This window comes from Microcebus murinus, chromosome 4, assembly GCF_040939455.1.
Source record: "Microcebus murinus isolate Inina chromosome 4, M.murinus_Inina_mat1.0, whole genome shotgun sequence".
In the NCBI taxonomy this organism is placed as follows: domain Eukaryota; kingdom Metazoa; phylum Chordata; class Mammalia; order Primates; family Cheirogaleidae; genus Microcebus; species Microcebus murinus.
In genome coordinates this window covers 49,713,678-50,002,035 of record NC_134107.1, presented here as the reverse complement: position 1 = coordinate 50,002,035, position 288,358 = coordinate 49,713,678, and the positions used below count along the sequence as shown (strand labels likewise).

Below are 288,358 nucleotides of genomic sequence, written 5' to 3'. Positions count from 1 at the left end.
AAAGTTTCCAAGAACACACAATGAGGAAACAATAGTCTCTTCAATTACTGAATGGGAAAGTTGGATATCCACATACAAAAGAATGAAATTAGACCCTTACCTTATACCATATACAAAAATCAACTCAAAATGAATGAAAGACTTAAATGTAAGACCTGAAACTATGAAACTCCTAGAAGAAAATATAGAATAAAAGCTCCAAGACATTACATTGGTCGAAGAGATGATTTTCTTGAATATAACCCCCCAAAGAACAGGAAACAACAACAAATATAGACAAATAGGATTACATCAAACTAAAAATCTTCTTCACCACAAAGGAAACAATCAACAGACTAAAGAGACAATCTACAGAATGGGAGAAAATATTTGTAAACCATACATTTGTTCAGTAGTTAATTTCCAAACTATATAAAGAACTCAAACAACTCAATAGCAAGAAAACAAATAACCTGATTTTTAAAATGGGCAAAGGACCCGAGTAGGTATTTCTCAAAAGAAGATATACAAATGGCCAACAGGCATATGAAAAATTGTTCAACATCACTTATCATCAAGGAAATGCAAATTAAAGCCACAATGAGATATCACCTTACTTGTTAGCATGGCTATTATAAAAAAGATGAAAGATAACAAGTGTTAGAGAGAATGTGGAGAAAAGGGAACTCATATACTGTTGGTGGAAATGTAAATTAATACAGTCATTACTACATGCTACAGTATGGAGGTTCCTCAGAAAACTAAAAGTAGACCTACCATATCACCCAGAATCCCACTCTTGGGTATATATACTCAAAGAAAATCAAGTCAGTATGTTGATAAGTTATCTGTGCTCCCACATTCATTGCAGCATTATTCACAATAGCCAAGATATGGAATCAACCTATGTGTCCATCAACAGGTGAACAAATAATGTGATATATATACACAATGTAATATAATTCAGCCTGTAAAAAGAATGAAATCTTGTCATTTGTGACAACATGGATCAACCTGGAAAATGTTATGTTAAGTGAAATAAGCCTGGCACAGAAAGACAAACACTGCATGATCTCATTTATCTGTGGAGTCAAAGTCGACTTCATAAAAGCAGAGAGTAGAATGGTGGTTACCAGAAGCTTGAAAGTAGGGAGACTGGGGAGATGTTGGTCAAAGTACACAAAATTGTAGCTAGACAGGAGGATTAAGTTAAAGAAATCTATTGTACACCACGGTGACTACAGTTAATAACAATTATATTGTATACTAAAAAAATTGCTAAGAGAGATTTTAAGTGTCCTCATCACAAAAAAATAAGTATACATGGTAATACATATGTTAATTAGCTCGAGTTAGCCATTCCATATGTATATATACACCAAAACATCATGTTGTACACAATAAATGTAAATAATTTTTTGTCAAACAAACAAGTTAAAAAAATAAAACTGGAAAGGCAAAAAGCCTTATTAAACATTTTTAAAAATCATTGACTTACATTATCTGATTTCAAGACTTATTATAAAGTTACAGGGATCCAGGCAGTATGGTACCAATGCAAAAACAGACAAATAGATCAATGGAACAGTCTAGAAAAATAGAAATAGACTCACATGCATAAAGTCAGTTGAGTTTCAACAAAGGTACTAAGGCAATCCAATGGGGAAGAAGAGCCTTTTCCCAAAATAAAACAACTGGATATCCATATTTAAAAAAAACACACACACCATATATAACAACTAATTTAAGATAGATTTAAGTGTGAAAGCTAAAACAAAACTTCTAGAAGAAAACATAAGAGAATATCCTTATGACTTTGGGATAAGCAAAATTTTCCTATAGAGGACACAAAATGTACTATATATTAAGAGTGACAAATTGGACTTTACCAAAATTATTATCTTCTGCTCATCATCAAAATACATCATCAAATAAAAGAACGGGTAAGTCATAGACTGAGAGAAAATATTTGCAAAACATACCTGGCAAAGAACTTATATCCACAATATATAAAGAACTTCTATAAGTCAATAATAAACTCAATAAAAACGGATAAAATACTTCAAATAAACTTCTCAAAAGAAAATAAATAATTGGCTAATAAGCACACAAAATGATGCTACCATCATTAGTCATCAGAGAAATTAAAATTAAACCATAATGAGATATCACTTCACATCCATTAGAAAGGCTAAAATTAAAAAGACTGACCGGCCGGGCGCGGTGGCTCAAGCCTGTAATCCTAGCACTCTGGGAGGCCGAGGCGGGCGGATTGCTCGAGGTCAGGAGTTCGAAACCAGCCTGAGCAAGAGCAAGACCCCGTCTCTACTATAAATAGAAAGAAATTAATTGGCCAACTAATATATATATATATAAAAATTAGCCGGGCGTGGTGGCGCATGCCTGTAGTCCCAGCTACTCGGGAGGCTGAGGCAGCAGGATTGCTTGAGCCCAGGAGTTTGAGGTTGCTGTGAGCTAGGCTGACGCCACGGCACTCACTCTAGCCTGTGCAACAAAGCGAGACTCTGTCTCAAAAAAAAAAAAAAAAAAAAAAAAAAGACTGACCAATTGTCAGTGAGGATATAGAGCAACTGGATAGAATTATAGAGCAACTAATATATTGTTGGTGGATTCTTAATGGTACACCACTTTGGAAAAACGGTTGCCAATTTCTTATATTATTAGCCAACTATTCTAATTCTAGATATTCATCCAAGTAAAATGAAGCCATGTATCTACAAAAGACTTGTACAAGAATGTTCATAGCAGCTTTGTTCTTTACAGCCCCAAACGGGAACAAATCAAATCCAACAACAGATGAAGGCATAAACTATGATATATCTATTATGGAATACTACTTAGAATTAAAAGGAACAGTATTACTGATGCACTGAAGAACATGTATACATCTCAAAACATATGTTAAATACAAGAAGTCACACACAAAAGAGTATGTATTGTATAATCTCATTTACATGGTGTTTGAAAACTGGCAAACAAAACCATAGTGATAGATTTTAGAACACTGTTACCTCCCAGGTTGGGTAGGTGGTTGTCTTGAAAGGAGGATAAAGGAACTTTCTAGAGTAATGAAATTGTTTTCTAATCTTGAGTAGTGTTTTGTTGCACAGGTGTATAAGTTTGACAAAAATCTTCAAACCGTGCATGCAATATAGCTTAGAAAAAGTAAATTATACCTCAAAAAATATTGCATTAGAAACAGAAAAAAATAAAACTATAAATAAATTTAAAAGTTATTTATTTGAAAAGAATGAACACAATAAACAGTCTATTAGCTACCATAATTGAGGGGAAATGGGGGAAAACCATGCACATAAAATTCGAAATAACAAGGAGGAAACAACCATCAAAGCTGAGCAATTTTTTGAAAATCCTAAGTTTACTTTGTAAAATTCTTTGCATATAAATTTGAAAAAGTAGGTGAAGTGGACAGTTTTCTAGAAAAATACAACTTATCAAAATTATCTTGGAGTTACGGATATGTTAATTAGCTTGATATAATCATTCCGCAATGTATATATTGTCAAAACATCACATTGTACCCCATAAAAATATGAAATTATTATATGTTGATAGCCTGGAGAAAAAAAGAGAGCAATGAGAAAGAGAAAATCTTGTTAGATATTGGGAGTATAGCTCAGTGGTAGAGCATTTGACTGCAGAAAGAGAAAATCTTGTTAGATATTAAAACAAATTATAAGGTCTCTGTAATTAAGAACTTGGTGTTTGGTGCATGTAGAGAAATGAAACAAAATTAAAAGGCCAAAAATAGATTGTATTTGGAAATTTACTATATTATAAAAGCAGACTCTCTAATTAGTAGAATAAATGGTGATCTTTTTAATCAAAAGCATGGGGATAACTGAATACCCATATGTAAAAATATATTAATAAAATTATGTTCATTCCCCACACCATACGCCAAGATAAATTCCAACTGAATGAGAAAATTAAATGTATTAAATGAGTCCACACAATCATAGTAAAAACAAGTCTGAGTTATGCTATAATACAGGAATCGGGGAAACTTCCTAGCTCTGTCTGATTCAAAATCCAGAAGTAACAGGGGAAATATTGATGAATTTGACTACATAAAAATAAGAAAATAAAAATAAACTTTTATGTAGCAAAACACCATAAGGAAAGTAAAGAGACAAGTGTCAAACTGAGGGAAATATTGCAACATTTATCATCAAGAGTTAATATTTCTAATTTATAAAGAATTTTAAACAAATGAAAAATCAATATAGAAGAAGATAAAGACTAGGGATGTGCACAGACAATTCACAGAAAACGCAATATAAATGGCCCTTATCTACATGAAAAGATCTCAACTCTGTACAAAATAAAAAAGGCAAATTAAAAATACACTGATACATCATTTTTCATGCATTAGTGGTAAAAATCCCAAAGACTGACAATATACTTTTTTGGCAGGCTTTGAGAAAACAGGCTCTCCCGTCATTAGTGGAAGCAATCCAAAAAGGTACAAATATAATACCATGGAAGGGAATTTGGCAATATATAGCAAAATAACATATGCACTCTTACCCTTCAACCCAGGAAGTTCACTTCTATGAATCTATCCTAAAGAAATACTGACAGAAATACAAAAACATGAACACGGCACTATGAGTGATGGCAAAAACCCAAATGTCCATCAACAGGGAACTAGTTGAATAAACTATGGTACATTCAAATAATAAAGTAAAGTACTATGCAAATACCATATAGGAAGGAATATGAAATATCTTTATATATTGCTCTAGAATGATCTCCAGAATATACTATTAAGTGAAAAAACAGGGTGGACTAAATTATGTACAATAAGCTATCATTTATCTAAAAGTATGTGTGTGTATATATATGTGTGTGTGTATCATGTATGGTTTTGCAATGGAAGGATAAACCATAAAATAAACACAATTGTTTGCAAATGGAAATGGAGAAAAAAGGAAAGTAAGTTTGGGATAGAAGTTGGACTTCACTGACTAATACCTTGTGTTTTGGATTTGACTTTAGAACCATGGAAATGTTTTAGGTGACTTAAATAACTTTAAGTCAGAATGAAAAAGGTAATTTCTAAAATCAAGACAAAATAAAATAAATTAACCTCACTGTGCGTTGAGTTGATGGCTTAATGATGCAGAAGTGTATTATTTTAAAAGCTTTGAAAATATAATAACTTGATTGTATATCTCTAGTGAGAACTGTAATAAGAATTGTAAATAATAATAACAGCAATTATTTTTACTAATCATAGTTTGGATATTGATTTTTAATACATATGTAAAATAGAATAAAGCAAATAAGTAATTACGTTATTGTCATTAAGAACCAACATTTTCAGTATAAAAGATTCAAAATCAAATCAAAGTTAAGCAAAGCCTTGTAATCCTAAATTTGAATTAAAATATCTATATAAATTCATAATACATTTTCTCTGTAAAACATATTTCTATATCCAAACTTAAACATCTTTTCTTTCCAGAAAACAAGGAACCTATCAACGACTATGGAGATCCTGGTCACATCAGGACTTGGAAAGCAACTCAGGAAACAGGTTCTCACTGGCCTGATGTAGGAATAACTAAGCACCAAAGAGAATAATATTAAATAACTGCAATGGATTGAAAACATCCAATATGTTTTCATTCATGAGTTCCTAATGATGCTATAAAATGAGCAGCCTCCTTGTTCTTCAACCAACCCACTATTCTGAACACTAGTAAATACAGGAAGAAATCAAGCATTTAACCTGTTTTCCTGAAGGTAAATTATATCAGAAGGTAACCAAATAGTTGATGGGGAAATAATTCTCTCTATAGAACTATTCCATATAATAAATGAGAAAGGAATGATAGAATTAGAATGTCCCCATTTTGCAAACCCCTAAATGAACTGATGGATCTGGGCAAAGATTGTCAGTGGCTGCTCCATCACAAATGACAACCAGTCATTCTGTGTGTGATGGAAGCACATGACAATACCTACAGTATACATACATAAATAAATCTGAACCCAACCAAGTCACTATATCTAGCTTCCATCTTACAGGAAATATTGGGGACAAAGGAGCAAGGTAGATGACACCACGAGATACAATTGTGTCCTAACTAGAAAATAGGAAACAATCCTCTCTCTTCAACAAATGCATTATAAGAGGATAAAAAGAGGGCTGGGGAACCTGTAAATAGAAGAGACTGAGAAATAAATAATTGCAATGTGTGAATCTTATTTAAATCCTGGTTCAAACAAACCAATAGGAAAAAATATGAGATAATTGTAGAAATTTGAATCCCGGATATTTAAAGATATTAACAAATTATTGTTCATTTTTTCATTGTGATAATGGTATTATATTATGATGTTTTAAAGTTCTGACCTTTTAGTAATGCATACAACAATATTTACGGGTGTCATGATATGGTATTGGGGGAGTGTTTCGAATAATCTGGCATGAGGGTATAAGACAAAACAGAAGTGGCTGTGTGTTCATTGTTTTAGCAGGGTACTGGGTACCTGGGGGTATATTGTACTATTTTCTAAAAATTTTGTGAACTTTTGAATTTATTGTAAAAATGTTTTAATGCAAGAAGTTCATAGAGAGGGTAGTTATTATACTTCAGGTATAATAGTAGACCTTTGAAAGGAGATAATTGAGCAGGAAAATCCACTAAATGCCGGTTAATTATCCCAAAAGATACCTTTGCGTTTTGTCACTTTAGGCAGCGTCACTTTCGCTGGGACTGGGTTAGCTGTTAAACACACGCCCCACTCGGAGTGTAGCACAGCAGCAGTCTCTCCTTCTGGAGGGGACGCCAAACCCTGACACTGAATGCTGACAGCCCAGGTGCAAGCAGCTTTTCCTAAAAGCAAGTCTAAGGCATTCTGCTGACCCCCAGTCACATGGCTCAGCTGAAGGTGGAGGGCGCCCTGCTGACATGCTCAGTAACACACCTCAGACCTCGATCACCTCTCCTGTGACCGGTCCCCTCTGACCCATCCTGTCCAGCCCACAGAGCACTCTCTTGCTCTAAGTGATAACAATTATTTTTTCACTGAAAATTCCCTGCCTGTACTGCCTAGATCACGTCTGTTTCTTCAGGGCTGTTTCTATCAAAATCACACACACACAGCAACTAGCGGCGTCTTGTAAGAACAGCCACCATACAGCACGGATAACCTGCTGTGTGTCAGCCACGGCTGGGTCCTTTGCCTTCGAACCTCACCATGACCCCGAGAGGAAGTATAATTATCCTATTTTACAAATAAGGAAACTGAGACAGAAGCTTTAAGTAACTTAACCAAAGCCACACGGTTTGTAAATGGCTGAGCTGGGATTTGAATCCAGGTCCATCTGCTTACGAAGCGTGTTTATTTAACCACTATGCTGAATCACCGTTAGCAGCAAAATGGCTATTCAATACGTGTTCACTGGGAGATAGACACATATAACCGAGAAATTCAGGCATCCTGCCTCCTGTGTCCCCTTTCTCATCTTCGCTATGTCCCAATGCCTGGCCTGTGTCCCAGGCAGTGGAGGGGCAGAAGAATGTGTTCCACTGGGCCTGAAAGAATATAAACACATCTGGAAGGAGGCTGCTGCCAAGCAAGCCATACTCCCCCCAGAGTGTGGACAGGATGAGGTGTCTATAAATAATCATAAGAGTGTGAAGAGATTCTCTCCCCCGGGGCTCCCTTTGCAAAAGGTTGATGGTAATTGATGAGGCTACAGGGACATGCCAATCCTTCTGCTCTTAGAACCAGGTGTGGTTATTTACAGACATGTCACTTCCCCAACCCTTGGCTCCTGTCTCTGCCAGAGGCTTGGAGACCAGCAAATATCAATTTACTGCTGCCCCGGGGCACGAGGCAATGAGCCACCTGCACACCCCGCTGCCTGCAAAGCAGGCCCAGGCTCCTGCTCCAGCTCAGACTCACTTCTTTGGAAATTTGGAAGGAGAGAGAGACTGACCACAGATCTGTCCCTTTCTGGGTGGAGGGAGGTCAAGTGGCCTCCAGGGAACTATATCACAAACTACTAAGTGAATAAAATCCGGGGTGCCCAGCTCAGAGTGGGGAAGTAAATAGGCCACTGGACCGGAAGTCAGAAGATGTGGCTTCTGACCCCAAATGGGCAATCTGTGAGCCAATCAATGCGTGAGTCCCGGTGTCCACATCTATAAACTGAGGGCTAGTCTTCCGTCCCATGCCAGCCCCAAAAGGTTTTTGAAAAGAATGAAGTAAGTGATGTAGTCAAATGACCTGTACTGTGGAAGAGATTATCATTGTTACAGCCATTATTCCAACTCAGTCCTAGTAAGCCCTATTACAACTAATCATGTAAGAACCACTAGGAGTGGCCTGATGGCTGCAGAAAATACCTCGCACCTGTACTGCCAGCACCCCTTGGCCTTGCTGGTCCGTGGCAAGAGCCAAGATGAAGTGTAGCGCGCAAGTCAGGGCATCTGAACCGTGAGTGAAGATCATTTTGTTATAACAAGGTTTACACCAAGAAAAAAAATCAATTTCACAAGTAAATAAAACACTTTTGGGAACCGGAAAGCAGAACTACATTTCAAGGTTGCTCTAGCCAGCTTGAGCCTCTGCCCAGAGTTGCTGGATCTCAAGCTGTAATGAACGAAAAAGTTGTCCTGCTCCGTTCTTGCTAAGGGCAACAGTGAAAGCCCCCAGCAAAGTCTCCCACGGCCGAGATGTCCCGCTGATTCGTGCGGAGCTGGAATAGGGACAGACTCATGAGCACTGGGCACCGCAGCGTGATGTGCCGGTTCTGCGGGGGGTCCAACTCGGCACCATCGCCCACAGCGCCCTCAGGCGGTGGCTCTCCGCGGGGCCCCTCTGCAGCTCCCAGGAGTAACCTCAGTCAGCCCTGCAGAACGGGAAGCTCAGACTGTAGATGACAGAGCCAGGACTCCAATCCAGGTCCATCTACTTCCACAGAATTATAACATCCTCCCAAATCTATAATCGGTTCCCACTGCAGGGGCCCAGATGCTCAGGAATCTAGTTAGAGTCAACAGGACTTCATGTGCAAAAGGAAATATATCTTATTCTCTTTAATCAAACATTGCCTCCAGCCACCTGGCCCTTTCAGGCTTCCACAGCACGGGCTTGCATCTGGAAAGGGAAGCCCAGAAGCTGCCCCCAGTCTAAGAGGGTAGCAGGTTAGAATGACCCAGGTGGTTTCACTCTGGTCAGGAGGGGAGCATTTTTACTTTCCTTCAGAAGTTCCAACTCCAAGAAAAAAATCGATTGAAAACATGTTCATAAAAAGCAACTTAGTTTTATTTTTTTTTTTCCTTAGGAGGAGATGTTTTAGAAAAAGTTCTACTTGCCTGATTTTGTATTAGGAAGAAGAAGCACAAATAGTGATTTTTACAAGCCATACTAATAGGTAACATTCATAAGCACTTTCTTATTTAGGCCCATAATTTATGCCAAGTGATTTACATGAATTATCTCAAATGAATAAACAAGCTGCATGAGATTCTTTATCCCTGTTTTACAGATGAGAGATGGAAGCTCAGAGTACCTTACACGGTAGGGAAGCAGCTGGGATTCCAAAGCTTCCCCAGGAGCCAGGCCCCACGCTGGCTAGACAGGCTCCAGGCTTCATTCTCCAGTACCTACTGAATAGCCTCTTAAAAATCATTTTCTTGAATAAAGAAGAAGTGGTATATACATATGATAGAATATTATTCAGCCATTAAAAGGAATGAAATTTTTTGAATGGGGAGAGTTTTAAGCATCTTTTGTTTGTTTTTTTGTTTTTTTGTTTTTTTTTGAAACAGAGTCTCACTTTGTTGCCCAGGCTAGAGTGAGTGTTGTGGCGTCAGCCTAGCTCACAGCAACCTCAAACTCCTGGGCTCAAGCAATCCTCCCGCCTAAGCCTCCCAAGTAGCTGGGACTATAAGCATACGCCACCATGCCTGGCTGATTTTTTCTATATATATTGGTTCACCAATTAATTTCTTTCTATTTATAGTAGAGACGGGGTCTCACTTTTGCTCAGGCTGGTTTCAAACTCCTGACCTCAAGCATTCCTCCTACCTCAGCCCCCCAGAGTGCTATGATTATAGGCGTGAGCCACTGCACCGGGTCAGGAATGAAGTTTTGATACATGCTATCTAACCATACATGGATAGACATTATGCTCATCATGGAGCCAACAACCCCTTGGGTGAGGAGCCTAAACAGCAGGATGGAAAATAGAGAATCTCAAGTCAACAAACAGATCTTACCTCTGTAGCATGGCTGCTGGATTCTCTGTCCTTGCTGTGAGGCTAAATGAATAAAACAATTCAATTGCAGCTGATATTCCAGCTGTGCTTCCCCATCCCAAACTCCCTCTCCAAACTGTCTCCACGTCTCCAACTCCTCTCCATCCCCAGGCCACTGACCAACTTCAACCATCATCTCTCACCTGGTCCAGGGAAATCGCTTCCTAACGGATGTTATCCATTCATCAAATACTTATTGAGTACTAACCATGTGCTAGGCACTCTTCTAGACCCTGGGGATAAAGTAGTGAGCAAAAGAGACCAATCCCTTGGCCTTCGGGGCACTAACATTTCTGTAAACACCAATGTTTACTATTGCTCCGTTAGAGTCCAGCCTCCATGCCAGCCAGCAGAGAAATCTGTCAAAAACACAGATCTGGTCATGGCCCTACTGTGCCAGAAGTCCTCCCCAGCTCCTTGCTTCCCAAGGAGGAAGTTCAAGCTCCTAAGCATGGCTCACATGACCTTTCCTAAGCTAGCCCCACCAACCCATGCAGCCTCATTTTCACCTTCTCCCTGACCCACCATCCCACTGACGATGGAAAGAGGCTGGAGAGAAACAGCAGCCAGCTTCACTTGGTGCATCTGGAACTTGTGGGCAGAAGGGTCACCAGGAGTGCCCAGCCTCCAGTTCCCTTGGCATCCTACAGAGAGGGACGTTTGGGCTGAAGCACAGCTGTGTCTATGTAAGTGCGTCATCAGACGTCTCTACTCCCTTGTTGTTCTTCTTTCACAGAGAGCAAATATGGAAGTGGCTTTGCCCCAGGAAGCAGAGAAAGAATAAGCATTTAGGACTCAGGCACCAGGGACGCTGGGCTGATGTGCCAGGTATGTAGGAAACTGCTGGTGATGCCAGCGGCCTAGCTCCTGGAGACCTGGGCACTCCCATTTCAGGGGAAATTAAATCCAGGCACAGTTGACTCTGAATAAGGAGGAAGTGGAGCATATCCATGTCCCATGGGAATTGTAGCCTCTTCCGGGAGCAGAGAATAATCCATCCTAGCCACGCCATTGCCAGGCAAGCCAGAGAGGGTCTAGCGTCATTCATTTCTCAGTTCCTCTCATCCCCAGCCACACCCCCATCACAGACATGCCCATCGGAGGCCCCAGACACACCAAACTCTTTGTTCCCCAAGCATGCCAAGCACCCTGTGCCCTCATCCTTTACACATGCAGTTCCTGCTAACTGTGTCCCTTTCTCCACTGTCTACCTGGGGAATTTGTTCCAGGTGTCAAAGACAGCATCTGTCATTCAAAGCCTGGATTCTCTCTGCTGAGACCTCTGAAAACCCTCTACATAGTAAATACATACATATATATATATATATATATATATATATATATATATATATGTCCTTTTATACATTGGGCAGAATTAAATTTTCTCCCCAGGGGGTCCTGCTACACTTTGTTTGTTGCAATCTATTTCTTTACACACTATCTCTCCACTGAACTCTGAGCTCCTTGCGTGTAGAGACCATGCCTTATTCATCCTCTATTCTCGTCCCCCAGCACACAGCCTGCCACAGAGTGAGCAATCAGAGGATTTTTGTGGAAGATACTGGATTGGAGTGGAAACAACAAGCATTTTCCTGCCATGGAGTCTTAACACATACTGTCTCCTCAGCCTAAGAATGCTCTTTCCATCATTCCAAATGGCTGGCTCCTTCTTCTTCTATAGATGACAGCTTAAATTTTACCTCCTCATAAACCCAATATAATGTGTTATTTTTCCACATGGCACCCTGTTCTTTTTCTCCATAGACTTTTCATAATTCATATTTTCATATTCATGCTCTATCTTCCCAGCCTGACTATAAACTCCATGATACATGGCACTCTGTCTATGTTGTTCATACTGTATGATACCCAGTGCTTTGAACAGTACCTTGCACGCAGTGAACACTCAATAAGTATGGAAGGAAGGAAGGGAGGAATAAAGGAAGGAAGGAAGGATGGAGAAGAGAGGAGGGAGGGAAGGAGAAAAAGAAGGAAAAAGTAAGGGAGTGGGAGGGAGGGAGAGAAAAGGAGAGAAAAAAGGGAAGAGAGAAAAAGAAATAGGCAGGAAGGAAATTGGCCAGGCCTCCTACTGGAATTAATTTTGTTCACACAGATCAGCTGCTTGCAGGCTCCTCTAAGAACAAGCACTCGACAGTCTGCGTTCACATCCAGGGCCAGCAGGAAGCTGAGCTAAGTGGAGCCACCCACTGCCTGCTGGGTTGGAGGTTCACTTCTGCTTCCGTTGCCTTCCTTGAGTTATCTTAGACTAATGCCATGAGCCACCTCTGATTCAAATTTTCTTACTGGAAGGTAAGTGTCTTGGGCTGGTTTGGAGATCTCTACCCAGCAGAAGGTTAAATTATCCACAGGCAGGGGACCAAATTTCCTCCTGTCTGCCTTCCTGGAGAGAGGGCAGTGGGAATAGGAAAGTGACTTAATAAATATATAACCCTTCATCAGAAGGAAACACACCTGGCTCAAAATAAATACAGGCTTAGTTCTTCCTCTGCTCCCAGCCCCACACCCTTCTTGCCCCTACAAGCAGTGTTCACCACCTTGCCGCATGGTGGAATTACCTGGCAAGGTTTTAAAATGACTGACCCTGAGTCCCACCAGGAGGCATTCTGATCCAATTAGCCTCATGGCCACACTCAGAGTCCCCCAGGCGATTCTAGTGCACAGCCCGGGCTGGAGTCACTGTCCTACAGGAGGTTTGCTCATCCAGGTTTGAATGTCCCCATGGGGATATGACTGCTTGTTTTCTCACCTGAGATCCTTGTTGTCAGGACCTGATAGGAAGAAGAAGCCCACGGCTCCTCTGGCCACCTGAGCTACTTAGATCTGGTAACACATGAGACATAATAGGTCTAGAAGGTCCAGCAAGAGGCTCCCACCCAACATAGGGCATTGAGTCAGCAGCGCTGACCTGTCTCAGAGAGGAGCTGAGGCAGTCACTCCCCAGGAGGCAGGATGGTCGCCCCGCTGGGACTTTGCTTCCCCTTTCTTGTGACTTCTGTTCTCCCTCTGGCTACCGTACCTTAGGCCACCTGAGTCAAAGCCTTACCAGGGACAGCTCTCCTGCCAGGTTCTCCCTGGTCCCACAAGTAAGAAGTAATCAACTGCAAGCCTTGTAGTTTATTCTGAATATAATCCTCATTGTTTCAGGGTAAACATTTTTGAGTAGAGAAAAGTTGTCATTAGATCTATACTTAGAAAGATAGCTCTGGCTGTGGGGTTTTTATTAGTACTACAATATCTTCCAGTCCACAAACTTTTACTGCGTTTCTTCTGAATACCAGTCACTGAGCTAGGGGCAGGAAATTTGTTTAAATGATAAGATGCAATCTCTCCTCTCTAAGAGCTGTTGAGGGAAATAGGCTGATAGAAAGACCACAGGTACAACAGTTTACAAAGGTGAAAGTGTGAGGCCAATGGTGTCCCCATGATGTCCTGGGGGGCTGGAAGAAGATTCCTGAACAGAGGGGAGAAAACTACAGCTGTAGAGTAAGGGGAGGGAGTTCTCATAGCAAATGCTTATATAGTGTTCCTCTGTGGCTGGCACTATTTTAAGTGTGTTCATTGATTCATTGATGCATTCATTCATTCCCTTAATTCTCATAGCAACCTAATGAGATAAGATTATCATCCTCACTTTACAGATGATAAAACCAAGTCGCAGGGGGATGTGACTGCCCCAAATCACAGCAAGTATTAATAGCAAAGCCAGGATTCATACCAAGTCAGACTGGCTCCGGAGCATGTACTCTTTTTTTTGTTTTTTGTTTTTGATTTTTTGAGATGAAGTCTTGCTCTGTTGCCTGGGCTAGAGTGCCATGGCATCAGCTTAGCTCACAGCAACCTCAAACTCCTGGTCTCAAGCGATCCTCCTGCCTCAACCTCCCAAGTAGCTGGGACTAAAGGCATGCACCACGAAGCCCAGCTAATTTTTTCTATTTTTAGTATGAGATGGGGTCTTGCTGTTGCTCAGGTTGGCCTTGAACTCCTGATCTCAAGTGATTCTCCCACCTCGGCCTCCCAGAGTGCTAGGATTATAGGCATGAGCCCACCAGGCGCCCAGCCCGGAGCATATACTCTTAACTACCATGCTCCAACACCTCTTATGACAGATCACTGGAGGAAGCCATGTTTACAGCGACTGGATGCTATCATGCAGGGCAAAGGGAACCACTGGAGACTTTTCTATCAGAGATTGTACCACCACAGGTACATAGAGACAGAATTGAGGGGGAAGTTTTGAGGGCAAAAAAAAAAAATCCATTGGAAGATCAGTAGTAGACCAGGAGGAAGAAAAGTCTGAACCAGGGTCATTATATCAAGGGAGGAAAGGAAAAAACAAACTTGAGAAAAATTCTGGCATTTGCATGAGTGGGGTTTGGTAATTGATTAAAATTGGGGATATGGGGTAGAATTAAGAATGCCACTTAGTGTTCTAATTTGGGTGGAAAGCTGTCTAGGATGAGAAAGGATAAAATCAGCTTTGGACATGCGGGTCTGGGTGTCTGCGGGGCACCCAGTGGGGCTGGAGGGGAAGCTGTCAGGCGCATGGGCTTCCACAGTGGCGATGTGTCCGTGGCTTTGCATGAGTGCAATGGGGTCGAAGGGAGACGCTATGTACAACAGGCCCCATAGCCCATCTCTCCCCATACCTCTGAGTACCGCTCCACAAAACTGATCATCAGCATCTGTCATTTATCAACCTCTCCGAGGTACTGCAACATTCACTTTTGGCCGGCATTCAGCTGTTTCTGAAAGGAAGGAAAAGTTAGATTTTCACTTATCAAACTCTATTTGTTATTCTGACTTAATTTCAGAGTTAGAAGCTTTTTTAAGACATAAAGTTATTTTGATCCAAAAGACACAATTGCTTCATGCCATCCTGACAGGTCAATTTAAGAATGCAAGAGGCTGACAACATGACTTCCAGGCTCACTGTTGAGAGCTGAAACTCATTCCAGCGATTTGGGGCCTCTCCGGCAGTTTGCTGAAGTAGCAAAACTCCTTTTACTGCTACCATAGATTCAGGTCAGGACATCTTAGCCAAAGTTAGAGCCCCAGAATACCAACTACCTGCTGGTGTTCTCTCTAGCTTTCCCCATCTCAGTTAAAGGCAAGAAACCCAGCTTTTTCTGAGTGTAGGAGATCGGCTATCCATTTGCTCTACCCCCAAAGCCTGCCCCAAGGAAGCCACTTCCTTCTAAGTCAGCCTCCAAGCCCGTGCACCTGCCCCATTGCATCTCCAACCTTCGTCCTTGTAGCCCTCACTCTTCGCACTAGGAACACAAGTCTAATGCGCGTAGTATCCCACCTTCTACCACAAAAACTCATCTGCTCAGCCTGACACCTCCCTCAGCCACTTATTTTCAAAGAGATGTCAAAAATCTCAAGGTGGCAGAGAAAGCTCAACTTCTATTGGGTGGATGTTGCACTGACCCTAGTTGTCTATCTGATAACCACACTCTTGTCCTAGTTTGTAGGGGCAGCAACGTGCCCCGCTAACGACTCCAGGGGTCTCCACAGGAGGTGAGTGGTCTGGGCTGCTGAGAAGTCACTTTAAGAGGCTGATCCAGCTGAGAGTACACACCTTTTGTCCTTTGTCACCTTTCTCTTCTTCCTGCTGGTCTTCTCAGTCCTAGACTGCTGGCCTCTGGACTTCCTTTACAAGTCAGGAAACAGCCTGACAATGTATCTACACCACGGTTTCTAAGTTCCAGTTCCTAGCTGCTCTGCTACTGTGATTCCTCCCTGAGGCAATGGAAAATAAGAGACCTAGAACAGTCTTCCCCAGCCTTGGCAGATGTTTCTTTAAGAACAGTCACCAGAGCACCACACTGAAATTACCTTTTTATGTATATCCCTCTTCCACCCTAAAAGCTCAGTTCCTTGAAGACAAACACTGACTTACTCACAGTTATGTAGCAGCATCAAGCAGAGAGGTGGTTGCAGGGGGAGAACTCTGCAAATGTGTGTTGAATGAACAAGCAGAAGCTGCACTGGGGTCTGGTGCTAAAGGCTGAGTCTCTGGAACTGGCTAATAGATGAAGCTCTGCACCGTCAGCTGCTATTGTTTACCAAAATGCAAAATGCACCAGTCCTCATTGTCTCTATGCAGTGGTTGTCATATGAATTCCTCTTTAGGGTGAGAAGAAACCCTTCTTGGGCATTAAAATATTCTGCCATGACTAGTCACTCAAGGAAAAAGCATTACACACCTTGCAAGACTAGCCCACTTTTTCCACTAAATTTTTATTTAGCATCTTCTAGTGCTTGATTAATTAACCTTACCATCTGCATGTGAGTTAAATGTCCTCATTATCCCATTTGCTGGTGAGAAGTCTGAGGTCTACAGAGTGAAGTGACTTGCCCAAAGTCACGTGTCATTCATTGGTAAGGCGGGGATCTGAACCCAGTTCTGCCCACACTATTCCTACATTGCCTTGCTGCCTGCCTGTCTACTTCATAGCAGTTTTAGAAGTGAGGCTGCAACATTCTCAATTCCAAAGGAGAAAATATGAGGCATTGCAGAAGGTTTATGCTTCTCACCCACAATCTCTGGGCTCCTTCAGACCCAAGTAGAGAGCTGGGGGTGAGGAGGAGAAGGGCTGTGGGCCACTGGCGGTCTAAAGCCCCAGGGTCCCCCCCGAGACCTGAAAACATGTGCAATTGCCTAAATTAAAATCAATATGCTGCTTGGCTGGAAGGCAGCACAATTGTTTTTGAAGCCTGGTATATTATGTTCTAAATGTTTAATCTGGCAGAGGCCATAAAAGACGAGTTCCAGGCCATTTGGAGCTTATATTGCGAACAAGATGGTCTGGGAGGCAGCTAAAACCAAAAAAATGACAGCAATCCCAACAGAGTGGCACAGACAAATTGATCTGGTTCTGACATGGTTGCAAGGCAGCAATTCGGGGTGAAAGAGACTTCTTTGTTGACTGGAGAAAGGCAGTGATAAAAGCAAAGTGGTCAGCCATTAGATATTGCTTTCTAAAGTTTGGGAGGCTTCCCCGAGATCTCAGGCAAAATCAATAAGTCTAAGGCAGACGTGTTGACTCGTGGCGCCAGGTGGCCAAGAAAGGTAATGCTCGCCTCCAGGTATTGAGAGATGGCCACGTAGCATGCACCATAGCCCGAGTCTGATGCGCTGCGTGCCCAAGAGGGCTAACCCTCCCTCCCTGAAGCTTGTAGCTGGAAATAAGCACATACCTCTTCCTAGCAAGGAATCCTTCTATCAAAGGCTTCCCAACTGAGAAACAAAGCGCAGCATGGTAACCACTCAATGCTCAGATTTAAGTGTCAGAGAGGTGTGGATTCAAATCCTAGCCTTTCCACCTACTCAGTACATACCTCTTTCTGACTTCTCTCGGCCTTCATGTCCTTGTCTATTTTATGCCTCACAGGAATAGAAGGAGTGCTGGTCTACCAGAATATGGTGAGAATTAAACGAGATAATTGGCACAGTCTCTGGCATATAGTATGTGTTCAATAAATGTTAGCTGTTATTATTAAGGTTCTCAGCATGCAAAAAGAGCATGAACCAGGCACAGCAATATTTAAATGCCAGGACAGGTCACGACCTGCCCTCTCCTTTCTGCACCACATGCGTTAGGTGCATCCCTGGCAGTGGATAGTGTCTGGCATCTCTCGGTTACTGACGGGTCAAGGATGTGGCATTAGGGCTTCAGCTCAGGGCAGAGTTTGAGCCTTGAAGCAATCTCATTGAAGTGTACCCAGGGTTTATCAGGTTGAACACTCTTTCTAGAAATATCCTTGGGGCACAAGAACCATCGCAGGTTGAACCTTTACTAAATACTTGGCACTGGGTCAAATACTTCATAGTAATTATGACTGATTTCCCACAACTCTGAACAAACTGGGGCACAGAGGAGGTAGGTAACTTGCCCACTGTCACACAGCAACCTTGGGAGAAGGCAGAAACCACGGTTTTGCCAAATTGGGATTTCTAAATCCAGTATTCTTTCTACTACATCACAGCTGTGCCTTTATTTATAGAAGCATAAATAAGATTGCAAAAGAAATGTTTAGCTTGCTTAAGAAAGCCAACAGTTTTTAAGAGTCTATAAAATTACTTTAACCCATCTGTCTACAGAAACTTACTACATTAATTACAAATGTTTTTACCTGTTCATTTAGTGGAGAACAAATATGCATAATTGCTACTTGCAAAGCTATGTTATGCCAATTGTTTGCATCACCTCGTTTTTCAGCAAGAGACAATACTATGTAGTAGCAAATATGGGGGCTTTGAGGTCAGAGAAATGGGTTCAAATCCTGGCTGTACCATGCACAAGTTCTGTGACCTCGGACAAGCTACTTAACTTCATAAAAAGCAGTTATTGACGATAAATGCTGGCGTGGATGCGGAGAGAGAGGAACACTCCTACACTGCTGGTGGGACTGCAAACTAGTTCAACCTCTGTGGAAAGCAATATGGAGATACCTTAAAGTGATACAAGTGAACCTACCATTTGATCCAGCAATCCCATTGCTGGGCATCTACCCAAAAGATCCAATGACACTCTACAAAAAAGACACCTGCACTTGAATGTTTATAGCAGCACAATTCATAATTGCAAGGCTGTGGAAACAGCCCAAGTGCCCATCAATCCAAGAATGGATTAATAAAATGTGGTATATGTATACCATGGAGTACTATTCAGCTCTAAGAAACAATGGTGATATAGGACATCTTATATTTTCCTGGTTAGAGCTGGAACCCATACTACTAAGTGAAGTTTCCCAAGAATGGAAAAACAAGCACCACATATACTCACCAGCAAACTGGTATTAACTGAGCAGCACCTAAGTGGACACATAGGTACTACAGTAATAGGGTATTGGGCATGTGGGAGGGGGGAGGGGGAGGGGGGTGGGCATACAGATACATAATGAGTGAGATGTGCACCATCTGGGGGATGGTCATGCCGGAGACTCAGACTTGTGGGGGGAGGGGGGAATGGGCATTTATTGAAACCTTAAAATCTGTACCCCCATAATATGCTGAAATAAAATAAATAAAAGCAGTTATTGACAACAATTTCAGGATTATTGGGAGGATTGAATGAAATAATATGTATAAGACACCTAGTACAGGTACTAAATAATGAGAATATCACTTTTCCTAGGAAATAACTTCACTTCTTAAAAATATCCTCCAATCCAAATGTAGTACCAGTTCAAACAAGTGAGTTTCACAAACACAGCAGTCTTATGAGCCAACAATTCCACTTTCAGGAATCCAGCTCACAAAAATATACCTACAGAGAAAGACGTGGATGAATGTGTGCAATGATATTAATTATAGGATTATTTATAATAATGGAAAATGAGAAACAACCTATTCATCCATCAAAATAGAAATGGTTAAATAAATCATGATTTATTTATATTGAAGCAAAATTTTTCTCTAAAGAGCTAGATAGTAAATATTTTTAGGCTTTGTGGGCCATATGGTCTATGTCGTAGCTATTCAGCTCTGCTGCTGCAGCACTAAATCAGCCAGAGACAACACGTAAAAGAATGGACATGGCTGTGTCTCAAAAAGAAAAAAACAACTTTATTTATAGAAACAGATGGAGAGCCAGATCTGGCCTCAGGGTTTGATGTATATGGCTGAATACTATGCAACCATTTAAAAAAAAAAATATCAAGTAACCTATATGCATTTAGACAGAGAGATAGCCACAAGGACTCCTACAAATCCCAAGAGAGAGAGACAAACAATACAACAAAAATTGGGGAAAGAATATGAACAGGAGTTCATAAAAGAAGAAATTCAAATAGCCAGTTTGAAAAGTTGCTCAACTATGTAATTCATAAACGTTTCCAAATGTAAACTAAAACAAAAAGTTCCTATTTTCATTCATCACATCTGCAAAAATTAAAACACTGATGAAATCAAGTGCTGGTGCTACTGTAGAGAACAGTACCCTCGGACAGTGCTGGAAGTAATATAAATGAGGACAATTACTTTGGAAGGTTCCTTGGCAGAGTCTATTAAACCTGCAAACGTGCAGACCCTACAACTCAGCATTTCCTCATCTAGATCCCTACCCAGGGAACCGCTTTCCCGTGTGTGCAAAAAGACTGGATAAGGAAGCTAATTGAGGCATTCTAACAGCAAGAAATTGAAAATGACCTAAAGGGCCATCAATAATGGAATGGAAAAATATAATGCGGCAGAATGCAATTCAGTGATTAAAAGGACTAAGCCCAACCTATGTTCGTAAATGTAGATAGATCTCAGAAATACAATGCCACGTTCCAGAACAATCCTTACAGCATGATACAATTTATGTGAGGACATGGACACAAAAATGACAATACTATACACTCACCAAGGAGCATGTACATGGGTGCAAAGGTATTTATAGTAAGATCTGGATGGATATGCACTAAATTCAAAGAAGGCATAGGGGAGAACACCAGGATTAGCAGTAGCAGAAAAGCACTTTGGCTTTGCCCACAAAGGTCTAACTTTTTAAAAACAACGTAACAATATATTATTCAATAATTAAAATAAATTTAAGAAAAAGATGTTTATGATATATTAAATGATTAAGTTACAAAACCACAAATGTTATATGATGGTATTTTATTTTTAAACAAATAGCATCGTATGTTTAAAATTATCTATTATTCACACACACACACACACATGTGCCTTTGTGTCTGGAAGGGTAACTATGAGTCAGTAGGATCGTGTGGCCGTGGGTGGGAACCGAGGGCTGGGAAGGGTTCTTCCTGTTGTGTGATGAGGCAGTGTGGTGGATGCTGGAGCTGGGCCGGCTCAGTCCCACCTGGACCACTTCAGAGCCACACAGCCCTGGGAAAGTCACCCGCACCTTTCTCATCTAAAACACTGGGATAATGATCATACCTGATACGGTGCTGGCTGAGTGCCAGGCACTCTTATAAGTCTTTTAGATGTGCTACCTCACTTCATCCTCACTTCAGTCCTATGTGGTAGGGTCATATCCTTACTTTAGAGATGAAGAAACTGAGATACAAAGAGGTTAAGTGACTTGTCCAAGGTCCCAATGCTGGACAGGGGCAGCACTGGCTCTGGAAACCACAGTCTTAAGTCATTACCACTACTCTAAGTGCAAGTTATTATTACTATTTCACTTTACAAAATATATTTAAATATAAGTTATATAATCTTTGAATTTTATAACTTAGAATATATGTATGTGCATGGGTGGGTGGTATTAATAGTTTCTTATTGCTGCTGTAACAAATTGCCACAACTTTAGCGCTTAAAGCAATAAAAATTTATTTTCTACAGGTATGGAGGTCAAACGAAGTATAAAGTCAAGTTATTGGCAAGGCTGTGCACCTTCTAGAGGCTTTTAGAGAGCTGCTGCTTCTTGCCCTTTCCAGCTTCAAGAGGCCACCTGCATTCCTTGGCTCCTGGTCCCTTCCTCCATGTTCAATGCACAGCTCCCAGCCTCTGCTTCAGTCACTGTATCTCCTTCTTCTGACTCTGACTCATCCCATTTTCCTCTTGTAAGGGCCTATGATTCCATTGGGCCACCCAGATACTCCAGGATAATCTCCCTATCTCAAGATCCTTAAATTAATCATATCTACAAAATTTCCTCTGCCATGCAAGGTGACATATTCACAAGTTCCAGGGATTAGGATGTGAACATCTTTGGGGGCCTTTATCCTGTCTACTATATATGTGTGTGTGTGTATACAAATGTACATACATATACATACACACGTGCACATACATTAAAATGTTAATGGAGGAAGGCAGATATTGTCTTAGTCCATTTTCTGCTGCTATAATAGAATACCACAGACTGGGCAATTTACAAAGAAAGGAGATTTATTTGACTCATGGTTCTGGAGGCTGAGAAGTTCAAAAGTATGGCAATGGCATCAGGTTGGCCATCTGGTGAGGGCTTGCTTGCTGCAGCACAACATGGCAGAAGGGCATCATGTGGCAAGGAAATGCACACATGAGACAGAGAGGAAAATGGGCCAAATTTATCTTTCTATCAAGAGCACACTCCCAAGATAACTAATGCACTCCCATAATAATGGCATTAATCCATTTATGTGGGCAGAACTCTCATGACTTAATCACCTTTTAAAGGTCCCACCTCTTAATGCCATCACAATGGCAATTAAATTTCAACATGAGTTGGGAAAAGGACATTCAAACCATAGCAGATATATTAACCATGTTGTACACACATAATGCATACTGATTAGCTTCACATTAGATGAAAACTATATTTCTATACATATGATTTTTTAAATGGCAGAAATCTAAGCTTAGGAAAAATGAGGCTGAGCCCCCTGCCCAGAAGATGAGGGGTCCAGGGAGCAAGAAGTTCAGGCCTTGTGTCTGCCTGCATGGTTGGGAATCACTATCTGGCACAATACAGTAGGTTTAGGAAAAAAGGTGTACCTCACTAGATACACGGCCTCCCCGGGGCACCCCAGCATGCCAATGCTTGATTGGGGACAGCAGAGTGACTTGAAGAGCCCACCCCCACCCCACCACAGGTCAGGCAAACAGATCCAGAGGGAATCAATGGGCTGCTTGTCCAAACTAGCCCCAGGGCTGGGTCTGCATCAATTATGACACAGCTCTGACACCTCCTTGCTCAGGCTTTGGTGGTGTCTACTGAAATAGCTTTATTGTAACCAACTAAGCACTAAATCTCTGCTTCAGGAAAGAAGAGAGGCTTGTGGTTTCCTTGAAAAATCCTTGCATCTGGTGTTCAGCTATAAGAGCCTCAATGGTGCCACTAAGTTGATTCTGTTTCTTCTTGAAAACACTCCCCACACAATTCCATGCATTTTGATTTCCAATCAGCCATGCTTTGTCAAGGTAACCACAGTGCTATGAGTGACAAGTCTCAGCGGCTGCCTTATGGACCTTCAATTACCTTCCAGCTGAGCCTGTTTCAAGAGGCCCTCTATAGTTCTAAACAACAGACCCTCTTTTGCTGTGTTGCCAGCCCACCCCAGCCCCCACCACATGTGACCCCCACCAGGACATTCCTTTGCCTTGATTTTTGTCTCTGCCAGACCTTTTCTAGTAATTAAAGAGATAGATACTGTTGCTTGGTAGATATGGCCAACTCAATCTATCACTCTGGCTGCACTGGGGCAGGTGAATCCAGGCCACAACAGGAGGGCACAGCAGGAAGGTCAGGGGTCAAAGAAGCCAAATTCTCTGTACAGCTTGCTACTGCCAATAGGTCAAGAGAGACATAGGTGACCCCCAAGTGCCATATGAAGAGGGAGCCTTGAGCAGACCAATACAATGTCCCTGACACTAACCACATCTTAAGCAAACCACTTCTACTCCTTGCTGAGTGTCCTTATCAGACTAGTTTATGGGGACAATATCCTATGGCCCAGAGCACTGTCATACATATTTACGACAGATGTTCATTAAGATTTCTTCCAGTTCAAAGACCCCATGACATTTTATTGAGGTAGCTCTGAATTGTGTATGGAAAAAAATCAATCTAGACCATAAGTTTTTAATCGAAATGATTCAAAAGTAAAAGTTTACACAACTGAAAATTTTCAGAGTCAGTCAGGAATGTGATTGTTTAAACACGTCTGCCCTTCCTATACTCTTACACACATCTTTAAAAGGAAATAGGTGCTGAAAACTGACAAACAGTACATTCTATCTAGAGTCAATTTAGTATTCCTGTCTTATGAGATATAGCTCACCTCTTGATTCCATAAGCTATGTGACTCAGGGTTTTTTCTTCCTCATTTTAAATATGATTTATATTCATCAAATGTAGCAAATTTTCAGGAGACCTAAGACATAGAAAGAAAAGCAAGAGCTATGCATTAAGAAAAGGGAAATAACAGTAGGGAACAGGAGGAAAATGGGGAGTGTAGGTCAAAGGATACAGAGTAGCAGTTATGTAGGATGAACAAGTCTTGAAATCTGATGTACAATGTGAGGACTATAGTTATTAATATTGTATTGTATCAGGGATTTATTTTAAAGATAGATTTTTAGGCACTCTTACAACACACAAAAAAATTTGTGTAACTGTGTAGGATGATGGATATGTTACTTTGCTTGACTATAGTAACTATTTCACTATATGTATATCAAAAACATCATGTTGTACTCCTTAAATATACACAATAAAACTTAAAAAGGGAAATAAACATCTATTGAGCAACTATTATGTGTTAGGCATTGCACCCGGCACTTTCTATGAGATGGATGTTGCCCTAAATTTCAAATAAGGAAACATACTCAGAGATGTTATATAAGTGACCTAGGTCACACAGCTAATTAAGACAGCATTGGGATTCATAATGTCTCTAAATTCCATGTTCTTTTTTTTTGTAGCATGTTATCTCTCCAGCATGTTGAAGCAGGATAAATTTTCAAACAACCACAGAGAAGAGGGTGTTAGATGTGACCATAAAATCTGCAATATAAAAGATTATGACGAATAAAGTTAGGCTTAGTTAATCATAAAACTGAGCTTCAGTTCTCTTAACATTTAACTGAACATTTATGGGTATATTATCCCAGAGAGAGGCCACACTTGTAAGCACATTTTTGGCATTTGGTCATGGAAACCAGGTCAAGATTCCACTTTTTTCCCAAAAAGCCCAGAGGTCTTTCATGTCTCCTAGAAATCTGTTTCTCATTCTCCACCCTCTTCCCCGACAAATAGCACAGGCTCAGCCTGTGCCTTTCAGAAAGTCATAGCAGCCTGGCGGGGCCATAGTTATCACAGGGGACAATGAGCAGAAGCTTTGTCATGACTCCTGACTGGAGAGCACCATCCCCAGAAGGTGCCAGGCGGTGGGAGAAGATGGATTTCTGCGGTTTATCGGTCATGGATACAGTTCACAGCATCACTCACGCACCCCACACCTTCCCGCACCAGCCTTCGTGGGACTTACAGTATTACAAAGAATTCATTATTACTGTTACAAAGAAGGGCCCTGCTCTCTTTTCTATACCACAGTGTCTTTAGCCCTGTCAAAAATTGTAACATTTGATAGATCTAGATCACGTATAAAATGAGGAAGCAGAAAACCTCAAATAGTTTAAGTCTCAGGAGGCGTGCTGTCTCACATAAGACAGGAATTCCAAATTGACTCTAGGTCGAGGTTTCTTAACCTCAGCACTGCTGACATTTGGGGCCAGATAATTCTTTGTAAGAATTACAAAGAGGAGTGGTCTGCATCCTTCAATCCCAACCTCCTTCCCCTGGCTAAAGCCTACTCCTCCCTCAGGTTTCTACTGACACCTCACTTCTTCTGGGTGGTCTTCCCAGCTGCCCTGAAGTCTGGATCTGATGTCCCCTCTGGTGCATTCCTCATGCACCCTGAACTTCCCCCACTGAGCGTTATATTGTAATCTCTGTTTACTTAGATAATGAAGCAGAGCCCTCAGACTTAAATGTCCTGACCCCCAGTCTATGCTAGTTGTTGCTGCCCCAGTCTAATGTCTCATTTGTTGCTCTTGTCCCCCTGCAGCATCCTCACCAAATTGTGATCAAGCCCCTGCCTTCATGCCTCAGGCAATGGAGCACTCACTACCTTTCAAGACTACCATCTTATTGCTAGACAGAAGTGTGTCTTAATAGTGACTGCCAGTCTTTCTTCTTGCAGTCTTTTCTTGGCCCTGGTTCTGCCCCTGGGAGCCACCACTTTCAGAATGACAGGTGGGTACAAGCAGCTCACCTACCAGGTTGACATCTCCCAACCATCCAGTCTCTGTAGTTCATATCTCCTTGGCCCATTAGCTGTGCATGTTCAGGAAATTCAGATATCTTGCATTCTGAATGAGAGATACGTGATGAGAAAGGCGAAACCAGAAGGGAAGAATAAATCTCTTCCATGCCAAGCCTAGGAGGCTGGGTCTGGGTCTGGGCCCCTGTCCCCACTGAGCAGGAATTAGGGTATTAATGATGTATTCATGTCTGGAATCAGAGGGCTGTCTGCTCCCGTCTGGGTTTTATGAATGCGCTAGGACACCACATGGAGGCAAACTCTGCATATACCTTTGGGAAGTCTAAATTGTTGTACCAAGCCTCAAGCCTGGCCATTTGCCCAGTGCAGGCAGTCCAGAAAGAAGTTCATGCATACAAAGGGAAGACAGGAAGGAAAGAAGCAAAAGCCATTCAAGTAAACACATCTCTCTCTCTCCAAAAGAGGGTCCCCTTGGCTGGTACCATGCCAGGCTCTTCCCTCTGCCCAAGACCAACTTCAGGCCTTCCAGCACCCTGCACCCCAAACATCTCTCCATTTCTTAGAAAGGAACAGTTCCAATTACCTCTGGCCAGTAGCACCCTTACTACTTCACATGGGACTTCAGGGTCTCTCACCAAAGGAAAGGTTGTCTTTTTGAGGAGCTTCCTGTCTCCATTCTCACTCATCCTAAGTTGTTCTCCACGCCGCCACCAAAGGGTCTTTCTAGAATACAAATCCGATCCTGTTATTCACCCGATTAAAGCCCTCTGAATGACTGTTCACTATCTTCAGGGTAAAATCCAAACTCGTTTATCAAGCTCCTTTCTACTGCCCTGCCCTCACCCTGGGGTCATGCTGGCTGCTGTCCCCACGTGCACCATATGACACAGCCCATGCATCAGGAAGCTCCCCAAAGGCACATGCTCCCTGCAGCTGCCATGCCCTTGCCTGTGCATGTCCCTCTGCCTGGGAGAGCCCCCATCCTCATCACCTGGGAGAATCCTTACTGGACCTCTAAGAACTGACTCCAGGGTCACCTTCTCTGGGAAGGGTTTGTGACCTGCCCACCTACTCCATACACCCCCAGGATGAGTTAATTGCCCCTCCTCTATATCCCACAGCTTATACTCTTACTCTTAACATAGACAACACTTGTCACAAACTCCTATATCTGCCCTTTAATTCACTCCTCCCTCCCACTCATCTCTAAACCAGGACAATGGCCCGTCTGTATTTATAGCCCTCCTGCTCAGTACAGAGCCTGGCACACAGTAGGTGGTCAATGTATGTTTTTTGAACAAATGAATGAATGAATGAAAGGCCTATGATGACTGAATAATCTTACCATTATGACAATTCCTGCACCCTGCTTGTAAACCACAATCTGGTTAAAATTATATTAACATCTCTTGTACACCCCCTTCCAAATTATAAATATGTAAGTTTTCAAATGGATGAACCATGGTCTAAGATTGCACTGTCCAATATAGTGACTGCTAGCCACATGTGCTATTTAAGTTAATTAAAATTAAATAAATCAAAAGTGTATTTCCTCAGTCTTATGAGCCATTAGCAACTTTCATGTTGGACAGTGCAGATATAGGATATTTCCATCTCCACAGCAAGTTCTATTAGACAGTGCTGGCCTAGGACAAGGCATCTGAACTGGGGATACAAAGCCGAGAATACATATTAATATACACAGTTGCCCTCAGAGAAATCTGACCTGCCATTCCAAGAAATCCTATCCCCTGTATTCCCTGGATCAACTGTCCTTTTCAAAATACCAGATATTATCTAAGCATTTCTGTCTTACCTATGGTTCTAAATATTCATTTTTGCATATATGTAAATGATCTCTCTGTTATGACAAAGTAAACAATCATTTTAAAATTTCTTGCTCCTTAAAATTATCCTTTTTTTAATAATTGCCATATGGCTCACTGATTTACAAGGGTGTTAAGAGATTTAATTAATGTTTGTTTGGAGCTTTGCCTGTCAGGGTTGTTATTAGGATCCACTGAGATTCTGCTGGTAACAAAAAGTTTGTTGGAAAACCCAAGCTTATTCAAATGGAGGCATACAAACAATGGGAAGAATTCCCTAGGCAGTTTCAATTTATCACTTATCTTTATCAACAGTTTATTGAGCAGGTACCATTTGTTTGCAGTGAGTGGATACTTGCCATTCCTTCCTGGCGTGAAATCCTTGGCATCCGTCAAAACTGCTGTCACTGGAGGTGAAGCTGTAGAGAGAAGAGATGGAGATGTGGAGGGGAGTGGCTGGTGACTCGGGCTGTCCCCGCCTTGAGGGGGTCACCATAACCGTGGCTGCTAGCTATGTGCGTCCAGAACTGAATTATACCCATGTACCCAAAAGAAATGGATCATCATCATCACCATCATCATAACAATAATCATATTTCTAACATTTAGAAAGTACTACTGTGTGCCAGGCACTGCTCTGAGAGATACATATGATCCCCATTCATCAATTTCTTGGGGTTGACTCTTGCAAAATCAGAATTCTTAAGTATTTGCAAGTATGATAGCATTTCCCAGTGACCTAACACTGGGATTTGAATATGTTTCAGAACTAGCTTACTTTGTGAACTCGATTTAGAAGTCCAGAGGTTGCTTGGTGGGCACGGCTATAGTGGACATTCATAGAATATCTACTCTAGCATTCTCACCTTCACCTACGAAACTTACACAGCTCCTGGGGGAGCTGCTGAGTTCTTTCATTTGCTCCACCTTGTAGACACGGTTTATTGGTTCTGGGTAGATATTTGACCCAAATGGGCCAATAAGCCTCCTTCCCAGGATATTGGACCTAGGACAGAAGAAAAGGCAGTAAGTTCCTCTCCAGTGGAGGTTTTAAGGTGTAAAACTCAGATGTTAGAGGTGTCCGTTTTCTCTATTTGGAGAAAGTATATAGGAAGAGCAGCAGAAGCCAGCACGTGGGCAGAGGCAGGAAAAGTCCTACGCCATGCCCAAGCTCCTAATGCCCTAGTGTCCTGAGCCTGACCTTATCCCTGACCTCCTATTAGTGTATGGTGTTCATCCCTTCCTTGGATTCAAGGCCAATACATTTCCCTTTTGACCTCAGGTTATTCAAGTTGAGCTTCTTTCATGTGCAACCAAAGCAGCTCTAAGTAATACAATTGCCTTTGGGATAGGGTTCAAATCCCTTAGAGTATCACAAGGCCATATCTGACCTAGAATCCACTCTTGTAACCAGCTCCATCTCCTGCCACTCTCCCTCTCTCAGTGCCTCTGACTCGCCATGCTCTCTCTCCTTGGGCCTTTCTTGTAGAACTCTCTGTATTTTTGCTCAACTAAAAGCTCAACAAGGACAGGGGCTATCTGCATTTTGTTCATTGCTATATTCCCAGTGAGTAGCAAAGTGCCTGTCATGGAGTTGGTGCCTAGTAAATACTCATAGAATGAATTAATGAGTCAGCACAGCAAAGCTGCATCGTCCTGAAGAACATTTCACCCAACACTGTGATCCCCTGCAAAACATCCTAGCCTACAACAGGTGTATTTCTCAGGGTCAAAAACACACTGCCTGATTTTCAGGCCCTCGTCCCTGACAGTGTTGGGTGCTCACTGACAAATCTGGCAATAGGAATCCCCCCTGCAAGCTCATTGCAGACCAGCCCCCTCTATTAGCAAATGTCCTTCAGGCACAGACCCCAGGGTTAGGTTTCGGCTGCAGCCAAGTAAATGCACGTGAATATGTGTGATTCTCCAGCCTGGCTGAGCCCTGATGGACTTGGTACTACTAAACTGCTTTTTACTGACTGCCTTTTACGAACTGCCCATTTTATTAACTCTTGGGACATTTCTATAGAGAGCTAATCTCATCTATGACATTTTTATTCTCTCTAATTTCACTGATAGAAGGTAATCTAGACTTAAAGCTCTGGGGTTCTGATGTCCGTTGTCACTAGTCATTGGAACCCCCATCGTCGAGATAACTCCCCTGCCGCAGTAGAAGCAGCGACTGCACCCACAGCAGCGGGGCTGGCACCCACGGCAGCTCTCCCGCCACACCGGCAGTGGCAATGCCAAACTCGAAGTGGGATGGAGAATAGAAGCTATTGCAATCTTTATTATTATTATTATGATGATGATTATTATTATTATTTAAATTCACACAGACACCTTTTATCAACTCCCTTCCTCTGGGTTTCCTTCCCTGCCCTCTCTTCACTCCCTGGGCTCTCAAGGTCACTGCTGCAATGGGTAATTTTTTTGTGTCAACTGAACTGGGCTAAAGGATGCCCAGATAGCTAGTTCATATTATTTCTGGATGTTTCTGTGAAGGGGTTTCTGGAAGAGATCAGCATTTGAATTGGTGAACCGAGTAAAGCCGATGATGTTCCCCAGTGTGGACAGGCCTCTTCCAATCAACCTGGACAGCACAGAAAGGTAGAGAAAGGGGAAATTGCTCCCTGCCTGACTGCTTGAGCTGGGACATCACTATTCAGTGTTCCTGGCTCTCGGGCCTTCCGAATACACCGCCAGCTTTCCTGGGCCTCCGGCTTGCAGATGGCAGAGTGTGGGCCTTTCCAACCAACACCTCATAATAAGTCTCTCGCTCCGTCACTCTCTCTTTCTCTCTCTCTCTCTCTCTCTATCTCTCTTTCTATATATATACTTATTTAATATATATGTTTATATAAATATATAAATGTTTCTCTGCAGAACCCTGACTAATGTATCTGCTGAGGTGGTGTTGGAGGCAGTTGGGAATCAGAAGAGAGGATGAGAAGAGGGAGACTGTGTGGTCACAAAGAAGGGGAAGTGGTCAATCTCTCCTCTTCGCCACCCCGCACTCAAGTGCCCCCTTTCCCTGTCCCCGACCCCCTCCCCGGACACCAGCAGCCTTCCTGGAGCAGCTTGGCATCTGCCTCCTGGATTCCCCAGCCCAAGTCCACCTCCAATGTCTTGCTTTGGTGGCAGATTCCTGAGCTGTGCGGCTGGTGGGAGCCCTTGGCCGGCTGCCAGGGCGCTCCTCTTCTCATTACTTTCCTCCCCACAATTCATTTCCCTGTGATTGCGGACAATTAAGATGCCAACAAACGGCTGCCCAGCCCTGCTCAGCAGTTACATAACCACAAACATGTGCACACTGCCCATCGGAAGCAAGTGAGCTGCTAATGAGGAGGGTTAATTACAAAGTGAGGGTCACCCCAGAATAGCCCTGGCCGCAGTTCATCCACACTTGGAGAGAGGCCAGGCACCAAAGCCTTGGCTGTAAGGACCAGGATAATTTGCAGTGGCTCATTTGGAAAGAGAATTGCTGAGCCCGGCTTATGAGTGCAGACGGGGTGGAGGACACGGCTCTCTCACATGTCCTGTCCCTGAAAATCTGTTAATGCCCCAAAGTTACCCCAGAAGCATCACAGGCTTTCGACTCCTTGGCCTACTTGCTATTCTCTTCCTCTTTATGCCCTCCTGAGCGACTCATGGCTTTGAGGCCCTTCTGCTTCCTGCTTCAAGACACTTAAGTACATCCTGGGGGTGCCTGTGATGTCACTCAGTTCTCCCACACCTCTGGTAGGGTCATGCCCTAATGAACAACCACCAGCCATATTTAATGTCTGGGGAAAAAACAACATAGGGAAAGCTCCATCCAAACACAATCTGTTGACTCCAGGCCAGATCTTCAACAAGCCATACCTGTGCTAACTTAGTTTTTCCCTTTCATACTTTCCTGTAATAACCTAGGCAAGAGCAGCTTCTATTGTACCTTACTTTCTCCCTCTTCAAGCTGCTACAGTTGTGTCAACATCACTTCTGGTATCACAAATGGGAAGGCAAATCTCAACGAATCAGAGTTGAAAGAATTGGGAGTCGATACGTATTCTGAGCATATGATGACTTGGGCATGTGGCTCAGAGTTAAGGCTGTAAACAAGGAGTCAGCTGGAAGTTCAATTTGTGAACCCAGCTTTGTGATGTAGGAGCAATTCTGATTGTTTGCAGGAATCTATTGGACTTGGGTTCCTCCGTCATCTTGTCAGGGTTTTCCTGTGTCTTATAGACAGTAAAGGTCTTTTCCTCCAGTTCATTTTTGTCCATTTCCCTCTCATCCAGGGACAAAAAGAGACTAATTCCCATATAAAGTTTTACTTCTTTTATATCCTCCAAAACTATTCCATCCTCCAATGTGTTTGTCATACAATTGTAGTCGAAGACCAACCCACCAATACCGTTATATATTTTCATATTTATCATGTGACTGAGTCTATTTTCATCAAATGCCAAGAAATGTATTTTTCTAAAATGCTGTAGATGTAGCCTATTACATGTGATGGGTCCTCTCAAATTCTTCTTTCACTTCTTATTTTCAGTTTACAATATGGGCTCAGTCCCTTCTCCCACGAGGATAGGACAGCTGGTCTTGGAAGAAAATAATATATATATTTCAGTTATCTCTTACCCAAGCCTTTCCCCTGATGGGAAGTTAAACCAATATGCAGCACCTTTGAGGGGTAAGGACCAGCAAGTATATAGTGCAAGGCAGGGAGTGGCAGAGAATGAGGCTTATGGAGTAAGCAGATGCCAAGCAATGAAAGCTAAAGAGTCTGTACCATATTTTGTAGACAAGTGGCAATATTTAACATTTTTTTCTTCAGACAAATGATGATATTGTTATATATACACTGCTGAAGGCATACACAAATTTACACACAATTCCCCTACTACCGGCTATAAATCCCCCACCCATTCCCCATCAGGAAGCACCTCACCATGCAAGTGATTTAGGGTAATTTTATTATAGAAATAAAATGCATCCACCATAATAGTCAAACAAATTATTCACAATCTTTAGGGCTTTAACTCTTGTTAGTAATAAGTTCGCAACATGCAGAGATTTCTGTCTGTTTCGTTTCCTGATATACCCCAAACACCTACAACAACAACTGACACAGAGTAGATGCTCAATAAATATCTGTTGAATGGATGGATGAAAGGATGAACCTGCCTTAGAATTGATGTGACAAACAAGTGTGTCATGGCACCAGAGGCTGGCACCACTGTGGTTAGGAAGCACATTGCCTCTGAAGGCTTTTAAGCAAAGGGCTGACAGGATCGTATGCATGTTTCTGAAAGATCACTCTGCCTGCTGCATGAGGGGTGGAGAGAAGAGGAAGAGCCCAGCAGCAGGGAGACCCGCCAGCAGGCTGACGCAGTGATGCAGGCAGCAGATGATGAGTTCCTGAACCGTGACAGTGCTGATGGGGCTGGGGAGGAAGGGAGAGATTCAAGAAATATTTAATAGAATTGAACAGAAGTTAATCAAAGAATCTCTTTCCCATCAAGTCTTCGAACAGGATCAATTACCGGTCTAGGCCAAGGACCAAGAATGCTCATCATACTGAAATCATAGTGGCAAAACCCGGATGCCATTATATGTAGGCAGAGTTGGACGTCACCTCCACATTATAATGTCAGGAACACATGGAGGAGCTGAAATCCAAAAATATCTATGCCACCCACTGGCTGAAATTACACCATTAAAGCAGCATTTCTTGGTTTTAATCCTTGCCTTTCCAGATGACTTTGAAATATGTAAATATGCTTGAGAAGGGGGGAAAAGAATGTTTATTGAGTGCAAAAGGCACTCTGCATACAGTTATTGAATCCTAACAGTGACCTTGTGATTTTATTGTTAAGAGAAAACCAAACCCCAGACGGAGACATGAGTAATAAGTGGGAAAGATGGGTTTTAAATTCAGGTCTTGGTGATTTCTTTTTTCCTGGGTGTATCCTGACTGACAACATCTTTGTTATTGTTACAACTACTATTTCTATTTTGTTCCTTTTATAAATATGAACATTGTAGGAGAATTGGTGGAGGTTCTAAGAGTTGTAACAGCACAGGCAAGATAGAATAAGTTCATACATAATAAACATGTTCAATGTCATAACTTTACCTAAGGTTACACTTATAGGGCAGGTCTGGACTAGGAAGTGGCCAGCAAGAATCAGAGCCAGACAGATTAGTGTGATCTAAGTTTCTAAGCACTCTCATTCTCATGAGCCACAGGTCATCAGATCTCAGCAAAAGCTCCCAGTATAAGGTCCCTGTGGCCTTAAAATTATGACAAAACCCATATAGAATTTAAAATGGAGACCAGGAAGAGTAACTTCCTCCATATTTTCCCAGAATAATGGACGGCAACTAGCTGGCCCTGACCCTAAGAGGAAAACTCCCCCATGTAGAAGTTTACTTTCCTTTTGCAGATTTCTCATTGTATCAATCTTCTTCTTCTCTTCCAGAGCTCACTATTCTTCCACAAGTCCCAGAATTGTGCTTCCTTCCTGTTTTATTTCCTAGACATTTGTAGCATCTAATAGAGTTGGGTTGTAATATCACACTTTACCAGTAGGGGCTGCCAACCAGCCCACAATGGTACCAAACATAAAAATAAGTTAATTTCAGTTTATTGACATAAAGATGTGTCCTGGCTTACTGGTTCTTAAGATTGAAACCTATGCATTGAGCTTATTTTACAAGGGCACACAATAGGGAGGAAGGAGATGGTAGAAGTTAAGCTGAGAGGAGGAAGAGCCAAAGTCAGAAAGTAGTGGGAGACTAGACAAAACTAGAGCTTTATCATGAGTGAGAGGACAGTGAGAGCTGGGTCAGAGCCTCAGGCTGAGACCAGGGTACATCAGGCCCTTAGCTAATTAGATTTGTCAGCTTTCTCAGAACTGATCATGTTCAAGAACTCTAATCCATGCTAGCCAAACTCACAAACACTGAGTTTAGCATATCAAATGCTAAGCCATTAATTTCCAGAGAAAAAATGTAAATGCTAATTGGTCTGGAAGCCAGGCCCTCCCCTGGACAGTGCTAGAGACAAGCTGACAATATCTTGGTCTTTGGGTGAAGGGTGGAGAGAATGGTCTATAATTTTTGTAGACTCTTTGAAACACTTCCTACTGTGAGCAATACCAAGCATATACGATATGCTGGTATAACTGGTCAGGTTAAAAGCTCTTTCTAGCTGTCATATTCTAAAAAAACATTTCCCTAGGCTACCATGAATTGTCCCACAGAAGTTACATCCATCCATTCATTCTTTCATCCATAAATACATACTGATGCCTACTAATTGCCTAGCAATGTGCTAGCAGCTGGAGATATAATAAGTAAATGAGAGAGGTGTGGTCCCAGTTCTTATAAAACTTAGTTACTAATAGAGTAGGGAGACAGACTACCAACAGGAAAACACACAAAATCACTACAGAGTATGTGAGGGGTATGAAGGTATAGGATGAAGTCAGAAAGGACTCCTTAGAAAGGGTGGAAATGTGACATTTAACCTGAGACCTGAAGAAGCCAACCTTACGAAGGGGCTGTGGGGGGAGGTCAGGGACTCAGGCAGAGGCCAGGCATATGCGAAACCTCTAGGTTGGGGAAGAATTTGGCAAGAAGGCTGATCAGTGTTGCTGGAGTATAATGAGAAAGGGGGCAGTTTGTGTGACCTGAAGGTGGAGACAGACCATGCAGAGCCTCATGTACTATGATAAGGAGTTTGGATTTTATCTGAGGGGAAATGAGAGTCATGGAAGAATTTTAAGAAGCAGGATGATGTGATATCAGTTGAATTTTTTAAAGATCATCCTGGATGCTGTGTGGAGAATACACTGTGGCCCGGACAAGGATGGTGTCAGTCTAGACGGAGAGAAATAAATTGAATTGAGTGACATTTAGAAAGAAGAATTACTTATGGGATCACATACAAAATTATTATAGACTCACTGATGGATTAGAGGTGGGAAAGGATTTCCTGTAGTTTTCTAGTAGGTAGGTGGTGAGACCATGTACTAAGTAGGAAAGACAAAGCATCTTCTAAGTCAGTATCTTCCATTCTCAAAATTCTATGGGCAAGCCTCTGTATATTATTAGAGATGCTCCCCAAGGAATCTCTGCATCTATCTGTTAACAACAACTGAAAAAGCCAAACATCGGTTCAAACAACAATGTTAAAAACCAACTCTCCCATCTTAACCTCCTTGGTGTGGTTGAGCAGCACAACACATTTTAATTTACAGTCTCAATTAAATCATAATATTAAGGTCACTCTTTAGACACTCAGACACAACATTATTAAATCCTATCCACTTATGATTATTATTGTTGCTGTTATTAAAACCTTAAAGGTATCTCTGGAGATCTTTTGAATGAAGAGCAAATTCAGAGGGAATTAAATCTTACTTTTATGAAAATAAACTTTGCCATCCAAGAACTATAATTGGATAACTTGACCATAAAGAACAATTTTCACTGGGTTTTTAAAATGTAGCCATCATTTATTGATTGCCTACTGTGTGCCAAATTCTATTAAATCTTCGCCATCACTCCATGAAGTGGGTGTCGTTGTTCTCGCCCGAAGCCTGAGAAAATTGAGGCTCAGAGAAGATGTGCTGGGGCTAAAGTCAGGAGCAGTGATCCCCACTCGGGTCCATCGGACTTCATAGTCTTGCTCTTTCTCACTTTGCTCTTCTGAATGCACTGGTATCTATTATATCCTCGGGTTTATCAGCAACCTTGTGCATAAATGACATTTTTATAGGCATCAGGGAAAAAGAAGTTATATGCCAGGAATGGCAACCTCACATGTCTACTGGCCCCAAGCAAATGCTGGGAATTAGTGAATAGTTCTGATCAAAGAAAACTAGGAGTCACAGGGACCGTGGAAAACTTGGGAACACGTATCCCTCCCAAGGAGATCAGCCCCCACTCAGCTCCACATGACTGCCATGGCTAGCATGGGCCCTGTGTGGCTAGATCTTCTGCTTTCTGAAGGAAGCAAGAAACCCAGATTTCCATGGAAGCTCTCTCAAATTAAAAAAAAAAAAAAATTCAATTAAAATTGCAAAAAAAAAAAAAACTCAAACATTTTTAAAGCACTGTGTGTGCCAACAGCATGCAAGCCTAGCAAAATGGGTGTATGGGCAGCATCCAGCCCCCAGGCTGCCAAGTTCTGACTTCTACTGCACAGGTACTGTACTGTGCCCTGAAGTATTATTTATGATTTGGAAGAATTCTTACCCACCTTACTGTCCAATGATGTGGGTTGGCTCAAATATCTATGCTGCAGCCATCTGACTGAATTTTCGAGCCCTTTAATAGTGAGCAGTCTGAAGACCATGAAGCACACTAAAAAATTCTTAAAGAACACAGCAGGGTAACATGCTTCTGATATGACATTAAATTTAAACAGCAAACTACAAAATGATACCCAGGTATATGTTTTATATCTTGAACTAGGGGGCGGTTATAAGAGTGAACACGTGAAAAAATCACTGAGCTATATAGATTTGGGCACTGCACAGCATGGATATTGTACCTCAATAAAAAAATTAATGCTGCCTGGGATATAATTACCATTCTGTAGATTTTTGCATGAATATGGACAAGAATTTCAAGGAAGTAGGGGCAAAGAAAGCAATTTGATTGCGTTGGCTGTGAGGGTAATAAAAGTTTCTCTTTTTCCCTTTTCTGCATGTTGATTCTATTACGGTTACTGCAATACAATATTTCTTTGGGGGAAAAATATTCCTCAAGATATATTATCTAAGAGGAGCAAGAGTAGAATTTAAGTTGATTTTTTTTTAAAGATCAGCAGGTAATTACCTTCCCATTTTAATGCAGATTAAAAGCCCAAAAGAGGGATTCACTATTAAATGTGTGGTCTGGGTCATTTTCTACCCCTTCCCAACTGAGCCCCCCAGCTGCTGTCTCAGCTCCATCCTGAGGAGGTCAGAAGGGAAACTGGGAGTTCCAGTGCCCTGCAAGGTAAGAAAGAGACGTGATGCTGCCTGCCCATGGTCCCTGTTACTAGAGAGCTTCTGGCTTACCCACTGTCCCCCTTATATCAGTCAGGATGATTTATGCTATAAGTAATAGAAAATCCAACCAGTTGGCTTAAAATACCAGAAAAAGTTCATTATCTCACAAATCCAGCATTCAGGGTATGGAGGACTCCAGAGCCTACTGCAATCACCAGCTCCATGTCAGCAGAGGCTCGGGTCCTTTCTGCATCTGTGCTGTGCCAGTCTTTCTGTGGCTGCCCCCTCTAGCCTTGTAGCAATGCAATCAGAGTTGCACGTTGTCCGAGAGCAAGTTCCTTGTTCATGCCCAACAAAGGAGTGATATTTTTTCGCTCTATGTATCTCTCTTTAAGAAGGACAATTTTTTTTGTCTCCAAAATCCCTCATTGGACTTCTTCTCATGTCTCAGAATAGAACAAGATTGAACCCCATGACCATTTAAAGATTAATCCCTAGAAAGTAGCATGACAAAATTACCACAGGCAATTGCACTAATCCATCGGGATTAAGACTGCTGTGGTGTATCAGTTCCCATGTCTGGGACTCCCCTTATCAATGTTAACTCTTTAAAAATATCTTAAAATGTGTCTGCCTCACTGGTTTCCAAGTTTCCATAATCTTGGCCTGGACCATAGCAAGAGCCTCCTAACTAATCTGTCTACAAATTTCTGGCAGTTAGTATCCCCAGCAGCCAGAGAGTTAAGTCAATCTACCAAATAAAATGTTGAGAGTAGGAGGGTCATGGTAGAAAGAGAAAATGAGCTAGATGCGGAAGAAAACTTTCTTTTGGTTGTTGAACTGTGCTTCATTGCAAATGACACTGCACCAAGGCTAGACCATGCAGTACCTGGGTTTATATATGGGTTATAATGTGATTCTCAGAACTAAATGTACTTAGTAGTTGGTAAGTTTATACTGGAAATGCCAAGTTTAAAATCTCAGAAAGAACCACCTGCCAAAAATGATGTTCATTCATCCACTACACCTTCTGAGGATGTATTATATTCCAGGCAACATGCTCGACACTGGAGATACAAAAGGGAGCAAGGCTGACACAGTCTCTGCTCTTTTAGAGCCAACAGTGTAGCGGGAAAGGTAGTCATTATGCAACTAATTATAGACTGATTATTTAATTACAATTTTGACAAATGCTGTTAATAGAAAAATACAGGAGGCTGAGACCAGATAATGGTGCAAGGTGGGAGGTATGAAATCAGAAAATGCTTTCACAAGGAAGTGATATTTAAACTGAGTGGAGTTTAGCCCAGAGAAAAGGTAAGGAAAGTGTGTTCCAGGCAGAGGACGCTGTATGTACAAGGACCCTGAGGCAGAATGAAACACGGAAGGACTAAGAGAAGGTCACTGTGCCTAGAATACAGAGAGTAAAGAGAAGAGCAGCATGGGATGAGCTGGAGGCGCGGGGCTGTCCGCAGGGGTGGCCCCTGCAGGACCTTCGCACTAGAGGGATGTAAGCAAGTGATGCTGATCAGAAGCCAGAAGATGCCGCCATGAGCAACTGGGAAGAGGTTGTCGGAACAGAGGATAAGTCAGCTGCTCCCAGAATTCTCAGAGAAAGGGGATTGGCAGTGAATGGAACTCTGATTACTCTGACTTGTTCGTGTTCACTTTGCCCTTTCACTCAGTGTCACCCACAGCCACCATAAAGCCACAGATCTCAGTGAATGACATAGCCTTCCCTTTCCAGAGCCTGTAGGGCTCATGTGGTCCATGTGCAGCTGCAGATGTTCCCAGATACTTGGGACATGCACCTCCCCTGGCTCTGGCCCTGTAGCCAGCTGCCTTCTTACCCCAAGGTTTTGCACTACAAGTAGGAGCCCAGTCTGTTCCTCAGGCTGGGCTGTGCAGAGGGTTAATTTGCCTGTTAATTTTCCACATGAGAGAATATGCACAATGAAGCACAAAGAAGAAGCAGGACATCGACACTGTCTCCAGCTGAGAAATTAATTTATACTTTAAATTACTCTGGGTGACCCCAGTCACCACAGGTTCCTATTGCCATCTATCCTGATTTGTAGAAAGTTGTCCTCCTGGAGCATGCGGTCCCCAAGTGTGCCCTGGCAGGTTCCGCTGCTGCACCCCAGTGACACGCGAATGGCCCAGTGAGGAGGAACCTCAGGATTAAGGCCGGGAGTCCCCAGGGCAGGCAGGCAGCACGTGCCACACTGCACAGCAAGGCCTGCCCAGCCCATGCTACCGCTCAGCATCAGCGACAGCATCAGCCAGCCTCAGGCCTGGCAGGCTCACAGCTGGGTTCAGAGCCTGCGGCCCCTGCTCCCCCGTCACTGACGGCTCAGCTGATTAACTACCTGCATCAACATCTATTGTACAACACCACCTGGGAGTCAGACACTCTGCTTGGTTCAGAGGACAGAAGAAATTGAAAATGTACCTTAACACTGGAGTTTTATGTTTTTATTTTTTAATGAAGCAACCTGAGCTTACGTTCCAGTTCTTTTATCTAATAGATGTGTGACCTTAGGCCAGCTGTATATAACCTCCCTGGGCTTTAGATTCCCATCCTGTGAAATGGATATAATGTCTGCTTCCCAAAGTGGTCAGAAGGGTTACATGTTTATACATAAAATTAAGTTTCCATATGCTTGTTTGTCACTGCATCACACAAAATCAGCTCAGTGGATCATCACCAGATGCAGAGATTATAATTGGGATGGTCTCACATAAAATAGAAGCCACTTGAAAAGGCCACATGTTGTGTGCTTCTATTCATATGAAACGTCCAGAATAGGCAAATCCACAGAGACAGAAAATAGAGCAGGGGCAGCCAGGGGCTGGGGGTGAGGGGATGGGTACAGAGTTTCTTTTGGGGGTGATGAAAATGTTCTGGAATTAGATAGTGGTGATGGTTGCACAGCTTTCAGAATATACTAAAAAACACTCAATTGTATACTTTAAAGGAATGAAGAATACAATATATCTGAATAAAGCTATTATTTTAAATATATGTGTGTATGTATAAACACACATATATGTGTGTGCGTGTGTATATATATATACACCATATGGCATATATAAAATTCACTCTGGGAGTATGTCAGGAAGAAATTTGCAATATGAATTAAGATGACATAGATAGAAAATACAAACAGGAGACTCAAACATGAGCTCAGAGCAAGAGTTTCAAAAACAAATAATGAGGCTTACAGGTGTTAATATGCAATGATGATGCTCATCACATAGTGCTAATAGCTACATGTGGCTAATGGTTATCATATGGGACAGCACAGTTCTGGAAGGAAGACTGAAAAGAAAAGAAAGCAAAGAAGGAGAGACACACCCACTAATCAAAACCTGCAAGCTGGCCAGGCTCTCCAATACTACTTTATTCCACCCACCAAAGCTCAGCAAGGTAGTTGACCTACCTTGACCTATCCCCATTTCACCATTGGAGAACAGAGGCTTAAAGGGTCAAGCAAGGTTAAGGAAAAAGGAGTTTTGTTCATAAGCTGAGAGGGGAGAGAAGACAGCTAAGACACAAAAGAAGAAAAAGATGCTGGGTGGAGGAGATCACAGATGATGAACATAGAAGGGCATTTAAGGATAAAATCCCACAGGGTAAAAGATGTATTTTGTACATCACAGCAGGTGTGGGGTTAGGTCCACCTGTAGAATACTCTGTTGCCAGAACCAAAAGGGTGTGTAGAAACCACTCGGTGTTTCAACTGTGGTCAGCTTGAACGTGAGCATAAATAGAAATGTGTCTCCACTCAGCAGAAGCTGAGCTCCCAGCTGCAAGGCTTTGTAACAATGCCCAAGAGCAGTCAGGGCCCCAGGCTGCCTTCTCCCCAAGCCTTACCCTCTCCCCAACCCAACCTGCACCCCACCAGCAGCCACAGCCTGATCTCTCCCCCCCACCCCCATCTCCTCTCTCCTTTGCTTTGCCTCGCCTGATTCCTTTCCTTACAGGTCCTTATTTGGAAACCTCTTTCCTCTCCATCTTCATAAATAATCCAGCAGAGGCACTTTCAGCAGCTCCTCTTTCATGCATGTAATTAAAGTGGGTCTCTCTGAAATAAGGCTCCTCCCTAAATTATTCACCAGATAAGGAAACAGACAAAGCCACGCCCATTCCTTTTCCTGCCGCATTTTCCCTTTAGACTCAGACAAAGCTTGTGTGTGCAGCAGATTCATCCACGTGGGAACAACCAATGGCTCTGACTCAATGACCTACCCAGCCTGGACCCTTGGCTTGCAGGGAGGTGCTGTCCTCCCCAACTTGTTAAGATGTGGAACCACCTGTGGAATAAGAAGGATGGAATATAAAGCTGTACACAAGGTGAAAAAAAAAAAAAAAAGAAAAAAAAAAAAAAGGATGGAATAAAGCCAAATGCTATTTAGCTTTCAGGTCACCGTACATGTCAACCAGAGTAAATTTGGTGGCTTGATGTGGTGAAAAGGTCCTGGGCTCTTAGGTATTCAGACATGAGTTCTGAGTCCAGGCTCTGCCACTTCTTAGCTGTGTGGCCTTGGACGTGTTACTTAACACTCTTTCCCCCACCCCCACAAAGTCTATTGCCTCCTGTTTCAAAGTTAAATTTTTTCTTTAAGAATGGGGAGATAAAAAGCTGCCTTGCCCAGTTGCACTGAGGATTAAAAGACATAGGTACATAAAAGGACCAGCTCTTCAGCTTCTTGGGGCTAGTCTTTTCCTTCATTCCTTTTTTTGGTTGTGAAGAGTGTCAGGAGAATTCTGCAAGCCCAGGGTAAACAAGGGGCTTAAAATTTGCAGGACATGACACCTTGTGCATCCTCCCATGCATGCCCTATGGGTCGAAGTCTCACTGGCTCATTCAGGGTAACCACCATGCTGAGCCCAAATGATGCCAGCCTCTCCCCTGATCTTGCATCTTCTATGCAAAAGGCCAAAAGATGGCCAAAAAGCCCAACCTCAGTCCTGAGTGTGTAGACAGGGTGGCTTCTGTGATTTCCTCTATCTGTCAATGAAGCTTTGGCTTGTTTTGCAGCCCCAGCATTAAAACTCTGATTAGTCACACATGAGAGTCCTTCCTAGGGGCAGCTTTCTGGAAGGGGACAGAGAGGAGGAAGTCAGGGATACATTGATTTTGTGTTTCAGCCAACTCGAGTATTCGCCTCTCTCTATGCTCTAAAACGGTGGCCAGAACACAGTTGGTTCTCAAAAAAAAAAAGTTGAATAAATAAATGAATGATGTTCTAGGCAAATTAAATAAGATAGTCAAAGACAGAAAGAATATGAAATGTTCGGGAAACTGCACATAATTTGGTTTTGCAGAAATGCTAATTGTAAGAGAGAGTGGGGAATGAAGGGAGGAGAAAGCAAGGACCTGGTTATGCAGGGTCTAGAACGCCTTGCCGACTTTGATTTTAAGTGTCCTTCTGCAGGCGATAAGGCACCTGCATGTTGGTTTTTGAGCAGGGGAGGGAGGTGGTCTGTTTGGCAATTTAGAAATATCACTCTGGGGAAAAAAATATGGGTCCAAGGTATAAAATGATCAGAGACTGACTTTCAGCAGAAGTAATGACAACAGGAGTGGGAAGATAAATACAAGAGAAACATAAGAGGTTGAACCGCCAATCCATGACCGTACATAGAGCATGCGGGAGAGGGAGGGATCCAGGATAACTCTCCAGTCAAGGTGCTGGAGACTGAGCATATGGTACCAAGAAGCAAGTTTTAGAAGAAAAATTTGGGAGCTCTGGGAAGGAATAAGACTGTCATTATCTCCACAAGGAGGAACAGGCTCTGAGCCCGCATCTGCCCTTTCCAATAGCAAAGGCATGTGAAGGCTTGACTATCAAGTGCCCTAATTGTCATATGGCCTCCAAATAATTACTCATCTCTCTGTGATTGATTTTTCTCAGCACCAAAATGAATAAAAAATATTAAATTTGAGGGGCAAAAGAGTTGAACAGGTACTTCACGAAAGATACAAAAATGGCCAATGAGCACATGAAAACATGTTGAATATCATTAGTCATCAGGGAAATACAAATTAACTCCATAACAAGAAACACTTTATATCCACTAGGGTGACTATAATTTTTTAAAAGACAGATAATAACAAAATAATAAAAGGATGTGGAGAAATCAGAATCCTCTGACACTGATGATGGGAAGGTGATGACTAATTACATTAGAATATATTAGAATAAATAAAATTTAAAAGATGGACAAAACCAGAGGATAAAATCAAATGTTGACAAGAGTGTGAACCAACTGGAACCCACATATGTCCTGGTGGGAGTGCAAAATGGTACAACCACTTGGAATACAGTTTGGCAGTTTCTTATAAAATTTAACATGCTCATACCATGTGAGGTCTTGGTCCATCCCCAGGTATTTACACAAGAGAAAGTAAAACATTGGTAATTACAAGGTTTGTGCACCTTTATTACTAATACCCAAATGCTGAAAACAACCCTATTATTCATAAACACATAAATAGAGAGTAAACTGTGGTATATGCATATAGTGGGCTACTACTTAAAAATAAAAAAGAATAAACAACTGATATACACAAAAACATAAGTGATTCTCAAAAACATTATGCTGAGCAATGGAAGGTAATAGAATAATTCTTCAAAGTGATGAAGTAAAACAACTGCCAACCTAGATTTTGTACATAACAAAAATATCTTCTAAAACTATAGGCAAAATTAATATATTTAAACTAATAAAAGCTGATTAATTTGTCAACAATCATAATGAAAAGTTTAGACATTGTCAACTAAATGATAATGAATCTGACATAACAAAACCACTGGATGGAGCCAAAACTGTGATTAGAGAGCAATTATAACCTTAGAATGCATATGTTAGAAAAGAAGTAAATTTGAATAACCCAAGTATCCATCTCAAGAGTTGGAAAAAGGACAAGTACCAAAAAAAAAAGAAGGACAAAAATAAAAATTTACCATTTTTATGGTAAATAAAAATGAAGAGATATCATAAAGAGATAAACATACAACAGAGAGGATTGACAGAGACAAAAGTTGGTTCTTGCAAAAGACTAATAAAATTGATAAACCCCTACCAAACTGATCAAAAAATAAAGAGAGAAAACACAAATAGCCAAGAGCAGAAATAAATAAGGGAACATCACTACAGATTATACAGCCATTAACAATATAATAACCACCACAACTCACCCAGTATGAAATAGATAATTTGAATAGCCCTATAGCAATTAAAGAAAATGAATTTGTAATTTTTAAAAGCCCTTAAAAGAAATCTGCAAATCTGCAAGCCCAGATGGTTTCACTGCAGAATTCTACCAAACATTTGAAGAAAATTTAACACAACTCTACACAATCTCTCTAGAAAATAGAAGAGGAGGGAATACTTCTCAACTCTTTTTAGGAAGCCAGGATTACCCTGATAGCAAAACTAGACAAAACCAGTACAAAAAAGAAAACCCCCAACCAATATCCAGCATAAAACAAACATAATAATTAACAAAATATTAGAAAATAAAATTCAGCAATATATTTAAAATTATATGCCATGACATTTAAATCCATTCCATTCCAGGGATGCAAGACTGGTCAATATTCAAAAATTAGCCAATGTAATCCATCATATTAATGGCCCAAGAAAAAAAATTACGTGATCATAATAATTGATTCAGAAAAAGCATCTGACAAAAGTTAACATCTACTTATGATTTAAAAATTTAGGCCGGGCGAGGTGGCTCACGCCTGTAATCCTAGCTCTCTGGGAGGCTGAGGCGGGAGGATTGCTCCAGGTCAGGAGTTCGAAACCAGCCTGACCAAGAGCGAGACCCCGTCTCTACTATAAATAGAAAGAAATTAATTGGCCAACTAATATATATAGAAAAAATTAGCTAGGCATGGTGGTGCATGCCTGTAGTCCCAGCTACTTGGGAGGCTGAGGCAGGAGGATTGCTTGAGCCCAGGAGTTTGAGGTTGCTGTGAGCTAGGCTGACGCCATGGCACTCACTCTAGCCTGGGCAACAAAGCGAGACTCTGTCTCAAAAAAAAAAAAAAAAAAAATTAAAAAAGAAAAAACTAGGAATAGGGGAAATTTCCACTTGATAAAGAAAAGCTACAAAAAAACCTGTACCATTTATACTAAATGGTGAAAGACTGAATGTTTTCTCCCTAAAATTAGGAAGAAGGCATGGATGTCCACTCTCACCACTCTACACACAGTACTGGAAGTCCTATCCAGCACAATAAGGCAAAAAAAAAAAAAGAGTTATAAAAGAAAAAGAAATAAAACTACACAGATTGCAAAGGAAGAAATAAAAATATCCCTATTTGCAAATAACATGATGGTTTGTGTAGAAAATCTCAAGGAATCTACAAAGAAAACCTTCAAACAAATATGTGAGTTCAACAAAGTCATAAGATATAGGATCAATATGCAATAGTGAATTATACTGCTACTATATTTCTATGTAGTAGCAATAAAAATGTACAAAATGAAATTTAAAATAAAATACCATTTATAATCACTAAAACTATAATAAAATACATATAAAACATGTAGGCAGAGTGCAGTCACTCATGCCTGTAATCCTAGCACTCTGGGAGGCCAAGATGGGATGATCACTTGAGGTCAGGAGTTGGAGGCCAGCCTGAGCAAGAGCAAGACCTTGCCTCTACAGAAAAGTAGAAAACTTAGCTAGGCATGGTGGCACGCACCCGTAGTCCCAGCTACTACTTGGGAGGCTGAGACAGGAAGATGGCTTTAGCGCAGGAGTTGGATGGAGGTTGCAGTGAGCTATGATGACGCCACTGTGCCCTAGCCCAGGCAACAGACTGAGCAAGGCTCTATCAAAAAAACAAAAAGAAAAAAAAAAAAGAAACATGTAGAGGACTTTTATGCTGAAGACTACAAAACTCTGAAGAGGAGATCTAAATAAATGTAGAGCCATATTGTACTCACAGATTAGAAAGCTCAACATAGTAAAGATGTCAATTTTCCCCAAGATGATACATAGGATTTATTTTGATTTTCCTATCAAAATCCTACCAAGATTTTTTGAGGATACAAACAAGCTCATTCTAAAATTTATACGGAAAGGCAAAGGAACTAGAATGACTAAACAGATTTTGAAAAAGGAGAAGGAATCATTCTGCCCCATTTTAATACTTGTTATACATCAACACTAATCAAGACTGCATGGTAATAGCAAAGAAATGGAATAGATCAATGGAACTGAATACAGAATCCAGAAATAGACTCACAGATATATACACAATCGATTTTAATAGAGGTGCAAAAGTAACTCAATGGAGGAGGATGATATTTTCAACAAATTATGCTGAAGAAACTGGATATTCATAGGGAAGAAAGAAAGAGCTTCCACCTAAACCTTATACCTTATATAAAAATTAACTTAAAAAGGATCGTAAATTTAAATGCAAAATGCAGAACTATAAAACTTTTAGAATAAAGGAAAAAATCTTTAGGACCTTTGTTTTTTTCTAAAAGTTTTATAGTTTTACATTTGATTGAATAACTGGAAAAATGTTACTGGAAAAATACTGTGAAATGGCCACCACCTCCCCTCCATGTTCCAGCTTTCATGGGAGAATGTCCTTTGTAGCCACCCTAATTGAAAGCATTTCAGAAAGGAAATTCTGGAGAACTATAGTTCAGCCCAGCCAAGTTAACACATCAAAAGCCATCTTAGCACTCTGGGAGGCCAATGCAGGAGGATCACTTGAGTTTAGGAGTTCGAGACCAGCCCAAGCAAGAATGAAACCCTGTCTCTACAAAAAAAAAATAGAAAAATTAGCCGGGCATGGTGGTGTGCACCTGCAGTCCCAGCTACTTGACAGGCTGAGGCAGAAGGATCACTTGAGCCCAGGAGTTTGAGGTTGCAGTGATCACCCTATGATCATGACACTGTACTTCAGCCCAGGCAACAGAGCAAGACTCTGTCTCAAAAAAAAAAAAAAAAAAAAGCCATCACTGATACATATGTGGAAAATTTTATTTTGACTACTACCTCGCATCATACCAAAACATTTAATTCCGAATGGACTGTACATTTAAATGGAAAGGGTAAAACAATAATTCTTCCAGAAGAGAACATAGAGAAATATCTTTATGACCTTGAGATTGCCAAAGATTTCTTAAACAGGACACAAAAATTACCACTAACGGAGAAAGTGATTGCTAAATTGGACTACATTTAAATTAGGAAATTCTATTTATGAAAAGACAAGACACACACTGGGAAACTTAAGGGTATGAAAGCAAACTTTAGACCAGTGAAATAGGTTTGCAACATGTATATATAACCCACAAAGAACTGCAATAGGAATATATAAACAATGTCTAAAACACAGTAAGAAAAAGGCAGATAATCCAATAGAAAAGAAGGATTTCCAAATCACCAATAAACAGAGACAAGATATTCTTCAAAGACATGCCAATGAAAACCACAGTTAAATACCAAGACCCACCCAATACAATGGCTAAGATGGAGAAGAAAAACAATATCCAATGTTGTGTAGGAGGTGGGGCGACTGGAACTTTCAGGTCCTGCTGTGGGAAGTGTGGATTTGTACAACCACTGTAGAAAACTGACAGTATCCGCTGATGCTAACTGCATCTGTAACCCACGGCTAGGCAATTTCAGCAAAAGATAGAAGCCATCTAAATGCCCACCAATAATAGAATGAATAAACAAATTGCAGTATAGTACACAATAGAATATAGCAATGAAAATGAGTGAACTATTGCTATCTGCAGCATCATGGTTGAATCTCACCACATAACATTGAATGGAAGAAATAAGGCACAAGAAAACATTGGGTGTTCTGGAAATACGTTTGGGTAAAAAAAAAAAAAAAGAAGAAAACATTGGGTGATTCTATTTCATACAGTTGTAGAATTCAAAACAAGTTTAAAAATCTATGTCATTAAATTCAAGGGTATATTTACCTTTGAGAAGGAGAGTGGGGATAATGACTGAGAGGGTTATTGTGGCAAATACTTTATTTCTCCACTTGGTTAGTGGTTACATGGGTGAGTCCTGTGGTGCAAATACACTGAACTCACTTATGACGGATGTGCTTTCCTATATGAATGTCACCTTTCAACACAAACTTAATTAAAAAGTTAAATTTGAAATGGCAATAGACAACAAGTACCATGCACAAGAGGGGCTGAAATGTTTAGCTATAGATTGCCTCATGGAGGAGGCCAGGAAATACCAACCACCAAGGGACAAGATGCTTGGAACTAAGGAGCTTAGCAGGAATGTGTGCCAGGAACCAAGAGCAGATGGAGCCAGCAAAGAAAGCCATGACACTGGATCAAGAAAGAGATGAAGCCAGAAGATCCCCCAAATCCAGCGGCTGAAATAGGAGATCAGAAACTGTGCACTTGAAAATGAAGGAAGCAGTGCCCAGGTCCTCAATAGTACAGCATCCAAGACAAGTATTATAGAGCAATGAAATGATCTGACATAGTGGCTTGTTTTCACCATTTATCCCAGTCATTTTTTTAGTTTTGCTGTGCAGTACTTCTTGGTTCCTAACTGACACAGGTCACCTTGCAATCTGAGACTACAGAACTTAACTTCTATCCCACAATCCCCCAAGGATTTCAGTGGAGGAGATGGAAAGGAGTTGTCATTATGAATATGCTAAATATTCAAAACCACCCTTCCTCTCTTCTCCTTGGTCTTTGAAAAACCAAGAATGTTTATAATACAATAATGAAATAAAAATAAAGTCATTCATCAAGAACCCTGTATTTATTTTCTTTATGTCTGAAGGTTGTTAAATCCTAATTATCCTGAACTATTTTCATACTGCTGAGCAGCCTCCACTTATGAAGTCAGTAATTAATATTCAATTTGCCTAGAGCTTTCAGATTTGCATGTTAATTATTGATTTCTTAATCACCAGGATGGGTATTTGAGAGCTTTAGAGAACACTGACATTTTGGTAAATGTTACAGAGGAATGATCTCTATAGATTGGAGTTTTTAAGAAAATATTTTGCAATCTTTTATTTTCAGATTTCTTCTTCACCTGCAGCTCTGATTCTTTTCCTGAGGTATCTGCTCAGGCTTTGCACTGCAATTGTTGATAGAATTATGAGTTTGAATATGGAAAGGAACAAGGTCATCCTTTACGGTCTCAGCATGGACATCCCTCTATCAGTGTCATCCCTCCAGTGGGTTCTGGGAGGGGGTGGCAGGAGTGAGGAGCATTGGAAACACAAGCAGAGCAGAGGCAGAGGAAGCTGGTACTAATTTGGCTAGACACTGGGGAAGTGGCCTGGCTGTAGTGCTTGGTCTAATTGAGACATCTGGATTATCCAAAGCACAGAACTCAAAGGGACTCTAGCTGGGCAACTGAGAAAACTGATGAGAGGAAGTTCTGATGTCAGGTGACACTTGAATCCCAGGCAGGCAATAGCATCAAAGTTGTGGCTAACCAAGTCTCTTACAATAAGACTCCAGCCCAGCCAGTCATGGGAAGACACAGGAGTGGGGTCTACTTGATTCCCAGGTGAATGGAATTGACAAGAACCGAACGTGTTCTTACAAATTGAACTGACTGGACTAATGCCTAGATCAGAGCCCCGGATTGAGTTGGGAGCTGGAGTGTCTTCTGACCATGGTCCTTCCATGCTGGAGTCAGAGAAGCAGCACATATACACACATGCACACACACATGTGCATGCACACACACTCCTTACCACGGGCTCATCCTCATGGGGTAGCTCATGAGGGAGAGTTGTGGGAAAAAGGCCAAGATGCCAAGTTTATCCAAGCCATGCTGGAGTCAGTAAGGAGACCAGCTGAGAGCCAGGAGAAGCTGGGCTTGGCCACACTGGAAGAAATAGGGTGGAAGGAAAAGACACTGCAGTGATGTGAGCTGCTGGAGAACAGGCAGAGATAGAGAAGGTGTAGATATGGAGTGGGGCCACTTAAAATCATTTTGAAAATACAGCTGCTAAATCCTTTTACTTGCTATTTGACATCATATTGCCCAGATCATGAACAGGGTCTTAAATGAAAGGCTCCCATGGACAAGTGTAAAGAGGGTTGGGGTAGGAAGTGCTATGGCTGAGATGCTCTCCTGCAACCTACCACCCTGAAATAGCAGTTCTGCAACTACAGGTTATTCAGGAACTCCATTCAGAGTGGGCCGACATAACGAGGGCACTTCCTGCTATTAGGACTGGCCAAGAAACACAGTGGACGGAGCAGCTGGGAGGAGTTGGAAAGGACGAGGTGAAAGGAATGAGGCCTTACAGAAGGCTACTATGAGATTCCAGACTCTTAATTTATGCTGACCACTACATTGATTCTACTTAGTGAATTGATCCAAAGAGCATATTTCCCGGCAAGAGATGTAACCAATAGAATAGCATCTAAATATCAGAGTACTCAAAATATCTTAATGTGGCTTTCAATAGATTGGCTGACCATTCTTCTGTCACACAGGAGAAATGCATTTGGGAAACTGAATTACGGCTAGGATGTTTTAAATTTCCCAGGGTGGTAAACATGAATCCATTATTTAAGCAACTTTATGCAACATTTTCAAACTAGGGGCATTGTGCCTACAGTTATGGCAAGGCATGAAGGAATTCAAGAGAAAGCCAGATGTTTGGCCATGTGTACATCTGCCATCTCCTTCAAATTCTGCTCCACTCTTTTCCTGAAACATTTCTGTCCATGCTGAGCTCTCAGCCTGGCATCAAAGTGGCCCAACATAGCTTTAACATGGCCCCCCAATACCCAATTTTGACCATCTTCTCACTGACCTGCTGTAGTAGGTGGTGCGAACAGCTCCGATTCTTCCCCCTCGCTGGATCCATTGCCTTTCACTGTGACTTTGCTGATTCACCTACTAGAAAGGTAAAAAACATTCCTGCACCAAACCCCACTCTGCCCCAGCTTGGGTGACTTGCTTGTGGCATGTGACTTGCTTTGGCAAAGTGGATGTGAGTGGGCATAAGTGAACTAATGTTTGAAAAGGGCTTTTTCTGATCTTAGCTAAGAGGCACCTTGTGGCTCTGATACTCTCTCAGCTGATTCCCACCTCCATCTCAGGAGCATAAAAACCTCAAGTGCTCTCCCATGCTTCTTGGGGCAGCAGGAAACTCGGTAGGGTTGTCTAAGGTCGTCTCTGTCCTGACACCCATACAGCTATTGTATTTTCCTGCTCCCACTCTGCAGCAGCATGGGAATTGCCACCAAGCTGCCCCCTCCCAGGATTCAGTTGGATCCCAGATCCCATGTGTCCCATCCCAGAGGACACAGCCCCCTCCATTACCAATTTAGAGCTAACACTGGGGAGCCCTTTCTCAATGACCCACACTGGCATATACCCTCTTCCTTCATTCCCAACTCTTTTTTGTCTCTTCAAATTCAGAGATTTTCATTTTCTGCTATTGGTAGAAATAGGGAGGAAAGGGAACTGCCTAGCCAAGCACTCTACCAAGCCAGTTCCTTATGTCAGGATAACTAATTTTGTTTTTCTTTCCATTTCTGCCATGGCCCCCAGTCCCTGGAGTGGTGAAGGCACAGGTCTAGTTTGAATGGTGGGACAGGCAAGAGAACAAATGAGGGAATGAAGACAGCAACAGCAGTAACCACAGCTGACAACAATTACGACCCCATTGCATAGCAGTGAGTAAGTGCCAAGCACAGACAGGTTCAGAGGAATAGAGAAGCCACCTGAAGTACCAAGTCAAACATGGGAGCTCAGAAGGAATATTAAATCATGGACACGAAAGTAGGAAAAAGACATTGGTGGCAGCACCAAACCTTAGAGATGTCAAGAAAAATAGCCAAGCAAGAGAAGGTCACATAGAAAGGTCCACGCTGTGGCAAGGGTGCAGCACACAGTGGAAGGCAAAGCAAGACAGTGGTTCACTGTGCATGTGCCAGGGCGTGGCCACGGCTTGTGGTTTTGACATACATATGCCTCAACTGTGCTACGACCACATGATCTCTCTGAATGTAGCCATGCCCATGCACCACTGCCTAGCGATCCCGTGGACCCTGGAGAGGACTGCTCTTCTTTGTCACATGGAACAGGAACCAGTGCTCACGACTTTTTTAGGTTCTGCCACATTCACATGTCCTAGGGATGCTTCGGTCACATCATTATAGGTACAAACATTGCTACCCCACCATCCTCATCTGTTATAAGTTCCCTCCCTGCAGTGATTCAAGCCTTGAAAAGAGCCACCTTGATATTTTGATACATTTTATATTTTCAAATGATTAGAACCAAGCATTTCAGGTATTGATGTATTTATTGGTCTTAGATCAAGATGATAAAATATGGAAGCAAAACCATGTCCAACCTTACAAGGTCCAACACACTAAAGGATAAAATATGATCCCCTTCTCCTCCCAAGTCACCCTCCTATAAGTAGTTGAGGTTCTTCTTTTACCCCTCTCTGTCCCTATGTCCTTGTCCACTATTTCTCACTTGGGCCTAATGACCACCCATCCCTGCCCCAGGCTGGGTTGGGTGCCCCTTTCCTGTGCTTCACAATGCCTCAAGCATCGTTCTGTCACTGTGTGTCCAATTATTTAAGAACTCCCTGTTTATAAGCCTCACTGAATCGGGAACTCCTACAAAAAGGAATAGGTCTTTTAGTTCCTTCTCTACCTCATTCACATCTGTGTCCTCAGGATCAACCTAGCACAGGGCCTGGCATAGATTTACACTTCAGTCAATATGTAGCGGTGGCCAAAGCACACTGGAAAGTAATCGAGGCATCCCCAATCCCAGTCCAAAAGTCTAGGCCACAGTTCTGGGGACCTCCCTGGTACAGCTGTTGGAATCCTGGTGGTTTCCTGCTTTGGCCTTTACCCATTACCCTGAGCATGAACTAAACCTCCCACGTACTCACTGAGTTCTAGTATCAACCTGGTCTTCTCTCTGCTCAGCCTGGAGCCTCAGAACCTGGAAGAAATATCTGGAGTAGAAGCAAAGGCAAGTATTTGAGTAAGTCCAGACTGTACACTGATGAGAGACAGGCTAATGGAAAAAAAAAATCCTCCATGTAAAAAATGATGTGCAAGCCGTGTGCCGCCTTGGCTGTGGGGCACGTGCAAGTGTGGTCTGGGTCAAGGGTGATCATTATTTCTGCTGTCCGGACCACTGGAGACAGGATCCGTGACCCCACTGCCTCTTTCCCATCTCTGACATCTATTATTCCATGCATTTTTGATGTTTCAATCTGTGTACTTTGCGGGGAATCGTGGCGATTACAAAAGAGTACTTTCCGCTCTCTCCGGGGCACTGCAAAAGCGCTGGTTTCCCGGCTGTCTGCAGCGCGCAGAGCCGGGCAGGCGCCCTGCGAGCCGTGCCAGTCCTTACACACGCCCCTCTAGAAAGGCAGGCAAAACCCTTTCAAGACAGAAAGCGGTGGGCTAGCCTCTTGCCCATTTCAGCAATTATCCTTAGGCTGCTCTGTTTCATGCATTTATGGAGTGGTTATTTGGGATTAAAGGAGCAATTGAATCTATATCAAAAATAAGTTTGCGAGTCCTCGCCTCCCTGACAAATGTGTTATTATTGCCTGCGTGAGGGGGCATCTACCTGCCTGTCAGAAATATACTTTGTTTTCATCTGGTGTGAAATCCTCTTTCACTTCCAGAGACACATCTGTGGAATACAATGAATGCTTTTGACAGACATGTCCCCAGGGACAGCGCCAGCCTTCGCCCTGCCCGTGGCGGGCCCTGGCCTTGAAGCAGCACCATTTTGTCGATGAAATGCAGTCACGGGCCTGTGTGCTCTAAAAATAGAGCCCTGTGGAGTTCCTCCACTGCCCAGGTCTCTGCTGCTGCCCTCATTCACATGCTAGTTAAGAGAGTCCAATTTTCCTGAACATTCTCCCCAGTTTTTTCCAGAAATAAATACATTGCGTTGAAAGGGGGAAGCATTTTAGCTCTGTGGCTGCAGAGTGCTACCTAATTAAGTGCCCTGGGACTTGGGCTCCCTCCTGTTTCTTAAATGTGCTCGGATTCGGCAGCCATCACCCTCGAAGTGAGTCGCCCTGTTTCCAAGCTATCATTTCCTACACTTAATGACAACCCTGAAAGTGTGTTGTCAAGACCAGCTCTAATATTAGGGGTAATACCTGTCTAGAGCTTTAGATTTGCAGAACATTTACCCTGTCACTACTGTTTTGAGATTTTTAGCAATCTTAGGAGGTAGGTGTTTTTCCTCTTTAGAGATGGGAAATGAAGGCTTGGTGAGGGTGAGGGTAAGGGTCTTGCCAAAGCCAGAGAGCTTTATGGACAGGCTGACCCAGCTCTCCTGGGGAGAGCAGGAAGTAGATCTCCCTGCTTCTTGCACTGCCAAATAAAAACCATCACTAGTTAAACCGAAAGTTCTGGGCCTGGCCCCTGGGCTTTGGTGTACGTTGGGCGTGCCCACCGCTTTCCAGGGGACTCCAATGTGCAAGGAGGACTGAGGACCCCACACAGGACCCCTCCAGAGTCCAGCCCTGTGCTCTGGAATGACAATGGAAGTAAGGACAGGTCACATAGGAAAAGGCTGAGGTAGCAGGTGTACATATGGGGTGGGATGAGTATCTAACCTGCACATGCACCGCAGGAACCCTGACAAGTCAGGCCAGCCACTCCCTAAGTATCTTAGGCCCAGTAGGAAAAATGGTGAAGGAGTTTTGGAGAAAGGTCTTCAGGCCATAGCAACGATTTAAGACTTTCATGTTTTACTTTACTTCACAGTTTCTGGACTCCATGCCACTGACATTTTGGGCCCGATAAATCATTATTGTGGGGGTGTCATGTGTATTATGGGATGCTTAGCACCACCCCTAGCCTCAATCCACTAAATGCCAGTAGCAACCCCCACATACACCTGGTTGTGACAGCCCAGAGTGTCTCTAGACATTCTCAAATGTCCCCAGGTGGCAAAATTATCCACCACCACCCCCCCCCCCCCGGTTGAAAACAGCTTCTTTATTTCACTGTATTTAATGTACATTTGTCTTTCCCCCTTCCTTAGCTGTGAGCTCCTTGAAGCCAGGGCCATGGTGCACCGGCTCTATAATCCCCAGATCTAGCGGCGCGCTGTAGAGAGCCTTCAGCTCACAATGACAGCTCAAACTGACCTGTCTTCTCAGGAGCAGCTTTATGAGGGTTTGAACTTCACAGCCCTGGTCCCTTGGCCATAGTTTATTGGACAGGAGGTGGATGCCTCATTCAAATTCAACCAATTAAATTCTCCTTCCTGTTGCAGGCAGGACTGATAGACTCTGCAACGGCTGGGGCTGCTTTTGTAAATGGGTGAGCTGGAAGCTGGGAGCAGCCTCTCGTACTTATCACGTGAAACTAAAGCTAAGAAAGCCAATCTTCCAGGGAATAAGAATGCAGCAGAGAATCAAGCAGAGACTAGGGACTAGAGGAGAGCACCTGTCTGGGTTCATTATGGCTCTTGGACACCGCCTGCTGATTTTCTAGCCCCTTCCCTAGGCTTGGGGCATTCCTGTCCTTGGGTTCCATGAAACACCCTTGCATCCTAATGACAAACTCCCTTCCTATATGGAAAATAGCTGGAATTGGATCTTAATATGTATCATTAAAGGAACCTCACCAATACATGGGACCTGGTACTGAGTAGATATTCCATAAATTTTGCTTAATTAATTGATTAATTAATGGATCGGCTGCCAAAAACAAGAAGTTGTGAGAGTGGCAGGGCTGTATGAAAGCAGAAGCCGCACAACAGCACCACTGGCCACCTGGGGTCCCCTGGGAGGGAGAAACAGCAGCTCCCTCCAGACAGTGCCCTGCCGCCGTGCCTAGGGGCAGAAGCAGACCCAGCCCCTGAAAGAGGAGGAGCTGGGTGGTGGAGTGAGATGTGCAGCCATAACGCCCAAGGGGGTGTTAACAGGAACCCAGTCCTCTGAGTCTTTCGAAGCTGGTCCATCCTGGGGTCCCAGGGCTCTGCCTGGCCCACGGAGGATCTGGGTAGTCACTCAGCCACGGCTGCTGCTCCTAAAGCACTCAAGGAAATTCCCAGTTCTTACTCATCCACTTGACAATGTGAATTTGGGGGAAGTGGGGGCTAAGAGCTTGTGTGAGGGGACAAACACCAGCATGACAGCACTGCAGATGAAGCCAGGTGAGAATCGGCAGGGTAAGTCCGCTCACTTCCTGGCAACACTGTTCCAGCCCACCCCCACCCCGCCCCCACCCCACCCCTGACCAGAGCCTCCCAGGGTATGCTAAGATGGCTGCAGGATGTGGGTTTATAGCAGACTGGGATTCAAGGAAAACTCTTCAGGCTCTCCCCTGGGCACACCAGGATGGCATTCAGTTCTAAAATGCAGGCCAGGCGCAGTGGCTCACCCCTGTAATCCTAGCTCTCCGGGAGGCTGAGGCGGGCGGATTGTTCAAGGTCAGGAGTTAGAAACCAGCCTGAGCAAGGGCGAGACCCCATCTCTACTATAAATAGAAAGAAATTAATTGGCCAACTAATATATATAGAAAAAATTAGCCGGGCATGGTGGCACATGCCTGTAGTCCCAGCTACTCGGGAGGCTGAGGCAAGAGGATTGCTTGAGCCCAGGAGTCTGAGGTTGCTGTGAGCTAGGCTGACGCCATGGCACTCACTCTAGCCTGGGCAACAAAGCGAGACTCTGTCTCAAAATAAATAAATAAATAAATAATAAAATGCAAAGGGCACATAGTGAGGGACCAGGCTGAGGTCCCTGTGGTGCTCTGGGTGAGTAGACACCACCTGCATGCGGCCGAGGAGGCGTGGATGGTCCCTGGGCTTCACAGAGCTGAGCAGATGAGTCTGGGTGAATAGAATTGTAACCAAGAGGGCTCCGTGTTGTTAAGTAACAGTGACTGCTAATGTGGCATCATATAAGTGAAGTCAAAACCACAATGGCTACGAGTGGCACCAACATGCCAAGGCTAGAGAACGCAGAGGACAACAGCCCAAGGTCCACACAGGTTCTCTGCAGGAACGAACTGGTGAGGGACACAGGTCCTGAGAGTGAGAGATGTGTCTTGGGGGTTTCTGCCCTGTCCCAGCCACCCCAAGGGAGACTACTCCTGCAGACTCCAGAGAACACCCTAGGGCCTACAGGTCAATCTTGCAGTTCGAATTTCTAGTATGGCAAGTGATCAATAGGTGGCAACTCCAGTCCCAGCATTGAAGCCTAGGGAACCAACCGCTAAGCCATGCATGGCACAGGAAGTTTACAGCTTCCAAAAGAGCTATGTCCCCAAATCCTCTTTCTTCATTCAATAATACATTGTAGAATTTTAATTCATTCTGTGGCAGGCATTGTGCAAGATGCAAGGTAACCAAGGATAAAAAGGAGAGAAGGTGCTCGATGCCATGAAGCTTACATTCTAAGAGAGGGGGAAGATGGGGAAAGACCTTCATCAGGACACATTTTCCTGTTGAAATGTGACTGGATCTGGGACACAGATGCCCACCATCAGTACACAGGGGGCTCCCAATCCCCTCCATATCTTTGACTAATAGAGCTCAGCCGGAGCACCAAGGCTTTTTATAAAGAGAGCTGCAGCAAGCCCACGTTCTAAGCATCAAAGGTTTCTGATCACAAAGACATGAAGATGCTCCACCTCCTCCCAAGGGTCTATCTTTCCAACATAGCATCCTAAGAGCCTTCTCTGGGGAAAAAAGCTGAGTCTCCTATGCTGATCTGCAAAGAAGCTGGCCCTCCCATAAGGCCAACTACAATAAGGCCATATGTCACATTGGCTCAAAGCAGTGACTGTTAGAGTCAGACAGCCCGATGGTGGCACTTGCTGACTGTGCAAACTTGAAGCTCTCTGTGCCCCAGTTTCCCATTGTGTAAACTGAGGATGATAGTCCCAACCTCCCTGAGTTTCTGAGTACTTTAGAAGAAGTCCCATATCTAAACCACTTGCCCACAGGCTGGCATGCGAGACTCTCACCCGGTTTCAGTGCCTTTCCCTCCTCCTCCTGGCTGACTCTCCCTCCTCCCACCCCTGACCCCAGGCCCCACTTATTCCTCTAGAGCACCCCACACAGGCTTTCTTCCCCTACCAGGGTAGTACTTATCTTACCCCAAACTCCCATTTCCCCAGTTTCTGTCTTCAAATAACAATTAGGACCTGGGGAATCCTTCAGAGCACAGGTCCGGGAGTTCCCATCGTGAACCTGTAGACCCCACTTATAGGGAACATTCGTGCAGGGGAGGAGTCATGTGGTGTGGACCTCTGATAAGGAACTATCTGAGATGAGGAGTCACCCAAGGGCCCCTCAGAACCACCCCCATCTTACCCTGCCCCCAGGACTGAGCCATCTATCCTGTAAGCACAGCAGAACAGCTTTTTAGCAATGAAGCAACAACTCAAAATTTTTCTACTCACAGGGCAAAGTGATAAATTTTCCCTGAATTCCCCCTCTCCCATCCTCATTCTTACAAGACAGCGCTTTTTGAGTGTGGATAAGTTGCCTATTTGTATAGTAGTGCCTCTGGTTTTATTGCAAATTAAACATGCACACATTATATACAAACAATAGATGTCTCTAGAGCAAATATACAGCTTTCAGACCCCTCATAAATTCTTCAAGAGGAGCTCTTTGCGGTTTATAGCCTTAATATAATTTTGAGTGAGTTACAGCCCTGTGTGTCAGGAAGGAGGCTTCCCAGTGAGGGGGCTTCAGAGCAGGACTCTCCACTCTCCCATTTTGCTGCAAACTCATTCAGGGTTAGAGTTTGGTAACGCTCTAGTCTCACACTGTCCGCTCTCTCCTTCTCTCCTTGCTTTTTGATTTCTTTATAATGTTCTCTTTTTCTCATAAGCTCAGAACTTAGCCCTGCACATCAAATCACAGGATGCTGGGATGAGGGAGATGATACTCGCCAACCCACACTCTTCCTTAAACTTTGATGTGGAGAGATGAAGGTCAGAGAGCTTGACTGGGAGGGACAGGAAACCCAAACTGTTTTTCCTACTCTCACATGCTCAGCACTCAACACACCCCAGAATACTTCTGTGACCACAAAGCAGTTCTCCAGCAGACACTGGGTGTCCTATCACTCAATTCAATTCTGACACTACCTACCTAGAGATAGCATCAGACCCCACAGGTTAAGGGCTCAGTCCCACAAGACTGCCGCCACTTCAGATGCTGGTCGCAGGTCCCAGGTTGTGACCTGTGCCTCTGACCAACTGGGCATAGATCGGGGGTTCCTATGACCCCCTGCTCTAGTGCAGTTAATTTGCTAAGACAGCTCGCAGAACTCATGGAGGCACTCACTTATGTTTACCACTTTATTATATGGATAGATATTATGAGCACCCAGACGAAGAGAAGCACAGGGCAAGATGTCAGGGAGGGCCCCATGCTCCAGGCACTCCCATGTGTTCAGCTATCTAGAAGCTCTCCATGCTCTCCAGAGCTATCTAGAAGATAGAAGATAGAAGCTCTCCATGCTCTCCAGAGCTATCTAGAAGCTCTCCATCCCTGAACCACAGTTCAGGGATTTTTATGGAGGCCTCATCACACAGGCATGATTGAGTATTAGCTCAGTCTCCAGCCCCTTCCCTGAGGCTGGGGTGGGGGTAAGCTGAAAGTTCCCAGCTCCTAATCATGGCTTGGTCTTTCTGCTGATCTTCCCCCATCCAGAAGTCCATCACGAGTCACTTCATTAAAACAAAAGATGCTCCTAGCACCCAGGAAAGTCCACAGGATTAGGAACTCTGTTTCAGGAACCAGGGTCAAAGACCAAATATTAAGGCAAAAGATGTACTTAGCACCCATATAGCTCAGGAAATAACAAAGGTTTCCGGAGTTCTGTGCCAGAAGTAGAGACCACACATGTGTTTATTATATCATTTGGAAAAACTCACCAGTTAAGTGGCAGAGCAAAGACTAGAACACAGGCCTTCTGACTCTCAACTTCGGGCTCTTCCTAACTTGCTGGGGGTCCCAGGAACCTGACTTAAATTAAAGGGCTTTTAAGTGTTTGCAATACTCAAAACTCTGGATGATCAGGGCATTTATTGAAACCTTAAAATCTGTACCCCCATAATATGCCAAAATTTAAAAAAAGGGGGGGGGCAGGAAATCAGAGAAAGAAGCCAACAGTTGTGGGAGATGGAGTCAGGATGCCTAAACTAAAATCAGGAGCCAAATGGAAGGACCAGAATGGAGCCGTGTGTGGCCAGACTCTCCCGAGGGAGGACAGAGGAGACACGCGGGCACGCAGGACAAGTCACGGCAGGGAGACGGGTGGGAAGCACGGGGATTTCCAGGACTGACGCCAGGAACAAGTTTGCGTTGGGACATCCCTCCTTTCCATGGGGCAGGTTTAGTGCCTCTTTCAAGGATCCACCTCACCGACTCTTTGTTCTGCGTCTTAGAGCAAGCCAACAGGACACCATTCAAGCAGGACCCAGACCCAACCAGGTGACTTGCATCTCAGGAAACACCAGGAGAATGTCCATCTCACACAGCAAATGTCAGCGTGAGGTCTCCTTGCAGGCTGCATGTGGCCCTGGCAGGGGTAAGTGCTTGGATTTTTGCTCCTGCCCTGCCATATTCAGATGAGGAAACTGAGGCTCAGAAAGGCTGGCTTACCAAAAAACTGGTAACTAGAAGACACTTTATTTAACTCTGGCCTTCACACTCCCATTCCAGTGCTCTTGTCACCCCACCAAGCTTTTCCCTAAACTACCTCCAGGGCATTCCTGCCTTCCCAAAGAGCAATGTTATAGGTGATGATGTTTTTCTTAATTCTTTCAAAATTCCTATTTTTTTCTTTTATTGATATATCATAGTGGTACATATTTTGGGGGTACATGTGATATTTTGATACATGTACAAAATATGTAATGATCAAATCAGGGTAACTGTGACATCCGATTAATTTTTTTAATTAATTAAGCTTCATTATTTGTGAATATTGGCAGTGTCATGATACCCCTTAAGATCACGTCAAAACTCAAACATCTCAAAACTGAGGTAGAGAGTTAGAGTTAATTCAAATGGTTTGGCCTGTGAAATTTGTCTAAATCCTTTCCAGAACAACAAAAAAAAAAACAGAATAGAAAATTTGTTTTTGTTTTTAGCTAGTATAAAAATTTCCAGGTGATGGACTATAAATGCAGTGAACTCTAACCCTTTGAAATAAGTTCATCCTTTTTTGATCACATTTTCATAGCTGAAGGATAAATGACTTGCTGCCAGACCAAGAATTCACTCTCCTTGCTTGAGAGGCAGGCGGGGAAGGGCTGTGGACTCAGTCCCTGCCAATTAGGTTACCAATGCTCACTGATTGTCCAAAAGGAGGAGGAGCCAACCAACACCTGCCTCCATTCAGTTCATAGTCATTGCCCAAGAAAGACCAGCTGCTCTGCTTTCCCACAAGTCCAAGGAAATACAATATTCCTGAAATGGCCATGAGCCTTTGGGAGATGAGAAACTCAAGTCCCTATGAAGGAAGAGAAGGAGAATCTTACTCATAAGTCCTCTTATCTTCCTCTCCAATCCCACATGCACAGAGCCTGGGGAGGAGGGAGAGAAAATAGACAGTGGTGGAGAACAGCCCGCCAAGAGGAGGAGCTGGTGTTTCCATGCATTGTGACACGAGGGCAAACTTCCCAGCCCTTCCTCCACTTTTATGGGACTGTCTCTTCTGGGAGATAGGCAGTACCATGAAAATAGCTCCTTTTTCTCTCTTTATCCCCTCCCCATTTGACTTTAGAAAGTCAAGACTATCTTTCTCAAAAGGATCTGAAATACTGAAAAAAAGCAAGCAAGAAACTGTTCTAGATGTCCAAACAAGAGGGAAAAGTCAAGAAACTCATGTTGCATTCATTAGCTAGGATAATATGTAGCCATTTATAAGTGACATTTATGATGTTTATAAGATGGGAAAATGCAGTCTGCAAAGTGTTCAATAGAGAACAATCACAATCATATGAAAACTGGAACCAGAGGACTCTGAATACAGAAAAATCTTCATAGAAATGTAACAGAATATTAATCATGGGTTGTCTGAATAGTAAGACTATAGGTCATAATTTTTCTGTTTTTCTTTCTCTGTTTTTCTAGTTTTCAAATTTTTCATAACTAATATAAATTTTCTAATAGAAAAAAGTAAACTTTATTTTTAAAAATATTCTTCTTCTCCAAACTGTGACAAACTTTTAGAGAGAATAGAGTAGTGTTAGGACTCAGACTCAAATAGACTTGCACTTGAATCCAGCTGTGCCCTCCACCAGCTGTGCAGCAGAGGTAATTGTTTTATGGTTCCGTGCCTCTATTTCCTGTTTTGTACAGTGAGAATAATCATAATACATACTTCACATTGTCAATGTGAGGTTTAAGCAAGACAAAGTATAAAAAGCACCTTTCCTAACACCCTTCTGGCCCAAAGCAGGAAGTTCATAAGTGTTATTATTACTGTTGGCTATTATTGCTGTTGCTATTGTTGCCAAGTCACTGGAAGCCCACTGCATGGGCTGGTAGTCAAGAGAGCATACATATAAAGACTTAAACATAAGACCTTAAACTGGAAAATACTAGAAGAAAACATAGGGAAAAACTTCTTGACATTGGTCTTGGTGAAGATTTTTTGGATATGACTCCAGAGTATAGACAATAAAAGCAAAAATGGACAAATGGAATTGCATCAAATGAAAATGCTTCTGCACAGCAAGGAAAACAATCAACAAAGGGAAAAGAAAACCTACAGAATGGGAAAAAATATTTGCAAACCATACATCTGATAAAAGACTAATATCCAAAATATATAATGAAGTCATACAACTCAATAGCAAGAAAACAAATAACCTGATTTTAAAATGGGCAAAAGGCCTGAATAGACATTTATCAAAAGAAGGCATATGAAAATGTGCTCAATATCACCAATCATCATAGAAATATAACTTAATACCACAATACAGTATCACCTCATGCCAGTTAGAATGACTTTTATCCCAAAGGCAAAAGATAACAAGTATTGACAAGGATATAGAGAAAAGGAAACCCTTGTATACTATTGCTGGGAATGTAAATTAATACAGCCATCATGGGAAACAATATGGAGATTCCTCCAAAAACTAAAAATAGAACTACTTCTGGATATGAATCCAAAGGAATTGAAATCAGTATGTCAAAGAGATATCTGCACTCCCATGTTCATTGCAGCATTATTCACAATAGCCAAGGTATGGAATCAAACTACATGTCCATCAGTGAATAAATAGCTAAGGAAATATGGTATACATATACAACAGAATACTACTCAGCCTTAAAAAAAAAAAAAAAGGAAATCCTATTATTTGTAACAATGTAGATCAACCTAGAGGACAATATGTTAAGCAAAATAAGCCAGGCACAAAAAGACAAATACTGCATAACCTCACTTATATGTGGAATCTATAAAAGTCAAATTCATAGATGCAGACAGTAGAAGGGTGGTTCCCAGAGACTGGGGGGTGGGAGGATTGGGGAGAAGTTGGTCAAAGGGTACAAGTTTCAACAAGGACAGGAAGAATAAGTTCTGGAGATCTATTGTACAGCATGGTGACCATAGTTAATAATCATGTCTCATATACTTAAAAATTGCTAAGAAAGTAGATTTTAAATGTTCTCATCACAAAAATGATAAGGATGAGAGGGGGATGGATATGTTGACTAGCTTGATTTAGCCATTCCCTAATAGATACATATATCAAAGCATCACATTGTGTACTGTAAATATATACAATTTTTCATTTGTTAATTTTTTAAAACTTAATGTAGATGGAATCATACAGTGGGGAAAAAAGAGAGAGAGAGAGAGTGCATACAAGGTTAAGGACAACCTGGGTCCTTCCTTGGGGTGGACGGGACCCCAAGGACACTAAATGAAGATGGCAGTGCTAAAGGCAGCGTTGAACTTCTCAGTTCCTACAGAGCTACTGGGCTGTCTGCAGTGACAGGAAGCGCCTATGCAAAAGACATGCGTTAATTAGCCAAGCCACCATCCAGCTTCACTGTGAGATTTTCCAGCTCTAAACCCTCCCGAGACAGATCCGCACTTTCTGGGCTGTTCACTGTGTATAAATTTTCCTGAGGAGAAAGATTCCCAAATTGTTCTCCTGACTCATGCAAGTTCTTTTGATTGGAACCTAAAATCTTACATTATAAGAAATGTTCCTGATGCCAAAAGCATTTATCAATAAATGATGAGAGATTGGGCAAGATAACAACAGAATTCCAAATAGCACTCTAGAGTCTCTGAAAAATAGGATTATTTCCTGTCCAAGAAGTTCTATTAGCTCTTTGGCATTGAGGATGTATGATTTGGAAAATATCAGTCATTTTTCCAAAGTGACAGATTTTTTTTTAGACTAAATGAATGGATTCCCTTTATCCAGGTCCTTAAAATCCAATTGAAGCAGATTCCAGCCCTTCATATCTCTGGCCTGAAAATTGTATTGTTCATTTACAGACAGTCTGGGATTAGCAGATGCATAGAATGTGCTCTGTGGGAAAGTCCCTCCCTGCTGCTTACAGACCTTAAATATGAAACGGGTATCCAGAGTAAAAATGGAATCAGAGGATTTCTACCAATAATGTACCTTAGCAGTGCAGGTGGGGACTGAGGGGACTGAACGCTACTGTTTGCAAGCTGTGCTGATGATGTACTATTGGTTTAAAATAACCATAAGTCCACTGAGGCCAGTGTTTCCTGACATTTTTTGAGCTTTCTGGTGAGAGAATCTGTCTACATTAGCACGCCTTCCTTCAGAGGTGTCCAGGACATTTGGTGTGTATGTCAATCAGCGGCATCTCTAACCCATCATTAGACTAATTGATCTCTGTGGGGAAACTGAGGCAGCTCAGTACCAGACAGCAAGAACGGGACATACCACCTTTTTGTTTTGTGCCCATGTGGTACCCTTTCCTGATACATAACCCCCCAAGCCTTTCACCCATCCCCAGTGCTAATGGAATAAATGTTTAGAAAGAACAGAATCAGTTTTATGGAGTGCAGGTTTTAATGAAGACAATAATATAGTTACCTACCCACCCCCAATCTATCTTCTGCCTTTTGGCAATAAAATTTCACTGCATCTGAAGGAGAATTTCATAGTTCTATGAAGAAAAGCAGCTTATAGCATGAAAAGCCTATAGCTTTGCAGAATAGAAAGAAAAATTTAAGCTGGAGGTGGTTTTTAAAAATCTTTTCAATATCCCTTACAGGAAACAAAAACTATCTTATCCAGGCCCAGGCTCTTTGAGATTTGCAGCAGGAAATCCTCCTAGTATTTGATGATTTCATTCCCATAGGGACTGGCACATGTCAGAAGCAAAATGAACACCTTTTTTTTTTTTTTGGACTTCTTTCCAGCATTATTGTTATTATTGCCATCATTGTTAGATTAGGCACTAGTTTCGCATAAAGCAACAAACCATCAAAAATGTACAGGCTTCAAGGCCCTCCCATAGTTGTCAGCACATCTAGAATGGATCGGATATTAGCACTGTTGCATATTTATTTCTATGAGACTGTGACTATGCAGAGATCTGAACAAATCCCTTCACCTTTGTGAACAGAAAAGCATTCCAAGACCCCATAGATTTCCCCCAAACAAATGGAAATATTATGACCTGGAGAATGTCAACCCCAGTGAGAAGATTTCATTCTACATTTCCTTCCATCCTCCCTCCAGCTATGAGAAGTCCTGCCCTGGTGGAATGGAGACTCAGATGTAAGGTGGGTCAGCAAGCAGAAGGGGAAGCCTTGTTCCAGGCAATCCTGTGGGCTCCCGGAGGTAGGAAGTGAGATGTCTACGGCTTTCTGTCCCCCAGCACATAGTAAAGGATCTTTGACTGCTCGTTGAATCCCAGCTAGCTCAACTGCAGAGGCTGGTTTCGGGCAAGGGCGACCAGATGGCCCAAGACTCAGGGTCTGACTGTTATAATTTGTTCCACATTGATTTGGTCAAGGCAAGGCCATTGGTGGGGTGTGGGAGGTGGGGGAGAGAGGACAGGAGGTGATGGAGTACTACTGGGAAAGGAAGAACTTGGGTATTGGGGGAGACACAACTCTAGTGATCCATTTCCAGAGGGACATCAGCTAGTAACTTGTGGGGAGGGAGTTCAGGTAAAAGATTTCAGCATTTCTTCACTACCATCCCCAACAGGGAGGGAAAAAACCAAACTGAGTGTTAAGTCTCAGCCACAGAGACAGAGTTCAAGTTGGGAGTCAGTCATGGAGAAAGAGTGTAATACAAGGCAAAACAACCAGGCATCTACAGAATTTACAGGTGCAGAGGGAGGCAAATGCCCACCCTGGCAAAGTCTAATGCTGAGTCAGGAAGCACCAGGACTGGACAGGCCACTCAGATAAGCAGAGCTTGTCCCTGCCATGCCCAACATCAAGTCTTAGAGTGCGACTTAACTCCAGGACCACAGATGATGGGTGTCAGGCTACTGTTGTAAGCTGTGTCCTGGTCAGGAATAGGTGGGGGATTACGAGGTCCCCGGTCTGCAGGTAAGAGGAGCTGAACACAGCCAAGACAGGCAGAGAAGAGCCTACAGACTCTGCCTGGCAAGTTTCTACAGAAGATTCAGAAACATGTTTGTTCAGGCTTGAATTGAACCAAAACAGTGCAGGCTGACAGAATAATTAGTAAAAGATGATCTTGGCCTGATTTCTTTTCTTTGTTATTATTTGAAGGAAAAGAGCAGGTTGTACAATGTCTTTTTCTAGGCAGCAAAGCCAAGTTCGTGGCTCCTTAGCTGTCTGGCACAGGTTTGGAAAGGTTGGTGAGTGAGTTCAGTGTGTCCTGCTTTGGAGAATTTTGCCCGGTGTCAGCTATACTCCCTTGGTGTAACCAGGCAACCAGATGATTTTATCAAGAATGCAAAAGCAGGAAAGATGTCCAAGTCCCATAAATCAGTGATCTGAGAAGTGGTACACTGGGGGCTTCTGGAAACTGGCAAAGAGAGGAAAGAGGAAAGAAACCCCTCACAATGAACATGGCGCAGAAAGAGAAAGAGATGACAGACGTCATGATGGACACAGGAAAAGAGGCTTATTCCCTTGAGATCTGTGGTGTCTAGAGATTAATAAAGGATGTTCTTCTTTGGCCAACTGAAGCCTAAAGAAAGAACACACAGAATCTCTACCCATCCTTCCCCTCACCATCATCCAATTCTGAGTTTTTTCAAATTTTACTCTATACCCATCGTATCAGTCAGAGTTCAATCAGAAAAAGAGACCCCCCCAGCTTTACAAATAGGAAAGGATTTAATATAAGGAATTAGACACTTGCACAACCATTGGAAAGATTTGAGGAGCAAAGATCAGGGTTGCAGCTGATCTTTATGAAATCAATAAGTGACCAGAGCAAGGAGGTGGCCAACAGCCTCTGCTGCCCACACAGCTCAAAGCAAGGGACTCCCAGAAATTGCAGGGAAGCTGCAGTCTCAGCTCCCTGCAACACCAAAGCAGATGGTTCATGATAACTCACCAGAAAGCTCTGCAAACCTCACCTTTGCCCCCTTCCCATCTGCCCACGATTGCTGTCACTGAATAATGACTTCTGCTCTGCCACTCTTCAACTTTCACAGGAGTTCACAGAATCTCACCCAGAACCATGCTGGCAAGGAATTCTGGGAAATACAACCTCAGACGTCACTATAATGTTGATGTAATGATGAAGATGATGTCGAAGGAGGTGGAAAAGATACTGAGTTAACTGTGTGTAGATAAATTAGCACACCCATTGAGAATGGGGGTCTGGTGATTTTTTAATCTTTGGTGTGTGGTTTGTAGACGTGAAGTTTGTTATTAATTCCATGTTGAGTATACTTCCTTTCACAGGCTTACACTGAGTGTTTGCAAAATGGTAACAGATTGCCAGATGATTATTCACTCCTTCCCTGAACATGTGCTGGGCTCCTATTAGGCAGCAAGTGCTGGGGTTGGACTAGTGAACAAGACAGACGAGACCCTTGTCCTCACAGGCTCACGCTCTGACCAAAGACTGTAAGACAGGAAGAAAAGGAACAAAATGAACAGGATAGTTTCTTTTTTTAACAGCTTTATTGGGGTGTATTTTACATGTCATAAAATTCACCCATTTTAAATCTATAGTTCAAAGACTTTTAGTAAATGTACTGAGGGGTACAACAATCACTATAGATCAGTCTTAGAACCATTTGTTCCCCCAGTAAGATCCCTTGTGCCCATTTACAGTTAACCCCAGTTTCCACCCCCAGCCCCAGGGCACCAGTAGTCTACATTCTGTCTCTATAAATTTGCCTTTTCTGAACATTTCACAGAAATGAAGTCATTCTACTAATTTCAATTTAAGATAAACATGACAATTTAAATGGATCAGAGATATATGATGGGGCTACTGAGGCAAGAGAAGGCCTCGCCCTATTTGGGATGATGGGGGGAAACCTTCTCAAGAAAGGCCAGCTTCTGAACTGAGATGGGCCTTTTCAGATATATGAGGCATATGTTGTCAATAGCATGAGGTCACTCGATACAAAATACACCAGCACATTAAAATTGTGGCTTGGATGTGAGGGTTATACTCCTTCTCACCAATGATCATCTTATGGCGACAGTCACGCCCAAGGAAAGCATGCTCTGGAGACCTGTGGGCTTCTAGAAGAGAACAGTCTTGTGAAGAGAACTCAGAAGAGGTTGGGACACATGAAAGAAAGGGATAAATAGCTCTGTCCTCTCTCTAAAGAACATAGTCCTCAGGCTCAACTTGCAAACAAAGCCCAGAGCTCTGCCAGAATAGTCAGACACAAAAAGAGATGGAACCAAACCCCATGGGAGTACCTACTTCAACTCCTCCCTATCCCAGAAGCTAAGCCAGGGTATAGCAAACTCTTGAGCAGTATGGAGAGGCAAGGGTGAGACTCTGGGATCAGGTAGTTTTTCAGATCCCAGTTCCTTCACTTCCTTGCTATGTGAACTGAATTACTATTTCCTCATAAGCAAAATGGGAATAAAAGTTTCCATCTTATAGAATTGTTCTGAGGATTAGATGTGGTAATATATGAAAGTAATCAGTCTAATGCCTAATGTGTCATAAGCCCTCAGTAAGTGACACTTTTTGTTACTTTGAAGAGAGGAGCAGCAGACACAAAAACTAGGTAGGATTTTGTGTAAAAGGGAACACGAGGTTATACACTATTTGCTAGATCAATTTTAAATAGTCCGATGGCCACATTTATGTACAAAGGATGTGAGGGTTGCTACCAGGCACAATTAAGTAAAACGATGTGTCTCTCAGAGGCAGCCAGGGACAGGCGGGACTGAACCAATACCACAAATGCAGGAGCTCAGAGTACAAAGTGCTCATGAGATTGAGACCCCACCCCCACCCCACCCTGGAAATGTACTCAAATCTACAGCGTCTATCGGATGTCTACTGAGATGGCATGTGGGCTAGAGCCAATCTTACCTTACAGGGTAAGAGACCCAACAGACATGAGAGTTAGTATAATTTGACAGATGAGGAAACTATTACAAGCTAGGCAGATAAGAAGGTTGAAGGTTTAAGAATTCATGGGCCTTGAAAAGCTAGAAACATGGAGTTGAGGAGAGGCAAAAACTGGATGGTCCTATGACCTAGGGGCTCTGGGACATACTCTCCACCATCTCTCTAAATACCTTCTAGGACTTTTTCTGAAAACACAGAGATGAAACCCTGAAAGGATTGTCCTTAGCTAGTAAAACTAATTAATAGGATAAAAACAGCACCTGCAGTGTATGTGGTTCATCACTGGCATGGTTTCATCTCAGAATTCAGCTCAGTAAATAATTTAGATGAAATAGAAGGAAATATCTATCCCTTAGCCCCAGGGCTTTCAAAAGGTGATATTAATTAGTATTGACTAAAGAAAAGCCAGCAATCAACTCTCTCTCTCTGCCTTCTTCCAAGGGGGCTGTTTTTATGTCTTTTTAAAATCTGGAGCAAAGACTTGTGAAGAGGACTGCCATGTTCAATTCATCCAGCTGAGCCCAGCCCTACATGAAGACAGCACTAGCCTTCTCTGAGAGGGGAGGTCTTTGGAAGATGCTCCATGATGAGTAGACACAGAAGAGCGTTTTATCACTTTCAAGAGAAAAACCTCAGCAGTCATCAGAACTGGGTTTAAATCCTGGCTCTGCCACTTAAGCAAGTGATTTAATCTCTCTGTGCCTCAGTTTCTTTCTCTGTAAGAAAATGGGACAAATAACAGTTCCTACCTCATAGGGCTGTTACAAGAATTAAAAGAGATAATTCACGCAAAGCACTTCATAGAGTACCTGTTATTGCGCATTGTTAGTGCAATAAAAATGAGCTCTTCTCATTAGTATTCACGTATTCAACATGAGTGGCCACCACGCACTGTGCTGGGAGCTGGGGCATGGGCGTACCTGGCATGACGGGACAGACGTGGGTCTGGGAGAATGAACCCCTGGGCTCAGTTCTGGCTCTGCCCTTGATAGTTGTTAGACTTAAGTCAAGTCTCCTAACCTTCTCAAGCTTCCGTTTCCTCGCCTCGAACAATGGGAGTGATAGGCTATAGCCCCAGTATTGTTACAAGAAACAAACAAATTAATGTTTTTTGAAAAGCACTTTGAAAGTGCAAAAGTGAGATATTATTATGATTTGCAAATTACTTGGGCATTTTGCTTCTGTTCCTTGCCTCATTTGGTCCACTCCTTGTGGGCCTATTTTTTTTCTTTGTGGTACCAAGAGTAAGTGGAAGGAAAGAGGACAAGTTGCACAACCTCAGTCCATTTTATCACGGATTGTTAATGCTGTCATATTTTCCTTCTTTTGTTTGTTGGTTGGTTGGGGTTTTTTTTTGAGACAGAGCCTTGTTTTGTCACCCCGGCCAGAGTACAGTGGCACGATCACAGCTCACTGTAGCCTCAAACTCCTGGTCTCAGGTGGTACCCCTACTTCAGCCTCCCAAGTAGCTGGACTACAGGCATGCACCACCATACCTGGATCATTCTTTTTAAATATTCTTTTTGTAGAGACAGAGTCTCACTCTTTTGCCCAGGCTCTTATGATATTTTTGATGAGAGAAAATGTTGACAATGTGACTGACTCATAGCACAGATCCTAGAGAGGTGGTATATGTCCATTATTCACGATAAATTTTGGTTAGTATCAAGAAATCAGCTTTTGAAGTCAGATCTGTTTCAACTTTTAAAAAAATCCTCATTCCACTCCCTTTATATTTGTGTGACGATAGGTGAATTATTTAACTTCTCTGAGCCTCAATTTCTTCATCTAAAATAGGCCTAGAAAATATACCTACTGTGTAGAGTTGTCAGGTTTAAATATAAAATAGGTAAAATACAGTGCCTACACATATTGAGTGTTCAATAAGCAGTAGTTATTCTAAACTGAAATATTTACTTCTTTCAAATCCTAACTATGGTAATGAGTTTTTAGCACCTACCAAGGTTTTTTTTATGAAATACAGTAAAGTCCTAGCCAGTAGATTCAAATGACACATCTTCATTATCCTCCCCTTCCCTTCAGACCCATGCTTCTTGCCTCAGATATCATTTTACAATTCACCAAATCATTAGATCACACATAGTTGCGTGTGGCATCTCCTGAGCTTCTTGCTTTCAAACTAGCAGCTTTGTGCTTCACAGAGACAAGAATCTATAGAATCAGTCACTGTGCAGAATCAATGTTCTATCAATAGAAGGATGTTGGGTGCTACCTTGTGCAGGCAAGCACTCTGTGAGATCCCAGGGATAGAAAATCGTGGAACACACCATCCCTGATCCTCCAGGAAACAGACCTGCCCAATCCACAGTGCCAGCACCTGGAACCAGGGCTGTCATGGCACAATGCCCAAAGCTCTGTGCTAAACAGCCAGAGAAGACAACCCTTAGGCAGGGCCTTGGAGGACGGTGAGAGTTTGACAGGTGATTGAGGGAGGGAAAAGACTCCAGGCAGAGGAACCATACAAGCAAAGACATAGACACTCAGGAATAGGGAGAAGTTTGGTTTGGCTGGAACATGATAAGTTGAGAAAGTAGCAAGAGAAGAGATTAGAGAAACAGCACAGGAAAAGATGCTCAAGATCTGAACTAGAGCAGTGGTGCTGAGGGTAAGGAGGAAGGGAAAGATCTAAAAGACATTTCTGAGGCTGGGTCATTAGTTCTTAGCAACCAAAAGACATTGGCAAAGTAACAAAGAGGAGCATCTAAGGCGACTCTTGGGTGTGTGACCTGGAGGTGTGTGGAGTGGGTGATGGCGGCTTCATTGGCCGAGCTGGGGTCCTAGGAGGAAGAAAAGGTGGTGGTGTACATTTGCACTCCATCTGGCATGTGTTGAATTTGAGATGCACATGGGACCTTCCAGGCCAGGTGAGCTCCAGACAAAGCCATGTCCAAAGTATAACTCTGTTGGACCCCTGGGGAAAGTGCTGGCTAAATTGTACATCCTTCTCCCTGATAAGTGTCTCCATACAGTTAGCCAATTAGACCTGCATAAGTATCTGGACTGGATATAAGGCTTGAGCATTATTAATGCATCCCCTGAATTGCATTATTGATGCATCATTAATGCATCCCCTGAATTCACGGGGCAGAAAAGGCACTTCTTGGTACCCCATCGCTCCCAGAGGAGGGAGGAGCTAGTGCTAGGAGCTCAATGAGTTATAGCTGCTGGACTAATTCCCTCAACACAGCTGTCCCTTTCCCTTCCTCATCTTTCCTATAGTGTTCACCTCTTTCTTCCTTTCATTTCCTCCTGCCTCTCCTTTGTAGCTCCTGGTGCATGCTTGATGAGTCCTGGCTTAGCGAATAGGCTAAACCCTCCACTTAGAAAACAAGCCCTAGCTTTTATCTTCCTCTGTGGGTTTGGGTTTGCTAGAATCAAAGTAACATTAGCACGATTTGTTTGGATTAGCATGAAGACTTCTAATCCGCTCCTTTGCAATATTCCATATTTTAATAACTTTAATAATTACCACTTCCTTTTTCTAATTAAGAGCTTAGAGACAGAGACCTTGGAGAGGGACCAAAACAGTGGCATTTGGTATTGTGGCAAATGGGAAGAAACGTTTGCATAGCAGAATCAATATTGGGAGCTGCTACGAAGCACTTGGATTTCAATTCTGTGAGCATATATTGTGCCCATGCTGTGAACAAAGCCGTGAATGCTGGAGGTTACAGTTGTGCAACAGATTCCTCCATCCTATTCAGGATTCAGCTGGGAAGCCCCACATTGCATCCTCACAATAGCGTAAATTCTGTAACAACATCCTCCTGGTGGTTTGGCTATCAGTCCCTAGAGTTTAGGGCAAAGTCCAGACCACCTTGACTCTATCTCACTGCTCCAACTTCAGGGAGAGGCACTGGTGGCTGAGCAGAATTTCCCACTGGGGAATGGCCTTCAAACCACAAATTCCAGGAGAGCTCTGCATATTAGGACATGTCCTCCCCACCGGAAGCTAACCTCAAGGCCCAGCCAATCCCTCAGGACCCTCATTTTAACCTTTTCCCATTGTCCAGCACTGCATGGGTGTGGAGTGGAGACCACAACAAAGGAAAGCACTATGCTCCGGCCATGGGGTGAGCCCGGAGCCTCCAGAGGGCAAAGTATTGCCCGTGCTGGCAAAGCTGCCAGGAAGGAGCTCAGAGGGGGGATGTGAACCTTCTGCTCCTGCTTCAACCAGGCCAGACAGAGCCCCTACGCAGTCTTTCTGTTTGAAGCCCAGCTTGGGAATGAGCTGATCTGGGATGGGTTCTGGAGTCTTCCGCTTCTGGAACCCAGAATCACCATCTCTTCCCTCCTGGGGCCTGTCTTTAAGAGCTGAAAGCTTCTATGTTGAACTCTTGCATGAAGGATTGTGTTACCCCTTTTCCCTCGATCATACTGCTGCTCTTTTAATGAAATCTGTCTTTAGTGATCCCCAGAGCCTTTGCCTCTCCAAGGGAGACCTTCCAAAGGATTCCACTTCTGTCCCTCTAAGGAATGCCAGGCTCAGGGAGGGAGTCAGAAGTAGCTTTTGGCATCTTGTCACTGGCGAAGAGAGAAGAAATGCACATATTTATTCTGAAGTGGGCCACCCTTCTGGGAGGGACTCTAAACCCTGGAAATAAATTTGACGCCACCTCTGCCTCCAAGGACTCAAATGTGGACACTAACACTCTCATAAGGCAGAATAGACTAGGTGTTAAATATAGGCTCAAAAAAAGGCCTTATTACTTCTGGCCTGGTGAGTTGGGAGAGTTTCACAGAGGAGGTATTCAGTCTGGGACTTTGAGGATAAGAAGGATTTAATAGATGGCTACTGAGGGAGATGGCATTCCAGGACAGGGACAGAACAAGCCAGCCAGGGGAGCCGGAACATTCAAGCTCTTGGTAGAGAATAATGAGGAGGTACCTGGTATTGATAAAAAGCAGGGTACACGCAGGGCCGGATAGGACACACAGCTGAAAATGTCACCCAACCACAAGGCTTTGAGTGCTGTGGTAAGGAGATGGGTCTTTATGCTGCACGAGATGGAAAAGCACCTCAGCAGGTTTCTGAAGAGAGGAATGGTCCAATCCTTCCTCCGATGAATGAGCTCTAGGAGGATCACTGCTTAGGATGGAAAGGAGGAAGAAATTAACAACAGCCCACCAGCTTGGAAGCTGTCGTTACCCGCTAGGAAATGAGAGACAAAACCAGGGCGAGGGCAGTAGGAAGCAAAAGGAGGGATGGTACAGAGAGAATTAGTCAGTTTCTGCAACTGACTAGCTGAGGCATCATTGTCTGGGTATATGTTTGATCCCCTCACCAGACTACAAGTCCCTTGAAAGCAGGAACCACATCTTACTCATCTTTGTGCCTTTGCTTCTTTACAGAGCAGGCAGACAGGTAGCTCTCATTATAATAGAAACCTTAACATGGTGACCTTAGGTGGATTTCGAGGGGGCCTGCAAATTCCTCCAAAATTATACATGGAATTTTGTAGAAACCTTTCTGTTAGAGAGGGTCTATAACTTTTATCAGGTTGTCAAAGAGCTCTGTGACCCAAAAAATGGTTAAGAGCAACTGCTCTAGGAATTTGTTGTTGTCGTAAATGTTTCTGACTCTTGGTTTCTGTTTTTATTCCTTCTCTAAGTACCAACTTCCAATAAAAAAAAAAAAAGACAGGGTCAACAGCATTAAATGGACACTTTAAGCATTATTTATTTTATTTGTAATAAAAATCCAACATATAAATTCAGCTGTGAGTCTAGGTTATGCTGAAACTCTGAAAGACGTTTTCCCTGCCCATAACTGACCTCATTCTCTGGTAACACATCCCATTTCAGAACCTACTCTCTAATAGCTGATGCTTCTATGAGAATGTGAATCAATTTTAATTTGGACTCTAGCTTCTGCAGCAAGTGCCTTTGAAGAAGCACCTTCCTGAGAATGCCAACTTGCACCTTTTACAGCCAGGTAATTAGGATGAAGGCCTGACTTCTGCCTATTCCCTTTCTATGAGGATTGGGGTAGAAGGGATAGAACTTGCAGTTCTGGGCAACTGACACCTTCACCAAACATCAAAAGGGATCCTTGTGCCCAAACCCAGCCAGAAGAAGGAGGTTGTGCCACTTCTGCGCACCAGAGCAGCCTGGGGGATGTGGTTTGGATGTTAAACTATTGGATTTTGTGTGATGTCCCAATGGTTTAGGAGGACTACATAACAGAATATTTAAAAGTGAGACTTTCCTGGAAAATTTGGCATATATGCTCCCTGGAAGAAGAAAATAGCCCCTGACCTCAAGAAATTATGCAGTCTACTTGGGGAGCTAAGATGCACACATAGGAAAAAGAATCTACTTGACAAAGGAACAAGGCAGTTATGCATTCAGTGCAAGGTAAATTATTTAGGTAAGGGGAAAGGAGGGTGGAGGAATTCAGAGAAGACAGCTGCCACCATGCAGTAAGGTGCTCACAAAGGAAGATACATCAATGGGGGCAAAGGCAAGGAATTAGCATACTACGGCCCTTCACGCTCTCACATTTAACTTAATTCTTTTTCCGCTGACATTTAGGGAATACCTACTATGTGCCAGATTCAAGACCAGGTGATTTTACATATATTATCTACTAATCCTCTCAACTGTATACGAGGTGGGGATTATTCTCCTCATTTCATGAATGAGGACTGACGCTCACAAAGATGAAATAACTTTCCCAGGACACACAGATGAGCCAGAACTGAAACCCAGGTGTGTCCGACTCTAAAGACTTCATTCTTTCCATAACACACAATGTCCCTAAAAAGCTATTAGGACAAAGTGGATGAACCTCAAAAACATTACGCTAAGTGAAAGAAGCCAGACACCAAAGGTCACATGCTGCATGATTCTACTTATATGAAATCTCCAGAGTAGATAAACCCATAGAGACAGAAAGCAGACTAGTGGCTGCCAGGGGCTGAGGACAGGAGGGGATGGGGAGTGACTGTTGAATAGGTATAAGGTTTCGTTTGGGGCTGAGAAAAATGTCTCGGAACTAGATAGAGGTGATAGTTGCACAACTCGTGAATTACCAAATGCTACTGAACTGTACACTTTAAATGGTTAATTGTTAACATTATGTTATATAAATTTTACCTCAATTTTTAAAAAGCTACTAGAAAAGAGAATTTGAGGAGACAAAACAAAGGAAAGGGAAATACCATCAGCAGCATGTTCCGGGAACAATGAGAAAACCGAGCCAAGTAGGACACTGTAATGAGCCAACATTTTCTTCCTGACCCAAATGAAGAATTTAGGTAAAGGTGTGAGCATGTCTCCTTAGTTTAGAGTGAGAATTTCCAGAATTTCCAGGCACCTGTCTTTCCTAATCACATATGAAGCTGCCCTAGATGGTCCAAAATGTTTCAGTTGCATTTTTGTGTTAGGAGGGCAAACACCATCCCTCCATGGGTCCCTGAAGAAGATACAATATTCAGTTTGTGCACTCTCAAGTGACTCTGCAGGTCTATGAGATGTAGTTATTTCTTGGTAGCTGAGGGGCACCCCTAAATCTCTGTGAATCAAATATGTGGAATAATGTCTTAACCAGTGAGGACACCCAGGCAGCCACCCAAACTCCCACCTCAACTGGGCTTTGTTCTTGGCATTGCGGGTGCAGCAACTCTTATGAAGGGACTCAGGGGTCACTTGAGATAATTGGTTTGGCTTTACTGCCTCTTGTGTGGGACATGACAGGCCCTAAGGCAACTCGCATAAGTGGGGACTCCCAGGGCCAGGGCGCAGCTCCAGGCAAGGGTCTGCCATGCGGGCGGCAGTGAGCCTGGCCACAGAAGTACCTCAGAGCTTTCCTCTCCTTCCAAGCTCTTTGGGAAATGTTTGCCTTCACTTTGCACTACTCTCAAATGTATACGTACTATTGACAGTGGCTTCTTTTTATTTGGAGTTTCATGCAACAAACAGACCCTTTCAACCCCTTGTGGCCTTTCTGGCAGCAAGACAGAGGCGGCAGGTGTGAGTGGACTCCACTGCTCCCCTCCCTTCCCCAGCCTGCGGGACGTGGCTGCCCTACTGGGCCTGTAGCTCAGTTTCCTCTATAGCATAAGCTCTGCTCCTGGAAGGTGTTCACTGAGTAGGTCTGGGATGCAAGAATCAAATTCTTCAGTGCCCCACTCATGCCCATTATGAGGGTCATGGAAGTATCCAGAAAGTGTGGGGACTCCTGGGGACCAGCTCAGAGTTTTTCATGGTATCAACTATGGTGCTGGCAGTTACATTCTGTGTAGGGTCCAATAAGAGCTTTATGGGGTGTCCAGTACAGTGGTGCACAAAGGATTCCATCCAGTGCCTAAGCATTACCTGGTCAAGTGCTCTATGCAGTGACCTCCCTGAGCCCACTGAGTTACAATGTGCTGCAACTTGGGCGATAGCCAGTGAGATGACCTCAGCCATCCCAAACATAGCAGTGCTAAGTGGAATGTCTAGTGCCCAACGCGTACCCACTGGAAGGCCTGCAAGGTACCCAATGAATGGGCTTCATGCCCCAGAGTGACACACCTGGGAGGTGCTCTCCTGCCTTCAGCCCCCCTTGTGATGGAGAAGTGGGACCACCCCTCTGGCCTTCTGATGATTCCAACCCTCTGCCAGCCTCCCCAAGGCTCCTGGGGCCTTTAAAAGGCCACGTGATATCATGGATATCCCGTATCAAAACAAGCAACTTCCTCTAAACCTGAACACAGCCCAAGAAACAGAAAACCCAAATACCAATGTAACAAAGTTATCTCTTATTTTGAGACTCTTTTTTACATTTTAAAAAAACAGAGTTCAATAAATGTTCATTGTAAAACAATACAATACAAGCAAATATTTACAGAAATCCATTAAGTATAAAATGAAATTCCCTGTTCCCTTTCTGCTCCCTCCTATCTCCCATTGATTCCTCTTTCTAGAACTAGCAGCTATTTATTTGGTTTGTGTCCTTTCAGGTATATACCATGCATTACTCAGACATTTATATTATATGCACGTAACTCTTTTGTTTACACATATAGGATAATACTATGCATTCTTCTGAAACATGCTTTTTTCATTTAATATGTGACAATGTGGTCATCTTTCCATATCCATACATATATATTTACTTCAGCATTTTGATTAATGCATATTATCAGGCTTACTTTTATTTTTTTTAACCAATCTTCTGTTGATGGCATTTAGATCATTTCCACTATTTCACTGCCACAAACAACATTGAGATTAATATCATTCACATTTTGATAATGATACAAAATTACCCTCTAAAAAGATTGTAATGATTTATACTTCTTCATGGTAAACACAGTAGAAATCTTTCCATTGCTTCTGGAAAGCCATCAGTTGACTCCACTTTAAGAGATTCAGGAGGCAGGAGGTTCCAATGCAAGCCACAGATCTATTCTGTCTGCTCAGAATACGACTGTCTATTCTCACTGCGCTTGCGTGGCTCCCGTGTCCAGCAGCACGTGAACTGGAGTCCAGTCTTTAGCATGTTCTCTCAGCCCAGGTGCCCCCAAGCCCTCCTAGCTGCTGGGAGGTGTGAAGGCTCACCCTCAGTGCACAGGAGGCAGGCTTGGCTCACACGGTGACCAGGGTCTGCAGTGCTTCTGCTTCTGCCTCTGCTGCCCCCAGACCTGCTTCCAGAGATCCGTGAGTGATGAGCCCCCCCTATGTGAGCACAGAGCCATTGGTTGTCCCTAATTTCTCTGTCTGTGACAGACTTCTGTCTAGGTCCCTGGCTTTCCCTTTAGTTCTCCACTAGGACTCCAGCCCCAGTGGCCAGGGCTCTGCCCTCTGCTCCTTGCCCCCTCCAGCCCTTCCTCCCAGCCCTGCGCCACCCCCAGCTCAACACCAGCCTTAGCCCCACTATCCCCACTGATGGCAATAGATTCTCGAGATTCCTGCTGTGCTCTCGCTTCTCTGCCTTCTGTGCTGGGCTAGGTCAGAATCACCTCATCCTCCAGAACTGGGGAGCTGGACAACTGACTACTCTTACTTTCATCATAGTTGCCTAGGCATCCCTCTGCCAGCCTGGGCTCCCCACCTCCTGCAGTGCCAGGAGCCAGGATGCCTCGGAGCTGGCTTCATCTCACATTTCATTCATCTATTCCACAGATACCTATCATATGCCACTATATGCCATGCACATTTTCTACCAAACAGCAAACTTCCTAAAATAACTTACATATGCATCAAGGTCTGTATTTCTATTGTAATATGGATGGCAAATTATTGGAATTTTGTGAACTTATTACTATAGACTGGGTATAGTTCAGTCCTTTTCCAGGAAGAAATGCACTTCTAAGCAGTTACCATTATAGCACTCTACCCCATCCCATTGACTGTATAATAAAAGCCAACATTTATGAATGACTCACCAAGTTTGGTCGAAGAAGCATACATGTGTTAATAATCCCCACACAACAACCCTATGAGATACATACTGTTGTTAGCCCCATTTTATAGGTGAGGATCTCAGGTTAAATAATTCACCCAAGTACACACAGACTGTAAGGAACACAGAAACCAAAAATATTCATCAGTGGCAGCTTTGGGGAAGCCTAAAAGATGAAGCGTCCAGGACCTAAAATGAGACCTGGGCTTCAGCCAATGGGACAGCTTAGCAGGCTTGGTGACCTACAGGCAGTGGGTACCACAGTGTCCAGCACATTTCAATGACGTGATGTAGGATATACTCCGAGGCCAGTGTGGAGGGCATGGAGATCTCCGCTCCATCCTGAGGCCAAGAGTTCTGCTGCTGAGCGATGGCCATTCGGACTATTCTTCCTTTAACCCCAGTCATCTCTAAGCTCTCTGCATGGATCTGAGAGCACACTGTGAGAATTAAGGGCAAGGACACTGCGGCGAGTTACCAAACTTATCTATGTCTCAATGTCCTCTTCTGTAACATGGGTAAAATAGTATCTTTCTGAGAGAGCTGTTGTGAGGGTTTATATAACGGAGTTTATGCAAAGTACTTAAAAGTATCAACAGATGCTATTTTTACGTCTTCCCAGAGGCCTGCTGACCACTTTGGAGCAGCTGAGGCAGTGAACACAGAGCCACACGAAAGGATTTGTTCCTATGCAGGTGTTACATACAAGGTACATTAAGAATATGGGGTGTTCAAAAGATCCAATGACACTCTACAAAAAAGACACCTGCACTCGAATGTTTATAGCAGCACAATTCATAATTGCAAGGCTGTGGAAACAGCCCAAGTGCCCATCAATCCAAGAATGGATTAATAAAATGTGGTATATGTATACCATGGAATACTATTCAGCTCTAAGAAACAATGGTGACATAGCACATCTTATATTTTCCTGGTTAGAGCTGGAACCCATACTATTAAGTGAAGTTTCCCAAGAATGGAAAAACAAGCACCACATATACTCACCAGCAAATTGGTATTAACTGAGCAGCACCTGAGTGGTCACATAGGTGCTACAGTAATAGGGTATTGGGCAGGGGGGAGGGGGAGGGGGGCGGGTATATACATATATAAGGAGTGAGGTGTGCACCATCTGGGGGATGGTCATGCTGGAGACTCAGACTTGTAGGGGGAGGGGGGGAATGGGCATTTATTGAAACCTTAAAATCTGTACCCCCACAATATGCCGAAATAAAAAAAAAGAATGTGGGGTGTTGTATGAAAGGAGAAAAGGGTAGCACTCCCCTTGACAAGGATGGAAGAGGCTCTCGGCCCTGAACAACACGCACACGGTTAAGGCATTGCCACCTACTTCGCGGCATCTAACCATCGTTTCTCTCTAACTCGAGGGGTGAGGGGAGGCAAGGGCAATATATGTAACCTTAACATTTGTACCCCCATAATATGCTGAAATAAAAAAAAAAAAAGAATGTGGGAAGATGGCAATAGAATGGCAATTTGGGTAAAAATAACCATATTAGTTTGCTAGGGCTGCTGTAACACAGTGCCACAAACTGGGTGGCTCAAACAACAGAAACGTACTGTCTTACAGTTCTGGAGACTAAAAGTCTAAAAGTAAGGTGTCAGTGGGTCTTTCTTAGGGAAAGGATCCTTGCGAGGGAAGGATCTGTTCTAGGCCTCTGTCCTGGGTGTAGAAGGCCACCTTCTCCCTGTGCCTCTTCACAATGTCTTTCCTTTAAGCGTATCTCTGTGTCCAAATTTCCCCTTTTTGTAAGGACACAAGCCGTATTGGATGAGGGCCCACCTTAGTGGCTCCATGTTAACTTGATTATCTCTGTAAACACTCTGTCTCTAAATAAGGTCACTTTCTGAGGTGCTGCGGGTTAGGACTTCAACACAGGAATTTTCAGGTGACACCATTCAACCCATAACAATGATTGATGGAAATAGTGACCATTTGCTGGGCAGCTAACACATGCCAAAGGCATTATAATAACATGAATCTTTATGCACCCACAGCAAATCTTCTGGTATCTTCTAAGAAAACAAAGGTTCAGAGAGTTTAAATAACTTCCCAAGATTATTATATAACTAGTAAACTGGCAGAGCCAGGATTTGGATCAGAACTGTCTGATCAAGCCCATGCTCTTTAAATGCCATCAAACTGTTTCCTTTTTAGTGGGTTTCAACTAGCCAGTGCCTGAGAATCATTCCTGTGAAGGTGTTTACTTCTGGAGCTCCTCTGCATGGAACAGGGGTTAGTTCTGTTCAAATGCAAGTTCACGGGGACTCCAGAAAAACCACAGACTATCAGAGCAGTGAGGAACCTCTGATGTCATCCTAACCACCTCTACTTTACAGATGAAGAGACAGAGGCCCTGGAAGACTGGCTACTTGCACAAGATCACAGAAGGAGAGGGAGATGGTTCTAAACCTGCTCTCTACCCAACACTGCCTCAGTTGGAAGAAATTCTGAATTTTGCTGGGTTGATCTAATTTATTTGGCAAATTGTTTAACAGATTTAAGCCATTTATGCAAAATCCTGAAATGAAGCATTTTTAATCAAACACAGTCTGACACAGTATGAAATAGCCAAGGGGGAGGTCTGATAAACAAGCATCCTGCAGCCTTAATTACTGAATAGCTGGGGGCATGGTTGGCCCCTCACATTTATCACAAGAAGCATTAAACTTCTTAGATAACCTATTTTCTATGCCAACACTTTGAACAATAAAAAATAAGGGAAACGTAATCTGTTCTTGTCACAGGAATTGTTATATAAAAAGGAGAAACACATCAAATTTCCGTATCCACTCTGCAGACTGCAAACATGGTGTATCCTCCCTAACAGGATCCATCTTCTCTCAATTACCAGCTTCGGGGCACAACCACCTTGTGAGCACTGGGAGCAAATGTCCCCTGCCATGTGAAAGGCACATGTCATTCTGCTTTCTCTGTCCCAGAATACAGATCAACTTTCTCAAGAACATCACTCAGGCAAAACGTTAACAGTGTTGAGACAGCAGCACAGCTACAAGGCTTGTAGTAACAGGTGTGACTTTATGAAAAGTCCCAAAGACCTAGTTCTAGACTTGGTACTGCTTCTTAGAAACTGGACAACCTTGGGTAGATGCGTTTAACCTTCAGAAGTCCAGTTTCCTCATTTTTACAATTTGGGGGGACTAGTTACCTACACCACAGACTGTACAGATTAAATAAGATGATGGCTGAGAAAGTCCACAGTCCTGTGGCTGGCACAGAGTAGGGCTTAAATACTTTTTTAACTGAAGATGTATGACAAATAATTTTTTTCCCTCTAAAGCTGGTCTACAGTAATCTGTTCTTATTCATCTGCAAAAAAGGAAAGTTGTGAATATTATGGGCCTAACACGGCCAATCTCTGTTCTAATGCTGCCATCTGCTGGACAGCCAACATCCCACACTGCTATTAATATTTAATATTAATATTTCAAGGGGATGCTCTGAAATACACAGGGTACCATCCCGGGTGCATCCCTCCCGGGCATACTCCCCTTCATCTCCACCCTTCAGATTTGGACCAAGGACACGCCTGATTTGTCTGATCCTGGGGTTGACCCAAGAGCTCTCACAGCCTAATTTCCTTGCCAGCAGAGACTTCAGACAGAGGATGACACCTTCCTAAAAGGTCACACTTTCCAGCTTTGGGAGCATGAGGACAGTCATGGGCTAAGCTGCACCTGCAGTCAAAAACTAGAGTGCAGGCTGCAGACATATTTTCTTGAAACTACACACAATATTGATCCACACTGTGTTTTTAAAAATTCAAATGACCCACCAACACATAAATATCAGATTTCACGTAAAAATATGGAATTTTCCCCATGTTGAAAAATCTAAAGATATGGTGACACATGACCCACATTCATTTGTGACAGCAGGTAGCCAGAGCTGAATAGCAAATGCCCCCTTTAGCCGGATATGCCCTCCTGGTTTGACACACTCCCTACCACTCTGGATCTTTCTCGTGGCCTTCCTTACTTAGGTTATTCTGCCCCAAAACCAGCTCTGCAAAAACTGTTGTCTCCCTAATCCCAACGACAAAGTTTCGAATAGACTAGGATGACAAAATGGAGTAGGATGAGTGACTAAAGGAATGATTAACACCTTCAAGTAATAACAGTTACAATTAGTAATTACCAAGTGCTTAGCTTGTGCCAAGTACAAAGAAAAGCATTTTGACCCTAACATTTTGACCTTAAAGATGTTTTCATTCCATTGTACATTCAGATCTTTACATCTTTGCTCTATTCAATTGCTCTGTTCTCTGGGCCAAGAAATACAAAGTCATTAACTCATCAAATTATAATAAATGCTACTTGCAGAAATAATCTATTCAAAGTAAAACCAGCAATGGCAAAAGCTTCAAACAGTAAAATTTGTTATTGACAGAAAAAAAAAGACAAAAGGATCACACTTTTTAGGTAATATTGAAAGCAGCAAAATTTAAACAAAAACTTTTTTATATAAAAGAATAGAATTTTCTTTCCCAAATTTTGATTTGACAATTTGACGCGGGAAAATCATATGTGCTAATAAACAATGGCCACAAAGAAAACTCACAATAGCAAAAGTTATAATCAGTCAAGCTAGATATGAAAACAATGCTAATTAGTTGAGTCTTTGTCAAAAAATGTATATGGAAAAGAATTGACCTCAATAAAAATAACTTCAGTAAAATAAAATTTTCAATTGGAAAAAAATAAGAAGTCCCATAAATGAATTATATAAAAAATTGCTCAAGAAATAATATTGGGTTTATAATTGCTCCTTTTCTCCCAATACACAGAAAATCCATGTCAATAACCTAGGATGGATCCTTCCATATATTTCTCCATATTTATATAATCTCACATACTCATATTCATAGTAAGGGAGGCTTTTCATTGTTTGTCTTATAAAAATTTAATCATACTATGCACATATCCTAGCATCTTATTTTTCTCACTGAGCAATATCCTACAGAAATCTCTTTCAATCAGAATAGGTTTGTTTATATAAAGAAAGTCCATGAGAAGGATTGCGGGGTTTAAGGAAAGATACATTTTATTTCTTAAAGAAGTTGCCAGATTAGTTTTCAAAAGGACCAAAAGAATTTACACTTCCTTTGGCAAAGTATGCAAGTACCTTTTCCCTGTATCCCACCAGTAGTTGATATGAGTTCTTTAATTTACCTCTCTCTAACTCCTAAGAACTTGAGCAACTTTCCATATATGTTTGTTGAAAACTGAATTTGCTCTTCCACAAAATGTCTAATTATATGAGTTGGCCATATTTTATTGGGATGTTTGTCTTTTGCTTGCCATTGGTAAGAGTTCTTGGTATATGTCTTATACCTGCCACGTGCATTACAATGTTTTTCCAAATAAATTGTTGACTTTGCCTATGATGTCTTTGCTATAAGGAATGTGAATTTTTATATGGTTAAATATCATTAGCTTCTGTTTAAAAGGGTCTTCTCCCAACTCCTGCATGCTTAGAAAATCTAGGAAAGTAGCCTCCCAGATTTTCCTGAAAAATACCATTGTTTAATTCTCTATATTTAGTTTTCACAACTGTATTTAATTTATTCTTTAGTATACATAAGATAAAGGTCCAAGTTTTTCTTCCAAATGCATAGGCAGTTGGGCCAGTATCATTTACTGTAGATTACATCATTTTCCCACTGAAATGAACTGCTAACTTTGTTTTTGGAGGAAAGATGGGGGCACGGGGTTTTGCTCTGTCACCCAGGCAGGAGCATAGTGGCACAATCATAGCTCACTCTAACCAAGCACTTCTGGGCTCAAGTGATCCTACTGCCTCGACCTCCCAAGTAGCTAGGACCACAGCCATGCACTACCAACCATAGTTAATTTTTAAATTTATCTTTTACTTTTTGCAGAGACAGGGTCTCACTATGTTGGCCAGGCTGGTTTTGAACTACTGGGATCCAGTGATCCTCCCACCTGGGCTTCCAGAAGTGCTGGGATTACAAGCATGAGCCACCACACCCGGCTCCAACTTTCTAATATATATGATGCTTCTATATTCCAGGGTCTATTTCCAGAGTCTTTATTCTATTCTATTTATTTAGGTACCTATTCCTATGCCAATACAATATTTACTTTATAGTATGTGCTGATTCCTTGTAAACTCTCACTAGGCTTTTTATCAGATTTGTTTAGGCCACCTTAAGCATTTATTCTTCTATATAAATGCCCCCCACACCAAAGCCATTGGGATTCTAGTAAGAATTGAATTAAATTTATAAATTAATTTTGGAGGAATTGACAATTTTTACTATTAAGTCTTCCCATCCAAAAAACATGGTATTTCTATTTATTTATATCTTGTTTTATTTCCTTCTATAAGACACATAACTTCTAATGAATGATCTACCTTGTATTAGACCTATGCCTTTCTTGTTAAATTTCTTTCTATTTTATGATTTTATTGTTATTAATTGGGTACTTGTTAATATTTCCATTTGTAGATATTTTTGTAATAGATAAAAATTACTGATTTTAACATATTTATCCTGCATCTATGCACCTAGTCAAATTCTTTTAACTCTACGAGGTTTTTACTATAGTTTCCTGGATTTCATATATATATATATATACATATATATATTTTATATATATATATATACATATATATATATAATCATATGGTCAGAAAAAGAGATTATTTTTCTCTGTTTTTCTAGTATTTTTACCAGATGGCTTATTTATTTATAATATTTGCAAGAACCTCCAAGGCAATGTTAAATAATAATGGCAAGAGTAGGCATTTTTGTCTAGTTTTTGGTTTAACTAGAAATGGTTTTACTATTTTACTATTTAGGATAATATTTGCTATTCATTTTTGGTAAATAATATTTACTTTATTGAGAGTTTTTATTAGGAACAGTTGTTAAATGTAAGCAAATGTATTTTCAATTGATATATTGACTTTTTCTCCTTTAATTTAATGATTGAGGGATTATGTTGATAGATTTCCCAATATTAAACTATATTTGCATTCTTGGAGTAACTGTACTTGTTTTACTATTCATTAGATACATTACCAGAATCTATTTACTAATATTTTATTTAGAAATCTTATATGTATATTCACATGTGATTGTTGTCTATGACATAGACTAGCTTATAAAACATTTGAGTTATCTATTCTTTAAAAATAACGTAAAACTCAATTGCGAATCTTCCTGGTCCTATTGTTTTCTTCAAATATAGCTTCGGGATCACCTTTCTAACATCTCCTATGGTAATCGCTGGTCACATTTTTCACTTCAGCTTATTCCTTTTGGAGATTTAATTTGTTTCTGTGAAATCAATTCTTTTATCTGTTTTCAAATGTGTTGCCATAAAGGTGCATATAATACTCCTTACAATTATTTTAATTCCTATCATTTTGAATGTTCCAGAGTTTGCTCTGCCTCTTTTTTTCTTTAATCACAGAACCAGCATATGAACTCTAGTCTCTCTGCTTCCAGCCCCAGGCCACATGCCACTGCCCCCTCTCATACTCCTAGGGTGGCATTAAGGCTAAATCTGAAAATGGAAATCATTTTGACTTATTTTATTTAAAAGATTTAGTCAATTGAAGAAATTAGATTCTTACAAAGTTTACATTATTCTCATTTTTATTTTTGAAAAAAGCTATTTTGGCACAAATAAAATCAGCAATAATATATCCATGCTTGGCAAAATCTTGGGGAATTTGAGTTGTTTCATTTAACAAGCACACTCATTGTTTCCTTTATCCTGAAACTGGTTTTTGACCAACACCATGTTTCCATGGAAGAAAACAAAACCCCTCTTTATCTGAGACTGTGAATGTTATTTAATTCTTGAAAATGGTATTCAAACTACTATGAGATTTCATTTGGTTTAATAAAATACTACCTAATTAGGAAGAAGCTTTACTACTATCTCTAGAGATATATTAATATCATTAAAGAGAGCACATGCTTGAAAGTTGTATGTACATTTATAATTCTGTTCCCTTCTGAATATAAAAGATTAATTAAGATTATTACTATCTTTAAGGCTTTTTCTCAAAGGAAATGTTACTACTTCTAAGCCACATTTATTCTTCGGGAAAAAAATACTTTAAAAGAAATCCTAAAATTCTATAAGTACATACGCTCTGGTTGTATCCTAAGCAGCACTCTCTTCCTCCCTCTCTCATTTGGTTTCTATAGCACAACATAAACCATGGGTGCTTGCATGTGCTAGCTTGCTTTCTCTGTGACAGTTTTTCAACAATATTTTTTTAAGAACAAAGTGGAGAGATAGAGCAATTCTCCATATAATTTAGACAAAAAAAAAAAAAGAAGAAGAAGAAGAAGAAAGAAAAGAAAGAAAGCAAAAGAAGAGTATAGAGCCTGGCAGAAGGGTTGTGGAATGTCTGCTGTAAACCTGACAAAGACACAGGTTACTGCTCATCCACCCACCTTGCTTTGTCCTCAATCTGAACATCTTCCCTGCCCTGGGGTCAGTATACTTCCATTTGTCCCCGGCTCTTCTGTTTCCTTTCCATTTCGGAGTTTTACCTTCATACTTCCCTCGCCCTGTGTGTAGTCTGACCTCTGCTGAGACTGTTCTCCCAAAGGCCACTTTCCCTATTAAGAGCTGAATTGTGTCCCTAAAGAAGTCACATGCTGAAGTCCCAACCCCCTGTCAGCCCCTCAGAATGTAGCCTGACTTACAAGGAAGGCAGTTGCAGATAATCAGTTAAGACGAGTTAATGCTGGAGCAGGATGGGCTTCTAGTCCTATATGATTGGTGTCCTTTTGAAAAGGGGAGATTCAAACACAGTCATCTAGACAGGGAAAACGCCATGAGAGCATGAAGGCAGAGATGCATCTGCAAGAACATGATGCATCTGCAAGCCAAGGAATGCCAAGAAGTGCCAGCAAACCACCAGAGACTAGGAGGGACCTGGAATGGATCCCTCCCTTACAGCCCTCAGAAGGAATCCGCCTTGGAGACACTTTGTTCTCCGACTTTCAGCCTCCAGAACCGTGAGACAATGAATGTCCGTTGTTTGAGCCACCCAGTTTGTGTTACTTTGTTACAGCAACCCTAGCAAATGAATAGTTTCTCTTCCAAATTTAATAGTATTTTCTCTACACTCATCCACATTAACTTCTCACCTTAAATTCATACAGTGGCTACTAAGTCCTTGAAGCTCTCTCCTGGCGCTGCAAAACTATAGGCCACTCATCCTCTTCTGCTGTTTTCGTCCCGTCTCCTTGTCGGACTTCTCTTCCTCCACTCCCTAAAAATATCCATGCCCTCAGATTTCTGTCTACAATCATTTCCATTGTACTACTATCTACTCATAATCATTTCCATTCCTAGTGGTAATACTTTTTAAAAAATAACTAGCTTTTATCAAGCATTTGTATGCCAGGCAGCCTTCTAAACCTTTTATTATACATATCATCTGATTTAATCCTCACAATCCCCTCTGAAGAAAGTGCTATTTCCTATCCCATTTTATAGATCAGAAAACTGAGGCTTAGAGAGGTAAAGTAACTTTCCCAAGATCACTCAAAGAGTACGCGGCAGAGCTAGGATTCAAACTCAGGTCTGTCTGACTTTGAGCACAGGGGCCCCTTTCATATTGCCTGGCACTCTTTCTCCACAGAGACGAGAACTCTCTCTTCCTCTGAAGTTTTCCACATTCCACTACTTTGCACTGTATTCTGTATCTCAGAGCCATTTCCCTCCCTTACCGAAGACTGGGTTTCTACTTGAACACCCCACTGACACCTCAAGCTCCTCTCATCCAAAGTGGAACCCCTCTCATCCCCTTCTAAATATGCTTTACTCTGCAGCCAGTATTGACTCCACAATCTTCCCAGCCACCTATGTTTGGCGATCTCATAGCATTTTTTGTTCATCTCTGTCCATTGCTCCTTCTTCTAATCAGTTGCTAAGTTGTAATCCATTGCAAAACACTCATTTAGATCGCCCTCTCCTCTCCAGTCCACCTGCCTGAACCATCCTAATGGTGCCTAATGTCTCTCCACATTTCATCCGTTCCTTCCTCCCATCCATCTGAAATCCTATCATCAATTCCTCCTAAAACACTCAGATGATGGGGACCCTCTGGGGTCTAGTCCCAGTCTGTCTTTCCAATCTCTGTGCACCAAACAAAACTTCCAGCCCTTCCACACACACTCAGGCTTCCCACCGTGGTTCCAGCTCACACGCCCTCTGCATCTCTGCTCCTTTAAGTTCAGTCCAAATGCTCCTCCCTCTAAAAATTGACTCCAGCTCTTTCACCACCTGTTGGGTATCTCTCCCTCCTCTGAACTCGCTTTACATTTTCTTTATACTTGCCTTGAATCATTATCATTTTCCACTCCATATTTCAGTTATTTGTCTACATGTCTTATAATCCCCACCAGACTGGGGGGCCATGGAGGGCAGGAGCCAGGATTCATCTTAGGATTTGCCACAGCACTTCACACAGTATCTAGTATACAGTAGGTATTTATTGGCTTAATGTTTAAAGTCCCTAAGTAAATGGATGAATTAGCCAAACTGACTATTGGACTACTTAAAATTCACAGAGCTCAGAGCAGCTAAGCCTTGAAAGTAGATTCAAATCACCAAGAGACCTGGCTCCCCTGGCTCCCACTCTGATCGGGTGGAAGGTTGTCATTATGCACAATAATCCTGCTTTTTTCTCCTGGGGAGCACTCAGGTTAAACCATCCCGTGGACACCAAAGCCCTTTGCTCATCATTCCCACCACACCCTGGAGGGTAAAGAACATGTCATTACCCTTCTTCATATGTCACTCTATGAGATGCTAGGTAGATGTCTAACCCCCTTTGCAGTGATAGCAAGATAACTTCGACCCTGTTGTTATGGCTATTCCCATGCCCAGAGGCCACCACACAGAGGCTCCAGTATGTCCCTATTCAGTAAGTCTGTGGGAAAGATTGGGGGGGGGGGGACTCCAAAGTCTCGATTTCCAATCCCAAGATATGGAAATGCTGGGCAATCACAACTGATCCCTCACCAAAGTGCACAGCCAGGGAGGCTCCCAGGGCCCAGTAAGGAACAAGTGCTTGTCTTGTCCCTGCAGATTTGAGGATCCTGGGGTGAGAATTATGTGAATCGCAAGGTTTCTAGGCAGGACAGGGAAGGAGCTAATTCAGAGGATCAGAAAATCAGAGCTGGTAGTTCGAATTTTTAACTGGATTTGGTGACTTTCTCCCAAAGCAAGCGAGTCAAGAAACTACCAAAAATCCTACACTAGCTCCATCATATTATTATTTAGTAGTATTGTTGTTAATATTAACAATGCTGATAAAAATAGGTGCAACTTGTTGGACACATGCTATACACTAGGCATTGTACTTTAGCCTTTATATATGATATCATTTTCCCCGAATGCTGCCCTTGTGAAGAATTATGATGATCAGAAAACTAAGGTTCAGGGCCGGGCGCTGTGGCTCACGCCTGTAATCCTAACTCTTGGGAGGCCGAGGCGGGCAGATTGCTCAAGGTCAGGAGTTCAAAACCAGCCTGAGCAAGAGCGAGACCCCGTCTCTACTATAAATAGAAAGAAATTAATTGGCCAACTGATATATATATAAAAAATTAGCCGGACATGGTGGCGCATGCCTGTAGTCCCAGCTACTCGGGAGGCTGAGGCAGGAGGATCGCCTGAGCCCAGGAGTTTGAGGTTGCTGTGAGCTAGGCTGACGCCATGGCACTCACTCTAGCCTGGACAACAAAGCGAGACTCTGTCTCAAAAAAAAAAAAAAAAAAAAAAAAAAGAAAACTAAGGTTCAGAAGAAGAATAATGTCCCAAGGCACACAGCTTGTAAATGTTAGCCATGCCAAGGCAGAGTGGGGAGCAGAGACGCAGAGACAGGGGGAGCAAGGTATTCACAGGGCCCTGCAAGCAGTGGAGTATTCCTGCAGAATAAAGCAGGAAGAAGGGTGTGGAGAGAGAGGTTGCCCTCGTATACTGTATAAGGTGAATGACTTTATCTTGCAAATGACTGGAAGCCTCTGAAGAACTTTAAGCAAGGATTGACATACAAGACTTGTGTTTTAGAAATTATGGAAGAGAATGATTTGGAGTGGACAAGATAGAAGGCAGGGAGACCAGATGAGGCACTGTAGAAATAACAATGGAAAGAGACGACAGCTTTGTGCCTCTCCATCTCTTTGATAGGGAACGAAAGCATAGCAATTGAGAAATACTTTGCAGATAAAATCAGCAGGTCTTGGTGAAGTATTGGATAAGTTTGCAATGTCAGGGAGTCACAAATACAATTGGCTTGTGGATGGCCATGGAGTGTTTTGTCAAATTGTGCAGAGAATACAAAAATGAACAAAGCAAAGTTTCTGATGACCTTCTAGTTGGATCAGACAATACAAAATAAACAAGAAAAACACTCAATAGAGATAAGTGTTACACAAACAATTAAAATAAGGGGATGTAAGAGGGCTTGGGCTCCTTTACAATAAGTGGTCAGGGAAACCTCTCTGAGGAGATGCCATTTAGGCTTGCAAAGTCCATGTGAAAATCAGGGAAAGAATCCAAAGCAGGACAGTGCAGCTGAAAGAGAATAGGCAGAGAAGAAAAGCCAACAAAGCAAGATCAGAGAGATCTGGCAGTGGCCAGATCACATAGGACTTGGTAAGTAAGGTTAAGGAGCCTAGATTTTATTTGAAGTATCATGGGAAGCTGGTGGAAAGTTTTAAGCAGGAATGACTTTATCTAATATAAGTTGCTAAGTGATTGCTCTGGCTTCTCTATGGAAAAATGTAGGCAGGGCAAGAATGAAAGCAGGGAGACTTGTGTAGTTGTTCCATTGAGAAATGACAGTGGCTTAGAGCAAAGTGAATGGGTTTAGGATCTGTTTTGATAGATTAAAGGAGGATAAGAAAGAAACTCTATATTTTGGCTTGGGCAACTCTGGAGAAGAGAAATCAAAAGTTTTGCTTTGGACATGTTGAGTTTGAGATATGTATTAGGGACCCAAGGGAATATGCCAAGTAGGCAGTGGGAGATATATGCCTGGAATTCAAGAGAGAAGTTAAGGATAGAAATGTATATTTCAGAATGATCAGCCTATAGATGGAATTTAAAGCCAGAGCACCAGATGAGATTTCTTAGTAAATAATGAAGAGCAGAAATGAGGCCAAGAACTGAGCTCTGAGACATTTAAACATCTAGGAGTCAGAAGAAAGGGGAGGAGCCAGGGAAGGAGATTAAGAAAGGGCAGCCAATAGGTGAGAAGACGTCAAAGACATTGCAATGTCCCCATAACCAAGTAAAGAAAGTGGCCAAGAAAGAGCAAGAGACCGTCTGTGTCAAGTGCTGCTGACAGTTCAAGTTATAAGAACCATCAGATTTTACAAAATGGAGACTATTGATGCATTTGAAAAGAGATCTAGGGGATGGTGGGGACAAAGATTACTTAGAACAAGTCAAAGGGAGAAATGAGATTAATGCCCTCAATGCCCTTAGAAGGAAAACTCATGTGCTCACGATGAGTAGTGGGGATGGCATAGGGATTGAGGGTGGGAAAGGCTACAACTAGCAAGGAGCCCTTGGAGGAGACCCTGCCCAGGACAAGGAAGAGAGGAGCGCACAAGCACAGACACAGCTGAGGCTGAGGATGAAGTTGTAGGGCACAGTCTGTGCAGGTTACAGCTCCTTCCAGCAGCAGCAGCGGAGAAGACAGAGGTCTCACAGACCTAGAGTTAGCTTTTTGAAAGAGGAGTCCAGCAAAAGGAGAGAGTGAGTAACCCATGGTTCTGACAAGGAAGCAGCTCAGATGATTAACCACATGGATGCACAAGGAAAAGCGTCCAGGGCAGTACTCCTGGCCTGGGACAAAAAGAGAAACCAGGGACTGGAGGCCTCTGCATAGAGGAAGAACAGGCAGACAAGGGATGAGATCACAGGAGAGCTGCAGGAGAAATTGGTTACAAGAAGGGACTGAAGGTGCTGTAGGTAACGAGACCCTAAGAAGGCCCTTCACTAACTAGAAAGTCAGTCCTGGAACCACATTGGCAGTGGCTCCATCTTTGTCAAGGATATGTTGGTACCAAGACTAGCCCCATTCCAACCCCTGCACTTTCCGAGACTGACAACATCAGGTGGTCTGAGTTAACCATGCTCTGCATGGCAAGTGGATCGCAGGCTGGCTCTGCAACAGCCTGTGTGCTCATTATGGGTAAGACCTGCCTGCTGAGGTGGAGGGGATCTTTTCCCAGCCTTCAGAATATGTTGTGGCATTTGTAAGGGCAGTCTTGCAAAATAACAGAAAAAATGCCTAATCCTACAATTTCCCCAGTAACAGTTAAAGATCAACCCTGTGAGTTCTCTTTCTAACAAGTACCCTGCAGGAGTTCTGTTTTGCACAACTTCTGAAGAAAGCTGAATGGATGGAAAGAAGATGTACACCTCGCCCTTTCAAAATGTTTTTTGAGAATCTGCTTTTACAGAGTTCCTGAGTGAACAGCGGTAAACAGCAGGAGAATGAACTGCAGCCTCAACAATATCTCAAGGACAAAGTCACATCTCCTGTGATAATCCCTTTTCCAAGGAAAGGCAGGAAACTGACTCTTGGACTTTGACATCCTTGCAGTTTTTGTTATCTACCTGCTGTGGCTTTTTGATATCAACTGACAGCTTTACTATTTTTTTTCTCTTTGTCCCCCTTAAAAGCAGCAAGCCACTTGGCCTCCCCGCTGGCATCACCTTCTCTTTCTTTGGGATGCCACGCCCTCTCCCTGCTCTCTTTCTCCCTCCTTCTCTCTCTATCTCTCTTTCTCTCTCTCTCTCATTCTCTCTGTCTTTCTAAAGGATAAAATTAACTTTTTTACTTTTTTACATTTTAACTTCTGCATGAGAAATCTTTCTCCACCTGCGCTGTGAGCACCTACTAAGCTTTCTGCCCTAACAACATTCTCCTAAAGCAATGCCAACTGTGTTTCCAGTGTTCCCAGAGACTCAGGCTTGTGTCCATGAATAATCCAAGAGAATCCTGGGCTCAGAAGTGCTCCTTCCTTTCCACAGGTCTTCTTTTTGACCCAAATCCTCTCCATTAGGAGGAACACCTTCCCTCAGATCTTAGTACAAACGGGCGGATCCCAGATAAGCCCCCGCCTCCACACATCCCCACACACACTTGGCCCCTGAGAGGAAGGCAGCTTTATCTCAAAGTGAGACTCTGGTACACTGATTTTTTTTTTCTACTATGTTGTGAAATTTGGGGAGAAATGGAAATAAAAGTAGTGTACTCTTTCATTGGCACATAATAAGCACTCAGTAAATATTTTATATTGGAATGAATGAATATGCTTTAGAAAAAGAAGGAACAAAAAAGAGAAGGGAGAAGAGAGAGATACCAAAACTTTTAGGAAAAAATTAAAACATGGTCATTTTTACATTTGCCAAAAATTCCTCTTTGTAAACCATCAACAAACAATTTTTTGCTATTCACTTAACTGTTTCCTATAAATAAACACAGTCACAGTGAGGATTATTACGTTTTCTGGAAAGGTGGACAACTAACATTGCTATTTTCTACTCTTACTCAAAATGGAGGTCAGCTGACATTGCCTTATCTGCTAATAACTCAATGTTAACATTCCAAGAAATTGTGTTTCACATTATTTACAATAGTCAGGATATAGGAACAATCAAAATGCCCATCAACGGATGAATGAATGAATAAAATGTGCATACATAAAATTCAGCCTTAATGAAGGAAATTCTGCCATTTGCCACAACATGGATGGATCTGGAGAACATTATGCTAAGTGCAGAAAGACAAATAATGCATGGCCTCACTTACATGTGGCATCTGAAAAAGTCAAACTCACAGGAACAGAGAGTAGAATGATGGAGCATGGTGGGGGGAGGGAAATGGGGAGGTGATGGCCAAAGGGCACAAAGTTTCAGTTATGCAAGTTAAATAAGTTCTGAGGTCTACTATATAGCATAGTGCCTACAGGTAATAATACTATATTGTATACTTAGAATTTTCTAAGAGGAGAGAGCTTATGTTAAGTGTTCTTATCAAAAAAGTAATAGGCCAGGCGCGGTGGCTCACGCCTGTAATCCTAGCTCTTTGGGAGGCCGAGGCGGGCGGATTGCTCAAGGTCAGGAGTTCAAAACCAGCCTGAGCAAGAGCGAGACCCTGTCTCTACTATAAATAGAAAGAAATTAATTGGCCAACTGATATATATATATATATATATATAAAAAAAAAAATAGCCGGGCATGGTGGCGCATGCCTGTAGTCCCAGCTACTCGGGAGGCTGAGGCAGAAGGATCGCTCGAGCCCAGGAGTTTGAGGTTGCTGTGAGCTAGGCTGACGCCACGGCACTCTAGCCCAGGCAACAGAGTGAGACTGTCTCAAAAAAAAAAAAAAAAAGTAATAATAATAAAGGGGACTAGAGGAAACTTTAGGAGGTGATGAATATGTCTATGGCCTTGATGGTGGTGATGGTTTCACCAGTGAATACTTAACCCCAAACTCATCAAGTTGTATACATTAAATATGTACAACTTTTTGTATGTCAATTATACCTCAAAAAAGTGGTTTGAAAAAAAATAATAAATTGCTGTTTCACCATTGCCCCAGCCCATTTTCTAAATTTTATAACATAAAATACATGCTACAATTCAAAATTATGCATGTATGTGTATACATGTGTGTTTACATCATGCTAAGATTTCTTTTATTTTCCTAATATAAAATAACACAACCATAAAAACTGAAAAACTACTTTGAAATTTAGGTTAGCTTGTATTCCTGGGTCATTTATATGATCGAACACTTCACATTGTCATGGTTTTTATTTTCACTCTAGTCTTTTTAGGAATATTAGTAGCATATCCACTTTTTAAGAGAAAGAATGAATTCAACTTTGCCTGAATATATTTTGTCTTATCTGTTTTTTTGCAACTCCATGTAAACACATTTTCCCTCTAGCTATCATCACTAAGGACAGTAGTCATTGTACCAGAGTCTGAGTCATTGTCTTCTATAAGGCTCACAATTTCCAAAACATTTTCAGGAGTCACATGAACTCCCTCACCAGCATCCAGCATGTTACAAAATACACTCTAAGCCCCTTTTAGCCATGACCTACTTTTTCCGGGCAAACTCAGACCCAGAGGCTGTTCAACCAAATCTACTTTCTCTTTCTGATGAGCAAGGAGGTGGCTATAGGCAGAAAAAAAAAAACAAAAACAACGAAAGAAAATTTCTGCCTGACTGGCCTCCTCTGGGGGGTCCATATGGCTTGTGATTCTCTGGAAGGGTATTAAGCTGCTCTGAGGGAGATGCTGTACTGCTAAACTGTTGAACCATTTCTCCACGTAAAGATCTCTGCCCAGCTTCTGCAGAATCACTGAAATGGTGATGCCCTTCTCCATTTCCAACCCTGACATACTGGAAGTTGCCAAGCACAAGTAACTACAGTGACTACTGTGACTACTGGGGACAAGTCTTGATTTTTTTTTTAAAGGCTTTTGAGTTAGAAAAGTCTCTTGACTGTGATCAAAACTGCTGCTTATTTTTGCAGGGCTTAACACGCTTGTTTGAGAAGTTCTCTTATCTTTTGGGCTCTCCACTCAAAATTCATCTTCCAAGCTACATGGTTTTCAATTCCAACACAGATGGACTGGATGACAAAGGAGGCTCTATGTGATGAGGACAGCTGTTTATTTCAGAGATGGCAAGTTCTAATACAAAGCTGACAACGATTTCCTTGTGTGCCTTTCTCTGCTTTTAGAATCTGCTAGGATCCCATCATCAAAACAGTATGAAGCAGTTTTAAGATCTTCATTGCAATTATCTCAGAAATACTGGCTACCTGGTGTTCACTGCTGCCTTCTTGACAAGCAAACATATATAAATACTTACACAGCTCTTTTGGCCTTGTCTTGGTGTTACATTTCTTGAGAGAAACAGGGTTTCTGCAAAACCTTTTGTAAGTTAAATCTGACAATAGTCTTGACTAAGACTTTTTAAATTTGCTTTCCTCTTCTTTCCTTTCTTGTCAGTAATGGACAAAAATAAAGATGAAACAGAAGAAGCTTGATCTTGATAAATATCATCTTTAGTAGCTCTGATTTTGCCTAGATCCTTTTTATCATATTTAGAATGTTTGCTTTTAAGAGTTTTATTTTTATAAGACAAGGCATTGGAAATGTTTGAGATATTTTTTCAAAACATTCAGGTTTTCTGAATACAGTATCATGTCTTCATTTTTCTTATACAGCTGAGGCATATTTTGGTGATCCATGTGATTTTCTAGCTTTATCTTTTCTTTGATGATGGCTTTTTCTTAATTTTCCTTTATAGCCATCAGAGTTTTCAAACTGGTGCTTATCTGGCTGCAACTGATCATACTTAAAATACTTAAAATAAGACAGACAACAGTAAGCTCAATTAATCCATATAGTAAAGATGTAAGTGGTGACTGCATACACACAATAGTCCTACACTAAATGTTATCTATGGCAATACCTTAAGGAGTTTAGTTGGCGGAGGGGAGATATAGGTCCTTAGATAAAAATCAAGTCATTGTATGAGCAAATCCATAATAGGTGGTCAGACTGAAGATAATTATATCTAAAAGTAAATCTGTACTATCTTTTAGTAATATTACACATAGTACAATAACTTGATTGAAACACAAGTAGTATTGGATAGGTCTAGCAACACTGAAAGATGATTCAGCTCTAACTCCTGGTGACTTGATGTACTTTAGTTAGAAATGGTTACTTTATTAAGCATGTGCTCCCCAAAGTACAGACTGTGATTTGATTTTTAAGCAGAAAGAAAATGTTTCTGTTACCAACGTGCCACTTTAGTGAATTTTAAAGCAAAGAATGTTTCTGTTTGATAAAGTGTATCATCACATCAAAGTAGTAGCCAATGTTTGAGTAGAGAAGCAGAGAATCAATGATGGAACTTCATCTGGGGACCATGTGTCTAGAAGGAAAACCATTTTAAAACTACAGGCACAAGTCACCAAAAATTAAAGTTGCCAATTTACAATAACAGCTGCATCCATCTAATAACATATCATAAAACCAACAAAGCCATGTTTTGCTAATAAGGTACAAGTAAATATCTACATAAACTTTCCTCTAAGAGCTTCATACTATCCATGATAGCAATTTTTTTTTTTTTTTTTTTGAGACAGAGTCTCACTTTGTTGTCCAGGCTAGAGTGAGTGCCGTGGCGTCAGCCTAGCTCACAGCAACCTCAAACTCCTGGACTCAAGCAATCCTTCTGCCTCAGCCTCCCGAGTAGCTGGGACTACAGGCATGCGCCACCACGCCCGGCTAATTTTATATATATATTAGTTGGCCAATTAATTTCTTTCTATTTATAGTAGAGACGGGGTCTTGCTCTTGCTCAGGCTGGTTTCGAACTCCTGACCTCGAACAATCCGCCCGCCTCAGTCTCCCAGAGAGCTAGGATTACAGGCGTGAGCCACCGTGCCCGGCTCCATGATAGCAATTTACATTTGTATAGTGTGTTTCTGTTTTCAAAATGCTTTCACATTCCATACCAATAAATGAAAAAGGATGTTATGCAGTGTGCCAGATGCAGATGTAATATAAGTTGAGAGAGGAAAATGTCTGGACCCTTAGACAGTGGTTGCAGTCAGGATAGCTCTCACTTTGGCACATTGTACTATGAGAAAATAAACCCCAAACTATGAAGCTAGGCTCCAATCAAAACAAAATCAAATAAGTCTGATAAAACTAATTAAAAGACAAGAGAAGCACATTGGGTATTTGAATCATTCTTGTAACCCCTGACCTACCCAGTAATAGGGAAGGAGTAAAAATAGAACATAAGTCTGGATTCCACTGGTTAATTTAAACTGCTTATCATTTCATCTTTAAATCTGCCACTCCAACTCATCAGGATTGGCAACAGATAAATAGAGTGTGATTTACAGAAAGAATCTAGTAGGAAGGAGAGAAAGAAAAGCTATGCACCAATATGCTAAGCCACATGGAACCTTTCCACACAAGGGTACACCTAGCCTTCCTTTAGGAGTCCCTCCTTTCTTATGCCCTTTCTCACTTGTCTATTATCTTCCTATTTTCTCTATTCCTCCTACTCCAACCCCAACCATTCACACTACCCACTCCCAGGCCTTGAGAATAGGGAATAATCTTCCGTGTCAGTTGGTTGAGGTCAGATACTCTTAACCAGAATTTAACACATAGAATCAGATGTCTGGAAGTGACCTTAGAAGTCTTTTTCCCCCTTATTTTTCACTCTCTGCATCAATTATCCTTTAATATCCCTATACATAGAGTCCAGACTCTGCATAAACACTTCCCCTGATTGTAAATCAAGGCCTCCTGGGGCAGCCCATTCCATTTCTGGGTTGTTGTAATCATTAAAAGTTCTCAGTCATGCCAGCCAAAATTAGCCCCCTACAGTTTCTCCTCACTCGAGAAATATAAAACAAGTCCTTCTCCTGGCAGCCTTTCACTTTGTTTGAAGGCAGCTGTCACCTCCCCATGGAGTACTGTGTCCCTGCTGTTTAACTATGCCCCACTGCTCCTCATATGACATGGTTTGTGGGTCCCTAACCATCTTGGTCACCCTCTCTTAAACATGCTGCCATTCAACAAAGTCCCTCTTCAAAAGTGTGACCCAGAAAAAACACAATATTGCATAAATGGCCTACATGTGAAATGAAAGCCTTTGTCTACTGTTTAAAGAACTGAAGTCACCAAGGAGCACATGAACAACAGAAGGGTTTTTGTTGTTGTTATCAGAGCTTTTGTTTCTGTTTTTCGGTATGGGGAGGAGGAGGAGAGAGGGTTTCACCATGCCTTTCATTCTGTGATTTTGGAATTACATTTTTAAAAAAAAACACACACACAAAGAGAATCTGCTTTGTGCAAGGCTCTCTGCTAGAGATTTTTGGAGAAACAAATGAATAAGATACAGCCCTGAAAGGGTCCACATACTACTGCCTGTCCCTTGCCCTCGTCTCCATGCGAATCACAGTCGCATGGGGCTGTTTGATGAGGTAATCTTATATCAGTCATCCATTTGAGAGTACTGATTGGGCAGAAAGTGCCCTCATAAGACGAGCTTGGCCTGGCCCGGGAACAGCTGTTGGGGTCTGCTCCGTGGGCCTGCAGCAGTGTTTCACAGCTAGAAGCACCCCGACTCCCAGTCACACCCGACTCTTGCACACTCTGCCCCCTCCTCCCAGTCTGAGAGCCCTCCCTGCTTATCAAACGACAGCCTCCTCCGCCCTCAGCACAGATACCCAGATACTACATTTCTGTAACAGCATCATTCTTTCTGACCCTGAGGTTTGGGAAAGAAAAGGTGGGCTTCTCCAGTCTCCCTGCGGACTGGGAGCGCCAGAGTATGGGGCTTGCCTCGTGTCCCGGAGCACCCAGAGCAGGTTTACAGCCACCGTTCTGTCATTAAGGACACACAAGCCGAGGCTGTTCAGGCTTTTATAGAATCGCAGAACTGAAAAATCTTGGACAGCATTCCTTCTACAAGTGACAGAATGAAGACAGCCCAGAAAACAACTGACTCGTTTGGGGTAACAGACGACCCTACTGATAGAGGATGGGCTGTCTCGATTCCCGGCTCGACGCTCCTAACGCTGAAGCACATTTTAAAAATCTTAATACTTTCTGTGTATTTGATGAAATGGCTTGGGAGTGGATTTAGCTCTATCTATTCCACTTAATATTTTAATAAAGAAGGTTCCTAAAAATGAAACGCCCACCACACTTAGTACGGAAGATATCTCCTTTGATGCTTAAGTGTATATCAAAAAGCTGGTCTCCTTGCACATCCTCTCTGCCAGAGGACTAGGACTCGCAGGACAGAACTTGGTTTTCTTCGCTTTTCTGCTCATCCGGGCCATGCAAGGGCCTGGGCTCGCTAGCCTTGTAACAGGGGAAAGGGGAAGAACCGCAGAGGTGAGCGGACACCGGCGATCGGGCCGCGCGTGGAAGCCAGCCCTCTCCGCCTTACTCCGCCCGGCATTCCCGGGAAGAAACGAGCGCACCGGCGCCCAGGCTGCAGACCCCGCCCAGGGCGCGCCGGGACTGGAAAGAGACCTTTGCCCCGGGCCCCAAGCCGGGCCGCCCCGAGAGGCCCCGGCCACGCCCCCTCCAAGCCCCCACCCTATACCCCGCTCCTCCCCAGCCCCGCCCCCATGCCTTGCTCCCCAGCCCCGCCCCCATGGCCCTGCTCCCCCAGCCCCCATGCCCTGCTCCCCAGCCCCGGCCCCATGGCCCTCCTCCCCCAGCCCCGCCCCCATGCCCTGCTTTCCCCCAGCCCCGCCCCCATGCCCCGCTTCCCCAGCCCCGCCTCCATGGCCCTGCTCCCCTAGCCCCGCCCCCATGCCCTGCTCCCCAGCCCCGCCCCCATGCCCTGCTCCGCCAGCCCCGCCCCCATGCCCTGCTCCCTCAGCCCCGCCCCCATGCCCCTGCTCCCTCTAAGGTTGGCTCTGCCACGCTTCCTGCCCCTTGCCCCCTCCTCCCACGCAGCAGCACACACCCCGCGCTGCCCAGCCTTCTATGCCACGCCCCCTGTCCCGCGCGGTCCCGCACTCCCAGGGTGCCAGCCTCCAGGCCTAGGAGCAGAGACTCTCATCAACAGCGCCTTGGGGAAACAAACACACTGACAGGCAGGAAGTCAAATTCTGCCCTAAAAGGTCTTGGTTTGAGTCCCTGGACTAGGGCGTTGGGACCTCCCATAGATGGACAATTACATACAATAATATGAACTAGCGTGGAGCACCTACCAGGTGCCAGGCTCTGTTCTAAGTGTTTTACATGTAAGTGTTAAGTTACCAGTATTGTGCTCATTTTACAAATTGGAAGACTGAGGCACAGGGCAGTGGTAAAGTTTAAGACTTTGTGAAAATGGAAATGTGGCATATTCATACAATGGAATGTTATTCAACAATAAAAAGGAACAAACTACTGATGCACTCAATAACATGGGTGAGTCTCAAAAGCATCACGCTGAGTGAAAGAAGCCAAACACAAAAGAGAACATACCAATTCCATTTATATGAAATTGCAGAAAAGGCAAAACTATAGGGACAGTAAATGGCTGCCTAGGGCCAGAGATGGGGCAGAAAGGAACTTTTGGGAGCAATGGACATATTCCAAAACTTGATTGTGATGGAGGTTGTGCAACTGTGTATCTTTACTCAAACTCATCAAGCTGTGCACTTAAAATTGGTGATTTTGTGGTATGTTAAGTGTACATTAATACACTGCAAAAAATATGAGGGAGGAGAGGGACAAAAGAGAATCCCAGGCAACACCAAACATGAACAGACAAAGAGGAAACAGGAAGGGAGAAAAGAAATAGGCAGAGAGGCCGGAGAACTAACCAAGACGGCACAGAAGCCAAGTGAGAGACCAGTGCCGGGTGCATTGTGGGTGCCAAATAAAGTCTTGTTAAATGCATGGTCAAGCTGTGTCCAGAGGAAGGAAATGGTCAACATGCCACAGAGAAGTCGTGGGAGATCAGAGCTCTAAAAAGTCCCCAGGGGTTTGAGCTTCGACCAGGGAGAGCTGACTTAACAGGAAAAGTCCCCTGGTTTTCTCAGCTTTAGTGTTCTGAGAACTTCCACGGAGAGGAACGGAGGAGCACCGTGTGTTACCCACAGATAACCTGCTCTAGAGTTCGGTTAGTCACAATACAGTTGTAAACAAAACAAAACAAACAAAAATGGATTATTGGGCTCATTTGTGATTTTCCTGTTTACAAAATCCATCATCGTTTTTCAATTATTAAAAAAGCTCATTTAATATTGTTCATTTGTAAGAAAATATTTTGAAATATTTTTAATACTGCTTGACCAATGGCTGGAAAGGGGGAGTTAATCCTGATCTGTCCAGTATTCTGATCTTTTGAGATACAGGCTCAAGGCCTTAGAAAGGTGACAATCGCAGAAAAACATGTATGTTCTCTCTAATGTGGAGGTTCTGACACTGGTTTACACTGGCATGATCAGTAGTGTGCTGTGGTATTTAGCAAAGCTGCCCACAACGTAAGCATTCCAAACCTCAGGCTCTGGCCTAGGGGACCCCAGTCACAATGATTGATGGGAAAAGGTGTTGCGCATAAGTTAAGGGCTGCTGGGCTGATTAATGTTCTCAGCGTGAAGCTTTGGGTCTCTAACCCTGACAGATCATTAGCTCCCAGCAAATGTCCAGCCTCTGGAGGTCATAGTTGTTATTACAAACCAATAAATACATGAATAACATAAAAACAGAGCAAATGGCCTTTTTATGTGCCGGGGATGTTTAAAAACGTAAGCTTCGTATTTCCATGAATACAGAGTCTGTTTGTAGCATAAATCTTTCTTTAGCTTTTACAAAGCAAGAGCAGAGACTGTTAGAAGAACCATACTTCACTGTTAATGTTACATTAAATTTTAACCACTGCAGTCATGGTTAAGGAGATATTTTGAATAATATTATAATCCAGTATTTTCAGGACCTTATAACTAAATTTAGTTCAACATTCTCTTTTGGTGAATTAACTATTTTTATATTGCTCTCTTACTCAAAGAATATGAATGTTTTCAGTTTGATAAAACTTAATCAGTACTTAAGGTAATTTAAATGTTAGAAAAGATAAAATTCTCACATAAAGAGTAATATATTATTATAGGGGGAAAATGTTAAGCCCTATAGGAAGAAAAGATTGCTCAGCCCTTTTCTTTGTTATTAAGTACAATATGTTCCAGTGAAAAATACATATAGTGCCACTGTAAACATGCAGTGTGTGGAAAGAAAACAAAAAACTTGTGACTACTGGAATCATTGTCTATTTGTTGACTTCTTTAATTTCTACTTTACCTTTTCCCAAAAGAGGTGGGGGTGGGGAATAAGCTAACAAAGAAACAAATGTAGTAATGGGGAAACTCTTGGAGAAAACAAAGGGCAGATTGCAGCTATTCCCGCGATAAAGGCTGTGTTAGTTATTGGGTGGCCAGGAATCTGAGCACCCTGGTACAAAGGCCCAGAGGGAAACTTGATAACTTGACATAACTGTCATCAGAAAGGAGAAAACGTGTGAGGTCCTTCAGGAAAACAAACTGTTGAGTTTTAGAAACCTGTTAAAGTTTAATCATGTCCCATTCTCTTTGGCCATTAGACTGTGGCACCTTAGTGACGCTGCTATGGACTGAATTGTGCCCCACCAAAATGCACTTGTTAATGCCCTAATCCTCAGCGTGACTTGTTATGAGAATAGGCCCTTTAAGAGAGAAATAAAGTTAAATGAGGTCTTAAGGGTAGGGCCCTAATCTCATAGAACTGTGGCCTTGTAAGAAGAGGAAGAGAGATCTCTCCTCCCCACTCCCTGCCACATGAAGACACAGGCAGACGGCTGCCATGTGCCAGCCAGGAAGACAGCCCTCCCCAGAAGCTGACCATGCTGGCTTCTTGATCTCAGACTCTAGCTTCCAGAAGTATGAGAAGATAATTTTCTTTTTTTAAGCTACCCAGTCTATGGTGTAGCAGCTGTGCAAACCAAAGCACACTTTGATAAAACCCATGCAATCACCCTGAAGACATGAGAATTCGGCGTACAATCAGGTGTCAGGAAAACTGGGTCTGTTCCTGGCACTGTATTACCTTCCACGGTTTGTTGATGTAGAAGACAGCAGGATCTAGTTAGCTGTTTTCACCTGTCCTATAAACTGCAAAATAGTAATTAATTAATAAATATGCAAGACTCTTCCTCCATGTCATGTAGTATAGTCATGGGTTTTCTTTAACAAGTTATATGGCAAATTTATTCATTCAGTTTGTTTTTAACAAGTGAATAAAGATGGGGCATCACATGTACAAGAATAGGAGATTGATAAATTTTGATGCTTTGACTACATAACTATGAACTGTTGCTTTAGGAAATTTTGAAAAATATTATATGTGTGATATCATATTAAGTAAAAAGTTAAAGAAGATATATTCTGATTATAATGACATAAAAAATTATAAGGATAGTGTAAAAATGAGAATAATTATAATAGGTGGTTGAAATATGAATCATTTTTCTCCTACATTTTTTTTTTTGACAGCAGCCTGTATCTGTATCTCCTACATTTTTATTTTCTGAATATAGCAAGATGTTCTTTTTTATTATTTATAATTTTTTAAATAAATTCAAAAGCACCTATGGGTATCTTCTGTAGAGAACTGTCTTTTACTTATCAAATTGACTATGTCTTTTATTAGTTATTGAAAATTCCAATTGTGATTAAAGTTTCATTTGATTGATAGTACTGTCATTTTAAATATACAGAGTCAAAAATGACTAAATCAAACCAGCCAAATGTTTCAATTTTAATGAGATCTGAAAGCTCTAATTTAGCCAAATACCTTCAAAAGACTCTGTTCAAGATGAAGACTCTGGTAATTAGATATATTCATCTCACTATAAATATCAAGATTGTCCAGAGCTTCAAGATGGAAATGAGATGATATTCTTTAAAAAAGGAAAGCTTTCAACCCTCGCTGTAGCTGGATCTTGCTTTCTAGGTGTGAGTAGATAACAAAGGCCTCTTATCATTTATCCATTCATTTAGTCAATAGACATTGACTTAGAGGATAGTGATTTAGGACAGGGCTTGAGAGCCAGATTATCTCAGCTTAAATCCATCACCTACTAGAGTTCTGGTACTGTGTATTAGTCAGGATGAGTTAGGTTTGCTATGGTAACCGATCAAACCCAAAATCTCAGGGGCTTAAAACATCAAGGTTTATTTCTTCCTCATGGTACATTTTCGTTGTGGAGGAGAGGGAGCTGTGCCACACGTCATCAATCAGGAATCACGGTGGTGGAGACACTCGTGTCTTGTAGCTATATATGCCCTTCAATGCTTTGGAGCACCACAGGATCTCATACTAGCAATTAGATGCTTCAGCAGAGAATGACCCATAGCACAGAAGTGACACGTATCAATTCCACTCATAGTTTATCGACCATTACTAGTCACAAGGCTATCTAACTGCAAGAGGGTAGGAAACTGATCCTCCCACGTGCCTGGAAAGAGAGGAGACCCAAAGAAGGATGAACACTAAAAGCCTCTATGACATTTTGGGTAAATTACTCAATCTCTTCGTGACTCCATTTCTTCATTTGTAGAATGAAGATAAGAATCGTGTCTAGGCCGGGCCCGGTGGCTCACACCTGTAATCATAGCACTCTGGGAGGCCAAGGTGGGCGGATTGTTCGAGGTCAGGAGTTCGAAACCAGCCTGAGCAAGAGCGAGACCCCATCTCTACTATAAATAGAAAGAAATTAATTGGCCAACTAATATATATAGAAAAAATTAGCCGGGCATAGTGGCGCATGCCTGTAGTCCCAGCTACTCGGGAGGCCGAGGCAGAAGGATTGCTTGAGCCCAGGAGTTTGAGGTTGCTGTGAGCTAGGCTGATGCCATGGCACTTACTGTAGCCTGGGCAACAAAGTGAGACTCTGTCTCAAAAAAAAAAAAAAAAAAAGAACCGTAGATAAGATGTAGCGTCTGCCCCTCTCTGTAGCTGGAAGAAAGTGAAAAACAAAAATAAATAAATAAATAAAAACCAAGAGGGCAAAGGGTGGGAAAATAAATACATAAATAAATAAATAAAAACCAAGAGGGAGAAGGGTGGGAAAATAAATACATAAATAAATAAATAAAAACCAAAATAAAAAATAAAAAAAGAATCGTGTCTATCTTACACAGTTATCGTGAGGATTAAGTTATGCATAGAGCACTTTGGAGATGCACTAAGCAGTGGGGACAAAAAGAGGAATTAGCTCTCTCCTTAGCTCTCTCCACCCTGGAAGTTTACACATTAGTAGAGAATGTAAACACACACATAATAATTCAGGGGGAAAGCTGATTAAATCACTCAGGAAAATTATCTTAGTTCTGATTACCTAGTAATGCAGGAGACAGCAGAGCAGCATGGGAATGTGGCACACAGGCACATCGAGCAATTGGTGGTTTGACTCTTGGCTCTGCCACTTACTGGCTAGACAAGTGACTTAACCTCTCTAAGCCTCAGTAGCATTTCTCTGTAAAACACTGAACTTAAAAACATCCACCTGTGGTTAGATAAGAGGATTAAATGTGAAGCAGGTAGTATAGCATGAAACATGTAGTTCAATCAATAGATGTTATATTTTTGAACATATTTTTTAACATTCTAGACATAAACTGTTTCTACTGTTCTACTTGAAGTTAATAAACAGGCATGGAGCACATGTGTATTCCCAATACTTACTGGGGAATATGAATTTAGCTAGTTTGTCTTTTTGAGGTCACATCAGTTTAAAGCAGAAAATTAAAAACAAAAATAAAACAAAACACAACAAACAAAAACCTATATGGTCCAGAACAATATATTTCTGGATCTAGCCCTCCCCCTCTTCCTGCACCTACTGTTTCTAAAATACAGCCCCACCAAGATTCTTCACAATTATTTTGCAAGTCCCCAAAAGGCATCTCATGATGTCTTCAAAAACTAGTCCTCTTTTCTTCCTTCATCTTCCTGCACCAAGCCACTAGAGAGGGCCCTTCATCTCCCAGCAGCTCCACAGCCCAGGAAGGTACCCCTGCTGCCACCCACAGAAATGTATAAGACGGTCCGGAGAGGGGAAGATGGGATACTCTGTTGTACATCAGCTGACATGCACATCTCTTAACTTTTAATTTGTAAATAATAGGTTCTCAAACCCTATATCACATTCCTGCAAATTATCTGTCTTTGGTCAAGAATCTTGGCTGTAATCAGTCTTTTATTTTGTGAAACTGTGCAGATTTTAGCACAATCAGGATGAGTATTCTGTTAACCATTAGTTAATTTACAAATATACCCAACATGATAACCCCACTTTTATTAAATGTTTGAAAACAAAAATGACTTCAAGCACCAAAACCAAGATAGGGGCTTTTCTTTAATGTGAATTCCTAATAAATAATTACCCATATACTTTTGTATTGTGTAATCCAAAATATCCTATAGCCAATCAGTAAGTAGATAGTGATAGCTTACAATGTAACTATAAATTAATAATAATTAATTTTATTGAAAGATTTTCAAAAGAATTAGAAGAGTTTCAAACTCCTAAGTGTCATACCCACCAGCCTGGGTATGATTCTTAAACAACAGGAAGCCAAAAGCATAAGAGGAACTTGAACCTAAATGTTTTCCCTCTGTGGTTCATTCAGCTTCTTGGAGAACTCCTAGGAGCCCAAGGAGGGGTGTTCATTTCCTCCCCTTGCTCTACCCCTGGGCACTGACAACCATCAGGGATCCACGTGTGGCTTTGGCCTGAGGCCCTTTGTCACCTCCTCCACAACATCGTGCTGCTCCAGGGAAGACTCATAGGCCTTTGGTCAAGCCTCAGCTGCTTAAGGCACTTCTTCCCTACCTATGTACCCAGGCTCAGGCTTTCTACATTCTTATTTTATTTATTCATTCAAACAGATATTTGTTCCTGTCAATGCTGTGACAGTGATGAATAAGGTGCTTCTTATACGACTTACATTCTATTGGGGCAGACAAATATTGAAGAAGAAATAACATAAGTATTGAATTACAGTTGTGTCCAGTGCTAAAAAGGAGGAAAACAGATTATTAAGAGATGTGTGGCCAGGCGCGGTGGCTCACACCTGTAATCCTAGTACTCTGGGAGGCCGAGGTGGGTGGATTGTTTGAGCTCAGGAGCTCGCAACCAGCCTGAGCAAGAGTGAGACCCCGTCTCTACTATAAATAGAAAGAAATTAATTGGCCAACTAATATATATAGAAAAAATTAGCCGGGCATGGTGGTGCATGCCTGTAGTCCCAGCTACTCGGGAGGCTGAGGCAGGAGGATTGCTTGAGCCCAGGAGTTTGAGGTTGCTGTGAGCTAGGCTGACGCCATGGCACTCACTCTAGCCTGGGCAACAAAGCGAGACTCTGTCTCAAGAAAAAAAAAAGAGAGAGAAGATGTGACAAGGCCCCTGACTTCATCTGAGGAGGGAGAAAGACTTCCTTTGGGGAAGTGTTGCCTGAGCAGAACTCTGGGTGTAAGTAGAAAACAACTGGGCAAAGGAGGTGTGTGAAGTGGGGAAAGTGCTGTAATAGAGAGCCTTGCAAGAAGCTGAGACAACCGGCAGAGAAGCCTACTCCTCTCAGGAACTGAAAGAATGTGGTTGAAATGCACATATCAAAAGGGACAGTGCCCAAGAGGAAGCTGGTGAGCAGGCATGAGGAGCTTTGATGGCCATGTTAACGTCTGTGGGCTTTGCCTTATGAGCTATGGGGAGTATTGAAATATTTTAAGCAAAAAGGTTACATTGTACTTTTTAAAAAAGATTATTTTAGTTACTGTTTGGGAAAGGTATTAGAGACAGGAAGAAGTAAGAAGCTATTTCATTAGTCTTTAAAATTTGTTTTTAATGTAGAGATGGGATAATTTCATTAGTCATTTTTTTTTTATTTTTTTAATTTAAAGATGGAACCTCGCTATGTTGCCCAAGCTGGAGTGCAGTGACTATTTATTTATTTATTTTTATTTATTTTAGCGTATTATGAGGGTACAAGTGTTAAGGTTACTTTTATTGCCCATGCCCCCCCCCCAGTCAGAGCTTCAAGTGTGTCCATCCCCCAAACATTGCACATCTTACTCATGGTTGTATATACCCATCCCCTCCTCCCCCCTCCCACCCTTCCGACACTCGATAAATGTTACTCCTATATGTCCACTTAGGTGTTGATCTGTTAATACCAATTTGCTGGTGAGTACATGTGCTGCTGGTTTTTCCATTCTTGAGATACTTCCCTTAGTAGAATGGGTTCCAGCTGTATCCAGGAATATACAAGAGGTGCTATATCACCATTGTTTCTTAAAGCTGAGTAGTATTCCATGGTATACATATACCACATTTTATTAATCCACTCATGAATTGATGGGCACTTGGGTTGTTTCCATAGCTTTGCAATTGTGAATTGTGCTGCTATAAACATTCGAGTGCAGGTGTCTTTTTCATAAAGTGACTTTTGATCTTTTGGGTAAATGCCCAGTAGTGGAATTGCTGGATCAAATGGTAGATCTACTTGTATCGCTTTGAGGCATCTCCATATTGCTTTCCACAGAGGTTGAACTAGTTTGCAGTCCCACCAGCAGTGTAGGAGTGTTCCTCTCTCTCCACATCCACGCCAGCATTTGTTGTTTGGGGACTTTTTGATAAAGGCCATTCTCACTGGAGTTAAGTGATATCTCATTGTGTGCAGTGACTATTTATAGGCACACTGTAGCCTTGAATTCCTAAGCTCAAGGGGTCCTTCAGACCTAGGCTCCCAAGTAGCTGGAACTACAAGTGCATGCCGCCATGCCAGGCTATTTCATTAATCTTAATCAGAGACGATAGTGGGTTGGCCTAGCTTGTAGCTGTTGAGATGGAGAGAAGTGGGCAGTTCTGAGATATATGTAGGAGGTAGAATTGCCAAACAGCTAATTCCTGAAAAGTCAAACTATTACATATGGATTTAAGTTTAGAAAGGAAAAATAATTTAGTAAGGATCAGAATTCCTTATTTAGAAAGGGTAGCACAGAAGTTTTCTTTAAGACAATGACATATGCAGAGACTAAAGCATGATACGGCAAGGTCAAATTCATGCCTAAAACCTAATCAAAACTTCTAGGTGGTTGAAAGTATATATATGTATATATCTTAATATATAGACACACATACAGACACAATTATTTAATTTATATAAAGTATATATTATATTTATGAATGTATGGGTATTCAAATTGTGTCCTCAGAACAACGAAGAGCTCTGAGATGATCAGATCATATTCCTGTTGAACACTGGACTACACATTGGGCTATTTAGCCTGGCTGTCTTGCTTGGAAAATAATGGAATTAGTCAGAGAGTATGTTTATATTATATGACTTAAATTGTACTTACAGATATAATGCTACTTTTTTGTTCTTCCTCATTCCTAAGAAGGATTCATAAAAACTGAAACCATTGGTTTTGAGTGGAGCCAAACACAGAACACAACAGAACACAGCAGCTGCACTGAAAAACCTCTAGCTGTCTTCATTTCCTCCAGCCTTCTGGAATCAGAGTCATTTCTGCCTCGTAAGAAGGTCTAAATAGCAAAAGATGAGTTGTGGCCATCTGGTATTTCTGGGGAGGTGCCATTGGATCATGTAGAAAAAATCATAGACTGGGAGTTAGGACATATGAGTTCTAACTCCAGTTCTCCACCTGGCTTGCTGGGTTGCCTTGAGTTGATGTCATATTCCATTTTTGTTGCTATAACAGAACACCCAAAACTGGGTAATTTATAATGAGTATAAATTTATTGGGTCATGGTTCTGGAGGCTAGGAAGTCCAAGATTGAGTGGCTTCTTGCTGCACCATCCCATGGCAGAAGGACAAATAGAGTGGGAGAGAGAGAAACAAAAACGGGTCAAACTCATCCTTTCATAAGGGACCCACTCCCACAATAAGGGCATTGATTCATTCATGAGGGCAAAGCCTGCATGGCCTAAGCAGCTCTTAAAGTTCCCACCTCTTAATATTGTTATAATGGTATTTGAATTTCAATATGAGTTTAAGATGGGACAAACAGGCAAATCATAGCAGTTGATTACTTGCCCTCTCTGGGCCTTGGGTCTTCAGCTGTGGAATCTATGGTAGATTAAGTCTGGGGTCCCGATAATAGTCATTCTGTAATTCAAAAGGAAAATATGAAGCCTCCTATCTAACATTTGACATACACAGTTTCTTTAATTGTTCATTAATTCTTTTAACAAATGAGAACCCACTATGTGCCATGCATTATGGTAGGCATCAGAGCACACAGCAATGAACAAGGAGAGACAAACATCCTCACGCAATTTATACTCTAGTGTCTGTAGTGGGCTCTGTGCAAATCCCAGGTCATCTTTAATAAATAGTTAAAAAATATTTTTGTTTGTTTAACATTCAATAAAGGAAAGTTTGTTTATTCAATACTTAATCTCAGGCACCACCACCTTCCTCCAGAAAACCATTCCTCTGAAGACTTCTGTATGTTATAGCATTTTGGGCTATACTATTTATTCATGTCATGTGTATATTTACATAGTAACAGATATAAACAAATGATTCCTATTGAGGTGATATGTTGGCGAGAATCACCTCTACCAGACCACATATTCACTGAGTAAGTGACCACTTAGCTGCAGCACCCTTAGCATGATGCTGGGCCACAGTAAATACTTGGTGCATACTTACCAAATGGATCTGGACTGTTGGAATATGTTGTATCTGAAAACCCAAGGCCCCACTGACTTACACAGGAAGAGCTGCTCTTAGAGCAGGATTACGCCTACAGCTAATTTGGTTCTTGGGCTCTTGCCAGGTTTCCTTTGCACCATCTGCCCTTACCTGCCCCTACATTCTTCTGCCACCCAAGGCTCAGCCTTGCTCAGGTTCTGCTTCCACAGCTGCCAGCTTCCCACGACAGGCTGCACATCCATACTCAGCAGTGCATTCTCTGGCATAGGGGCCTCCAAACTGGAGTGGGCATAGCACAGAGAATACCCTAGAAATTCTACTGAGATATGAGAAGAAAATATTAGAATATATAGGCTAATATATATACACATATACACATAAAGACATATATACACATACATTTATAAATACATATGTGCACATATGAACACATGCAAACATGAATATATACACATGCATACATACATATGCATATACATGTGTACACATGTACATGCATGTACCTGTACACACGTATGGGTACACACATGTATATATAAAAGACACACATACATATACATATATACATTCATAAGTATATACATATGCATGTACAGTCACATGCCACATAACAATGGTTTGGTCAACAACAAAGCAGATATATCATGGTGGTCCATAAGATTACAATGCCATATTTTTACTGTATCTGTTCTACATTCAAATATGTTTAGATACACATATATTTACCATTGTGTTATAATTGCCTATAGTCTTCAATACAGTAACATGCTGTACAGCTTCATAGCCTAGGAGCAGTAGCCTATATCATATAGCCTAAGTGTATAATAGGCTAGACCATTTAGATTCGTGTAAATATGCTCTATGATGTTTGCACAAAGACAAAATTGCCTGATGACACATTTATCAGAATGTACAGCTGGCATTAGGCAATGCATGACTCTGTACACACGCATATATCCCTATATATTTGCACATGTACATACACATATATATTTACTCCTTATCAAGAAAAGAAGAAAAATTAAGATTTACTAACATTTTATGTGTGAATTGACATCAACACCCCCACTTGCATGCATGTCTCATGGCCTCTTGGTGTACACTGTACCTAGGTCACAGGAAGGGATGGAAGGGGAGCTTTCACAGCAAAGACAGGGTTCACTGAGGGTTCAGTAAGGTAGATTTACAGATCACATTATATGGTTTTAACTAACTTGCCCTCATAAAAGAGAAAAGTGCCTTCAAAACATTCCTACCAGAAAACTAAAGTTTGAATATAATGCCAACAATATCAAATACAGTTGACCCTTGAACAACAGGGATTTGAACTGCATGGTCCACTTATGCATGGATTTTACTCTGCCTCTGCCACCCCTAGGACAGCAAGATCCAGCCCTTCTCTTTCTCTTCCTCCTCAGTCCACTCAGCATGAATATACAAGGATGAAGACCTTCCTGATGATCCACTTCCACTTAATGAACAGTAAATATATTTTCTCTTCCTTATACTTTTCTTAGTAATATTTTCTTTTCTCTAGCTTACTTTCTTGTAAGAATACAGTATATAATACATATAACATAATGGTAGGTGTTAATTGACTATGTTATCTGTAAGGCTCTGGTCGATGGTAGGCTATTAGTAGTTAAGTTTTGGGTCAGTCAAAAGTTATACATGAATTTTGACTGTGCAGAGTGTCAGCACCCCTAAACCCCACCTTATTCAAGGATCAGTTGTTCTTGCATGGCATTTAATACATGCCAGGCACTGTGCTAAGTGTTTCATCTCTATTAACCCAGTCAACCTTCACAAAAATCCTGTGATGAAGGTATTGTCTTTATTCCCATTTTAAATATGAGGAAACTGAGGCATGGAGAGTTTAAGAAAGTTGCTAGTCAATGGCAGAGTTTCAGTACAACCTAGACAGTATCTCTCTAGAGTCAGTGCCCTCAACCACAACATCATGCTGCTTGTAAACACAAGGAGAGAGAAAATGGTAGAGCAAGGGTTTCTACTCCTCATGGTACAGTATCTCAGTCAGACATCTCAGGAAGCTAAAGCCATAGCAATGCTGTTAAGTCTCACAAGTGTGACAGTCAAACAAATTGTTAAGAAACTATTAAGAAGATATTGAGATATCGAGTTGCATTCACTATCTTTAATGATGAATTTTGTCCTAAGTTGTTTATTAAGTCTGGAAATATTGGCTAATAATAGTAGCACATGTATTGAGTTTATAAATAAATTAAACAACAAGTCAGGCAACGTGTTGTGCACCTGTCTGTAGTCTCAGCTGGTAGGGAGGCTGAGGTAGGAGGATCGCTTGAGGCCAGGAGTTCAAGATCAGCCTGAGTAACATAGCAAGACTCCCATCTCTAAAAATAAATAAGTAATAAAAATAAATTAATCAACATACGTAGTACTTTATTAAATAAGCACTTGATCAAAAATTCTGGAGACCACTGCCCCAGAGATTAACAGATAGCTAAATAACTTTCTGTGAGGTTCCAGAAGCTCACACTCCAAAATGTTTATTGTGGTTACTCCCTGGGAAATGACATTGTGTGTTGAAAATAGTTTTAAGATAACATTTTCGCTTATTCCTTGTAGACTTAAATGATGTTGGAATTTCTCAAGCTATTATGAAACATTTCATAAGGAAACCTAAAGACCAAAATTTATTCTATGTCTCCCTACTAATAACCAAAACATGCCTAACATCTTAGCATGGCAGTTAAGATCTTGCATGACATTTGCCATCTTCTTTAGCTCTCTCCAGTTGCATTTGCCTCCGAGGAATGCCTTCACACATGTGTCTCTATTTGGGTTGTCAGCACTCAGTTCCATCTTGGCCATCGCATTAAGAATGTGACCCAAACTGGACCAATCATAGGCAAAGGGGCCCCTTTTTCTCACTGTAGAACATTCTATCTTGAGGTTCAGATGCCATGTTGGGACAGAACCTGTTTCCCTACACTCAGGATTTCATGCACACATCTATTGTTAAGTCTCTCCATCATATTTGGTTGTTTAACTTATGGCTATGCCTGCCACGTGCAATTGTGCAAGTTGTGCAATACACACGGATGCCTGGCTAATGGTGAGTGGAGGCTCAAGTCTAGTCCAAGCTCTGCTTACCAAGCTGTGAGCCTTGGAGTGCCTTCCCCACTTTATGTATTGGCTAGCACTGTTCTAACTAGATTGTGAGCTTCCTGAGAGTAGAGAATATTCGTAGTCATCTATTTGACACAATCCCTGCCAGCACGCCTTGTCAGAAGACTCTCAATAAAATATCTGTTGAATTGAATTTCAGAGTACATTTTCAGACATAAAACTCTGACATGCTTCATCATTTTTAATCTTCTTTATTTAATTATGCAGGAAATCAGTCACCACACTGACTTTATGCTCTCATAAGCATCTATCACAATGTCAAACACCTTAGGGATATTTAGTGGAGATTAATTTATTATGATGAATGACCTTCGCTCATTTTCTGTTCTTTCCATCATATTTTCTGATCTATTTTTATGACCTACCTTTTAAATTTTATTTATCGTATTTTGTCTTCCAAAGAGCCTTCTATGATTGCACTGCTCACATGCATAATAAATTTTGAAGTTTTTGTAGTTAAATAAAATGAGACATCAAGTCTAGCTAGGAATTTATGATTCCTCATAAACAATAGTGCCATATAAACAATAGGAATACAATAAATGTGATTATTGACAAAAATGGTAATGAGGATTAGAGTTACAAGTCTATACTCTGCCTACAGATTAGAAAATGAGATGATAAAGTTTCCGAAATATTTTTAAATAAAAATGACCTAATTATCTATTCATGTGGAAAATTTTATCACCAACAAACATCTGTGTGTCATTTTCAATTTTTTTCTAGCAGAGGACTCATGTAAACAGATGAGAAGTTAGTTCTTTACTCACGTGTATTGCTCTGTGAAACATCTTGATTGACAAGTTTAGATGGTATTATGCAAAACTACTTGCTCTATAAGATGAAGAGGGAGGAAGAGGAAAAGGAGGAAAGAGAGAACAACTGCTAATTTTCTTTTTAAAGAAAATGTTCACTTTTAGGGAGGGAGATTGTTAGTCTTCCAGGGAAGAAACTACAAGGACTAAAAATCTCTAAAAAATGATGAGAAAGTGGGATCATTTAGTCTAGTGAAAAACACTAAATAATTAGACCATTTTGAACATTTAAAATGTGAATGATGAAGCAACAAAGCCCATACGCTGAAATTTTAAAAGAAAGGTCCAGAGACTTCAAGTCATCCAACTCAGTTAAAGATTGAAAGTGATTAGTTATTGCTTTATTCCAATATTGATAGATTATACTTCCCATATAGCCATCCAGAAGGTTAAAAAATGGTATCTATAGAAGCAATCGAGTCTTTACTTGTGATGAAAGACTTTGGAGTCAGACTGCTTGAGTTTGAAAAGACTGCAGAAGTTTTTAAATACTGAGCATCTACAATGTGTCAGTTATCAAGTTAGCCAATTTTCGTACTTCATTTTTTAGTTATTCTTAAAGTATATAAGAAATACATATCCCCTTTAAAAGAATTAAAACAACACAGGATGATTTAATGTGAAAAAGAGAAGATCCCAACTAATTCTCTACTTCTGTTGATGTTGAAAACTTGTATTCCAGTGTCTCAGAAATACTTATTATAAACTTTTAGGAGGAAGGGGAGGGGCAACTTATACTTCCTATGCTTATACTAGCATATACATATATATCCCCCATCTTTTAGTACTGCCGTCCCCAACCCTGAGGCTATGCCTGGTACTGGTCTTTATAATGACAAATTTATAAATATTACTCTATGGCAAACATCATCTCATGAAATCATTTCAGAAAGATTAACATCATGGCCCCAACTTTATTTTATTAGATTGTTTCTTATTCTTGCACCTTAAAATTTGGGCACTTGTAGAACCCTAGAGAAACCTAGCATGAATTTGGTCAATTTGTCTTTAGTTGCCATAAACTCTGATATTTGCCTCTCCTCCTTCTATATGTTTACCAAGGCATTTTCTGTTGATGTGAGCTTCTTTTTCATGCTGTTGAACACACTGACCTATAAACCTTTTCTTTATAAACTTCTTCAGTTCAGAAGAAGGCAAGCACTTCCGTGGCAATGACTTTTATCTTTATAATATGTCAACAGAAAAATGCTACTTCATGTCCTTGAATCAATCTTTCTTTGAGGTTACAGTGGGTTGACAGCCCCGTGAATGTCCTCACTCTATTACCTCATAAAAATATTTGTACATGTTCCTAGTTTTCCTCCAGATTACATTTTCTTAAGCATCATTTTTCCCATTCTCATCTTTAAACCAAAAGTTAGTCTTCTTTTCAATGTTCAGTAATTTTTTAATTTAATTGATGACTTTTTTGTTTGTTTGTTTTAATGGGAGGACTCAAAGAACTGTGAGTGTCCCAAACTGCTTTTTCTTGTTTCCTTGTTGATGATGTCTTTACCATCTTAAATATAAGCCACTGACTAAGTTTACATCCCACTCTTTAACCTAACCAAAAGGCCTATTTTGTGCTGAAGATACATCACTTTATTAATTTCTTCAATCTCAGTGCTAAGAATTCAATTTCTTTTCAGAGCCATTTGCCACAAAGAAAATTCCTGGAGGTGCCATCTAAGTGGACAATAATAAGCAATAATGGGACTATATCAAAGGATAGTTGCTGAATGATTAACAAGATTTATTCATTAGCTAAGTGACTAGTTTGTTAATTTTTTCAGCGTCTATTTAAAAGCACCTACTATATGTCAGGCACTGTGAGGGCTGTCTATTTCCTCATGGAGTTCAATTTACTGCTGGGATAATTATAGCCAGCATATATTGACTACCTAGCATTTTCCAGGCAGGTTAAACACTTTATATCAATTTTCTCACTTATAAGATGGGGATATTAGTAGTATTTATGCATAATGCTGTTGTGAGAATTAAATGAAAACATAGGTGTAAAACATCTAGAACAGGGCCCTATATATTAAATGTATTCAACCAATCTTAACTGTTGTAGTTTTGTGATTATTATTATTTTCTTTACTACTTAATTCAACAAATTTGTCAAGTGGGACTATTATTAAGAAAACTGAAACTTAGTGAATTTAAGAGATCTGTACACGGAATAACATAACTGTTGTTATTATTAACTATAATAATATAGTTATATAGTTAATATAATAATATAAGCCATAAAGTTAATAATAACAAATAACAACTATATGGCTTATATTATTATGTTAACTATATAACTATATTATTATAGTTAATAATAACAAAAGTTATTATTATGAACAAAGGTTTCAAATTCAGGTAATTAATCTATTTTCAGCTTATTCTTTCAACCACTTAGCTATATGGTCTTCTATACTCTGGCTAATAATATAAAATTCAAATTTCCTCTTTAGCATAATTATAGAGTGCTATGGGTCATGAACTTTTCTAGTCAAAACTGCAAATGCTGAATTTACAAATGCCAAGGGTCTACTTTATTACTTCTATTTTCTAGTTGAGAAAATGGCAGTTCAGAGAGGTCTTATATGAAGAAAGTGGCAGAGTTTGGATCTTAAAACAAGTCAATCTTGCCCCAAAGCCACATCACACTGTCTCTAAAGATTTTCTTTTGACCTTATGAAAACATAGTCATGGTGAAAGTTCCTTTTCACTTTTATAATACACATTTAACATTGTATTATCAGTAGTTCTTAAATTATATAATATGACTGACTAGATGCCTTCTTAAAAATAGTTTAAAATATATAGACTTGTACAGTGAAGAGTCTTAAGATATAAAAGAAAGGAAAAAAATATTTCAAGTATTGCCATGAATATTTTAAAACTGTGGTCTCCAACCCCTGGGCTGCGGATGGGTACCAGTCCATGGCCTATTAGGAACCAGGCACAGCAGGAGGTGACCAATGGGCAAGTGAGTGAAACTTCATCTGTATTTATAGCTGCTCCTTATCACTCACATCACAGCATAAGCTCCATCTCCTGTCAGATCTGTGGCAGAATTAGATTTTCATAGGAGTGCAAACCTACTATAAATGCATGCAAGGGATCTAGGTTGCATGCACCTTATGAAAGTCTAATGCCTGATGATCTGAGGTGGAGCTGAGGCAGTGATGCTAGTGCTGGGGAGCAGCTGAAAATACAGATTATCATTAGCAGAGAGGTTTGACTGCACAATAAATATAATGTGCTCGAATCATCCTAAAATCATCCCCCTACCCCAGTCCATGGAAAAATTATCTTCCATGAAAGTGGTCCCTGGTGCCAAAAAGGTTGGTAACCGCTGTTTTAAAATACACTTTTTATTTTGGAATATTATGGAAAATCTTAAGAGACATCAAAGAAGAACTAAATTACAAAAAAAATAAAAAATAAAAAAGAAGAAGAAGAACTAAATAAATGAAGAAATATGCCATAATCATGGATAGGAAGACTCAATATTGTCAAGATGTCAGTTCTTCCCAACTTGATCTACAGATTCAATATAATACCAATCAAAATCCCAGCAAGTTATTATGTGAATATAGACAACCTGATTCTAAAGTTTATAAAGAAAGGCAAAAGACCCAGAATAGCTAACTCAATATTGAAGGAGAAGGCTGGGCGTGGTGGCTCACGCCTGTAATCCTAGCTCTCTGGGAGGTCGAGGCAGGCGGATTGCTCAAGGTCAGGAGTTCGAAACCAGCCTGAGCAAGAGCGAGACCCCGTCTCTACTATAAATAGAAAGAAATTAATTGGCTAACTAATATATATATATATATATATAACTAATATATATATATATATATATATATATATATATATATATATATATATATATAAAATTAGCCGGGCATGGTGGCGCATGCCTGTAGTCCCAGCTACTTGGGAGGCTGAGGCAGAAGGATTGCTTGAGCCAGGAGATTGAGGTTGCTGTGAGCTAGGCTGACGCCATGGCACTCACTCTAGCCTAGGCAACAAAGCGAGACTCTGTTTCAAAAAAAAAAAATATTGAAGGAGAAGAACAAAATCAGAGAACTGACACTACATGACTTTAAGACTTACTATAGAGCTACAGTAATCAAGACAGTATGGTACTGGCAAATGAATAGACAAATATACCAATGGAACAGGATAAAGAGCCCAGAAATAGAACAATGTAAATGTAGTCAACTAATTTTTGACAAAGGAGCAAAGGCAATACAATGGAAAAAAAGTTAGTCTTTTCAACAAATGGTGCTGGAGCAACTGGACATCCACATGCAAAGAAATGAATCTAGCTACAGAACTTATACTCTCACAAAAATGAACTCAAAATGGATCATAGACCTAAATGTAAAATGCACAACTACAAAACTCCTAGAAGATGATATAGGAAAAAATCTAGATGGCTTTGGGTATTTTGATAACTTTTTAGATACAATACCAAAGGCATGATCCATGAATAATAATCAATAAGCTGGACTTCATTAAAATTAAAACTTTCTGCTCTTTGAAAGACAATATTGAGAGACGAGAAGACAAGCCACAGATAGGGAGAAAATATTTGCAAATGACACATCTAATAAAAGACTGTTATCCAAAATATACAAAGGACTTTTAAAACTCAACAATAAAAAAATGAACAACCCTATTAAAAAATAGGCAAAAGTCCTGAACAGACACCTCACCAAAGAAGATAAGCAGATGACAAGCAAGCATATGAAAAGATGTTTAACATTGTATATCATTAGGGAATTGCAAATTAAAACAATGAGATACCTCTACCCACCTAATAGAATGGCCAAAATCCAAGACACTGACAACACCAATTGTGGTGAGGAACTCTCATCCATTGCCAATGTGAATGCAAAAGGGTACAATCACTTTGGAAGACAGTTGGGCCATTTCTTACAAAACTAAATATATCTTTCCCTTGGTATTTACCTAAATAAATTGAAAACTTACACCCACACAAAAATGTGTACAAGGATGCTTATATTCATTTTATTGATAACTTCCAAAACTTGGAAGCAACTAAAATGTCTTTCAGTACGTGAATGGATAAATGAGCTGTGGTACATCCAGATGATGGAGTATTATTCGGGGCTAAAAAGAAATGCACTATCAAGCCATGAAAAGACATGGAGGAAACTTAAATGCATATTAGTAAGTGAAAGAGTCAATCTGAAAAGCCTACATACCTTATAATTCCAAATATATGATACTCTGGACAAGGCAAAACTATGGAAAAAGTAAAAAGATCAGTGATTGCCAGGAGTTAGCAGGGAGGGAGGAATGAATAGATAGAGCATAGACAATTTTTAGGGCAGTGAAACTGTTCTGTATGATACTTCAATGGCGGATACATGTCATTATATATTTGTTGAAACCCATAGGATGTACAACATCAAGAATGAACGTTAATGTAAACTATGGACTTTGGATGCTAATTATGTGTCACTGTAGGTTTATTAATTGTAACAAATGTGCCACTGTGGTGGGGGTTGTCAATAGTGGGGGAGGTTGTGTGTAGGGGGAACAGTGGGTATATGGGAACTCTCTGTACTTCCTACTCAATTTTTCTGTGAACCTAACACTGCTCAAAAAAATAAAATTTAATCACAATTTCTTCTCGTTTACTGTTTAAATATAGTCTGCACGGTTAATAATAAAAATAAAGTTTATTAAATTTTTAAAAAACATTTAGAAAATGAAAAAACTAACAGTACATAAATATTACAAAATATAACCAAATAACCAAATATATACAAAATATAACCAAATACAGATTTTATTTGGATTTCACCAGATTTTTTCACTAATATCCTATTCCTGTTCCAGGATCCAATTCAGGGTACCACACTGCATTTAGTCTCCATGTGGTCTGTAAGTGTCCTCAGTCTTTTCATTCCTTTTCATGACCTTAACAGTCTTGAGGAATACTTACCAGGTATCGTGTAGAATGTCCTCCAATATGGGTTTGTTGTGATTTTTTTTCATGTTTTGACTGAAGTTATACTATGAACATTTTAACATGAAAAGAAAAAGGGAAATATTCCCAAGAAATTACAAGAAAAAAATCGGTACTTGCATTAGGAAGAGCAGCCAAAGATGTACTTCTTCCTCTAGAATCTACATCTTTGAGTGTTACCTTTGTTTCAACTTATAACAGCCATTAAAACCAAGTACAGAAATAACCTGAACGTTGAATCAGACATTTAATAACTATTTCACAATGTATTAAAGATTTTTTTTTGAAACGAATGAAACGTAGTCATAATGGGTTCACTAAATATTCTTAGTGGGAGTAACAAAGATTTTTATACTATTAATATAATAACTCAGTTATGTTAAATGTCATCTTTATCTTATCCTTTTTACATTTTACAAATGTTTTATAATTCTGCACACAGCAGGACATGTACAAAACTTATGTAAGTATACGGATACTTTTTTTTTTTTTGCTAACAGGAGACATTCAATCAAAAAAGTTCGGAGAACACAGGCACAGGTAGTTTTGCCGTGGGAGTTAGGAACATGGCAGGATTGTATTATCTCAGCACGCTGTTAACATCACTGTATCCACGAAAGTCTTCAGGAAGGACGCCCTGCTGAGTCTTCACAATAGAAGGAGCAGGATTTGGAAAAACGACCGTTGCAAAATTTGTTTAGTAGAACTCATAGCAGAATGCTTACTCTCAAAGGAGATTAAAGTTTTCTAAAGAACATTTTTGAAGAAGATCATAGTTTGAAGCATACTGCAGCCCGATTCCCGGAGGCTACCCCCGTCTCAGACTTGCTCTGTTGGAGAAGGAAGTTCCCTGGAAGGCGGTGGGGAGCACCTCTCCAATGTAGTCGGGGTTCAGGGGGGTCCGTGATGACACCGATTCACTAGGGTAAGGGGTGTTTGCCTTCTCTACCAGGAGATGGGCCGTCAGGTCCTTCCGGCCGAGGCCTTGAGAAGGAGGGCAGGTGGGGAAGGGGAAAAGAACGATAGGGAGTGAAAGGGGGCAAATGTAACGCTGTCCATTCTGACTGGAAGGGCCGGAGCTGTGCCTGAGGGTGGAGGCCGGGCGGTAGCCCCTTCACTACCGGAACAAGGCCAGGGTGCTGAAGAGGGGGTGACGTTCAGGCATTTTGCTAACGGGAAGCGAGGACAGTATGAGTAGTAGTGCCAGAGCAGGCGCTTTCGGCTTGAGTCTTTCTCTGCCGCGCGGGGAGTCAGAACAGCCCGAGTGGGCATGGAGGACGCTGGGCCTGGTCCTTTCCCTGCCGGTAGAGGGAGTCCCGAGATGGGAGACCCAGCATTCTTCTAAGGAAAAGCGTTTGCACAGCCGCTTTATCAATTTTGCACATCCCACGGCGAAGACCTGAGTGATTAGAAGCGAGAGACAACTGCCTGAGCACCCGGCGTCGGGCTCAGAGCCCGAGCGGCCGAATTCTCGCGAGAGCGACCGCCGCCATTTTTCCATTGATTGCGGTGGGCTGGGGGGAGGGGCCGACGACGAAGGCGGCGGCAGCGGCGGCGGCGGCGGAGCCTTGGGTCGGTGTCTGCGCGCTGGTGTCTGAGGCCCAGGCTGAGGCCTCCGCGGTTGCCGGAGCGCAGGCGGCGGAGAGGATGATTGCCGCTGCTATTCTCTCCTGAGGTAGAGAGCCGCCGCCACCCTCCACCCTCCCCGGCAGGGCGGAGAGGAGCGGCCGGAGTCTGAGCGATGGTGCCCGGCGAGGAGAACCAACTGGTCCCGAAAGAGGTGAGGGGCCGGCGGAGGAGGCTAGGCCCGAGGCCTACGGCCGCTCGAGGCAGCACAGGCCCGGGCCAGGGGTCGGCTGCGGGCCTGGCTCGGGTGCGGGCTCGGCTGTGGGGGAAGGAGGAGGTGTGTGATGATGGGGGCAGGGGTGGGTGCGGCGAGCAGTTGGGAGACCCGCTGGGTCCGGGGGGCCGCGGAGCGGGGACCTACCCCCTCGGGCGTGCGGGGCTGGACGCATAAAGCAGCGGACGGGAAGGAATCGGGTCCTGCTTTGGGGGAGAAGGTGGGCTTTGAAGTACTAATGTAACATGTCGAGCCGAGAGAAAAAGAGAAGGAGAGAGATCATTTCAGAGAAAACATTCTGGAACAGTTGCCGGTGGACACGGCAGGGTGACGGTGCTTCTTCTGGTTTTGACAGTGGCAGTGTGTAGCTTTCAGGGCTTGTGAAATCTACACCCGAGTGTGATCTGTGGGAGGGCAGAGTTAACTGTTACGACTTTTTTCAACTCCTGTTACTTAGTAGTACTATTGGCCTGCCTAAATGGGGCCTACCAAAGATCGTTGAAAAGTAGTAAATGGGACTTTCATGTAAAGGAAGGAGATAGGGGAAATTACCATATGGAGAGCTGAACTATTTTCTTGAGGTTGGATTGTGTATGCCAATTTGAGTGACTTCTTGAATTCTTAAAAGCAAGTGATATGAGAAGCCTTGAGTTTTTGGCTTCTCTTGAATAGTAGTAAGATTAAGAGTAGAATCCACCACTGGCCGGTGAATTTCAATATATTAATTGTATCTCTGTTGGCTTTATAAATGTCTTCAGCATATTCAAACGTGTGTTTTTAACTGACTGATCATCAGGCTAATGCTTTGGATTTTTATTTCTCGTATACCTTGAATAGAGGCAACTGTTGGGTTGAAATCAGCCATGTAGAATCTTGGTATTTATGAATGATCATTACAAATTCTTAATTTTTCTTTGCCTTTTTAGTTGTTTTGTAGCATTTCTTTGCTGCTTAAGCAAGCTCTGACACTATGCAAAAGTGATATTATTGGAGTTATATACCTATATAATACAAATATTTTCCCAGCTTTATTAGATGGACCGTGATAGTTGTTTTGCAAGGGCAGGTTTTTAAAAAGGCAGTATTTATATGTCAGTATTTACTCATCAAGCATCAACTCTGTGCAAAGCAGATAAACAGATGAATTAGTCAGAATTCTTGCCTTGGGAACTTTTTAAGCTACTGAGAAAGGGAACACTAGAATTTGTTGAGCTCCAATTAGGGGCTTGGTACTTTGCCACATAAATAATTCTCATGCAAGGAAGGAAGTGATAGGTGCTCTAAGAAAGGTATGAACATGTATTTCGTTTTAGAGCTACTTATTGCTGGTTTCCGTTCTTATAAAAAGCAAAGTTAACTTACTTAATTTTATGACCATTAGAAAATATTAGAAAATAGGTAGAACTCTGCTTTAAGAAAATCCAGCATTAGATTTATTTCCTTAATAATTTGATTTATAGAAAATAGGACATAGATACACAGCTTTGCAGAAACGTACCTGTTTTGTAAAAACTGATACTGCTGTGCTGCTTTTATCTTTCAGAAGTTTAAAGATTAAATGCCTCTTTAAGACTAACTCACTTACCTAAGGCTTCAAGCTCATCACAGCTTTTTTTTCTTTCTATTTTTTTCTGGACCACGTCCCTTTATTTTTTATTCCTAGTCTCATCTTTGGTCTTCTTTTTTCCTGGTTCCTTTCATGATCCCTGGAAGCATGCATAGTATGCTCAAATCTTAAGACTGTCACTTAAGGTCCTTGCCCTTTTTAGCTAGCCAATTTCTTTTTTCTGCTTTCATGGCCATAGTCATTCTTTGTCCAGGTGGTTCCCTCCACTTCCATATTTGCCCCTGGATTACTGGAAACTGTTCCTGAAGGTCACCAGTGATCTCTTAAATGACCAAATTCATTGGCTTTTTTTTCTTGTCTCTCCTCCTCTGAATTTTCTGTAACGTTTGATACTTTAAAAGAAATTCCTTGCTTTTAGTAATAGTGCACTTTTGGGGTCATTTTCCTACCTGTTAGTCCTATCTGCCTACTTGTTTAGTCAAGTCCTTTCTCTCCTGTGTTCGTAATTAGCACTTTTGTTTGATCTTTGAAGTCCCCTTACTGACCCTTTTAAGTGACAGTGCTAAAGCTGAGAGAGCTCCTAGTGATCATCTAGTAAGTTAACCTTCCCTTTACAGATGAAAGAATTAGGGCCAGAGGATTGTAAGTGACTTACTTATTGGTGATCAAATAATGCATAAATGGAAGAGCTAGGACTAAAACTCCTGTTCCCTGCTACTATTCCCTTGATTATAAAGATCCCTCCATGTAACTTAGAGGCTCTGTAAGAATAGTTTTTAACTCTCTAAGTACATGTACTATGTGAAAATAAATTGTGAAATTAAAAAATTTCTTGCGTCTATTCTAATGGCTTATTATCTACATTCTAGAGGTTTTCTTGAGGACCTATATATAGGGAACCTCTGACCCCTACTAGATTTAGATCTTGGTTAGAAATGTGTATATGTGGGTGCATATTGTTGTTTAGTGAGTAATATGTTATTCTGGTCCGTGAAACTCAAGGACAGATGTACCTTAAGGACTGCTGGAGAAGGCAGCTTAATGTAGTACAGGGATTGGCAAACTATAGCCCATGACCCAAATCCAGCTCATAGCCCATTTTTGTATGGCCTACAAGTTAATGATTTTTACAATTTCAAACTGTTGAAGAAAAAAGTCAAAAGAATAGTAATATTTTGTGACCCATGAAAATATATAAAATTCAAATTTCAGTACTGGAAGAGACATGTCCTTTATTTACTATTTTCTATGGCTACAGCAGCAGAGTTGAGTAGTTAGTTGCTGCAGAGACCGTATGCAGGATAAATTTGAAATAACTTAGCTTGGTATTCAAGGCCCAGTACAGTCAATTCTGGCTACAACCTGCCCTACCAGCTTATCTTTTCTTCCATGAAACAAGTTTTTAATGTAGTCAAACAGGTTTCTGTCTAACTTGCTTTTCACTTATGTTTGTGTTGTCCCCTTTTTCCTACTTCTCTCCACCTGTTCAAAATCTTCATATTTTTTCATAAGTACTTCATATCTCACTTGTTGTAAAAAGCCTTTTTTGACCATTTTAACCTTAGGGGTTTCTCCCTCTTAGAAGACCTTTATATATGAATAGAATTCATTTGGCAATTAATACATAGTGCTTTACAGCATGTTACATTCTGAAACAGTAATACACATTTTGTATATTATTTGTTGTGTATTTCTTGACAGCAGAGATCTTTGTGTACGCATGTCCCTTTGCTTTTTGTTTTTGTGTATATTATATTATAGGTCTAGGACAGTGTCCTGAAGCAGATATTCAGTAAATATTCGTTGATGTGGTCACAGTTTTTGTAAGCAAACTTACAATTCTAGCCGATTATCCTGTGCTTGGAGATTTTCCACAGCATCTTTAACAAGCTATTTTCCAACTTTTGCCTGAATATATACCTTCATGAGTAATCTCTCATAACATCTTTGTCTTAGAAGAGATCTGTTATTTTAAGTTTTTGAGTTGGGGGAAGTCTAGATCTCTGTAGCTTTGGTCCTTGCCTCTGGACAATACTGAAAGCATTTCCATAGGATAGCTTTTCTCATCGATGAGGATGGGGGAGGGGAGCAGGAGGGCTAACCCTCTCTGTTTTGGCCTGAGCATCCTCAGTTCTTTAACCCTTTATCAGTTGTTCCCTTTTGGACATAATCCAGAGTTTTTAGTATTTCTCCTAAATTGTACGCAGAAAGAGCAAAGAGAGTGTGATATGTTCATTGTGGTGGACAGCAAAGCTTTTTGCCTCACTGTTTGATCCTGCTATATATGTCTTTGAATTGTGGTGTATTAATTTTGGCTTTGAGATCTCTTGCTTTTAATTTTCTCTCAGTTTTAATTATTATTTGGTTGTTTTATTATTCTGTTTCCTTATAAGGATTTGTGACATTAACATTTATTGAGTACTGTACTATGCCATGTAGGGAAAACTTAGAATAGAAAAAATTCATTCTTTTCTCAACTATCAAATAATATAATTAAAGATAGGTCCTTATTTACTGATGCTTTTAAAATAATATTTTACACTGCAATATTTAAAATGGTGTCCACGGACTATATAAACATAGAACAGATGGAAAAAGTGAAAGAAAAAGAATAGAAATATAAATGTCTGTATCTTAGTGGATTTTTTTTTCTTCTTTTACATGCAATACTATTACTTCCATCTGGAACTGGTTTTGGCATCTAATAATAATGATGATAGTAATAACTAGTATTTATTGAGCACTTATATGCCAGTTACTGTTGTATGTACTTTGTATGTATTAACTCATTGGAGCTTCACAATAACCTCACAGCTACATAAGGGACATTGCTATTGAGAAATCCCCAAGCTGTAAACAACTTGTTTTTCATTTATGTTGTCTGATTTCTTATAAAATCCATTCATCAATATCTACCATGGAATACATCATATGAATATTCTTTTAATTTTATTTCTCCTAATTAAATTGCTTGAGGAAATGTGCTATTATGATCATTATTATTTTTGATAATTCTTTTTAAAATGAGCCTTTTTCTTAAATTTGGGGTGTTGATTCTTCTTTACCAGTAAAAGGCAAGTTTGTTATATTACACTCATCAATGTTTTAAATAAATTGAAGTGTTTAATAAAAATATTTTAAATATCATTGAAAATGCTTACTTAATAAGATAAAAAATGCTGAATGCAGAGTTGTATATGATTCCAGTTTTGTCAAGGAAAAATGGACAATTTAGGGTCGTATGCATTGAAAGATCACAAAAACTATACTAAAATATTAACAGATTGCTAGTTCTGGATATTTGGATTATTGGGGTATATCTAGATTTTCTCATTTCAAAAATGAGAATATACATTATTAAAAAAATTGAGATTCTCTGAATGTAGTTTTTTTTTTTTTTTTTTTTTTTGAGACAGAGTCTCGCTTTGTTGCCCAGGCTAGAGTGAGTGCCGTGGCGTCAGCCTAGCTCACAGCAACCTCAAACTCCTGGGCTCGAGTGATCCTTCTGCCTCAGCCTCCTGGGTAGCTGGGACTACAGGCATGCGCCACCATGCCCGGCTAATTTTTTATATATATATCAGTTGGCCAATTAATTTCTTTCTATTTATAGTAGAGACGGGGGTCTCGCTCTTGCTCAGGCTGGTTTCGAACTCCTGACCTTGAGCAATCCGCCCGCCTCGGCCTCCCAAGAGCTAGGATTACAGGCGTGAGCCACAGCGCCCGGCCTGAATGTAGTTTTTGAGGTAGTTATTTGCATTGTTTTTTTTTATGCTAATGATTTTTATTCCCCTCCTTGCTGTGTATACTTGCCTTGAGTAATCTGATCACTTGTATGGCTTCAGCCTTTGATTGTGATTTACACTTTTGTGTCTCCAGCCCTGACCTATCTTCTAGATTCACATTTCCATCTGCATACTGGATATCTCTACTTGGTTGTACTGTAGAACCCACAAATTAAAATAGGTAATATCCAGTTTATTTCTCTTCTTTTCTTACAACCTAATTCTTTGTGTTCTCCTGTTTCAGTTAGTGTTGTCATCATCTGTTTATTTACTTAACTTAGATCAGTTTTTTGACTCCCCATTTTTCCTTTTTCTTATGAAATATCTCTGTACCCTTACCTTGCTCTCTGTGTCTCTGCCTCTATCTAATTACAGTATTTTCTCACTCAAAGGTGGCCGTTCTGAATGGTGACTCTGCTTCCAGGCTCTTTCCCCAGAGCTGTTGGAGGTACTTTCAAAAACAGATGAGAATATGATTGACCTGTTTTGACATTTATAATTATTATCCTCTGATTGCAAATTGAATAATGGGTACTAATAAATACTATGTGCCAGACACTATGCTTACCAAGTTACATACATTATCTCAATCCATGTAACAGCCCTTTGAGGCAGGTATTTGTCTTCATTATCCATTTTACAGATGAAGAAACTAAGGCTTAAAGAGGTTAAGTAGCTTGCTCAAAGTTATTTGGCTGTTTGATTCAAAAGGGGGCCTTAACTGGTAGGAAAGTCCTTGATAATTTGGCCTCAACTGATTTTTTTAAATACATATTTGTAAGAGTTAAGTAGCTCTGCAGAACTACAGGCATGTGTCACTTAATGATGGGGATATGTTCTGAGAAATATTTCATTAGATTCGTTGTGTGAACATCATAGAGTGTACTTGTACTTATACAAACCTAGATGGTGTAGCTTACTATACACCTAGGCTATATGGTATAATCTATTGCTTCTAGGCCACAAATCTGTACAGCGTGTTACTATATAGGATACTATAAGCAATTGCAACACAATGGTAAGTATTAGTATATCTAAACATATCTAAACACAGAAAAGGCACAGTAAAAATATGGTATTATAATCTTATGGGACCACCGTCAGATATGTGGTCCCTTGTTGACCAAAACATAGTTATGTGGCACATGATTTGTATTTATAAAAACAGTAGTCCTTCAACCTCACTAGCATGGAAAACATAAAAAAAAACAAAAAACAAAAAAACAGTAGTCCTCAGGAAATTTCTCCTCCCCCCCATTTCAGGCTCTCTAGAGGTGATCATTTTCAACTCAGGTTTTTTGATAGTTATCTCTATATTTTAGACTAGCATTTTTATAGTGCCCCTTCTTGATATTTCAGTTTAAGGTATTATCTACTGACATCCCACAATTGAAGCTGAGGGTTTACCATTATACCCAGCCACGCTCAGAAATACTTCTTAACTCTGTTCAATCTTTTCTATATTGTCATATTGTAAGTTGTTTGGATATGTCAGTATGACTATAAACTGTTAATAGCTGAGCTATGTAGTTTACTATATGATTATTTTTCTTTCCTATACAATTTTTTGTTTTCCCTGAGTTAATAATTTTTTTAAAATGTGTTTTGCTTAGTTTTCTGTATACTTATAAATTTAGTCAAGTGGTTAATAACTGAGGGCCAGTTTCTCCCACTTGACAATGTTTAGGGAGAGGAGGGTGCAGATGTGTACTACTGACATCTGTTGGGTAGAAGCCAGGTGTGCTGCTAAACATCCTGCACTGCGTAGGACAACCTCCCATAACAAAGAATTTGTGGCCCACAATGTCAACAGTGTTGATATTGAGAAGCCCTGAGTTAGCCCAAACCCTCTCTTGAGTGTATAAATCTCCTCTTATGTTCAAACCTCCCAGTTTTGACTTCATGAGTGCCTTTTGACCTGCTCTGTTCTGAACTTGAACAGAGAACTTCTGTGCAGCTCTTGCATTGGATTCGCTTTACTGTCTGTCGTCTTGGTGATTCTTGTCAGTTCTGTCTTGTATTGGAGCCCCTTCTTCTGATGTCCTCCTTTTTATTTGCTTTCTCATTTTGAAGGACCACTTTCAAAATTTTTCTGCATGGGAGATAATTTTTTCAAGACCTTAATGTCTGAAAATGTTTCTCACCTCTTGTTGTATAGGTAGTTTGGCTGGCAAGAGAATTCTGTGTCAGAAATAATTTTTCTTAGAATTTTGAAGACCTTGCCCTCCTGTCTTCTATTTTTCCATGTTGCTGTTGAGATCAGATGCCTACAAGACTCTTTTCCACTATTTTGATTTTTTTTTTCTTTCTAGAAGCTTGGATAATCTTTGTCCCCAGAGTTCTGAAATTCCAATCTTATGTAGCTTGGTATAGGTCAGTTTTTATCCTTTCTGCCAGGTTCAAGGTAGTCTTGTTCAATCTGGAATTTAGCTCATTAGTTCTGGAAATTTTTCTTAAACAGTTTCTTTGTTTTTTTTTCTTCATTTTTTCTGTTCTCTCTCTCTTGAATTCCTGTTGTTTAGCTATTGGGCCTACTGACTGGTTTCTCTACTTTTCTTGTCTATCTTCATCTATTTTCCATTTTTTTCTTTTTTTCTCTGCTTTCAGGGAGGCATTTCTCAACTTTGTCTTCCAATTCTTCTAAAGTTTTATTTCTGATATGTATAATTTCCAAGCACCCTTTTTTTTTCTGAAAAAAATTTTAAATAATATCCTGTGTTTTATGGATGTAATGTCTTATCTCTCTTAGCAAATGTTGGTAGTTTTCTTCTCTGCATATTCTTTCTTTCCTCCAAATTTCCTTTTTCTGTTCGTTTGCTTTGTGCTTTATCTTTTATATCAGCTGCTTTCCTTAGACACCTGATCATCCTTGAAAGTCTGTCCTTATGCAAGAGAGAAGCCTTAAAAAGCTGCATGAAAGCTCTGCCACTGGGTGATTATGGTTTTCCCTATAGGGTAAATCTGGATAATTTCCATACAAACTCCCAGCATCTTGGTCCACTTGGTCTGCTATAGCAAAACCACAAACTAGGTGGCTTATAAGCAACAAAAATTTATTTGTCATAGTCTGGAGGCTGGGAAGTCCAAGATAAAGGTGCTGGCAGATTTGGTATCTGATGAAGGCCTGCTTATTGGTTCATAGAGCAGCAGCTTCTTGCTGTATTCTGGAGGAAGAAGACAAGGCAGCTCTTTGGGAACTCTTTTATAAGGGCACCAGTCTTATTTACAAGGGCTTTGTCCTTATGATCCAAACACCTTCCAAAGGCCTCACCTCTTAACATTATATTGGCGATTAAAATCAACATGTGAATTATTAGGAAGTAGGGCAACACAAACATTTAGATCATAGCACCCAGTGCCACATCTTTTCTCTTGTGCTGGATTGATTTCCTAGAAAGTACTTGACCTTTTGCCAGAAGAGAACAGGCTTGGGAACTGAGTAGAAAAAGGAGTTACGGGTCTCATCATTAAGTATGCAAACTTTCACTTAATTCTTTAGTTTGTGGTATGGCACCCTTCAAATTTAATTGGGTGTGGTGTCCCTTAGTCCAGATATACCCCGTCATATGCTACTCAGAGATTGTTTAGTCATTTGTCAGAAAGGGTTGAAAAGTAGAAGAGGTATCTGAGGGTTATTACTGCTTCTTAGACTTTGGTCATTCTCCTAGTTTGGACTCTACCCTCACTCCCAAAGTATCAGAAACTGCTAGTTCCTGAGCCTCTTAGTTTTTTTTTCTTTTTAAAAATTTATTTATAGAAGAGTTGAAGAAAGAACACAAAGTTCCCACACACCCTTCACCCAGCTTCTCCTTAGCTTAACATCTTATATAACCATAGAATAATTATCAAAAGTAAGAAATTAACCTTAGTATAACACTAACCACACTACAGAATTTATTCGGGTTGTACCAGTTTTTCCACTAATTTCGTTTTTTATTCCAAGAACCAAATTCAGGATCCCACATTGCATTCATGTGTCATGTCTCCTTAGTATCCTTTTATCTGTGATGGTTTTTCTTTTCCTTCTTTTTCATGACCCTGACACTTTTGAAGAATGCTGCTCAGTTATTTTGTGGAATAGCTATCAGTTTGTTTGTTTGTTTGTTTTTTGATGCTTTCTCATGAATAAATTGAGGTTATGAATTAAAGAGAAGTTTATCAGATGGGATGTGTTCTCAGTGCAGCCCCATGGAGGGGAATGGGGGACATAATGTTGAAATGTACTATTGGCGATGTTAACCTTCATCATGTGGTTAAGGTGGTATCTTCTAGGTTTCTCCACTGTAAAGTTAATATATTCCCCTTTAATTATTACTTAATACTTTGAGACCATGCAAATATCCTGTTTCGTCTTAAATTTCTGCCCACTATTGTTGTCATCTATCTTTGGATCTTATCTGCAGGAGTTTATTACTGTGGCATAGTAATAGTGATTCTCTATTTCCCTCATTATTTCTACATTTATTAATTGGAATTTATCTATGAGGAGGAGTTGTCTCTTCCCCCCATTTGTTTACTTAATTATTTATATCAGTGTGGACTTATGGATATTTATTCTTTGGATTGTAACCCAATATTATCGTTATTTATTTTGTTACTCAAACTGTTCCAATTTTGGCCAGTGGGAGCTCTTTCTGATTGGCTTCTGTACTCATCCTTGGTTTTTGAACACTTCCCTACTTTCTGGCACCACATAATGCTCCAGCCCATCTAATATTTTTCCTCCCCCTTCCCTGGAATCAGCCACTTCTCCAAGGAGTTTAGAGGTCTTTTGTTGTACTAAATGTAAATGTGTGATATAAACCAGGTGTCTTTGGCTTTCTTTTAGGCTAATGTGGGATTCAGCCTTCTTAGGTGTGTTTCTGTTATTTATAGGTTTATGGTCTTTCAAAAATTTCTTTACTCTTGTTTTAGAAATATTTTGGGAGGCATCAGAGCTGAATGCTTATATTTATCCTTTTAAACCAGAAATTCCTAACTTAATGTTTTTGTCTCTTGCCCAAGTCAGTTTTGTTTCAATCACATTCCACTACATTAGTTGCTATTCTCCAGATGTGCTATTAACATATGTGTTCATGTGTCACTTCTATGCCCTTGCCCTGAGTGAATACTATGAAGTATTTCTTTTTGTCACCTAGTTTTTAAGAAGTTTTAAATGGGCAAACTTTGATTTTACATGAAAACTACTATTTAAGTAATTAGGATTCCTGCCTCTTTTTATTTTTCCATTTTTGGATTAGTCATATAAATTTTTCAAGTTTTAGTGCTCAGGTACTGTAAAGTTTTGGAGGGAAAGGGATTTGTACATTTCCAGAGTAGTAGAGTACCATGGTAGCCCAAGTTTGAAAGGAAAGATTACATTAAAAATAAGGGTTGCAAAAAACATAGCATTAAATATGTACTTAAAGACCTACTGTAAATTGAAGTTTTAAAAAACACCCACTTTTAAAACAAATTCATTGGTATTAAGGACCTTCAGGTAAGGCAGCATGTTAAGGTGTCATGATTTGTAGAGGCATATTCTTTTTTTTGAGACAAAGTCTCACTTTGTTGCTCAGGCTAGAGTGAGTGCTGTGGCGTCAGCCTAGCTCACAGCAACCTCAAACTCCTGGGTTCAAGCGATCCTCCTGCCTCAGCCTCCCGAGTAGCTGGGACTACAGGCATGTGCCACCATGCCCGGCTAATTTTTTCTATATATATTAGTTGGCCAATTAATTTCTTTCTACTTATAGTAGAGACGGGGTCTCGCTCTTGCTCTATATATAGCGGGACGGGGTCTCACTCTTGCTCAGGCTGGTTTCGAACACCTGACCTTGAGCAATCCTCCTGCCTCGGCCTCCCAGAGTGCTAGGATTACAGGCGTGAGCCACCACGCCCGGCCTAGAGGCATATTCTTTTTTTTGAGACAGAGTCTCACTTTGTTGCCCAGGCTAGAGTGAGTGCCGTGGCGGCAGCCTGGCTCACAGCAACCTCAATCTCCGGGGCTCAGCGATCCTACTGCCTCAGCCTCCCGAGTAGCTGGGACTACAGGCATGCGCCACCATGCCCGGCTAATTTTTTGTATATATATTTTTAGTTTGTCAATTAATTTATTTCTATTTTTGGTAGAGACGGGGGGGGGGGGGGGGGGGGGTCTCGCTCAGGCTGGTTTCGAACTCCAGACCTTGAGCAATCCGCCCGCCTTGGCCTCCCAAAGTGCTAGGATTACAGGCATGAGCCACCACGCCCGGCCTGGCATATTCTTTTATGAGGTTTTTTACACAGATTTTAAAATGTTCTCTCTAGGTATTGCTGGCTTAAAAATCTAATGTATAGACTTTCTTCATTATAAAAAAAGTCTAGCAAAATTATTGTGATTGGCTATGATGGCGTAGGATTGACAAAAAGCTTGTTATCTTTCTCATCCAAATTTTTAAAGAGCATGTTTTTTTCCCTGAGCCTAGTTTTCTACTGGTACAGTGTAAGAATGGATAGATATAGGTATAGTCTATGTAAACAGATGTCTTTTGGCTGCCCTACTGCATACTTTGCATACTTCCTTTAATTTGTCTCTAGGTGTGGGAGCAATAATAATTGCGCTATTCTTTCATTCAGTGGAACTAAACTGAACTATAAAATAGCCATGTCCATAAAATAACCATGGATATGAACATTTTCATTTATGCAAAACTGTTGATATGATCCACTATTGAGAGATTATAGTTTTTATGAAAATTACTGACATGCATCTCCAATTTTGATGTTCTTTAAAACATACTCTTAAAATACTATCCAACCAGCAAAATCCAGCCTCTCTTCCTACATGAAAAATTTCCTCTTCTCCTCTCTTAACCTGATTGCATTTTCTTAACCTGAAATTCTATAGCATTGTCTTTTGGCATTTGAAAAATTCTGTGTCTTTATTATAAGTTGTTATTTGTGTTAATGCTTTTATTAGATTAAAAGTTCCTCAAAGTCAGGACACTACAGTCAGAGTCCCGAGGTCCAAATAGCAGCTGTGTGACCATGGACAAGTTACTTAACTGTTCAGTACCTTAGTTAAACAAGGATAATTGTAACTACTTCCTAGCATTGTTGGGAAGATTAAGTGAGTTAAGGCATGTAACGTGTCTTGCATATAATAAGCACTCCATAGATGTTAGCTGTTATTACCTTCTGCTGCTACTTTCCTTACTATTAATACCTTCATTCTTTACATTCTGTCTGTGGGCCAGCACAGTGTGCTGCACATTGTTGTCTAATAAATATTTGTTGAGTAAATTAACACAAAGTCATATTTTAGTTATGCTAGTTGTTTGAAGTTACCGTTCTGATTACAACCTGTCAGCTACATATCCTAATATCTATAGCACTAATCTTAAATAATTGTTAGATATGATAGGTTCTCTTATATGGTCAAGTAAGACCTATTGTTATTGCTTTAATCGAGAATTGGGATATGTAACAAAGTGCAAATATTAAAAGTAAAAGAAATTTTGAGTTGTTTAAGCTAATAAAGTCCTGAGAAAAATTCATTTGATATATATATATATAGGTAGTTGTCAAAATAATTTACTAGATTAACAGATTACTTGTTTGTAAGGATTTAGTGTGAAATGTTATTTTAAAGCAGGATCCATGTTAAGAATAATTTGTTTCTGAGAGAATTTTATGTGTTTGATAATTCTGATTTTCTATAACTCTGGAGCAGAACCAGTTGATGTGGATGGAAAAGACTTTCTTTCCCTTTCATTTGTGTTATTTATTGTGCTTTAGATTTGATACTGTGTAGTTGACTGCTATAATATGTATATATTAAACACATATTAGTGGTTTTACAGTAGAGAAAAATTAAGTACGGGCTGTTAAGTGACATTAAGAAAAAGGTCTAGAATTTAAATCTTTCTATAAACAGTGAATCCAATACCTTTGGTAAGATTACAGATTTTACTTTAGGAAAACCATGAATCTCATTTATGACTTCAGTGAAATTTTCTAGGATAACCAAAACATTGTAGTTTGACTATAAATACCTTTCTTGTTTCAAATGATACCCATTTTTATTTAATCATCAATATACTTTAATTTTTCTTAGTGTAGGTTTCCAAGGCTCCTGATTCTGTAGAATTCATTCGGTTAAGCATTGAGTTAGTAGTTGACTCAAAGATGAATAAGGAACACAGCTTAGTTTTAGTTGCTAGTCTAGTCTAATGGAAGAGACAGACATGTGACCAGACAAATGTATAGTATGAAAGTAAAATGGGACCATAGAGGAGGTCGTAGCCAGCTTTATTTATCTCAAGGATTCTGTGAGAATGTAACATTTGAACTAGATCACAAGGGATGACTTAATTATGTAGAGGAGGGAGGAGCTTTCAGTTAGAAGGAATAGCATTCAAAACATGGAAGTTTTTAATGCATTTTATCCAGTGGAAAAAAAATTAGTGTAGATGCATGGAGTGCCTGGAGTTGAACAAGGGAAGATAATTCTGGTAGGTTGTGTCTAAAAATTCTGAAGGCTTTGCATGCCTAGAAAAAGTTTAGATGTTTATTGTGTAGACATTAGGGGGCAAGAAATAAATAAATAAATAAATATATATATATATTTTGCCTAGAAAAAGTTAACAAATTTGTTGATGGGTGTTAAAAAGTTTAATTGCTGAAACTGTATACGGAGACATTTTTTACTTGCATCATGAGTGTCTTATGTCTCCCAAATTAATATTAAAAATTTACATACCAATGAAAGTGGGGGAAAACTTGCTAATAATTTATTCTCTCACCTGTTTTTCCATTTGCCACTGTATAATTAGGTACTTTTTTGTTTTTAAGAATTAAATGTTTTCTATCATACTGTATCTTAGCACATTTTCTACATATCAGTTGTTTTGGCATGATGTCCTTTGGCATGTGTTCAAATTAGCTAACCAGATAGGTCTCACTGGCCTCCAGAAAAGTGTCACAAACTGGCCTTTTGGAGTGTAGATCTGTTTTGAAGTCCTGAGCAATTTCTCACACTTGGTGCTAGAAGGGAAGTTTGCAAGTGAGAAGTTCAGTGTACTTCTGATTTTCACTGAGAGCCATGGTACAAGGCTTGTAATGATGTGGTTTCTTAACCTTTCCAATATACGACACATTCTTGTGAGTGGCTTTTGTAGCTAGCTGCTTCCTGAGTGCTTTACTGCTAGCCTGTTTGCGAGCATTTGGCTTGGTAGGAGCTATAGGGAACTTACCCCCCTCTCTGCTTTTTGGCTGAAGTTCAGCAAGCTAGAGGTGGCATTGTGCTAGACATTGATGCCTCTGGTGGTGGCAGTAGCAGTGCAGGAACATAGAACACCACAAAGAATGTTTTTAATTTGGGAATTAATAAAATCTTCTTAGGAATATCCCCAATATTCCAAATAATATTTAATAAAAATAAAATAATATTTAATCAAGAAGAGCTCTGTATTGTAACCCCCGTTCCAAGTTGCATTAAAAATTAGAATTTTTGTATGACTTATCTCCTAAAAGGTAACATATTGCTTTGATAAATATAAATAAGCTATCAATGAATTTATGTACCTTTCCTCCATTTTATAAAATATCTACACTTTTATATATTCAGGTATTTTAATTTTATTGTCTTTAATTTTAAGTTTATACCAGATTGTATAATGTATTCTTTTATATCTATTTATAGTACTTTGTGATAATGAAAGGGAAGTGGTGAAAAAATTGATAGGTAATAACCACTCCTCTGATTAAAAGACATGTGAGAAATACTATTGTTTTAATTTTAACATTTTAAATTCACATGTCTTGAACTATTTTTTACCATTACATTATTTACCATTAATATAACATAAATGTAATTTCAAGTGTTCTAAGAAAAACAGACGTGACACAAAAATGTTTCTATGATTGAGTAATATGGTTTAAACACTGGACAGGAGATTGTAGTTAGGTATTACAGCACCTTCATTTTCTTGATGAGAAAAACTATAAAGGCCATAAAATCTCAATGAGTTACTTAGGGTCAGGGGAAGAACTTGAATGAGACCATCTTTTAAAAATCTGGTTTACTGAGATATAATTTACATAGCATAAAAGTCACCCTTTTAAGGCATAGAGTTTATAAATTTTAACACACTTATACAGTTGTATAACCATAATCCAGGTATAGAATACTTCCATTGCCTCAAAAAAGTTCTCTCATGTCTCTTGTAGTCAACCTCCTTTCTCTACCCAAGCTCTTGCAGCCACTGATCTGTTTTCTGTCCTCATATTTTCCCTTTACAGGATATCATATAAATGGAATCATATGGTGTGTAGCAGTTTGAGTTGGACTTCTTTTACCTAGCATAAAGCACTTGAGATTCATCTAAGTTGTTTGTCTGTAGTCTGTCCCTTTTTATTGCTGAATGCCACAATTTGTTTACCCATTCAATAGCTGATGGACATTTGGATTGTTTCTACTTCTTGGTGATTCTGAATAAACTTACTTATAAATATTTCATGTACAAGGATTTGGGTGGACATATGTCTTCATATCTAAGTGTATGTTCAGTTTTGTAAAGAACTGCCAAAATCTTTTCTGAAATGGCTGTATACCGTTTTGCATTTTAGTCAGCAATGTATAAGAATTCCAGTTGCTCTGTGTCTTTGTTGGTACTTGGCAATGTCAGTTTTTGGGTTTTTTAAAGTTTAGTTTTCTTTTTTAACCATTTTGGTAAATGTGTAGTGGTATTTCCTTGTTTTAATTTGCACTTTCCTAATGACTAATGATGTAGAGAGTCTTTTCATGTGCTTAAGACTGGTTTTTTATTAAGCTTAATCTAATATCCTTTATGCAAGTATTTTATGATTACAGTTTTGCCTACGTACTGATAGGGGAGGGAGGAATAAGAAGAGAATCTCTTTTCAAGGAATTTGTGATTTACATAGAGAAACTGATGATAATGTTAAATGGTACTGGTTATACTTTTGGTAGGCTATTTGAGAAAGGGATTGGCATGGCACCTGGTCTGGCAGAAAGGACAATGGTTTAGAAAACTCAGTGGTTTGACTTTGCCTTAATTGCTTAACCTGTCTGGGTCTTTCTTTTTTCTTTTCTTTTTTTCTTCTTTCATCTGTCAAATGAGTGAGTGAGACCATATAAGGTATAAGAGTTGTCTCTAAATTATATTTCTACATAAACTTTTTTTCTTATGCAGGTTTTTAAACTTTGTGAGGCCATACAATCGGAAAACAAAAGATCTTTGCAGATTTTTCTCATCTGATGAAATTCCTCTTATCTGTACCCCCCAAAAGATAATATTTTGAAAATTTAAGTATTGAAATTATAATATAAATTTTATCATATATAAGAATTATATATTTCTTAAATATATTTTAAGGATACTAACTGGTAATTCTATAATAATTTACAGAACATTTTCAAGAAGTTCTCTCTTTTTTGATAGAAAAACTCTGTGTGGAAGATATATTTACTTGTAGGATCCTGAGAGTCAGGGATAAGTTCATAGATTTGCATAGGATGACACAGCTAAAAGAAAAGCATCCCCCTTAGCCTGAGGATTCCAGCCTAGATCTTTTGACTCTGTAGTCCATTGTTCTTGTATCCAAGGCTACTCTAATAGGAAATAAAGTCTTTAAATAGTATCAAGTAACTTTAACATTTTTTTAGTTGTATCATTTCATGTTCAGAGTATTGTAAAAATGTAATATTTTTACTTTTAAATGATTCCATGCTTTTGAATAAAATGCATGGTAACAGATAATATAAACAAGCTCTTTTGATTTAGTAATAATGCAGCAGAACATTTAAAACCCATAAACAAGTCAGTTGTTTCACAAGCTGAGTCACTGCTTGTCAACAACAGCCTACTCAAAGAGGAAATCTTAGCTGTAATCAAAAATAAAGATAACAGGAATAGTAAAGTACATACTATTTCGTCTCCTGAGTTTTAGTTTCTAAGTTTAGATACTATTTACAGTATATTATTAGTGGGTTTCCCATTGCTAATACTAGAACAACTATTAAAAGAAGTAAGGTGGAAGTGGGAAGAGTATTAGGATAGAGGTGAGAGGTAAAATAATGTCATTGCAGTTTTAATGTCACAATTGTGTCAACATTATAAAGTCATCATAGCGCCTGTCTGTATTTCTTAGGAGACTGTGTTCAAATGTGACCTTTTCGAGAAGCCACTTTAGGTTTCTCAATTTCTTTTTCTTCATCTGTAAAATGAGGAACTTGGATCTGATGTTCAAAGGTCCATCCAGTTTTAAATATAATTCTGTGATGTGTGATGAGCCATCTAGTGGATTGTTTTTTCATTGTGAAATAGAATATGTTGATTGTAGTTAAATAGATTGTAAACTATTCTTTCAAAGTTCTGACACTTTACATTTTCCTATTAATTGAATGAGTGCTTGATGTAATTTGTTACAGCAGCTAAACATGAGTTACATAGGTTCAAAAGAGTTTTATGTATTTATTTTCTAATTGTAATACTATGGGGTTCTGGGGCTTATTTTGTGACTATTTTAGAAGAAAATGGAATGTAGTTAAGTGAGAGACACCCTAAGACTAAAGCACAGAGGGCAGATACGAAAATACGTATTTTTACAAAATTTTAAAAGCATACTCTATCCAAGTCAACCTAATTATATTTTATTGCTTGAGTGTTTTTTATGCTTTATAATTTGGAATCAAATGTCATACATTGACATGCAATTTTGTTTTGTTGTTTATTAGCTTAAATTTAGAAAATCCATATCATGGTACATTTAACAACACCTGTTAATACAAAGTAGTTTACTACAGAATTTATATTTAACTAGAATAATAAAGTAGAATCCACTTATAATTTTTTAATAATTTGAAGTAAGCTTTTATGACAAGTACGAAGTCTTTTTTTTTAAATCTCATATAGGAAGATTTGAATTCAGAAAGCAAATTAGAGTAGGGAGTGCTTATCATCAAACTTCCTTTAAATAGAGTAAAAGCCCAAATCACACTAAAAAATATTCAGAATTTAAAATTACTTTGCAAAATTTTCAGTTTCAAGATCAGTTCATAGAAATTTACTTTAAAAGCTGTAAGGGCATACTTTATGCTTCCCAAAGCATCAGCTATAACAACACATTATGAAGTTATTTTTCCAAAGGAATATATTTTGCTTAGGGAACTCTGTAAAGAACTTAGACTTTCTACTTCTGTTGTTTACTTTTAGTAGTAAAGACTGTAAAATAGCCATTTTTTTATTTCTTAGCTAAGCAGAATCATACATATGAATCTGCTTATCTTATGTTTCTCACTATATACATTTATTTTGGTTATTCATATTCATGTTGTATCTTTATGATTTTCTGAAGTATTTATGTATTCCTGACCAGGCTTCTCACATTCTTTGACATGCTTGTTTTCTTTGAGAATATAAAACACAAGATAAATTATATATTTAAAAAAAAACTGATATAAATCCTAGATTTATAAAATGAAATAAAATATTTTGGAGAAATTTAAGCCAACGACTAAATATTCTTGATATAATTTGACAATGGTGGAAAAGCTAGGGCTAAGACTGAGCCATATGGGGAATTTGTGGAGGGATACTAGTGGGAATGGAATTGAAGACAAAGTGGATACTAAGAAAGTCTTGAATTTTTATGTTAGTAAAATGTAGTTTGTATCATTTTTTGATTGTAATGATTCAGAGAGATGTTTATTAGAAAGGCTTGACTGTTTAGAAATGCTGTGATTTGATTTTTAAATTAGACTAGTCATGGGAAACATAATATATTTTAATGATGCACTTTAATTTCAGTTTTTATTCACTTTAAAATGGAGACATTCAAAACATGAAATCATAAAAATAGAAACAGTAACCGATTTGATTCTCAAAAACTTAAAAACTAGAAAAAGGCTAAAAAATTATAACTTGATTCATATCAAAATTTGATGATGTCTTTATTCTTTCATTTACATATTTATTTCTAAATTAAATATTATTAGTTCACTGAATAAAAAGTTGACAGTCAGATTTTTTAAAAAAATGATCAAACTTGTTATATTTGATTTAAGAGCATAGCTTTCTGCCAGTAAACTTGTATAGCTAACATTTTAGAGTTTAAGTAAACAAAGTGAGTTTTAAATACTAAAAATTAATTTTTCCAAAGTGTCGTTAAGGAGTCTTACTTAGGCTAATTATAGCCATTCTCTAGTCCTTACTGCCCATCGTCAGTATTTAAATATTAGTTAGGAAATAAGACATGTTTATTTAAATTTTCAGAATACTTCTTAGATGTGTATTTCCCACTCTATATGGCAGTATTTTTAATGTTAACTTTTCATTGAATAAATCATTTATTTATTTTAAATTATTCCAGATTTGGTCAGTGAGAGCCCTTTCAACTGATTCTTATGTCCTCCTGACATAAACGTGCCATTCTTTGAACATTTGCTTTCTGTCAGTGCAATATTCCAAGTTCTTATGATCTTTCAACCCTAATTCTAAAATCAGCCATCTACAAAGACCTGTAGATCCTTTTTGTGAAGAATGGTACTTAGTATCTGGGATCTGGGTATTAATTGTGCTTATTGTTACAGGGATGTCATTGCTTCCTGTTCCTCTCAGTGGAAGGAGCTAGAAAACGTACACAAACACATATACGAGTGAACTCTGTATTTATATCTATTTCTCTCTGCACATATGTGTATATACACCAAAATCTCATGAAAGCCCTTAAGAAATAGGCAGGTTTTTTATTTTTTTGGTTCATGAAGAAAAAAATAGAAATTTATTTTATGCTTATACATATATTTATAAATATCCATAATATATGCATAGTATGTGTTTATAATGCAGATACATTGGAAACCTGATTTGCAGACAATTTGGTGCTTCTACAAATTTATGGTAATGAGCTATTTCATTTTAAAAAAATCTTTTATTTTTAAAAATTGTGGTAAAATAGTACATATGGTAAAATTTACCATCTTAGCCCTTTTTAAGTGTGTATAGTTCAGTGGTATTAAGTTCATTCTCATTGTTGTGCTACCATCATCATTATCCAGCTACAGAACTCTTCACTTTGCAGAGTTGAAACTCTGTACCCATTAAACAACTCCCAATCTCTCCCTCCCCCAGCCCCTGACAACCACCATTCAACTTTGTCTCTATGAATTTGACTACTGCAGGTACTCCATATATTAATAATAATTGCTTTTTTGTGGTTGGTGTTTTTCATAATGTCCTCAAGATTGCTCCATGTTGTAGTATAGACCAGGATTTTATTTCTTTTTAAGGCTAAATAATTTCTCATTCTGTGTGTGTATGTATACCACACTTATACATTATCATAGAATATAATTATAAATATCATGTTTCACTGTTGATATAAAGTGGTTTCTTAACATTCTTATTTCTATTTAGAGAACTTCCTTTAGCCATTCTCTTTTAGCTTATGTTTGCTTACAGCAAATCTCTTGGTTCTCCTTGAACTGAGAATATCTTGTTTTCTTCATGATTCCTAAAGCATATTATGTCTGGATATATAATTCTGGGTTGAGAGCTCTTTTCTTTCTGCACCTGAAAAGTGTTGTGCCACTTCTTCTGCTTCTGTGGTTTCTGATGCAAAATCTGCTGTCATTTGAATTGCTTTGCCATCATAAGTAAGATATTGTTTTTATTTCCCACTGCTTTAGAAGTCTTTCACTTTAGTTTTTAAAGAGTTTGATAATGATGTGTCTTGACATGGATTTCTTTAGGTTTATCCTATTTGAGGTTTGCTCAGCTTCTTGTTTTATGTCTTTTGCCAAATTTGGGGAGATTCCTGTCATTATTTCTTCGAGTATTTTTTCCAAACCTGCCCTCTTTCTCCTTTTCTTCCAGGCCTTGAGTGACATGAATGTTACATCTTTTATTATTGTCTTATGGGTTCTTGCCAATGATCATTTTTTAAAAGCTATTTTTTCTTTATTGTTCAGGTTGGGTAATTTCTATAGTTTTTATCTTCAGAGTCACTGATTCTTTCTTCTACCATCTTTATTCTTCTGTTGAGTCCACCTAGTAAGTTTTAATTTCAGTTACTATATTTTATCTGCTGTTTCTTTGCTGAGACTTTCTGTTTTACATTTGTTTCATGCATGTTAAGAATTGCTTATTGAAACGTTTTTGTGACAGCAGCTTGAGAATCCTTGTCACAAAATTCCAACATCTGTTGGTATCTTGTTGGCATCTGTTGATTGTCTTTCTCTTTCAAGTTGAGATTTTCCTGGTTCTTGGTATGACAGGTGATTTTTGATCATATCCTGGACTTTTTGGATATTATGTTATGAGACTCGTTTTTATTTAAATCTTCTGTTTTGACAGACCTCCTCTGACACTATGCCAGTAAGGGGAACGGGGGCACTCCGTTATTACTGGGGGGTCGGAATGGAAATCTGTCTTCCTCATCTGGCTTTTATTTACAACATAGGGCAGGAGGGGTGCCTTGTCCTAGATGGGGATAAAGTTCAGGCTCCCCTTAAGCTGCTGCTGATAACTACCTGGCTGGGAGGGGTAGGGACACTTTGTTATTCTTCTCCATGTGGCCTCTACTGATATTAATATATTATAGAAGTGGCAGGGTTGCTCCTTACCTTTGGGCTATGGTGAAGGTCTTGTCTGCCCACTTGGGGAGTTCCTTGTAAAAGCCAGGTGAGTGTGGGAATCTCTCAGTTTCTTTGGTTATGTACCCAGAAATGGAATTGCTGGATCTTATGATAAAATATGTTTAATTTTTTAGTTCTTTTCTTTTTTTCTCTTTTCTCTTATTTTCTTTTTAGGTGTCAAGTGGTTATCTCTTTGTGATTTTTTTTTTTTTTTTTTTTTTTGAGACAGAATCTCACTTGTTGCCCAGGCTAGAGTGAGTGCCGTGGCGTCAGCCTAGCTCACAGCAACCTCAAACTCCTGGGCTCAAGCAATCCTTCTGCCTCAGCCTCCCGAGTAGCTGGGACTACAGGCATGCGCCACCATGCCCGGCTAATTTTATATATATATATTAGTTGGCCAATTAATTTCTTTCTATTTATAGTAGAGACGGGGTCTTGCTCTTGCTCAGGCTGGTTTCGAACTCCTGACCTCGAGCAATCCGCCCGCCTCAGCCTCCCAGAGTGCTAGGATTACAGGCGTGAGCCACCGCGCCTGGCTTCTTTGTGATTTTGATTTGCATTTCCCTCAGCATCTTTTCATGTGCTTATTGTCCATTTGTATATATTCTTTGAAGGAATATTTATTTAAGTCCTTTGCCAATTTTTTAATCAGGGTGTTTGGATTTTTATTATTGAGTTATAAGAATTCTTTATATATTCTAGATATTAATTTCTAATATATGGTTTGCAAATATTTTCTCCCATTCTGGGGTTGCCTTTTTGCTCTGATAGTGCCCTTTGATGCACAAAATTTTTAATTTTGATGAAGTCCAAGTTATCTATTCTTCTTTTGTTGCCTGTGTTTTGGTATCATAGCCAAGAAATCATTGCCAAATCCAATGTCATGAGGCTTCTCCCTTGTGTTTTCTTCTAAGAATTTTTATATTAGCTTTTACATTTAGGTCTTTGATCTATTGAGTTAATTTTTGTAGCTATTCATTTCTTTCATATCTCACTTCTTTGTCAAAGAGAAAATAAAAACTTTGTGACAAAGAGTAAACACTGACTAACAATTTTACTGCTAAGCCCAGAACTATATCCAGTTACAGAGGGATGGTGGTGATAATAAGACTCAAGGCTACTAACAGGGAAAGTGGTGGATTATTTAAAGCTGCAGTTTAAGAGCTGTTTCATATTATTAGATAAGCAAAGTCTCTCTGGGCCTCTGATTATCTGGCAATTTATGTACTTGTTTAGGCATTGTGTACGCACTGAGTTGGTGGTGGATTTTCCAGAAAGTTGTCATCTTGGTGGATGTGATTATCATACCATGTGATTATGACACTACAAAAGTTGTTTAGTAGAAATCGGGTATGCTTCATTGTTAACCAGCTAGGTGGCTAGATGGGGATTCATCACCTTCCCTCTGGGATCACTTTTTTTTCCCCAATAACATATATTTTAGGGCCAGGCGCGGTGGCTCACACCTGTAATCCTAGCACTCTGGGAGGCCTGGATGGGCGGATTGCTCGAGGTCAGGAGTTTGAAACCAGCCTGAGCAAAAGCGAGACCCCATCTCTACTATAAATAGAAAGAAATTAATTGGCCAACTAATATATATAGAAAAAATTAGCCAGGCATGGTGGTGCATGCCTGTAGTCCCAGCTACTGAGGAGGCTGAGGCAGCAGGATCGCTTGAGCCCAGGAGTTTGAGGTTGCTGTGAGCTAGGCTGATGCCACGGCACTCACTCTAGCCTGGGCAACAAAGTGAGACTCTGTCTCAAAAAAAACCCAAAAAACCAAAAACAAACAAACAACAACAACAACAACAACAAAAATATATATATATATTAGGAGTTTCTTTAATGATGATTTATTGGTGACAAAAATCTCTGATTTTGCAGATATTTTTGCTGCTTATAGCATTCTGGGATAACAGTTAATTTCTCTCAGAACATTGAAAGTGTGCTCTGGTCTTTTGGCTTCCTTTTTTTTTTTTTTTGTTATTGAGAAATCAGCTGTCAGTCTGTTTCTTTTAAGGTAATCTCATTTTTGTCTGACCACATTTACATTCTTCTCTTTTTATTTACTTTGCTTGAGATTTGTTGGGCTTCTTGAATGTATGGATTGGCATTATTTTAGCAATTCTTGAAAGTGCTTACCCATTATCTATTTAACTATTTCCTCTGCTTCTATTCTTTCCTCTCCAGGATGTAAATTAGATCTTCTTACCATATCCTTCATGCCTCTTAATGCTCTAATGTTTTACATCTGTGTATTGCTAGAAGTTTAGAAAATTTCTTTAATTCTGTTACAGAGTTCATTCTGTTTTCAAATATTTTAAATATACTGTTAAACTTTTGTGTTTTTAATTTCTATTATTATGTTCTTTTCTAGAAATTCTGTTTGATACTTTTTAAAGCCTGCTAATGCCTACTCATAATTTCAAACCTCTTTTATTTCTTGAAGCTTGTTAAGCATATTTATTTTGTAATATAACTGATAGTTTCAATATTGAAGTTGCTGTGTTTGTCATCTGTTGTATTTTATTCTTAGCTGACTCTCACTCATGGTGCCATGTTTTCTTATATACATAGTGATTTTTTTAAAAAGTTGTGAGCTCTTTATTTTTCTTATATTAAATAATTATGAAAATAATTTTTGTGGAAATGATTTACACTTTGGAATACAGGTAGATTCTTCCAGAAAGAATTCATGATTGTTACTGCCAACCTGGGAATACTATTATTCTAGAACCATTTTCATTTCGTTTCTTGGATTCTACTTTTTCATACCATCAGATGGTGTGAATTGGGGCTAAAAATGAGCATGAGGGCCAGCATGTGGCTGCACATTCTCAAGAGTACCTGGCTTTCACCTTCAAGGTTTTAAACAGGCAAAGTCCTCTTTCAGTCTATAGGAAAAGATAGGTAGAAGATTAGTAGAATAGTTATTATTTTTTTAAATTAAACTTTTCATTTGAGATAATTTTTGATTTATTTGTCATGAGAAATAAAACAGATATCTCATGTACTCTTTACCCCAGTTTCCTCAGTGGTACCATTTTATAGAACTATAATACTATACCACAACCAAGATATTGACAGTGATATAGTCAAGGTATAGAACATTTTCTTTACTGCAACGATCCTCATATTGCCCTTTTATAACCATACTTCCTTCCCTTTCACTCTATATTCCTTCTTTAATTCCTGGCGATCACTTATCTGTTCTTCATTTCTATATTTGATTATTTCAAGAATGTTATATAAAGAATCATGTCATATACCATCTTTTGGGAATGGTTTTTTAAACTTACTATAATTCTTAACACATTCTACTGTTATTTTATTAGTTCAATTAAAGTGCCGAAACCATAATCTCCCTTTTATGGATCTTTGCCCTCCCTGTTTATAATTATGTTAAATATTTCCTCAATATACATTTATAACCACAACAGGCAGTGTTTTAATTTTCACTTCAATTGTCAAACATTTAATAAAAACTCAAGAGGAGAAGGGAAATGTATTTAGCTATATTTTTGCTTACTGTGTTCTTTCTTCCTGATGTTCTAAGGTTTCTTCTTTGATCATTTCTCTTTTGTTTAGAGAACTTCCTTTAGCAATTCCCTTAGGATAGTCCCACTGCAGACAAATTCTTTTTGTTTTCTTTCATCTGAGAAAGTCTTGAATTCCACTGGATTACTAAAGCAATTCCTAGGTCATTCCTGAAGGACATTTTTGCTGATTATTGGAGTCTAGATTGACAGTTATTTTCTTTAAGCACCTGAAAAATGCTGTACTACTTCCTTCTGGCCTGGGTGGTTTCTGGTAAGAATGTTATCCCACTTTTCTGTTAATTTTTTTCATTCTTTTTTCTCTCTTTGTTTTAATTTTAATGGTTTCTAGTACTGTGTCTTAAGTTCATTAATCTTTTCTTCTTTAGCAGTGCCTAATTTGTTAATCCTATTCATTGTATATTTTATCTCAGACGTTATACCTTTCATCTTTAGAAATTTGAATTGGTTCTTTTTTAAAATATCTTCCATGTTTTCCTTTAATGTACTCTCTTCTACCTTCTTGAAATATGAAATGTTATAATAGTTATAAACTTTTTATGTGCTCATCTATTAATTCTATCTATCATTTCTGCATTGTTTTTCATTGATTGCTTTTTCTCTTCATATGGGTTATGGTTTCCTGCTTCTTTGCATGTCTTTTTATTTCCAGTTGGATGCCAGACATCATGAATACCTTGATGAATGCTAGATATTTTTTATTCCTGTAAATATTATTGAGCTTTGTTCTTAGATGCAGTTCATTGGCTTGTAAATGGTTTGATCCTTTTGAGGTTTGCTTTTTATTCCAGAGTAGTCTTTAGATTAGGTCCAATGGTCCCACTACTGAGACAACACCCTGCTGAGTACTCTTATCTGATGCTCTGTGTATTATGAAATGGGTTTTGTTTTTTCTTTTTCTTTTTTTTAAAGCTGGCTGGTGGGAACCTAAGTGAGCTGTAGGGATTGTTTCCTGTGGTTCTTTTCCTTGCCTCAAGTACTTTCTTCCCATACAGAATGCTGATGAGAACTCAGCTGAATACCCAAGGGGACAAATCTGCAGATCTTTTGGAGCTTGCTATTTGTGCAGAATGCACAGCATTATTCTCTACTGTATCCCTGTAAATTATAGGTGAACTCTCCCTCCCCCTTAACTCCCAACTTCATCTTTTCAACTCAGGGAGATTGTTGGTCTCCACCTGGATTCTCTCTCCCTGTGTTGCAGCCTCGAAGGTGGCTCACCGGTTTTGTTTCTGTTTCAGAGGGATCATTGCCCTGTATTGCCTATCATTCAATGTTTGAAAGTCATTGTTTCATCTAGCTTTTTAGTTGCTTAAGATGGGGAGAGTAAATCTAATCTACTACTTTATCTTAGTTCAGGGTAGAAGTTTTTTTTTTTTTTTTGAGACAGAGTCTCGCTTTGTTGCCCAGGCTAGAGTGAGTGCCGTGGCGTCAGCCTAGCTCACAGCAACCTCAAACTCCTGGGCTCGAGTGATCCTTCTGCCTCAGCCTCCCGGGTAGCTGGGACTACAGGCATGCGCCGCCATGCCCGGCTAATTTTTTTTATATATATATCAGTTGGCCAATTAATTTCTTTCTATTTATAGTAGAGACGGGGTCTCGCTCTTGCTCAGGCTGGTTTTGAACTCCTGACCTTGAGCAATCCGCCCGCCTCGGCCTCCCAAGAGCTAGGATTACAGGCGTGAGCCACAGCGCCCGGCCAGGGTAGAAGTTTTTTAAAGATAGACAATTAACAAGTAAAATTTAAACAGATATATCAAGTGGCTGTAAGTACTGTGGAGCAAGGAAGGGAAATAAAGAGTACCAATAGGATTATCATGTTAACTAAGATGGTGAGAGAAGGACCTGATTGGGAAATGGACTGTTCTGATGATCTTTTGCTGTATAGCCATCTACCCTCAAACCTAGTGACTTTTGCTCATAGATGTGCAATTGGGACAAGGCTGGGCTGAAACAGCTTTTTTCTGCTCTGGTGGGTGTCAGCTGGGGGCAGCTGAGAGGCTGGGGCTAGAATCATCTGAAGGCTTCCTCACTCACATGTATGGTGGTTGATGCTGGTTGTCAGCTGGGATCCCATTGAGACTGTGGTTGGAACATCTACATACGGCCTTTATATTTGGCTGCTTGGCTTTCCTTCCTCACAGTATAGAGGCTGGTTTCTAAGAGCAAGTATTTGAGGAATACTAGGAGGAAGTTGTATTGCCTTTTCTAACCCAGCCTCGGAAGTCATGTAGTGTGTCACAGGGAGTCACTAAGGCTGGCCCATATTAAAGGGGACTAGAATTAGACTCCTAGTTTTGCTGGAGGCAGATTAGAGTCCTAGTTTGTAGGGAGTCATGCCAAAGAATATGTGGGCATGCTCTATATGAATATGTGGGCACCACTATAATGAGGTGAAGATATCCAGGGGAAAATGTTTCAGGTACCCCTTACAGAAATGCAAAGACCTTGAGGGTGGTGAATACCTGATAATTTAGATTTTTTTATGGTTTAGTTCCCACTGTACAACACCACCTCCTTGAGGGGAAGAACAGTTTTGACAGATAGTTGCAGTTCAGTAATTCTTTTTGTGGAAGAGAAGGTCAGCTTTTTGCTACTATGTATCAGAAATCTTTTTATTTTATTTTTTTAGTTTTTTTTCAAAATATTAAGGGAGTTCAAATATTTTTATTACATGGATATAGCTTTTGTAATGCTTGATTCAGGGCTGTAAGTATGCCCATCACCCTAATAGTGCTCAGTGTACCCATTAAGTAGGTTTTTGCCCCTCACCTCCTTCCCTTCCCCACCACTTGATTTCCAATGATTTGTACTCCCCTCCGTGCACATGTGTGCCCGTGGGTTAGTTCCAGTTTATTAGAGAGTACTTGTGGTGTTTGTTTTTCTGTCCTTGAGACACTTCATTTAGGATAACGGTCTCCAGTTCCATCCAAATTGCTGCAAAAGGCATTAATTCATCCTTTTTTATGGCTGAGTAGTACTCCATGGTATACATATACCACATTTTGTTAATTCTCTCATGAATTGATGGACAGTTGGGTTGATTCTACATCTTTGCAATTGTGACTTGTGCTGCAATAAACATTTGAGTGCAGGTGTCTTTTTGATAAAATGACTTCTTTACCTTTGGGTAGATATCCAGTACTGATTCAAATGGTAGGTCTACTTATAGTACTTTGAGAAATTTTCGTACTGTTTTTCCATAGAGGTTTTACTAATTTACAGTTCCACCAACAGTATATAAGCATTCCTTTCTCTCTACATCCACACCAGCATCTATTGTTTTTAGACTTTTTCATAAAAGACATTCTAACAGGGGTGAGGCGATAATCTCATTGTGGTTTTGATTTGCATTTCCTTGATGATTAGTGATGTAAAAATGAATACAATTTCTTTGGGAAATTATCTTAAGGAAAAAATTGTACAAACAAGTAATGCTGTGGGGAATATATGAAGTTGCTTAAATGCCCATTAGTAGCAGATTAGTTAAATAATGGTTTGTTTATATAATGGAACACTGCAGTTTTTAAACTAAATGTTTTGGCACAGTAAGATGAGTAAGGATTGAGGGACAAGAAACAATTCAAATAATGGTATATAGAATTATCCTATATAGATATATCCTATATCTATATAATACATGCATAGAATGGAAGAGGTTCTGGTAGTATGTACATCCTGTTATTAATAATTGCTTTGAGGGTTATGCTAGAGTTACTCTTCAGAAAACTATGTGCTGCTATTATAATAGACATGTTTCTATTGCAAAAGTAAAAGCACCTTTTAAAACAGTATGTTGGTCCCCTTTTTATTAACTAAAGAAGGGATAGGAAGATAAAATATGTACAGCAAAAGTGTAGAATGATGTAAAACTAAGATATTTTAAGACATTATCTTTTGATTATAGGTTGCTTTTATTTCCTTTTCTATGTTTCTGTATTGTTAAATTGTTAATTGTTAAAAAAGCTTATCTTATAATAAGAAAGAGATTTATATTAAGAGAAAATAGTGGTAGAGGATAATGTTAAGCAGCCTTATTTTAAGAGTAACTATCGTATGAAAAATCCAAATTTATAACTAGCAAAATCAAGGATCTCTTGGTTTCTATTAGTTCAAGGAACTGTGGACCCAAATTATTATCTTTCTGCCTTAGAACATTTGACTTATACACAATTTTAATCTATCACTCTTTGTTAAAATGTGTCTATTTTCCATGTTTACCTTACTCTTCATCACTATACTGTTGGTTTTCATTAACCTTACAAATATAATTTATGAGTAAAATTCTAGATGGTGTATTAATACTCTAATTAATACATATTTTATTGCAAAAATATCTTTAGGTTAATTGTTCTCATTTCACTGTCTTCTTTTATTTTATAGAAATAATTTGTAATTCATTTTGTTCTTATATACCATAGGATGTGTTTTGGAGATGCAGACAAAATATCTTTGATGAGATGAAGAAGAAATTTTTACAGGTAGACTGCTGATGTAATTGCTTTAGTGTGATAATCAGCAGAGCAAGTAACAGCATGTTAGTATTTTTATTTAATAACAAGGCATGTTTTAAGTTTTGTGCTTGTTTGGCTATTTTATTTCTACCTAATTTTAATAAGAGTCACCTTAAATGAATTTATGTCTAAGTGAATGAGGCAAAAAAAAAAAAAGCCCTGATATAAAAGCCATAGAAGCCTTTGTTTTGACTTTTGGGTATGGTAGTTGCCTATTTTTTCAGATATTTTAATAATAATATTTAATAAATATTTTCAGATATTATTTTCTGAAATGTTAATAGTATCGGGGATTAAATCATTTGATAACTTACAAAGTCAAAATCCAGAACTCTTATTTGAAGAATTAAATAAATCAATTACCTTCGTGACAACCTGTGTGCACTACAACTTAAACTTCCATTCTAACCTTTGCTTAATACCTCATTTTCCTTGGGTTGCCTTAGCTCTAAGTTTTTTTCTCCAAAATTCTTCCTTTAATCTCTTCTGTCTTTCCCAAGTGTGGCAAGAGACTGCTTAGATAAAGATCACACAAATAACAACAAAATTTGCTGGGGGGTTGGGATGGGGTAGAGGGGGGATCTTAAAAATAAAATGATCTCTTTTTTTTCATGTGAGTTAGAACTTCTATCAGTAGCCCTGGAATTTTTACTTGTAAAAATAAAAATGCACAGGCTAAATGAAACTGATAAATTTTATAAATTCTAGTCAGCAAAAGTATTCATACCATTAATTCTCTTTTTAAATCTGTGGCAGTACATTAATCTTTAACTGTGAATACCCAGAAGAGTAATGCTATAAGAGGCCTGATTTCTTATCTCATAGAAGCGTACCAAGAAGTAGAGAAAATGGATTTTGGTGTGTGTGTATGTGTGTAAATTTGCAACCACAATATTCTTTATAATAACATTGAAAGGAAGAAAGTCTTGAGAGAATGTGGGTTGACTGTTGAATTTAGAGATAAGGAGTCCCCTTCATGAAGTTTTGATTCTTTATATTAAATTTTTTCTCAGAAAAATCTAAATCTTGATAATTTTGAATTTTATTTGATATTAATTTATTTTCTACATGCTGATGACCCATTCTGAACATATACCATCAATTATACACCTTAGTTAGTGTTTTGTTTTTTGGGGTTTTTTATTTGAGACAGAGTCTTATTCTGTTGCCCGGGCTAGAGTGTCAGCCTAGCTCACAGCAACCTCAAACTCCAAGGAATCCTTCTGCCTCAGCCTCCTGAGTTGCTGGGACTACAGGCATGTACCACCATGCCCAGCTATATATTTTTTCTATATATTTTTAGTTGTCCAGCTAATTTCTTTCCACTTTTAGTAGAGACAGGGGTCTCACTCTTGCTCAGGCTGGTCTTGAACTCCTGACCTTGAGCGATCCTCCTGCCTCAGCCTCCCAGAGTGCTGGCTAGGATTACAGGTGTGAGACACCACATCCAGCCATTTAGTGGGTTTTTTTTTTTTTTTTTAATAAGAAACACCTAAGGAGTATTTTTTTGAAACAAAAATTATGATGTTAACATCAGAGAACTCAGATATGAACTTAAAACTGTTAGGAATGTCAAGAAAAAGAGATAAGATGAATTAAAAGACAAACATTCCTTTGGCAGGCTATGAGATTTCTTAGAACTATCTATATCAGCAGCTTCTAATGTTCCTAGCAGTGAGTGAGGTGCAGTGAGGAGCAGTGAGATAGAGCTTCCTTCTATCTTTGGAAGAAAACTATGTTTTCAACATTTTTGTCTCAGTATGTTCTACCTTTTATAAACAAGACTATGGTTTTATTCCTTTTTACTTTTTTTAAAAAAAAGATTCTTTCTTCAGACTTTGCTAGAAAATCTAGCTTTGTTTCTGCAATGAACACAGACACAGAACACTCTCTTAGCATATACAGTATTAAAAATAATCACTGTTGACTTTCCCCTTATTTTCACAGGTATAATTTTGCTATGAGTTGTCTGTAAAATAAGTAGTTATATACCCATTTTGTACTTGGCTAGATTTTCTGTGTAGAAAACTTTGTGCCCTTCTAATAGTTCATCTAAGGTATTAAATGTTAAATGTTTTCCTAAATGGAACATGTTTTAGACTTTTCTAAAATTTTGCATTTGTTTTGGCTTACCTTGAATTCATCATGGACTTCTTTTGGCTAAAAACTTTTGCTCCTCAGATGCCTTCGTTAATGTTGGGTGTAGTACATAAGTGGACACTCTCTCTTCACTACCCACACCACTGTCACCACATCCTTCCCAATTAGAATTTGCATGCACTTATATGATTTGGGTGTGCTTTTGTTATCTATTGCTGTGTAGCAGTGGATCCTAAAGTTTAGTGGCTTAAAAGAACAACTAATTTATTTGCTTGCATTTCTGTAGGAGGGGATTTGGGCCAGGGCTCAGCTAGCTATTCAATCCAGGTGACATCATCTAGGATCACTACTTGGCTCCATTCAGCTGGTAGCAGGCTTTGGATGGAGTGGCCAAGAAGGCTTTTCTCATATATCTGATACCTCAGTGCCTCCACTAAGTGGCCACTTACTCTCCATGTGGTTTGCCTGGGCTTCCTCACAGCATGTTGATTCCAGGCTAGTCAGATTTCTCACATGGTGACTGTTTTGTAAGAGGGAATGTTCTAAAAAGCTGCCAAAGCAGAAGCTGCTGGTTTCTGAAGGTCCTGCCTTAAGTTACACTGTATCACTTTTGTCATATTCCCTTGTCCTGGATGGTCATGTGGCCAGCCCAGATTCATGGGAAGAGGAAAAAGAGAAAAAAGAGTGGCAAATAATTTTTAGCCATCTTTACCTCAAGGTGATGTTTTTTCTTTGGACATAAATAGGATGAATCTGGAATAGACCACCAAAGAAATTAAGAAGATAACTGCCCTATTTTCTCAATTCTAAAAAATACCTTTTTACGTTTAAGTGTTTTGGAAATCTTCATGTTTAATTTATATTGTAAAGGTTTTTTTCCTCTTGAAAATCTGTTATAAATGGTACATCTCATTGATGATATCTTAAAATTGTCAAAAAAAAAAATTATTATCAGTTCCCAAGTAGGGGAGGGGGAAGGAGGAGAGAAATTTACCGTAGGTAGTGTTGGCAGTAGTGATTCCAAAATTTAAATGAAATCCATACATAGTAGCCACATAGATTAAATTATAGGTGAAATAAAGAATGGGCCAGAAAGTTGGGTATAAATTAGAATGTATCAGTGACTAGCTTAAAGCTTTAAAGAAGAACAGCTTTTTGTTTGTTTAAATTATCCTAGAATTAAATTCAAGAATAAAATGTGATTTGCCCAGAAAGTCTATATCTATGAATTTTAAGCAAATAGAACGTATACAGAGTTTTATGTAGGTGTTCATCACAGATTTGTAAAAGTGTAGTAAAGTCTAGCCAAAGAGTCAGTAAATAGAATTGATTGAATAAATTATTATTAATCCATGTAATAAAAAATACTATTCAGCTATTAAAAAGATGAGTTAGAAAAAACTTGACAGGGAAAGATTGCATGATATATTTTCAAGTAAAGAAAGAAGTTAGAAAATAGCATTTAAATTCATATCCAGTGTTTGTGATTAAGAAGTGTGTGTGCATGTGTCAGTGTGTGTGTGGGTGAAATACACAGGAAGGATATACACCAAAATGTTAATAGTTATCTCTAGGTTTTAGAGTTATAGATGATATCCATTTTTTCCTTCATACTCTTAAATATTAAAAAAAAAGCAATCAATTTGGTTACATGAACATGCCATTAAAAAAACTTAAATTAAAAAAATTTATGATGGAGACTCAGACTTTTGGGGGGAGGGGGAAAAATGGGCATTTATTGAAACCTTAAAATCTGTACCCCCATAATATACCAAAATAAAAAAAATAATTAAAAAAAAAATTTAAAACTTTTAAAATTATACAGAAAAGAAAGCTGTTGTTATTAAGAAGAAGTAAAAGGCAAAGGAGAGATTAAATTTTGTGTTTATAATACATTTAGTCTTCAGATGGGGTTCTCTTAGGGGATAATTTTTCCACATTTTTAAGTGGAAGGAGAGGAATCTGGAATGTTTGTAACTTGTACTCACATATTTAGGGAAAGAACCAGGAACTGCTAATATCTAGCTATACAATAGTGCCACATTACCATTCTTATCTATATTACTATACAGCACTTTTGATTTCTGAATCCTCAGAGTCATCTTCCTTGGACCATCGACTCCAACCTATCTGAAGCTTTAAAATCTTACTACTACAGTATTTTATACTAGAAATGCTGAATCATTGAGATCTAACCTACCTCTGAACTATATTATTGAAACCATAAAAGTAGATTTTTTTATAGCTGAAATTTATTTTGAGCCATTCACTTTTATCATAAACCAGAGTTTTAGAAAAAGATCCATTTTATGTTCTTTTTTTTTTGAGACAGTCTCGCTTGTTGACCAGGCTAGAGTGAGTGCTGTGGTGTCAGCCTAGCTCACAGCAACCTCAAACTCCTGGGCTCAAGCAATCCTTCTGCCTCAGCCTCCCGAGTAGCTGGGACTACAGGCATGCGCCACCATGCCCAGCTAATTTTCTATATATAATAGTTGGCCAATTAATTTCTTTCTATTTATAGTAGAGACGGGGTCTTGCTCTTGCTCAGGCTGATTTCGAACTCCTGACCTCGAGCAATCCGCCTCAGCCTCCCAGAGTGCTAGGATTACAGGCGTGAGCCACCGCGCCCGGCTTTCATTTTATGTTCTTTTTTTTTTTTTTTTTTTTTTTTTTTGAGACAGAGTCTCGCTTTGTTGCCCAGGCTAGAGTGAGTGCCGTGGCGTCAGCCTAGCTCACAGCAACCTCAAACTCCTGGGCTCCAGTGATCCTTCTGCCTCAGCCTCCCGGGTAGCTGGGACTACAGGCATGCGCCACCATGCCCGGCTAATTTTTTTTTTTTATATATATATCAGTTGGCCAATTAATTTCTTTCTATTTATAGTAGAGACGGGGTCTCGCTCTTGCTCAGGCTGGTTTTGAACTCCTGACCTTGAGCAATCCGCCCGCCTCGGCCTCCCAAGAGCTAGGATTACAGGCGTGAGCCACAGCGCCCGGCCTCATTTTATGTTCTTTAGTGTAGGACTAAAATGTATAAAAGAAGCCACTATATATGTTAATATAACATCTTAAATTTACAGGGGTGAAGGCTTTTTTTTCCTTTTTGAGATGTATATTGGTAATGTTCTTTTTTGTTATCTTTTATTTTGTAGTGCTAGCCAATATGTTAAAATATACTTTTATAGCAATTTCTGTTCTAAGCTCATTGGAATAACTTTAAGTGATTTCTTGCAAACCCACAATTATATATCACAGAAACAAATTATAATTGTATTATTTCATTAAACAAAAACTTTGTGGCTATCCTGTCTCAATACTAGTCAGTGATAATTATGCTTATTTAAAAATGGATAGTAGGGAAGCAACAAAAGGTTGGGGTTGATATTGTTGTAAAAAAAGGAAAGAAATAAATTCTTATATACAATACCAGTTTGTACAGATCATATTTCTGAATAGTATATAATGGGGATAGTGGGAGATCCCCCAGTTAAATGCTGCATCTGCCTTGCAGGGAAAGCAAGAGATTTACATCATTATATCTTTATATTAGAAATTCTGTTCTGTATTAAAGGAATGTGAGATTGGAAGAAGCTAAATTTCTCAGGAAGCTATTGCCATGATTTTGTTAGAAGATGTTCTGATTTCTGTAAGTAGGCATAAAGAGAAGGGGGGGTAGTTCAAGAGTTATTCAGAAGGTATGATTGATAGGATTTGGTGATTATGTGAAGTGATAAGGAAGGGCAAGGAAAATGCTTTTCTCAGCTCTCTGGTTTCAGCAGCTTGGAAGGTGATGGTGCCATTCATTGAGTTGGCCCTTAGAGGAGGTGAAGGAGGGAAAGAAATTCCTTCTATTAGAATATCTGATGCAGTCTGCTACTCCCTACCTGCCCCCCAAGAAAAGAAAAGCAATGCCCTTTAACAGCTTGAGGGAAGGCATAGCTTCTTTAAGAAAGTATACTTTTAAAAAAGTTTGTCTTAATAATTATTGACTTATGCACTAGATGAAAAAGAAGGAAGGAAAATTCATGACTCCCCCCATCCCCCAATTCCTTTCCAGATTGGTAATTAAAGTGTTTTTCCTTGTTTTTCCTTCTCCCTATGCCTGGCTGATCTGTTTAGATAAGCTTGTCTGCTCTCAACACATTAATAAATGGAGCTTTTTGGACATCTGGGTTTATGGGTATAGAAGCATCAAGGTCAGAAGGAAACCTTGTTGCCTGTGTCCTTAGTTATAGATTTTTTAATACTTAGACAATCCTTGCTGTTTCTTTAGGAGATCCAGAAGTGCTTGATTTGACTGTGTAGCATGATAATGACACATTTTTAAAGATCAGATTTTATAATTTTTAACTTAAAATTGCTCAGATATATTGTCTTCATGGTTTGTTGACCATTGATTTACAACATTAAAAGGTGAAAGCAAATATCCACAAGATTGACTGTTGATTCTGAAACATGCCCCAGTTTTCCCAAAATGAATGTATGTAGTACTTATATGTTTGACATACACATTGGAGTGTATTTCAGACATAATAAAACAGTAATACTAGCATAGAGAAAACAATATTTTGTGGGCTCTTTTACATTTAGTTGTAAAAATTTTTGGCTAATTATAGTTGTTTTGTTTTGCTTTAAAGATAAGTAATATGTAAAATCATATTTTTTTTTAAATTTCAGATAGAAAATGCTGCTGAAGAACCTAGAGTCTTATGTATCATACAAGATACTACTAATTCAAAGACAGTGAATGAACGGATCACTTTAAATTTACCAGCATCTACTCCAGTCAGAAAGCTCTTTGAAGATGTGGCCAACAAAGTAGGCTACATAAATGGAACCTTTGATTTGGTGTGGGGAAATGGAATCAATACTGCTGATATGGTAAAACCCTAGACTTGAAGCATCTTCTTATAAGCTGCTAATAATGTTATTATAATCATTGTTGTTACTGTACTAATAATTATATTAAATCCTGGAACTCTTTTTAGTATCATAAGCAAAAGTATAACAACTACAGTAAGATGGTATGTGCAGCTCAATAATTGGATCCCTCTTCTTTCCTTTGCCTCCATTCTGGATTCAACATTTACTTGTCCTAAAGTTTGAGTAATGTCATTTCATTAGTTTTTTCATTCATAAAAGGTGATGATCATAATATTCTGTCAACTAAAGAAATTTTCAATATTTATGCAATGGAATGATGTTCATCTTATATTTTTCAATGAAAAAGGATATAAAATCATGTATTTAATGATTTGATTTTTAGAAAAGAAGAAAAAATCTATATAGAAAGAAAGGAGCAGAAGGACATACACCCCAATGTTAACAGAGATTATCTCTAGGAAACTTTTATTGTGTCTGCGTGTCTTTCTGGGTAACTTTTTTCTTTCTATATGTTTATTTTTCTTTGTGTGGCTTTTGACTTCAACTCTCAAGCTCAAAAACATTTTTAATGACTATAGTCTTCTCAGATCTCTTTGAGGGTTTATTTTCTTAATTTATTCTTCTGTTACTTATTCTTCTTAATTATTTATCCTTCTTTATTGTCTTAGTTTATCTTTTTCATGGTGTAGCATTTCTTTAAATATTTAGTGATTATTATCTTCTACTCATCTTTACATTTGAGAATCTCTGTTATAGTATCTCTGTGAATGCTGATTAAACTTACTGTGTATTTAATTTCTGGTTGTTGTGGGAAAGGGGTGGGACATGCTGCTGGGTGTGGTATGTTTATAATTTGTCTTGGTATCAGCTAGTTTCTGACACTTTCAGGTTGGGGGGTGATCAGTACCTAGCTGGACAGTGCTGCTCTGCCTCTCTGGCCACAATACCCATGCTTTATTTATCCTGGCAGGAAACAGAAACTGCTATCTGCTTCTTAGCACAAGGAAGAAAAGAAAGGAAAGACCAAACTGATCAGAATGCCTTTTCCTTCTTACTCACTCAAATGGTTTCCTAGCCTCTATCTCTCTACCTTAGTCTGGAGTTCCCTACCACCTTTATGTCTTGTCCTATAGCTGCTTTGGGCTATGGTTTCCTCTAGTTTTATTTTTCTATAGATCTGGTCTGCTTTCTATCTTATAATTTCTCAGAATTTCTGGTTTGCTAAGGGCACTCTTTGTTTTCTTGCAGTGTTGTAAGATTTTTCTTAAAAAAAAACTATTTTTTGACATTTCAAGGAGTTTAGGGGAGGATTATCACTAGACATGTCCTTAGGCCACCATTTGGCCTAAACCTATATTATTTTTTACTGTGAAATAAATAATTGAAATTATTAAATAAATTTCTAGTACCCTTGATAGACATCTTTCCTTTGGCCTCTTTTATAAAGGAACTAATCTCATTTATGAGGCCTCTGCCTCAAGATCTGATCACCTCCTATGGCCCCACCTCTTATTATTTTCATGTTGAAGATTAGGTTTCAACATATGCATGACATAAGCATTCAGACCATAGTAGAATCATTTATCTCTTTTGCATGGAAGAGTGGTGAAAGAGACTGTTGAGTTGGATCTTATGTGCACTATTAGAATAGTATTCTAAATATTTTTTGTTTCCCATCTCTCAATCCATGTTCACCCTGTATACTACTGTTAGAATGATCTTCAGTCATCTATAGTTAAGTGTTCATGTCACCTTCTAGTTCAGAAATCTTCAGTCACTCTCACTGCCCACTGATGAAAAATCAGTTTCTCTAGGTTAGCATTCAAGACAAGCCACAATTGGTTCTTTAAGTCTTTGTACTCTGAACTCCTAAATATTGTATTAATTTATTTTCTTAATACACATTTTTATATTTTTCCATCTCCATGTTTTTGCTTATATTACCTCTTTTCTGTCTTATGCCATTGCTGCTCTTAAGTTTTCCAGGAAAATACTTCTAATGGCAAATGAAATTGAATGTGTATGCCTATGGTACTTGAAAGGTGTATTTTTTTAATTGGCTCCACAGAAGAATCAAAGATGTTTGATGTTGCCTCATTTGCCTTTAAAGTCATGATATTTTACTTTCTATTCTGTAATATATTTGTGGTTTTCTTTTAAAAAAAATAGAACTAATGTTTTAAATTAGTTAACTTTTTCCCTCTGAAATTAACCAGTAAAATTGGTAATCCAAGGCGTAGAAAGATAAACAATATTTAATCTGAAACTTTGAGTGCTTTCTGGCACATTGCCATGTAACTTCTAATGTTATCTCTTTTTCAGTTTCAAGGATAGTTCTATATACTGTGCTATGCATCTTCCCAAGTCCTATTTATCTTTTACCTAAGGAGCCTTATGTGATGTTTCCTTATGTATGGCACTTTAAAAGTAATTTCTTTCTCTTTGACCTCCTATGCCATTCCACTTATCGCAGTTTCTTTTTGTTGTTATTCATTTGTGTCTTTCCATTTGGTTGACTATAAGTGTTTTGATGGCAGGAACCTCATAGTATTAATTTTGTATCCTCCATAGACATTCATGCTATGCACCCAAAAAACATTTGTTAGATGATCTTCCACAATAGCTTCAAATAGCTCTGTGTCAGGATCACTTATTTCTCTCTTCAGCTGTGACTGTTTTCAAGTACTCCATTTATATATTTTTATTTGCCTTCTATGCATTTCTACAAGTATGCCTGCTTTGACCTGCTCATTCAACAATGCTACATGGATGTTCCTCTGAAAACCAAGCTCATGTAGTTACTTACCACCTTATACATACACAGACATTTATTGAGGTAAAACCCCTTTGTATTCCAGCTATATCTTCTAATTTTTCATGTCCCACAGGTAAATTTTAGGGACCCAGCAATCAATACCTTTCTTCCTTCCATGTAGCTTCACTTAGCTTTAGATTTTCTATGTCCTGTTTTTCTTGTGGATTTCCAAATGTGAGCCAAAGTTAAGAGATCGTATAAGTTTGCTATTTTATTTACTTAACTCTTTATTTTGCACTTAATATGTTCCTAGTATTGTTCTAAATTCTATACAAATATAATCCTATTTAGTTATTATAACTACCCTATGAAATAGAGGTGGGGAAACTTAGTCATGGAGTAGTGAAGTAACTTGCCCAAAGTCACACAGATAATAAGTAGCAGAATCTCTTTCAGTTAATTTTTTTTTGTCCTTAATACTTATACTTTTATATAGTGTTAATTTCTGAAGAAATAAAGGCATTTTCATAAAATGAGTCTTTTTAAGGAGATAACACCCATGTCTGTGAAACATTAAAAGCATTTCTCAATATAACAAGATGGTTTTAAAACAGAAGAATAGGATGTTCACTCCTACTCCCTCATTTTTCTCAACAGTGGTCTGGAGTGTGAGTGAGTAGGGCTTGGACATACAGAGTTCCATTTCTCATCCACCAACTAGAGTGTGTCAGAATGGTGGCTAGGGTTAAAATTGTCCTACCATAGAAAAGAGTTGGGTGAAGACTGCTGAATCTTAGATGTTTAATTTTTAAAGGAATGTTCACTTCAGTTCCCCCTTCTGGCAGTAGATGTGAAATGGGTATCATTTACTAGGACAGGTTTTTCCTTAAGGGGTCTTTTTGAAGGCTCTCTTACATTAGTTACATTTTTGTTCCATTGTATAATTATACTACATAATTATTTTAGTTGGGTTGCTTAGTCTGTTGCTTATCTGGGAATTCTTATTATATTCATATATCAAACATGATTTTACAGTTTTTAGTTATATAAAATTATCTTTAGTTGCTTTTCTTGAAAATCCATTAAATATTATACTGTGTACATTTTAGAGAACATGGAAATAGCAGTGTTTATAGATTCTTTTTTTTTTTTGTTTGTAGTACTTAACATTGCTTAACCTTTACCTTTTCTCTATGCAGTTTTTTAGATGTTGGGGAATTTGAACTTCTGGGATACCTGTCAGTGTTGCACTGTCACTCACTGGGCTTAGCTATCCCAGTTCATGAGTAGATGAGTTAATTCCAAGCCTAGATGAACAGACTTTTACCAGATCATTATTGAAAAAATACTGTTTAAATGTAGATATGTATCCATTTACATATTATTTAATTTGATTTTATTATTATAATGAAAGTTTTTCATAAGCTGAGATATTATGTTTTATGTCCATAGGCTCCACTTGATCATACCAGTGACAAGTCTCTTCTTGATGCTAATTTTGAGCCAGGAAAGAAGAACTTTTTGCATTTAACAGATAAAGATGGTGAACAACCTCAAATACTACTGGTAAGCTGTTCAGAAGGCCCTTTATTCATAATTTTTGTGCACTGTCACCTACTACTTGGGAATTTAATTTTCCAAAGACAGGAGGAGAGATGTGTTTTGTAATTTGCATAATAAATTATTATTTTTCCATTTTAAGTTGTTTTGTCATAAGTGTATATAATAACATAATTACAGGCCGGGCGCTGTGGCTCACGCCTGTAATCCTAGCTCTTGGGAGGCCGAGGCGGGTGGATTGCTCAAGGTCAGGAGTTCAAAACCAGCCTGAGCAAGAGCGAGACCCCGTCTCTACTATAAATAGAAAGAAATCAATTGGCCAACTGATATATATATATATAAAAAATTAGCTGGGCATGGTGGCGCATGCCTGTAGTCCCAGCTACTCGGGAGGCTGAGGCAGAAGGATCACTCGAGCCCAGGAGTTTGAGGTTGCTGTGAGCTAGGCTGACGCCACGGCACTCACTCTAGCCTGGATAACAAAGCGAGACTCTGTCTCAAAAAAAAAAAAAAAAAAAAAATAACATAATTACAGCAGACATCCATAGCACCATTATTTGTGCATATAGTCTGTTGCCACATTGGATTTGACATGGGCTTCCATCTTCAAGACTACTGCCACACTAAGCATGGGGCTTGGTCTATGTGTAAGTTAGAACCCCACAAAGATCTTTCCCATGTTTCAGAGGCCTTTTCTTCCTGTACATGCTTTTGAGAACCCTTCTCTTCAATGAAACTTCACTCAGGAAAAATTGTTCTATTTGATGCTTTTCATTTAGAAATCTATTATTGTGAATAAAAATACCTCTCTGGACAGTAGACAGTAATTAAACACAGTGCATCCATACTGAAGCAATACCAGAATATATTCTTTGACCTTCCTTAATCTCATCATTTATTGTTATAACATTATAAGAGGGTTTGAATTAGTCTGCATGACATTGAAATCTAGAATAGCTATTCATTTAGGGAACTCTGGATTCATAATGTAGGGATTCAATGCATAATAATTCTTCAGCTCTGTCCTAATTGCTTATTATGTTTACATGCCCTTTAATCCTTTCAACATCTTCCTCATTAATAGGAAGTTTCTTGTTGGAGACAGTAGAAAACTATCCATCTCATCCAACAATTATTGAATATCCCCTCTCTGCCTGAATGATAGATTCTGTCATCAAGGAGTACATGGTATTTTTGATTTATAAGCACCAGAAGTCTTTTCTTGTGTAAAGAAAATTTAGAAAGTAAACACCGTGGAAGGGGATATGAGCACTTCTCCAGAGTGTTTTATGTCAGACATTATTCAAACCTTCTATGGGAAATGATGAGCGTATACATCCCTTTGAATGCCTTGGTGGTAACAGTGATAGTAATGCCACATCTTTTTTTCTTTGCCTCAGCAATTAGTATGTCTTTATTCATTGTTTCAGCAACGTTTGTTATTAAATATTGATTATGCTGCATTTTAGGAGGATTCCAGTGCTGTGGATGACAGTGTTCATGACAGGTTTATAGGTCCACTTCCAAGAGAAGGTTCTGTGGGCTCTACCAGTGATTATGTCAGCCAAAGCTACTCCTATTCATCTATTTTGAATAAATCAGAAACTGGTAAGATTTATTGTTGTTGTTGTATTTTCATAAAATCATAGGACATTAGACCCAGAGTAATTTGAGTGCTTTTAAGCCTAATCCTCTTATTTTATAGATAAGAAAACAGAGACCCAGAGCAAGATCACTAGCCAGCAGCAGCAACAAAGTTAGAATAAGAATGTGGTTTACCTTTCCCTCAACCCATTATTGTTTTTACTATATTGTTACTGCTTCTATTTAATAATAATGTAGAAAAATTTAATATTATATTTTGAAGGAAGAATTTTCTTTTTAAGAATTTTGCATTTTGACTATAATCTTAACATTTTTGAAGTTGACTTCCTCTGGAAAGGAAAGTATTATTTCATTTTTAGATTAGAACAGACTATAGGAAATATACTTCCATTTTGGAGTAGATATGCCATTCTTATTTTATTGGGCTTGCTGTGTTATCTTTTAGTTTAATCTAATCATATGTCTGAAATGAACCATATTATTTTAAAATTTCTGTTAAAACTTTTTTCTGAACATGATTAAGCGTAGATTTTTGAATTTTTTCAATTTATTGAGCTAGTGAAATTGCTTTATTTATGCAAAGGTTTATTCATTTATATATACGGTTAGTTAATTACCTAAGGAATATAATCTAGATACATTTACATATCATTTCATATTACAACAAACCTTTGTAGTAGATAGTATTTTCATGTTAAATGAGGTGGAAACCAATTTTCAAAGAAGCCTTTGATTGCACATCTAGTTAATGGTATTTTGTGCTAAGTATAGCTTCAGAACCTTTACTTTTAGAACTTCAAAACAGAGGTGATTTTGAATATATTACAAATATCCAGTATAAAAAGAACACTATAGAGTTACATTGTAGACATTGTTACTATATTTTGTTAATTAGAACTGAGAATAATTTTATCATATCTAATCATTGTGCAGGTTTAATGGTTTATTTGTTCTGGAAATAATAGTAAAAGCTAGTCATCTTTGATACTTAGAATCATTTATATAAATAGAACTTTTTGCAGTAACCATCACAATAAAAGAAAATGCAATAATATCTTCCATTTTAGATAATAGGAGATAATAAAACTGTTTCCCATAGTAGTGATTCTCAGATTTTTTTTTTTTTTTTTTTTTTTTTGAGACAGAGTCTCACTTTGTTGCCCGGGCTAGAGTGAGTGCCGTGGCGTCAGCCTAGCTCACAGCAACCTCAAACTCCTGGGCTCGAGTGATCCTTCTGCCTCAGCCTCCCGGGTAGCTGGGACTACAGGCATGTGCCACCATGCCCGGCTAATTTTTTTTATATATATATATCAGTTGGCCAATTAATTTCTTTCTATTTATAGTAGAGATGGGGTCTCGCTCAGGCTGGTTTTGAACTCCTGACCTTGAGCAATCCGCCCGCCTCGGCCTCCCAAGAGCTAGGATTACAGGCGTGAGCCACAGCGCCCGGCCTCAGATTTTTATTTCTTTAAAACTTATTTGAGGGTACTTATTTAAAAATGTAGGTTCCAAAGCATTACTTCCCAAACGCTGATACAGCTGCTCTGTGGTAGGTTGGAAGAAATTGCATTTTGTTTTAAGTAAGTATCCAAGATTATTCTGAGATAGTTGAAACACTTTGAGAAAGTTCCAAATTTAACTAATCAGAATTCTTGTTATATTTGCTGTATATATTTGCTGTGTCCTTTATGTGACAGATGTTTATAGAACTCTACTTTGTGCTCTGTATGAGGTTCAAATGCCTAAGGCTGTCTGATGCCTGTGGATTCCTTGAGACTAAGATATGCTTTAAAAAAATCTTTCTTTGATTATACAAATGTAATACATGCCATTGTCATACTGTAAAATGAAAAAAGTGACACCACTAGGAGAAGCCATGTCTAGTGATTTTGCTTATTTTTATTTTATCTTTCCTCCATATATATACTTTTAAGAAAATGGGGAATCACCATTCTCTAAGCAGATTTTTAATCTATATTTTGCACTTAATACTGTATGAGGAGCATTTTTAATGTTATTAAATAGTATTTTAATAGAGGGTTTTAAATGGTTGAAAAATAGTGTTTTCATTGTAGAGGTTTAGGCATTTAAACTGTCTCTGGTTATTACTGATACTATGATGAAAATTCTTGTACATAAGTTTTTATTTTCATCTCTGATTATTTCCTTAGGGTAAAAGTTCCCAGGAATTGAATTACTAAGTTGATGTTTATTTAAAAAAATTTTTTTTAGAAGGCTGTGATATACATTGCCATGTAGTCATACTCTTCATTCCCAATTATACACTTCTACTCCACTTCTTTCCCTACCTTCAGTGTTTTGGGGTACTGTCTTTCTGAAATAAAATAGTCTGTAAGCATCCAAAGGGGTTCAAAATTGTTTTGTCGGTCACTATTGAATTTGCATTTTCCTTAAGAGATTATTGTAAATTTTGCCACCACATACAAAATGTTTTCATTGGAAAATGCACTCATCATTTCAACTTCGGGCTGTAGAAAGACATTTCTCAATAACATAGTAGGTTTAGAGACTTTAACATATTCTTTTCTGTTTTTCTTTTCTACCACCTCCCTCTGGTAGCCAGCTACTGTTGATAGGAGATGGTAGATGGGGAATGAATTTTGATGGATCAGGAGTGGATTGAAGGCTGATGTGGACTCACAGTGATTAAAAACTTTAAGTCCATGATACCCATCTTTGGCCAGTTTTTTTTAACATTCCTTTTATTTTATCTACTGCAAGAGTTGGCCTGTTTGATTCTAATTCATTTGGCCTGTTTGATTTCTCCTTCCTTATCTGTTGGTTCTGTTTAGGATTTCTTTCTGCATGTGGCCTCTAGGATGGCATATATTCTCACATTCTTCTCTCTTACTGGCTTGTACTAAAAATATTGATTAGTAACTATTTCAGATACAGAATCTGCTTGATAATAGCTGTTTTTTGAAGTTTGTTGATTTAGACAATGCATAATGACAAAGACTTCTTTAACTCATTAGCATTTGTATTAGTTTAACTAAAATCATTGTACTTTTGGAAATTAAGAGTACATTTATGTGAGACAGTGTTCATTCTGTTTAAATGTGGTGCTAAATCAAGTACAACAGATCTTAGGGGTCTATATGATTTTTTATTGCTAATAGCAAAATAAAGAGCAATGGCAAAAATTAATTACTATTATTCTCTCATTTTCTGAAACAACACCCTTCCCCCTTTTCTAAGACCAGGTAAGGGAAACAAGGTCACAAACAGGTGATACATGATTGGCCTGTAGGTATACAGAGGACAGTAGTAGTAATCATTTACCTTTTAAGGCTTCAAGTAGATTGGTTGTCTCTGACTGTTGAGGAACTGGGAGAAGAAGATGGAAAAGAAGGGAAATCCCAAGCAGCCTCAGCTGAGAAGAAAGTGCAGAACAACGTGGTCTTCTGGCCAAAGTGCTGTTGTTTATGGGGGAAAGGCTATTTTTATGAACTAATGAAATAATGCTTTTCATTAACAATCAGGCTAGATATCATACAAATTTGTGTTACTTGTAAGGCATATACACTGCCCTCTTGTGCATCTGCTACTGTCCTAGGTAGTATGAGAGAGAAATATCAGATTGCTCTCCCAGTCTAATAGGGAAGACATACAAATAAATAGGTAATTACAGAACAGTGAGATAAAGGCTTTGCTATGGATTAAGGACAGGATACTATGAGAACAACTCAAGCTGGGAGTAGTCAGGAGTGGAAGCAGTTTAGAATTGTATCACAACGTAGAATAAAATATATAAACACATGCACACAGTATTCTTAAAGATGAAAAAATGAGAAATCAAAGCTTGAACAAAGTGAAAAGCAGATAGTTAAAGTATTATACTTGGTCTCTTCTTAGAATCATACAAGTACAGATGGTATGGATCCAAATTACTCTTGCCTAACATGCTAATCTATAGAATTGCATACTTGATGGGCTTGTTAAAATAGAGGAAGCCACTGCATTACTTAAAGTCTCAGCTTTTATGAGTTTGTATACAGTGAATTTATTTTTTTATGTTATTTATTTTTGGTAGAAACTGGTTTATAGGGCTTGGTGATAGGGATAACTGGTTCATGACAGTCTGAGTGTACACACAGTTGAGTGTGTGTGATATATTAAATGAATATGTTTATATTTTTTCCATTTTAGTCCTCAACTTTTAGATTTGGGGAAAAATTATTTCTATGCCAATACGACATGCTATATTAAATATATTACTCTTAAAATTTTATTAGATGTTATATAAAAATCTCTGGACATACCTATAATAAGATATACTGACATATTCCATGAAACAAGGTTTGCATGTAAAGTGCAATATTAGAAAAGGGATCTTTCTTAGGTGCTGTTGAAGAAAATTGAAATAATTTCCAAGTGAGTAACCTTAACCTCTTAATCTTTACTATGTGTTAAATTCTTAATGTATTCTTTTTTGTTATGTTTTTAATCTAAATGTAGATTAACATATGTTCATATTTTCTCTTTAAAGGATACGTGGGATTAGTAAACCAGGCAATGACTTGCTATTTGAATAGTCTTTTGCAAACACTTTTTATGACTCCTGAATTTAGGAATGCATTATATAAGTAAGTATTCAAAAACATTCTCTAAATAAAATTGATTTAAGAATAAAAATGTAGGTGTTAACTAATAAAATTTAATTTGCTTCTTACACTTGTAAAGTTTGGGGCATTTCTCACTTCATAAGATGTAACTTTTTTAATAAGAACACAGATCTTATGAGAGACAGGTATGTGAAAAATGTGTGGGGAGAGAGAATCAGAAGTGCATAGACTGCAAAAGGATACAATTGATAAGATTTACATATGAGGTAAATTTAAACTTTCCTCACTTATAGATATAACACCTTTATGAAGAAATAAATGTTACCTGCTTTTGAGAGAATTTGAATATATAACCCATACTATCCTTTCCCTGCAGTGTAAGAATCCAAAGTTATTTTTTTAAACTTGTAAACTTTGTTTCTAATTAAAATATATATACAGCTTGTTTTGTGTGTGTGTGTGTGTGTGTGTGTGTTTCTAAAAGATTATATACATCAGATACTTTAGAGTGCTCTGTGGAGGGAGTTCATATTTAAATAAACTCTAAAGGCAGATATCTGAATTTACTTATAAAAATTGATTTTTATTTGGTAAGTATTTATTGCCCAGTAGTGTTTAGATGACAGGCACTTGGTGGATAGAGAGGGAGTTAGAAATAAGGTCTTTATAGATCTTTCCACCGTAGCAATATGTTTATGTATAAAATAGTTTAAATAAATAACATTTAAGGACAGCTAAATGCCCAGAGAGTTTAGAGAGAAGGGAGAGTATTGAAACTTGGAGAAGTGGCTTAGTGAAGACAGTAGGTCATGAAGCTAGATATGATTTGGCCAGGTTGAGAAAAAGAAAGAACATTGCAGACAAGAGGACTTTCAAAAGCAAAAGTGAATAATAGTGTTACCTAAATATTAGTTATTATTTGTTTATATCAGGCATTGTTCTGAGCATTTATATATAGACTCACTTTATTCTCACGGTAACTATGAATTATGTACTACTATTATCCCCATTTTATAAAGGAGGTAACTGAAGGCAGAAAGGGTAAGTACTTTGCCCAAAGACACTGCTAGAAGTGACACCCGGTAGATGCCAGAATCCAATACCCTATTCTGCCTGCACTGTAGTTGATACCAAAAAGTACAATGTGTTACAGGGGCCTCCAGGGGTCAGCATAACCAGCGTTTTGTCAGAGTACTAGAAAATGAGGTTAATAGATAGAGTCTGGAGCCTGCTCTCAAACTAGAATAGACTGATTAGTCTAGGATGATATGCCTGCTTTGGCAAGTATTATGTAGAAATGGGTATTCCAGGACCTTGTTTAACCATGAGTTCTAATACTGTGAAGATGGTCTGTAGATTTATAGCAGTGTTGAGAAAATTAAGAGCAAAACCAAGGATATTCATTCAGCATACATACATTGAGTACTTGCTGTGTGCCAAGCATTCTTTTAGGTATAGGAATTACAGTGGTGAATAAGACAAAGCCCCTCATTTAGAGCTTCATTAGGAAAATGTGTATAAATAATCTCATTTCACATAGTCATGTATGCCAAGTAGAAAAGAAAGCAGAGTAATGTGGGAAGAATAACTGTTAGGAGGTAGGTTAGGCTCAGGTCACAGCTTCGGGTAAGTAGTCAGGAAAGGCCTCGCTGAGGACTTACCACGTGAATAGACTTCACAGGAACTAACCCTGTAAAGATCTGCGGGAAGAGCATTCAAGGCATAAGAAGCTGCAAGTGCAAAGGCCTTTGAGGAACAAAAGAAACCCTTCATGAATGGAACCCAGTGAGTGAGAAGGAGGATTTAGACATCAGGTCAAAGAGGAGGGCCAAATGCTTTGAGAATGAGAGAATAAAGTTTGTATAGCAGGTAGGGAAACAAACGAAGTCTAAGAGCATTGATGATGTTTCTTAGTGTAGAACCAAGAACCTCTCTAGACTATGCACAGAATATCACTAGAGTAGCACTAGCATGAAAGGATAGAGGTTTGTTTATTTTATTCGCTTGTTGTATAGTAGCCAACATAGAACCCATTACTTTGATTCAGAGGCATGTAATTACATGTTAAATACACTGTTTTAGGAAAGTTTACATAGTGTGGTATACAGGATTGATTTGAGAACCCTGGAGGAATCTGTGATTAAACCAGGCATGGATAGATTAGAGCAGGGGTCCTCAAACTTTTTAAACAGGGGGCCAGTTCACTGTCCCTCACACTGTTGGAGGGCCGTTGGAGAGTGCAGTGCACATTCCACACATGTGCACTGTGGGCCCGGGATGAGTGGGCTGCTAAGCAGGACAGGCAGTGGCAGCAAAAACACTTGGTGGGCTGGATAAATGTCCTTAGTGGGCTGCATTTGGCCCGAGGGCCATAGTTTGAGGACCCCTGGATTAGAGTCAGAATGATAATGGTGGCAGTGGTTGTAATATTCCAGATTAAAACTGACAGGACATAGTGACCAGTTTTATTTAGGAGTAAAGGAAAGAATCAAAGATAGCACCAGAGTTTCTAACTTAAGTGACTGGAGTAACAGCAAGTAAAGGACAAGTGAGAATGCAGTTTTGTATTACAGTAATTCCTCCCCACTAGTGAATTTCCCTTGCAAGAAATTTGAGCATTCTCTATTTTAACTTCAGTGTTCCCTCACAACTACTGAGATAATTTTGGATCCTATACTGTGAACTATGAGTACTTTCTGTTAGGTTAACCAAAAAAAAAAAAAGCTGGGGATTAAGTCTAGAAGAGGAGATTGTTAAAGCTGATGTTGGGTATCAGGTAGAGGCGTTTGCAGGGAATCCTTGAGAAGAAAAAAGTGAATGTATTCCATTGACACCTGTGAGGCAGAAGGGAGCTCCAGTGTGTAAAAAGAGGGGAAGGCTCACAGAGCTGTGACTTCTCTTTTTTTGTAATTAATTGATCTATCTTTTTCCCATCTATTTTTTATTCGTATATATTCATGCAGGTACAAGTACAATCTTGTTACATTGCTATATTTCATTGTAGTAAAGTCAGGGAGTTGTGACTTCTAAGTCTTAAAATAGGGAAAGTATTGAACTTTTTAATAGAGGTCTGTACCCAAAAGGGGGAAAAAAGCATTTTACTGTGTTTGTAAACTGCAATTGAGAAAAATTAATGCTCAAGCCTCCTTTTGAAGCTAAAAGGGAGATGGAAAGTAATAATAGAGTGATCTTATCACTAACTTAAGATATAGAATATCATTAATATTGTCCTTACATAATATTTTATCCTGGTGTTTCATTTATTGAATATAGAATTATTTTAAGAACTTCTGTGGGTACTTTACCAACTGTAGTTCCCCGATCTTATTTTTTTCATGAGATCTTAATGTCTTCAGTTGTGAATTCACTTGCTGTTGATCCTGTAGCTAGATCTAGACTGCTGTTTTTCATAAATTTGTGAGGATAAAAATACTCACATCATTTTACTAACTTACTTATATTCCCTAACTTATGAAAAATTTTAGACATTCAAAAAGAGAGAAATAGTATCATGAGTCCCTCTGTACCTATCATTTAGCTTTGAATATTATCAATTCATAATCAGTCTTTTCTGCATATAATCCTCTATCCTGATTATTTGGAAGCCCACCGCCATAATAACGTCTATAAATTATATTTCCAGTCAGTGCTAAAATTGCTGTCATTGCCTCATTTAATAATTTGTTCACATCAGGATCCAAATAAGATCTGTACATTATAATTAATTGCTAAAATTCTTTGCTTAATCTGTTTCTAATCCCCTTTCACCTTGTCTCTGAAAATATATATATTGAAAACTGATACCATTTGTCCTATAGTTTTCAACAGCTTGAATTTGGGTGGTTGAATGCCATAGTGTCATTTAATATTATTTTTCTGTTCCATGTATTTTTTTGTAAATTAATAATTAGGACAGGAGTCTTGATCAGATTTAGGCTCCACAGTTAGTTGTAAATGAGCTTTGCTTTTTATTCTTGAGAACTCAATAGTTATGCCTTATGTCTTTTCTTATTAAAGTCTAAAGTTCTTCTGAATTTATGAATTAGACAAAGACTAATGTTTCCTTAGATGTTATTAATTTCAGTTAATACTCAAACTCTGTATAGCTCTCAGAATTAAAATCTTACATTATTATGATTCTGATATTAATTATGCTTTTAAAGAATAAGATTATCTTATAAATAATTTTTGAACATTTCATTTTAATAGGTGGGAATTTGAAGAATCTGAAGAAGATCCAGTGACAAGTATCCCATACCAACTTCAAAGGCTGTTTGTTTTGTTACAAACCAGCAAAAAGAGAGCAATTGAAACCACAGATGTTACAAGGAGCTTTGGATGGGATAGTAGTGAGGGTACTAATTCTCTTATAATGATAAATGTTTCTAATATTCAAAGGAATTCTGGGGAACAATAATATTACAAACACATTAACAACTTAATTATCTTTTTCTTAAAACTTTCAAACTTTCATTGGAAGTTTGTTGTCTTAGATTTTTATAACACATTTCTTTACAATGAAAAATAACAAAAATGACAAATACTGTAGCACTGTGAAGCATATATGATTTATAGAATGCTGGGATCTCAAGATTCTTTGAGATGGCCTTTTCATGACTATAATGTATATTTTTGTGTTATTTTTAAATTTAGCATTAAAGTAAACTTTTTCATATTTCTGCCTGTTTGCTTTTAGACACAAATTAATGTTTCATTATACTAAATTTATTGCTGTTTTTAATTGAATTTTATCTTAAAATAGCTTGGCAGCAGCATGATGTACAAGAACTGTGCAGAGTCATGTTTGATGCTTTGGAACAGAAATGGAAGCAAACAGAACAGGTAATTCATATCTCTCAAATTGAGGGAATTATTTTCTAATGAATCATTCATGACCTTAAAGTGACTTTTTTTTTTTTTTTTTGAGACAGAGTCTCACTTTGTTGCCCAGGCTAGAGTGATTGCCGTGGCGTCAGCCTAGCTCACAGCAACCTCAAACTCCTGGGCTCAAGCAATCCTACTGCTTCAGCCTCCCGAGTAGCTGGGACTACAGGCATGCGCCACCATGCCCGGCTAATTTTTTTTCTATATATATATTAGTTGGCTAATTAATTTCTATTTATAGTAGAGACAGGGTCTCGCTCTTGCTCAGGTTGGTTTTGAACTCTTGACCTTGAGCAATCCGCCCACCCTGGCCTCCCAGAGAGCTAGGATTACAGGCGTGAGCCACCCCGCCCTGCCAAAGTAACTTTTATTCTGTTGAAATGTTTTAAAACTTGAGCATTAGTCCAGTGGTTAAAGTAATGAATGGGGAATTGAAAGTATTAGTATTATTATATTTTTCATTTGGCCATTAACTGAGTCATAAACATCCTTTTTAAACCCCCCTAAGGTCTCAGTTTTCTCATCTTTAAGGAAGTTGGGCTGTATGATCTGGAAGGTCTATTTTAGCTCTAAAAATTATATAATTCATATTTCATATGTATGTATGGCTTTTTGAGATGATTTTTAAGCAATATTTTCAGATATTTATTAAGTAAATTTTATATCTTATAATTTGTTATACATTGTATTGTCATGAAGTATGACTTTCATTTTGACCAATGAAGTATAGTCATATGTGTTTGACGTTTAGGATCCTCATTAATCTGACCCTTCTCTAATGGAAGGAGGAGCAGGTTAGAAGTGGAAAGGACGTTAGATACATCATCAGGATGAGGGAGGAGTAGGGTTGACTTGGATGGAGCTCAGTATAGGGGAGGGTTTATACTGGGTATAGTGATAGAGGATCACAGAGATAAAAGGGGAAGAATATATAAGGTAGCTTGGAGAGTTTGATTTCTTATTAGAACTTGTGATAGCTTAAACCAGAGTTTTTCAAACCATAGATTACAATCCATTCATTGTTTATGAAATCATTTTAATGGGTCTACACAAGCACTTTCAAAAAATGGAATAGAATAGAGAAGTCTAAGAGAATATCACATAAGTAAGATTAAATATTGTTTTATAAAACTGTTGTTACAGTAATATTTATTGGGTTGCAATGTAAATAATTTTCTTGTGGTGGTTTGCTATCAGATGTTTAAATAACACTGGTTGGAATCACTTTGGAATGCCCTCCTATGTACAGAAGACATAATCACATGTGACTAGAGCAGAGGAATGAAGGAGGCTTCATTAAATAAATAGTCTTGGTGTAGACAGTGATGATGGATCCAGTTTGAAGGCTTATTAAGTCGTGGACATTTGAAGAGTAAATTCATGAAAGAAGTAAATTATAGTATGCTTTCCCTCATGCTTATTCTTAAGAGATAATGAACAAAATTTTTCAGTTAGTGATCTAGTTTTTCTACGTAGTCCTACAGGACTATATTTAGTAACTATGTAGATGGTATTAGGGGCTATTTTTTCTTTGTAGGTCTGAAGTTACCCTTCCTCCTTGTTATATTCTTCTCTGTGAGTCAGCACTTCCATTAAGATCAACTGGGGCATTCCTACTGAGTTCCTAAGTTTTGGTATAAGAATCTTGAGGCAAGGCATTCTCTTGGAGGGTCCTTACTTAGGGAGTTTAGTGCCTTCTGAGCCAGAGGAGCCCCAGTTGGCTAAGTTTGGGGATTAAGTGAGAGATCCGTTCTTTTAGGTGAGGACATTTTGAGGGAGATGGATTTTAAGATATATTTTGAATTTCCATACATTTAAAAAAAAAGTTATGGTATCATATTTCTCCTTAAAATTGTTTTATGTATATTACTGTAAGTATTTGCATCTTGAGCTAGAGGATATGATTTTATAAATCAATATATTATTATGAGAGTGGTGATATGCATATATAAAACTATAAAAATACAACCACAACGTTGTTTAGTTGTATAATTATGAACCTACCTAAAGTGATAGATTAGAATTTATTTTCATCCTAATGAAAAGATAATATCAGACTTAATGGTATAATAAATTGGTAACTGATTTCATCAAAACCTATTTTAATAGTTGAGTTCTTTTATGATGTAAGTATTAAAATAGTTAATTTTTGCACATTGACTCTTTAATTAGTGTTAATCTAATTTTATGGATTTTAGGTGATTTTTGTCATTTTTTAATATAAAATTATAGACAAATCTATACTAAAGCTTTCTGAGATTTTTAACATTAAAAATCAATATCCTGGCTGGGCGCGGTGGCTCACGCCTGTAATCCTAGCCCTTGGGAGGCCGAGGCGGGCGGATTGCTCAAGGTCAGGAGTTCAAAACCAGCCTGAGCAAGAGCGAGACCCCGTCTCTACTATAAATAGAAAGAAATTAATTGGCCAACTGATATATATATATAAAAAATTAGCCGGGCATGGTGGCTCATGCCTGTAGTCCCAGCTACTCGGGAGGCTGAGGCAGAAGGATCGCTTGAGCCTAGGAGTTTGAGGTTGCTGTAAGCTAGGCTGACGCCATGGCACTCACTCTAGCCTGGACAAAAAAGTGAGACTCTGTCTCAAAAAAAAAAAAAAAAAAATCAATATCCTTTTGTGAATCATTCTAAAAAGCATGAATAATGTTTTCACATATTTTAAAAATTATTCTTTAAGAAACAATTTAAAAAATGCGAATGTTCTTATTTTTAGGCGGATCTTATAAATGAACTGTATCAAGGCAAGCTGAAGGACTACGTGAGATGTCTGGAATGTGGTTATGAGGGTTGGAGAATCGACACATATCTTGATATTCCATTGGTCATCCGACCTTATGGGTCCAGCCAAGCATTTGCTAGTGTGGTGTGTACCTTTCACCTGACTGCTTGTGTATCCTTACACAGAGTATGTAATAGCACAGTGATATAATCTCTTGTAAGGTAAGTATCATCCTAGATACACCTTCTTGGGTTGTTAGTCATTCCTGCATTTAAACTAGCAAGATTTAGAAGATCTTTGATACTTCAGTGAGTCCTAATAGTGCATGTATAAGAGGGAAAATAAATGCAAATGTACTGCCTCATGGTTCAGTGTTTTATTCTTTTTGATAGGTGATTAGATAATTTCATCTTTATCTTTTTTTAATATCTAAAAAATCTATTTTATAAATGCCATTTGGTGACCACTTTTTTCACTGGAAAGTACTTTTTGTTTTGGGGGAATTGTTTTATTCCAAACACTTTTAAAATGGGAAAAACTCACCTCTGGTTTTATGACAATGACTGCATTGTTAAAGAAGCATCCTTATTCTGAATATTTAGTTAAAAAAATACATTGTATAAGCACAGATAATTTTAAAAATCAAAGCTGTAATCACCTTAATTATTCATATACTGAATATCTAATTGGGGATTATATAAGATTTTGTCATTCCTCTTGTTATCTATTTATTAATTGTTTTTTTATAATTTTCTTGCTGTATTTTATCTAGATGTATGTGTATTTACTTGTACAAAAGGAGAGTCATGGAAGGAATTAAGTTGACATTTAAAATTAAAGTGTTCAAAAACATTTGAATATATGTGTCGGGACACTTTCAAAGCTAAATAAGACATCTAAAAAAAGGAGAATTTTGTCAGGTTATGTGTTTTGGTCTTATTTATTCTGTTATTAAGGTGATGGTGGCTCTTAGCAAAAGATGTATCTTTAAAGCTACTCCATACTTTATCTTCTAAAGTAGTTTTACAAGTATGGTTTGGTCCTCTGCCCTGTAGGATGATTGATTCCCTTTGCTTTTTCTCCTACTTTTATATTGCTGTCAGGAAATAATCAGCAAGAAGTAATGGAATCAATCAGTGGAAATCCGAAGCAAGCATCTAAGTAAAAGAACTTTTCTGGATAGCATAAGATCAGATCTCCTTTCCTCCACTGTTTTTCACAGTCTGCTTCCTGAGCATATTTGAAACATTTTGTTAAATGTTCAGGAGTACTCATTGTAACTGTCCATTCTAGATTAAATTGGCCTTGATTTAGGTAGCTAGCTTTTTCATTTTTGCTTTATTATATTTTTTATTTTTAAACTTTATTTTGGCAGTTCAAGATAGAAATGACATACTGGAAAATAATTGAAAAATTAACATTTGTTTTTCAATAACTGATTCCCTTACTAATTTTTAAATATTAGCATTTCTCTGGCAAAATATACTGTGGAAATATTTGGTAGTCTCAGACCATTTTTCTCCCTTATCAAAGTCTTTTTCATGAAAGATTTTTCACATATACATTTATTTTAGTTCTTTTTTAACATATTAATTGAGTGTTGAGGAAGTTAGTTTTATTTGTGCTGTTATTTTGGAATCTTATATTTGAGTATTCAGCAAATATAATTGCTTAGCTAAATCTGTATGTCATTATTTATTTACCTACTGATTTGCCACTACTCTCTTAAGTACATTAATAGACACAATAATGGAGTGATTTGGAAGATGCTTTTGGAGAAGTGAACAATATCACATTTCTAAATGGAATCCAAAGGAGAATGGAATCCTCCACTGATACATGGATATTCTTGGTGGTAGTGGTTCAGTGGGAATTGGAAGTTACAGCTATGAAGCAGTATGTGAGCAGGTTTATAACGCACATGCACTAATAGGGCTTGCAGAAGAGAACTTAAAACTTTCTAGACTTTGCTGGAGTCTCTTGAGGGAAATTACAGCAGGTGAAACTACCCAAGATAGGGGTTCTAAGGAGGATACTACCTTCAGAGAAACTGTAGTTAGAGGTAAGTGATTTCTCCTTATTTTCTGAATTCATACCATTAACTTACTCTTCTTAGCCCACAAATATCATCATATAGCATCTAAAATTAGTTTTATATTACTGCTTGCCATTGTATATTTTATTAATTCTATATGTTTTAAAAGGAATTTCGTATAAATAGGGATTGCAAAACTCTAGTTAAAAGAAACATTATAAAATTGTTCACTCAGACTATATAAAATTTAGGCTCAATTTTAATGGTTACTCTTTTAAAATTATTTTCCTACCTTTGTTAGTGGACTCTGTTATTTTTGTCTTACTTGATATAGATGTAGACACATCCATATACACTAACATATATACACACACAAACATACACATTGATAGCTATATGTTCTGTTTATTGTATATTGTATTCAGTGTGCCACATATTATGGGTTTGATTTCAGACAGTTAAATGTGAGGTTCTGTTAAAAATCAAAGTGTTTTGTGTTTTTTTTTAATTTTTTTTTCTTTTTACCTTCATCTGAAACACCCAGTTTCTGGAGTTGTTTTATCTTCATTCTCAGACAAATTAATTTGTAAATAATATTTAAGATTAAAATATGAATCAAATTAGCACTCACCTAATTTATCATTATAGCAGACTTAATCAATTTTTATAGTTGTTTTTCAGCATGATTGGTTAGAGATTATTTTTATAATGAGTACTAAGAATCTCCTGCAATTAAAAAAAACCATCACAATGTTTTCGTTACTGAATTGCTTTTTAGCAGATATTTATTAGTTATCTGATCTTTATATTGCCTGACCAAGTAGGGAATCAGTGTTTAAGGGCTCTTTTGCCATTCTGTATATCTCAGATTGAGTTCTATTCAACACTAGTCTGTTATAGGATATAATAGATATTCTGGGGAAGCCTTCTGTGATTAAATAAATTTGGGAAACTATACCAGTAATCCTCTTTGGAAAGATCACACAAAGTGTGTATTGTATGTTAAATATTCCAGTGATTCCTATAGTAGAGAGATTTGTGTAAATGTGTTTAACCTGGCATTTTCCTTCTTGTGGGACATCTGTTAATATCTTAACAGACATATATCCTTAACTTAGGATTCTGAGGAACACATTGTGGAAAAGTCTATGTTAGAGTAAGGTGATTTAAGGAATATCTCTATTTTGTTAAGCTAATATTTATGTCTTAAGGATGTTGAAGGGTAATGAGAATACTAAAATATGTGTTATAATTTCCTGTTTTACATATTTTATTATTCTGAAAAAATATCAGTGAAAGAATTATTTGTATTGGTCCTTTAAAAAGCTTTTGTTCTTAGTGATTTGTTAGGTAATTAGAACCTTCAGTGTTCACTGATTAGATCAAAGTAAACTTGAATCTGCTTATTGCCAAGTACATTTGAGAGTGTATTATTATAAGGAGATAGTTCTAAGTACATTCTAGTAATACATAGAAATTAGACATATAATTTTTTGTTGGTTAATTAGGAAAGCATATATCGTAAAGAAAAATGATTTAGCCTCGTATGTTTGACAGGAGGGAAATGCTTTTTTATTTAACAGTAAAATTTTAGACACTTTTTATGGGTATCTTTTGTCATATGACATATTTACTTAGTCCCTACTTTATGGTAGACACTGTTCTAGGCCATTTTCTTTTAGGATACTTCTGTTATTGAATAAGTATATTTAAATACCTATTTATTATGACAAAATGTATTTGAAAGTCTGAAATTGGGTTTAGCAGCATGATGCCATATAGTTCCTTTGGAGAGATAAGATTACATAAAAGTTCCCTAAGCAAACATAGCTTAATGATTGTTTTAAAGTTTTGAATGGAAAGTTGTTAAATTAGTAAGTATGAAATCAAAAGCATTTCAACATATTTAGTTTACACAAGTTGATATTATAAGTCCTACCCTGATTTAACATCTGATTTGGACATTCTTATATGGTTAGCTCAGCCACATAACTCATTTGGATGAAGGACTGGTGCAGATTTGTCCAAATATGTAAGCATCACATAAAGAAAAATCTCTTCCACAGACTGTATCCTCATTTTTCCAGGAATTTGTATGGTTGGACATAGTGGGAACCAGTTTAAAAAATGGGGACTTCTGCTTTCAGGAAGATGGAGTAGATGTACATTGCCCTATTCCTCCCGGTAAAACAACTGAAAACTTTGAACATTATATATAAAATAAACATAAGAAGACTCTGAAAGGTGGAGAGAAGGCATACAAACTAGGGATTTCAGCACCCAAGGAATCACACGGTGGTGAGTTCCATGGGTTTTCTTTTTGCCTAATATATCCCAAACTTGGAGCTGAAGAAGCTGGCAACCTGGAAACAATAATAGGCACGAACTAAAAAAGCCTTCTCTCTTTACCTTAAAGACCAGAAAGGGACAGATTAGCAAGTCACAAAACCTTTAGATAATAAGTGGTCTGCTCTAGCCAAACACCACAGAAAAACTGAGGCCCCACATCAACTAATACCAGCCAAGGTTGAATGGGGGAGCCTAGACTTCCACCCTTATAACATTGTAACAAGACTCCTTGACACCTCCCAACCTCTACCTTCCCCACCTCCCGCCAGATGGTTTCACAGAAGGCTAAGTGAGGAGCCAGAACTTTCATCCTGCCAGCCAGTAACAAACCTCCCCACCACTATTGCCCATTCCCCTGGTTCAGTGTCATTAGAAACCACATGGAGACCCTGGTCTTCTACCCTCACCTGATAGTAATGAAGTATTCCTTTTTCTCCTTGCTGGCATGATGTCAGAGGAGACTAGTGGAGAGTCACATGTTCACAACCTCCCATGGGTAACGAGGCCAGCCCCCTCCTACTTGTGGTATCAGTGTTGGCCAATAGGGGAACAGTAATGAGATACTACTGGCTCTTATAGACAAGGTGATATCACTAGACAATTCCTTCTCCTGTCCAGCAATAATGAGGAGCCACTTCCCCCCTCAGGTGTCAAAAGAGGCCAAGTAGGAAACCTGGACTTCTCATTCCAGTTGGTACTAATAAGGCAAGGGTCCCTTCTCCAGCTGGGCAGTATCAAAGGAAGCCAGCTAAACAGAGTGCAGAATCTCATAACACCCCAATGTCCAGATTTCAATCAAAAATCACAAATTTCACTTTGAATTAAAAAAGAAAATCAATAGACACAAACACTGAAAAATGGGAGGTGTTAGAATTATCTGACAAATATTTTAAGGCAGCCATCATAGAAGTATTTCAGTGAGCAATCCCAAACACACTGAAAACAAATGAGAACCTAGAAAATTTCAGGGAAGAAATAGCAGATAAAATAAATGGAAATTTAGAACTGAAAAATACCATACTCAAAATGAACAACTCAATCTATAGGCACAACAACAGAATTAAGGAGATAGGAAAAAGAATTGGTGGACTTAAAGATAGAACAATTAATATTACCCAGCAAATACCCAAATATTACACAGCAAAGAGAAGATAGACTGGGGGGATAAAAAAGATCCTTAGAGACCTGTGGGACTATAATACTTGTGACATTGGAGTCCTGGAAGGAGAAGAAAAAGGCAGGTACAAAGAATGACTGAAAACTTACCAAATTTGGCAAAAGTCATAAACCTATATAGATCCAAGAAACTGAGTGAACCCCAAACAGAGTAAGCCAAAAGAACTCTACGTCAAGTCCCATTATAACCAAATTTCTGAAAACTAAAGACAAGATATCTTGAGAAAGAGAGAAAAGACACCTTTGTGATAGGGGAAAAACACTCTGATTTCTTATAAGCAGATTTCTCATCAAAATCAATGGAGGCTAGAAGAAAGTGGCACAGTTTTTTAAGTATTGAAAGAAAAGAACTGTCAACTAGAGTCTCATACCTAGTGAAAATATTGTTTAGGAATGGAGAGGAAATAAAATTTTCAGATGAGGTAACATTAAGAGAATTTGTCACCAACAGACCTGTCCTAAAAAAAAAAATGCCTAAAGAAAGTTCCTAAACAGAAGGGAAATTATAAGAGGAATGGTCTTTGAACATCAGGAAGGAAGGAAGAACAAGGTAAGCAAAAATATGGATAAATACAATAGACTTTCCTTCTTTTCCTGAGTTTTCTAAATTATGTTTGATAGTTGAACCAAAATTATTACAACACTGTCTAATGTGGTTCTACATATATTTAGAAGGAATTTAAGACATTATATTTATTATAAATGGGAGGAGGTATAAAGACAGGTAGGGTTTCTATACTCAAATTAGTAAAAGAATGGTATCACTAGACTGGTAAGTTGTATATACATATGTGTATATATATTATACATATGTGTGTATAAAAATGTAATACCCAAAACAACCACTGAAAAAGAGATACACTCAAAAACACTATAGATAGATCAAAGTAGAATTCAAAAAAATGTTTAAGTAACCCACAGGAAGGCAGGAGAAAATAAATGGAAAGATGAAAACAAGAAAACAAAAAACTAAAAAATAACATGGAAGATCTAGTTAAATGTAAATGGTCTAAATATACCAAGTAAAAGTCAGAGATTGGTATAATAGGTTTTAAAAAAAAGACCCAATAGTATGCTATCTACAAGAAACTCCCTTCAAATACAGTCATGTGTTGCTTAATGATGGGGATACATTCTGAGAAATGTGTCATTAGACAGTTTCATCATTGTGTGAACATTATAGAATGTACTTTATACAAACTTAGGAGGTGTAGCCTACTACACACCTAGGCTATATGGTATAGCCTATTACTCCTAGGCTACAAACCTATATAGCATGTTACTATACTGAATACTCTAAGCCATTGTTGTAACATAATAGTAAGTATCTGTGTATAGAAAAGATACGGTAAAAGTACGGTGTGAAAGATAAAAAAATGGTGCACATTATAGGGTACTTACAATGAATAGAGCCTGCAAGGCTGGAAGTTGTTCTGGGTGAGTCGGTAAGTGGTGAGTGATACAAGGGCCTAGGACATTACTGTCCACTACTATAGACTTTATAAACACTGTGCACTTAAGATATACTAAATGTATTAATAATTTTCTTTATTTAAAAAGAAATTAACCTTAGCTTTCTATCCTTTTTGAAATTTTTAAATACATTTTGTTTATTTAACTTTTTGATTCTTTTGTAATAACATTTAGCTTAAAGCACAAATGCATTGTATACATCTGTACAAAAATATTTTCTTTATATCCTTATTCTATAAGCTTTTTTCTATTTAATTTTTTTTAACTTTTTAAACTTTTTTTGTTAAAAACTAAGACGCAAATACACACATTAGGCTAGGCATTCAAAGGGTCATGTCACTGTCTTCTACCTCCACATCTTGTCCCACTGGAAAGTCTTCAAGGGCAGTATCATACACATGGGGCCATTATTGCCTCCTATGGTAACAGTGCCTTCTGGAATACCTCCTGAAGGACCTGCTCAAGACTGTTTTAATAATATAACACACACACTCTCTCAAATAACAATAAAGAGTATTGTATAGAAATATATAAACCAGTAATAGTCATTTTTTATCATTATCAAGTATTATGTACTATGTGTAATTGTATGCCTTATACTTTTATAAGTGGTAGTACAATAAGTTTGTTTACACCAGCATTACCACAAGCACATGGATGAAGTATTGTGCTACTATGTTAGGATGGCTGTGACATCACTAGATGGTAGGAATTTTTCAGCTTCATCATAATCTTATAGAATCACTGTCATATGTGCCATTCACCATTACCAAAACATCATTAAGTGGTGCATGACTGTATATTGGTATAGGCAGGTTGGAAATAAAATGATGAAGGATGATATATCGTGCAAATATTAATCAAAAGAAATCAGGAATGGCTATATCAACATCAGATAAAAGAAGACTTTAGAGCAAAGAAAATTACCAGCCACAGGGGGACATTATATAATGATAAAAGGTTAGTCCACCAAGAAGACAGCAATCTTAAGTGTGTATGCACTGAGTAACAGAGCTGCAAAATACATGAAGCAAAACTTTCAGAACTAAAAGGAGAAATAGACAAATCTACAATTATAGTTGGAGACTTCAATACCCCTCTCTTGCCAATTCATAGGTAGAAATAACATCTAGACAGATATAGCAAGGATATAGAAGAACTCAACACCACCACCAATCAACAGAATGTAATTAACATTTCTAAAATGCTCTACCCAGCAACATCAGAGTACACATTCTTTTCAAGTGCCCATGAAATATATATATTAAGATAGACCATATACTCTGGGCTGTAAAACAAACTTCTACAATTTAAAAGAAAATTAGAGTGTATGAGTTCTAATCGTAATGAAATCAGATTAGAAATTAATAACAGAAAACAGGAAAATCAACAAACATTTGGATAATAACACTTCTAAGAATCCATGAGTCAAAGAGAAAGTCTCAAAGGAAATTTTAAAATATTTTGAACTTAATGAAAATATAACATCAATTTTTTTGAGACACAGCTAAAGCACTGCTGAGAGTGAAAAGAGGAAAAGTGCCAAATCAGATTCCTAAGCTTCTACCTAACCTGGAAAAAGAAGAACAAAAGAAACCCAAAGCAAGCAGAAAGAAGAACATTGTAACAAAAAAAGCAGAAATCAGTGAAATAGAAAACAGAAAAATCAATAAAACAAAAGAGCTGATTTTTTGGAAAGATCAATAAAATTGAAAAACCTACAGCAAGACTGACAGAAAAAAAGGAAACGAAAATTTCCAGTATCAAGAACAAAAAGGATGTCACTATAGATCTTGCAGACATCAAAGGGATAATGAGGGAATATAACAAACAACTCTGCACACATAAATTTGAAAGCTTAGATAAAACGAACCAATTCCTTGAAAAGCACAAACTGCAACTCACCCAATAGGAATTAGGTAATTTGAATAGCTCTGTAACTGTTAAGGTAATTACATTTATAATTAAAAACTCTTGTAAACGAAATCTGCAAGTCTGGATTGTTTCTATACCAAACATTTGAAGAACAATGAACACAGTTCTACACAATTTCCTTCCAAAAAAAGGAAGAGGAGGGAACTCTTCCGATTTGTTTTATGAAGCTATTTTTAACCTGATACTAAACCAGACAGGACAGTAAAAAAAGAAAAAATCAATATCCCTCATGCAAATAGATCCCAGGTTGGGAAGGGTATGTTTGTGGGGAAGGTGGGCTGAAGAGGTAGATTAATAGGTACAAACATACTGTTAGGTAGAAGGAATAAGTTCTAGTGTTTGACAGCACAGTAGGCTGACTGTAGTTAATATATTGTATATTTCAAAATATTAATAGTTAGATTTGAAATGTTTCCAACACAGATTGATTAATGTTTGAGGTGATGAATATCCTAAATACCCTACCTTGATCGTGACACACTACATCATTCTTTGCATGTATCACATGTATCCTACAAATATGTACAAATATTATGTGTCAATAAAATAATTCTTGAAAGGAATATTTAAATGGAGAGACATACTGTACTCATTGATTGGAAGATTCAACATGGTAAAGATGTCAATAGATGCATGCAAAATATGCCTAACTGATTTTTCACAAAGGCACAAAAGAAATTCAATGGAGGAAGGATGGTGTTTTCAACATATGGTGCTGGAACATATGGGCTGCTATATCACAAAAATTACAAAAATTAAAATGGATTGTAGACTTAAATGTAAAACTACACAACTTTTTTTAAAAAGGAGAAAAATCTTCCAGATATAGAGCTAAGCAAAGAGTTCTTAGATTTAATACCAAAAGTATTGTTTCCAGAAGGAAAAAAGTAGTATTTCCAGAAGGAAAAACTGACAAGTTGGACCTTATCAAGATTAAAAACATTTGCTACCTGAAAGCCCATGTGATGAAGAGGAAAAGAGAAGATACAGACTGGAAGAACATATTTGCAAACCTGATGTATTTACAATCTGACAAAGGACTCATACCCGGAATATAGAAAGAACTCTCAAAACACATCAGTAAAAAAAAAATTCAGGCAAAAGACATAAATAACAATTCATCAAAGAGGAGGTATGTAAACTAAATACAGACAAGATGCTCAATATCACTGGCTATTAGGGAAATGCAAATTAAAATCACAATGAATATATTATTATTCATCTACCAGATGGCTAAAATATAATGACAGCATAACAAGCTGGTGACAATGTGGAGAAACCGGATCACTCAATACATTGCTGATAGGAATGTGAAATATTGCAGGTGGTATCTTATAAAACTAAATGTGCAATTACCATAAACCCCAGCAATTGTACTCTTGGTTATTTATCCCAGAGAAATGTTAATTTATGTCCACATAAAAACCTGTACACAGATGTTCAAAATGATTAAAAAACTGGAGCCAAACCAGTTTTGCCTCAACAAGTGAATAGTTTAACAAACTGTGGAACATGTAAACCATGGAATACTACTCAGCAATAAAAAGGAACAAATTATTGATACACAAGAACTTGAATGAATATCCAGGGAATTAATGTCAAGTGAAAAAAGGCAATCCCCCAAAGTTACATACTTTATGATTTCATTTATGTAATATTTTTGATAAGACAACATTTTAGAACTGTGGGACAAATGAGTCATTACTTATGAATTATGGATTTGATAGGGGCAAGGAAAGGACAGGTAGGTGGTTGTGGCTGTAAAAGGGCAGTACAAGGTGTCCTTGTATAGGAACTGTTTCTTGACTTGGTGGTGGATCTGGGAACTATACAGGTGTTAAATTGTGTAGACCTTAATAAACACACACATACACACACACACAGATAAATGAATACACCAAAACTGGTAAAATCTGAATAAGAAAGATGGGTTGTATCTATGTCAATATCATGGTTATGGTATCATGCTACAGTTTTGCAAAATGTTATACTATTAGAGAAAACTGGACATAGTGTACAAGGGATCTGTCTGTATTTCTTACAATTGGATGTGAATTTGCAATTATCTCAAAAATTACAATGAAAAATAAGTAGGTGGCTTAAGTAACAGTGTCCGGAGTCCTTTTCTTAGTTAAAATAATAACATATATGTCCTTGTAAAGTTAGCTGAATATTTCTTTCCTCCTTCTTTTTTTTTTGAGACAGTCTCATTCTGTTGCCCGGGCTAGAGTGCCATGGCGTCAGCCTAACTCACAGCAACCTCAAACTCCTGAGCTCAAGCCATCCTTCTGCTTCAGCCTCCCAAGTAGCTGGGACTACAGGCATGTGCCACCATGCCTGGCTAATTTTTTTCTATATATTTTTCGCTGGCCAATTAATTTCTTTCTATTTTTAGTAGAGATGGAGTCTCGCTTTTGCTCAGGCTGGTTTCGAACTCCTGACCTTGAGCGATCCTCTTGCCTCGGCCTCCCAGAGTGCTAGGATTACAGGCATGAGCCACCACACCTGGCCTATAGCTGAGTATTTCTATAAGGAAAACATGTTGTTGTATATCAATAGCACACAATTGCTTTGTAATCAAAATGAATTAAGAAATATTTTTCAGTGGTAGTTCTAATTTATCTTGTTCAGTCTAAAAAATAATATTTTAATATCCATTTCTCCATTTAAAATAAAATTAGACTTTGAATGATGGAGAAAGAATTTATGTAGAAGGGTTAACAGTGAAAAAAAAGGACTTATAAACATATCATTCCTTAGGCCTATCTTTTGATTTCAATGTACATAAATCATCTCTATTAGCTATAAAATTGAGATAACCACTATTTTTTGTTTGGAGAACTATGGATGTAGAAATTCTCTATGTTCTAGTTTGTATTCTGAAAATTACAGTCTAAACAAATGTGTAAGATTACATTTTGCATAATATATGGGGAGGGGGATAAACTCTAGAAAATAAACTGTTGTCACTCTGAAATGATCAGAAGCAGTCATAGTCAACCCAAAGCTAGTTTAGAAGCATGATACATGAATAATTTGATATTCTAAAGAGGACACCTCATGGCAAGCTGTTCTATTTGTGTGTGTGTGTGTGTGACCAGTACAATGTTTATAATATTTTCCATTTTTTGTGAGATCTATAAGCTATTTTTTGATATCTAAAATATAGTTTGGTATAATTTTTAGTTATTGCATTTATCACATGAAGTGCAGCTGATTGTATATAACCGCATAAGCCTGTTATTTATATAATTTGTTTGTTGAATAGATGAATGAATTGAAGCTAATTTTTATAACTGATTTATTTATAATCGGTGACAACCCATTAGAAAGGTGGAGTAAGGAGACTATAGAATATATGAATATAAGCTTCGACTGGTTTCTGGGTCTGAGGGATATGGCAGCTGCCTGAATCTGAATATCTTCACACATCCTCTTAAAAAACCATAGACTAAAAGGAACATGAATGAAAAATCCAAATAGCCCATACCTTTTGCATTACTAGGAGACAGAGAATACCATGAACTTCAAATTACCTGTAAATAGCAAAATAAACACCTAATTCTGACAGAACTTCCACTGTTGCTGCAAGATTGTGTATGCGAAAATATGGAATGGGAAGTTTAAGAGACTATGAAAAAGAAGAGAGGGGAATGAGGGACTTAAACCTTCAAAAAGGTTCACCTTCAAAAAGAGAAAGTATAACAGTAAATACCAAAAGAGTGAACATAGATTGTGACTTGGTAGTTTATAGCACCAGCTATAGGAAAAGGATTTTAGAGTGAGCAGGATTAGAAGGGGCAACCTTGGGGGAAATGTGCTTCTGGGAAAGAAGGAGATAAACAAAGAAGGGGTGATGCCCCACAGAGTTGTACCAGTGGAGAAAATGAGAAGAAAGAAAAATAAAGGCTCCTGGAAAAATGAAAGAAGACTCCAACCTCTCTCCTTATTATCCAGAGAAGCTGTGCTTCACTAAGTGGGCAGAGAAGGTGCTTTCAGACTAAAGAATGCAGTTCACAAAATGACTAGGGGAAAAAAAATCAAATATACAGAACACTGTTGTTAGAAGAAAACAAAAAATCTATATTAAAGCATTTCAGCTAATGAACATCCCCTTGCCTCCCCCCAGAAACCCCCCCCCAAAAAAAAACCTCAGGAAAATAATCACAGAGTAGAATGCTCTAACAGTACTCTAGACTAAATTAAACATGCTCAAATGAGGAAAATAAGACCTGATATCCAGATATTTAAGGAGAGAAATGGGTGGGAGAGGGAGAACCAGGAAGAAATGCAACGAGAGTTCATTAAACTCAGGAAAGATACTGAAAAGACAAAACTATCTTAGAAATGAAGAATAAATTACAAAATGCTCAACAGAGTAGAAAGAATGAAAATCTAATGAGGTACATCAGATGAAAATGAAATAAAGAAGTAAAAAGATCTCAGAAGAAATGGTTGAAAGGGGAGACCAACAAAGGAAGTCCAATGTAATTGGAGTCTGCGAAGAAGGGAAAAAAGAACAGTGGTAGAAAACTAATAGTTAAACTGTAATTCAGAAAAACTTTCTGGGAATGGGGAAATTTTAAATCTACCTTTTGAAGGACCCACCATGACCTGGAATGATGAACTCTGAGACATAGTAAACTAGTAAAGATGAATTGGGCTGGCATCACACTTCAGAAGAGCAGCGTGTAAATCATGGCAACAGAGACTCAAGGAAAGAAAGTACCAGCCAAGGATGTGATATCCAGCCAAGTTTTTCTTGAGTTATGAGGGCTATACAAAAACAATTTTGAACATTCAAGAACTCATTAGATATTGTATCCATGAGCCCTTGAGCTTATTAGAGTATGAGCTCCAGAAATGACTGGGGAACCTTCAGCAGAACTGTGAGCATTTAATATGTTAAATTGTAGAATTAAGGACTAAATATAAATACAACAAGGATGGAGACATGGATAGAAGAATAGTATGAAATGTTATATGTTGGACAGTGTAAAGAACACTTTTAAAAAGGAGAAGGGGAGAGAAAGGGAAAGTAGAATAAGATCAGTCTGTTGTGTGAGTGGGAGCCAAAGGATACCATTTAAAAGTGGCAGACCAGTGCTTGCTTCGGCAGCACATATACTAAAATTGGAACGATACAGAGAAGATTAGCATGGCCCCTGCGCAAGGATGACACACAAATTTGGGAAGTGTTCCATAAATAAAAATACATACATAAATAAAAGTGGCAGACCAGATACTCAAAAAGTTTAAGAATAAAAGGGGAGGGGAAATAAAGGAGATTAAGGGCACTAACAAAAGTATAAATACAAAAGTAACTACTAGAGCAAAATTACCAACCTTGCTAACTGCCAAAAGAAAATGTAAAAAATAGCAAAGAAATCACATAGAGAAAGATACATGGTAAATATTACATATTATATACAGTAATTATTTAAGAATGGCTGAGACAAAATCAAGCATATCAGTCATATTAAATATGAGTAGGTTTAACTTACCTATGAAAAGAAAAAGGTTTTCAAAGGAAACATCCTATTAAAATTTGGTTTAGGCAAGAATCCATTAGTGAATGCTAAAATCAAGGGTGGTGGACAGTTTGGTAAGCCTCCACATTTTTGCAAGATCTCCAAGTATGTTCTTATAGATTACTTATTTGCTGCAAGGGGGAAAACAATAACTATATATTGAAAAAACTGGGTAACATCTTGACCAGATGATTAAAGTGATGTCATCAACGAGGAAGTTACATGATAGCCTACAACTATGATGCCTGTACAAGAGCACATCATTGCTTATGTGGTAGTCTAGCATGGAATATATAAAATGAATCTACTAATGAAGAACAAAAGACAAACCCAAATTGTGGAACATTTTATAAAATAACTGGCTTCTGTTTTTCAAAAGATATCAATGTCAGGAAAGAAAAAACTCTGGAACTATTCCAGATTAGAGGACTCTATAAAGAGACAGCCATATGAAATCTGTGACCCCAGATTTGTCCTTAAATGGGGACAAAAGCTATGAAGGGCATTATCAAGGTAGTTGACAGAATTGGAATATGGACTGGAAAAGTACTTTATCATCACTAAATTTTCCTCAGTTTAAGAATGTCCCTGTTCTTAAAAAGGCATGTTAAAGTATTAAGAGGTGTAAAGCATGATGTTTTGTGTGAACCTACTCTCAAATGGTTCAGAAAAAAATACTGTTGGTTCATATGGTTCAGAAAATAATATTGGGGGTGGATAAAGCAAAAAGCAAAATGTTAAAAAGTTGATGAGTTTGAGTAAAGAGTGAGAATTCCCTGTTCTTTAAACTTTTCTCTAAGATTTAAATTATTTGTTTTTAAAAAAGGTCCCTAGCTATGAACTATAAGCCAGAGACCAGTAGTTTAGTATAGTTTGAGTTACATAATTTTCTCACTCTACCCACACCTACTTTTTAGATATTAAGTGTTTTACCAGTTCAAATTACCTGTATTTGGAAAGCCTGACAAATTTAGTATCAATCTTTGTTAAGCTATAGGTGTGGTTGCTTTTAAAGCTTTATTCCTCTGTTATGATTTTATAAATTTATCTTTTTTCCTTTCTTTTAAAATATGCTTTAGAGAAAAAAATTATTTTTTAAATGTGTCATTTCCTACAACCTCCAGTAAAATTCTTGATCATGTGGAAAAAGCCCAGCTATTTGGTTTTTTCCCCGTCTTGATGCTTCCTTGTTTTCTGAGAACAAAATAGGAGATGGGATGAGTTTAGAAGCCTTTTAATACCTTTCCAAATTTTTATATTGTTTCAAAGTGAGCTATATCAAACAATATGTGGATATTAGTTTTAGAAGCTTTGCCAGTTGTTTTGCAACTAAGACCATTTTGCCAAATTAAGCTCCTTTATTTATCTTTTGAGGAACAACTTGTTCTATATCAAAAGGAAAATATTTGAAGTTACTTTGTCTTAATGATTTCATTTCTTTTTCTTTATATGTAATAAACATTATCAGAAGTTCTGCTTAGACCATGTGTGAAGAAAAAAGCATCAGATTAAATTTGAGTTCATGTATCCAATCATGTTTTATTAACTAATTTTTTTGTGAAAAAGTTATTAAAAATTAAAATAAAAATTTGTACATACTGATTCTTCCACTGTGTTTATTCTAAATTTCTTCTGTTTTAAGGCTGTATGGAGAAAAGAGAACCACGTAGTTCTAGTAGATGAGCAATCCAGGAGCTCTCATACATTTTCAAAAGGAGCAATATCTCACATTCAGTGAGAAGGTTGCAGGGTGTCTTTCAATCTTTATAACTAGTGCAGTGGTAGATTACTGATGGACTCTAACTGTAGTGATTAAGGATGGATATATGATTTTTAAGTGTATGGATAGTGTGAATTCTTCAGAGGTCAGTGTTAATGTACAGTTTAAAAATGCCTCCTTTTATAAGAAGATTAAAGTGATAACATAACTGCTTTTCTTAGAAGTATAGAATTACTTTTTAATCTAAAGATTATTTTTTAAGATTATTTAGCCAAGCACCACAATGTAAAGTCAATAAAAATTAGCTAGAAGTGACTGTTATGTGCAATACTAAGAAAAGCAAATACTAAGAAAGGCAAACAAAATTTTCTTTTTGCTTAATTTTTATAGTAGTAATATTATTTTGCTATTGATAATTTTTTTCTTTGGTACATTTTGAGTTTCTAAATTTCTAGCCATTCTATGTATAACTGTTTTGGTAATCACAGTGTTTTTATATTCAGTGCTTTGTCATTAACATAATATTTTAAGTAATTATAAACCATTTTTTTTCTAACTAGGAAGAAGCATTGCATGCATTTATTCAGCCAGAGATCCTGGATGGCCCAAATCAGTATTTTTGTGAACGTTGTAAGAAGAAGTGTGATGCACGAAAGGTAAATGCCATATAAAGATTAATAATTAATTATCAGAGATAATATTCAATATTAAATAGAGTCCACCCCTTTGTTTTTTTAGGGCCTTCGGTTTTTGCATTTCCCTTATCTGCTGACCTTACAGTTGAAAAGGTTTGATTTTGATTATACAACCATGCATAGGATTAAATTGAATGATCGAATGACATTTCCTGAGGAACTAGATATGAGTACATTTATTGATGTTGAAGATGAGGTAAATATTTATTATATTTGTTATAAAATATTCTTCATTAATCTACTTTAGTCAGTTGTATTTTTAAAAGAGCTATTAGGGGTAACTTTTACCACTGATATCATTTAGACTCTTTGAAGGAAGCTTATTTTCCCCTTATTTTCTAGTGCTGAATTGTATAAAAAGACTTACCTTTGTGTAAGCTTTTTTTGACTACCATATTTCAAATTATATTTCAGATATTCTTGTTTGGTCAAAGTAACTTATGATACTCTTTGAAAAGACAATAAGGAATACAACTCTGGAATGAGAGAATCTTATGTTTCAGAATTTCTTAGTTATTGAAACTGGTTTACAGGTGAACTGTACTTGTGTTTCTGATACATAATAAATGCAGAACAAATATATATGAATGAATGAATGAACTGAATAGCATGGACTTAATTTCTTGTATTTGTCTCAGTGTGTTTTTTAAGGATTAAGGTATCTGGGTTGTTCCCACTTAAGGTTTGCTAACTCTTAAATTGGCTGGGTTAGAAAACTAGAAAATATAGGGTGTTTTGTCTATTTTCCTTTTTGAATTAGTTTTTTAAAATTTGGAAACTTTATTTAAATAGTTTGTGCATGAGACTTTGAAGGATACATGTAGTGCTCATCAATTTCTTCCCATTTATTGGCCTCCCAGAATTCTCTGGTTTCTCTAGCCTTATTCAATAAAAAATTTGTAATATTCCACTCTATTCGTTTGGAAACTCTTCTGATTTCATTATGTGGAATATGTATAATCACTTAGTTGAGTTGTCGTAGATTTATCACTCTGTAACTACCATGAAGCATTTTGTTGTTGTTGAAACTGAGTACCATAGTTATAAAAATGCCTTTTCCTAGAAGCTCAAAAATAACTTTAAGCATTCCTCAAGTTTTATTTAGTACTGTTAAGTACTAAGAAGCAATGTGGTATAGAAGAGCACATGTTTTTGGATTACCTAGCTGTGTGTTCAAATCCTTGTCCAACTGTTTACTAGCTTCTTGACCTTGGATAATTCATGTAACCTTTCTAACCTTTCATTTTCCTTGTCTGCAAAGTAAGAATAGTTAAGAATAGTAATTTTTTTTATAGCTTTTGTAAGAAGGTATCTTAAATGCAGTAAATATTCATTGAATGGCAACTATGACCAGATAACATTTTGAAAGATTTAATTAAAAAAAACCTTAAACACTTGTACTTGAGCTAGGAAATCTATCCAAAGTATTCCAATCTATCCAAAGCTAGGAAATCTATCTAAAGGAGGCATAATCTTGGGAGAATTTCTATTCAAATAGAGAACAGTATTAGATCAGTCTTCTGAATATGCCTAATGTTAAAGGGAAATCTTTTCCAAGGGAAGAAAACCTAGATACAAAGTTTGGCAGCATCTTTTTAGGAAGTTCTAGGTCTAGTTCTTGGGAGAAAAGATGTTTTGGCTTAGTTGAAGGAGTTGTAGGAATTATCTTTTGGGACTTAATAGAGAGTTCTAAAGTTGGTTTTCACCTCCACTTATCCTTGAAGCAAACTTTCTTGAAGAATAAAGACTGTATATTAAAAGTAATACCTACAACAAAGTTCCTGCCAAAAAGTTTGTGCTTGTTATATATTGCTTAGATGCATTCAGGAACTTCTGTGTGATACCTTACACTTATCAAGTGCGTGTATCTTAGAAAATTCTCAAACTATTTAAATAAAAACATTTTTAGGTATCTATCTATATATAATTAAAGGAAAAGGAGGTGAGGTTGTTTGGCAATTTCTAATAAGTAGAATTCTTCAAATTAAATTTGTGTGAATATGTGATTTAAAACCATAAAGCAGAAAAGTATAATTTGCTATTGTTACATTTCTACCTCCGGTACACTACAGTTCTTGAGGAAAGATAAAATGTCTTGTTTTTCTTTCTAATTATCTATAATACCTAACAGTGATAAACTGAATGGAACTTTTTGTTCAAGAAAAGAGATGCTATTCTTTTGGGATTTGAGAACACAAGAAGCTCATTTTGGAGCTCAGGTTCTCTGCTTTTGTTGAAAAAATTTTGCTGAAAGAAATGGTAATTTTATATTGTTATTTTATAAAGATAAACATAAATGGGATTTATCAGTAATTTGTTGTATTAGAATTTTAAAGACATAATAGAAATGCTTTTAAAATATACTTTTTTTGCTTGTTTCATTTTACTTACGATCTCACGTTTTGAAGAGAAGATAAATTTATTTAACATATAATCAATATTTGTATTAATAAGAATATGTTAAGTTATGTAAAAAGTTTTTGTGAATATGTTTTCCTTTTATTTGGCTTATAATTTTAAGATAATTGTGTCTTATTAAGAAATCTCCTCAGACTGAAAGTTGCACTGACAGTGGAGCAGAAAATGAAGGTAGTTGTCACAGTGATCAGATGAGCAATGATTTCTCCAATGATGATGGTGTTGATGAAGGAATCTGCCTTGAAAGCAATAGTGGAACTGAAAAGATTTCAAAACCTGGACTTGAAAAGGTACTTTTTATCTTCTAATTAAAAAAAAAGAGAATAATCTCTGAACTGCTATATGATTCTGTAGCTGTTGTGACTGATAAAAATTTTGCTTTAAAAGAAGCTTAATTGTGGTGGATTATTTTTTTTAATGCGCAACTGAATTTGGTTTGCTAGGATTTTATTGAAAATTTTTGCATCTATATTCAGAAGGGATATTGGTATGTAGTTTTTGTTGTTGTTGTTGTGTACTTTCCTGACTTTGGTATCAAGGTGACACTGGCTTTGTAGAACAAGTTGGGGAGGATTCCTTCCTTCTCAAAGTTATGAAATAATTTCTGCAGAATAAGTACCACTTCTTCTTTGTAGGTCTGGTAACATTTGGCTGTGAAGCCGTCTGGTCCAGGACTTTTTTTGTTGGGAGATTTTTTTACTGCTGCTTCCATTTCATTACTTGATTATTTGTCTGTTCATGACCAGTTGAGCATAAGGAGGTTGTATATTTCTAAGAATTGATTCATTTCCTCAGCGTTTTCAAGTTTATGTGCATAGAGATTTTTATAGTATTCACAGATGATATTTTGTATTTCTGTGATATCAGTTGTTATATCTCCTTTTTCATTCTGATTGAGTTTATTAGGCTTACTTTCTTTTCTGTTTCTGGTTAATCTAGTGAGAGGCCTGTTGATTTTGTCCACCTTTTCAAAGAACCAACTTTTTGTTTCATTAATCTTCTGTGTAATTGTTTTGTTTTTGATTTCATTTAGTTCTGCTCTGACATTAGGTATTTCTTTTCTGGGCTTGGGGTTAATTTGCTCTTCCTTTTCCAATTCCTTGAGATGATTCATTAGATTGTTGATTTGTGATCTTTCTGTCTTTTTGATGTAGGCATTTAAGGCTATGAAATTTCCTCTTATGACAGCTTTTACTAAATTCCACACATTTTGATAACTTGTGACCTCTTTGTCATTTAGTTCAAAGAGTCTTTTGATTTCCTTCTTAATTTTCTCCTTGACCCAATACCTGTTCAGTAGTAGGTGGTTTAATTTCCATGACTTTGTGTAGAGTTGAGTATTTCTGTTGGAATTGATTTCTAATTTTATTCCCCTATGGTACACGATACATGGTATAATTTCTGTTTTTTTAAATTTGTTGAGACATGTTTTGTGGCCTAGGATGTGATCAATAATTCATCACAATCAAGTGGGCTTCATCTCAGAGATGCAAGGATGGTTCATTGTATGCAAATCTATAAATGTGATTCACCACATAAATAGAAGAGAAAACAAACACTATAGATCCTTTGGATAGATGCAGAAAAAGCATTTGACAAAACTCAGCACCCTTTTATGAGAAGAATTCTTAACAAAATAGGAATAGACAGAACATACTTATAAAAGCCATATGTGACACACCCACAGCCAACATGATAATGAATGGGGAAAAATTGAAAACATTTCTGCTTAGAATTGAAACCAGACAAGGTTACCCACTGTCATCACTTCTATTCAACATAGTACTGGAAGTCATATCCAGAGCAATCAGACAAGAGAAGGAACTCAAGGGTATCCAAATGGGGAAAGAAGAAGTCACACTATCGCTCTCTGCTGGTGATATGATCTTATATCTAGAAAATCCCAAAGATTCTGCCAAGAGGCTAAATCTGGAATTGATAAATAGATTTAGCAAAGTCTTTTTTTAAATTTTTGTTTGTTTTTTTAAAAATGTGAGAAACTGCACAACTCTTAGAAACACGTGTATTGTGAGAACAAGAATACTTTGAATTATCGAGGATAATATGGTATTCTAATAAAAACAGTTCTAATTTTATCTGAAAAATGTGTACATTTCAACAATTTTATTGAGGTCTAGTGCTTTGTTAAGGATTTTTGCATCAATATTCATCAAAGATATTGGTCTATAGTTTTCTTGTAGTATCTTTATCTGATTTGGATATCAAAGTAATGGAATGAGTTTGAAAGTGTTCTCTCCTCTTCACTTTTTCAGAGGAGTTTGAGAAGGATTGGTGTTATAATAATTCTTCTTTAAATATTTGGTAGAATTCTCTAGCAAAGCCATCTGGTCCTAGGCTTTTCTTTGATGATAGGCTTTTGATTATTGGTGCAGTCTCCTTACTAGTTATAGTGTCTGTTTGGATTTTTTACTTCTTCATGAGTCTGTGTTGGTGAGCTTATATATATAGAAATTTATCCATTTCTTCTAGGTTATCCAATTTGTTGGTATGTAATTATTTGTAGTGGTCTCTTATGATTCTTTTTTATTGTAGTATCTCCTTTCATTTCTGATTTTTGTTATTTGAGTCTTTTCTCTTTTTTTCTTAGTCTAGGGATTGTTGATTTTGTTGAGCTTTTCAAAAGATCAGCTCTTAGTTTTGTTGATTTTTTTCTATTGTTATTCTATTCTCTATTTAATTTATTTCTATTCTAATCTCCATTCTTTCCTTCCTTCTGCTAACTTTTAGTTTAGTTTGTTCTTTTTCTAATTTGGGTGTAAAGTTAGGTTGCTTATTTGAGATTTTTTTCTAATGTAGGCATTTATAGCTATGAACTTCCTTCTTAGTACTGCTTTTGCTACATTCCATAAGTTTTGGTGTGTTGTGTTTTTGTTTTCATTTGTCTCAAGATATTTTCTAATTTCCCTTGTGATTTCTTCTTTGACTTGTTGGTTGTTAAGAATATGTTGTTAAATTTATACATATTTGTGAATTTTCCAGTTTTCCTTTTGCTATTGATTGCTAGTTTCTCTCCTTCACTTTTGAAGGATTATTTCACTGGATATAGAATTCTAAGTTGGTAGTAATTTTTCCTTCAATAGTTTAAATATATGACTACAGTTTGTTCTTGCTTATCGTTTATAATGAAAAATGTGCTGTAATTCTTATCCTTGTTTCTCTATAGAGAAGGTGTTTTTTCTCTGTGGCCCTCTTGAAGATTTTTTCTTTTTCTTAACATAAGAGGTTCTCCCCCATCCCCCACTCTATTTATCCTGTTTGGTGTTCTCTTGAGCTTCCAGGTCTGTTGCTTAGTGCTACCTGTTTTGGTAAATAAAGTTTTATTAGAGCACAGCCACTCCCATTGTTTATATATTGTCTATAGCCAGTTTTGTGTTATAATGACAGAGTTCAGTAGTTGTGACAGAGACCATACAGCCCACAAAGCCTAAAATATTCACTGTTTTGACCCCTGCATTAGAGGATCAAATGATCTAGGTTTTAGTTCTGACTTTGCCATTAACAAGTTATGTCACTTTGGACAAACCAATTAATGTATGTGCCTTTCAGTTGCTATGTTTTGGAGACATTTGGACCAGATGCTTTCTGGTGTTCTATTTAGATCTAGAAATTTATAATTTTGTTTGCCAGTACCATGCTTGAAGATTTATACCCTTTTTATTAAGAGTCATGGATTATGTTGTTAAACAGTATATTAAATGAGAAGAGAATTTTATTTACAAATTATCATTCTAGATTTGGATGAAGTTGCTTTACTCCCCTTCTTACCTCTTAGCAATCTGTTTGTGATTTGAAACGAAAATTACATTTGAGAACTTACTCTTTGATGTAGATTGTATTACCTTTTGCTAATAATATATGATATATGCAATTCTAATTTGGAAGGTGATACAGTCTTGTGAATATACCACAATTATTATCATTTAGAAGTTGCTTCCATTAGAATTTTCCAGGAAAATAGTTGTTTTGGTTTTGATAATTCTGATTTAGATAAGTCAGAATTTAATAATTCTGAAACTTTAAAAATATATAGCTGTTGATTGGTAGGTTTTTTTCTGTTTGTTTTTTAAATAGAGGGTCTATTTATTCATAAGATATTGCTCATATCATCCAGTTATATCAAGATTTTACAGTGTCTCAGATACCTTTAATGTTATTTTAGTTGTTTCTTTACACAACTTAAGTGTGTTTCTTACACAACTTGTTTCACAAGGTGCTTTTTAAAGATTTGATGTATGAAAAACCTATGATGATAAACTATTTATTTACCTACTGCATCCAAAACACTTTAGTAGCATGGAGTTACCACATTTCATAAGTTTTTCAATGCTTTAAACAGATTTTGGATTGCAGGTGAATTCTGAAACCTTCCCCCTATCACCACTGTGATTAATTTTAGTTATAGGAATAAAATTTGAAGCATATGAAGAAGTTTTCAGACATTTTCAGAATTTGTTTTAGAAATTTCACTAATAATAGTCACATAAAGTGACTAAAGGCTAAAATGCTTTTCAAGCAAAGAATAAAGGAAGAGAAACCCTAGTTGTAAGAAAAGTGAATAAATAAAGCTTGCTAGTTAGCAACTGGGGAATTCTTTACCTCCATCTTCTTCCCTGTGCATTCTTATGGTGGAATTACTGGTCTGGAAGGTCTCCAGTATCTCAGACTGTCATAGGAGCTGTGAAGTGCCTGGGCTTCTGAAAGAAAAGATAGTCCTAAATATAAAGACAAGTAAATCACCTCTTTTTTATCAGTTGCCTTTTTATTCCTATTTTCTTCCACAAATTCCTTGAGGTTTGCTTAAAACAATCTTTATTTTCAAGCAGTGAAGGATTGTTTACAAAACAGGAAACTGTTATACAATTTTAATTTTTCATAGGTAATATAGTTCAGGATTCATTCTTAATATAAGTGAGAGGTATTAAATCAATAAATCACTATATCACAGATTGCATAAATATATTGACATTCCAAATAATTATATTGCACAGCTCATTTGCAAAGGATATAGGATCTTATTTGAATAAAAAACAGTGTTACTTGTGAGGTTGTTGATCTTGACTGTACATATTAGAACAACCTTGTATTTAGCACCTGCTTCTAAAATTTCAGACTATTATTTAATTGTTACATAAATATATTTTTATGTACAGGCATATATAGTTCCATAGATTATAGCATAATTAAAATGTGAAAAAATATACTGAATGAAACTTCTGAAACTTATGGTATATAAAATTATTTGGTGACTTGCCATTTTAATTTTATCTTAGGGGAAAGTTGACCTATGGTACATAGGACAACTACCATGTTACTTCACTATGTGTTAATAGAAAATAGGAAATAAACAAATAAGGATTCAGTGTTTTTCCTCTCCTCTGAGTCACTTTTACTTTTTCCCCTTAGAATTCTTTGATTTATGAGCTCTTCTCTGTTATGGTTCATTCGGGAAGTGCCGCTGGTGGTCATTACTATGCATGTATAAAGTCATTCAGTGATGAGCAGTGGTACAGCTTCAATGATCAGCATGTCAGCAGGGTAAGGAGATATCTTTTAAGATTATTCTGAATGACAGCAGTAGAGATGTTTCTAATCAACAGTAGAGTTTATTAAAAATGAGAGGATTTGTCTAGTGATGCATCTTAATACCCGCATCAAATCAGTCTTTCATTTTTGCTTTTAGTAAATTTCCTGATTTTGTTTATTTGTCTTGTTTCTTTGTTTTGATTTATTTGGGGCTTGCTGAATGTCTCCAGAGATAGACTACCAATTTTCCTCTTGCCCTGTGCTGTCACACGGGCTATTTGTGCTTCATGTGTGATTAGGAGCTCTAGAACTGGCTGGCTGGTAAGCAGCTACTGATTATAGTTATATTTTGTTAATTGATATCTATATGGGCTATCTTGAAGATCTTGTATGGTATTTAACTCTGAAATTAAAAGATTTGGTTTACAGCAGTGTTACGGATTTTACAAAAAAGAAAATAACATAACAACTTTTCAGATAACACAAGAGGACATTAAGAAAACACATGGTGGATCTTCAGGAAGTAGAGGATATTATTCCAGTGCTTTTGCAAGGTAAGTAATTTCCTAATTTTTAGTGTTTATAAGTTAGAATTCATTATAGCTTTTCAATGTGTTTTGTCTTCAAAGATTTAACGCAGGTATCAGCAAACTCCCACCCATGAGCCAAATCTAGCTTGCCTCCAAATTTTGGAAGTAAAGTTTTATTAAACACTAACATAGTCACTTGTTTATATATTGTCTGTTAATGATTTTATATATAACAACAACACAGGCCATATGGCTTACAGAACCTAAGATTTTTATAATACTATCTAGTCCTTTCCAGAAAATAATTGTTGACTCCTGACTTAACTGTTGTAGTCATTCTAGTGCACAGCTTTGTTGCAGACTTTATGGTGTTATCAGGAAGAGGTATGGTATCTTCTCATAACTTTGTCATTGAAAACAAAATAGATTTTTTTCTGGAATATTTTAAATGTGAATGTGTCTGTGAGTAGTCGTATGAATTTCTAATTATTTAAAAGAAAAGAAACCACAATTTAAGGCCGGGTGCCGTGGCTCACGCCTGTAATCCTAGCTCTCTAGGAGGCCAAGGCGGGTGGATTGCTCCAGGTCAGGAGTTCGAAACCAGCCTGAGCAAGAGGGAGATCCTGTCTCTACTATAAATAGAAAGAAATTGATTGGCTGACTAACACATATATAGAAAGAATTAGCTGGGCATAGTGTCGCATGCCTATAGTCCCAGGTACTCAGGAGGCTGAGGCAGTAGGATTGCTTGAGCCCAGGAGTTTGAGGTTGCTGTGAGCCAGGCTGACGCCACGGCACTCATTCTAGCCTGGGCAACAAAGTGAGACACTGTCTCAAAAATAAATAAATAAATAAATATTTGATGCTAGGAAATGGAATCTTTACAACCTACTTTTTGTAGCTATTAATCTTTTTTATATTTCTTCTAGCTCCACAAATGCATATATGCTGATATATAGACTGAAGGATCCAGCAAGAAATGCAAGTATGTTAATAATCTACAGTTATTTGATTTTAGCCTGTATTGTGAACTTAATTTCTTTTGTAAGTTTTGCAAACCCAGATACCCACTTATAAATGATAGGACAATTAAGTTGCCTGGAAGAATTAATTATAAAGACTGTTATAAAATAATACCAAATTGGAAAAACACTTGAAAAAAGCTTGTTGAATTATTTTTTAATACACTGAGAGGTAAATAAAACCTACTTGTCATTAAATAAATTGGATGTTTATTTTTAAGCATATTTATTTGTAGTAAGATTATATTATGTGCAGTTTGGTACAGCAAGGATAAAGCCAACCTTGTCATAACTCACCAGCTGTGTGTCCTAGAGCAAGTTATTTAACTTTTTTAAGCCATTCTTTCCACATCTATAAAGTGGGAATAATAGTATTTTACAGGATTCTTCTAAAAATTTTAATGAGATAATAGTTCAAGCATTTAGCATCATATCTGGTATATAGTAAAAACTATTTAGCTATTACAAATTTAGCTATTACTGCTCGTTTTCAGTTTTAAGTTTTTTGAGTATTTTAGTATCTAAATGCTTTGAATGGAGAGCCTAGATGACCTGAACTTCTAGTTTACCACTTTAAAAACATTTTTAGGAACTAGTTAAATATCTCCGCTTATTTAATTAAAAAGCAAGTAACGCTTTATGAATCTAGTACGCATCCTTTATATGTTTTAATTTTATTAAGAATCTCAGAAATAATCTTGTATATAAAACATGTTTGTTTGCCTCTCTCTTTTTTGGTAATTATTCCTTTAAAAAATAGCAGTTCTTGTTTTTTTTTTGCTAACTCTGACTCTCTAAAGTAGTATTGCAAATAGGTGGGGGTTTATGTGTGTGAGAGTGTGTGTGTACATACACAGGTGATGTTTGCTCATATTCTTTTTATAATTAAAAAAATATAATCACTATCTTTGACTTCAGCATATTTCCCTTATTCAGAAACTAAACAATACCATGCTATTAGTAAATCTGTTTTGAGCGTAATGATGTTTATGCTCATACTTTTGTGAACCTTCATTAGATTGTGAATTGAGTTGGTACAAGGCTTAGGACTTATTCATCTTTTCACCAAAGGTATATTCTAGGAACTGCCATATACTAGTTCAAAAATTTACTGTGGAATTAATGAAAAAATAAATAGAAATCATAATATGTTATTTCAGAATAGAGATTTAAGAGCAGAAAGTAATCATTCTTACTGTATCATAAAAAAAAAACAACTCTACCCCAAAGAGTAACATCCCAGGTCATAGTTATCTGAAGACAGAGCCAGGACAGTAATTCATGTGTCTTATGTGAACCCTGCCTTCTAGTAGTGCAATAACTCAGCCTTCCTTTATCTGCTCCCCAACTCTAGTTTTGTGCTGAAACACCAGAGGGCGCCGTCTGACATGATATAGAATATTTTAAAAATTAGAACTCATTTCTAAAAACAGTGACTTTTTACCTTACACAGAGGCATGATGCTTTTGATATAAATTATTCTCCCTATTTAATGCTAAATAATAATTGGCTTTATTAAATGGTGTCATAATCTCATGTTGTTACTTTTAATACTTTGAATGAATACTATGAAGTTCTGATTATTAAAAGCTTTTGCAAAAATAATTATTTGTACATAGGTCTGTGGTAACCATTTTTGTATATACTATTTTCGTTTAACTAGTTGTTTCAAAAGTAACCTTAAAAATAACAATCATTTTTTCTTTATTCAATTTAATCTTGACTGTATGTATAATAGAAGCAGAAATATAACAGATATAATTACTGGTTTTGTGAATCTGCCTTCTTTGGTTAGAAGGCAGCTAAAAGATTGTTTTGAGAACAAAGGAAAGATATTATTAGAGAATAATAGTAGACAAATAAATAGCATTTGTAGTAATAGTAGCAGCAGCTGCTTTTATTAAATTTTATTGTATCCCAGGTAATAGTTTTATGGTGTAGTCACTATCAATAAGCTAAGAAGGTTAGCTCTTGTGAAGTAAACTTGCCCAGAGTCACACAGATCGATAGTGATGGCACAGTTTGAAATCAGAAATTATTTCTGAGTTTCAGAGGGCTTTTTCATTCTAAAGTCTTAATCTACATACTGGAGTTGTTCTGGAACCAAGAGCCATTTTGGATGAATATATGCGTTTTTAAAATATGAGATCTAACCATGTGCTATTATCAACTACCTCTTCACCCTTGTCTCAAGAAGCTCATGTTCCAAGTTAAGAATATAGTTGAAACATATTTCCACGAGTGCTATAGAAGTATATACTATGGGAGCATAGTAGAACAGAATGAATAAAGGGAGCTCAATTTCAGTGACATGGCTTTATCCTGTTTTTATTATTAATAGAATTTCTAGAAGTGGATGAATACCCAGAACATATTAAAAACTTGGTGCAGAAAGAGAGAGAGTTGGAAGAACAAGAAAAGAGGCAACGAGAAATTGAGCGCAATACATGCAAGGTTGTATTCCGTAATTTTATTTTTAATTGAAGGAGTTATTTAAGTTTGTTTAACTGTAATTCTCCTACCTAACTCATTGAGTTGATTCTGTAGACAATTATGGTGCCATGATCATTAAGCAGTGTAACCAACTGTGCTACAAAGGTAAAATTTGGTTTAATTTGATGCATAAAAACTCAGTAACATATATGTAGTGATAATGTTCAGTGCTGGTGAGTCCACAGTGAGGTGGGCATTCTCCTACCCTCTACAAGAAGAATAAATCAGTAAAACCTTTCTGGACAGAAATTGAGTGGTATTTATCAAGACCCTTAAGCAAACTTATATTATTACATAATTTCTCTTATATAAATATTACCTAATGAAATAATCACAGATACTGTAAAAATCTTGACTATGGGATATTTATCTCATTATTTTCCAAACTAGGGAAAAATTAGAAACAACCTGAATGTATATTGGTAGGGAAATGATTATATAAATTAATGATACATGCTTATAAAAAACATACAATTGTTAAAATTAATGTTTTTGAATTTTTTATGACATGAGACATCATGTCACTGTCAGTTATTAAGTGAGAAAAATAGATACAAGAATGATCTCAATTATGTTCTTTAAAAAATTACAGTATTTTAATAATTAGGAAAAAAATGCTATCTATGAAAGAATGAGGCTTTGACTCTTGACTTGCTGAGTTGATGATATTTTACATTTTCTAGATAAAATTATTCTGTTTGCATCCTGTGAAACAAGTAATGATGGAAAATAAATTAGAGGTTCATAAGGATAAGACATTGAACGAAGCAGTAGAAATGGCATATAAGGTATGTTTCATTGCACTGTTGGTATATACTTATCAATTCCTCATATAACAGTAGTAATGATTTCCCAAGTTTTTATTATAGTTAATAGTAATATAAGCACTGGTAGTAACTTTGATAGCTTATTAATTCATGTATCTCTTTCAGGGTATAGTTTATACCTCTTCTTTGGAGCATACTGAGTTGATTTTGAGAACTTTCTCACTCTGAAAGTCAGTTAAACTTTCTAGATCCCGGAATTAGAAACAAAATATTTATTTGTTCTTTCCATTCATTTAGCAGATATTTATTGAGTGTCTACTATATGCGACATTAGAGATACGAAAGTGAACAAGACAACATGAAGTGTTAGAGAGATCAAAGAGGACAACATGGTCACTGCCCTCATGGAGTTTTCAGTCTATTGGGAAAAAACAAAGAAAAAATATTTAAACATTACAATTTGCAGTTATTTTATTTAACTGCTATAAAGTAAATCAGTAGCATATTGAGATAATTTATTCTGAGAACTTATCCATGAGAAGGAGATAGCTATGTACAAAGTTAGGGAAGAATATTCTAAGTAGAGCAAATAGCTCATACAAAAACTTTAGGTGAGGAAGTAGTTGGTATGTTCAAGAAAATTTAATAAAAGAAGTAGTAGTATTAATATATTTAGATTGTCTTGAATGGGCATAGAGTAGCATAAAATGAAATTAGAGACTTTGTAGGAATAGAGGTTTGCATTTTGTCCTGAGAATAATGGTAAGTTATTAGTGAGGTTTGAAAGGCAAATAGAAAGGGAAGCACTCTTGCATCAGTTCATTCTAAATGTCATTTGTAATACATGACAAATTAAATTTTTCCCTTCCATATAAACATTAATAGAATTTGACTGAAATTTAACCATCGTTACCTTGAGAAAAAATTTCATACTGTATCATTACATATATTATTATATATAGAACCAATGAGGAACTAAAAATAGCAGACATTGTTTCTCAAAGTGTGATCTAGCATAAACTACACGAGACTCACAATCTTATTAAAAATACTGATTCCTGCAAATGAATCATAATTTCTGTGTTGGAGCCTGGAAATATGCATTTTAAACAAGTATCTCAGGTAATTCCCAGGAGAGAAATAAATCAATCTTACATATCACAAGTAGAGCTTCATTTCTGTTGAATAGAGATCAGTGGGGACACACTAAGGCTTACAAATCTTTTTTAAAAATAATTGCAAACCTTAAATGGACATCAAATACTTCCAAGGAATCCTACTATGTTTCTGCAGGAGGCTTATTTACTAATCAAGAGTTATCACAGGCCAGGCGCGGTGGCTTATGCCTGTAATCCTAGCACTCTGGGAGGCCGAGGCAGGCGGATTGCTTGAGATCAGGAGTTCAAAACCAGCCTGAGCAAGAGCGAGACCCCATCTCTACTATAAGTAGAAAGAAATTAATTGGCCAACTAATATATATATTAAAAAAAAAATTAGCTGGGCATGGTGGCACATGCCTGTAGTCCCAGCTACTTGGGAGGCTGAGGCAGGAGGATTGCTTGAGCTCAGGAGTTTGAGGTTGCTGTGAGCTAGGCTGACGCCACGGCACTCACTCTAGCCTGGGCAACAAAGCGAGACTCTGTCTCAAAAAAAGAGTTATCGCATCCAGGTTATGTCATCTACTAGTGACATGAACTAGAGGAAAATTTTATGGTAGAAATTCTTATGCCATGAACTGTAGTTGTTCTGTAGGCTAATATTAAAAGGGATATCCAGAGAGGAATGGGGTGGTACTTGGGAGACATAGAAGCTGCAGTGGCCTTAAGAAACATGCTGGCCTCCTGTACTTAGGAAGATTGTCACTGGATACATGAGGTATCAGTTCCCTTCCAAATTGTATTAAGAAAACAAAAGATGCATATTCTGGTTGATTGGTTTCCCTTATGTTTGCAGTTTAGTAATTACAGAGCAATACATTATGATACAGTGATATTGAATCTACACCTGAAGTTTAAAAAAATGAAAAAATATCTTTAATCTAGCATATAGTTTGTATGATTTAAGGCATAATGAAACATGATTATTTAAAAATAACATTCAAGTCATGTCTATAAACTTTGCTATTTTTGATGAAAATCATAAGTATTTGGATTTTGTTTGTTAGGACCTATTGGTAGTGTCATTACACACCAGACTAAAACACTATATTTATATTTTTTTCTTTTTGCTGGGGGATTGTTTTCTTTTAGATGATGGATTTAGAAGAGGTAATACCCCTGGATTGTTGTCGCCTTGTTAAATATGATGAGTTTCATGATTATCTAGAACGGTCATATGAAGGAGAAGAAGATACACCAATGGGACTTCTACTAGGTGGTGTGAAGTCAACATATATGTTTGATCTGCTGTTAGAGACAAGAAAGCCTGATCAAGTTTTCCAATCTTATAAACCTGGAGGTAAGCAACTTTACACTATTTTGAGTTGTATTAGACTTAAAATTTCCCTGAGAAAATGTTTTGTTTATAGAAATGAACATAATTTAAAAAATTCTTTATATGGTCTTAAAATGTAGAATAATTTTGACAGGTTGGGAAGTAGTAACAAGCTTGGAATTAAATTCTAGATTACTTGTAAAGACCTATACACAAAATTTAAAAAGAAACAACAAAGCAACAAAACTTGTAGCTTACAGTACTCAGTGGGATTTTTCTTCTCCAGTAATCATTCTGTATGCTATAAATCCCTGAAGTTATTACTAATAGTTCATCTCTTAGGAGGATATCTTTCTTTCTCTCTTTATAAAGAGGACCTTGGTCCAAAAAAGTGTGTTCCCATAAAGTCTCAGAAGTAGAGTCTGTTTTTTAGAGTCTCTTTGGGGAGGTTTAGATTCATAATAACTGCATCACTATCAACATTTAAATTTTTTTTCATCTTCTCCACTTCTGCAGGTCCCAGAGACTTCAGCTTTTCCTTTCTTCATTAAATCTATCACATTCATTCAGTACAGTGGGGTTTTTCGCTTTGTTTGGGATTGCTTTAGAAAGCAAAATACCATGCCTCTAGTTTTCCCAAAGTTGTCCCTAAAGACAGTTACATGGTCTTTCTCATGTCTTGAGTTTTCTAGTAATCACTTTGTGTAAACTGTAACAAATGGGAGAAAATCAAAATGTTTAAATAGTTTTACAAAATTATTACTGTTGTATCTTGACCCTAACTCCCTTGCATCAGTGGTTAATCAGAATTCAGACTTATGTTTTCTATGTTTATTCATAAAAGTTAAACTTACAAAACCTCTGCCCTTTTAAATTCCATTCCTGTATGAATCATGTATAGCTGCTTTTTTAATGAAGGCCTCTCTTTTTAAAGTAGGTTAGGTGTGTATTCTTTCAAAGAGCTCTCTGTTAAGTAGGTAGATCTCATTTCTGAAAATTTGGTGATACCTACTTCAGTCAGACTCTGCGCTATCTGTAGAGTCCCTTTGGGACAGTTCCTTGCAGATTTTTGAGCTAGATAAAGAAAAGATAGAATGATTAAAGTATAATACGAGTCAGCAATAATACCACTTTTTTGAATGAACTCTAAAGGTGAATATGGAATGTAAGACTTATAAAGTAATCTCCTATATTCATTAATAATCAAGCCCTTAGCAAAATATTTTGTAAGATATAGATTAATAACATAGGGAAAAACTGAGGATTGATTTATAATACATATAAGAGGTTAAAACAAGTAGAGAATAACTATTAAATGTAGTTTAATAGATAATTTGAAGATCATTTGTTTTCTAAGGATTAAAAGTTTAGTTATAAACATGATCTCTTCAAAACTGAAGAGGAGAAGATGGGATTAAATTGTAACATGAAGGATTTGAGTAAAAAAACAAACACATAACTCAGAATAGTTTTTTTGCAGAATTTTCCATGGGCTATAGAGAATATTATTTTGATGAGAAGAGGTCTTTGATTATGAATAAGGTTTTGAATAATGATGGTTGTTCAAAAGCAAGTAGGGGTACAATGCCTCTTTAGTATTTGTTTTGTAGTATGTAGCTTTTTATAATTGTTTAGTGTTGTAGTTTTAGTCTGTATTTGGAACTTTGGGTTTGTATTTTTAATGTGCTGAATAAATTTGACAATATTGTCAAGTTTTACAAGGAAACAAAACATGTATTTTTAAAAATCGCATTTTTACTTTTGTAGGTATATAGGTCAAAAATGATACTTGGCGGCCGGGCGCGGTGGCTCACGCCTGTAATCCTAGCTCTCTGGGAGGCCGAGGCGGGCGGATTGCTCGAGGTCAGGAGTTCAAAACCAGCCTGAGCAAGAGCAAGACCCCGTCTCTACTATAAATAGAAAGAAATTAATTGGCCAACTAATATATATACAAAAAATTAGCCGGGCATGGTGGCTCATGCCTGTAGTCCCAGCTACTCGGGAGGCTGAGGCAGGAGGATCGCTTGAGCCCAGGAGTTTGAGGTTGCTGTGAGCTAGGCTGACACCACGGCACTCACTCTAGCCTGGGCAACAAAGCGAGACTCTGTCTCAAAAAAAAAAAAAAAAAAAAAATGATACTTGGCAATGAAGACTACTATTTAACATTTTTAAAAGAGAGCTAGGAGAACTTTTAATTAGCCTCATTTCCATTTCTTTAAATATATCTGCTTTTATTATGATAAATTGTGAAAGAAATGTTCTTAACGTGTATTACACATGTATGATATACATCTGCTATCTTGGTAATTAGAAAATATTGTCTTTGCATCTACTAAAAACATGTTAAGAAAGCATTGCTTATGTGAAATATATTAAAATAATAACCTCCAATTATGTTTTTATGTCTTCCATTGTGACAGAAGTGATGGTGAAAGTTCATGTTGTTGATCTAAAGGCAGAATCTGTAGCTGCTCCTATAACTGTTCGTGCTTACTTAAATCAGACAGTTACAGAGTTCAAACAACTGATTTCAAAGGTAAGTTTTAAAATTGGTCAGTGAATATTTCTGAATGCCTGGTATGGTACAAGGTACTGTGTGATATTTAATAAGATACAAGCTCTACCTCAACAAGCTAACATTTATAGTTAGAAGACAACTACAGTTAGGAAAGAAGGACACTCAAATAGAAGAAACAGAGCAAAGTATGGAAGTAAGAAAGTTTGCATGTAACAAACTTACAAACAAGAAAGTTTGTGAGTGCATGTAACAATAACTTGTGTGTTTTGGCTGTATCATTGTGAAATATAGGTTTGGAAATGTAAGTACAGATTATTAAGGGATTTAAACAGTAAACACAAAAGTCTGGGCTGTCTTTGGTGTAAGCAATAGGAAGTAGATTTTCTGTTTGTTTTCTATTTAAGTATAGCAGCGGATGATCTGAGCTGTGCTGTAGAATTGTGACTCTGGTGACACTAGTATTGCAGATGGATTGAGGGAGAGTCAGGAATGGAGATGAGACTGTTGAAGTAATTCAGGTGAAGGTATGTAACTGGGAACGAGAGAAGGCGTAGAATTTGAGAGTGATTACATAAGTGGAATCGGCAGGACTTAAAATTGGTAAGTGTTGGGGTAAGGCAGAGAAGCACGGATGACCTGAGGGATTTCAAACCTGGGTAACCAGAAAGGTTGTGATATATTAATAGAAATGGAGGAGGAAAGTGGAGCAGCAGACTTGACAGGGAAGGTGACGAATTAATAAATATTGGCCCCATTATGTGAGGAAGTGATAAAGAACATAGCTCATTCAGATTTTTTGAGCTGGAAAAATATAATGATGAAAACATTCAGATTTCCTTGGGCAAAAGTAGTAGTCCACTCCATACAATATCTATTCAAGGGTCCTGAACTCCTGGGCCACGTTAGGGACCAGGCCTCAAAGCTCCGCCCATCCCTGCTCCCCGCCCACCCCTGCTCCCCACCCAAGCTCTGTGGAAAAATTGTCTTCCTTGAAACTTAGGAAACTGGGGCTGCACAGCAGGAGGCAAGCAAATGAAGCTTCATAGCTTCATCTATGTTTACAGACTGTTCCCAGGTCTCCATTGCTTTCTAGCATTGCCGCCTAAGCTTGGCTTCTGCTCCCCGCTCTCCCATGGAAAAATTGTCTTCAGTGAAACCAGTCCCCAGTGCCAAAAAGTTTGGGGACCACTGCTATACTCTATAAAATCTTGAAACACAAACAGGCAAAATTTTGCAGGGTTTCTGAACCTCAGGTTGAGATCCCTTGGTATAGTGGATTGCAGGTCAAGAAATTGAGTCCAGTTTTTAGTCATTCATCTTATACTCATTTTTATCATCTGGGGTTTTTAATACCTGTTTAACAGGGTTGTGGGAATGGTAATAAAAAATAAGAATTGGTGGTTATTATATTTAAAAAAAAACAATGACTTCTAATGCTTTGCCAGGAAACAAAGCATTTTGCAAAGTCATATTTTATGATTAAATTGCTCATAAATGCATATTATGTTAGTGTAATTTGTTCTGCATTATATTTAAAAAATGTAAATGCCAAATTTAAAAACAGTTGAGTTTAATCTAGATTGTGAACACTGAGGTATACTATGAAGGGAACACCCAATAGCCCCTTCCCTGAAGAAGCTAATAATCTTGGTGAAAAATATGTCCATAGAGAATAAAGGCGATCACAAAACATTGTGTCAACAAATACAGTGTTTTACAGTATAACTAGGCTGCCTACCAATTAGGTATTCATAACTGATACCATTAGTTGGTATTGAAAACAAATTGTGTTTTAAAATGTAAATTTTTTTATCTGCTTCTTTCATGTGAAATTCATAAAATGACTCCAAAAATTAAGATTGTGGAATTTCAGAATAAATTTTACTTACTAATCTTATTTTATACAAAGGAAAATTGATTTAATAAAAGTATTAATACCTGTTCACAGAATACAAAAGAGCCTATCAAAATCCATGGAGTTAAATAGGTGTCAATTGACATCAACTCTCAAAAAGTCAGTTATTTAGTTTCTTTGGAATGAAATCACCTCATTTACTTGGCGAGCTTGAGAGACATAGAATTTCTAGTGAAAAATCCTGAACTTTAAAATAGTTTCAGAGGATACATTAATAAATGGTACTTTTCTTCCTTATTTTTGCTGCATAAATAATGGATACAACTAATAGTTTTTGCCTTAGATTTTTCAAAGATTTAAAAACCTCTACTAAAATTATTTTTCTCTCTGCTACTTTTAAGAAGAACTCATCAGTGTCTTGTTTCCCCATATTTCTAAGTCAAACAGAATTATTTTTGAAAGAGTACTTTTTATTAAATTGCTTTTATTATAGGCCATCCAATTACCTGCTGAAACAATGAGAATAGTGCTGGAACGCTGCTATAATGATTTGCGTCTTCTCAGTGTGCCCAGTAAAACCCTGAAAGCTGAAGGTTTTTTTAGAAGTAACAAGGTATGTCTTTTACTTTTTCATTGCTATTTTCTATGCTGTTTAGTAATATTAAATGAAATTATGTTCAATATTATAAGCCTGGCCTCTAGAGCTATCCACCGTCTTCCTGGAGCTTAAATTCTCACATCTTTGCAATAATCACCTTCCTTTGTAGTCAGGTCAGATCAGGCTTCTTTCTGTCCTCACTGGTTTTCCCCTTTCTGCCTTTGTTCATGCGCACCCTACCTGGAATGTTCTTCCTCCTCTTCTCACATTTTTGTTCTCAAGCTCCAGCTTAGTCCTCCTGCTGTGGTGAAAACCTTCATGACTATTTCTACCTACAGTGATTATGTCCTTTGAATTTTGTTCATTCTTAAGCTTCTCCCATAAAACAGTACTTCATGGTAAGTCAGAGGCATGCCCAGTCTAGAGTTAATTACAATCTTGGGTTCACCCAGCTTTATTCCCTTTGCCTTTTCATTTATCTTTGTTAGAAAGAAGAATGTTCATGTTGATCCTCTTGTTTTATCTTTTTTTTTTTAAGACGGAGTCTCACTCTATTACCCGGGCTAGCGTGCCGTGCGTGGCATCAGCCTAGCTCACAGCAACCTCAAACTCCTGGGCTCAAGCAATCCTCCTGCCTCAGCCTCCCGAGTAGCTGGGAGTACAGGCATGCGCCACCATGGCCAGCTAATTTCTTTTTTTTTTATGTATTTTTAGTTGGCCAATTAATTTCTTTTTATTTTTAATAGAGATGGGGTCTTGCTCCTGCTCAGGCTGGTTTTGAACTCCTGACCTTGAGCAATCCACCTGCCTCCCAGAGTGCTAAGATTACAGGCGTGAGCCACTGCGCCTGGCCTATCTCTTGATATTATTTTGTGTTCCATCATGTGTCATTTTCATATGTGTTTGTTTCACATTTTCATATGTGTTTGTTCCTGATGTCATTAGTTCACTATAGATAAGTTTTCCTTGTTTGCTGTCTTTTGTTGCCTTGTCCAATCTCATTCATTTTAGTGCAGTCTAGTGTTTTATCTCATTTGATCCTTCTTAGTATTGTTTTATTAATCCTAATGTATAATTTTTATTCACTATATTTTTTTCTAATACTTTTCTGTGTGGGGTTGTGTGTGTAAAACATTCAAATATCTAATCTGCCATATATTGTTTTAGAGTAAGGAGTACAGGAGGAATCTAACTTTGGTTTTTCCCTTAAATCGTTTTTCTTCCTTAAACAGCTAATAGTCCTGATTTGTAACATTTACTGAATAGAACAACAATAGTTATTTTTTAATGCAAAACGCAACATGTTATTGATAATTGCTGAATTTATGTATAGAAATTTCATTTTTTTTTAAAAACTTTATTATGGAAAATTTCAAATATATACAAAAGTAGAGAGAATAGTGTAATAACCACCTATTTCCCCATCACCCAGCTTCTACAATGATCAACTCTTCCTTCATCTATATTTAACCACCTACTTCCTCCAGATTATTTGATAAACTTCCCCAGCATCATATCTTTTCATCTATAAATAAAATGAAAATATATCTCTTCAGGATGAGAATTCTTTTAAAAATATAACAATTACATTATATACCTTTAAAATTAAAAATGCCTTAATATTAGCCTAGTATCTAGTGTTCACAGTTCATTGATTATCTTACAAATTTTTTTTCTGTAAGTTTCCTGTGTCCTTTTTAGTTGGTTGTTCCCTTGTAATTTATTTTTTATAAAACCAAATCATTTGCCCATTAAATTTTTCTATGATCTGGAGTTTGGTTTTGCATTCCCAAAGTATCTTTATACATGTTTCTCTATCTACATTCATGCTAAACTTCGATTTCCTAAAGAGAAAGATGTATAATACAAAAATTTCTGAAAGTAGACAGCCCAATAAACAAGATGTGTGTTGGTATGTCTGTCTGTCTATCTACTCTATCTTCTTAGCATAGTTTTATGACTAGTTGCAAAAATATCTGAGCCTAAAATTTGTTTCATTTAGTCTCCAGAACAATGCAGTGTCCTTTAGAAACTTTATCATCACAAATTTTATAACTTACTATGTACTGTCTTATATTGATGTGATATTATGATGAATGAGAATGTCCCTAAAATTAATGATGTAATATAATTTTTTGACTTACTATTTAGGTGTTTGTTGAAAGTTCTGAGACTTTGGATTACCAGATGGCCTTTACAGACTCTCATTTATGGAAACTTCTGGATCGGCATGCAAATACAATCAGATTATTTGTTTTGCTACCTGAACAATCTCCAGGATCTTATAACAAAAGGACAGCATACCAGAAAGCTGGAGGTGATTCTGGTAATGTGGATGATGATTGTGAAAGAGTCAAAGGACCTGTAGGGAGCCTAAAGTCTGTGGAAGCTATTTTAGAAGAAAGCACTGAAAAACTCAAAAGCTTGTCACTGCAGCAACAGCAGGATGGAGATAATGGGGACAGCAGCAAAAGTACTGAGACCAGTGACTTTGAAAACATCGAATCACCTCTCAATGAGAGGGACTCTTCAGCATCAGTGGATAATAGAGAACTTGAACAGCATATTCAGACTTCTGATCCAGAAAATTTTCAATCTGAAGAGCGATCAGACTCTGATGTGAATAATGACAGGAGTACAAGTTCAGTGGACAGTGATATTCTTAGCTCCAGTCACAGCAGTGATACTTTGTGCAATGCAGACAATGCTCAGATCCCTTTGGCCAATGGACTTGACTCTCACAGTATCACAAGTAGTAGAAGAACTAAAGCAAATGAAGGGAAAAAAGAGACCTGGGATACAGCAGAAGAAGACTCTGGAACTGATAGTGAATATGATGAGAGTGGAAAGAGTAGGGGAGAAATGCAGTACATGTATTTCAAAGCAGAACCATATGCTGCAGATGAAGGTTCTGGGGAAGGACATAAATGTATGTACTTCAAAAGAAAAAGGGTCCTTGAAACAGCATCAGTTTTTCTCTCCATTTATTTAAATATTTAGTAAAGTATTAGGTACTGAGTTCTAAGATTACCTGTAACTTTTTGGATAATAAGATTGTTTTCTATTGACTTTTCTTCCATTGTTGATGTAGTTATAGTAAACAATGTTCTTAGACCTATGCAATACATTTAAATGATAATTATATCAGAACTCTGGTGAGATAAGAAGTATAAAAAATAGTATTCGGTTTTAGGACAGAATTAGGATTAAAGTACTAAAGTAAAAAATTAGGGAATGCTTTAAAAAGTAAATAATTCAAAAAGCCCAGACACTTTAGAAAATTTGATATTCAATGCCCAGGAAAATTTTGTTTCTATATCCTCACCCTTCTCTCTACCCCTCCTTCCAACACCCCCTCAAAAAGTACATAATTAACTGGGAAAGTCAGAAAGAAAAAAGAGCATTTTTTTTAAAAATGTTAATTTTGCAGTAACTCAAGGCAAGGTACAAACTAGAAATTCTGATGCATAAATTTCAAAAAGATGGAAGAGATCTATCAATTTGGGCATTTGGGATAAGCAGCAACAACAAAAACTTACCAACATTGTATGAGACTTAAAATAAAAGAACTTTTCTAAAACCAGCTAAAGAATTAGCAAGTTCTCAGGAGACAAAATCTATCTTTTTTTTTTTTTTGAGACAGAGTCTCACTCTGTTGCCCTGAGTAGAGTGCCATGGCGTCAGCCTAGCTCAGAGCAACCTCAAAGTCCTGGGCTCAAGCAGTCCTGCTGCCTCAGCCTCCCAAGTAGCTGGGACTACAGGCATGGGCCACCATGCCCAGCTAATTTTTTCTATATATATTTTTAATTGTCCAGCTAATTTCTTTCTATTTTTAATAGAGATAGGGTCTCCCTCTTGCTCAGACTAGTCTTGAACTCCTGAGCTCAAATGATCCACCCGCCTCAGCATCCCAGAGTGCTAGGATTACAGGTGTGAGCCACCACGCCCGGCCTTACAGAATCTTTCTTCAGGTGTAAAACGGAAATAGCTAAAAATCTAAATGCTTTCATTAGTCTTTACAAAGCAAATATTAATATTACTCCTTATATTTTTATATATTACTTTTTAAGGCACTTACTTGTTCTCACTTAAAACTTCTCTGACCTTAATAAAGCAAACATTGATATCCTCATTTGACAGATAAGAAAACTGAAGCTCATAGGGGATGAATGCCTTGCCTTAAAGTACATATATAGCCAGTAAGTGGGACCATTACTAGAATTTAAGGCTTCTGATTGAATGTACTTCTTTTACCTTTGGGAGAGAGTCCCACCCTTCATTCATCTACTCATCCAATTAATATTTCCTGAATTCATGCTAGATGCCAGGCCCATTGTGGCTATTAGAAGAAAAGATGACTGAGATACAGACTTATGCTTCAGCTAATGGAGAGAGGAGGTGCACAACCAGCCACTCTAAAGTTGTGTTATGATGCTTATAGTCTCAAAATTCTATTTTTTAAAAAGAAGTAGTAGAAATATTGAAATCAGCAATAAAAGTATAGAGATTTGTGTTTTTAACTAGTTAGATCCGAATAACATCTGAAATTATATGACATCCTTATGTATATCTTGCAGAAACACAAGTGTGAAAATGTGGATTAGCTGGCCAAAATGGAGACAGAAATCATATTATAATAATGCTTTAAATTTCTGTGGAACATTTACCTCCTAGGGCTCATTAACTTGCATTATTTCATTTCGTTCTCTTAACAGCTCTGTGAAATTGTTGTTATGACAATTTTAATTGATGAAGAAAATGGCTCAAAACATACTAAGTAATTTGCCTAAGGTCACAAGCCAGTAGGCCATACTGTTGGAATCAGACTCAGTTATTCTGATTATAAGCCCCATAACTGCTCCTTACTTTGCTTACATTGTAGTAAGAAAAATATTATATTTAGGAGCTACTCTGCTTTCTTACCATGCTCAACCGATCAAGGACATTGGAAAAATTAAAAATAGCTAGCTCCTTTTCAGGGAAAGGTTGGAAATTTCTTTCTTTTAAATGGTTTGTTTTAAAAGGATGTGCTGAAAATTTGGATGATAGTCTCAACTTCAGGAAGAATTCAGTGGGAATGCTTAGAATTATAGTTTGAAGAGTCTCATTTCCGTCTTCGAATAGTAAAATCGTTAAAAAGGAGATTTTTGGCCATTTAACCTTTTGGAAATTCATGCTAAGCTAATTTACTAGTGTTCATTGGAATAGTAAACATGGTGATGAAGAGAAGCCATTTGCTACAACTTACATATTTAGGTGTTCAGAAGCCATACAGAAAGCTTGTTTGAAAAGAAAAATGAAGACGCTGGAAAATGCCTTCTCATGTTTAGAGATAGGGGAGCAGGAATGGTAGCCAGCAACCAGGTTTTTCAAGAGTCTGTACGAAGACTAGTTCCTGGCAGTTCCTCAGTTGTCTGAAAGTAGGTACTTGGGAAAATGTGGATGACGAATGATAATACAGGTTCCTCAGACTGATGAAATGTCAAGGTGTAATAGGTAAACAAAGAATTTGATATCTGAAGAATGACATACTATGTGCAGTATAGGCAGTTGAATTAGAAATAATTCAACACTACTTAAAATGATGGTCTTTAAGCTATCTATCAGTTATAATCCAGGAGGTGTTTCAGATAGTAATTATAGACCATTCTCTGAAGATACCATTGGGATAAGACCTGGGAATAGCTTGTAGGCACTTGGGTATATACAAGAAAGTCAGATTAAATAAAGATAATAATAATGCATTTGCATTAAAATTTCTTTATACAATTTGGTTACCACTGCATTCAAAAAATACATAAGAGAAAGGAAAGAAAAAGGCAAACCCTAAAGATATTGTTAGGTTGTACTGTGAAGAGACTGGATTCTTCAGTCTAAAGAGATAGGAAAAATGGTATGATGGTAATCTCTAAAACTATAATTATAGCCAGTAAATTAAACACTCTTTGCCAAGGCTATGCTAAGCATTTTACATGTGGTGACTCAGAAACACAATATGGGATATAAATACTATTATTTCCATTTTATAGTAAAGGTAACTGAAATACAGAGAGGTTAAGAAGTGAAAGTCACAAATCTAATTATATGAGGAAGAACTAGGAATTCATTCAGGCTAGACCATCTAATTCCAGAGCTACTTTGTCATAATCACCGTATTAGACCATATTATAATTAGCAAACATTTGTGTCTTCCTCTGGCATAACACTACTAGAAGTTAGAAATAAACCAAAATGGCAATAATAGCTTGTATTTAAATAATGCTTTAGAATTTACTATATTTGTCATAACAATAATGTGAGATTGGTACTATGATCCTGTGGGAAAACTGAGGCTCAGTGAGATAAGAAGACTTAACTACAGCCATTTATCAGACTAAAATGACAAAACTGAAATCCAGCCATAACCTTTTAATATCTAGTCAAGTAATTTGTCCATTACACCTTTTTTTTTTTTTTTTTTGAGGGTCTCACTGTGTTGCCCAGGCTGGAGTTCAGTGGCGTGATCATAGCTCACTGCAGCTCAAACTGCTGGACTCAAGTGGTCCTCCTGCCTTAGCTTCTTGAGTAGCTGAGACTCAGAGACAGTGTCTCACTATGTTGCTCAGGCTGGTCTTGAACTTCTGGTTTCTAATTCCTAAACTCTAGTGATCCTCTGGCCTTGGCTTCCCAAAGTGCTAGGAGCCACCATGCCCGGCTACCATTACACCTTTCTCTCAAGAAATGTAGTACCTTGCTAGATAGCATAAATAGAGGCTGCTTTGCCAAAAGTTGGATTATTAACATTTAAGGGCATTCCTTAAAGCTTCGAAATTGGCATTTAAAAAAATTAAAGGTAGAGAGTAAACAAAGTTCCTCACTCTCTTTATAATTTCTTCTAATTAGTACTTGTCACATTTTCTGTGATGAACCTATCTGTATTTTATAACCAGGGAAACAGTGAATATTAACTTACTTGAAAAGTCCACTCAGAAAAATTCAACCCACGACTTGGGATGAGCCACTGATGTAAACCGGGTGTGTTTTAGGGTCTCATCCTTTATTGTTATAGATTTCACAGAAAAAGAAGACCTTCCATAAGAGGAGACTTGGGTCTATAGAGGGACCATAGGCCTCAGGCAACATGGTAGCACTGCTTTATTCTAAGAGAAAGAGACAACTAAGTTATGTTTTTGCTTTTTGCTAGAATATGAAGAACAGGGTAAATAGAAGCATTCCAGAAGTATCCTCATGAGTGGCTTATAAAATAAGGGACAAAGATTTAAAATAATAAACATTAGGAAAAAATTAAGTTCATCAAAGATAATTCTATTACAATGCCAAGAGAACTTAAAGTTACGGCTGGAGGAGGTGGTAGTTTCTGATTCATTTAGATACAGTTCCTGTTACAGCCCAAGCACATGATAAAACAGATATCTTAGTATGCTAGCCTTGACTTTTTTCCTAGTAAAAATCCTAGAACTAGATAATATTACTAATAGTTTTTGAGACAATTACTGTGAATTTGGCAGTGTGCAAAAAGCACGATAAATGTATTAGCTCATTGAATTCACACCGCAACACTGTGAGCTAGGTTCTATTATTATCTCCATTTTTCTGATGAAGAAATGGAGGTATGGAGCCTAGTGACTTGCTCCATGTTCCATAGCCAATAAGTACGCGGAGGAAGTAGGGTTGGAATCCCACCTCTAAATGTATGTATTTTAAAAGGGTTCCTGGAAGTTTGGCTTCAAACTCAGTGACCTAAATAAATAAATAAGCACTTAAATAGCTCAAAACATTTTAAGCTGTCAAATCATACCTGTCATAAACTCTGTGTTTTTTTGTCCATTCAATATAGTATATTAGCTAAAAATCTAACTGGAAAGGGGTACTTCTTCCTTCTGATAGTATAATAAGTATGTTATCTGTTTTATTTATACTCAGAGGTTTGTTTTACATTTTTGTTCCTGTTTTGTTTTGGTTTTTTTGTGCTTAGGGTTGATGGTGCATGTTGATAAAAGAATTACTCTGGCAGCTTTCAAACAGCATTTAGAGCCCTTTGTTGGAGTTTTGTCCTCTCACTTCAAGGTCTTTCGAGTGTATGCCAGCAATCAAGAGTTCGAGAGCGTCCGACTGAATGAGACACTTTCATCATTCTCAGATGACAATAAGGTTGATTAGAATAATCTTTGAATAATTAGAGTCTGTTTTAAATGATAGATTTGAGAACATCTTGCACTACTTCCAAGTAAGGTGAAGTAGATAATCTAAAAGGATCACTTGAGGTTTTGTGGTTGTTTGGGTTGTTTTTTAATTGTTGTTTTTCTTCATCTAACAAGCACTTGTTAAATGTTAACTTTGTCAGTTACTGTTGTAGGTGCTGGGGATTCAGAGGTATAAGATACTCCTGTTCTCAAAGAGTCCATAATCTAAAGAATTTTGAAAAGCAAAACTAAACAGTGGGACAAAAATGGATTGTTTGTTTTGCTGAGACAACATATCTAAAAAAATGTTTTTAATTTATAGATTACAATTAGACTGGGAAGAGCACTTAAAAAAGGAGAATACAGAGTTAAAGTGTACCAGCTTTTAGTCAATGAACAAGAGGTAAGTAATTCATTTATAAGTAATGTAAGATTACTTTTTGTAGTACTAACAAGATACAATGCAGAGACTTTATTACTGGTTATTTCCTTTTATTTCTCTGAAGCAGGGGTCAGCAAATTTTTTCTAGGAAATGTTTTAATTTTGGAAGCCATAATGTCTCTGTTGCAATTACTCAGTTCTATCATTGTAGCACAAGCAGTCATAGACAGTAATAAACCAATGGGAATGAGAATGACTATGTCCCAATAAAATTTTATTTATGAAAACAAGCAGCCTTGAACTTGGCCCTCAGGCCATTGTTTGTCATGTTCCTGCTTTAACGTGTTGCTACAAGTGCTAAAGTGAGGCAAAATTTTCCTGTTAATAAAAAGACATTTTTCTGTGCTTGCTTTCTGCTTTCATTTTATGCTATATGTGGGTAGTAGTTGACCTATAGAATCTGTAAGTACTTTTTGTGTTCAGAGAGTCATTTTAGTATTTAACAAGCATTTATATAGTGTTTATTGTGTACTCTAAGTGCTTGTTGTAAGTATTAACTCATTTAATCCTCATCAATGAGCTCTGTAATATAAGTACTATTTGTTATATTATTCCCATTCTATAGTTGAAGAAACTGAGGCACAGAGAAGTTAAGTGTGTTGGTCAGAAGTTAAGTGTCAGGTTACACAACTTGTAAATGGTGGGTTAATGATCTAAACAGGCTGTGTTTTTTAAAGAGTAATCAATAAAATATTTTATTTCCTATTGTATGCAAGACTTGTGAATACCCAAAAGAATAAGACAAAGATCATATTTTTAAGATATTTATAACATTTTATTGGGGACCTAGACAAATATAAAAACTGTAAATTTTTCATAGAATGCCCTTTTTTGTACAACAGATATTTTATCTGGCACCTATTATATCTCTTCCGTGTGACCGACCCATGCAGTCATTTTGACTTACATGTTCTGAGTTTGGGGTTTGTGGATACCATGTCTTTCTTGAAGCAATTGATTAATGGATTTGGGGAATTAGAATGCTTTTCCCTCATTTTAGTCCTTAAAGTTCTTTTTAGTTTCAAAATTGTGGTTATTTTATTACAAAGAGGGAAATATCTGAATGCATTATCTTATTTAATCTTCACAATGACCCACTGACAAAGATACTGTTTCTCATTTACAAATGTTAAAACTCAGGCACAGAGATGTTAGGTAAACTTGCCCAAGATAGCTGAACTAGTAAGTAATGGAGCTGAGATTTGAAACAAGGAAGATAGACTCCTAAACCCAGGCCCTTAATTGCCATACTGTAAAGTGCAAATAAAATGTTTCAGTAGTCCTTATTTTAATGTGTAATTCCAAGCTCTAATTGATTGTTTATTTTTCTAGCCATGCAAGTTTCTGCTAGATGCTGTGTTTGCTAAAGGAATGACTGTACGGCAATCAAAAGAGGAATTAATTCCTCAACTCAGGGAGCAATGTGGTTTAGAACTCAGTATTGACAGGTAAAGTAAAATTTCAGTGTCATCAACAATTTGAAGAAAGACTATGTGGTCAATTGATATGGACTGGGTATGGTTTTTTAAAACTAGAAGAATTAAAATTCCTATACTGGTCAGAATTTTAGTACTGCAGATTAAATTAATAGGACTGAGCAAGAGTGTTGGAAGTTTGTTTGAATTTCCTCTGGAGGATTCTAAATTTGAATTACTGGGAGCATTTCATTACATTTTCCCAAAATTTTAATGAATATCCATTAGACTTTTATATTTGAACATAGTTTGTTTTTCCTTGATCTCAGATTAATGTCAATTTTTTAAGTTAAGAATTTCAAATTATAGTAGTTTTAAATGTCTTCTTATCACATTTGTAGGTTTCGTCTAAGGAAAAAAACATGGAAGAATCCTGGCACTGTCTTCTTGGATTATCATATTTATGAAGAAGATATTAATATTTCGAGCAACTGGGAGGTTTTCCTTGAAGTTCTTGATGGTATTTTCAATATTTTTGTGAGGAAACATCAGAAATACTCTAGATTCTAGAGTCTAATAGAAACATAAAGTTTTTAATCAAATAATGAGTCATGAGGAATCTAATATACATTATAGTATTTTTGTGTTATATTAAGCATAAAGATATTGTTATTATGGATTGATGTGATTCCTTCTCATGTTTAATCCCTGGAGTTTTACTTTCTTCTCTTGTGTCCTGCTGTAACTGCTTAAATTATTTCAGCTTTCTCCCATCTTTCTCTGGGTCTCATTTGCCCTTTTTTCTTTAATTTCAGAATTTTATTGGGGTACACAAGTTTTGGCTACATAATTTGCTTTTGTACAGTTTGAGTCTTCATCTGCCTTTTAAATATTTCTTCTTTTCTCTAGTTTTGAGAATACTTCTTTTCAGGGAAATTGCAATTTCAAAGTTAGATTTTTAGTACATTTTAAGGAAATCCTAATATTGTCTTAGCCATGTTTGTTATTTAGTTTCTTTTTTCATTATGTCTTATTTTGTATTGAGGCTGTGGTACTGATAATTTATTTGAGATTTGAGAACAATGGCTATATTAGTTTCCTAGGCTGGGTGGCGTAAACACTAGAAATTTCTTATCTCAGTTCTGGAAGCTAGACATCTGAGATCAGGGTATTAGCAGAGTTGGTTTCTTTCTGAGGGCTGTAAGGAAGAATCTGTTTCATGCCTCTTCTCCTGGCTTCTGGTGGTCTGTTCACCATCTTTGACAATCCTTGGCTTATAGATGCATCACCCCAATCTCTGTTCTCATCTTATACGGTGTTTTCCCTTTGGGCTTGTCTGTTACTATCCAGATTTCCCCTCTTTATAAACCACTAGTCATATTGGATTAGGGACCACCCTAATGACCTCATTTTAAGTTGATTACCACTGTAAAGATCCTATTTCCAAATTAAGATCACATTCTGAGGTAGATAGGGATTAGGACTTTAACATGCCTTTTGGTGCAGGGGCCATGGAGGGGGACAAATTTCAACCCATAACAATGACCTAGAAGAGGTCCAAGCAGTAGGCCTATTTGTCAGAGGTATTTGTCCAACCTCCTAGTTTTCATTATCAGCCATGGTACCTGTAAAGTATTGGGGTTTTTTTATTTTTTTTTGTTTTTGTTTTTTTTTTTGGAGTAAGCTGTGGGGGAAAAGTTGGCTTTTGAGAGATCATGTTAAAGTGAAAAAACCAGTGCTATATTCTTTTTTTGGTGTTAGGAAAATTTTAATTTTCCTTTTTTTCCTGTGGAAATTAAAGTATCAATTCTGGATGTTTTAAAATAAGATTATGCTAGTTTTTAGAGGGTTCAATATCACTAATGCCTCACCTGTTTAGGGCTATTTCACATCTAATTTGGTTTAAATTAAATGGTTGAAATTCTGATTAATTGACAAGTTAACTGGGGAGGCAAGGAACAACCAGGACACTATCTACTGTGGTGTGTAGGCAGGTACTCCAGATGTGATTTCCTTCAGTGTCTGAGACTTAGCAAATAATAACTTTCTGGGCATGCCGGGAAGAGATCATGAAAGATACAAATGTCACCCTAGTGAGGAAGTACTGGATATGTATTAGCTGGATATGGGTTAGTCTGAAAATGGTCCTGGATGTTTGGTGCCTGCATCAATATTATTTCAGTATGTTCTTGCATCAAAATAATTGAGTAAGAAATATGTGATTAAATCCAAGAAACATCTATTGACCGGTAATTTGCCAGATACTGCTAATCCCTGGTGCTACAAAAATGAATAAAAACCATTGATTGTCCTCCAGATCCACACAGTCTGTAGAAGAAGCAGAACTCCACACCTGTCATTCTAAAATGATAGGTACTAAGGGACTGAATCATTAGAAGTTGTTGTGTATATCAGAGAGAAAAGTTACAATTGAGCTGACATTTGAAAAGTGACATAATTGAAAAGTGACAATTTTGAAGAATCAGCAAACTTGGGAGTAAATGAAAAGAGAAAGATTAATAATAGCTTGAGTAAAAGAAGACAATAAAGTGAAGATGATTTGATCATAATTTTAGATTGGCATAGTAATCAAAGGAGAAGCAAAGCTTGGAGATTCAGAGAAGAGTGATTAAAGCAGTGTCCAGCAGGAGTCAGGTTGCATGGAATCAGGAGTACTGGTTGAGGATGGCTTGCAAAGGGGAGAAATTATCTTCTGAGACTGGAGGGAAGAGAGTAAATATTCCATTCTCAAATACTCTTTGGTGAATATCTACAATGTGTAGTGAAAAAAATTTTTTAACAACAAAAAAGAAAAACTCCTTGGGATAATTGGGCTTTTTGTGCCTACTTTTTAAGAGTAACATTTGAAGTAAATCTTTTAGTTTAGTGAGGCAGTATAGGAACAGTCAAGTTATGAACCTGTAGAGGAAATAGAATGGTGGTCTAATCTTCCATATTCTTAGGGGTAGAGAAGATGAAGTCCATGTCACAGCTTGCAGTTTTGTCAAGACGGTGGAGGCCTTCAGAAATGAAGTTGGATCCCTTCCAGGAGGTTGTGCTGGAAAGCAGTAGTGTTGATGAATTGCGAGAGAGGGTAAGTTCATTTTAAATAAAATGAGCTAATACACATTTTTCCTTATGTTGCATAAGAGACAGCCTAGGAAGCGAGTACCAAATACTGATGCAGCAACCTTTCTTGGTCTCTGTTACACCTTGTGCCACACTCTGGTTGTTTCTTAACTCCTGATGCTTTGAAAATTTACTTTGGCTCCTGGTCATTCAGAAATGAACCCTCACTTTCTGTTACTTAGATCAGCTTTGTCCTAAGTAGTTAGTATTAGTTAGAAGTTACTAGAGTAAATTGCTATAAGTCTAAAAAAACCAGAAGAAATAGAATTGAATAGAGAATCCAGATGAAGGTCTATTTTGCATTTTGTGTTTTAAGGTAGGGAATTTAAAGATCTTTGGGGAAAAGGTGAATTTTTCAATCAGTAGTACTAGCACAGTGGGCATTTTAAAAAAATTTTATTTTTAAATACTTCACACCTACCACAAAAATAAATTCTAAATGTATTAAATTTATGTAAAAATAAAATGGTAAATGTACTAGATGAAGATATTTAAAATGTTAAATATTAAAAGTATTCTCATAATCCTGGAGAAAGATATTTGTAAGCATAATACCAGCAGCCAAAAAAAGATCATATAAAAGCTTAAATCTTCTGAACATCCAAAAAAAAAAAAAGTACTTAAAAAACAACTCATAAACAAAGCTAAAACACAAGAAACTGTGCTTCTTGGGCAGGAAATCATTGGAAACATTGATTATGCTTGATGTCCATAATTTATAAGGAGCTACTACCTTAATAAGAAAAAAATGTAACACTCTAATTTTTAAATAAGCAAAAAACAATAGACAATTCATAGAAAAAAGAATACAAATTAAAACAAAAGCATTATATTTTACTCTTAAATTGGTAAAGATTTAGAAAATCAAAAAATACTTAAGAGTTGTCAAGGTGGGGTAAACACTTAATATGATATACTTGTGATAAGTATATAAATTGATATTTTTTTCAGGGTTCAGTTTGGCATTGTTTGTCAACATTTCAGATGTACAGTTCAGCCTCTAGGAATTTGATCTATAGAAGTATTTGCAGAGATGTACAAAGATATTTATGGAAGTATACATCATAGCATTGTAACTGGGAAAAATCGAAAACAGTCTCAGCATACATCAATAGGAAATAAAATGGTATATTGTTCAGATATTGAAGAGAGTGAAGTTACTTTGTATCCTGTTCTTCTATATAGGCTGTATAAAATTACTGTATAGAAATATCTTATAAATAAAACTTACATGTTTTAGAAATATGTGAATGTAGTTTGTATATGCATAGGAAAAAGTCTGGAAGGAATATACTAACTTCTTATTTCTTGGATGTGGTATTTGCAAGGTGGCCAGAGGATAGAATTACGCCTTCCGCTTTTTATTCTAATTTTTTGTATCAAACATATTTTTAAAGACCAAGCTATTTCTGTTTGTGGAGTAAAATAACTTTTCTAAGCAAGTTTATTTTTTTAAATGAACTCTAATAAAATGTTGTTTTTGCTTTTTTACAGCTTAGCGAAATCAGTGGGATTCCTTTGGAAGATATTGAATTTGCTAAGGTAAAGCCCTGAGAATGTTTGCATCTGTGTATTAGTGTTATGAGAAATGTGGCTAATGGCATGATTTATTCATTCATACTTTTTTTTCTTAGGGTAGAGGAACTTTTCCCTGTGATATTTCTGTCCTTGATATTCATCAGGATTTGGACTGGAATCCTAAAGTTTCTACCCTGAATGTTTGGCCTCTTTATATCTGTGATGATGGTGCAGTCATATTTTATAGGTAATATTCATGATGTTTTTGTTGCTTTTACTGGTAAAATATTTTTGGTATGTATAAATACTTTATGTAAATATGTTTAGTATTATTATGATATAATAGAGGAGCATTAACCGATAGAAATACAATGAGATCCAGACATGATTTGAAGTTTTCTAGTAGCCACATTAAAAACAGTAAAAAGAAACAGGTGAAATTCATTTAAACAAATTTTTATATCTAGCACATCTAAAATATTATCATTACATGCTATTGATACAAAATATCATTTATGAGGCCGAGGCGGGCGGATCACTGAAGGTCAGGAGTTTGAAACCAGCCTGAGCAATAGTGAAAACACATCTCTACTAAAAATAGAAATTAATTGGACAACTAAATATATGTAGAAAAAATTAGTCGGGCATGGTGACACATGCCTGTAGTCCCAGCTACTCGGGAGGCTGAGTCAGAAGGATTGCTTGAGCCCAGGAGTTTGAGGTTGCTGTGAGCTAGGCTGACGCCACGGCACTCTAGCCTGGGCAAGAGAGACTGTGTTTTTTAAAAAAAAAAAAAATCATTTACGAAATATTTAAGATTCTTTTTCTGGTACTGAATCTTAGAAAAACATTGTGTGTTTGTTTCCAGCACATCTCAGTGTGGACCAGGAATATTTCTTGTGCTGGTGGCTTTGGTGTTGGACAGCACAAATAGAGAGGAAAAAGAATAGTCATTGAATCTGAAAAGTTATGGGTTCAAATTTAGCTGGTTATTTACCTAGCTCCTCATGTATAAAATGGTGACAATGATGTCTACCTTGCAGGATTTTATAAGAATTAGAGCTATTGAATTTAAAACAACTGGCACAATGGCTATTATAAATAGATGTTCAATACATAATAGCTATTATTACTACTACTAACATGGAAATTATTCTATGCCATTTTTACAAGTGAGCAATGTGTTAATAGGATAAAAACATTAGAAATATAGGGCACCCTAGTATATTAGATTATGTAACGTCACCAGTTTCAATCAAATTGCATTGTCTTGCTGAGTAGCATCATAGTATTCGAGTGTAAATTGAGGCAAATGGCCCTACTTGTCTAATGTTTCATTAATATTTTAAATATAGGGATAAAACAGAAGAATTAATGGAGTTGACAGATGAGCAAAGAAATGAACTGATGAAAAAAGAAAGTAGTCGACTCCAGAAGACTGGACATCGTGTAACGTACTCACCTCGTAAAGAGAAAGCACTAAAAATATATCTGGATGGAGCACCAAATAAAGATCTGACTCAAGACTGACTCTGCTAGTGTAGCATTTTCCCTGGGGGAGTTTTGGTTTTAATTAGATGGTTCACTACTACTGGGTAGTGCCATTATGGCGGGACATGGTTGGGGTAACCCAGTGACACCAGCACTGATTGGACTGCCCTTCACCAATCAGAAGCTCAGTGCCCAATGGGCCACTGTTTTGACTTGGAATCATGTTGTGCACTATAGTCAAATGTACTGTAAAGTGAAAAGGGATGTGCAAAGAAATAAAAAAAACAAAAAGCAAAACCTGCTACTAGAAAAGTGGGAAGGGGAATGAGTAAACTTCTTTTATTGTGGACAAATGTGCACATAGCTGCTAGTAAAACTAGCTTTCAAACAGGATGCTCATAGCTTAATAATAAAAGCTGTGCAAAGGCCATGAATGAATGAATTTTCTGTTTATTTCACTGATACACACATTACCTCATTGACAATTCAGAAGTAAATGCAACGTATGTTGACTCTTGGAAAGCAGCAAAAATAAGAGCTGAAGAAAGAAATTCTTAGAACCAGCCGTAACCCAGTAAAGAATTGTGAAGTTGTGTTTTTATTTTGTTTCATTTTTGCAAAGTATTAAGAACATTATTCTGGAACATCAAAAGTTTCCCTTAGACCACTTCCCACAGGTGGCAGCTCAGATTGCTGCAGTATTGTAATTTTAATTGATTGTACTTAAGTTGTGGATGTAGAGAATATGTTTCACTCGTTTATTCAGCATGTAAATAAAATTGCTCCTGTTGAGTTATCATAATCGCAGTTCAACTATTTCCCATGGTTATTCTTTTCACATCTTCATTATGTACATTTGTGTACATTGAGAAGTATAACAATCTATGTAAATGTAATCCTCAGTGAGGTTCCTCAGTGCTGGGTCCCATAGGATTGTATTTGCTCTTGTTAATGAGGTTTTTCTGTTCAACAGCTTCAAATTTTTTTTCTCTTTGTACATTTATTTTTGAAGATTTATTTCAAGTTTGAATCTTCTAGAATGCTTGTAAGTCCAATTTTAATTTTTAGAGTCAATTTGTAGTTACATGTAGTTTACCTTTGGGGAAACGTCTTAACATCTTATTGAATAAACTTGCTAGTAAGGTCAGGTCATGGTACAGACTGATGCAATCAACATGATTTCATTGCAAAGTCTATTTAGAATCAGCAAGTTTTTGCTTTGCTAAATAAAAGTACTCAATGAACACAACTCTACATAAATTTTGAAATACTATCTAATTTATAAAAATCAATAAAAAGGTTTTGGTAAAACTTTTTCATGCCAGATGCTGTTTACAACAATGAACATGCCAATAAAACATTTGTTCATTCTGTTGTGTTATTTTAGTCATTAAACTTGTGGATGAAGAATCTGCGTAAAGAATAGATCTGTCATCTTTAAATATAACGTTTTGTAACATGTATATTGAATAATTATTTCTATGATAAAGGTATATTTACAGTAAATTCTCAGATGAAAAGATGTTAATATCTAACTTTGGGGGAATCTTGTCAATATTTCAAAATAAGATTTTTACCCTTTTTTCTTTTTAAGAAAGATAAAATTAGAAAATAGTGTTAGCAAATGTTGACTCTGCAGTTTGAATATATGTAATTATTGAGAATTCATAATGTCTTAAAAGTCTCTTGGAATCCACAAGGAAAAAAAATCTTTTCTAAGGTATTTTTCTGGCTAATTTTTATTCCATGTAAACTCTGTAGCATTCAGCTAAATTTGATTGAAGTAATGTTGTGAGTTTGCATTAGTGGGATTGGTGATATTCTGAGAAGAAAATTTGAACCATTTGTGATGAATTGTCTTTCAGATCACTTAGATTTTCTGATGTAAGAGGACAGCTATTTGGTTCTGATACAGGCCTGCTTACTTGGGAGACGGGTTATTAGGGTTTCTGCTTTTAAGGACTGACTTCCTATAGCACAGAGGAGGCAGACTTGTAAACACAATGGGCTTTGAAGTGTGTTTTGGTTTGTTTAGTTTGGTTTAGTATTCCTGTAAGAGTAAATGGTAAAATTCTTTTCATACCTGCTCCTTGGTCTGTGCCTTCTGCTCTGTTTTTGTTTGTTTGTTTGTTTTGTGTTAACTGCTACATCTAATTGCAGGCATATTACAGATACCAAGAGTAGAGAAAATATATTTCATTATAGAAAAGAAAAAATAAAAGCTTCTTGCTTTTCAGTGCCTGATAGAGTGAAAACAAGGTTTCACTTTAATAATTTCAGTAAAGGCTAACATCAGCCTCCCTGAGCTTCAGAGAATCAAGTGAGCATCTATAGCCCAACAGGTTGAATATGACAAATGGGGATCAAGTGCCCTGTGCCCAGGGGCAGTGGAGCCTGGTGATTGCCTATCTCCTGAGGTAGAGGCAGGCCACATGCAATAAATTGCGTCTCTGCTCCCCACAGGGCATGCAAAGGTTTTGAAGAGCTTTTATATAGGACAAGAGGTTGTATCACTCACTCACACCCCATGAGAACCAAGTACCTGCATTCCTGATGCAGGTGCTTAAGGCAAGGGGTGCATTCTGGCCAAAGAAACAGAAGCTGTGGTTTCAGGACCATGCCATGCTCAGCCAGTCTATACAGAAATTTGCTAATTGAAAATCCACTTCTCAAACTAAGGACATATTTGTAAGGAAGAATAGTCATGATAGATAAAAGTAGTGCGTGAAGGGGCCCTAGAATGTTGGTGATCTTTTTCATAATGGAATGGAAAGTACTTTAAATTTCTGAGAAGATGGGGTGAACCTATGCCTCAGTCAGAAAATAATCGAAAGAAATAGCCATCGGTTTCCAGGCCACAGTTAGGAAGGGTATTATGGTCTGTCTATAGTCTGAGACAGCAGAAGAGAACTACAAACTTACACTGTGGTCTGAGCTAAATGAGTGCACAGCATCATAGCATTGCAGTGTTGTTACTAAATCTGGAAGTGACCTGTGAATGTATGGAATACAATAAAATCTTTTATTCTGGTTCATTCGCTAGTATTTCCTTTTCAATTGGATACTGTAGTCCTCCCTCTGGATTTTGTTTTTTTGTTCAGCGTCAAGGCCGTAACCAACTCTTGCACTTGAGACTTGCAAATTGTAGTCTACAGTACAGTACATGGAGTCTACTATGATCATGTGATTAGACAGTGTTAATTTTCACCACTTGGCTTTCAGAAACATCAAGAACACTAAACAAACTCAAGAATGCACTGAAGCACAGATTACCATTTGGAAAGGAATGCAGCCAGCCGTGGGGGTCAACCTAGGAGGGCACAGAAGTGATAGGAACAGTGTTCTGCCCCTTCCCATTGACAGCGCCACCTCTTCACACCCTTCACCAGCTCTTCTGCATAAGAGAAGTTGATTGGTTAGAGGCTGAGGATTCACCGGGTCCTGGATTTTTAGTGGACCTTACAACTTTACCTTAAAGGTAGGGAGTAAGCTCTGCTTCCTTCTGCTTTCTGTGCTCCCCATCTGCTGTCCCTCACACACCTCCAACAGAGGGCACACTGTTTTTAACCTGGTAAAATACTTACACGGCCCATTTAGAGAGTTACCAATTTAACAAGATGTAAATATGCAGTGGTTCTATTTTTCCAATAACTATGGGAACTGTGTTCTGTCAAATGCAGTTTCCTACTGGGAAGTAGGTTCTCATCAAGTTCTTCATGCAATCCTATAACTTTAAGTCACTTTGCATTATTAAGAAAATCTGATCTTAAAATTTCAGTCATTTCATTCAAGCTCCTCCAACACACAGTGCCCACTAGATGTGCTGCCCCCTGCTGGGAGCAGAAAGGAGGGTGTGTGTGGTCAGTCCTGCTGCCAGCACCAGCTCTGCTGACTGTGCAAGAGGTAAGGAAGGGGGGAAGACATGCACTGACATGAGCAGCCTCTTGGCGGGACAGGTGACTGTCCCCTTCCTTCTGGTCACTGTTAATGCTTGTGTAGACTTGAAGGTAACTGCCCTGCAATTCCCATCAGCAAAGGATTCAACTCCCAACAGCACTGGTGGTCCCTTAGGAAACTTGACTACCTCGTTTGCCAACCTCCCGCTGGCAGGACATTCCTTTGAAGTTTGTACCACCATCCCATGCTGCACTGGTCCCCACCAAGTCATTTCATCTTGTTTCATGGCCCTATATCTGGGGATGTGAGTGCTGTCAGAATCCATCTCTGCCTCTCAGGAACCATTGGAGATGCAAAAGTGCAGTCCTTTTCCCCTCTGCCAGGCTGCTCCAACTAGCAGTTTGATGCTCCTCCCTATGGTAAATGGGTGTCAAGTCAGCATGTGCTGGACAGCCACGCCCCCTTTGAGCTGTTAATAGACCCCATGGAAATCTCAAGTGTTTCTCTTAAAGTTCCCCTCAGAGGTTTCAGCCAAGGGAGTAAGTCTAATCTCCCCTTTCTCATGGGAAGTCAGGGAAGGGACAAATCTATTGTCCAAACACCACGATGTCCCAGAAGGGGAGTTCATACCCACTCTCTGATCTTCATGGAGGGCAGGTGCAGTGCTGCTGCTGCTGCAGGGGCAGCTCAGCGAGCCTGCGTGCAGCCCAGCTCCTCAGCTGCTGGCGCCGAGTTCAGAAGCACAGCCTGGCTGTCAAAAAGTGATCCTCTCAGAATAATTGAGTTGCATTTCTCGACTATCTGGAGGGGTTGCACGGACCACAGTAATACTTGATGCCCCTCTTCTCACCCTGCCTGCCCTCTTTCCCTCACACCACGTCACACCTCTCGCTTCTCTTTTCAACTCTGCCTTCTGCCCTGCCTCCCTTTCTCCCAGCCGTGTCACAGGCTGGCGAACCAGGCTGGTGGGGCTTTGTTGTTCAGGCTGTTGGTCATCATGCAAATAGCTCCTGTATCAGAAGTACTTTGGGCTTCAATCTATAATATCAGTGGTTTACTTAAAAAAGTGTCCAGAGATGGTGGAAAACTGGATGGGTTTCCTCCTCAACATCAAAGATTCAGACTTGAACTCTTCTGTGGCAGGTCCACGTCCTAAACCTGGGGTCTGGTGAATATTTACTTTACATGGCAAAAGAGACTTTGCAGATGTGATTTAAGGTTAAGGACCTTGATACAGGAAGATTATTCTGGGTTGTCCAGATGAGCCCAATCTAGTCAGGAGTCCTTAGAAGTGGAGAACCTTTCCCAGCTGCAGAGAACCTGAGAGCTGGCACTGATAGGGACGGAGCTGTTACGTGGGCCTTGAAGCCAGAGGGGGCCATTAGCCAAGAGCTGTGAGCAACCTCTAGGGGCTAAAGAAGACAAGGAAATGGACTCCCCTCGAGCCTCCAGAGGAATGCAGGAGACGCTGCCCCGGATCCCGAGCCATGTCCCACGCACTGCTCTCAGAGTCCGGAAGCAAGCGGAAGGGGTGAGGTCAGAGAGACTCTTCTCGTTTGCCACTTTCCTTTTGTCAGCCAGGGAAAAAATCCTTCCCAGGAGCTCTTTGGCAGTTTGGCAGCCTTCCCCTTATATTTCCTCGACCAGAATGGGGTCACGTGGCCATCCCTGGCTGCTGGGGGGCTGGGAACAGCTGTTGAGTAGCTGGACTGAGAGGGTCTGCCACAGCTTCTTGGCAGGAGCCCTGGATCTGGGAGAGCAGCGGTCACAGACTCAGGTACCACCTCCACCCAACCCTCCCAACATTCCATTTAGGACATTCCAGCTACTCCAGATGTGAACTTCAGCTAAGTGTTTTGCAAAGCCTCTCATGTTCTTGTATTCCTATGGCTATGATGACAGAGTAGAGGAGGATAACATACCTGCATAGAAGCTACATAAGGGAGGGACCCAGGTTAATCTCATTCACTACAATGTTGTCAATCATTCTTTGATGGATGAAATAATTTTCAGCCTCTTCTCCAAACACTTCCTCAAGCTTGCCTTTCCTTCCCCTCTATGGCACCCCTCCCTCCCTCTGCCCATGACCCAGAAAGCCCAGAAAACTGCTTCTGTTTTATCTCACTTAGTTTAGCTGTATCTCTGTCATTAGGCTGTGATGCCTTCAGGGTGGGGACCCTGTCTGGGTCAACTTGGCACCCCCGAGCATATCACAGCACCTGGTTCTGTGCAGACTCTCAGTACTGTCTGCTGAATAACAAGTAAAGCTGTAGAGTGGTCCCGATGGTTTTCAACATTTGACTAGAAAACAGTTCCCTATTTGATCTTAATCAGTATTTTTTATTTACTAGCTGCTGGGCCTACTGTACTAGATCCTGTTTTTGTCTGACTTCCAGCTCTATCGCTTAATATTTTAGCCCCTCCGTTTTTTCATCTGTTAAATGAAGAAAATACTCATGGAATTCAATGAACAGTGATGAGTTAATATAGGTAGGCTGCCTAATCTGGTGCCTGTCACCCAATGTATAGAAGCTTTATTGTTGTAGTCCTTGAAGATGTTATCGTGTTAGAGCCCAGAACTGCATTTGGTTAAAGAAGGCGCCCAAGAAAAGGGTCATAAATATTTGTTCTTTCAGAAGACAGTGAAGCATTTGCACTCTTAAGACTACTTCCTGTCCAAAAATGGTTACAATATTTAAAATATTTTGATACTAAGAGGGATGTGATTCAGTCGTCTAGAAAATTTAATTCTATGGAAGAAATCTCTTTTTCGTTGTTATTACAATACAGGACATTTCTATTTTACTTTTTTTTTGCTGAGAGGATTTTATATTTATTCAAAGTCAAAAGGAAAAAAGAAGTCCAAGAACTACAGAAAAGTAGTTGAAGTGATTTATGCTTGATTTCTAAATGCAACATGTGTTTACACATAATTTAAAACTCAGAGAAAGCATGCTAATACAATCATGTACAACTTTAAAATTTAATAACTCTGGATGAATACATGATGGAAACAGTCCATGGCATCTGAAAATGTCATTTGTGGAATGGCATACAGTTCATTGTTCTCAGTTTGGATATTACAGCCATATTTCATAGAGCCTGTCTTGTTTAATTTTCTCCCTGTGGTTAATAATGGTCTTCAGTTGCTGCTAAGTGATTTTGCAAATTTCGGGCATAATCCTGGCCCTACAATTACCTAAGAGCTGCTTCTGCAAGTTAACTTATATCCTGTGCTCCAATCATGTACCTTCAAAGTTACTAAGGGGGCAAAAGGGGGCAATGTCCACACCATTTGTCTCCACTGGAATGACGGCCACCCCACACTGGTGAGAACACCACTATTTATAACAGAAGTTTAATCTTAGAAGAATGTGGGAACTATTAATAGTTTGACCTAATTCCAGATGTACCTCAAAAGAAGAAAAGTCCCATTCTCCTTCCTTTTGAGAGGGTGCTTTTGGTGGCATTGGGGCTGGAGTGGGGTGGTAAAGAGGACAGCACTGAACTTGGAGTCACACCTGGGGGAAAATGGGCTCTGTTTTTCACTTGCTGTGCGACTTGGGCAAGCAGCTTGCTGTCTCTGAGCTCCCAAGATCCCTGATGGACGAGGAGACCAATGCCCCCCTCCCCAGGCGAGAATGAATCGATGGTAGATATGAAAATGCCCAGGCACAGAGGTAGAAGCTGAGTAAAACTGCAGACCGTACAAACGCATGTAAAGTGGAATGAGCAGAACATTTCATTGGCAACAGCTGAAGGCAGCGCATGGAAAGGTCAGCATGAAAAATTCATTTGTTGCAGTTTTGCCAGGTTGATGTTATTAGCAAAGCAGGGCACTCTTCTCCACACTTGCCCAAGCCCATCATGAGGAGATGCCACATGTTTTCTTTCCATCCCCTCCCCTTAAACAATTCTCAAAGTGATGCAGGACAAAACGTGCCATCTGCCACCCGGTCAGGGCAAAGCGGCCGATGATCAGGACCAGGTCCTGCCCTCACCCTGCCCAAGCACCCGAGCCATGACACCGGAGAACAGTCTGGGGAGCTGGACAAACGCACAGCACCTCATTTTGTCAAGCCAGAGGGAAAATTTACTGGGAAGAAGACAGAAAAAATCCTGGTCAGTCCACATCTAGAGGGCACCCCTGGGGAAATAAATTAGCTATTCCTATTGCACATCTACCCGCGGCCCGGGTCTGGATCTAAATCTCTTCCCCTGCCAGCAGCTCGGCAGCGGCAGGCTCCCCGAGCCCCATCTCCTCATTCAGGCTCCTCTCCAGGGTCTCCAGCTCCTGGCGCACCTCCTCCATGAAGCTGTCTTCGTCTTCGTACTCGTCGGGGGCGTCCCTGGGCAGCAGGCTGTCCCCATCTTGGTTGTGGCTCCCGACAAAGGCCGGCATGCACACGTACACCAGGCTGTGGCTGGCAGAGACAGCAGAGCACGCTGTGAGCACGGCAGCCTGCGGCGGGCTGTGGCCTGGGCCACTGTCCCCGGGGGCTCCTCCTCATCTCCTCTCGCGTCACCTGACAGCGTCTACCTCGGGTGAATATGCGCCTCGGCCGACCTGCAGGTCTGGCTTCTGTGGCTCCTACAGCAACGTGACACCCCCACCAGCCCCTGCCCGTCTGGGCCCAGGCAGGGCAGCCCACAGTGGGGCACGGCCACACACAGCCGCTTCGCCGCACCTACGTGAGCCTCGACCTGCAGAGCTGACGGCTGACTGGCCCCTCCATCTGCATGACCCAAGGGCTTTTCAAGTGAAACCAACCCTCAACACAACCTATAATATTAACACATCTCCCCCAGGCAAAGCCCACTCCCGCTCACGAGGCCTCACGATGGCACCTAATCTGCCCTTGGCCCCACCAGGGCACAAAGAGGGGCGCTCACCTGTGGGGCTGGCAGAGGAGGCCACTGGCACACGGGCACCGGTCCAAAGCTCCCTCAGGCTCCAGCTCCCAGGTGATAAGGTCCAGGAGCCGGCTGGCGGGGTCATGGCAGAGCTCGCCCTCCACGGGCAGGGGTGTGCACACAGGGAACAGCAGGCCTGGAACAGCCCAAAGTCACCCCTGCGTGCCCAGCACCAGGCAGGAGAGCACCCAGGGAGGGAGCAGAGAATTGGGGTGTAGCCTCCCCCCCTTCTACCCTAAGGTGTGGTTAAGTGTGAAGAAGTGGAATGAGAAGGAATAGGAATGGCAGCCTGGGCCCAGGAGGGAATGGCCGGGAGCGCTGAAGCAGGGAGGGCTGGCTGGCAGAGGTGGGCTTCTGCTGGGTTCGAGGGCCAGGAAGTCTGGAGAAGTGAAGAGCGGAGCAAAGGCACTCAAGCCTGGGCACAGCCCAACAAGGGCCTGGGGTGGGCTCGGTGGGAAAAGTTGGGGCCAATAACATTCCCAGATGGGCCAAGGAGTAGTGGAGAGAAGAGACATGTAAACTGGAGCTGGATGAGGCCTTGTGAGGCAGAGGGAAGGGTCTGAACAAAGTGGGAGGCAACAGGAGCCACTGCAGGCCCCAGAGGTGACACGCAGAAACCACCCCTCAGGAATGTTCCGGAGGCACAGTGGGGCACGTGCTGTGTGGGCGCTGGGAGCTGCCCTGGAGGCAGGAGCCTAAGTTGGCGTGGACACGGCCCAGGAGCCCAGTGGGGTGGGGCTGGGGACAGGGCTTTTCTGCACCCGAGGGGAGCTGACCCACCTCTCTGGAAGGCACAGCACAGCCCAGGCTGGCAGTCCCTCTGGTTGTCACAGATGGTCCCGTTGCTGCCTCTGCTGGCCATTTTGGTGCAGCGACCCCAGACGCACCGCTGGTCTATGCAGCACTCATTGTCCCGGGTGCAGAGCTGCAGCGGGAGAGAGGGGAGCCCAGCGCTCAGGAGCCCGGCCCAGCCGGGCCCGGCCTGCAGATGCTATAGGTGGGCTAGCCCGCAGCCTCATTGTACAGAGGAGACCGAGGCGGGGCGTTTAGTGGAAGTCAAGAGGGCAAAGATGGGAGTGTGGCTGGTGAGATGAAGTGGTCAAAACGCTGGAAAAACGGCACTGAGAGAAGTCATGCATCTGGGTCTTTCTATGCAGCTTAAGAAAAAATCTGGGCACCCATGCCATTTTGTCCAACACATCTGTTGGGTGGAGGGAAGCTCTTTTGCCCTGGCTTCATGTTTCTCAGTGAAAACCCCTTGAGGGAAATGTTCTGTCCAGCCTCTTCCTTCCCCGTCTCCCCATCCCCCCCATCCTCTCCGGTCCCCGCCTGCTCTTATGGGCAAATTTGGAGAAAGCCCCAGGGGTGGGCTGCACTTTCCCTGCCTTGGGGGCTGCTGTTTGTCACCTGGATGGGTTGTCCTCAGGGAAGGGACAGGTACGGGGCCGCCTCCTCCCCTCTTCCCCTTCTCTGCTACCCACAAGGCAGACGCAGTGACCAGAGACCTCGGGGTGGGGTATGGCCGCAGGTGTGCAGATGGCCTTCTGCTGTCTAGACTGGGATGGCTTCCTGCTCATTCCAGGAGTCAGCTCTCTGGGAGTCCTTCGCCATCACTATGGGAAGCCCAGCTAGACCCCTGGGGCCGCTGGCCTTATGCCCCCCCCCCACCGTCCCCATTACCACAGTGCTGTACGCAGAGGCCCCGGGGAGTACTCACCGACTGCTGGGCCCGGCAGGGCTGGCAGGTGTACTGGAAGCTGGCAAACTGGCAGTACTTGCCGGGCCCGCAGTCCTCGTCAATGATGCACTCCTGCGGGGGGGCGGGGATGCAGTGCAGGGGGTCAGGGACGGTTCAGGGGGATGCAGAGTGGCAGCCAGTGCCCTGGAAGGGCCAGGCTGTCTCCACCCCCCGTCTTGACTCCCCGCTCAGGATGGCCAGGAAAGGACTGGGATATCAGAGGCCCCTGAGCACCCCACTCCTGCAAGCCGGATGGGCCTCCTCCAAAGTGTGGCCAGGGCCCCAGGACCCCACCCACAATTCATTGCATCTGTGCGCAGCCCTTCCCCTCCCACACCGGGGGCAGGAGCACAGGGACTCGGTCTTCAGTGTGAGCAGATGGAGTTAATAAAAAGTGCTAATGAGGGCCAGGCCCGCGTGACTGCACAGGAAGGGCTGGAGGCCTCGCCGGGCTCTGCTGGCTGTAGAGGCCACATGGCCAGTGACCCTGTCCGGAGGCCACAGCCCTGCCCTGCAGGGCGCCCCCCTCACAGTCCTGGGTCTGGGGTCTAGGGGAGAGGCGAAGGCAGCTGCCAGCTCCGAAATGAGAGGAGGGTGGCTGGAATGGCCCTTGTGGCTGCCAGCTCCACCTGGCTGGAGATGAGGAGAGACTCTGGCCAGCCCGAGGCCCGACTCCAGGGGGGAGACACAGCAGAGGGCATGTGGCCTGCAGGGTCACCAGTCACTGGTGGGGGGAGGGCTGCTTCCACTCCAGGCCACTGTCAGGCTCAGGCTGGGAACCTGCTGCTTTCACGCAGGGAAAGGAGGGCAGGAGCGGAGGGGAAGCGGTGACAGAGACAGCCATTAATCGCCCCCTTTGTGTGCCAGTGCCACGCCAGGCTTGGCGTCCCTGTCTCACTCGGTGGTTCCTGGCAGGCAGCAGGTAGGAGCTGCCCTCCTTGTGTTGTCAGCCAGAAATGGCGTCTCACAGAGGCCAACAGGTTCCCCCAAGAGAATGTGATAGCTCGGGGTAGAGGGACACTCCAACCCTAGCCCTTGAGCCGAGGGGGCTCGGGGCTCCTGGAAGTGGCAGCCAGAGGTGAGAAAGAGGCCCCAGCAAACCTTCCGGAAGGGGAGGGACCTGCTTTCCCCCTCTGACCCAGGGCATCCACCACCCTGAAAGCAGGTGTGCAGCCCGACCCAACAAAGCCTGGGCGGGCAGGCCTGGACCTCAGTGGCCGGTGCTGTCCCTGCCTCTGCTCTGTGAACGGAGGCCACAGGCCTGACAATGTAGATAGGGAAGCGTCAGAACAGGGTCCTGTGAGGCCTGGGCTCAGAGCACCTGTGCTGGCTGGGGGCGGAGGGGCCCTGGTGGCCCAGGTGGCCTGCGTTACTGGGCAGCAGCTGGTGTCCAGGTCTGGGTGTCCATGGCCAGCCCTGGTGTCTGGTTCAGGGCAGCTGCAGGCTCCGCTTCTGCCCAACACCATTGCAGCCCCAGCCCGGCTGCCGACCCACAGCCCGGCACACCCCAGAGCGTGGGTCGTGCTCTGCTCACCAGGCAAGGAGGACCCATTAGAAAGACCCTTGGTGCTATCGGACACTGTCTTCCCACGGCCCCCTGGAGGACGGTGGGAGGAGGCCAGGGCGAAGGCGTCCCTGCTTCCTGGTGTGTGTGAGTCACCACCGGACACCAGGCTCCGTGCTCAGCAGGAGCTTCAGAAGAGGCAAAGTCTGACTCCCAGAATAATTGAAAAGCAATTTAACTCTTTACTGTAATTTCTCAAAAAGTGTCAGAGGAGATCCCCTTGCCTGACACCCTAGGAAATGACCTAACGTTACTCTTCTGCGCGTCTCCCCAAGCCCCACCCAGCTCAGCCCAGATCCGCCCGGCGCTCTGATCGCCCACAGGTGCTGGCGGCTCACAGCCAGGACGCTCCCTCGCCCACGGAGCTGTGGACGCTTTGCTCCTGTTCCTTTCTCAGCAACCCTCAAATGTCAGGTATGACACCATCGCTGTTTTCATGGACGAGAAAACCGAGGCTCTGAGGGGGGTGGAACGGCTGCCGAGTGGCGGGGCCGAGCCAGAACCGGAGCCCATATGGCAAGAGAAGGCCCGGGGGCTGGCCCACGTCACAAGGCGCTCCTTGTCTCAGCCCACCACGCCCTCCACTCGGGCAGCTCAGCCGGAAGCTGCCTGACATTTCTTCCGAAGCAGAATGGCGAGAAAATGGAGTGGGAGGGCTGGCATTCGGGAGGGCGGGCGGGCCGCCGGGCACAGAATCACAGGCAGCCCAGGAAGGCAGACACAAGGTCTGAACAGGCAACTTACAACCACAGCATTTCTTTGCCTACTCAGAAAAAGACATTCAATTTCACCAATAATCAAGAAAATGTAGCTTAAAAGAGCAGAATGCCGTTTGTTCACTTAGAATGGAAAAAGTTGAAGAGGTTGATCATCTCCGTGGTGGGCAGAGTAATGTGCCCCTAAAGATGTCCACGTCCTGCTCCGAGGAACCTGTGGGTATGCTGTTACGTGCAAGGAGAGAAAGCAAGTCGCAGATGGAACTAAGGTTGCTAATCAGCTGACCTGAGCAGGGAGAGTAGCTCGGCTCACCCAGCTGCGCCTCGTAATCATAAGGGGCTTTACGGATGGAAAAGGGAGAGTCAGTGTCCACTGAGGCCACGTGAGATGTGGTGGAGACTCCACTGGCCTTTGGCTTGGAAGACGGAAGGTGCCCCGGGCCAAGGAACAGAATCTTGCCTAGAGCCTGCAGAAAGCACAGCCCTGCCCACACTTTGATTTTAGCCCAATGAGACTCATGTCCGACCTCTCACCTCCAAAATTGGGAGACGAAAAATTTGTGTGGTTTTAACCCACTAAATTTGTGGTGTTTTGTTACAGCATCAATAGGAAACTGGTATAATATCCAATGTTGGTTTGCGGAAATGAGCCTCCCCAGATGCTTTGGGGTAACTAAAATTGGACTTGGGTTTTTTGCAGGCAATTCATCAGCAAGCATCTCCCTGAGAGTTACATGCTATGTCCTCTGACCCAGTACTTTCTCTTCTGGGTGACTATCCTCAGAAACACCTGTCCATGTGTGCAAATATCTGTGTACAACGATGTTTAACCCTAAACTGTTACATGTTGTAATGCAGAAATAACTGAAATGTCCAACAAGAGGGAACAGATAATTGTGCAGTCATTTCATGGGGAAATGCCTCCACACAGACATGCATGAGAATGAAGTCGTTCTTTGCATAGTGATTCTACAAAACATCAGAAAGTAAAACAAAGCATGTTAGAACCGTATCATCCCACTTTTGTACAGCAGAATAATACCAAATAATTAACGTGTCTGTGCCCAGTACCGTGCCTGGAATATCATGGACACACAATAGATATGTGTTGAGTAGATGAAACCACTCGCATGTTCCTGTGGCTAACAAAATGCTCATTCTTAGCCATGATTTGAGAACCGACGCAGAAAACATAGGCATTCCATTCATTTGGCTTCTCATTCCCCAAAAGTCCTTGTAGACTTGGAATTTTCACTATACACTTCCTCTTCCAGATCTTTAATTGAAAATATGAGCTAAGGCCCTTCCAGTGTCAATCCCAGTGAGACCCTGCTGTTTACAATTCTCCATGAAGAAAAGTACTTGTTCATCCTCAGCACGGTCTTTCTTTCCCTAAACAAAGCATTCTCTGCAAAATTAAGTTTTTTCTAAGTATGGAAAAACTTTTTGGTATGGAACTTTGCCAAAGACCTTTGAAGAATCTAAATACACTAAAGCTACTGGTTTCCTTTGCTGACATGGTTTTGATGGAGCTCTGGTAGGTTAGTTCCACATGACATCCCTTGAGAAAGCAGGGGCTTTGTTATAAAGCCCAGCAGCTCGCCGGGTGTGGATGTAAAACTGTCATTCCCAGCAGACTCCAGACACACTTTTTAAGAATTGTGATCATACTGGAAACTTTGGGACTCCAAGGTACATAAACTAAATCCTGGTTTTGCCACTTAAGAGTTGTGTAACTTGGGCTGCTGACTCACTCAACCTTTATTAAAAATGAGGATGACAGCAGAGACTTTCTCGGGGCTGTGGCACTGAGTTTGTGCACAGTGAGGGTGGCCATGGCCCCAGACAGCTATGCACCTGCTCCCCCATGCACCCAGGGCCCCATCCCCCATGGCACACCCCTGCCCGGGGGACCAGCTTGTCAGCCGAAAGGCAAGCCTAAGACAACAGGGGCCTGACGCTTCCACCAACAACTCTACATCTCTGTCCCTGTCAGCACTTGAGGACAGAACATGGAGTCTCATCTACATCCAGAGGGTGTCAAATAGGAAAGCCCTGGGCCAGAGTGGCCTCTTGTATGGAGGCCAGGCTTTCTGTACAGTCAGCTGCTCACACAGGGCTGCTCCTGAGGCCCCCAACCAGTAGGGGCAGGTCCCACCTTTCCTGGGGTTAGCGACCTGCCTCCACCCTCTGCGAACTGAGTGGGGGGTGGGGAAGACACGGGTTGGTGCCCCAAGCACAGCCAGGCCCAGAGTCCAGACAGCCAGGTTTCATTCTTTTCAGCAATTCCAGTTGCTCTTGCCCATGCTCAAGGGTTATGTCCACTTTGGGGCCAGTGTCTTAAAGGGGCCTCAGCACCCAACTGGGCCCCGAAGGCTGAGGAGCTGGGATCTGAAGAGGCAGGGAGGGGATAGGAAGGCTGTGGGGGCGCTCTGGGCTCAGGGTTGTGTTTTGTGAAGGAGCAAGTACCTCGCAGGGCCTGGGCCTGGAGGGGGGCGACTCCTACACCGAGGCAGGGCGCAGGCCTCGCCCAGTGCCGCCCAGCATGAGGAGGTGCCTGGCAGAGCACCTGCCTCTAGGGGCAGCAACCCATCACACCCGGACACGGAGTCCAGGCAGGGCCGCCGGTGCCACCACCCAGCACAAGTTCCCTCAATGGGGTTCTCGTCCCCACTTCACAGACGTGGAAACTGACTTAAGGTGAGCAGTCGGCCGTTGTCACCTGGCTTGACTGAAGTGGAGCCAGCCTCTTCCCATTTCCTCCTGGGGAGGTTGTCCTCTTCTTCCCCTTCCCTCAGTCACAGCTTAGCAGAGCCTGCCTGGGACGGGCCCTGGCCCCACACGTCCCCAGAGACGGAAGGCAGGAACTCATGCCAAGACCACACCCCCCATGTCTGGGCCTAAATGTCACTATGGCTGGGCGACAAAAGCCAGCTGCACAGGCTCCAGCGCTCCCGTCCAGGCCGGCCACTCCTGTCTGCCCCCTCCTCCCTCCCACCCTGCTGGGGAAATCTGACAAGCCGCCCAGAAGCAGGCCAGGGCCATTCAGGGCTCCGTCTTTGTCGGCCTGGGGCGGGAGCTATATTTAGAAAGTTCAGAAAGCTGGCAGGCGGGATGCTGATGGGGACACGCATAGGTCTGGCAGGGCTGTGGGGCTGGAAACTGCCCCAGTCTTTCTACAATGATGTGAAATAGTGGAAAATGGCAAAGGAGCTGTCTGAGTCTTTGATTTTCCAGTTCAGAGTTTATAAAAGTAGAGAGGCTCTGAGGAGGCAGAGGCCAAAACTTGGAGAGGGGCGGGAACAACGAGCCACTCGGGGAGTCTTGCTGAGGCGTCTGTGTGGGGCCTGCGGGTGCACCGCTTCTCTGGGCCCCTCACTGCCCACCTCCTTCCTCCACGGGCTGGGCACTGGGCTCTTCCGCGCTCACCAGGAATCCCGGAGGTCCCCAGATGCCCAAAGGAGGAGGCCACATGGGCCTTCTGCATGCTTCTCTCAAGTCCACAGCTCTGGACTTCTTACTTTGTCACCCATCGACAGGAGGAGGAGGGGGAGCAAGAGGACAAGAGGAAATAGGACCAAACTCACCCTGTACAACGGACCCACTCTACAGTAAAAGCACCAGTTTTCTCACCGCACTCTGTTGTCTCCCAGTGCCCTGTTAGGGATTTGTGTCCCCCCCCCAAATTCATATGCTGAAGTCCTAACCCCTAGCACCCAGAAAGTGACCTTATTTGGAGATAGGGTCACTGCAGATGCAATTAATTCCACTGAGTCATCAGGGTGAGCCTGTTCCAGAATGACTGCTGTCCTGGTACAAAGGAGAAATGTGGACATGGAGAGAAGGCCACATGGAGAGACAGAGAAGATGGCACCTACAAGCCCAGCAGGAGGCTGGAACGCACCTGTCCTCATGGCCCTCAGAAGGAACAAGCCTGCTGACACCTGACTTTGGACTTCCAGCCTGCAGAGCAGTGGGACAAATTCCTAAGTCACCTGTCTGTGGTACTTGTTACAGCAATCCTAAGAAATGAATGGGCGTCCCTCCCCGCCAAACACGCAGTTCACAGTTCTGGATCTGCCACACACAATCAGCCTGTTCCCGAGCTTCAGCATCTCCCTGTTGGAAGGTGACAGGTGGTGGCCCGTGGGGAGGCCCTAGTGCATTCTGAAGGCGGTTGAACCATGGGGACCAGAATATGGTTTCCTGGCTGAGCCCATGATCAACCAAGGAGTCCTGGGCTCTGGCACCCCAGACCTGCACATGCTCCAGTCCCTGGAGGTTTGGGTGGGGCATGTTGTCTGTGGGTGACCATTTCCTGGCCCTGGGGGTGGGGTGGTAGTGCCAGGCCCAGGATGAGCAGATGGTTAATCTGTGAGATAAACGAGTGTCTCCCGCCCCCCGACCCAGGTATGGGAGGTAGCTCTGCCCAGGCACCGTCCTAAGCAGGGACAGCCCTGCAGTGAAGCGCCAGCTGTGGGATGGAGTGACCACGGTGCCTCTGCAAGAGGGCAGTGTCCTCAAGGCTGGCCCTGGGCAAGGTGACTGGAGGTTAGGAACCATGCCCTGGGGGAGGGCGGCAGGCAGCCAGCTCTTTATTCTGTGGAATTTCCAAGTCAGATTTTCTCCATTCCTGGGAGTCCTTTTTTGATCTTAAAACCAGGCCAATCAGAGGAGCCAGTAGGACACACGTTGTCTGGAGCGCAGCAGAGCACCTCGGCCTTTCCTGGATGCCGCACTGGAAACTTCTAGGCTGCTCAGCGTGGCAGAAGCCCAGACCTCACCAAGGGGTTCTGGCCTGACCCACACTGCAGAGACTGCCCTGTGGAAAGATCCAGGCGGCAGCCAGCTATTATTATCCTGAAGTGCAAGTGTCTGCAAAAGCCTGGGCCACCGGGGGCTGCTGCAGCCAAGGCTTTCTTCCCCCAGTCACGCACGCAGCCCAGGAAAGAGGAAATGCACTCTGGCTGGGCTGGGCACAGCAAGACGTGGAGAATGCCTGCTCCTAACCCTTCCTGGACCACTCGAGAAACTGTCCTGGAGTCCTGTCTCTCCTTCTCTCCCATATACACAGCGCCCAGAGCCAGGGCTCCTCTGGGAGCCTCCTCTCTCAATCAACCCCTGGAAAAGTTTGCTCCCTCCCCCAGGGATCTTGTCCTGCTGCCAGGCCAGAGAGCCAGCCCCACTCGCAGAACTTCCCAACACATTCTTTCAGCCTGAGTGCCGTTTCCTCTGGAGAACTTAAACCCTCATTTAATTCTAATGGAAACCTCTTCATGTTGCCGAGTCAACCGAGTGCCTGCCACCCAGCCTGGGTTAGCATCGGTGGAGAGAGCCCTCTCTACCCGCTCCCCATCCACGCTCTTCCAGGGTCTTTGGTTCTGCACAGCCCCCACCCCGTTCCCAAGGCACGTGGAATGCCCTGGGCCTGGCCTGCGCCTGTCCTTCCCCGGACACACCTGGTATATGGTTAGCGCTCCACATGCAGAATATGGGGACTTCAGGCCCCCAAGCGTCAGCAGTGTCACAGTGTCCTGCCCTGCAGTGCTCCCAGGTCTCCCAGCACACGAAGGACCGGGTCCTGCCCCGCCTCAAGGTCGCTGTGATCCGGGTTGCATGGGACCCCTTAGTTTGGAGGCCTTAAAGTAAGATTGCTAGATTTAGCGAATAAAATTATAGGATACCCAGTGAAGTTTGAACTTCATATAAGCAATGAATGATATTTTAGTATTGTATGCCCTGATTATTGCACGGGACAGGCTGATACTAAAAATCACCTTAGTGTTATCCAGGGAGTCTCGTATACTATCTGCCAAACTGCTCCACAAGGCATGATTCAGCAGGTGTGTGCCTTGAAGACAGAGAGGGTGGCCTTGGGCAGGGGAGGAGGAAGAGGAGCTGCCATGGCCACAGGAAGAGGGATGCCCAGGAAGGTAAGCCAGCAAGGGCACCAGGAGCCCTGACCCTTGCCCTCGCATTCTGGGAGGAGGCCGGGATGTGCCGCCCCGCCCCAGACCTGGCCTGTCTTCAGGGGCTCCGCGCGCAGCTTCTGCTTCTGCACGAGGAGAATCTGGATCCTGCGTGTGGACAGTGATTATAACCCAGCAGTCACAGTCGCCGCCAACGTGTGTATTATGTTTCCCATGTGCTGAGCTGTCCCACCTCCTAATATTAATTCAGGTAATCTTCAAAACGATCCACTGAGAAAGGACTGGGGTTATTCCTTTCTATTTTACAGATGAGGAAACTGAGGCACAGAGAGTCTAAGGAACTTGCCAAAGTCACACAGCTGGTGAGTGGTGGAGCTGGGACGTGAACCCAGATAGCCAACGGGGGCCAGGATCCAGGAAGATGCCCCGGGCTGAGTGTCCTGTGTGTGGGAAAAAGAGCAGCTGCAGGAGTGGGGGGCAGACTCCCCGATACAGCAAAAGGTGCAAATCATAAGAGAACCCCGATGTCCCCCATCTTCTCCCCTCCACTCAGGGCTGAGGCCTGTGCCCCCTACCCGCAGGGAGTCCCAACCGCTCTCCCCTCGTGTCAGGGACGTGGGGGCCGGCCCGGCTGGGCCTTGGCCGGAGCAGCCCCCTCGCAGCTGTTGCTGTTTCCAAGGTTTGAGGCCCATAGGCCTTCCAGTTGCCCCAGACTGGCCTTCAGTGCCTGGGTGTGGTAGAGGACAGCCACGGCCATGTGGCTACAGGAGAAATGCTTCCGGTGACTGGCCCAGAGCCAAGCTCTCGCCAGGTTCCCAGGAACTGAATCCGGACCTGGATCCCAGGAGAGGATGCCGAGTGGCAGAGGGACAGAGCTGGCTTCACTCCTTTCCAACTGCCCCCTCCCGAGACAGCTCTGTCTCTGCCCAGCGCCTGCTGGGGCTGGGAGGTCGGTGGGTGGGAGGGGCTCTGGTGGATTGGGGCTCACTCTCATGGGGTTTCCTCCCAGGTAGGGAAGAGTGTCCCCACCTCTGCCTCAAGGACATCATTCTCCACGCCGTGTGGCAGCCAAGAGTCCACAGCCCAGCCTGTCTCCCTCTCCCCAGACTCCCCCACGAGCCCGTTCTCTGCCTAGAGCCCAGACCTGACTGTGCACGTCCCTGACCGCAATTGCTCTGAAAGCTGCGCCAGCACAGGGGCCCTGGAGAAGGCTGAGGGTTGGAATAACTCAATCAACGCGTAATGGGAGGCGACAGCCCGCCTTCCAGGCCCTGGGAACGCCAGCCTGCATGTGTGACTCTGGCGGAATAAAACAACGTGACAAGCAGGGAGTGAGTGACTGGGTAGGGGCCTGGAGGTCAGGCACCGGGGAGCACCTGGAACCCACGGCGTGGCCCTCGTGAATCTCGGCCTCTGCTGGCTTTAATCCTCACCCACCAGCAGCCTTCAGACAACCGGCTTTGCCCCCCCAGGACACAAACACCAGAGAGCGCATGTCCTGGATGGCGTCCCAACACTCCTGCCGCTGGATGAGGTGCTCCTCACCCAAATCAACAACCTGGCCTTTCGCTCCATACATTAGGGAGGTCTGAATTTAGCTAGCGAGAGGGCTGAGAATGCCCAGTTTCTGGATCTGTGGGGTCAAGGGTCCTGAACTCTAGCAAATTCACCAAGGTCGTGAGTCCCCACGAGACTGTACCCTGAGGGTATTCGACCTTGCGACTGGCTGTCTCTACCTTCCCCCAACCATGACCTGGAGTCCACACTATGCACGGCACGTGGGGTTCTTAAAGGTCAGTTCCCAACCTGCTTTCCAGTCTGGTTTTCTCAGGTCCCCAGGGCCAAATTTTGGCCCATGCTTCTAGAACGCCCTGACTCCCTGGTCTGTGGAATTCATCCTTAAGGAGCAGCACAAACGTCTCCTCCCCAGTGAAGCCTCCCCTGACCGCCCCCTGGGGGCAGCGAGTGCCTCTGCGTTGCTCTCCCAGCCCCGTATCCAGCCCAGCTGATGGAGAGAGCAGTGTCTGGGCTCAAAGGATCAACAGGTGTTGAGATTCACCAAGACTCACGCTGGGAATGCCAAGATTCGGGTTGGGAGGGCTGTGAGTGTCCGCTATTGGCTGTTCTCCCTGAGGGGAGACCCCCTCCAGCAGCAGTCAAGGGGACCCGTGGCTGGTTGGTCATTGGTGTCTCCAGGCAACCCAAGCTGGGACGTGCCCCGAGACCTTCACTTGAACCACTGGCCTCTCCTCCACCCAGAGCACTTACAACACCTGTGGAGCCAGGGATCGCTTCTAGAAACAGGAAAGAGGAGGGGACTGGAAGCCAGTGTACCCCCCACCGCCCAATCATCTCCCGCACCCCAGGAGGGTGCTTGAGCTCTAGTGACTCACTTCTAATGAACTGAGTGTGGAGAAAGTACCGCTGCCTGACTTCAAGCCTAGGACATAAGAGGTAATATAGCTTCCATTTCTTTCGGCGCTTTGAAGGTGGTGACCGCAGGGCTCAGCAGGTGTTGCCAATGCCTATGGGGTGGGGGGTTGCTCCCCTGCAGGTGGGCGAACTAGGAGCACAAGAGCAGGCGGGCATCTAGAGAGAGGAGACTGTCTCCACGTCCCTCTGCTTGGTCACTTCACAGCTCTGTGGCTGATATCACGAACCTTTTCATCCCCACTTTGACCCTGTCTGGCCTAGGCTAGGCTGGGGCCTCCCCAGCCTTCTTAGCTGCTCTCCAGGCCAAACAAATCTGTGCTATTTTCCTCGGCCAGGCAACTCCCCTCACTGTTCGAGGGTCTGGCAGAGCTGGCATCCTACGAACCTGAGTGATTTTTCCTATGACACCAATCCTTGCTGATCCCTGGGTCCCTGGGTCAGCTGCTGGGGCTGCTCCCTGGGGTCCTGAGTGGGCTCAGAGGAAGAGACCACCCCCCAATCCCAGCCTTGACTCCCGTCGCAGTCACGTGGTTCACCTGCACCGGGCTAAGCCAGGGATCGTTCACATGACTAGCTGTGTGGTTCCGGGCTGGGGGCTGAGGATTAGGACTAGGGCAAGCCTCGGGGACAGGGTGCAAGCAGCTGCGTGTGACTTTCAGTAATTACAAAAGCCAAGCGGGGTCTGAGGGCTCTCGCTGCTCGGCCTCATTCTGGCTGCACTCAGAACACGCCCTCCGGCCTTGCGGGGGGACGCAGCTTCTCTGTATTTACTCAGTGGGTTTCTTGTTTGCTCTGCTCACATGCGTCAGTGAGCTGACTCGGCCTGACCCAGTCTCTTACCTCTGGTTTTCCTTTGCCCTGGGAAGGAAGTCATAAATGTGCCATGTCCCTCCCCACTCTGAGCGCTGGGAGACGGTGCTCAGACAGAATCTAGTCCTCAGGGACAGCACTTCCAAGACTCAGTCCCTAGGCTTGTGGACTCGACCATCTTTCTTCTTTGTCCATACCAAAGGCTTGAGGCTGGAGCCTTTGCTAGGGTAGGTGACATCTTCTCTAAGGAAGAACAAAGTCCCAGGGGCGGTGGGATGTGATCCCTGCTGACACATCAAACATCTCCCCCGGATGTCATGTCTGGGTCCTCGGGCTGAGCCGCGGGGAGTCAGACTGCAGCGGGGAAGGGAGCCAGAGGACACATCACAAAGAGCTCAGGCTCCCAAGCTGCGGCCAAAGGCCGGGCCTTCTCAGAGGAAGACTGACCCTCGCTGCTGTCTCGAGCAGCAGGAGTCTGTTTGGGCTCCCCAGCTGGGCTTCTTTTTTTTTTATTTCGGCATATTAAGGGGGTACAAATTTTAAGGTTTCAATAAATGCCCTTTCCCCCCTCCCTCCACAAGTCTGAATCTCCAGCATGACCGTCCCCCAGATGGTGCACATCTCACTCATTATGTATGTATATCCCCACCCCTTCCCCCCCCACCTGCCCAATATGGGCTTCTTATACTAGTGATCAGTCCCCCAGAATGGCAGATCTGGGGGACTCCTACATCTGAGATGGATCCCAGCCCCAGCATTTTCAAGATTCCCCACAATACTGGTGATCAGAATTTTTTCAAATTTCAGTTTCCTGCAAACGGTTCTTCACAGACCTTAGGATTCGAACCACCTGAATGGGGAGGCTGGCGTGACTTGGGGAAATCGGGGTCAAGTCTAACCTACAACAGTGGGGCTTCCACTCCAGCACGTGCAACAGACAGAGCCCTTCAACAACCTCCCTGCTGCCCATGGGGCCATGTCCATACCTGAGTGGCCAAAAGGCCCCGTGCAGACACTGGCCACTGGCCTTTTTAAAATAAGGTGTCTTAATGTTTTTTTGTGCCATGGACCATGTTGGCAGCCTGATGAAGCTTATAGACCCCTTCTCAGAATAACACATTTGGATGAATAAAGGAAAACAGCATTACAAAGGAAAATGGTTGCACTGAAATACAGTTATCAAAATATTTTGAGATACAGTCTTTTATAGGCTTCTTTATCAACAGACTGTATAGCAAGATCAAGTGGCAGGTCTGACAACTATCTTAATTTCTAAGTGGTAATGAATGTAAATGCTTATTTCAAGATACATGTAACAACAGTAAGAATCTAAAAATATTTGCGATTGCTATTGGTAAGAAGGCACAGCTAATAACGCTGTAGTTTGTTGTCTACATTTAAGATGGAGGGATGTGCTCAATTTAATTTAAAAGTAAGTGAAAATAAAGATGCATGTCTCTTCCCATGAGTTCTAGCCAGATTAAGAAGGTAATCCTGATGTACACCCAAGGTTACGAACCACTGCTTTAGTGTCTCCAACCCATCAGCCTCTTTTGAAAATATGGCTCAAAGAAGTCCCTCAATTGCCTTTAAAAAAAAAAGAATAGGAAAAGATGAAGAAAATTTAAAGCAACACAAAACAAAAGCAAGGTTGTTTTTCCATGGTCAGAAAAAGTCACTTCCCCAGCACGCTGGCAGGAGGGTGGGGGCTGGGGGTACCTGGCATTGCCCCTGGGCCTCTACTGTGCCTCCAGCTTGCCATCCCCTCTGTCCCCACCTCTTCCCTGCCCTGAGACATTATTTTTTCTCTCCCCACAATGTTCTTCCACAGTGAGGACAAAAAAGAGGCTTCTGGAATTTTTTAAACCTTTCAAGTGAATCATTTCAGCTAACGAGCCTGGAAACAGCCTTAATGTGTTTCAGTCATGAAAAAACATATGCTTCGACCTCATTTTGTTCATAAGTGGCATCAGATTTTGCTTCACCTTCATGGGATGGCAGGAAACGTGGGAAGCTTCAGCTCCCAGGGGAGCCATCTCCGTCCGTGGGCAGACGGCCTGGGGAGGGTGGTCTGGGCACACCCAGCTTTCCCGCCCCAGACACCCTGGGAGCCCCATCCTCACAGCGGCCCCAACGGGGCCTGGGAATTCCTGTGTGCTGGCACCGAGGAACACAGCCACGTCTCGGGGGCTGCCCCAGCTCTCCCAGCGAGACCCAGCCCGAGGGCTCTAAAAGGACCCACTGCCCCCACAGTGAGCTCCCCAAGCCTGCTTCCCGTTCTTACTGCGCAAGCCTGGGTAAGTCATTTAACTGCACCGGGCCACAGTTTCCTTATCTGTAAAATGGGAATGATAAAACCTGACCAGTTATGTGGCTAAAAAAAAAAAAAAATGAAGGATGATAACTATGCCCACATATCATGGCATGTGCCAGACATTCCAATACTATCAGCAACTTTCCCATTTGGTCTTTCTGTAAGGTAGCGCTGTGCACTAGGAGTCTAGGCTTTGCAGTAAGCTGACTTATTTCCAAATCCCAACTCTGCTGTTTACTAGCTGGGTGACCTTGGCAAGTCACTCTGTGCTTTAACTCCTTATCTTTTCTTTTTCAGAGATAGGGTCTCGTTCTGTCGCCCAGGCTAGAGTGCAGTGGAGTCAGCACAGCTCACTACATCCTCAAATGCCTGGGCTCAAGCGATCCTCCCAGAAGGCTGGGATTACAGAGGTGAGCCACTGTGCCTGGCCTCACTCCTTATCTTTAACACGGGGCTGGTACGCCCTGCTGTTGATGGGTTTGCTAAGAATAAAGAAAAACAGCTTCTATGAAATGGTCACACAGCACCTGGCACATAGTAGGTGCTCAAGAGTATTAGTTCCCGGCCGGGCGCTGTGGCTCACGCCTGTAATCCTAGCTCTTTGGGAGGCCGAGGCGGGTGGATCGTTGGAGCTCAGAAGTTCAAGACCAGCCTGAGCAAGAGCCGAGACCCCGTCTCTACTAAAAATTAAAAAAAAAAAAAAAACGTTAATTGGCCAACTGAAAATGGAAAAAAAAATAAATAAATAAAGGAATAAAAAAAAAAAAAAAAAAAAAAAAAAAAAAGAGTATTAGTTCCCTTTCCTTTTCTCACCCTTGAGGATGTGGAGAGGGGGCAGGAGCAGCCCTGCCCAGGGCAGGCACCGAGTATGAATACTGGCCGCTGGCTTGGCCTTTCTGCCACAGCATGTGTGCTCTCTGAGCAAGGAGGGCCTCACAGACATCACCAGGGAAAACAGGCCCCCAGAGGCAATGGAAACCGCAAAAGGCTACGGGGTGGGGAAACCTGTGCATGTGGGGCTGAGCTGCTGCTTCCCAGGCTTGAGAAGGGCGGAGTCTGCTGGCCTCTGCCCACCCAGCCTCCTGGGGACCCCCTGGCCTGGGGAGCAGGCCGCCTCCACCTTCCAGCCAGGATGCTTTTCCATCCTAACTACTACTCCCTCTGCCTTTTGTACCTGCTTCCTCTTCTCAGAGGCCCTGAATTATGAGACTATGGAAAATTCAAGCTGTTTTCCCTGTGGCTGTATTTTCCACATCACATCATTGAAATGTGTCAGTGGCCAACCCCTTCAGACACGCGAGCATGCCACCCACTTAAAATGCTCCTCGTTGGTGGTTTAGAATGTTCCTCTTCAGCGACAGCAAGTCTGACACCCGATCAATAGTAAGACCAAAAAAAAGTGGGTTATTAGATTCCATAGTTCTCTAACCATCCTCCCCTGACCCCAAGGGACTCTGCCATCCCTGGGAGGGGAAGACTCCCGTGTTCATTGCCACAAAGTTGTCATTTTGTGATTTTGGTCTTCCGTTTCAGGCTTTTGGGGTAGGGATTATTCAATGACTCTTGGTATAAATGATACAAGTTGTAAGCAAGTGGTGGAAATTGATGATCAAAACCACCCCAAAATTATGGCTGCAAACTCTCATGACTTTTTCTATCAGAAATATATCTTTTTATTGAAATGGCCAAAATTTCTATCTGGGTTCATATTCCAGTTCTACCATTTAACCATCTACCATGACTTTTGGGATTTAACTTCTCTAAACTCCAGTGTCCACATGGGCAAAATAATATATACTTCATAGTATTATAAGGATCAGAAAATAAAACACATAAAACAGCCAGTATATAACTCAACAACCGCTGTTCAATAATGTAGATAAATGAATGAAGGCAAGAAAAACATAGGCTCATTTGTCAAACAAATTAAACTCATTTACATACTTATAGCTCCTTACTGAATCTTATCCTCACGACATTTTACTTCTGTTTATATTCCTCAATGTACACCGGGGGCATACAGCGCTCATTTATTTAACACGTTCATTCAATTACTGACGCCTATCCCACGTCAGGCACAATCACAGGGATACAGAGATGGCGCAGGACAGATGAAGTCCCTGCCTTCCTAGAGCTCACAATCCTTACGCAATTCTTTATGAACTTCTGATTTTTCTCCCTGGGCCTGAGAAAACCCTTTTCCGATCAATTTTCACCATCTTTCTCAGCATTAGGCAGCCCATCTTCCCTATAGTTAATCCTCTGAGATATGACAAAAACAGGACCACTGAGACCCTGCTTCCAGCAACAGGAAACTCCAGGTCCACAGTGTACACTGCACCGAACTGGGAATGAGGTTCCAGATCTGACTGCTGCATGATTTGGAGAAAAATCATATCTTCCCATTTCTGTTTTCTCATCCATAAAATGGGCAGTTTGGTGTGGAACAGGGGTCAGTTGGGTTTCAAGCACAGTCCTTTCCAAGTGATTGCCAGTGGCTGCTGCAAGTGCTGTGCTGCCTTAAGTGCTGAGACTCTATCTGGGCTCACAAGGAAATAACTCTGTGATCGATTAGCAATGTCTGCCATAGGCAAAGAAGTGGAAGGATGGAAGTGTTAGTGCCACATGTTTTCATTCCTGGTCTTGAGGAACTCAACAGATCATGTGAATTCTACCATTTATAATTATATGACTCAGTGAAATATTGCTTTACTTTATCTTTGGCAGGAGGGCCTGTCTTCATACATAACAGCTTTTTCACGTGTTTGGTCTTAGCCACCATCACCTTTCAGAAATCTTCTCAGTTATTGTGTTTAAAGCAACAGCAGCCTTACAACAAAATAAATATGTTTACTGATTTATCACACCATATTCAGTAACCCACTGCTTCCTTCCCCAAGGGGTCTAGGAAATTAGGTCAGAAAGGGGAATTTATACTTGTTGGGCATCTATTAAGTGCCAGATATTTTCCATACATTGCCTCCTACTTCTAAAACAACCTTCGCGGGCAATCACTAAATCCTCCTTCCAAAGAGCAGGAACCGCTGCCCAGAGCTGTGTGGGGAGCTGCTCAGATATTCTAACCTGCAGCAGTTTGGATTCCAGATTCTACTCCAATGTGTTCTCCTAAAACGTGCCCCTCCTGCCCCCAATCCTTAGCAACTCCTATTCTGCAGGAGGGGAATGGGGAATATTGTTAAATGGTTAGAGTTTCATATTTGCAAGACGAAAAGGGTTCTGGAGATGGGTTACACAAAACAATGTCAGTGTGCTGAACACTGCTGAATTGTATACTTAAAAATTGTTAATATGGTAAATTATATGTTATATATATTTTATCACAAAAAAATGTTCCACTGAGAATATGGGTTTGAGAAGTTTTGGAATCAATAAGACCTAAGTGTTTCATTTTATTTTTTTTCTTGTATACTGGCTTAGCTACCTATTACCTTGTTGTATAATTTCTCTGAACCTCAGTTACTTCATCTGTAAAATGGGGTCATACAACATGGTTGCCATGTGGATTATGTGAGGGGATGCTAGTCAGATTGGTGGCACAGTTCCTGACTAACTAAGGGAATACTGAGGAATGTTGCAGCCCTTGGTATTATTTAAAAAATAAACCAAAATGGATTCATGTGCTTTGTGAATTTTTCAGAATGATGCCAAAGTGCCAGGAAGAACAGGGCCACATATCTGACAGCTGGGATGCAAAGACCGGTGGATGTGTCCAAGCAAGTCTGGAAGAATCTCCAGGTCCTGACAGCAGTGGATAGCCCCACACCTGCATGAGGAGCTGTGCAGGCCCAGATAGACTCAGGCTACTCTGAGGCCACAGAAATCAGCTTGTTCTGTAGCTGATGCCATCAGTCTAATGAGATCTCAAGTTCAATCACTGTCACTTATCTGGCCTGTCTACTGGCACCAAGTAAAAACAGACTGCTCCATTTCTAAATATAATAAAAGCTTCCAGATTTCAAGGCCCGAAGCCAGACTTTTTGCAGGGCACAAGGCTTTGCAGCCCAGAGGGGACTCAAGCCTCCAGTATTAGCAGAATTAAGAAAAGCCCTGTCCCCACCAATATCTCTGCCATCCAAACCAAGTCTTCCTGGCTCTTTCCTCTGAGGCTCGCATGGAGTCTCATTACACTATACAGTACAGGGCACGGTAAAGCACTGCAGATGTGGGGTGTACTCCTTAACTCAGCACGTCTTCCCAACCCCTTGGCTGGGCTCTCAGAGGCCTTCCTGTTCTCATTCCTGCCTCTCCCCAGCTTCATTGGCTGCTCCCCCAAGCAAAACTCGAGCTCTGGCATTCTAAACTATTACATTTAGTGTTTCTCCAACATGTTCTTCTTTGTGCATGCCTCCTTGACTTTGAACAAGAAATGCTTCTGCAAGGACTGCCCTTCTTTCCCACAGTTGAGAATTCCTAGACATCATTTAAAATACAGCTCAACCACCACCTTTTCCAGGGAGTATGTCAAGAAGTGTGAAGGGCCTGAGATTCTACTTACTCGTAAGATGACAAGTGAGCCTGCAACAATCCCACGGATGCTAGCAGAAGAGACAAAGGACTTTGTTCCAGCAGCACAGAAGTGGCATGACCTTCATGTGTCTGTGTCAGTTCCCCTTGCTCCCCAGGTCCCACACATGCCAGACCGATGCTATGTGTATAGTGGGTTTGCATCACACCTAAGTAATCCCAAGCCAAGAGAATCCAAACCTTTGATAATGGACTGCAAGCAAATCTGCCTCTGCCATGGTGGGAGTGCTCTCTCTGTCTTCCAAGGCTATTGTATTGGCTATACAACATCCTTGAAAAGACAGCCTGGAACAAAAGGGCAATTAATGCTTTTGCTTATAAAATGAGCAGAAACGTGAGCAACCCAAGAAGAACAAAGTCTTCCCTGGCTACCTGATCTGGCCCCTGCGCCATGCCCCCGCCATGCCCTGTGCGACCTTTGCATCAGAACACATCCGTATTGTAAGTATCTGTTTAGTATTTTGGTCCACTACTGGCCTGGGTGCTCTCTCATGTTAGAGTACCATTTACACTTATCTGCCAGAACATAGTAGGTGCTCAGAGAACATGCAAATAAATGAGTGAGCTGAATAATTAATATTGGGAATTTGGATAGCCGTGGATCGGGGGCAATCAAACCGTAACAACAAATGGCTGATATCTACGGACTTCTTCCTCTTGAGTTCCAGGTACTGTAAAGAGTTTTTGACCTATGCATTCTATTGTACCCTCATGACAATACAATATAGAAGGTACTTTTATTACCTTCATTTTATGTACAGGAGAACTAAAGCTTAGAGCAGTTAGAGAACTTGCGTCACACGGCTACGAGGCAGTAGTGTTGCCATGGGACTGGACTTCCTGTGCCCAAGCTGTTAATACCCCGCTGAAGTGCTTCTCCTACGAGAAGTCATCTCAACCTTGTTTGTGTTTGCAGGGGTGGTGGCAGTAGCCTGCCCCTCACTGTCACGTACCCCCCTCTGTGACTCAGCCCATCAGCCGCCTCACAGAGGCACTCAGCACTCAGATGTTCCTGCTGGGACTTCCCACCTCCCTAATCTGCCCCACACTGGAGCAGACGGTGTTTGGTCTTGGGAACAGCCTGGAATGCAACGCTGACCTTTCTCCCTGAGAGGAAGGGAGGTGATAAATTAGAGGAGAACTCTGCATTGGCTACAACGTACAATTCTCAAACAGCCATCCCCCTTGACTTACTAATCAAAGAAATAGAAACAAAAAGAAGATATCTTTTTTCCTTGCCTATCAGATGATCACCCACTCTAACACCCACTGTAGGTGAGAGTTGGTGAAATGCAGCCTCAGAAACTGCTGCTGAGAACAAAATGAGTATAACCTTTCTGGTGGAAAATTTGGCAGTATCTCTTAAAATTTTAGATATGGACATTCTTTGACTTAGCAATTTAATTTCTAGGATTTATACAGTGAAAATACTTGCAAAATTGTTCAAAAATATAGACAGATGTTTATATCAATATTTGTAAATAATCCCAAACTTTTAAAAATATTCAAAAATATAAAAATCCATAAAGAAAAAGTCTCTGCAAACTTAAATTCCTCCAGAGATATCTATTGATTTAATATATATTTTACCAAGCTTTTTATTCATGCTTTTTTCAAAAAATGATATATTTGTATATACTATATATGTATATTTTATATATTATATATACTGCTTGGAAATTTTTTTTTGACTTAACATTTTATTGAAGACAACCTTTTATACCAACTTATAGGAAACCTATATGAAGCTCATTGGTTAACAACATAGTATTGGGATTTTGGACATAGAATCATTTATATTTAATAAATTCCTTCTTGGAGGATGTTTAGGCTGAGGAGAGTACTACTTAATATACCAGGTTATAGCTTAAAAATAAATGCCTACCCCATAAGAATTGCTCACCCATATGGACTTTATTTATTTGGGGATGATTTACCCATCTCTCAGAATGATACAGAGTTCTTCAATTTCCCCTCTCTATTTTTTTCTTCTGGTTACTGGACTGTGGAACTGGACATTGGCACAAGCCTATGCCATCACCCTTGGGACAAGAAGTCTCAGGCTACACCCTGCCAACCTAGGGCCCCAGCCTGCAACTTGTGAGCACCTGACCGCCATTCCCCTGCCGCTCCTTATGGCCCAGGCTTCTCCTGTCGGAATCCCCAGCACCCAACCAGACGCACAGGACAGGCATGGACAGGAACAGCAGCAGGATGAGTCAACCTTGTGCCCAGAGCACAGAGCTCAGGCACGGCACTAATTACTCAGAGAGCGAGGCAGGCTGCTACAAAAGGAAATGAGCCCAAGGCTAACGTCAGGGCAGAGACCTGTGGCGGCCTTACGCGTGTCCTCAGCCCCCAGTCTGACATCATTCCTTTTGTGGTAAGGTTGCCAGGAACCAGAGAAGCCAAGTAGAACCCAGTTTTAATTACTTTTCAATAACAACAGACTTCACACAAAGAGCTTTTATAAACCTGCCATACTAGATATTCGCTCTATCCTGTGAAAGGGAAGTTATCAGCCCCATTTGACAGTTGAAGAAACTGAATCACAGAGGGCAGAGTTTGTAAGGGTCAAGGCAGGGCTTGAACCTGGGTCTGCTTCACACCGGTCCAGACGTCTTCCTTCTGCCTCAAGTCTGACAGAAGAGAAGGATTGTGCTTCCTGGGACTTGGCCTCCCCGGCCTCCCTGGACCCAGCAGGAGTCCCCAGGTGGCAGATCCTCTGGGAACTGACCAAGTCCCGCTAGAGGGCCTGCACCCTCCCCTGGTGTAGCTCTGTTAAACCAACCCCCCAGAGGCCAGGCGCGGTGGCTCACGCCTGTAATCCTAGCACTCTGGGAGGCCAAGGCGGGCGGATTGCTCGAGGTCAGGAGTTCAAAACCAGCCTGAGCAAGAGCGAGACCCCCGTCTCTACTATAAATAGAAAGAAATTAATTGGCCAACTAATATATATAGAAAAAAATTAGTGGGCATGGTGGCGCATGCCTGTAATCCCAGCTACTTGGGAGGCTGAGGCAGGAGGATTGCTTGAGCCCAGGAGTTGGAGGTTGCTGTGAATAAGGCTGACACCACGGCACTCACTCTAGCCTGGGCAACAAAGCGAGACTCTGTCTCAAAAATAAATAAATAAATAAAATAACCCCCCAGAGATTTGTCACTATGGCAACCCCCGACATCCCATTAAGTGGGTAGAGTCCAACACAGAAACCAGGTGCGGCAGGAAACAAAGCCGCACCCCACCTGTCTACTCTGGGATGAACGAAGGTGCTGGGGGCAGGAAAGCACTTGAGGCTGGAGGGAGAAAGAGGTCATTCGACACACTTTCCCTGCCCACGTTCTCGTGGTCTCTCTGGGCTTCGAGGTGACGAGACGCCTACTGCTCCATGGAACCAAACAAACAAAAAACCTTTGAAAAGGTAGCCACCGTTAAACAGCCCACTGTCCCCAGGCTCCGACACAAACAGCAGACAAAGTATTCTCACAAGGAAGGCGCCTCGTTTCACACTTGTAGAGAATTCCACGCTTTTAACGCATGCTTTTTAATGCACGGCACCAGCCAGTCTCTGGAACAAGGAAGTCGCTGGGTCACTCAAACCCCTATGATCTGGATGTTTCTGGCAGTGAAATTTGCCCACCTAATCAGACTCAGAAGTCTTGACCAGCCTCTTAGGGGCTGGTTGTATGTAACTGAACCTGTAGCTTCAATGAGGTGTTTTCAGGTGAAAACACAAACGGACTCACTTTTCAATATCATGTTCTAATGTGAGACCAGAAAGACAGCAAATGCAGGCCCTGCCGAGCTTACTAGCCGTGAGCCGAACGTTAACCCGAGAACATGCCCCTTCGATCAAGATGGCGCCCTGGCTAATTGGGCCAGACCTTTCCTGTGCGGGGACAGAGTTCTATAAATAAAAGCATCCTGTCAACGCACAATGGCTGCTCCGTGCGCTGGCTTCCAACACGCCGCTTCCGCCCTCAGCCCTGCACGGAGGCGGGCAGCGCCAGTGTGTCTGCCCACTGGCCCGTGAAGCGCGGCGGGCGGGGGGCGCCGCACAAAGGCCCCGCCACAAAGACGTCAGACCACATGCCCGTCAGCCGAGGCGCTCAGGTGAAATAACAAGCCACGGTGCCCTTTTCCCCTTTCGAGTTTGAGTGTAAAAACAGAGCGGGACCTCGCACATGCCGTGCGCAGTTTCTAGACAGGCGTATAGTGTTACTGTCTGCAACGCCGTGAGCCTCCTTGGGTTACCATACATATTAATACACATTCCAGCATCTGAAGAAGGGAAAATATGGGGAGCTTGGTGATTATTTTTAATTGAATTCATCTGGGAATTTTAAATCCTGAAAATATAGCCCCTGTTGACAGTACTTTAAGGTTTGAACAGCATATGATTTTGTCCTTTGGAATGGCAAATCTCCCTGCTCCCTTTGAGAGAAAGTTTCTGCAGTGTGTAATGCATTTCAAAGCCGACTGTAAAAATCATTAAATCCCTAAAACGAGGGAATGGGACAGTGGTGGCAATGCGCGGCTCTTTGCATCCCTTTGACGGTGCTCCAGCCCTCATAGCCTCCTGCTCAGGAAAAGGAGCTCCGAGTCTCCGTAAGAGGACGCCGGAGCCGGAGCTCCATGTGCCAGGACGATGGGGAGCCCGGGAAGGGAAGGGGAGTTGCATGGAAGAACTCTGTTGGCACGAGAAACTAATCTTGCTTCCTGGCCCTTTGGCAAGCCACTCTGACGACAATCGAGGCTCTGCAGTGAGCACACGCGCCACCATCTCTGCCACAGGACATGGCTTTCACAGGGGACTTGAGGAGTCTCCAGTCTGTCCTCTAAAGCCCTGTGGCATCTGCCAACGCTGGCCGGTCAAGCACCAGATGCCCCAGGTCCCCCTTCCAGCCAATCAAAATTGAATTTATTCTCATAGAGAAACCCAACGAGCTCACATCCCAAGACCCTGAGCAGGGATCAAGAAAACCTTGGTGAGCCTCCACCATCCCTCAACCTCCTGCATCCTCAGGACTGTCATACACAGGGTTCAGGTGACACCTGGCACAAGGGCGCCAAGGCCTGTCCTCCATCACACATGCTGCCATATGAGATGGCACAGGCCGGTGTAGAGATCTGAGCTCTCCAGCAAGTCCTTAAGCAGGGACACACATGTGCACACACACACACACACAGGGACACGGGAGTTGGCAAACTCACTGGCATGCAGCACCTGGTCCCTGCCCCAAGCATGCTCTTGGCATCTTCGAGATCCTGTCTCTCACCTGTCCCCACTCTCGAAGTCTCAGTCCCCCCCCCTCCCACCACAAGGCCCAAACCTGACAGAGCTGCCTCTCTTAGAGGCTGTGGGGGAGCAAGCGATGTGTGTGTTGCAACCCTGTGCGCACCTGGGCCTCCAGCAGGGGCAGGTGTGCTCACAGGCGTAGCTGCTGCCCTCCCGGGAGCAAAGCTGTGCCATCACGTGATGGCGAACTAAATTTTTTTTTTACTTGAGGATAAAGGTTTTTTTTCCTAATCCATAGCCCTGTCAGTTCCGTTTCCCCTGCCCTTTCCATCCCATGGCTTCTACCCAGGCCCTTTATTTCTCATGAGGCCCCAGACATAGGTCTGGAACACTCTAAATCTGTTCCCTCTAGGAACCAAAATCATATCCTGTGGCTAGCTGGCTTTTGTTTCGCTTCCCTCTCTGTCTTCCCACCTTCAGAAGCTGGCCTCTCTTTCTTCCTGGCCTTAGTTAACCTTGCCTGTGTTTCATAGGCTTCTGTCCTTTCAAGACTTGGAGAGATGATGGACATTGTTCCCTCACTTGAAGATGGGGAAACCAAGATGCCCCAGCCTGTAGGTGAGAAACTAAGGCTCCCAGAATCCACAGCTGGCACCCTCTCCATTTCACAGCATGGTTTCTCCCCACCACCCCCAGGCCCCCTCGAGTGGTGGGTCACCACCATCACACACAGCAACCGGCCCCCAGCCTGCAGTCAGTGTCAGCCAGCTCCTGACATTGGAGCACTGTGTCAACAACAAGCAAAAAAGAAAAGTCTGTCGACTACCAACCAACACAACACAGCCTTCCCAACTCTTATCAATATACTGGTTCTCTACCAGTAATAAGGCCGAAAGAGGTTGGGAAAAATCCCCAATGCCCTCTGTAGGCCAGGGATGCATAAGCCACCTGGGCACAGAGAGGCTGGGTCCCTGCAGCCTCCACAGAGGAAGCACATTTGTCCCGCTGGTCATGTCCATGTCACAGCTGCCTTGTCCACACCTGACAGGTACGTGCGTCTGAAGCAGCCATCTCTTTGAGAAGACAAAGCACAGTTGAGTCGCCTCTGGCCTGGGAGATAGGACACTAGTGACTGAGACTGGAACATCCCCAGACCTGAGCCCAGGTTTGCCTTCTGTGAAATCACACCCCTTCCAACTTTAGGACTCTGTCATTCTATAAAATCCACAGGCAATCAACAGGAGCCATCAGGGTGACCAGAGCCCAGAGCCTGGAGCAGAAGGGCTGCCTTTCTCGTTGCGCCTCTGGGCTCCGCGGAAGGAAGGCGTTCTCACTCTCAAACTCCCTGACCTTGCCAAAGGCCAACCCAGAGGCTTTCACCCTCTGATGCACCACGTCTGTGACCAGGGTCCCAATCAGCATTCCCAGTACTTGTTTGGTGCCCTTTCAAAGCTGAGATGGGGCCATGCAAACGACAACTGAATTTAATTTCTCTGTTGTGTCTGACGCGGAATGCATGGAAGTGTTACATTCTGGATTACCTCTGTCTGCTCATAAACATGGGCACTGGGGACTCGGTAGAAATGAGTCGGGACAGGTGCATGACAGGCAGCTTCCTCTGCCCACGGTCTGCAGGCCGGCTCGCTGCGACAGGTTACACCAACGCGTATGTGCCTCGGGGTGTGAGTGCAGGGGAGGTGACAACTTACATGGCTCCTTTTGCCTTCCTCGTCTCCCACAGATGTGATAACGGTCTCGGAAAAGACGGTCTGTCCAGTCTGGTTGTTGGTTATCTACAGTGGAACAGACACAAGGAAAGTTAAATAGAAGGAAGCCTGGGCAAATCCCACACGTTTTTTCCTTTCATTTTTTCAAGCCTGATCACCCAGTAAAGTCATCAGAATGCCCATCCCCCTTTCCTCCTGCGTTCCACAGGCAGCTGGGGACAGAAAGCCCCCCTCCTGCAGAGATAAGAGGTATTAGCAGAGCTGCACCACAGGGTTGCTAGGAGCAGGAAATGAGGTGATCCGTGGAAAGCACTCAGCACAGGGCCTGACACCCAGCAAACGCTCAGCAACATCTGCTATTTTTATCACTCTTGGGGCTCATCCCTTGACACTCACTCAATGTCAACTTTCTTCCTGACAAATTGCGAGTCTGGGCGTCCAGACGCACATCTTTCATGAGAAGCAAGCAGGAGTTAGCTACAGCAGCCCTGTTCCTGATTCCGGTGAAGTTGCATTGCATGAAGAAAGTGCTTAAATCCAGTGGGAGACTTGTCCCCATATTCCTCCCTCTGGTGTCTGCCTCCAATTCTGCTCCCCCTGCCCTGTCCCTTCCATGGCTTCTACTCAGGCCCTTTATTTCTCATGAGGCCCCTAACACAGACTTGGATCTGGAACACTCTAAATCTGTTCCGTATAGGAACCAAGATCATATCCTAATCAGGCACCTCAAAGCTAAGTGTGATGTGGAGCCCAGGCCATTCCTGCCCCATGAAGGACCGTGTCTAACATTTGGCCTGGTGGTCAAGGAGAGAAAAGACGCCGGCCCAGGAGCTAGGAGGTGTCATCCTTTGAGCTGTGACTCAGTTGCCGGCAACCACCTAGTATGTCACCTGGAATGAGTCATTTCTCTTCTCTGATTCACAATTTTCTCTTTTCTACATCTTCTTTAAAGTCCCTGCCAGCTCTCATATCACAGACATCTGCAGCCAGGACAAAGTGGAAACTCTTGTCCTAATTTGCAGTAGGGGATCCAATTCCAGCATTGAGGAGGTCAGGACCACGTCCTTAGTACCATGCTTTTGAATTTTTGCCTAAATAATTCCTCTCCCCAGAAAAGAGACGATGTCTTCCTTTATGCTAGCTTTTTACAGAATTAACTAATGTCACATTTTTAAAACGTCTACAGGCCTATATGCATGGGTTGCAGGACTTCTTAGACTCTATTATACCAATATGCATTTTTTTTAATTTCTAGGGGGAGAATATATATAATGTTTGCCCAATATATTTCACCACTACTGACCCCTCTTTTCTGAAGCATAGCACAGGACTGGTACACCACGGAATCCACTTGAGAGCTACTGTATTGTAATAGCACGACTTTATTATAATGACAGCAACAATAACAAAAACACTTGCTTTTGCATGGTGCTTTATAGTTGGCAATGGGATTTCCTATATTTTAGGTCATTTAACCCTCACAGCACCACAAAGTAATGTTGGCATTCATATTTCATAAATGCAGTTAGTGAGAGTCAGTAAATTTAAATAATTTTTCAAAAATCACACTAGTTCCTGGTAGGACTCACACTCAGGTATTCTGACATCTACAAGGAGCAACTTCAAGAAGGAACCAAACCTGTTGGCTAATTATTGTCAGAAAGGATGACTTAATTATATTGGTTTTGACAAGGACAAAATAATCGCTTTTGGAAACATTCCCCAGTCTTCGGGTGAGTAATGCTAAAGGATTATGCTCAGCAGGTGAACTCATTCATTTACCTGGAGGGTGCACTCTGTAGCAGAGCCGTCACTGCACACTGGGAGAAGTACCCCACAAGGCTATGGCACCTAAAAACTGACCCCATTATGCTCTGTGGCACAGAAACACTATTGTTTCAACCAAGTAATTACCTGGGCATTTGAACAAATACAAGGCTCTTTCATGGGAGCCCTGGTGGCTTTGCATACAGGAGCTGAGATGCAATTGGAGGTGAAGCTCTTTGATATTCACAACAGCATGTCTGCTCTACGGCCTCTAACCAGGACCCTGACTCTCTGCGTGGCAGACGCAGAGAGAACACAGGCTCACATAGCTTGCTGCCAAATCGCATTGGGGACATCTCACACCAGGGGCAGGCTAATACTATGTCGCTTTATAGTTGCAACGTTTTCTTCATCAGGTGAGATTGAGAATGAACCGGCTTGCTGCTCAGGGAGGATGTTAGACCAAGAGACATGTGGGCATGTCGTAGGGTGGGAAATGCTATACAGTTTTGAACAGACAACCAGCAAACAAATCAATGTTTAATATTGTGGCAACAGAGGGTTTTCCCTCTGAAAATGGAGTATTTCTTATTTACCTTCCTCCTGAGAAAACATGAGGATCGATTCACCACAACATGGTCTCTATTTCGACTCTCTACTGAGACATACATAAAACCCTATGAGATAAATTCCTCAAATTCAATACTAGGAATGTATCCCTCTGGACATCGTTTGCTTCCTTCTTTTCAAAAGATGAAAACCACTGAACATTCCTTTGCAATTAACTGGACTGGCAGGAAGCCTTGGGTTAAACGTATTGTTTAAATGCAAAAGCGATTTAGGTTCCTGATACTTATCTCTCCACTTTTAAACAGTACCCTTGCTCCCTCTGGTTTTTAAATCTGTATTTTACCATTCTCATTTGCATTTTTGGCTTGTGTGTCAAATATGCAAATAAGACCTTAGTTCTCTGATGGGACTGGGTGCTACAGAAAGGAGGAAGTGCTGGCTATGACTGCCCTCACCTTGTGGATTTCTCGGTGCACATGGACGGTATTGTTTCCAATCTTGGTGTCTGTGTTGGTTTCATTGTGATAGCTGGGTGGTAAGCTTGCCAGGTTCACTTCTGATGACGTTTTAGCAGCGGCTTCCTCTGCCTCCATCTAGTAAATCAATGAATTTAATGAGCAAAATTATTTTCTCTTGTTACAAATGAGAGTCCATTAGGAAAACAAAACCCCATCTCTCTTTTCCTCTTCTGCAATTACAGAGAGTAGTGATAATGATAGCTACCATTAATTGAGTAATCACTAGAATGAGACATTATACTAAATGTTTTACATATATTATAGCCCTGAAATTTCACAACCTCCTTAAGACGTGGGTGTTAATGTCCTCATTTTACAAACAGGGAAAATGAGGCTCAGGAAGACTAGATAAATTCCCAAGACTCCCAGTGAAGAGCAGAGTTGGGATTTGGACATGTTTGCATTAAACAGTCTTGGCCCCTGTGTAAATGCTGTTGGTGCCCTGCCCGCTCCTGGTGGCCTACTCCAGAAGTCACCTGCATCCAATTCCCATACATGCCAGCAACCGACTGTCTGTCTCCGAGGGCATGCTCTGGCCACAGAAGTGCACTCAGTCTGCACAGGCCCCCCGAGCTAGGGAGAAACAGGCTAAGCAGGTAAAGAACCCCAGCTTCTCCTCCCCTCATGAGATAATTCTGAAGCAGGTAGAATCTATGTAGTATCTCTCTGAGGCCCCCAGGGAGACTGAGCCCTAGCCGCTCACGAGGAAGGAATCCCCAGCGTCACAATGGAGCACAAGAGCAGTAAACTAGCTGCGTGAAGAAAGGCGGGTAGGCACAGAGGCTCAACTAATCAAACAAGGACTTGGCCAGTGACTGCCCTGAACACAGTGCTGTGCTCATTCTGAGAGGATTGCTGCGCTGTTTGAAACTTGATCACTGGCTTCATAATTATCATAATAACCCCCATGTTTGGGGCATTCGCTAGGTCTGAGCCTTTGCACCATGCTTGAAAATTCACAGCAACTGTATGAGGACGGTGCTGTTACACAGTCACGCCCAGAACTTAAAAAAATATACACACTTGGATCCTTTCCTAGACCTGCTGTATTAGAACTTCTGGAGATGGGCTCTCCAGATATCAATGGGCTTTTCAGATAATTCTGAGGATTTCCCTCCCCTCCAGCTGCCCCCAGTTAAGAATCCCTGCTCCAGGCAATAGGGAGACACAGCAAGTTCTAGAAGACTAGCTGGAAAATAATATAGAAAGTAGGAAAGGAAGAGGGGAGTCAGGGAACTAGCTAGAAGTAGGTTCAGGAAAAGGCAGCTGTATCTGAGGAGGGGCCCTCTAGGTGGCAAATAAGTCTAGAAGGACCAGGCCACTGAGAGGTGGCCACCGGATTAGACAGGTAATTGCCTCCAGCACCATCAGAAGGCAACACAGTAGAAAGTACCAGGATGGAGTCAGACGAGGTGGGTTCAAGTCCTGCTCTGCCACATGTGACCTTGGGCAAGACACTAAATGCCTCTAAGCCTCAGCTTGCTCATCTGTAAAATGGGGATGATCCTACTTTGTTAAGTGGATGTAAGAATTAAGGACCATGAAATCCAAGGGCTTGGAACACTACCTGCCACAGGCAAAGATGTTAACACACAGCTGCTTTCATAATATTGTCCCTTAAGAAGGCATTTTCAGGAGAAGCGAGCTTGCCAGAGTCCTGGAGGGAATGGGTAGGAGAAAGAAGGGGCAAGAAAAGGACTTCTTTTTTTTAAGTGAGAGCCCTTGCCCCAGTTCCCACTCAGCTTAATGCCAACAAAGACAGAGCGGACAGGAGAAGACTGGAGATGCTGGAGAGGACCCACCCAGAAGGAGAAGGGAATGTTCATGTTTTTTAAATTTCCATCAGAATCTGAATCCTACAGTTTGGCTTTCAAATCACTCAAAAGTTATCAAATGTAGAGTTCGCTCTGGGTTTTATAAGACCTTCCCCCCTCAGCCAGTGGTTATTTCAACAGAATGAGCTAACAGTTCTTTAATGGCACCATGAACTAAAAGTACAGTTTACAGTGGAAATTTCAACCACAACTATTACTGCCACTAGCAAGAGAAACTTAAGCCTGAAGCAAGAGGAGCTGTTTTTCATAGAGGAGGAATGTGAATGCTATTTAAAATAGCATTTATGGTTGGTTGAATCTGTGTGTCTGTTAAAGGAGCATAGTAGGAAAAATTGGAGAGATAAATGCCGGCTTGGTAGTGGCATTCTTGCTGGACACAGGTGAGGCAGTAAGAACCGTCTAAAATATGCCAGTTACAGACCTGGCAATGAGGGCAGGAGAAACAGTGGTTCCATCCTCAAAATACATTTACTATTATAGTATTACATACAGTAATTAAACAGGAAAATTGGAGTATCTCAAACAGAAGTCTTTTTTAGAGTTGGTGCTCCCAATAATGATTCTACAAGAAGACTGGTCTGTCTTTCCTGCTAAGAAACATCAACAGCTTGAGTCAGCTGGAATATTTAAAATGCCAGGAAGTTACTTGAAAGCAGATTCATGATACAACTATGTAAACAATTAACATATCTGGCCCAGGTCTTTTTTGTTTTTTCCCTCGGATAATAACTAAATAACAACTATCCTGTGATTATGAGATTTAAGAGGATTTCTGGTGGTCTCTCAAAAAAATTAATACTAATAGCCACATTCTACTTTTTGAAGATATTTTAAAACATATTTTTTTTTCTTTTTTTTCTTTTTTTTTATTTCGGCATATTATGGGGGTACAGATTTTAAGGTTTCAATAAATGCCCATTTCCCCCCTCCCCCCAAAAGTCTGAGTCTCTATCATGACCATCCCCTAGATGGTGCACATCTCACTCATTATGTATGTATATACCCGCCCCCTCCCCCCTCCCACCTGCCCAATACCCTATTACTGTAGTACCTATGTGTCCACTTAGGTGCTACTCAGCTAATACCAGTTTGCTGGAGAATATATCTGGTGCTTGTTTTTCCATTCTTGGGATACTTCACTTAGTAGTATGAGTTCCAGCTCTAACCAGGAAAATATAAGATGTGCTATATCACCATTGTTTCTTAGAGCTGAATAGTACTCCATGGTATACATATACCACATTTTATTAATCCATTCTTGGATGGAAAACATATTTTTAATATCTTAGGATTAATTTTTAATATTTTAAAAGATAGGTTCTGTTGAGAATCTATCAAATACTGGTGGTGTGTTTTTTTTTAATTCTTTCTACTACCAACATGATGATAATGACAACTATTACTTATTGATGACCAAGAATCTCTAATCCTTACAACAACCTCCTAGGGAGGGTACTTGTATTATACCTATTTTCCTTAACTCCAATTTGAATGGTCAGATCACTTGCTTCACTCACATCCAATTTACTTCCCCCTTTACCCTAAGGGGTGGACATTTTCTGCATTTCAGAGTCTGGATCCCACTGCTAGTAAGTGGCAGAGATGGGACTTGATGAATGAAGATTGGTCCATTCTCCTGCCATGGAGCTGTTCAGCCTCTCTCATCCTGTACTCACTGCCGCAGGGACACTCTGAGAAATGACCACTGATTGTGTAGATATGACAGCCAATGTCTCCCCTGGTGGCAAATTTCAGCCTGCCCAACTATACAACTCAGGCAGAGCCATGTCTGGAGGGAGGAAGGCTGGGATCCTGGCAAAACCCAACATGGATAACTCCCGAGGAGAAGCCACTGTCACTAAGGTCTGTCTGGCCCCAAACTGCCCTGTTCAGTGAAGAGACTAAAGAGGCCATTGCTGCTCCATCTGCTCCTTCATCAGGAGCTAACGTCAGAGGACCATGCTGCAAACTTTCTGAGCAGTGATGGGCACTTTCCCACTGAATAAAGACATGGAGGGGACCTAGTCAGTCTTACAGGGAATCCATGTGCAGAAGGGAAAGTCCTAGAACCCAGATAAGAAAAGCAAATGGCCTGCCCCAAAACCACAGAATCACAAGCCTAACTTAATTTGAAGCTGCAGGGTTAAGAGACATTGGCACCTATCTGACTCCCTTAGCCTTTTCATTGTTCCATGCCATGACTGCCTTGCAATCACAGGAAACAGAAAGGTCCTTAGTCTTGGAATCAGGGCCTTTCCAATGGATATTCAGGTACAGCTGCCCCGGTTGCTGCCTCCCAATCCAGTGTCCCCTTCACTGCACACTCCACCAGGTTGACTGTTGTGGGGTAGAAGGGGAAATATCCCCAAACTACACAAGGCTCAGGGGAGAAAGCAATTCCTCATAGGCAAGAGCCAGCAATTAAGGCTTTGCTCAAGGGGGCTACCAAGTTGGAGACAGCATGAATGTGGAGAAGCCTTACCTACCAGCCTGGACATCTGGAGTCACCAGCCTTGACTCCTTCACTGGGATTGCTGGCTCCTCTCCAAAGACAGACTACAGCAACCATGCCTACCCACCCCAGGCACCAGGGACAGCTCCCCACATCTGCATGGAGAGGGCTGGGCCAACTGCACCTTCTGCCCAGGCAGCCCTCACCACAGCTGGGTGCCCACCATAGAGGACAGAACAGGATGCCATCCACAGTGTTTGGACTTGAGAGGGGATGGAAGGAAGAAGCCAGGCAAAGCTTTGCCAAGATATCTGGTGTCTGATAACAAATAGCTGCTAAATATGCACACCTAGTATGTGCCAGGTGCCCACACTTATATCAATGGCATATAATCCTCACAGGAAACTGAGGTTCAGGATGTTAAATGATTTGCCCGATGTCACCCTTCTAGTGAGTGGCAGAGGAGGACCTGAGCCACTCACTAGAAGGGTGACGCTGGGCAAATCTGACTCCAAAGCACTCCTGGGTGGGGGTGGGGCTGCCTCCCTCTCATGTTCTCACCTACACTCACACAGTGCCTGGGTTTGAGATTTTGATCTCAGTCTTCCTTCTCTGCCCCAACATGGCATTAGGAAAGCAAGGCAGCCCAGACAGATTGTCAGCAAAGCTCAGAGCCCTTTGACTCTTTGTCCTCACATGTTATCCTATCTGTATCCTGGGAAGATGGCATAAGCTCAAAGCGCAAAAGACAAGCTAGAACTTGGAGATGCCTGGAACTTCCTCAGGCTCTCTCCAAAACCGCAGCGCTGGAATCTCAAGGGCCTTGCAAACATCTGCGTATAACAGGGGAAGGCCAACTGCATGCTTGAAGACAATTGCAGGGTGGTAGCAGGCAGCCTGCGGGCAGGTGGTGACCCCAGCTACCCAAGGAGTGTCCAGCCTGAGACTGTCGGTGCACAGGCTCTGATCCAGACCTTTGGACAGGGAGGCAGAACCAGTAGGGAGTCGGGATCACTCAGTGTCTGCTGCTGGCCCAAGGTCCGCCTCCCTCCCCAGCCCCTGCTCCCCCCAGCCTGGAGCTTCTCAGAGCCTGGCACCCTCAGGGCGCACCCACCTCCTCCACCGCGCTGCGCAGTTTATGCTGCGTGTCCTCCATCAGTTCCTCAACCTCGCGGAACATCTCGTTGAGGGTGGCCTCCTCTTGTGGGTAGCTGAGCGCCGGGCCGGGCTCGACGGGAGCCGAGGTCGCCGTCAAAGCGGGCGCGGGGGCGGTGGGCACCGCCGCGGCCAGCAGCAGGCACAGTAGGGTGCCCCGGAGTCGCCGCATCTCCGCTCTGTGCCCACAGCCGCCGCCTGTGTGTCCCGGAACACAGTCAGAGGCGCGCGGACCACCCCCTCGCCAGCCCCGCCCGCCGCCCGCCCCCGGCGCCCCTTTCTCCCTCCCCTGCCCCCAGATGGGACGAAACTCAGTCCCCTCTGGACACAGCTCCCCTCCCCCGAACAGAGGCGCCCCCACCCGCTCCAGCCCCGCGCCCCCGCGCCCGGATCGCCTCCGTACCCGCCACTCCCATCCTTGAGCATAGGCTGAGCTCCTCGCCCGCAATGCTGTTGCTCACAAGAGCAATGGAACCCGCCCCCCGACACACACTAATACTCCCTCGGCCCCCCTCATCCCAGCTGCGTCCCGGGTTCCAGCCCTGGGCCCTGCTCGAGCAGGTCAGCGTGCCCACCCCACTCCCACCCCAAGCCTTTCCAAGTCCCCACCTGGGGTGGGCAGAGCACAGGTCAGCCCCCTCCCTCGAGGTCGGATCCGAGTCTGCGCCCCGCCCTGCGCCCATCGGGGCCAGGCTGAGCCGAGCCATCCCTTCCCCGCCCCCAACCCGCCGCGCCCCTCACTCACCTGGAGCCGACCGCGCTGCGCCGCGCTGCGGGCTGGATGCGTCTGCGCCCGCCGGAGGCCGCGCGGAGCTGCTGGAGCGGGAGCGGGGCGGGGCGCGCGGCGGGATGCGGCAGCGCTGGTACCCGAGCGAGCGAGCCCGCAGCCCGCGCCCCGCCTGCCCGCCAGGCTCCCGCCCCGCCGAGGGGCCGCCGCCGGCCATTGGCCAGCCGGCGCCCGCGACCTCACGCCCCACGCCGGCCTCTCCTGCCTCCGCGCCCCGCTCTGCCGACGGCCATCTCCCTCCCTGCATCCCCCGCCCCGCCGCATCCCAGGCACTGCCATCTCGGGCCTCCAGTCCCGCGACAGCCCACCGAGGCGGTGGCGGAGGTGGCTTCCTGAGTCCTACCCTGTCCAAGCCAGCCTCGCGCAATCCTGCAGGAGAAAACCCCAGCCCCTCAGCCTGGCGTTCAAACCGTCACAAGGTGCTCTAGCCGGGTGAACCCACTAGCAGCTCCCGGAAAAGGGCGCGAGAATGCCAGCAAGCTCCCTGAGGGTGGCATAGCACAGTGGTTAGGACCAGACACCTGCAGCCAGCTCTGCTCCTTCCTACCGCCCCACCCCGGCCAAGTTCCAGAGTGTCTGTGTTGTTGGCCCAGATTAATAGAGGCGACAGTGCTCGCGGTTAGCATAATGCCTGCAGAGCAGTGGGTCGCATGCCATGGGATGTAAGTGAGGGCTGTCACAGTGAAAGCAGAACTTCCTCTTACAGCAGTCTCCCCAGCGCCTCGGACAGCGGCGCTCAGATAGTATTTTAAATAAATAAGTTGTTTTCTCAGACTGTCTCCTATTTTCTCATATTCCTCTTTCTGTCTGGCTACTCTCCCTCCTCCCCTTGGCCTGTCTAGCTCCTCCACATTTCTCAGGATTCAGAGCCTCTCCTGACCGTTCCCCTCTCCTCCCCATCTCCCCTCTAGATCCCCTAGTCACATGTGCTGCCCCATCGTAGCCCTGACCATGGTGTCTCTTCACTGGCCCGTTTCCCCCAGGGACCAGGAGCTCCTGGGAGGCAGGGGCTGATTTGCTCACTTCTGTGTCACCAAGGCCTCAACCATACACAGTCCCTGAGACATGGACGGGCTTATCATTATATCAATAGCTATTGATATAGCAACATATCAACAGCACTGCTGAGCACTCACTATGTGCCAGGCACAGGTATTAACTCATTAAATTCTCAGCAGCCCTTTGAGGCAGATACTGCTACTTTTATTCCAATTTTATAGATTAGTACTTTCCAAAGGCCACACAGCTAGTAAGGGATTGAAATGGGATTTGAACACAGGGGTCTGGCTCCAGAGCCTTCACTCGTACCTGCCACACTCTTCTGCTATAACCCTGGCTGGGAGGTGTCTGAGTCAACTTGGGAATATGAGATGAGCAATTTCCATGGATGACCACTCAGAACACTTGTGTCTGGGTACCATGGCCACTTTGTCGTGTTCACACACCTGAGTCCACAACGGAGTGTGTCAGTGGGGAGAAAGCATATTTGGGGCCTTCTGGCATCAGGCACTGTGCTCACCACAACTGTAGGAGAGAGGGACTGTCGCCCCATTTCATACAGGAGGGCGTGGTGATTTGGGAAGTCGGTGACCAGGCCAAACAGATGGGCTGGACGTAGACCCTGAGTGTAGCTGAGTCCAGAGTTGTGCTCTTAAGCCTTACTCCTCATGACTGCCTTTCTCTGCAGCTCTGTCCACATTCCTGTTTGTCTCCCAGATACACTCTCAGTCACATTCTCTTCAATTTCTGGGCCTCCGAGGTGGGACCCTCCTGCTCTCCAGGGTAAGCCCCCTGCCCCCTGCCCCCCTGCACTGGCCACTCTCAGCCACTCGCTAACTTCTGAGGGTGGCTGAGCCCATACAAGGAACCTGGAGCTCAGTCTCCAGATGTCCCAGCTTGTCACTCGGGCACAGCATACATTGGCCAGAAACTAACGCTAGACTGGAGGGTATTGCCAGGGGGCACGTTTTGGGGCCAAGCCAGGAACCGCAGAGGTGCAGATTTGCAGAGCACACCATGCTCCTCCAGTCCTCCATGCTGCTGGATTTAAAGACCAGGAATTTCCCCAGATAAAACTTGTCTTCTGCCCTACGTCTTTTGCTGTGGGGTCAGGAGGTCTGGACTTTCAGACTAAACTGACAAAACAAGCCCCAAAACTGTGGAGCTGCCCCAAGTGCCAGGCGAAGGGCTATGTATTTTCTTGTGTGGAGTGTGAATTTTATACTCCCAAATGTAGGAAAGAAAAAAGGGAGTGAGAGAAAGAGGGAGAAAAAAGAAAAGGTAAGAAAATCTACAGACCTCAAATAGAAGTGCCCTCCCTGCCCAGCGTCACGCCAATCCTGTCACCAGCCTGAGCATTCACAGGCTATAAGGAAAGGCACTGTGCCCGCTGCGGAGATGGGCCCCACCCAGACCCAGACAGGGTGTGGGCTCCAAAGGGCTTGGGTGGGGGTGAGGGAAGCCCAGAGAATGTGGGGACTGGTTGGAGAAAGGGTGACAGTCTGGATGGCCATTGGTGAGGGGCCCAGGGACACGGAGCAGGCAGAGGGTGCAGAGCCATCCCAGTCAATCATCTCTAGAGTGAGGAATATTCTAACATCTTCCAGTTTCCATTATATCACTGGCTAAGCTGTGTATCCACCAGGGGCATCTGTTAGTTTTATCTTTTATGGTATTAGGAACATTTTCTGGAATTACTATTTGAAAATTCTAAGTTCTCACATTTTCTCTATGTAGTACCTACCTAGTCATAACCTGGGATTCCATTTCATGGTTGAGGAAGTGGCAGCAGAACTTGCTGAAAATTGCCTAGAAAGTGGCCACACAGCAATTTCATATCTAGCCGTCCATCCCCTGGAAACTCATGACCACGTGCCTAAGGAGACACGTATAAAGATGTTTATTGAAGCAATATTGACGATGGCCAAAATGTGAAAACCGCTTATCAGTGTTTTTCAGCAGCAGAAAGGATTAACTGGGGTTTCTACAAGCAATAGAATACAGTACTGCAGGTAAAGTAATGCACAATATTTATAGGCAACAAAATCACTACATCCTAAAAACATAATATGGAATGGAAAAGGCAATTTGCAAAATGATATGTACAGGCTAATATTTGTGCATATTTTAAAAGCATAAGACAATGGCATATATTGTTTAGGACATATTATTTAGCCATACATATAATAAAAAATACAGGAATATGCAGGTTGCCTCTAAGGTGGAAGCAGGGAAGGAGATGGGGGGACGCCTTTAGTCATAGTCATAGTTACTTATAACATTTTATTTCTTTAAGAGCGAGAGTGTACCAGCCTGGAGGAATTCTGAAGCCAAAGTGTACAAGCATTCACTTCTGTTTAATCGTCACAGTTGGTTAATTACCTGAGGGTATATGGGTGTGTCCATTTTTATGGTGTGTCCATTTTTTATTATGTTTGGTATATTTGAGATATTTAGTAACTTAATAAAAGCAAAAGGCATCCCTCCCAAAACAAAACAAAAAACACAACCAAATAAAACCTCTTGAACCGGAGCAGACTTTTTTCTCAGCTCTGTTCCTGAGAGAGAGGCTGACCTCCCTGAGACCTGGCAGCCTCCTTTCCTGTGAGGGGAGGGCGGGGCGCGCCCCAGGGGGGCGTCTTCTCCTCAGGAAGGCCGAGGTCTGTGTGCCTCAGTGGGGAGGCGCCTCCTTGCCCTGAGCTGGAGCCGGCTCTGGGGGGCAGAAGGGACTGACCTGGCAATTCCTCCCCAGGGGAGGGGACGGTACTCTGGCAAGGAAACCTCAGATATCTGGAACCTGTGGACACTGCGTCTGGACAGATGACTGATTTTTAAAACTTTAACCATTCTGAAAACTTAATTAGACAGGGGGAGGGTCTATTACACATTTCCTTCTCTTTTTTCATCTCCCTTCCATCTTAAACAGACTGCACGGGCCGTAGCTGGGAAAAAACTGTGAAGACGTGTGATCAGAGATCATGTGTCCGCACAGCATCTGGTATCTGTTTTCCCTGCTAGAATGCAGGCCACGTGGGATTGTGTAGGATGCTTGTCCCTGTGACCTCTCCAGGGCAGCCCGGGGCCTGCTGAGAATGAGCACTCAAAAAGGACATGCTGATTGGAGGCAGGCCTGCTGGGGCTGACGTCCCAGCCCTCAAGGAATCAAAAGTGCAATGATGAAACAGGTGACTAGAGAATGACAAAAGACAGTAAGATGGAGCAAAAGACAAGGAGAATCTGGCAACCAGAGGAGGGGGGGTGGGGTGGAGAAAAGAGTAAAAGTCAACTTTTTCCAGAATGCCCAGGGTGTCCGTCCCTGGCCTGATGAACTAAGATACAGATGGGAAGTGCAGTGGTGTCAGCATACGCGACTACCCCACTGGATGGGACCAAGGATGGACATTGACTAAAGCTCGAGCCATCAGATTCTTTCTTGGATTTTGAGGCTAGAGAAACCATTCAACTGAGGGAGAGAGAAGCTCTGAGAAGAGCCATGAGCCTGCGGGGGGGGGGGGGGGGGAGGGTGATAGGAAGAGAGCAGCTGCCTCACTCTGCAATGGCATCATTCTGGCTCTTGGTTCTGGTCTTTCATGGGCCCTTATGCTATCCAGCGGCACCATCTACCCTATAAGATGCTAAGATTTTTTTTTTTAATTCTTCTCCTACACTTCCCTTTGTCTGAGCGAGGTTTGATAGCTTTCTGTTACTGTCTATCAAACTGCCTTAACTTAGATGCCGACCATCCTTACAAATGTCTGGGTCGGGGTACCCTATATTTTAATAAAGCAATCCTCTTCAAGGAAGGTCTGTTTTAGAGGAAGTTACTGCCCCCCTCCCTGAGACCTTGGAGTAAGAAACAGAGGTCCAGAGGGCCACCAGGTCCTGCTCACAGGGAAAAGTCACCAGGAGGACCTCCCCTTTGTCAGCCCAGCTGGGCCCACCAATGTCATGGAGCGTTCCCAGCTCCTGCCTGTAACTTGCTATTGTTCTGCAGAAATTGGTGCCAAGATTTTTCTGAGTGGAAACTCCATCTGGCTTTGGAAAGAGTGTTCACGTGGACTCAGGGTTTCCATGAGTAATAGCCACCAAATATCCAAAACATACATTTAATTTTCCAAGTTTCTGTGGGTGGGTGAGCAAAAGAGACCCAGAGGACCATGTTCTGGCCATCACCCTTGGAACACCACACGGGAGGACGAGCCTCGAGCCTGGCTATCATGCTTTTCTTATTTAGCAGGTGGCTCCACGTGCCCTGAATATTCTTGCATGTGTCTGAAGTGGAAGATGACTAAGGAGGGAGAGAATTCTGGCAGAACCAGTGCCAAAAGAGGAAGAGCAAAGACTTGATAGTATTTGGCAACCATGGAGGAAGAATATCTAGAAGTGTGTTTCTACCCAATTCTCCCCACTGCTTGGGACAGAGTGATGTGTTTATTTCTTCTCTGGAGCAGTTTTTGATGCTGGCTGCATAATAGAATCACCTTTTTAGAAGCCTGCAAAAAAAAAAAAAAATAGGTGCCTGGGGGCTACATTTAGAGATGCTGATTCAGGAGGTGTAAGATGGGACTCCTTGAATGCTACAATGACCCCGTTCTTCTTCTGCAGGCCTGTGGTCCCCAACCTTTGGGCTGAGAAGCAGTATGGGTCTGTGGCCTGTTAGGAACTGGGCACACAGCAGGAGGTGAGCAACGGGTGAGCCAGCGAAGCTTCATCTGTATTTACAGCTGCTCCCCGTTGCCCGCATCACCACATAAGCTCCGCCTCCTGTCAGAGCAGCAGTGGCATTAGATTCTCATAGGAGTGCGAACCCTACGGTGAACTCCCCATGCGAGGGAGCTAGGTTGCGTGCTCCTTATGAGAATCTAATGTCTGATGATCTGAGGTGGAGCTGAGGCAGTGATGCCAGCGCTGGGGAGCGGCTGTAGATACAGATTATCATTAGCAGAGAGGTCTGACTGCACAGAGAGCATAATAAATCAATCACTTGCAGACTCATATCAAAACCCTATCAGTGAGTGGCAAGTGACAATTAAACTGCACCTGGTGGCAGGATTTAAGCAAGAATCCACACTTATTTTAGTCTGTACGTGGCCCGCCCTATATTTTATTTACCACTTCCATCCCTGCCTCCTTTCCAGACTGTACAGTTCTCTTAGTCACAGTTTGGTAAGCCCACAAGCTAACCCTAGCAAAAATGAGTAAAAAAAAAAAACATTGCTGGAAAGCTTCTTTGAAAAGGAGGAAAGACCCCATGATGAGACAGCAGAAGACTCTAAGTCTGCCAACAAAATGAAAGCTACATCTTTTAAAAAAATGCCAAGAGTCCTAAACAGGTGATTCACATTCTCCAAGTCCACTTTGTATAATATGAGGTGACTGGCTATTCAACGAAGCCAGGAGACTTTCAAAACTGCTTCTCCACATAGATACCAAGCACCCTGCATTAGAAGAGAAGCCTTTGGAGTTTTTCAAAAGAAAAAATTGTGAACATGAAGAACAGAAGCAATTACTGAAGGCCACCACTTCATCAAATGTGTCTGCACTGAGCGCATCATTCTTAGTGGCTATCCGCATTGCTAAAGCCAAGAAGCCCTTTACTATTGGAGAAGAGGTGGTCCTGCCTGCTGCTCAGGACATTTGCTGTGAACTTTTAGGAGAGGCTGCAGCTCAAAAGGTAGCACATGTTCCTCTTTAGGCTAGCACTGTAACCAGACAGATTGATGAAATAGCAGAGGATATCGAGGCACAATTGGGAGAGAGGATTAATGAGTCACTGTGGTACACAATCCAGGTTGATGAGTCTACTGACATTGCCAATAAGGCAACAATGCTTGTTTTTGTGCTATATATTTTTCAGGAGGACGTGCATGGGGATATGTTATGTGCACATTTGTTGCCAGCCAATACCATAGTTGCAGAACTATTCAAGGCTTTGAACAAGTGCATGTCAGGAAGACTGAATGGGTCATTTTGTGTCGGCATATGCATGGATGGAGCAGCTGACACTACCAGATGATGTTTTGGTTTCTCTACTCAGGTCAAGGAGGTTGTTTCTGAATGTGAGTCTACACACGATATCATCCATAAAGAAATGCTGGTTAGCCAAAAAATGTCACCCGAACCAAACAACATTTTATAGGATTTATTAAAATTATCAACCTCATTAAAGTACATGCCCTTAACTCATACCTGTTCATGCAGTTCTGTGAGGAGATGGACGCAGAGCGCACATGTCTTCTCTTATACACAGACGCAAGAGGGTTTTCTAAAGATAGATCACTGGCCAGAGTTTTTGAGTTATGAGAGCCGCTCCAGAGATTTTCTTTAGAAAAACAGTTACTACTGGCAGCACATTTCAGTGACAGAGAATGGGTCGCAAACCTTGCTTACTTGTGTGACATATTCAACCTGCTCAGTGAACTCAATCTGTCACTTCAGGAGAGAATGACAACTGTGTTCAAGTCAGCAGGTAAAGTGGCTGCATTCAAAGCCAAACTGGAATTACGGGTGTGATGAGTGAACATTGGGGGTTTTGACATGTTTCAAACATTAGCCGAGATTTTGAAAGAGACTGAGCCAGGGCTTTCTTTCTCCCAGCTGGTACATGATCACTTATCTTAGCTTTTAAAAGAGTTTGAGCATTACTTCCCAACCACAAAAGACCCCCGAACTGGGAAGGAATGGATCTGCAACCCATTTGTGAATAAGCCAGGTGAATCGACTTTGTGCTAGAAGAGGATCAACTGCTTGGGATTGCAGATGAGGGTGGCCTGAAAAGTATGTTTGAAACAACTTCAAATCTCCATATGTTCTGGATTAAAGTTAAGGCGGAATATCCTGAGATTACCACAAAGGCGCCCAAAAGCCTGCTTCCATTTCCAACATCCTATCTTTGTGAAGCAGGGTTTTCTGCAGTGATAGCAACCAAAACGAGATTATGGAGTAGACCAGACATAAGCAACACACTTCGGGTGCCACTATCTCCCATCACCCCCAGATGGGACTGTCTAGTTGCAAGAAAACAAGCTCAGGGCTCCCACTGATTCTGCATTATGGTGAGTTGTACAATTATTTCATTATATATTACAATGTAATAATAATAGAAATAAAGTGCACAATAGATTTAATGTGCTTGAATTATCCTGAAACCATCCCCCACCCTTATCCATGGGATAATGTCTTCCATGAAACCAGTCCCTGGTGCCAAAAAGGTTGGAAACCACTGCTGGCCTCTGCAAGGACAGATCCTTGCTGAGGATTCTCTTATCCTCAGGCCTCCCTGCAGAGCCCTCCTCCCATCCCCTCAGCCTCTCCTCTAAGCTTTGGAACAGCATGGTCGGCACAGCAGTGCTTACTTTCCTGTGCATGTGTTTGGGAGCTGCTGGACTAGTGGAAAGAAGGCTGAATGTGGACTAGTTATCCTGGGTTTGTGTTCTGGCTCTGACCCTACCAGCCATGAGCTGACTGTCCCGGGGAACTCTAGCTCTTGGGCACATTAGCACCCAAGCCACAGGGCCGGACCCCACCAGCTGTCCCACAGATCATCTGGGAAGCCTCCAGGGGATGTTTGTGCCTCTGTGATTCAATCCTGCTTTCCAGCCACCTTCACTCCAAGATAGTTATGCCTTCTTGAAGCTAGCCAGCCCAGACTTTGCAGGTGCCACTCTCAGCAGCCTGGTGGGCTGTTTCCAGTTAAGTTGGGGCAGCTGCTGTTGGTTTGGAGTGTTAACATCCTTGCGGGTCAGCAGTAAAAAGGAACGAACTGCTTAGACACACAGCACTGTGGCTGCATCTTGAAAGCATTATGCTGAGAGGAGCTAGATACAAAAGGCTACATGCTGATTCCATTTATACAATGTTCTAGAAAAGGCAAAACCATAGGAACTGCACCCAGATCATTGGTTGCCAGATGCTGGGATTGGAGAGGGGCTGATTATAAAGGAGCCCGGGGACATTTGGAAGATTCTATACCTCGATTGTTGTGGTAGGTACATGACATTGGTGTACATTTGTCAAAATTTATATAACC

At 40.4% G+C, this 288,358-nt stretch overlaps 2 protein-coding genes and 2 non-coding genes across 8 annotated transcripts; 3 read left to right on the top strand and 1 right to left on the bottom strand.

Annotated features, from left to right (window-relative positions):
- The first annotated feature begins 82,078 nt into the window (after positions 1-82,078).
- On the top strand, positions 82,079-82,205 carry LOC142870848 (U6atac minor spliceosomal RNA). Its single transcript, XR_012919177.1, has one exon. It is a non-coding gene; the product is annotated as a U6atac minor spliceosomal RNA (small nuclear RNA).
- A 43,473-nt stretch (positions 82,206-125,678) lies between these two features.
- USP47 (ubiquitin specific peptidase 47) lies at positions 125,679-234,849 on the top strand. Of its 3 annotated transcripts, none has more exons than XM_012785692.2 (29): positions 125,679-125,946; positions 155,951-156,010; positions 162,818-163,021; positions 167,232-167,345; positions 168,809-168,947; positions 173,455-173,551; positions 177,740-177,885; positions 178,293-178,372; positions 181,146-181,295; positions 197,931-198,026; positions 198,109-198,261; positions 200,606-200,773; positions 205,908-206,039; positions 206,505-206,581; positions 207,487-207,542; positions 209,921-210,033; positions 210,756-210,860; positions 213,089-213,296; positions 215,696-215,808; positions 218,139-218,258; positions 220,395-221,172; positions 226,219-226,394; positions 226,749-226,829; positions 228,201-228,316; positions 228,685-228,803; positions 231,247-231,377; positions 232,907-232,954; positions 233,047-233,177; positions 234,286-234,849. In XM_012785692.2, the coding sequence occupies exons 1-29, from the start codon at positions 125,908-125,910 to the stop codon at positions 234,458-234,460; spliced, it is 4,125 nt and encodes a 1,374-aa protein (XP_012641146.1). In that variant the 5' UTR covers positions 125,679-125,907; the 3' UTR covers positions 234,461-234,849. The 3 variants fall into 3 exon arrangements, with proteins under 3 accessions (XP_012641146.1, XP_012641139.1, XP_012641156.1); XM_012785685.2 differs by having other exon boundaries at positions 125,680-125,946; positions 215,693-215,808; XM_012785702.2 differs by lacking the exon at positions 155,951-156,010 and having other exon boundaries at positions 125,680-125,946; positions 215,693-215,808.
- Positions 195,223-195,329, top strand: LOC142870724 (U6 spliceosomal RNA). Its single transcript, XR_012919069.1, has one exon. It is a non-coding gene; the product is annotated as a U6 spliceosomal RNA (small nuclear RNA).
- A 6,346-nt stretch (positions 234,850-241,195) lies between the features above and the next one.
- DKK3 (dickkopf Wnt signaling pathway inhibitor 3) lies at positions 241,196-279,436 on the bottom strand. Of its 3 annotated transcripts, none has more exons than XM_012785727.2 (8): positions 279,289-279,436; positions 278,503-278,741; positions 273,039-273,176; positions 270,229-270,312; positions 244,950-245,042; positions 244,013-244,157; positions 243,212-243,368; positions 241,196-242,742 (listed from the first exon to the last, which is right to left on the bottom strand). In XM_012785727.2, exons 2-8 carry the CDS (start codon positions 278,713-278,715, stop codon positions 242,523-242,525), a joined length of 1,050 nt encoding a protein of 349 aa, XP_012641181.1. In that variant the 5' UTR covers positions 278,716-278,741; positions 279,289-279,436; the 3' UTR covers positions 241,196-242,522. The 3 variants fall into 3 exon arrangements, with proteins under 3 accessions (XP_012641181.1, XP_075858293.1, XP_075858294.1); XM_076002178.1 differs by lacking the exon at positions 279,289-279,436 and adding an exon at positions 278,947-278,995; XM_076002179.1 differs by lacking the exons at positions 244,950-245,042; positions 279,289-279,436 and adding an exon at positions 278,947-278,998.
- Between the last annotated feature and the right edge of the window lie 8,922 nt (positions 279,437-288,358).

Excerpts from the sequence above, each read along its gene's own strand:
- USP47 (XM_012785685.2), top strand. The coding sequence starts at position 125,908 with ATGGTGCCCGGCGAGGAGAACCAACTGGTCCCGAAAGAG. Across the intron at positions 198,027-198,108 it reads AGAAGTGTGATGCACGAAAG|GGCCTTCGGTTTTTGCATTT; the intron begins GTAAATGCCATA and ends TTGTTTTTTTAG. Across the intron at positions 226,395-226,748 it reads CATTCTCAGATGACAATAAG|ATTACAATTAGACTGGGAAG; the intron begins GTTGATTAGAAT and ends TTTAATTTATAG.
- DKK3 (XM_076002178.1), bottom strand. Across the intron at positions 245,043-270,228 it reads AGGAAGGCAAAAGGAGCCAT|GAGTGCATCATTGACGAGGA; the intron begins GTAAGTTGTCAC and ends GCCCCCCCGCAG. Across the intron at positions 242,743-243,211 it reads CTCCTCTGCCAGCCCCACAG|CCACAGCCTGGTGTACGTGT; the intron begins GTGAGCGCCCCT and ends TGTCTCTGCCAG.